The sequence below is a fragment of the Marmota monax genome, unplaced genomic scaffold (genome assembly GCF_021218885.2).
Source record: "Marmota monax isolate L192 unplaced genomic scaffold, Marmota_monax_Labrador192_F-V1.1 WCK01_AAM20220418_F8-fsc00021, whole genome shotgun sequence".
Classification (NCBI taxonomy): domain Eukaryota; kingdom Metazoa; phylum Chordata; class Mammalia; order Rodentia; family Sciuridae; genus Marmota; species Marmota monax.
Window position 1 is genome coordinate 5188488 of NW_026695228.1, and position 288358 is coordinate 5476845.

The following is a 288358-nucleotide window of genomic DNA, read 5'->3' on the forward strand; positions in this document are numbered from 1 at the left end:
GATTTTGGCCCAGGGCTTCAGATTGTTTTAATACACACTCAGCTGGCTCCTTTGCTATGAGCCTGTGGTAAGGCAGAACATCATGGCAGAAGAAGTTGGTGAAGGAAAGCTGCTTACCTCAGGGCAGTCAGGGAGGAAAAGAGAAGAAAGAGCTGAGGTCAAGACATAGTCCCTGAGTTCATGCTCCCAGGGACCTGGTTCTTCTAACTACCTCCCACTCCTACAGTTTCCACCACCTTCCAATAATGCCATCGGATTATGACTCCATAAGGGATTAATCCATTGATGAACTTAGATATTTCATGATCCAATCACACCCCAAAAGTCTCACTTCTGAAAATTACTGCCCTGGGGACCAAACCTTCGACCCATGAACTTTTGGATACACTTAGATACAAACCGAAAGCCATGCTAACTTCTTTTATACTATAACATAACCATATTACATAAAATTAGAGGGGAAAATGGTTCAGTTTCAATAGTCTTTCACTTCTTTATGTGTATATTACGAGTTGTTTTGCATAGTTGAATTGTGGGTGTGGTATTTATGTGTTTTAATGTGTGAATGTGGTAAACCCCCCAGCACACCATTTTTGAAATCTTTTTTCTCAAAGTTAAATAAGCTAGAAAGACATTCTGAAATTTTATTTTTAAGAGCCATTAGTTACCATTCCAACTAAACATACTGTGTGGCAGTAAAATTTAATATTCTAATTAATTTGCAGTGGTGATTGACCTTAAATTACAAACTCAGGTATGCAAGGAGTGTCACATCTTAATTTTTTCCATAAATTTATTAAATTTTGATTCTGAACTCCTAACCTCCTGGATTGGCGAGAAATCTAGCCCTTGATTCTTAGCATGACACTTCCCTCAAACACCTGAGGCTTTGCTCTGGTTTCATGTCTCATGCAGTAAGAAAAAGGCAAGAGATTAGGCAGTTATTGGTGAAACCTGATTCATCCTGAGACATTCATTACCATCCCTGCTGGGCTTGTTAGGTTTTCCTGCCCCCTGGGTTCTTGCCTTGCTGGGGCCTTGGAATTATTCTGGGGAAGTGTCACAAGTCTAAACCTGCTCTGTGGTGGGCCACAGTTCCCTTGGTAGCCAGCACGTGGTCTGGGTCCTGCCAGGGAGCATCAGTTAGACACTCTCAGCTCAGAGACCACCACCATGGTAACTCCTTCAGGTCCTGGGGATTCTCTCTCTTCGCCTTTCCTGTTGTCCTGGCTGGCTCTACTCCTGCTCTTTTCCCAATAAGTGTTGGTAGCCTTTCAATTTGGAACTTGAATCACCAAATAGTAGTTCACTTAATCTTTAAACCTTTCCTAGAAGGACATATTTGTATCTCATCTTTCTTGTGCTTCAAAGGAAGGCAAGATGAATCAAATGATTGTTTTTCCATAATAAGAGTGAATGCTCACTTTCTGCTACAAAGGAACACAGGAAGCTTATTGATATGCATTGCATATCCCCCAGAATAACAAAGGGACTCCCACTTCCCTCTGATAGTTTGTTTGGGTCTGTGTTTGACTACTTCCTAAATCTCCTGGGTCAGATGGGAGAATAGCCTCTTCCACAACTGAAGACACTGAAGAAATGCCAAAAAGAGAACAAAATGGTGGGCTCAGAGTTTATTGTTGGGATTATACAAATCCATGATCCCTTATGTTCTATATCACATCCAAAAACTGAGAAAAAATCTAAATAAATTTTCTAGCTCATTGGCCTTCTAAACCTGACCCAAACTGGTGTGAAGCAGCTACTTATAGTCTTAATTTACCCCAGGATGATTTTCAGGGTAAGCTTGTTAAACTGAAAAACCGTTTTACATTTCAAAACCTTGAGCTTTGAATGTCAAGTGACAATCTGGGGCCCAATGGGGGTGGGGGTGGGGCTCTACATAGGCAGAGGACTGGAAACATCAGAATAGGCAAGGCTCCTGTTTCCCATGACCAAATCTAGTTAAAATTTTCTAGTTAAGGAATTATGATGAACATCAGATGTCCACGAGTTCAGTGATCAATATGCTACACACCTAGAGGAAGCATGCAGATTGAAGCTAATTCATAATTCAGAGATTACCCACTCCTCATCAGAGTAGTACCTTATACTGTCAGCCCAAGGACATATCAGGGATGCAAAGTCAGCAATTAGGACACCTAGAATCCATTCAACTGAGCATCATATGTCTCGTGTGCTAAGGAGTTACATCAGTAGTCTTGTTCATGTTGGAACTGAGAAAATGACACTCCAGAGTTTGGCATTAGGACATGCTGAGCTGAAGAAACATTCTCAGAACCAGCGTTTCTTTGACTTTACGTCAACCAAACATCACACCTAGAGTCCAGAGGAATAGTCTCCCAAGCCATTGTCTGTTCTCTGGACTTCTTTTCTCCCCTAGAAATCATTTACTACCCGTAATGGTTAATCTGAATTGCCAACTTGATTGGATTAAGATATGCCAAGGATTATGGGTGTATCAATGAGAGTGTGTCTAGGAATGATTGGCATGTGGGATAGCCAACTGAAATGGAGTCCCTCCCTAAGTGTGGGCAACACTGATCAATAGGATGATGGCTTGGATGAACTAAAAGTTAGAAGAACAAGGAAGCTGCAGCAGATGCAAGTTCAGTTCTTCTTGAAATTTAACTCTCAGACTCGGAAGGTTAAAGTGAGCGCTCTGCTTGGAAAAGAATGGGATCCTGCAAATTGGGATGGTGATGTATGGGAGGGGCCTAGTGGGGCTGGGGTCATTGAACTCTCATAATCTAATGAGTTTATTTTGCTAGAAGTTGTTGAATTCCCACCCTTAACCACTACTAAGACATCCCAACCCCTACCCTCTGTTGCTTTGGCTTCTCTACCCTTCCTGGAGGGAACTAATCCTGCTTTGCTTATGGAAACAGTAAAAACTTTTGGTGATTCAGTTGCTCAGCATGAAGATGTTGATTCTCCTCAGGACCCACCCTCACCACACACTTTCGCTTCCAGGCCTATAACTAAATCCAAATCTAAGCAGGTCCCTAGAGGTTGAGGTCTAGAGAGTGGCCCATGAGGACATACTCTGAAGGAACTTCTTGAGTTTTCTAATTCATACAAACAGAGGTCTTGGGAACATGTGTGGGAATGGATTTTTAAGGGTGTGGGATAATGGTGGAAAGAACATAAACTTATCAGGTTGAACTTATCGATATTGACACATTAAGCAGAGATTCTAGATTTAATGTAATAGCTCGCGGTGTTAAAAAGGGTACGAATTATTTGGCTGAAGTATGGGTTTAATGATGGTCTACTATAAATGAGCCGGAAATGCCTAACCTCCCTTAGTTTACTGTTGATGAGAGAATTCAGAGTCTCAGAGAGTTTGGAATGCCAGAGTGGATCTGTCATGTACAACCTTCTCCTCTATACTTGGCTGGTCCAGAAGATGTGCCTTCACCAAAACTATAAGAAACACATATGTGAGGGAACACCAGCATCCTTGAAGATCTCTGTTGTTGCTCTTCTTTGCATGCCAGACCTTACTGTGGGAGCTCTGGTCTATCAATTGGAAGACTTAAATACAGTGGGCATGATTGGATCTCAGGCAGGAACAGGCCAAGTGGCAGCCCTCGATCACCAAAAACAGGATGGTCATAGTTATCATAATGGACAGCAAAAGGGAAGAAATTGACATAATGTCCTGACTCATGTAGATCTCTGGTATTGGCTAATTAGTCATGGTGTCTTAGAAGCCAAATAGTTGAGAAACACACCAAATTCTTACTTGACTTATACAAGCAGAAAAATTGCAGGGCAAATGTACAGAAATATGCCCTTGATCATAGCAGCAAAGAATCACCACCCCTCAACCACTTTCCAAATTTGAGTCAATTTACAGACCTCTAACCTTTTGAATAAAGGGGAGGCCAGGTCCCCTTGAGGAAGGACTCTAGAACACTACCAAAAATCTTTACTGTTAATCTTTTTCCCATCCTTCCCTAAAGCTACCTAAGGCCTTTTCCCAGATAGCTGTGCATTAGGGAAAAGGCAATGATCAGAACTTTGGGGGACTACTAGACACAGGCTCTGAATTGACATTGATTCTGGGAGACCCAAAACATCAATGTGGCCCTCTAGTAAAAGTAGGAGCTTATGGAGGTCAGGTGATCGATGGAGTTTCGGCCAAGGTCTGACTCACAGTGGGTCCAGTGGGCCCCTGAACTCATCCTGTGGTTATTTCTCCAGTCCTGGAATATATAATCAGGGTAGACATACTTAGCACTTGGCAAAACTCCTGTTGGATCCTGTTTGCATAAAGATGGAGAGAATATTTATAATATTTCTAGCCTATACACATATCCAGAACACCAATAATTTCATCAATGAATACATATTTGCACATCTATTATGATCATTACCAAAACCTCTGCTTATTGACATAGTAAAGGTAGGTGAAATGCTTGTAGTAACAATTTTTGAACTGGAACAGAACTGGATTTGTTGGAGTGCCACATCACTGTGGCTTCTATGGACTCTGCTAGTCCTGATGATGCCAGTATGGCTCTGTTGTTGGCACCAATGGTGCCAACTGAAAAGCTGTTCTTGTGGCTTTGTTTCATGAGACAGGTACTGTTAACAACACAGATATTGTGTTAGGAAATTAAATCATTCACATAACAGTATTATATTAAGAAATTAAGCCCTTCCAATGTTATACATCCTCACAAATAGATACTAAGTGTGATTTCTTAAAGTTTTAATACTGAGTTTTTAAATTTAACATTGAATATTTGAAATTTGAGCAGGCGATAACAGAGGTGACTAAGTAAATGCAGTCAGTTTACACCAAGAAAATTAAATGACAACTAAAAGACAATGGTAAGGCACAGAACATGCTACCCCAAAATATTGGCATTCCAGAGAACAACAGAAGCAGGAAGGCCACTCTCACCCGCCCCTCACCCTTCTGACTCTATCCCCTTATGAACACTCCCATTGCATTTTTATTTAGGAAATAATTGACTTTCCAAAGATCCAATTGTTATAGCCTATTTTGTATTGTTAACAATACCAGTATTACACAAGACCAGGGACTGGGTGATTTAAAAAGGAAAAAAAAATTATTTCCCACAGTTGTGGAGGCTGGGAAACATGGCCAAGGGACTAGTATCTGGTGGGGCAGAGCTGCCATCATACTGTGACATTGCAAGTGAAAATCATCAGCTGGGAGGAAGTGAGGGTGACAGGACAGAGGCTGGATGCCTGCTTTTATAAGGAACCTACTCTGAAGATCACAAACCCACTTCCATGCTAATGGCAAGTCCTCAAAGCCCGATCACTCCTTTGAGGTCCACCTCCCAACCCCACATTGGGGATCGAGTTTCTAATATGTGAACTTTGGGGGACACATTCAAATGATAACACCAATAAATATCCAATTCTATTTTCTTAACGATTTTCTATGGCCTTGTTTTCAAATAATCAGTAATTTATTCATTCAAGAATTTATTAAGTTGTATGCTATGGGCTTGACTGAAGATTATTTAGGTTTTCTAATTGCTAACCAATGACTGCAAAAATGATGGGGCGAAACATTGAAGGACAAACAGGATATTTTCACAGCCTTAAATTTCTCTCCCCAAATGTTTATTAGTTACTGCTGGTGATTTTACCAGATGTCTACAAAGTCTTTGAGACTCTTCCCTCTAGGAAATGGAGCTTAATTCTCCTCCACTGGGATTTGGCTTGGGTTTAGTAACTCAGTTCTAAGGAATAGCATGTGAAAAGGAGAAAAAGTGAAAACAATACCTTCACTGTGGAGAAACAAACCAGGCACCATCTTTACCAAGTAATCAGGTTAGCATCACCATTAATAAAACTGGACACAGGTCAGATGTCTTAGTCTGTGGTTAATTTTGTCCTACTACCAAAGCAAGGACTTTCTGTGTCTGCTACCCAATGTCCTGTGAATCATGTGTTTTTTTTTTCCAGTACAGCTGGAAAAAGGACACAATATTCCAGGTCATGTGTGAACAATGGATGCTGTCTTTTAGTTTGTGTGAGGAGTTATTAGTCTAGCCACAGGCAATTTCCTTTAGTCATATGTCCTGAGTCCTCTATGTACCTGGTCTCTGCAGCTCTCTAATATGTCTCCTTACCTCAGGGAGTCTGCTGAGCTCCTCTTGGGTTCACATCCCTGAGTCACCCCCTAAAACTCACTCTTTAAATAAAGTGCTACAATAATGTCTTCAGCTTATGGGTTTCCTGATTCTCAGGGATCACTGCCTTTCATTGCCTAATGTCCAACATCTTGAAAACTCTTGTATTCTTTCCAGTTGTTTAGCTGTTTTGTGCAGGACAGTTGATGTGGTTCCTGTTGAAATAGATAAATTCCTGATGGAATAGTCCGTCTATTCCATCTTGGATGAAATCAGAAGACCATATTTGTTACTTCTTTCTATCTTTTACATCTATCACCTAATCTTTTGGTCTCTGTGTTCATTTATTTTGCACAAGACAATTTCTCAAGTTAATTTCTGCTTAATTTATTTTAAATATCCAAGTATTTTGTATTTAATTTTTTATGATCAAAATACCGAAGCATCATTGCATTTAGACATTTATTATCAAAATACCAAAGCATCCAAGCAACAATATGTGTTGTTTCCAGTGCAGGGCTGAACTGTGAAAGCATAATGAGGATGTGCAGAATATGCAGATAAGTTAATGAATCAATAACGTTTCCTTTACAGAGCTGTTGTAAAAATTAATCAAATAATATTTGGGTAAGTGTCTAGCACTAGAATGTGTTTAAAAATATTTTATTTCTATTTCCAAATGTTACTGATTTCTCTCCTTTTATTAACTGATTCTCTGAGGTCAAATTATTAATCTTTTCCTTCTAATATGCTGCTTTTCACTCCCTTCCAGGTCCTTTGGATCTGGATTCAAAGTTCCTAAGGAACCCGTAGGTGCTTGAACTGGTCGAGTGTGAGGCTCCACTCCACTCTTTTTTTTTTTTAATTGCAAAATGCTGTTCACACAAGCTCAGGAATGAATCTGATACACAACCCTGGCAGAATCTAAAATGTGCTTGAATCCTGTGATATAGAATAACTGTTGCTGAGTATTTTTCCCCTCATTTTCATTATTTCAGGGCTATTCTGATGGATAAGAGGTAGAAGGATTTCAGGGACAATTACACTTCAAATTAAGGAAGATTATCAGCAAAATCAAGTTCTCAATAGAATCCCAAGTTATCCACACATACAGCTACTGTGTTTAATTCAGCACACTTTTCAATGAACATTCATCGGAACTATCTTATTTTTATTATTTTGACAATGAAAACTAGAAGGAATTCATTTATGTAGGAACAGACCCAAGACTTTAAGACATCCAGCTATCAATCAGGCAGGCGATATTGCAAAATGCTGAGCTCGCATGAAATCTCAGGTCAGCAGCAGCAGCACAAATGCCAATCATTGGTTTCTAATTACCAGGCACTTTCTAGAAGACAGTAGCTGGCACTGCTGCTGGTGACCCAGTTTTTCTTCAGTCTTCATATGAATGGTAATGCATAGTTGTTGGCTTGTTTTAGTTTTTTGAATTATATTATATCTCTTGTATTGCTCATACAAATTCTTTCCTCCACCTGCTTGCTAAATTAGAACCTCTCCAGTGTTTTTTTGGTGATGACAACTGTTTCTCCATTTACCAAGAATCGAAGATTTGCATGTATCTTCTCCAAATGCCCTTACTCATAAGAGTCCACCCTGAACGTGTCCTTCAGAATAGGATAATCCATACACATCACATGTATTAAACTGCTGTCCTTGAAGGTATAACTTAAACATCAACTAGTGTTCAGATCCATTACCTTGGGACCAATTCAATCTCACTTAGAAATATAATTGTTAGGCACGAGTAACTCTCTCTTATGCCAACTGGATTTGATTGTTTAGATTTAGCCTCTATAGCATTCAATCTATTCTTTTCTCGAGATATAAACATAGTGGTGTTGCTGGATCACTGCTTTCCAGTTCAAGTTTTCTAGTGCCTTTCTGATTTCCTCTGTTGAACATATTGATAAGTCAGCCCCCACCCCATGATCCCCATACCTTAAAACCTATAGTCCAGTCCCCAATATATAGCTATATACACAATATAGGTTAAGAGTAGGATTTTTGTCAATATCTATTGTGGTCACATTTTTTTATGATGAGACTAATACAGCTAGGGGGTGCTATGCTGTAGCATAAACATGCAGTATTAGTCACATGAGTGTTATTCCAGTGGTTTAGCTAAGGATGAGAACAGGCCCACCTGCCACATAATCAGTTTAAGTGTAATCTCCAGGATTGGTTCTTCAATGTTGGTTGTTTACATTAGAAGATGCAAGAATTTCCACTGCGACTTTATTATATGGATACAACTACATATGGACATCCTAAGCTTGCAGAGTGAAGAATTAAGGAAAAAAAAAACAACCTAACACACACACACACACACACACTCACATTTGTACACCAAATTAGTAAATTATCTGGAAGACCAGCAAGCCCCTAAAATGTGAAACCTCCCTAGATGTTGTATAGGTTAAGTTGTATAGCTCTGCCCCCAAGAAGGTGAGGGATGTCAAAATTCATCTGCAGGTTTCAGACAGCTGTCCGTAAAACACTGAGCTTGGGCTACCAGTCCCAGAATGAGAAAATTATTTCCTCTACACCCAAATCTCAGAGAGACTTTAGGGAAAAATGGTGTTTAGGTCCTTGACTTCTTGACTAATCATTCAACTAAAGAATTCAACTTATATGTTGATGTAGGCATGAGGTGGAAGACATCATTTAAGATTTATCATGGGTTCTTAAATGCCCAAGAATAGGAAGGTGAGGAGGTAATGGAATTCTTTCAAGAATCCATTGCTCATTCCTTTCCCTGCCCAGTCCACCATCAGGATGGGACCACACCTGCAGGGAGAAAATCTGTTTCTATTAGAGTTTCACAACTCTCTCATCCCTTGGTCTCTGGCACAGCACGACCCACCCACAGAAACCTCAAAGCCTTCTAATAACATAGAATCTATTTAGGACTCATCATCCCTATGAATTAGAGTTTCTACTATTTGTGTACCATACTGTTATCATCTACGGTTGGAACTTAAAATTCTGGTCTATTTTATACATAAACCCGTACCAGATTGTGCTAATGAAATGTTAAAAAATGCATCTATGGCTTGTGCTGTTCTAATGTGGATGAACTTTCTTGTAAAAAAAATTTAGAAATCAAAATCATGTTTATTCCCAGAAATTTTTTTCTGAGATGAATATAAATTAAATTTTAAGTAGAAACATTTTTCTTCTTTAGTGCATTTACAACCAGAGCACTGATTTCTCAGCTTGTAGAAAGGGTTTTAAGATTAAAGGTGATTTTTTTTTTTAGTTTTCTTTAAGCCAACAGAGTAGTTGTTTAACATTTATCTATCTAAATGCCTCCTCAAATTAAAAAAAATGTCCTATCAAAGGCAATTTAACAGACCAACCTTCCAATCACTCTTACTTCTACAATTATTTATTGAACAATTACTATGTGCCAAGCTCCCTATGTGACAGTTTATATGGCTGCAGATACCTTTTGGGTGGATGGAGAACAAGCAGAGAAACTATCCCTAAAAAGAACAGAGAATCAAGTTGACATCTGATAGGTAAGCATACATTTTGTCAGGTGAAGAGATAGAAAAGGGAAATATCATTTAAGGAAGAAGTGCTAAATTCAACGGTTTTGACATGTAGATAAACAGGGTGGGATCTAAAGGAAGGCTGCATTTTCTGGACCTCAGTGTGAAGAAGTCTGCTCCACATAAATCTGAAACTTCATAGGAGTTGGAAGGATGCAGGATCTTGGCAGCTGCTTGTAGAATTTGATCTTTATCTTGAAAATTAGAATAATTTGCCTCCATATAGCTTAAGTAGCAAGATTGGACAAGATTCAGAAGCAACATATGGATGCAGCAAAGAGGCTGTGTTAGCTTTTAATCACTGTGACAAAATACTTGAGAAAAACAATATAAAAGGAAGAAAGTTATTTTGACTCTTGGTTTAGGATGTTTCAGTCCATGTCTGCTTGGCCCCATTGCTGTGGGCTTGTGGTGAGATAGAATATGGCGGAGGGGAGCACGTGGTATAGTAGAGCTTCTCACTTAGACTTGATCCAGGAAGCAGAGAGAAAGCTCAATTTTATAACAAAACCCTTCCTTCAAAACCCATGAATCGAAGAATCCAAAAAATGGATGAGGTCAGAGCCCTCGTGATCCAACCACCTCCCAAGAGCCCCACTTTTGAATATTACTGCATTGGAGACTGAGTCTTCATCACAGGTGTTTTGGAGAGATGCTTCATATCCAAACCATAACTGAGGTCATTACTGTAACAGAGGTTATAGTTCCGGGGGAAAGGAACAGAAACTTGAAATTTGGATGTGAAACCAGACACAGGCATAAACAGATAAGTGGAGATATATTTTAGAGGTACATCCAACAAGGCCTGTTAATGGGTTGGAAAGTAGAGGAGAGAGGGAGATGGAAGTATGAAGCATCTGGGGTTTGCCAAATTAGATAGAAAATAGTGAGTTAACTGAGGTGTAAAACATGGAGAAGAGAACAGGCCTGGGGAGTGACCTTGGGTTGTGGGTAGGAAATCATGAGTCCATTTTGTACATGCTGAATTTGAGTGCCATTGGGACACTCAGATGGAATTATCAATTGTTACAAATTGTATCCGGAATGTCCCCCACAGGCTCATGTGATAAAAGTTTGGTTTCCAATGTGGAAATGTTCACAGACAAGTAGTTTTGAGCAAAGAATGGATGTGAGGATTCTGACTTCATCAATGGATATTTCATGGAGGGATTCATTCATAACTGAATGCACTATTGAGAGGTGGTAGAAACTACAAGTTAAAGGGATTCGGTCCTTGGAAACATGCCTTTGGAGATTATGTTTTGTTCCTATTCCTTCCTTCCTCTCTCTTTCTCTCCTTCCTGACCACCACAAAGTAAGCAGCTTTGCTGGGACCCACCCGTTTGCCATGCTGTCCTGCCTCAACATAATCCCAGAAACAATGGAGCCAGCTAACCATGGATGGAAATCTCTGAACAATGAGCTAAAATAACTCCTTCCTTCTTCTAAGTTGCTTTTTCTCAGCTTTTATGTCACAGCAACAAAAAGCTGACTAACACAAACCCAGTATTTCAACATGGGGTCATGGAGCTCAGGAAAGGCCAATAAAACTAAAACAATGGCCCAATACTCAGAGATTGTTATTCTTCTCACCTTCAATGTGTTCCCTGTTAAGAAGTTTTAATAATTTAACTCAAAAGGTTCTTTGTGTACTACCACCCTCTATCTTCAACGGCAAAAGCAGAAAGAAAAATTCCTGTTTTCTAGTTTGAGAAAGGTGCCGTGGCAGTCTGATAGAATTAATATCCTCTGAGACCAACTTAGTTATTGGTGCTTTTCTTTGCTAAGTAACTGTGAAAGTCAGGTACAGACAGATTGCTGGAATTACTCTTTTTTCCACATGTACCCTCCAATAAAGGGAAATGGAAAAAGCCTGCAGCACTCTGGATGAGTTACATTTAAATCTTGGATCACTGCTCAGTAGCTTGGCAATCTTAAGTATTTTTAAAAATGATAAAAATTATTATTATAATAATAATACAAGTTATTACAAGCTCCCCCCCATTGTAATAATAACTCCCATCTGGTGGAGTTTGTGAGGATACATAAGACCCTGTCAAGAAGGTGGCATTGGAGGTGGCATATAGTAGGAGTGCTAGGTATTGTCATCATTATCCTTGATCTCTGCATTAGAATATCCTGAAATTTATAGTTTTTTTTTTTTTTTCATAAGAAATGACATATCTGCAGGACAAAGGGGTTAAGGAAAAAAGAGTCCCATGCTACTTTTGTAATTTGGCTATAGTACTCCACATTCCTGCCCATATTCACCTTCACCCCATGAATCTTTATTTAAGAGCCTGGGTAGAACAGAAAAAAAGATCTGAGAGATATCACGTTTTTTTTCCATTTATGACTCTGGTTTAACCTGGAGTTGTCTTTTTACTGAACAATGAGTTATCCCCAAAGATCCAGGAAAGATTCCTCTTGCTGGGTACTGCTGCGACTCACTTGTGCTCCCCAAAGTCACTCCATCATGAAAAGGGAATGTCTTTCTGAATATAGTTGGATTAAGGAAATTTCATCCAATATTTCTTAAATTGAACTGTATAAAATAAACCTTATAGAAATTAGAACAAATCAAACCAGGTGTAATTGGTTGAAATAAATTCCCATTGGATAATGCATTAGGTCAGTTCAGATCGGTTTAAATTAAGAAGAATCAAACTGGTCCTGAAGATCTAAAATTGAAAATAATTATTTTCTAGTTCCACACAGGCTCTGATGGAGTCAAGGGGATTAAAGCATTTCGAGTTCTATCCATCCATTTCAGGATGGATTAGATAAGTACGAACCAGACAGACTGACTAGATTCCAAGTAGTTCTAATTGGAATCACACTTTATCAGCCTTGGTTAATTAATGAGCTGTCTGGAAAAATAAAACTTTGCTTTAAGAACTGTTGTCACTCCACAATTGTGGCATGATGGTAAGGCCCATGAGTCTCCTCCATTGCCCATTTTTTATTACTGACAGGACATTTTTCTTTCTTAATGACAGAGCTATTTGTATAGATGTTGACATTAACATATCGGGTTAAAATGATCAACATCTCCATATCAACATATCTAGTTAAAATGAAACCACATACAAACCAACCAAAAAGCTACGGTTTCCAGTCTCACCTCAAGAAACACGTGTTCCCCAAAGCAAATGGTGGTGGTGGAGTTCCCTTCTGTTTCTTTGTGTCTGAAATGTGGAAAACATGGCTGGAAGCATGGGGTTGATGATTGAATTCATCCCTAAGGACAGCAGAGCAAAAGTATGGACTTGCTATGCCCTCCCTCTGAGGCAGCCTTCCCCCAACTCCACATGACTCTCTCCCTGGATTCCACATCTCCACTCAAATATCAGCTCAACAGAGGCCTCATCCAACCAAATTTTCTACATAGTACACAGGACCCCTCTCACTTCCACAATCTAACAAGAGAGTAAACTCTCTTGATTTTTTTGTCAAAGTACTTGCCATCACCTGGTTTGGTATATATTTATGGACTGTTTGCCTTCCCTGGATTGAAAGTTGGAGAGGAGTAAGAGCCCTATTTTATTCACTGTGTATCTTTAGTACTTAAGATCATTACCTACAATATGGCAGGCACACTGCCAACAATTTTAGTGAATAAAGGAATATCTGAGTTGTCATCACCCTTTCATCAAATACCTGTTAGCATTTTCCATTGATGAAGATTTGCCACTTCTCAGAAGAAGCACAGCAGCTGAGCTGTGGCTATGGTTTCCCATTGCCGAGGAGAAGACAGACTACACAAGGTACAAACCCACACGGAGCTACAACCACTCTTTCCATTTTATTCAAGGCGTTAACTGAAAAATAGCCAGCTTCCTATTTCCTCAATTGTTTAACTAAATTGCCAATTAATCCAGTTCCCTTCTAAAAATGTATTGTTATAATCTGGTGAAGAGGAGATGACAGGAAAAGAAAGGTGAGTGACACGAAATACACTAATATTACTCTTTATTTCATGAAATCCAAATTATTGCAAGCATCAATTTTAGGACCATTTTGTGTAGATATTAACCAAAAAAGGCAACAAGAAATTCAAAATACATACACACACAGAACTATCACCATAGAATGTGAAGTAATTCAGAAAAAAAAATTAAAATATTCTTTGATTAAAAGATGCTTAGCATGCAGAAGGCCCTGGGCTTGATCTCCAGCACAGAAAAAAATTATATATATTGGCTAAAGAATATATTGAGAAAACATGGCACACTAAAATAATAATGTGCAATAAAAGCAAAACACTAAACATCTGCTCAAAATTTAAATGACATGAGCTAAAGATGAAGTATAGGAAGGTCACTGTATGTGCTAAGTCTAACCCTTGAAAACTCTTCATTCACCTTCCAATGCAGAACTTTAACTCTGTACCCACATCTTCAAATATTGTCCACATCTTAGTCACATGAAAGTCTGCTGGGAATCTAGGACCAGACTACCATCCACTTCCAGGAAAAATGGAGGAGGTGTTTCCATTGAAAGAACTCTGATTCCCAGATTCTCTGCCCAATATAAGCCATGTAGTAGTCTACACTGACATTTCAAAGCTTGGGAAAGGGAATGTCATTCAACCCTGGACTTCATTTTCGTTACTCTTACAAGGCAGAGAGCAAGACAAGGAATGGGCCCCTACAGATAAAAGAGACCCACACAAACATACGTATGAAGTGTTCATCCCCAGCTCATGATGTGACCGATTTTAGGAAGTGAATTAAAACTATTGCTCCTCGATGGAAAGATCACACTGCAAAGTATTTAGTTTTTATCCTAATCTCTAATGTAGGCACTTAGAACAGACAATGGTTAATTTTAGCTTTTGAAAATAAAAATTTAGCCTGCATAAAAGCAAATATTTTTATACGATGAACATTTTGTATAGTCTTCAAAAAAAAAAAAAAAAAAAAAACTTTGACATGCTTCTGATACCCTTAAAAAAACCATACTAAAATGCCACAGCAGTATTTTCAAAGAGTAGCTCAGGGGCTACTAAAATATTAGATATCGTCTTGCTGGCAAAACACTAGTTATTCAATCAATAAAAGGCGTTTTCTAAACCAGTGTGTTCAGATTTTACTATGCATCAGAATCACCTGGAAGGCTTGTTAAAACACAGAATACTGGGTGCTGCATTCCCCCGCCCCCACCAGAATTTCTGATTTAGTTGGTCTGGGGTGAGGCTTGAGAATCTAAATATTAATAAGTTACCCAGTGATGCTGATGTGGCTAGAAAAGGGACCACACCTTGAGAACCCTGCCTTAAACTATTAATTTATATGTTCTTTAAACAGTGATATAAGTTTAGAACACAGGATCCACATGGTATTTACTGACCTCTCTATAAGGCTGTGTCCAGAGACATCTTTGCAAAAAAATAAACAACAACAACAACAAAAAATTCCTCCTTTATACCAACAGTAGTTCCCAGACAGCAAGAATCCCTAATACCATTTGCTTAGCATTTTGGTTTTGTTGTGTCTGGACTGTCCCATTTCCCATCAGAAGTATTATAATTTACTACATGTCTCCAGATGCCCTCCCCAGGACAGGATCCATGTCTCTGGGGGACCAAAAGCCACAGCTACATGTCTCTACCCAGGAGGTCTATCTCATCCAGGAGGAAGTCCATGTCCTCCCGGCTCACTTGAGGGCTGATCACCACCTGGCGGAAGAAGTTGACCTTCCCCCGGTGGGGTTGGTAGCCCAACATGAGGCTTCCCTTCTTCATCATCCTCTCCTTAATGGCTGGGGCTACCTGCAAGGGGAGAGAAGTGAGGAGGTGAAAGACCAGAACACCAAAGCATTTCAACTACATTTTCATTAGCCAACTGCTGGTGTGGAACCTACTCTCAGTATACAAGGCCAAAGTTATAATAATTCATTGAGAACTAATAGCATATGAATACTGATGAGTATGTTAGATTTCTTATTTCATTTGATCTTCATAATAACCCCCTGAATTAAATATTACTAATTACATTTATAGATGAGGAAACTTAGGCACATGGAGGTTGAACAAATAGCTCAGGTGCCAGGCAGTCTCATTGCAAGCTCAGACTCAACACCTAAATCATTTTGCAATGTTGCCTCCTAAAAATCAATTTCTATGTCCACAGAGGTCACCATTTCAAAAGTACCAAATGTTATATTCCCAAATTTGTCTAAAGTAAAAAGTACTCCAGTTCCTATAATCCCAGCGACTTGGGAGGCTGAGGAAGGAGGATTGCAAGTTTGAGATGAGCCTCAGAAACTTAGTGAGGCTCTAAGAAACTTAGTGAGACCGTGTCTCAAAATAAAACATAAAAAGGGCTGGGGATATAGCTCAGTGGTAAAGAGCCCCTGGAATCAATCCTCAGTACAAAAAAAAAAAAAAAAATCCTCTAGTTAAAGTATCTTGAATGAAACAAATTAATCATAGACAAAAACAAAGAAAACCACTTTACAGTGTCTATCAAGGAAAAACCAATATGGGTATTATGTGTAATTCTATTTTAAAGACTAATAGTTATTAGGTTATAAATAGGAAACTGTACCTTTTTTATCAATTATTGTGCTCTAAAAATATTTGCTAAATAAAAAGTCATGGAAGGAAATGAAAGCTTGATATTATCCTTGCATATATAAAATACAAATGCTGTCTTTTATTAAGGGTAAAGGTGGTAATACAATTAGGAAACTTGTATTTTAAGGATAAGAATTTGAAGCTGACTTGAGAAGTGATAATTCAAATGCACACATTTTTAAAAAAGTTTAATGTTTGAAGAAGTTAATCCAAGTTAAGAATCACACGGGAAAATCAATCTCTCAAAGCAGTAATGTGCCCACACAAGAGGTTGGTTGTCAAGTTTAAAATAGTGAAGTTAATTTTTGAAACACCACAATAAAAAAAAATTAAGAATGCACCCTTATGGACTTGAAAACATACACAAAAGTTTTTTCATTCGCCTTTATTTTATCTCTTTCAAAACTTTTGAGCATGCCCTCTGTGAATATGTGGGAGGGGAACTTCATGAAATTCTGTCCTTGTCTTAGAACAAAGACGTGTAGCTCGCCCAGAAGCAAGGAATGCATTTAGAAATAATACCAGGCAGAATGGGCTTGAAACTCCTTAGGTATGGGGCATAAATGTCAGCTCTCAGGAGCCTTTCTCTCATAGGGTGACCCACCCTTAACACTCTACATTTTGAACATACCTATGTTTTTTGACAGCTATGTACCTGAAGGCAAGGCCAGTCTACTTCACCTGACACTCAACACAATCCAATCCATCTTTCCCAAAGATGATGGAAAAATCAGGTGTTTGGACCCCAGGAGATATGGTGTGTTGAGCTCAGCCACAGATCCTTCTCAAGGGAGGTTCAAGGGTAATTATGGCAGTTTTTTGTTTTGTTTTGTTTTGTTTTCCAGACATGCTAATTTTAGAACCTAAATCTTTCAAAACATAGACTGTACCATGTTGACAACAACCAACACCGTCAGCAAAATCACCTTGACATTAAAAGATTGGCAGTTTTTCTTAGAATATAACAAGACAAAAAGAAAATGCATGGGTGTTTAAAAAAAAAACAGAAAAAGAAGATGAAATCTAAGGGTAAAACAGTGAAATAATGACCATTAGGGTCTATAAGTTCCTGGAAATGGGTCACATATTTTATTCTGAGCTTTCTAGAGATTGGAAAAACAGGACTAATTAAACAACAGCCCTCATTCTCTTTGCAAAACTTAGGGACAAGCATTCAGTGAACACTGAAAGCAGGAAGCTGGTAGGAAACTCTCTACTATGCTTACCCATATCCTCTTGGATTCATAAATGCATTATAAGGTGCATTTTCTCCTTAAGCTGTTTATTCAAGTATCATTTGTTATTAGACATAGAAAATAAAAAAAAAAAATGTATGTAAGCCCATGAAAGCAAGTGTCCAAACAGAGTAGTTTCTGAAAAGACTAAGTTACATCTTTTGGAAAGACTAGGTAGAGGTGCCATCAAGGTAGATGTAGAAAGAGAACTATAAAGCTGTTAACACAAAATCTTGAGAATCTGGACTGATTCTGCACTCAGATTGCTACCTAGGTGTCTGGGTACTCACTCTATCTAAAGATACTCAAGCAGGATTTGACAGATGATTCTCATAGAGCCTGATTTAAGTAACAGAGAGCAGGCCTAATCTCCAGCTCTCTACTCAGGAAGAGTCTTACTTGCTTTGAAAAAGCTTTGGAAATACTCATTTGTTGGGGGGGAGGAGATCCTTTCCATCAAAAGATGGGGAAATAAATGTGTACAGACATACAAGGAAAAAATATTTAAATGTAAAATGCAAATAAGATAAAATATTTAAGTTGTGTATGCTTGTATGCTTCACATTTTTGAAGGATTATCTGCTTAAGTGATTCATCCTCATCACCTTAAGTATGAGGGCTTCTGATATACATGTGTGTATGTGTGTACATGTGAATATGTGCATGCATGCCCACAGGTCATATAAACTTCAAAAGTATCATCCATCACTCTTAAAATCTCCTGCTTTGTCACAGGACAACACAGAACCACAGTCCAGCTTACACTCATGACAAAAGCACATTTATTTTTAATTCAAATAAATGGTCTCTGGCCTAAGGAATATAAACTGAACCTAGGTGGAAAAAACCTAATAGTTCCAGTGCTAATCAATATTAGGAAGACCTGGCTCACAAGAGCCAAATGTCTATCCAAGAGAGCCACAGGCTATTAATTTTAGAACCTACAACTTGTAATTCTATGAATTTTTTAAGTCAAAATTCCCCTCAGATACATCTCCATCATTCTCTAGTTATCCAGGGAATAACCAGCTTTGACATACAGCCAATTTCAAAACAGATCTATTCTTGGCTTAGGCCTTATTTGCATAGTTTTTATTCCTGTTTACTTTTCAGTACCTCTATTTTTCTCCGGAAAAGGGGGTATTTTATGCCTTACCTTTAGAGAGCATTAGGATTTTGAGTCCAGTTCATAATGTGTCCGAGGCACAAATGAAGCAATTATCAAAGGAATCTGTCAGGTTTGCATTTTTTTTAAAGCAAATCAGAAATATTTTTAAAAGTAAGCAAAAAAGATAACAATAAGAGGACACTTTGGATGTTTTAATGTAAAGATATTCTGAATGTTAAATTCAGAAGTGTGTTCTGTGGGCAAAACACATGGAATAAGAACCAATCTTTTAAGTCAAAATTTGTCACTGGCTTTCCAAAGATTATAAAGAGATGAATAATCATCTATGTGGTTCAGAGAACTAATTAAGCAAGGGCCTGACAGTCCAACAGACATTTTTATCAATATATCTATCCATGAACCATAAGATTAATTCCTAGAGGTAGTTGCTGTTAGGTAAACAGGGAAGGGCTCCTTTTTCTATGAATACTTCATGGGAAAGAAGGCCATAAGCAACCCCAAGGCTGATACTCATTAAATCTCTCTCACAAATTATTATTGTTGTGGTAGTAGGGAATTATTGTTATTTTAAACAAATAGTTTACCAATCCTTTACAATTTGCAGTTTTTTTTGGTGTGTCTTATTCCCATAAATTCAACTTAAAGCTTATCTGAAAGGAATCCATGTTTTTGCAATTTAGGGACCAAGAATATTCTCATTAACAGCCAGCTTATCACCTTTGCACTTAAAAAAAAAAAAATCAACCATTTTCTATTTATAAAGCTTCAGGCATAGTCTAAGGTTGGGTAATTTGGATATTCCCTTTTGCTGATCACAGCAGAGAAGCAGTCCTAATCTGACAGGATGGAATATTCACAGGGGAAAGAAAATATGCACAAACTAAATGTAAGTATCCAAATATCACCCCTAAATGGAGCATGCATGGCGGAAAGCAATTTGGCAGCAGTGAGATTGCTTTCCAGCTCTCAATTATTTTACTTCTGGTTTTCCTTCAAATTGTAAATCACTTTCTGTGCTTGTGCCTCAGTGCACTGGACTCTGAATCTTAAGTGGAGGAAGATCCTGACATTTCTATTTGGTTGCACAGCTACTCAATCTACACGTTTCTGTAGAACTTCTGTTTTTCCCCCCTTAAATTATGTTCGAGCAATGATTCAGTCATTTAAACAGAATTCTGTTGTCATACTGCTGCAGTACATGATAGCATTTGATATTTAAAAGTTACTTAAACTCAAGGGGAAATAAAATAAAATGACACTCTCTCTCTCTGGCCAAGTACAGAAATTTGATAAGCAACTGACCAGGCAACATCCCAGCCTTGGATTAAAATAAAATAGTAATATCCATAAAATGCCATTTCTTTTGAAAAATGTGTTCCACACTTAATATTAGCAAGAACATATTTTTTTTTCACTAGACAAAGTATGTCTCAAACTGTGGGAAAGGGATCAGTTTTATTTTTTTTTCAATGCATTATAGATTTAAGACTTTGGTAAAACATAATAAACATTTATTATTGGAAAAATAAATAAAAAGATACAAAAATACAAGCCTAATTTTGGTTTATATTTTTAAGTCCAACACTAAAGCTAATTTGTTAAGTTGCCATAAAAAACTCCTGAATGGTAAATCTGGGTTTCTCTGCTTTTCTTACTGATTGGTAATTGAGCAGCTCATGGATCTGTGAGGGGCTATAACCACAGTTGGAAGAATACTGCTCTGTTTGAACTCCCTTGTCTCCGTGGGTATACTATTTTAACTATGACATTGTATGTCATTTTGCAGACTTATTTCTGCTTACTGGCATGGTCTCCACACTATTTTGAATGGTGATTTTGTATTCCACTGTATCATTGTGCTATAATTGACCTAAACATTTCCCGATTGCCAGATATTGGCTTTGCTTCAGTTACACTGGCATGTCATTGAAACCATGGACCCATTCATGAAAACTCTAAATCAGTTCTTCAAAGTGGAGTCCAGAGATTGTTAGAGTCTGTAAACAAGTCAGGATGGCGCCTGGCATTTTGCCAGAGGGAGTGGTTTGTGAGGTGGCGCCAGCGAGCCATTAAGTGTGGAGATTTCTTATTGGTTGACTGCTGTATCTAGTTTATGTTAATTAAGATAAGCTGTGTGGAATGTATATATACCGCTCCTGTCCTACAATAAACGGCTCCCACTCCTGCTGTATCAATCTACACAAGTTGCTCGTCACCCCCCGGCTATTTTGCTGCATAATAATAAATGGTACAAAAGATCCTAGAATGTAGGATTGCAATACAATGTTTTCCGATCAATAGCTATATAGGTAAAATAGTTAAAATTTTCAGTTATAAAATATGGGGTAGAACATCACCCAGGTTGGCTACAAGAACAAACCCTATAATTAAAAGAAATGATACTTTGGCAGCAAATAGGAAGGACAAAGACTACACTACGTGAACTTCTACTATACACCAGGACGGCAAGACTATTCAGAACCTGAAATAAACCCAAAGCAATTTAAGTTTTGCTAAATCCTCCTCTAAGCCATGGCAAATATATATTCCTCAAACTCTAGATTTTAGGGCTGTCTTCTCAATTTCAATTTTATCAATTTACATTACATTTCCTCCAAGGTAGTCAAATTAGTTGAAGGGTGGAAGGCTAATTCATAGTAATTTGTAAATCCTGTGGATATTGCACGGGACAAGCAGATAGATTAATGAATTAAAAAGTGAAGTATAAAAATTGTATTGCAATTAAATTTTTTTCAAAGATTATCTTGTCCATATCAAAATCAGATTATCTAGAATTACTTCCTTTAAAGGGGCAGATAGTAAATATTTTAGGCCTTGCAAGCAAAGCAATTTCAGTGGCAAATACTCAACTATGCCATCATGGGATGAAAGTAGTCACAGACAAAATATAAGCAAATGAACATGACTGTGTTCTAATAAAACTTTATTTAGGGACACAGAAATTTAGTATCTTACAATTTTTACATGTCATAAAATATTATACTGTTTTGATTATTTTGAAATCATTCAAAAATATAAAGCCCATCCCACATTCCTAGGCTGTACATTAATAAATAAGGACATAAGGTATATTTGGTTTTGGACCATCATTTATCATCTCTCTGGTCTAAAAAAAAGAAAAACTACATTATGATATATAAAAACTAAGTGTTCTAAGAAGCCTAAGTGTTCTAAGAAGACAGGAATCATAGTCCTCACCAGCAGAAGGTCAGTCAACCATCTGAGATAAGCAAACCTAGAGAGATGACTCAGCCTGAGGGCCCCATTTGCACACATGGAAAATTAGCCATGTGAGAAAGTATGTAGTCCCATATTTGTTTACTAATTTCTCTGTCTCCATAAATAAAGCATTATGGTTGCCCTTTCATGAGTCAGTGAATTTGAAGATCAGAACATACACACTGGATCGCAAAACATGAAACATGGATATTTACATCTCTGTTTGCCTTTTCGCTTCAATTGAAATGAAAAAAACAGATCTAATTTGTTTCTGATTGAAGAACTCAACAATGTGCTGCATACAAGAACTTCCTAAAACCTAATGAATATTTCATATTTTAGTTAGATATTTGTATTTCTTCCCATTGTAAATATAAACTGGATTTTCCTTTCCTTTACACAACTCACAACATGTAGAGTTGAAATGAGTTTTTAATCCAGGTAAATATATACACCTGGATATCTTCCAGCTTGCAAACGCCATGTGACCCAGGGAAGTTGGTACCAAATGAATAGTTATTAAGATAAAGCATTTCCTGATGATCTAAACCTAACATAGTGCAACAGAAAAAGTGATTACTTTCTGTCTTATATAAACGGAATATCTCACCTGATATATCTAAAAAAAAATAATAATAATCCTAGCTCACAATTTAAAGAAGTTTTCCTTTGTGTTTCCAAACTGGTCTGAATAATTTGTCTCTTTCTCCAAACAAGACAACCTCTATACCAGGCCTTTACCCTCCCAATGCAGCTTGCTTTTGCCCATAACCTTTAACTGCAGAGATTTTGGTTATGCGTGATCTCACTGATAATTTCACTATGGAAGACACCAACATTGCCAAAATGAGTGTTAGTATATCTACGTTCCTTAAGAGCATTTGCCACCTTCTTAGTTTATGTCCAGGTACTATCAAAATCTCTCTGCTTGGTGCTTTTTTATTTTCTTACTTATTTAAATCTTAGGTAAAATGATCCTATTTCGCTGTTACTTCATCAAGTTACATATTTTCCTTTTGGAATGGGAAATAGAAAAAAATCCTGTCTTCTGTTGAAACAACTTGATCAGTAAGAACAGGAAGCTGATTCTCTCCTTTCTCTGTGTAGAAAAAAAAAAATCCCACTGTACAGTTTAACCTTCTTGGATTATTGTTTGTGACATTCGGGGAAAAAGCAAACCATAGGGATGGAGAACAGATAAATGATTGTCAGGAACACAGGGTGAGCAGAGAGGTTGAGGGGGCAGCCCTAGGGAATTCTACAAGTGAAAGAATTGTTCCATATGATATTACAATAGTGGATATATACAGACTATGGAACTACACATTCTTTTAAAAGCTGGGTCTTTATTTTTCTTTTTAACCCACAGAGAAAATTTTAATATCTTACCAGTGGCTAACATTATGCAATGGGCAAAACCCATTCTACTGTGTACCATAAAAGGTGAACTCTACCTGCATGGGAATTTTAAAATGAATACATGAATTAACTTTAAATAGAGATGAGGCTCTGTGAGGACATGTAGCTACATGACAGGTAGAGCTCCCAGCACATGAGGACATGTAGCTACATGACTGGTAGAGCTCCCAGCACCTCCATTCCCTTAACTGTAGGCAAGAGATGGTAACAAGAGTGCAGCACCTCTCCACCTCTCTGCTGACTACAGATGGCATGTGATGCCAGAGGTGAAGAGTGCACCCAGTGGACCAAAGGCAGCTTGCAGTGGAGATTGACATCCTTATTCAAGAAGAACCTACAGAAGAAACTCTAAGAAGGAGGTGGAATTCTGAACTGGGATTTTTTCTTCTGTTTCTACCACTAATTATGTGTCCCTAAGCAAGTCACTTAACTTCTCTGTAAGTCTAGAAGCAAGAAGAGTCACATCGACTTAGGTGCCAATAATGGAGTTATCAGGACAATGCGACACTTGAAACTTTTCTACACCATGCACACAGTGGAATGATGGAAAGGCTTCAGGGTTCAAGGATTTGGGGCCTCTACCACAAATGAGATAAAACATTTAAGTGTACCCACCATATATATAATTACAGAATATGTAATGTTGGAAGAAAACTTGGAATTTGAATAGAAGATTAATTATAGAAGATTTCATTTGAGTTGTGGTTATTGGGTTAAAATAATTTCATCATGTTTCATTTTGCAATTTTTCCTTCTGTATTTTGGAACCATTTTTTTTTTTTTTGGTACCCATTTTGTTTATATTTCCTTTTGCATCATGAGTAAATTTTAAAGAGAGTCAGCATCTCCCTTCTAGGAAAGCGAAAATAACAACATTGAATAAACTTTCATCTATGTAAGGGATGTGTGTATATTGGGCATTTTGTAAACGTTACACAATTTAATCTTCATTTTTTTTTTTTTTTAATTTTTATTTTATTTTTTTTTATTGTTGGTTGTTCAAAACATTACATAGTTCTTGATATATCATCTTTCACACTTTGCTTCAAGTGAGTTATGAACTCCCATTTTTAGCCCATATACAGATTGCAGAATCACATCAATTACACATCCATTGATTTACATATTGCCATACTTGTGACTGTCATGTTCTGCTACCTTTCCTATCCTCTACTATCCCCCCTCCCCTCCCCTCCCCACCCTTCTTCTCTCTCTACCCCCCCTATTGACCTTCATTTCTCCCCCTTGTATTATTTTTCCCTTTCCCCTCATTTCCTCTTGTATGTTCTTTTGTATAACCCTGAGGGTCTCCTTCCATTTCCATGCAATTTCCCTTTTCTCTCCCTTTCCCTCCCACCTCTCATCTCTGTTTAATGTTAATCTTCTTCTCATGCTCTTCGTCCCTACTCTGTTCTTAGTTACTCTCCTTATATCAAAGGAGACATTTGGCATTTGCTTTTTAGGGATTGGCTAGCTTCACTTAGCATAATCTGCTCTAGTGCCATCCATTTCCCTGCAAATTCTATGATTTTGTCATTTTTTAATGCAGAGTAATACTCCATTGTGTATAAATGCCACATTTTTTTAATCCATTCGTCTATTGAAGGGCATCTGGGTTGGTTCCAAAGTCTTGCTATTGTGAATTGAGCTGCTATGAACATCGATGTAGCAGTGTCCCTGTAGCATGCTCTTTTTAGGTCTTTAGGGAATAGACCGAGAAGGGGAATAGCTGGGTCAAATGGTGGCTCCATTCCCAGCTTTCCAAGAAATCTCCATACTGCTTTCCAAATTGGCTGCACCAATTTGCAGTCCCACCAGCAATGTACAAGTGTACCCTTTTCCCCACATCCTCGCCAGCACTTGTTGTTGTTTGACTTCATGATGGCTGCCAATCTTACTGGAGTGAGATGGTATCTTAGGGTGGTTTTGATTTGCATTTCTCTGACTGCTAGAGATGGTGAGCATTTTTTCATGTACTTGTTGATTGATTGTATGTCCTCCTCTGAGAAGTGTCTGTTCAGGTCCTTGGCCCATTTGTTGATTGGGTTGTTAGTTATCTTATTGTCTAATTTTTGGAGTTCTTTGTATACTCTGGATATTAGGGCTCTGTCTGAAGTGTGAGGAGTAAAGATTTGTTCCCAGGATGTAGGCTCTCTATTTACCTCTCTTATTGTTTCTTTAGCTGAGAAAAAACTTTTTAGTTTGAGTAAGTCCCATTTGTTGATTCTAGTTATTAACTTTTGTGCTATGGGTGTCAGCAAAAACAATGCTAAGCAGGAAGGGTGAATCAGGCGGTATAGCGATACCAGACTTCAAACTATACTACAGAGCAATAGTAACAAAAACAGCATGGTACTGGTACCAAAACAGGCGGGTGGACCAATGGTACAGAATAGAGGACACAGAAACCAATCCACAAAACTACAACTATCTTATATTTGATAAAGGGGCTAAAAGCATGCAATGGAGGAAGGATAGCATCTTCAACAAATGGTGCTGGGAAAACTGGAAATCCATATGCAACAAAATGAAACTGAATCCCTTTCTCTCGCCATGCACAAAAGTGAATTCAAAATGGATCAAGGAGCTTGATATCAAATCAGAGACACGCCGTCTGATAGAAGAAAAAGTTGGCTACGATCTACAGTCGGTGGGGTCGGGCTCCAAATTCCTCAATGGAACCATTTTTTAAAAGCTGGGAGATGATTTTATGTGTCCCTATCCCACTACCTTTCACACTTACTTTGCCTGATGGGTAAACAAACTAGCTATGTTCAAACCAGAGTGACCACATAGACAGTTTGCTTAGTACAAACCCAGCCTATACCTGGTTTTCTGTAATTATCAATAGCATTCCTTTTCACTCTCAAAACTGTGAAAGATGATAGGCTGTATGATTTCAACTGGCCACAGACAAGTGGACTAGTTTTAGACTGACTCAGGCCCAATTCCAGAAATTCTATGTGACTTTGGGCAAATATTTAACCCTTCTGAGAATCATATTAAGAACTCAGCAGTAACCTGTCTCTAAATAAAGTAATAAAATATTTAAAAAGGGCTGGGAATGTGGCTCCCCGTGGTGAAGTGTTCTGGGGTTCAATTCCTAGTACCAAAAAAGGAAAAAAAAAAGAGAGAAAAAAACCCTGATAATCTCTTGTAGAACTGTTAAGTGGACTAAATGAAACAATGTATATAAACATACGGAGGGCAGAGTGTGGCATCTTTTAAGCACTAAATAATAGGAATTAATATTAATTAATTAAATTAATATTATTTATTACAAATATTTCTTAAAATGAATTTATTTTTAATAAATTTATATTTATACCTGTTCTTTTATTACACTACTTCATTATTCTTGAGGTGGGAGCATTTTAAAGTATTATGAAAAACATCACTTGCAATTTATTCTTTCTCCCCAAAGCATCTAAACTATATTTAAACACTTGTAAGAGAAGTTGAGCTAGCAGTTTTAGAAATTAAATATTGCACCTCGACATTAAATCTTGTACTATGACATTAATCTTCTATTCAAATTCCAATGTTTTCTTCCAACATTCACAAAATAAACTTTTCCCTTTAAAAAGTAAGATAGTCATTGATAATCTTGGCAGTTTTTGACCATACCACTGAAATTTATTGGGACAGGGATCGGTTTTTACTGTATTCTAGAAATTTATATCTGTTGCCTAAGTTGTCAGGATACAGTAATATTTTATAAGTAAAAACGCTACATCTTTGGACACATGAAAAAGCCATATCCTCAAAATTCCAGTGCTTATCTCCAGAAATTGTGCAGTCACCTTGTGTTGTCCTCCTATTTACATTTTTATCAAAGGAAGGTGGAAAAACAGTATTGTGTTTCCCACATGTACCTGAAGATTGCAGTCATCTGGATCTGGGACCCAATCAGAGCACCTGAATTTGAATTTTGATGGGATAGACCTAATGGTCTGTGTAGTTTTATAAAGTAACTCAAGTGGTCTTTATCATGTTGTAAGTTGAGGAATACTGGAGAAAAAAAGTCCTTTAACTGGAACTTGGGAGAGGCACTGGTGGGGTGGGAGGTAAGAGGTGTTCTGGATACAAAAAGCAATTTGAGAGAGCAGAGAGGTGATTGACAATCTCAGATTGTTCATGTGAATTAAAAAAAAAAAAAACAATGCCAGTGACCTTCAAAGAAGTTGTTAGCCAACTTTTTTGTCAATCATAAAACCTGTGAAAGTGTTCAAAGCACTTATACATGGCCAAGGAAACAATGAGCCTCTTTGTTTTGATCACTTGAAGAAGAATAAATTTTCCTCTTTCATATATGTTCTGCCATTTGTCACCTGACTGTTGTCTGATTCCTTTGCACAACTCTTACTCATGTCCCCTGATATCCCCTCTCCATAATTCAGAGGTGAAATGTATTAGTATAAGTCTCTCAAGCTTAAATTATGCAAAATTGGTGGTCTATAGCCCATGAAATCATATGTATCTAAGAGATCATTTCAGCTTGGCAGAACAGGAAGAAATAAGCTACATTTTGACTGGACATGCCTTTTTCAAATATGAATTTTTACCCTTATTTTCTTCCAGAGTACATCTGAAAAATCAGACATGCACAAAATAACAATGCCTCAATTTAAAAGAACGACCCCATTCATGCTCTGTAATACAAATGTGGAAAGCCACAAATACAGAGTTTAGAGTCTCAAAAAGTCTGAAGAACACAGTTAGTTTCCCATTTGGTGTTTACAACATAGAAATGACGGTGACAGCAATTCTAATAAACCTAATGTCAGTCATATATTCAAGGCAGCTGAAATGAACAGTCATAAAAACAAACCAAACTGAACTGAAAGCTTTAGCTGAAGAATGGACACAATAAACATTTACACACTCTATAAAGCAAAAGCTTAATACTCAGTTGTGTCCCCACAGCCATCAGAGCTAATAGCTCCTGAGTAACTGTTGTGGGCCAAAACCCAAATTGTAGCTCATGTTGAGAGATCCCTATTTCATTTCCTAAAATGAGGAGTTGTGCAGCAGCATTAAGCCAAAGGTGATACCAGTTCCCTGGGGGCATTTGGAAAAATTCTGGATTGTCGCAATGACTCTGGGGTGCTACTTGCATTTAGTGCTCCCGGATCAAGGACGTTAAATACCTCACCAGGCTTAAAATAAACCTGACCAAGAGTGTCCCTGTTGAGAACCTCTTTTCAGGATCTCCATTGACACGCCAGTGTCATTTGAGATTCTCTCATGATTTGGTAAGCTTGCTTTAGCCCTTAGCCAATAACAAAAAAGATGGGGCAGCAAAGTCAATGGGATCTAAGAGCTTAAAAGGATTTTCATGTTGATTCCATATTCATGTTGTTTAACATATTCAACAAGTACCAATCCACTGGAGAGCAAAACATGGGTATAGTCCCAGGTGTCTCTCTAGGTCTTATGGGTAGTGGTCCAGTGTTTTGGAACACTTTATCTGGTCATTTCAGCAGGGATATGGTGTTTTCATCCCAGGTTGGCTGCTTACTACAATAAGTGGGTCAGATTCCTAAAGTTTTGCTAACATGGATATGCATTCAAACCTTCCTGCACATTCAGTGAGATGAGGAGTACCCCAAAACCATTCTAAGAAGGGCAAAAATGCTAATTGCTCTTTCCACAGCTTATCTCAAGGTCACTTTTCCTGAGAAACTTACTCCCCTACAATATTTGGCACTGGGACTTTAGCATCTGAAATTCTGTGTATTGATTGATTGCATGCCACCAAGCTTCCACGAACCAAAGAGGCTCTTTGGCCCCCAAAATGCAAAATCCTCTACCTAGCAGCACAGGCACCAGTGTGGAAGGCTCTCTTGGCATGGGCACACTAATAATTTTAAGGTACTAAACCTACATATTAGGAATGGGTGAATTAGCTTCCTGAGTAGCAGAATTATTGGTTTTTGAAGTATATTCAGAGGTTTCATAAGGCCAGAAGTGAAAAGGAAGTTATCTCATGGTGTTATGACCTGAGGGATATGGCCACATGCAGGGTGCCATGACATTCAAATCCTGCCTCATTGAGATGCTAATATCCACTGGCCTGTATCCTCTTTCCTGCTCAATCCCCTGAACCTGAGCACCTACCTCCTTGTTCATAGTTGTTGTTTTTTTTTCTCCCTCTCTGAGTATTTGCTCCAGGAGTAAACTGAAATCTGAGTTGTCTTTTTCACTTATTTTTGTCCGATTGAATACAGGTGTGTATTATCCACTACAGAGTCAGCGGGACACACAGGAAGTACTCCCAGCTCACCCCATGGCTTTTCTTTGCATCTCTATTTATAAATTGTTTTCATACAGCTCACTGCACTTCTTTTATTCAGCTTCAGTGCATCCCAAAGCATTCCAGGGTTTCCACCTCAGAGGCAAACCTGAACTTTTAAAGTCACAGGTTTTATGTACCATGCTTTTGCTATTGAAGGAGCATATTTTAAAACAGTATTTTTTCTCTATTGCTCATAAAAAATATGAAGAAACTGTTAAGAGATAGGTGTTTTCCTTAAAACCTTTATAAGTCTTTATAAAAGAGCCTTACAATTAATGTTACGAATATTAATCAATAGTCTTTAACAGCAATCCAGCTCACGTAGGTAACAAAATGCTTTAAGTTTGCACATTTTGAGAGAAGTAATGAAAGTGAATTACATAGTCTTCCTAGACTCCCTCCACATAGAGCTCCCTCCACACGCTTCACCTATGTGCTTATGTCTGCAAATGGCTCTTTCCTCAAAGTCATTGTGGTCCCACTCCATTCTGGGGGTTCCAGGCTAATGAGGGGTACAAAAGAGCTACCACAAAAGGCAAAAAGAACGCAAAGCACTCAGGAGCCTTCTCTACCCACACCAAATTCCCAGCTCCACTTTACCTGTTTTATGTATATTAAAGTTCTATGTTAAATTTTGTTTGGCATTAAAGGCTTTGGTATTTAAAAAGAAAAAAGTATGAACTAGATTTGGGGATAAATTATTAGTTTTACGTTCTTATCGTGGAATACCTGAAACATAGCCCTCAAGATGTTACCAAATAGAATTTTTCCTACATGACAAGTCTAAGCGGAGGAGGTGGGTCTTGAAGTCTTAATTTTTTTTCCAAATTGGAGAAGCTGTTGAGAAAGATCACAGAGAACCACAATGATTTGCTAAAAGCAACATTCTTTTCCTTGAGAGTCATGTTCAAGTACAGCGATGAAAATAACAAATCACTTTCACAGAATTGAACCCCCAATGTATTCCTAGTGCAGTTACACAACAAAGTATTATTACCTGTCAAAGGACTTCTCTGCTTCTCACAGGTAGTCCCCATTCCACTCCTGCATTCTTACTCTCCCTGATGTTTCTGCAGGGTTTCAAGTTATCCACTGGCCATCTGAATGTTTCTCTTTTTGTTAAATACCTGTTCAGGGCCTTTACCCATTTCTGTTTTGGGTGATCAATTTTTTTTTCTTACTAATATAGAACTCTTTACTATCAAGAAAATTGACTCTCTGTCCGCTTCACATGTTGTAACTTATAATGTGCTGCTATCTTTGTTTTTAGTTATTTCGTGTAGCTTTAACATTGATGTAACCAAGCCTATCAATTACATGTATGTGTGCATAGAGAATGAATATACATATAATCCAATGAATTCCAACACTGGTTTTTTACAGTCCTACCCTCAGAAAGGATTAAATAAATCGTGGTTGTTTTCTGATTTGATTTTGACACACACTTTAAATGCTTTCAAGCATTCTATTTGTACGTTCTATTTGTACCCCACTGGTCTCAGCACCACTAATGGAATAAGGCTGCCTTTTTCCAGTGTGACTGGGAACATATGTGATTCCTATAAATACTCAGACCTGAACTTTCTATTCTGTAGGATTAATCAATTTTCAGACTAACCCAAGCTATTTTATAGTTTTATAATGCTAAATTGCATGAGAAGAGAACTCATTTTAGTATTCCTTCTTAAAACATTTTTGCTATCATCAACCTTGTCTCCTACATGATCTCTGAAAACCCTTTTGACAAGTTAAAACAAATCCTCTCTTTAGTATGACTAGAGCTATATTAAGCTCATATATTAATTAGAGAACATTATTTTTTTTCACTTAAAATTATGTGTTTTCCTGTTTCTAAATGCGGTAGAATTTTAAAAGTATGACTGAAAATCCTTTGGCACTCCTCTCAAAAGGAATTTCTTGAATGGGACAGTGTTCCTGGCAGTCTGGTTACCAGTAGTGTGCAGTGGAAGTGCTGCTGTGTAGCCTCCCAGGTGAGGCCAGGAGGAGCAGACCAGTGTCCATCCTGTTCTCAGGGACACTGACTTTCCCCCCAAGTCCTGCTCTCCTGCATCCGTCATGCTCTGAGGAATCCCAGGCCACATAGAGAGGCCTCATGGAGGTGCTCAGCCCCAAGTGAGCCCCAGGCAAGGGCCAGCATCAACGATCAAACCTGTGAGTGAGAAGACTTCAGAATATTCCAGTCCTAGATATCGAATCATTCTTGGCTATTTTAGTCTTCCCAGGTGAGGCTCCAGATATCCCATTCCCTTAGTGCTCTTTCTGAATTCCTGAGTGTAATAAAATGAGCTGCTAAAAGGTGCTACATTTGGAGTAATTTATAAAATAGAAATTGTTATTATTACACTAAGGATTGTTTTGGCCTTTAAAGTTTTATAGTTTTCTTCTATAAGTACTGTTCTTTATTTCAGTTATCTCTTATCATTATTTAATGTATCTTTGTTTTTATGACGCTGAAGTAGTTCTGACTAAAGAGCTGCTTTCTGATGTAAATTCATTTTCCTAGTACCTGTTTTCTTACTCCTTATGTAAGGGTAAAACAAACACAAAAACTCTTTTTAGATATTCATATATGTACATCTATCAAAGTAAATTCTGAAAGTCTTTTTATCTAATGCCTTTAAGGTGTATGTGTGTGTGTGTGTGTGTGTGTGTGTATAAAAAATCATCACACAGTCTAAAGTGAATACATTTTAGCCTTTCCTTTTTAAATATTTTAAAGTTCATGTCTTTTCTGGTCATGGTATTATCCAGAATGTCCAGAACAATATTAACTGCTAGTGCTGAGGGGGACAGACATTATTAATTTGCTACTGAGTTTATTGGGGGAAGCTTTCCATGTTTAATATAGATTAATCTAATACATCATACCAGAAAACAAAAGAATATTCACTGTGAGATAACCTTAAACCTTCCTATTAATTTTTAAGGTCCTTTAACATGTGCATTTTAGCAAATTTTTAAGGTTTTCTTCCCATTGATCCTTTTAAGTGGGAGAAATAATTCCAGATTCTGTTTTTATTTGCTTGTACAGAGACAGGTAGAAAAATTATGAAATTGCTTTTTGAGGCCTGCTATTGCTTAGCTTCTGAAATAATGGAGTTCTGCTGAATGGAGCACTAGAAACGGAACCTGCATGCGATACCGTGCGCTACGCTGGCTGGCTAATCCCTCTCCTCAGACAGTATTTCTGAGTCCAAAAACGCTACATTAAATTTTTTTTCAACCTGTGCGAGTGGATTATTGTGTGGCTCCCTGAAATAATCCTCTCATCTTTTAACACAGTTTTGACCCAGTTTGGGAGCATATCTTTAATATCTTGTTCTACTTCACTGACCCCAGGCAGAATAGCCAGAAATATCCACATTTAATAGGCAACTTTCATCTTCCGGCTCACAAAGGGGTTGGCTTTCTTTAAAAAGGAAATTGAAATTTATATCACAAGGCAGCTTTTTAAGTGCTTTTACTTTCTATTTTATCACCTCAGCAAATAGAAAGCAGAGATGTGGAATAACTAAAGTGCCTCAGACTAGTGTGTGCCTATTGATGGAAGTAAATCCAAAGCTGTTGGCTAGACCAGCATTTACCTTGGCATTGATTATTTGTCAAGTAATAGGCACTCACCCAGAAAGAAAAATGGAAACACATGTGTGGCTAGAACCAAAAAGACAACGACCCACTTAGGAGAGGAGCAGAATAGTGAGGTTCTTACTGTAAGTAATAACTGCATGTTAAAGTGGATGTATGCTGGTCTACTTGGCACATGGAGGGCCAATTGCGTTGGCCTGTGGTACATTTTATTACTGTTCTCTGTTTTTCAAGTGTCCTAGCTATAAGTATATGTATTCTTGCTCATATATTCCTGTACTAGTCAGCTTTGTGTTGCCATGACCAAAACACTTGTCAAGAACAAGTTAGAGAAGGAAAGTTTCTTTGGGCTATGGTTCCAGAAGTCCAGTCTATGACTGCCCAGCTCCATTGCTCTGGGCCTGAGGTGAGGTAGAACATCATGGTGGAAAGGCATGATGGAGGAAAGCTGGTCAGCTCATGGCAGCCAGAGAACAGAGGAGTGAAAAGACAGGGACGAATAGAGTCCCCCAAAGACCTATTTCCTCTAGTTACACATGGATGCTTAGAGTTGCAGCCCAGTGGTCCATTCAAATTATTAATCCATCAATTGGATCAATTCACTGAAGAGGTTACGGCTCTCAGAACCCACTTCTCCACCTCTGAACATTGCTTTATCACCTATCACATGAGCTTTTGGGGGGATACTCCTAGATCCAAACCACATCACTCCTTACCTTCAGTGCCTCTTGGAGGAGAAGTACACATATCCAGTCCCCTGTCATCATCTGACCACTTCTGAGCTGAAATGTTAAAAGCCAAGTGTGTTTCTACCTGCCTCTTTGTTCTTTATCTTTGTCACAAGGCTGGCATGCCCCAGGCTCCTCCATCAACCTGGATCTGAAGAGAGCTGTCACTAACCTACAGGACATGATGTGATCAAGAAATAAACCCTCATCGTAAATCACTGGTATTTGGCTAGAGGTATGAGAACCTACTTGTTGCTGTAATATAATTATTCAAGTGAAACTTAATTCATAGGACTCAAACTAGATCTGAAGTTCTATTTGAAGTTCCATTTTAACTTCTGTTTGAAGTTTGGCTCTCATTAAATATTCTCTGCATTAGACACATGAGACTGTTGTTCCAAATCCTGGGAATGCCACAAATTTGGATTTCCATAGGCAAAGTCAAAGCAACAACTTGATGATTCTAAGCTATTATTTGATGGTGTCTGCCATCATAAATGTGGTTGAGTCCTATCCATAGATATCAATGTGTAACACAGAGACTGGCAACATTTGTCCGTAATGAGCCAGATAGTGCAGTTAGGCTTTATAGGCCATATAGTCTCTTGCAAATTTTCAGGTCAAAACCACACATAGACTACAGAAAACATGTGAGTACTGCCATGTATTAATTGAACTTCATTTACAAAACCAGGCAACAGGCTGACCACTACTATAAAAAAAATGATATAAAACAAGCCTAATATGTAGAGGAATGTTCTACAATTATTTTATTTTTTGGTGGTGGTGGGGGGTACTGGGGATTGAACTCAGGGCACTTGGCCACTGAGCCACATCCTCAGCCCTATTTTGTATTTTATTTAGAGACAGGGTCTCACTGAGATGCTTAGCGCCTTGCTTCTGCTGAGGCTGGCTTTGAACTGTTGATGCTCCTGATTCAGACTCCAGAGCCGCTGGGATTACAGGTGTGCACCACTGCACCTGGCTCTACAATTGTTTTAACAGTATCACTGTTAAAACAATTATAAAGCTACCCACTGAAAGCTACCCAGTACCACTGAAGGACATGGATAAGTCCTTGGTTTTCCCACACAAAAAAGATAGTAAAACCTACTTCATAAAGTTTTTATATGAATTAATATTAAATACAAAGGGCCAGTAAGAGCTCAATTAATTTAAATTCCCTTCACTTTTCTTTGTCCTACCACACACCACTCAGAGTGAAGTCTCAATGAAGGCCTAGTTAATGCACATCAAGTTAATGAATGAGGTCAAGTAAAGAGGTCAAGCAGAGACTTCTTTAAGTCAACATTTGCTGAGCAGTTGGTTTGATAAGACAAACTTACAGTGATGAAGAACAAATATTAATGTATGTCATAATTTACATGTCAATTAATTAGATCCCTAAATATATTGACATGACATGGGAATGCTTTATGTTTAATGCAGAGGTATATTTTGAATGAGAGAAAATAATTACCATGCCAATACATGAAATTTCTAAAGTCTTGCATTACAGCTGTCTTGTGCAGATGAGGGATAAAAAAATAAAATCCTGGTGCTATATGCTATATAAGAGACTGCTGAACTAAATTAAAGTCAATTTTGTGATTTGTTGAACTCAGACTGAGAGGTTAAAGTTTCTTACAAAAAGCAATGAATCTTAATATGTTGCTCTATATTCTGTTAAATATCTTCTCTCATAAATAATTAGGGTCTAATATGTTCAGGAGCCATGCTAGCCAAACTTTCTGGTACTTTGACAAAATGCCTGAGATAATCAACTTAAAAGGAGAAAAGGTTTATTTTAGTTCATGATTTTAGAGGTTTCAGTCCATGTTGCTTGGCCTTGTTACTTTGGTTCTGTGGAGGCATAGTACATCATGGCAGAAGTGCTTAGAAGAGGAGGCCTATTCACCTTACAGTGGCAGGAAGCAGAGAAAGAGAAAGGTGCAGGGTCCCAATATGCCCTTAATATGACCTAAGTTCTTCCAACAAGGCCTCCCCTCTTAAAGTTTCTACCACCTTCCAGGAGTGTATGTACTATACACAAAGCCTTGGATGTGAGCATTTGGGGGACATTTCAGATCCAAACTACAGCAGGAGCCCAATGGCTCATATCTACCATCTTTGGCACATGGATCATAGTGACATGTGTTGAAATGACCACATTTTTTTTCTCTGCAAGTCTATATGCCACCAAAGAAAAGTATATTTTTCCAACATGTTTTCCTGCCTGATTTAACATGTTAAATTTATCATTCTTAGACCTCCTCTTAGAATTCACCCTTTCCTAAAATACTATAATCCCCTACCTGATTCATTCCATTTATGGCCAGAGTTATGATCAATATCATTATCAACTTCACCCCACCTTTTCTGTCCACAAACAGGGAACACGGGACATGTGTTGAATCTCACAGTGACCACAGAAGAGACCCACATGGGCATGAAGACCTCTGCTCTGCGTGGTGTCAAGAGCAACGTAGAAATACTCTTCTGTAAAATTTGGGTGTGAGCTTGAGAGATTTCACTTTATTCACAGTAGGCATCATTTCTAGTGTGAGTGAAATTCCTCTGAGGTGACAATCTTGTGTGCTTGAGTGAACATACCGGAAAGGGAATACAGACCTGGGAAATGACCTAATACTCTCACCATTAATATTTTCATGGGGGCAGGAACATAGCACCAGGGCCTATCTCATTGGGCATTAAAGTGACAGGTGAGAAAACACTTCTTATGTTTCCAGCTGTTTCAACTTTGTACTTTTCCCATCTAACCCTGGTGCCTCTGAAGTCTTACACTTAGGAATGCCAACATATAAAAAATGACATAGAAATTGGAGATCCAAGGGAAAAACTGCCATTAAAATAATTGCAAAAAAAAAAAAAAAACAACTCAAACAAAAACAAACAAACAAAAAATCAGAGCTACCATATGTACAAAACCATTTTCTATTAAATTCAATATGGTGTTTTTGTGGGTCTTGGGGGCCGGCAATGCAGGGGAATGAAAATGAAATAGTATGAGTTTAAGCATTAAAGGACAGAAGAGTACTGAAAAATTCCTCAGTGAAGGAATGCAATTTAGGCTAAGAATTTTCCATACTTTATCCTCACAGGCCCTTTTTGTACCATGCATACAAGGGTTCTCTACAGCTTGGTGCTTTTCAGGATCCTATGATTTTCTTTTTGCCCTTCTAATGATTTTCATCATCAAAGGCTTGAACTAAATGACTTGCATGTGAAGCACATCATTAGCTGAATTAAAATCAGGCTCAGTTCTGTTTATGCTAACAGCTAAAGGATCCTAAGGATAAGCAAAAGTCATTGTTCCCTCCCAGGGAATTTTTGCATTCAGCCCCAATTGTCTAAAAGTTCTTTCTTACAGAACTGCCTCCAGACCTCAAATGCACCATGAAAAAAAAATTCAATCTCCTTGACTATTGACAATAATGAATCAACTGCTTATATATCTGTCAAAATTATGGTGTGTTTGACTCTCTGAATAAGAGAGCAGGGAGGAGAGGAAAGAGTGAGAGAAATGTGGACTTAAATCGAGTCTGAAACCACACATACTTAGTAATTCTGGAAAAGGATAAATTCACATCAACTCATACATCTCTTTGGACATCTCTGCAAAATCCTCAAATCCAATTTCTTTTGAAAGGACAGTGTTCAATAAATTTTCTCAACAAAATGAATTTTTCAGTATTAAAAGAAACATTAAATTATCATTTACTTTGGAATAAAGGCTCCAGTCATGATCATATCCAAGGGAATATGAACCAAATATTTAAATATGAGTGCAAGTTTTATCTGTTTGCACCGATTTATCCTATTTATTTGGTAAATAATTTCTATTATGCATCCGTTCACCGCTCTCTACAAACCTGATTCTAGTTCCTGTTAGAATTGTGGCCTGTGGTTTGACTGACTGTCTTCACCAGGGAGTTAAAATGAATTTGTTCCTGAAGCTCACCACCAGCTAGATGACTGGGGCCACTAATGACGGGTGTAGCAAAGCTTCCTGCCAATCACCCAGAACCATTCCAAGGCTTCAAAGTGCTTCCTGCCAGAACCACCCCCAAATATTTACAAATATGGCCTCCAAAAAAAGTTCAACAACATGCAGACCTAATTGCTCATCAGATGGTGGTGAAAGGTCCAGTCATTCTTGAAACCAGAGGAGAGAATTTAGGTTGATTACAGAGGGCTGGGTTTGTGTTTTCCCACCTTTCTCCTGAACCAGTGCAATGAGATAGAGACTATGGATTGATTTGGAACACCATCTAGTGAAGGATTTGAGGAAGTGCATGAGCAAAGAAAGAAATCCCAAACCAAATCCTAATTCAACTGGTTTAATGCTTCACTCTAGACAATTTTAAATGAAAAGAATGAATTCTTAAGGAAAGTAAAACAGAATGACAGTGTGTACTTCAGCACAGATCAGAGTGAGCTAATGATCCCACCTGCCTCTTGGAATAGAATGGTCAGTTTTGACTCTTAGCACTTTCCCATTGACTATAGGAAGAATGGAGTCAGCAAAATCAATCCTCCTGCCAGAAAGTCTGCCTCTGAGACTGGCTCCCAAGGATTTGAGATGAAGGAGACTCAGGCACCAGAGTTTTAAACATGCATCTACTAGCCATGATGCTTTTCAGTTAAATAGTATACACATAAGAGGCCTTATCCATCAAAAATTTAAAATTTTTCTAGAACTCAATAGCTTTTATCACCAGAAAAATCAGTATCAACAGCACCTATTTCACAGTATGCTGCACACCAAAAGCACTCAATATATATAACATCGCTCAATAACTCGAGGTGGAAGCTAGAATTTTTTACCTGGGAAGAAAGCTGAATATAATTCAACATTATATTTTGAATTCCTCTATATAAAACTATGTTCCCAATTTATTTATTTATTTTTTGAACTTCTCAACCCCACATTTCAAAGTCATGTCCCTTGGGACATTGATCTACATGCGCTCAGTATTGAATGGATGTTATACAATTGCCTCTAAACTTCCCACAGTGGAAGGAAAAGTCAAAGCAAAATAAAAGTCAAACCCCAAGCTCAGTGTTGTGTTACTTTTACTAGAATTAACTCTCAATACTCTCCAACCACTTTTGCCTTCATGCATCTTTTTCTGATTTTTGCAAAACCTCACCTCACCACTCCTGATTGGAAGCTTGCTTTTGTCATTTGTAGGTATTGTTCTGCAGTTGCATAGTCACCCTGCCGTTTTGCCATGGTGTCTAGTCTTGTGAGTAGCTGATTCCAGTTCATCTTCAGTGGAAGGAAATGCTGTACTTGAATTGTTTATGTTGCTAGGTTTTCCTTTTTTAGTTGAATCAAGAAAGGCTCCATCAGGTCTCAAAATCTCATTTAGAGGTTACTGGGAGGACAGCCATGGCCTAACATACCCTTGGTCTTCTTGCTGTAATCAGAAGACTGACCAGAATGGTGAATCGTGGCTCTAGTTTCCCCTCCCAACCAGTGGCTAATTTACTGTCTCTAACCCACTAATGCATGGAGTAGCCCAGGCCTACTTTTAGCAAGAAGTGAGCATATCTTTAAGAAGCCAACACATAAGACCAATTGGACCCATCTAGTGAATGTAGAGTTTTCAAACATCTCACCCATTCTCTCCTGATATTTCTTTACGGTCCTTTAATAAGGCAGGGAGATGTTTGCCTGTCAATAAATTCTCCATCAGCTAGGCAACACCTAGCTGATGGAGAAAGCACCTGAAGGCAGGCAAGTGCCCCCAGATAATGGTTTAGAACTCCACAGTCACTGCCATTTGTTCTACCTCAGCACCCAACAGGGTAAGCCATTACCTCAATAGCAAGTGCTCAGAAGAAACACATCACTTCTCAAGGAGTGGGGGATACTTGCAAACAACTATGATATGAGGTTAAATGGTTAAGAATCATAAATGAATAATAAAGTGTGATGGAGATCTAAGACTTGGTATCCCACAGCCAAGGATCAGGTGTAATGGAAGAATGCTTTGGGCAGGACATTCTGTATAGACAAGGGTCAGATTTTGCTGGAACCCAATCTCATTTGCTTTATAGGCAACTTGTTATTTTTTCAGGTTAAAATACAGAAATTTTCAAGTAACTCCTACTCCCCTCTTCCTTCTTCAAAGTAAGGTAGAACATATTTAGATGATTCCCACATACTGCTGCTCCCAGTCCTGCTTTGATATGCTTTCAAGAATGGAAAAGCAAGGGTTAAACTTACAAGCATACAAAACTAGAGATGCTGGTTTGCTCAGGGGAGTCCTGATTGATGTGCGTTATTTTGCTCTCACAATGAATAGGACCTACTTCACTTTTGAAAGTGTCCTGAATTGGGCAATACACACTCTAGTCATCAGATCCATATATATAGTCTGGGCTTTGTGAACAGTGCAAAGGGGCATTGAGTGGCTCAAGTGGGCCTGCTGCATTGTAAGCTTCCCTTGGCACTGCTATCACAGACAGCCTCTCTCTGCTTAGGATTCCAAAATACTGGGACTACCGAGATGCCCAAACAACATTCCACAGGTGAGGCTGTGTGAAATGCCAGTGTCCATCAAGAAAGTATCAACTGATGTGTTCAAATGATAGAAACATCTCCTGAATAAAAACTCCCATTTCTTTTAACAGTGAATAATATTCTATTGTGTATAAATACCACATTTTCTTTATCCATTCATCTACTGCAGGGCATCTAGGTTGGCTCCATAGTTCAGTTATTGTGAATTGTGCTGCTATAAACATTGATGTGGCTGCATCCCTGTAGTATGCTGTTTTAAGTCCTTTGGGTATAAACTGAGGAGTGAGATAGCTGGATCAAATGCTGGAAATGGAACCACCATTTTGCAGGTAAATGGATGGAAGTGGAGAATATAATGCTAAGTGAAGTAAGCCAATCCCCCAAAACCAAATGCCGAATGTTCTCTGATATGTGGATGCTGATCCATAATGGGGATGTGGGGGGAGCATGGGAGGAATGAAGGATAGGGCAAAGTGGAGGGAAGGGAAGGGAGGGGGCATGGGGATAGGAAAGATGGTAGACATCATTACCTTAAGTTCATGTATGAAGACATGAATTGTGTGACTCTATTTTGTGAACAATCAGAGGCATGAAAAATTGTGCTCTATATGTGAACTATAAATTGAAATGCATTCTTCTGTCATATATAACAAATTAGAATAAATAAAATAAAAAAAAATCTTCCATCTCTCCTTTCCTTTCTTCCTTGCAGCTAATCTTTTAACAGGATTGCTACAACTAATCGATAATACTGGCAACGCACACACAACACAAGATATACATATTCATATATGCAATTCACTCTGTGTTCTCATATTACTTGATTTAAATTCATATCTTCTTCAAACTAGTTTATTTTTAGCCAGATTCAAAGATTACTAATCATTTGCCTGACTTAAAAAGCTCTTTATTTACAGTGAACATTAGGCCCTCGTAGAGCCTATAATCAATAGAGCATTATGTATCTTACCTTCTTTGGAAGACACAGGACATTATCTAAACCACAAGGGCAACCTCTATAGCAGATGTAAAGGAAGTGTGTTTTGAGTGAGCTATTTCATAAGCAAACTGAATATATCAGGCAGATGGGGGAAAAAAGCCCTCCGGATTGAGTGGAGATATCTTGGAACGTATTCTAACATGAAATGTTCAAGAACTAATCCTAGAGATTGTTTGCACACACTCCTGACCCCAGCAACTACTTTTTGCTAAAGATGTATCCTGTAAACCAGGAGATAGTTGCTAATGAGAAACTCAGTTAGATTTCTGTTATGTTGGCGCCCCCCAATGGTCGTACCACTTCCCTGCTCACAGCTTTCAGGGGAGAGCCCCCTGGAAAGTTTTGCATAGGTTTTGTGTCCTTGACTGGACACAGGAATAGGATTAAACGGCAAAGCTAAATCTAGCTTCCCTCCTCCCCCTTCCCAACCAGTCTTGTTCCCTCTCTTCCCAACAAGTGAATGGCAAAGGGTAATGAGGCCAGAGAGAGAGAGAGAAAGAGAGAGAGACAGACTTGCTGATAGGTGTCTGAATAAGATAGGATGAGATTCTGAAATTAAAACCAGCAGGCAGAACATTTCCAAAGGCCACCCAGGTCCATCATCTGCTGAAACCTATTTCATTAAAGCCCTGTTGTGGTTTCTCATTGCACACACAAAGAAGCACCTGACTGAGTACTTCACTCAGAAACTTCAGCAGAAGACGCGGTGCTGATTTGGCGCCGTTCATCAGGTCTGCTCAGATGGCTTTGGGGTTATTACCAACAGCTTTTTCTTCTTTTAGATTTAAGGGAGGCCAGATTCAGAAATCCCAGTACCAACACTGGCTGGCATGAAAGGAAGCTTCACTTCCATATCAGACTCTGTGGGGCCTACCTCTGCCTCCACCAGTTGTAAGGTACAGTTTAAGCACAACGCCTATTTAAGTGGTACCCTTTGCGTGGAGGTATAGAAAACGGATGGGGGAAGATGACAGGCACCACAAGTCTGTGCCACAGCCAATCTCAGCTTTTAGATAGTGCCCTGCATTATTGCAATCTCCCAGTTATAACTGTCACATTTATGATCGTCCTGGAGTTAAGGATGATATGGGACATGGTTCGCATGTTTAAAGTATCAGGATCACTTAGAAACAGTCTCAAGGAGTTGGAGGTGACTGCTTCCTTATCTTGTTTCTCTTGAACCATAAACACCTGATGGTTATAAGAAAATAGTCCTGGGAGCAGAGTCCACAGCAGGAGGACACTAGCAGATGGGGCAGATTCAATGCTGCAGATAAATCCCATCTCTAACTAAGTTCCTTAGTTCATTCTTAGAAAGTGTCAGAGTCCAAAGAGTTGTCAACAGTGAGCGAGGCTAATGATGTGTTAGAACAATTTGGACTACTGGAAGACATTAAAGTGCTTGTTCTATTTAAAAAGATCGTAACTTCTCAAGTTCTTAAAAAGAAAAAAAAAAAACTGCAAACAAGAGTGAATGGCAGTCAAACCAGTTTAAGAGTGGTGAGAACACACTGGTGGGACTCCTGGATTCTGTGGAAAACTGAGAATGATCACCCCCACCAACTTCAATTCGCTTGGAACACTCTACCCTCTCTACATACTGGAGTATTAAATTTTAAGCATAATCAAATTCCTAAAGGAAGAGTCATGATAGGCATCTTTTAAATCAGTTATCTTTAAAAACAGAATATCCTCACTGCCAAAAAAAAAAAAAAAGTAATGTTTTCTCATTCTGGTGAGAGTGATTTACTGCCATTGTGACTTCAGTCTTCTAGGTAACCTTGTGAAATATTCACCACACTCCAAAGACCCCACCCATGACTGTTTGAAAGTTGGAAGAAATTGCCTTCAATTATATGAACGAAGACAGCTCCAATTTATATTACAATTTAATATGTATATTATTATACATAACAGCATTTTTTTCCTCTGACATTTGAACTCAGAAATCCTTCCTCAAAAGGTGTATTTTGAATCCTAGTTCCAAAAACATCTTTATAAATGTCAGTGATCACTTTGTGTATAGTATATATTTGGCCTATTTATCTGATTAATTGGGATTTTTTGCTTATTTTTTATATTAATATTTTCTTCATTTTTATTTTTAGGGAAAACAGAATAAAATTCCTGTTAATCAGTTTTCTGTCACTATGAAAAAATAACCTGAGAAAATCAATTTAGAGGAGGAAAGATTCATTTTGGCTTATGGTGTAAATGTTCCAGTCCATAGGAACTTGGTTCCATTGATTCTAGCCTATGTTGAAGGAGAACATCATGGTGGCAGGGCTTGGTGAAATAGAGCTCTTATCTCATGGCCGTGAGAAAGCAGGGGAGGGGGACTGGACAAGATATAGACCCCAAGGGCATGCCCACAAGGACTCCCTTAAACTAGGTCCTACCTTCTACAGTGTCTACCACCTCCAAATAGTTCATTCAGCTATGAATGCATCAGTGGATTAATCCACTGTTGAGGTCAGAGCCTTCCTGATCCAATCATTTCCCCAAATCCCACCTCTGAATACTGGTGCATTTGGAAACCAAAACTTCTACACATGAGCCTCTGCAGGACATTCCAGATTCAAACTAAAGCAACTCTCTCAGTCATTTATTTTTCAATCATAAAAGAAACCAAAGTATTTCTGTTAAGGAAAAACAATTTCTTATAAAAGGGTGGTTAATGGATAACTTTCTCCCACTTGGCTGTTTTTTCTTTCAACAAAACAACCAAAGATCAACATACCTTAAAGAGTAAACTACTTTTTAGTTCTTCTTCCGAGCAATCCTTAAATTCACTCTTTTCACCCTGTGCTTATTTGTGTGGGAGACTTATAGGGGATCCCAACTGACACTTAGATAATAATAGAAAGAAACCAAGGTGAATCTCGTGGCCTCAATATAAACCACCATTAAAAAAACAACTGGAGGGCTGGGGATATAGCTCGGTTGGTAGAGTTCTTGCCTCGCATACACAAGGCTCTAGGTTCAATCCTCAGCACCATAAAAAAAAAATACTGGAATCTCACTTGTTTTGTAACTGTTAAACCTGTAAAGACATGTATTCTCCTATATGCTTTATCTAATTCATAAACTGCAAGAAAACTGTCTAGCTTCCTTGTACACTTAAATCCCTTCATGAGGTTCCTCATTCAGCACCTTCATTTTAGTGGTGCTGTGAATAATATAACTAGAACTATGACTAATCAGAGAAGAGGAAGCATTTGTCTTGAAAAACATCCCCCTTTTGTTAGGAGCACACCAAAAGTCACGACACCCCCAAATTTCCCTAGGAGACCTGAGGGCCACTTCCATTACTAATTTTATTCTATATTTTCCACCTTCAAATGATAAGTTAAGTTAGGGACACGATTTTCTGAGAAGCATCTCTTTGTTAATGTGGCCTGCAAATGATTACAGACCTTCTTAATAAAAAGAGAAAAAAAAATGTATCTTGTCTTTCCTTTTCAAAGGATGATTACAACCTTTTTCACTCTCCCCATGGCTATGAGTTCAGTGTAGTGTGAGAGGTGGACAGACCACCAATTTATATTTATCAAGATTTATAAAGAGAGACTTATATAATGTTTTTTTTGGGGGGACAAATAGTAATGCTGTCCAACTGATGAAATAAAAATTATCATGTAATGATATCTTTTAGATCCCTTTAGGAAAGAAAAAAGGAGTGTGCTGTAACTATGTTTCAGAGCATATTCATGATGAGCATGAAGAAGTCTCAGTCCTAAAAAAACATGGGAAAGGACAATCTCATGAGAATACCAATGACAAACACTTGAATTGACGGGAACCTGGTGCATCATGGAAATGGGGTACAAATTCCACAGCTAAAACTGACAGATGATGAAGAGTGTATTACCTCAATGGCTCAATATTTAAGTTTCATGGAGGGGAAGATTCTTGATTATAAATGAGCCAAAAATACAAAATTAAAAAAAAAATACTGCCTGTGAAAGGATACTGCAGACATAAAATCTCAACTGCCCGAAAGCTCCAGTTTTTTCTTTTTTTTAAAGCCATGGCTGACAGAGCAAATTTAGCAGTGAGATGTTTACTATGTTTAACAGAGATTAACTGGCAAACAGAGAAGATGTAATTACCTAGTATGTTTTTCTCAAAATGAATCTTCACTCTGTGCTATGAGGGGACAAACTGTGGGGCACTGTTTTTTTTTTTTTCTTTCTTTCTTTTTTTTTTTTTAAATTCCTTTGTGAAAAATACCCTCTCACAGGCTTGAGAAGAATTTGTAAAAATTTCCAGTAACTAATAAAATGCTAACTGCTGAAAAATGAGGAAACTTTCATAGAGAAAGCAGAGCAAAGGACAATCACACAAATTTACTGCAACACCAAAGAAGATTCTGGAAGAAGAATACTGTTTGATCTAGCAAGATAGCCAGAGTATGATCCCTTGTACCAAGAACTAACCTTTACTGTAAATGATACTGAAACCATATTTGTCACATATGCAATAGGAGAAAATTGTTGACTTGAAGAGACACAAATAGATGTTTACCTGATAAAATTATCAGTCTAATTCATTAAGGAATCTGGATTCTTTTTCTAGTTATTAAACAGCAACAATAAAAGAATAGAGTTCTATACCAGGTCTTGGAAGAAGATATTATTAGAATAAAATTTCAGAATTTCTGTATATTAAAACTGTATATTAAAACTTTCCTAAGCAAAAATTTATTTAAGCCAACACTAGAATTAATACAAAAGTGATTAATCACATAATTGACATTCATAATATATAAATATACATTAAAGAATTATTAAGAGAATTGTTAAGATTAGGTTGATCTATACTTTTAATGTATACTAATCTAAGGGATAGGGAAAGATTCTTCCTCTCCTTAGGGCCTGTTCTCTGAGGGCTGTCTCCTCTAAGGAAACTGTCCCTTTCTTTCCTTTCTTTCTCTGAGGTGTGGCAATTTTATAGAATATGCACTTGCAGAATGGAGATAGTGTTACCATTATATATATATATATATATATATATATATATATATATATATATATATATGCTCGTCTGTATGCCCCCCCGTGACTCTAAGCACATTGAGAATAAGGACCCTCCTGGCACAGCGTGTGCCACCCTGGGGATGGTCAAGGGTCGAATGTTTTCTCTCATATGTGAAAGATAAGCCAAAATAAGGAAAAAAGGGGGAACCTCATGAAACCAGAAGGCAGATCCGTGGAGCAGAGAAGGGAATTGAGGAGGAAAGACGGGGGACAGAGAAAGGGAGGAACTGCAGAATGAAACTGATCAAATTATGCTATGTACATATACGAATATATCACAATGAATTTCAATTTTCTGTACATCTATAAAACACTAATTTAAAAACTATAAATAACTCAAAAAAACTTAACACCAAAATAAACAAACAAACAAAACAAATAACCCAATCAATAAATGGACAAAGGAAGTGAACAGGCACTTCACAGAAGAACAAATACAAATGGCCAACAAATATATGAAAACTAAATGTTCTGAAATGTGTGTCATGATGGAAAAGGATCTAAACACGTGTCAAAATACTCTCTTTTTTCTCTGGCAGCTGCAAAACTAAATTTAAGTCCTGACTATACTGAAATTCTGAGTTACTCGACTGATCTAGGCCTCAGTTTCCTCCTATGTGAGGTGGGAATGATATTAAGAATGAAACTGACTTTGCAGGATTCTTATACAAATTAAGTGAAATTGCAGATGTGGGAATATTTGTCAAACCATAAAACACCTTGTAATGTATACCAGGAAAGGTGTCTTTGTAGTAGAATGGTTACAAATCTAGTATTGATTGCTCTTAGGCCGCTTTCGGCCATATGATTTTGAAGTTCTTCCCATCAAGAAAATGGAGTCTATTCTTCTACTTCACCTCCTCTCCAAGAGAGGCTGGTCTTGCAACTTGTTCTGGTCCATAGAAGACATCAGAAGTGAGAGAATGACCATTCTGAGCCTAGGCTTCTAGAAGTATTGCCAATATCCATTTGCTCTCTTGGAACCCTATCACTGCCAGGAGAACAAGCCTGGATTATTTTATGGACACTGGAAGATGACATGGAGGTGCTCATTCATCTCAGCTGAGCCAATCCTAGTCCAGGCTGTAGGAGCAAACCTACCAAGATCAGCAGAGCTGCTCCCTGCCCCACAGCTGCCTGCAGCTCTCAGTGTGAGACTAGCCAAGGCCAGAAGGGTCATCCAGAAGATCTTTGGATTCCTGAGGAGAGACAAAAGCTTATGATTCTAAACCACTAGAATTTGCAGGGGAGGGGGGCAGACTTTGGCAGCAACAGCTAATAGATATATAGCAGTTTCCCCTCAACAAGAGTCTTTGAGAACATGTCCAGAAAAAAGAGGTAATAGTCAGGAAATGTATGAGTCTTAAGAACCAGTGACTGCTATATGCTGCAGGTTTCCCCTAGCCTTCTGCAGCATTTCCAGTGGGTTTTAGCCACAGCTCCTGGCTGACCTCAGTACCAGGGCTTCTGATCTCAGCAGAACAACGGCCCTTAATTCACAGAACACGATACAAATGGCTAAGCTTCTGTTTCCAAGATATGATCTAAAAAAGAAAATAAGAAATGGCTTCTCGGACACTATCAAATCTCTCTTTAAGCATGCCACCTTTTTTTAAATATAGCTTCTGAAACCAACCTACCCTGCCTGACATTTAAAAATCAGCTGATACAAGAAAACAGGAAAGTATTAGTTAGCCAAAGTAGAAAACAGAACAGATCAGAAGCTAGATCATCAGAAGCCTATAAAAATCACAAATGCACAGGAAAATCTGCCATGGAAAGTGGAAAGAGAATAGAACAGAGATGAAAGGATGACCTGTCAAAGTGATTTTTATGAGTTAGTGTACCATTCATTGCTCACAGAATTCTGGCCATGTACAGCCAAAGCTAATGAAATGCCATTAGTAAATATTTTGAAATAATTATAGACCCATGGATTAGTGGATTTTGGCTATATATTTGCTTTTTGTTTATTTCCTGATGCAAAAAAAAACCTCCCATAGAATATGCATAAGCATAGGAGAAAAGCTTAGAACTCCCCAACCATCATTTTTCTCACAATGAATAGATTATATTTACAGGGTTGCTAGAATGTGAAGCAATTCTACAACTTCTACAAACATATTCCCACCCTTGCTTAAAGGGTTCTCTTTTGAAACTCTATCTTCTCCAAACCCAGACTTTCCTCTTCTTTCTTACCAGAAGACATGAGCGGCAAAGTTTCTCAGAAAGGTCAGTGAAAATTAAGAAAAAATATTTGCTTTAAGATGGCAAGGCTGGTATCCAGCAACCATAAATGCAGGTCCCATTGTTGTAAGTTGGCACCACCTGGTGCCAATGTGACCCTTCCAATGAGATCTTCCCTGAAAGTCCAGTGGAAGACTCTAAGGAACCATTCAGCATCTATCCAGCCTCCTTCCAAATCCCTTCCTGTACAGAATCACACCTTCACAAAACTGCCATGCAGCTCAGGAGTCTGATGGAATTGAGAGTCAGCTCACGGGCTGCACTTGCACAAGCCATAATTTCAGAAATGAGTTAAGTGGGAGAAGAGTCATCATGACAGGAATCCATTTCTGACAGGGCCTCTCATGGTAGAGGTAGCCCGCTCTAAGGCTGTCATGTATTGCAGCAGAGTCACAGTCCAACAAGCCACTTCAGATCGGGGCAGAGGTAAGAGCTCCCTAAGTAGCCCATTTTGGTGCATGACTTTGAGACATTGGCTTTTTTAGCTCTTTAAATGATTCTGTAAATCTTTAATTCAGTATATATCACTTTTTTCCTATATTAACTGGAGTACATTCTCTTCTCTGTCTTGGATCTCTAAGAAGTAACTTAGTAGAATTCTTCTTGTTCTCCTTTTCATAACCTAAAATACTTTGTTCCCGCCCATAATTCTTATTGCACTTGACTTTTTATTGTGTAACTTTTAGGCATATTTTAACCTTTTCCTCAAGTTGGAAGCTTTATGGAAGACACTGTCATTTTCATCTTTGATTTTCCTGTAGTATTTGGCAGAGTGCTTGCTGAGTTGAACTGAGGTAGGTTCCCATAGCCAGTTTTTGAATTATCATGTGATTTTATGATTCCATATTCTGTATCTTAAACTATGCTTACACTGCATCTTTATTCATGGCAGATTCAGTTACTCTTTAGAAATATTTATCCTCATTTCTTCACTTTCATGATGGTAATATATTTTGTGGCTCCATTGACATTAGACTTGACTATATGGCAGTTTTTCACTAACACAGGGGCAGAGCATTGGTATCCACTACCTTTCAATACTAGGCTCAGCTCTGCCATGTGCTCTGGTCAATCAGATATTAGCAGGCATGGTAAGATAGAGACTCTTGAAACATTCTTGTCTTTCTGTTATTTCCACAAAACATGCTGCAGATATACACTGGTTCAAGAAAGAAGATAAAAGATTCACATCTCCAGCTGGGTCCAGTCTGAAAAAAACAACACCCAACATCTCCCAGTTCCCTATAGGCAATACATGCTTACTGTTTTATATCACTAAAATTTTGTGATGGTTTGTTTCTCAGTATTGTTGTGGCAATAAGTCATGTTTCTGGGAAGACAAGAAAGGAAATTCTCTCTTTCAAAGATCATTTGTATTAAAAAGAGAAGGCACAGCCTCTCTTTAAAACTCCTCCAACTCATCTCTTTCTCTTTACACCCCTCGTCCTCCTTGAGACAACTTTCTAATTTTCATAGAAATAGATAATGCTCAAGGCCCATCCATTTCTCACTTTATCTTAACACTCTCCACTTTATCAATAGACGTGACTCAAGAATTTTGCTTCTCTTTGGGAAGTGTTTTCTTTCCTTTGAGTATCATTTTCAGAGACTTGAGTCACTTTCTGTGGAAAATTCCCCAAACTCTATCCCTATTTCTAAATTTTTCCTTGTGTCCTAGCCACTGAATTCTCTTTACCGTCAGACTGTCTCTGATTGGCATTCCTCCTGATATTTCCTACACAGAATGCTCCAAATCACACTCAGCAATGTCTTCTTCAGACTTATCCTTCTGTTACCTCTTTCTTTTATTGACCATCTTCCAGGCCAAACATACACAAAATATCAGTAACAAATAGTTATCTTCCTCTTACCCAATCCCACACATTTAATAACTACCAAACATCTTGCAGTTGAAATCATTATGGCTTTGATAAGCACTCAAAGGGGAATCATTTAGATAAGTAGAGCTTTCAAGTTAAGGGAATACCATTTGGAAAGTGAAGAGTGACTTTGGTAATATGACTCTGCTCTGAGTGCATTCTCTAATTTCAGAATTGCTACTATATATGATTTTTAAAAAATTGGGATCCAGGTGGTGATGGAAAGATGGCAGAGGCTCACCTGTACTAATAAAAAAGACTGTGGGTAATCATTTGATGGAGGGAGGGAGGACACAAGGCAACTGCAACCATTCTCACTTGGGTTAGCAAAATTAAAGGCTGATTTCCTGTGCTGGCCTATTCAAAAATCCATGGCTAATCAGAAATGTAAGCAATATTAATTCAAACTGGCAAAACAGGGATTAAAACTTACCACGCAGAACACAGCCCATAAAAACATTTTGCAACTCTTTTTTTCCATTCCAAAAAGGATACAGCACTATCAATTTTCACATAGGCATTTAATGAAGAACCTCTGAAGAGACCTTGGATATAAATTTTGAATAGTACGATTTATTTACTCATTTAATAAAGTCCCAGTCTTCCCCTAAATCTGACTGAATTTCTAACCCATTGTACATCATTGAGAGATTTTCTATCACGGGTAGCAATGAGAATTCTGAGCATAGCCTCTCGGGAACAGGCAACCAGAGCCTATCAGAGTTCCTTACTCAGGTGCTGAGATAAAATTGACTCAAATATATTTATTGGGTGAACTATAGGCATGAACAATAAATTTACAAAATATATGTGGAGTGTTTGACAAAACAAGAGGCTAAGCCCTCTTCCTGGGCCCCAGTGTTAGCGCGCGCGCACACACACACACATTTATTTTCACATTCCGTTACCTATTCAACCTGGGGTTTTATATGTTTATTTTTACTTCATGGTGTCCTTTATTTTCTGATCTAGATAAGATTTGGTGTGTGTGTGCACAAACGAAAACTGGAAACTGGGTAAGGGGTAAGCTCCCTGTCCTTACTCTGTGCCTAGCCCTTGTTTTTTACCCAATGAGTTTTGAGCCTGCACCAAATTTTACCCAGTTGAAAAGATCTATACCAAAGCAGACCACAGTGATCAAAAGGGAACTGGAATGAGATTTTTAGAGGTGTCTGTGTACCAGGGAATGTGGAGAGAAAATGACTGTACTATACCAGCAGTTAGGTCACAAAATCACCTGGAGCACTGTCCTCACAATAGTGCACACCCTTCCCTTGGCATCACCACCAATTATGGGCAAACCCGCATTTAGTACTTTTAAAGTTAATGCTGAACAGGCCACTCATGAATACGCTGTGTGTCACAAGACTTTTATTTTATTTTATTTTAATTTTTTATTGTTGGTTGTTCAAAACATTACAAATTTCTTGACATATCATATTCCGCACTTTGATTCAAGTGGGTTATGAACTCCCACCTTCACCCCATACACAGATTGCAGAATCACATCAGTTACACATCCATTGATTTACATATTGCCATACTAGTGTCTGTTGTGCTCCGCTGCCTTTCCCATCCTCCACCCTCCCCCCTCCCCACCTCTCCCCTCCCCTCCCCTCCTCTCTCTCTACCCCCTCCACTGTATAACCCTGAGGGTCTCCTTCCATTTCCATGCAATTTCCCTTCTCTCTCCCTTTCCCTCCCACCTCTCATCCATGTTAAATGTTAATCTTCTTCTCCTGCTCTTCGTCCCTACTCTGATCTTAGTTACTCTCCTTATATCAAAGAAGACATTTGGCATTTGTTTTTTAGGGATTGGCTAGCTTCACTTAGCATAATCTGCTCTAATGCCATCCATTTCCCTGCAAATTCTATGATTTTGTCATTTTTTAATGCAGAGTAATACTCCATTGTGTATAAATGCCACATTTTTTTTATCCATTCGTCTATTGAAGGGCATCTAGGTTGGTTCCACAGTCTTGCTACTGTGAATTGTGCTGCTAGTCACAAGACTTTTAATGTGAAGTTGTATACATGTGCATGTGACCATGTATTACACATCTGCAGTATTTAGGGAAGACGGGGCCAGTGAGATTCTAAGAAAAGAAAGTACCCGAAAGTGAGGTGCACAGATCCCAGGGATCTGAAAGACCATGTGACTTGACAGGTGAAAGGCGCGCCTCCAGATGGGGCAAAGTCACTGTTGCCAGATGCCTCTCCTTCCCTACTTAGAAGCTTGCACTTGACAGAGAAAGCACTGAAAGTTCTTTAGACAATGAGACAATATGATTCTGCAGCTGATTATACATGGTCCTCTAACAGTGTGGAAAGAGAGGCCTGGGGTAGAGGCAGCGCTAGAAGCAAGTGGATTAGGTGGAGATGGTTTGTGGCAGTTTCTACCCTGTACTTCAATATAAGAGTCCTCAATAGGACTATGTTCAAAGTGTTCATTCAACTTTTCTGAATTGCCAATATATTAAAAAACACACAACATACGCCTGAGGTCTATTCAATAGACTGATCAAAAATCTGACAATAGAAATTTTGAAAAAGGTATTTTCATAAGCTTATGAGCCCTTTTTATTCAACATACTTTGTACCCTCTGATTTCTACCAAAAATCTTTGTGTGTACAAATATATGCATCTGTATACACATTCAACATATATATGTAATTACATGTATATAAATGTACGTACACTTACATGTATACATATGACTATGTGAAATATTTTATAGGTAAAATTTTTAGTCAGCTTTTGACCTGAGATTTTTAAATTGTGAAGTGAAGAAATCAGAAGGTATCAGAAAATATATTTTTTAAATGGTGAAGATTTGGTTATCTATGTTTGGAAAATATAAGTTCAATAAAGTAAAAACAATTACCTTCTCATTGATTTTTTTTTTCCTTTGTAAAAAAAAGAACCAAACTTTTATAGGGTATTCTTATTAAACTAAACTTTAAATCTCTCTAAAAAATAGGATTTAAAAATATTGTGTTAACTATTATTTTTATGATAATAGCACAGAAAATATTAATATACTAAATATTTTACAAAGTAAATTTATATTTGGTACATAAATTTATATATCACATTTATATTTGATATATTCGTATTTATGTTTAATGAAATTACCAGAAAAGCGATTTTATGTTTACACTTTGTACCAAAAAATAATTAAAAATTAAACTGCTTTAAGCAATTTTCAAAATTTAGCTCTCTTAAATAATAACTGAGGATATGAAGGATATAATTCTTATAGAATTATGAGAATTCAGACCCAAGGTATTTCCTCTGCTCAAACTATAAGAAGATATGCAGTAGAAACTAATTTCCAAGACATGATTTGATAGATTCTCGTGTTTAGACTGAAACAAATCATAACTTGGTTTTGCAACATTTCTGTCAGATTCCACTTGCATGAGTCTAAGAAAAATAAAGCTGCAGTTCAGCGGCATCACATGCTGAAAACCAGCTTCTTCTGCACAAATTGAAGAAGAGACATTCAGTGTAGCTAGTTTCTTGTCTTTTCTGTTAGCTTTCGTGAAACCTCAGCCTTTAGTTATCATTTTTCTAAGACCCTGGATGAGTACTTTATTAGAAAATGTTGTAAGAAGAGGATGTGACCCAGGCATCCTGAAAAGAGGGGGTGCCCTCCATAGGCATTCAATATGTGTGTGTGTGTGTTTGTGTGCATGCACACACACACACACACACAGATTCAAATGAGAATTCTGTCTCTCTGACCATCTCTTTGTCAGTTCCCTGCCAGAGATGATTAGTACTGACTTCACAGATCCCGATATTCTGCTCCACCTCAGAACCACCTGGACAATCGGCTCCCCCAAGGTGTAGTATAGACAGTCCCCATTCTGAATAAGGCATGGGATAATGCAGTTGACAAACTCTGCTGCAGTCCTGCCAGCATTTGAAATATCCCTACCCCCTAAAACAGTGAGGGACTACTATCTCTTGGCCATCCTCACGAGAAAGAGAGCATGATACAAGGATAAGTAGTATAAAAAAATCTGAGCTAAGTCCAAGAGAGGCTTAGCCATCTGAAGTCACACCTGCAAATTTGACTCCTTTTTTCCCCCTAAATATATGATGATTTCACCAATATAACACAAGTAGAGGGCAGCTTTCAACACCAAATCTTCTAGACCTACACAAGACCGAGGAGGCTGATGACAACTTCAGCAGACTCATTAAAATGTTTATCTCCCCTCAAATGTCTTCTTATTAACCTCAAATCTCATCACTTATAAGGACTACAGACTTTCAGCCCTCTTGGCACATCAGAAAAGCTGGATAAAAAGATGACCCTAAGGTCCATTACTCTCAGGCTGACTGACCATATTTTTTAAAACTTCTACAGGTATGATGATGGACAAGGAAGGTAAGGACAATTGTGTGTCTAGAAAACCACTATAAGCATACAATTGAGTTACCCAAAGGAGTAACACACTAGTTCTTGCCTTAAGTCATTGATTTTCATTTAGCAAACACATATTGTGCATCTATTGTATGATAGAAACAATGTGGGAAAATTAAAAGAAGTAAGACTACTAGCAATCATTACTAAACACTCAGCATCGGGGCTGGCTCCAGGGCATGCAACCTGGGCAGTTGCACATGGCCCTGCCCTCGGAAAAAGCATGCTTGGGTTAATACTCTGCTGGCATCATCTTAAAATTCTGGATTATTTTGGAGCAAAGAGTCCTGTTTTTTATTTTGCTCTGAGCTCTGTGCTAGGCAGATTGGCAGACTTATACTCACTATGGTTAACCCCAGGGTGGGGCGTGCTCCCAGTGTCTTCATCTCCCCTCCATCAGCAACACCATTCATACAAAGGAGAGAATTTTTGCTGAGAGTGGAGAGATTACCATATATCATCCCTGTGCTAAAACTCACCAAAAGTTTCTTCTTTGGGGCAATTTCTCATTGTCTGTTTCTCATGTCTAGTACATCACTATAGTTCCAACCTCCCCCGCCGAAAATCTTGCTATATTAGGGGCCAATTCAGGGGGAGCAGATGTATCACAGCAGTTTGTGGAAAGGGTACAAACAATCAGGTGTCAGGAAATATTTCCTGGGAAAGCCAAGGGCTGACAGTCTATTTTGAGGTATGGTCAGACATAAAAATGCCTATATACGAGATTGAAAGCTACAAGTGGCTTCATCAGTGTATGTGTATAAATGTGTGTGTGTGTGTGTGTGTGTGCGTGTTGGTGTGTGTAGCCTCCAGGGCAACATTGCATATTAGGTAATTAAATAAGGAAGAGGTAGTAGGATAGGGAAGTAAAACTCCAGGGTACAAAGGGAACAATGTGAGTAGATGCAAGAAGGTAAGAAGATCAACAATCACCCCCTATCACTTTAGATTTCAGAGTTTCTGATTAGGGAGACACAACCAGTAAAGTCTAGGCAAATATTCCCAAATCCCTAAATCTCTGAAATTTGAAATACTTCCAGTCCCAAGCATTTTGGGTAAAGGATATTGAAGCTGCACTGAAATTTTTTAAAGAATATGTATTATTGTGGACACAATACACTGTATTTTATTTTTATGTATTGCTGAGGATTCGAAGCCAGTGCCTCATGCTTCCTAGGTGAGCGCTCTACCACTGAACCCCAGCCCCAGCACTGCACTATGAATTTATTGACGAGGAAAACTGAGGCATGGGGTGGTAAGGTGCTCTGACAAAAGGATAAGGAAGTGGACAGACCAGGATTTGAACTTGGATTTTTCTAACTGCACCTCCATGTGTTTAATAATAGTGGTATGCTGATTTTTCCATAGGAAGACAGGGGACAGGATGAGGATTAGCAGGAGATAGGTGAGAGAGTTTTATTCAATGAGATCAGTCCCTAAATGGTTATGGACTCTTTCTTATGGGGCAAAGGAGAAACATGAGCATTTACAATTAGGAGATCTATTATTGCCTCAGTGAATAAGGCACTTTGGAGAGGGACAGGAAAAGAGAAAGATATTTGAGGTTCCTAAAGTCCTACAAAGGTGAAGTAATAGGATTCATAATAATGAGAGCTCATGTTTATCCAGAATTTACTCTGTCCCCGGCACTATACTAAGCACTTTGCTCCCATTCAATCCCCATCAAAATACTACAAGATAGATACTTCTACTTCCTCCATATTATTGATAAGAACTTTATGGAGGCACAGAAGGTTTAAGTAACTTATCCATCATGTCCATGGCCAATGAGTGACAAAGATATTACATTTAAATCACTAAAAATCTTAAGATCTCGTTTTAACTCAAAAAAAGATACAAAGAAAGGAAAGAAGAATGGGAGGAAGGAAGGAAGGAAAGGAAAAGGTTCTAAAAGACATTTAAAATGAAAAAATACATATCCTATTAAAGAATGCTAATTTTCAAAAGAGCCAGGAGGGTAGTTTTAGATTTGAGAACATATTATAAAGCAATACCATTTAAAATCTTTGGTTCCTGGCACAAAAACAGGAACACAGATCAATAGAACAGATTGGAAAATCCAGAAATAGAATAGTGTTTTAAAAAATGTAACACATGATAACACAAACTTCTCATAATAAAAATATCAGGAAGAATTACTTAATAAACCAAACTGGAATTACTTGTGAATAATTTGGGGAAATAACCAGGTGAGATGGGTACTTGATAAAGTAAACAAAATTATTCCCCACATGGATTAAGGAGTTAAATACAAAAATTGAATGACAGAAAAATCAGCAGGAGATGGAATAGAATATTTATCAGATTTGTGAAAGAACAGTCACTTCAGCTTTGAAGCAGTAGAATAAATCATGAAGGGAAAGACTGACAGATTTGAATACATGAAAAATTTAAAACTTCTGTACAATGAAAAAACAGCAAGACTAAAATAAAAAGGACATTATTCTGAGGGCAGTATTTGTATTCCACATGACAAAGAGAGCTTTAAAACCCAAACGATATATACCTTCATTCAAATGTATAAGAAAACATGAGAGCTCAAAATATAAAAGGTAAAATGTGAAAAAAAAATCAGTAAAGAGAGAAAAAAATTGTTCAGCCATCAACAAATATAAATACAATGTGAGTAAAGCAAACTTAACAGATTTTTTCCATGGTTAAATGGAATCCAGTCTTTACTCCATTTTGGAGGTATTGTAATGGATATAAACTTCTTCAAAATTAGTAATGTGTAGCCATAATCAGACTCAAAATCACACTGGTTTTCATAAATCAGCAATTAAACTTTGAGCCACATTACATTCTGGAATATTAAAAGCAACAAAAGATGTGACCATGAAGATGTTTATCTGCTGTTGTTTACAATGGCAAAATACGGGGTGGGGGTGGGGGAGGTCTGAGTACCCACAACTACAGGGACAGCTTGAGACCCTGTGACAGGGATTGTTGGCCAGGGTGAGAGGGTTTGAGCTTTTCTGGAGTGCCATCCAATGGGATGGAGCAGGAGACAGTGATGTGGCTGGAGGGAAAAAATATGAAGGGGAAATCATGTAATCCTGTCCTTGGTCAAAGCCTGCACATGCTTATTGATGGAGGGGAGCAATATGGTGGAGGAAAAACAGTGAAACTTTGAGAAACAGAGGAAGGGAGAGAAGAATGGAGGGTGGGAGAGGGGAGAGTAAGGGAGGTGGTGATGGCAGCTGGAATGAGGTCCTGAACAGAAAGTCAGCCCCAAAGGCATGTGTGGGAAAGTGGGCTGTGGAGACAGGGACCACCACCTCCAAGGAGAAGATGCAGAAAGAGAAACAAAAGCACATTCAAAGTGAAGCAGGAACAATTCGATCCTTGGAGAACGTCTTCCTCAGGTGAGCCTCTCTGGGTCTGAAGACTGTGCTGCCTGACAGTCGTGATGCTGTCATTCTGTCACATTGTAACAGTATTTGTTGGGTGGGCATCTACTCCATCAGTTCTCAGCTATGAAAGGAGTAATGAGCAGAAGGGCCACCAGGGGGCAGGTTTGGCACTGGCAAAGAAACTTCAAAGATAATGAAAAAAAAAAGTCTTTTTTTTTTTTTTTTTCCTCTTCCTTTCAGCCCGGGGTTCATTCTTTATTTTGCAACAATAAATACTGCATCAAGTCCAGAGCAATTTCCTTAATGGTTGTGCTGTGGGTATGAATTTTGTTCCATAAACTCAGGTGTGCAAGAAATGTCATCATACTTTATTTCCTTTAAATAAAATTAAATCCAATTTCAAGCCTGTGTCCTACTAGGCCAGGTTGAAAGTCGACCTCTGTCATGATTATGGCTCCCACAGCACCGGGGGGTCCTGCAGAGGTTACAGGCTCTTAGCCAAGGCGAACCTTTAGGTTGTTGGTGCTTCCTTGTTATCACTGAACTAGGATCTGGATCAACATGACTTCTTGGCACACTGTGGCTGTCCTGTGCCATTACCAAAGATATAGGCAAAAGTTCCAGCGTCTGGAACACAGAGATGGGGACAAGTACCTGCTCAGGACACCCAACACAGAGAAGCTGGCATGATCCCCACCTGTACAGATCTTGTCTCCAGCTCTCCTTCAGCTCAAGGGCAATCTCTCCTCCCTCCCTTGTTCCTGTCTTTTTGGCTCCTCTATGCTACCTTCACAGGTCAGATCAGGCTTTCAGAAAAGGCAGGAAGAGGGAAGACTCCAGGCCAGGCAAGGCTTAAGAGGGGCTTCATGCCCAGAAGCCCTGCCTCGCCCTGAGGATGGAAAAAGGAGAAAACACAGGAAAGAAAATTCATCTATGTATCTTCACTGTGCTGTCACCTTTGCCACAAGGTCACAGTCCTAAAAATACCCTCTTTTAGGTCTGACAGCAGGTGACAGTTTTCTCTTTCTTGCAGATGACACAGCTTAGGTATCCCTCAGAGAAGGAAGACAAAGAAGTGACACACCCTCATGTCTAGGAGTGTCCAGGGTCACGTGTGGAGACAGATAGTTAAGGAATGATGTTTTAGGTGAAATTTAAGCTGATGGAAAGCCTGAAATACCACTGTCAGATATATAAATTTAAAAAATATTTTCCAGTATTTAAAACATCAAAATCAAAAGACAGTTCATATAGTGTCTGTAACTATAGCTTTTTCTAAAAAGAGAAGAACCGGCAACCCAAACCCTCATTCCCATATGGCAGTCATTACAGGAGCTGTGTAGAGATTGCTCCCTTGACTTGGGCCAGTTCTCTCCAGTTTGCCACAGTCCCCACTAATCCCTATTGTATTACATCGACCTTCTCATAGATTCAACATGTCCAGCTTCTATAGAAATTTGGGTTTGCAACTCCTGAGTGAATAAACTAAATGACACTATACTCAGGGACACAGTGGTAAGTGTTACATGAACATTTAATTAAGTCTCTTCATTTCCTCAATACTCACCACTCTGTTATATTTGAAAATTCAGAATTATTTCAGTTGGACTTAATAACGTGAACAGAGTAAAGAAACTGAAGATTGAAATATGGTTGATATACAAATACTATAGACAAGGCCTATAGTACTCAGGCACAGAGCATAGTATAGTCCCACCTTGCACATGTGTAGAATGGCAGACCCAAAGGACAAAATGATATTTGTAAGATGCAGCTGTAGTTGTGTTCCTTAGCCTCATTTCCATCACTGTGATGGAGGGTGCTTGTGGATTAGCCAGTCTTGACTGAACCACTGTTCAGTGGGCATGAGCCCAAGAGGCCACCTGTATGGAAACCCTTCTTTAAAGAAAGGGCCTCATCCTGACCACCATGAGATCAGCCTCAGACAGCTTCCTTCTGCTCAATTTTAATTTTCAACAGATGAGCCAAGCTCAGAACTTCTCCCACAGTAATTAGAATAGTCCAACAGAAGCAAAAGAGAGAAGGCTATTAAACTCAGGAGAGAAAAAATATAGAAGAAAGAAAAAAACATTTTTTTAAAATAAGGACATCTGTACTTGACTATTTCCTGAAGAATTAAGTCATTACTCATGAAAAAATCTTCTATCTGTGTTTGTAAATATTTAAAGGTCAAAATGCAACATAATGAAGCAAGTAAATAAATATGTGAATTAATAATAACAACAAAATAAAATGTGTATTGTCCATGTGTTGAAAGATGCTGTTAAATACAATAGAAAACTTGCTGTGAATTTTCCCTGTTGTAAATGCATAATCAACAAGAATTTTGCTGGAATGTTTTGTTGTTGTTATTGTTTGTTTATTTGGTTGAAATTTTATAAATTCATTGGAGTAGCTACTTAGACTGTGACTAAACACTAGGGAATAAAAATGAGCATAAAAGCCACAAAACACTGGGAGTACCCCTGTTCCTCAGCCAAAGGGACACCCCAGCTTCTCCAGCTGATTTACAAAGGCCACCCTAAAGTGGGAAGAGCCTACGTGGCTCTTTTGTGTGTGTCTGTGTGTGTGTGTGCGTGTGTGTGTGTGTCTGTGTCTGTGCTGGGGATTGAACCCAGGGCCTTGTGCATGCAAGGCAAGCACTCTACCAACTGAGCTATACCCCCAGCCCATGGCTCTTGGACTTTAAATGCAGAATGACACCTGAACAAAACTGATAATAACTACTATGTCTGACAAGCTATGCACAGTCATATCTCTACCTGAGACACTACTCAAAAGAGAGGTATTTTATCTCAGGTCTTAATAGCATGGGAAAAGAGCACACAGTACCTACAATATGTAGGAAATTCACTGTTTAGGCATCATATCCCAGACACCAGCAGAGCAAGTCACATCCAGAAACTCTTGATTTAAATGGAACTTCTAGATTAGACTCTCCTTAAATATGAAATTTGAAGCAATGTCAGCTTAAAAATGAGGTCTATCCACTAAAAAGCTGAGGATTTTTGAAGACTATATTATGAATTATATGTCAAAAAAATTTTAAAAGACCTATTTATTTAATTATTATTTTTTAAAATTCCTCTACACTTTTAGATAAACAGGATTTTTTCAGTACATAATCCAAAAATGAGAGATTGGATATACCATTATCACAGATGATGATTAAAAACAAATCAGAATAGGAATTCTCAATCAGAATCAGAAGCTCTCGAAATTTTTATGAACCATACTTTTACACACCAGCATATGCAGAGACACACCAAAGAGAGCAGAAGGCATTATATATGTCAGAGAGGAGAGAGGATACCAGACGTTGAAAGTGAAAAAGAATAATCAGGAAATGAATGGAGCAAGACAAGGGACATTGACACCCTGCCTACAATCCCAAGAAGTGGCTGTTTGTACATCTGTGAGGCTTCTATAGAGGCAATGACCATGCCCAGATCATTCAGTCTTGTCTTCAAGAACTGTCAATCAAAAGTCTGTCAGTAACAATACCAAATTTTCTCTAAAGCTATCTGGAATATCATATCAAGCTATATTATCAAACAAGCAATAAAACAACAAATCCATCTAGTGGATTCTAAAAGATTTATTCTTCCTTTACTGTGGAGGGGAAAGTAGCCTGTAATAAATGACCAGCATTAGTTACAAATTGCACATCAGCAGATTAAAAAAAAAAAAAGGTTCAAATGACCATGCAAGATTAAAAATGACAGCTTGTTAAGAACTTTCAAGAGTAAATTTTCTTGGTATAAAGTAGAATTATTTATGAAACGCCAACAAAAGAGGAAATCTGCCTTCGAACATTGAGTAATGGTGAGGCAAAACAAACTAATAGAATTTTCAGTTACATCTGTGGAGCTTATGCATCCAATTTATCTTTACATTCCATTCCAGCATCTGCATCCTCAAGATCTGATCACTGTGGACCAGCTTCGGAAGAAACAATCTTGCACAAACTTATTTTAGGCTGTGGCTTTAGCATGTTAAGTACAGCTCTATTTCGATGCCTGAAGCTTTGAGGGATTCCTAGGAAACCAGGAGAACTCACTGTGAACCATCAGAGCCATGACCCTGAAGTTGAAACCAGTGCAGATGGTGCACACATTGTGGTAAATGAGATAAAAGTAGAGGCAGAGACAGACACAGAGGTAGAGACAGAGATAGAAACGGATGTAGAGGGAGAAGTGGGGCAGAGAGAGACACACACGCAGAGAAAGTATGGAGGTCAAGATCAAAAGAGAAGGAGAGAAAAGGGATGTCAACTAAATGTTATATCTGGGAAAATACATGAAAAAAATAATAATAGGCAAATTAACTGAATATTGTTTAATCATGGTCTCCAAAGTAGACCATCTCCTGTGGTTCTAGAAGAAAAAATGAGAATGTCTTTTAAAAATTAAAAATGTCAAACTTATACATAAAACACTTCGTGTGTACTTTTTAAATGCACATACTGTGTTTATAAAGTAATACATGTAGACAAATAAAGGCACAGTTGTTCTTTAACTACTAGCTAGCTTCTGCTTAAAATAAAACTTATGGCTTTCTGGGTCAATAATTGTACACTTCTACAGTATTACTAGTATTTTGTTACTATTTTCAAAAAAGTAATATAAATTAATTGTAGAAAATTAGGAAGTTGCATAAAAATTTTAAAAGAAAAAGCAATATAAATTTGTCTTTAAAATATTTTGATGCCTGTTATCTGCCCTTAATCCAAGCACAGAGTATTTTATATGTATTTATGTATTATGTATATATGCACATAATTTTCCAAATTGGTATCATACTATATTGGCTGATTTATAACTTGTTTTCTCCCCAGCAATGATATATTATGACTATATTGCTGTGGAATGGAATACCAATTGTCTGAACACTATAAATTTGTGTATAAATTCTTTATTAAAATTTAAGCAATTCCCTATAGCTGAATATTTAGTTACTTCTAAAATTTAGCTATTTTAAATAATAGCTATGAACTTCTGTGTAGCTTTTCACCCCTCACAATTCTATAACTATTCAAAAGAATACATTTGTAGAAGTAGAATTTTTGGAAGAAAAATATATGCAAAATCAAAGCATGAGATGTTTTATAAAGTTATTCTTTAAAATAAAACTTACAAATTTATATACCCATAGGTAGCTTATAGGAATCCACTGAGACTTTCATCAACTGTAAGAAGTACAGTTATTTGCCAATTTAATTAGTGAAAGGTATCATGACCTAGTTCCTAATGTGTTTCCTCAATTTAGACAAATCAGTGAAATTTCTCTGGTCATTTAATCAGTACAGGGATCTCAATACTAGAAGTGACATTAGACTGAGTTAGGAATGTACCTTAGGACCACCTATGGAGGCTTTGGATGCCAAGCAGAGGTGACTAGATTTTATTAGGTGGACCAGTTGTTCTCAAGGGATGGTACTACATTTGTAAGCAGTATCTTGAAAATAGGTGCAAATATTTTTAATTTTCATGGTGTTTGGGGATTACTATTGGAATTCAGTGAGTGGAGACCAGACACTCCAGCTGCCCTCAATGTGTAGGGCAACCTTGAGCACCAAAGAACTGGCCCAGGACTTGCCCAGCTTTCAAATATTCTACTGAAAATTCAGGAGATGAAAATCCTGATTATAATCATTCAAGCCCTTCAGATAACTCTATTTTCCATGCAATGTCAAATACTCTGTGCCTATTTTTTTTTAAAACCACTGTTTTTTACTACCATGTAAAGCAGTGGAAAATATATTTTCTTCAGAGTTTTATGAAGATCTGTGCATCATTTTAAAAAATATTTAGTATCTTACCTTTATTTTGTTAATTTAGATTTTTTTTAATGTGGTGTTGTGAACCCATTGCCTCATGCATGCTAGGCAAGTCCTCTACCACTGAGCCACAACCCCAGCCCTATGCACCATTTTTGAAAATTATATTGCCATTACCACACCTTTCTTGTTATTTGCATCACCAACATCACCCATTTACAAAGTTTGCATTTGTGTATAGCTTACACTCACTATTTCTAAGAATATGTACAAGAATCTTATCGCTTCTACATGTCTTGTGATATTGTCATACTAAACTCTGATGTGATAAAAAAGCATTTTCATTATAAATGGATTTCTCCTTTATACTACATATGAGGTCTTATACAGTCTTTATGAAATTATGTACATAAGTAAACCATATTTTCTATTGGTTTCATCTTAGCAGGGTAAAGAGAACATTATTTACTATGAAGAGTGGTCATTAGGTCTGACAGGTTTAAAAATGGCTGCTTCAAAGAATGGGGAGCAATTCAGAGTCTTCCAGCAGGAGAGTGAAGATAAAGCAAAGCTTCAGGTAGGAAAAGAATGACTTTATGGCAGGGGTGGTGGCACACACCTGTAATCCCAGCGACTGGGGAGGCCACGGAAGGAGGATAACGAGTTCAAAGCCAGCCTCAGCAAAAGCAAGGCACCAAGCAATGCAGTGAGACCCTGTCTCTAAATAAAATACAAAATAGGGCCAGGAATATGGCTCACTGGCTGAGTGCTCCTGAGTTCAATCCATAGTACCAAAAAAAAAAAAAAAAAAAAAGGAATGACTATGACATTTGCCATAAAATGGATGGATCTGGAGACTATCAAGCTAAGAGAAATAAGGTAATCCCAAAAAACCTAAGGTTGAATGTTCTTTTTGATATGTGGATGCTAAAATACAACAAGGGGAGGAGGGGAAGAATAGAAGTTCAACTGATTAGACAAAGGGGAGTGGGCAGAGGGGAGGGGGACAGGAATAGGAAAGACAGTGAACGAGTCTGACATATCTTTCCTGTGTACATAGATAAATATACCACAGTGACTCTCCACATCATGTTCAACCACAAGACGGGGATCCTAATTAAAATAAGATATACTCCATGTTTGTATGAATAAGTCAAATTATACTCTACTGTCATTTATAACTAAAAAGAACAAAAATTAAAAAATTAAAAGAAAATAAATTGGAGAAAGCATGGCAGGAGGCAAAGGGACCAGAAAAGAGGCAAATACAATCTAAACAGGGAGCTAATGAAGATCTAGGATATCATAATGCCTAAAAGAATCAGAAAGAAACACATTCAGGGAGGACATCTTAAGAAGAGAAGTCACTGGAATTCAGGGCTTGAATATCCTTCAGTATAGTGTCACAGAGTAACTGTCAAGGTATCAGATGCAGAGTGACTGTTCTCAAAAACAGTCACATATGTGCACACATATTTGCAAGCACACACACCCATTTGTGTACACCAACACTCCAAACTCAAACTCATTATCAAATAATCCCTCCCCCTTCTCCTGACAAAGGGAAGACTTATCACAACCAGTGATTCTGAAATCTGACAGCACAACCTGACACTAGTGTGAATCTAAGGGGCAAAGCCTTATTTGGTTTATTTATTTGTTTGTGATTCTCCATCCAAAGTAAATCCTGAAATAAATTTCAAGTGTGCATTAAGTACACTGCGGGTTGTAAATCACATACTTGTACTACAGTCAGCAGAAAACCATAGAGATCAACAGTAGATATAGATACCTCACATCCACATTACCACATTCATGCACATGCACCCACACAGAGAAAGACAGAATAATAGGAAACTCAGAACCCGAAGAACAACAATAATTTGTGTGCAGCATTCCTTGTTTTTAATCAAAAGCATCCATGAGAATTAAAATCATATAATATTAGATCAGACAATAGGAAAAGATGGTTTAAAATGGCAGAAAAGTATTTCCAAAATGGAAAGACGGATAGGAACCATAAGAAGATTGGGTATTAAACCATAAGAGAAACATAAAAGAGAATGTCTCACTTCATGTTTAATCTCCAATTAAGTTAAAAGTATATAATATTTTGAATTCTCTCATTTCAAATCATTTCAATTTCAAATTTTCTGAAAATAGAAAGTAATATAATGAGTGAAAAATATTCCCCAGTACAATGAAATGATCTGCTCATTTTCATCCTTACCTGTGCAATACTACTGAGTCAACAAAACACAAAATCACATTGTCCATTTGCTTTCTTAGAAATCAAAAAATTATTTCTAGTTTAGTGAGAAAGATGGCAATCATATCTTTCTCATCTGGAAGCAGTTTCTCTCCCCACCCTGTCAAAAATCACCAGTCGCATTCTATCAAAGTAAAAAATGTGCCTCTAAACCTCACTATTAAATTCTCACATTGTCCAGTTCCTGCTTCTTTTTATGGATTACTTACCATCTGAAATGTATTCTTAAGCACTTTCCTGTTTGTGCTGTGTGACAAAAATACAAGAAAAATCCCGAGGACTATGCTAACCACCTGAAATGGATAGTGAAGTGCTTGTCTAGGCCCAGACACAGGTAACAACAGCCACCTCTCCTCATTTTTGCTGCCTGACCTCAGGTTTGATAATAGGTGGAATATGTATTAGTCATCTACTATGTCCCAGTGCAGGAGGTGTAATGCATCATGAGGAAACAGAAAATGACCTGCGGCAGGTAAGACTAGAGATGGACATGGCTGAAAGGCAAGGCAAGATATTCTTTCTCTTAATGTCAGGGCAAAAATTCCAAGCTCTTTATATTGGAAGAGAAAGCCCCATAACCCTGCTGCTTTTCTCTCCTCTCCCATTACTTTTCCTATGCACCCCTATGGTGTTGAACCCCATACTCCCCACCTGAACCTCTGGGTCTTTGTGCTGTGATTCTTCTTGGCATGAATGTCTTTACAATTGTTCTTTGTCTAGCATCCGTGTGTTGTCTAAGACACAGCTCTAGGGATGCATGCTGAGGAAGATGTTCTTTCCACTTTGACTGCAAACAGAGTTTATCTCCATTTACTGGTTGTCTCTTTACTCATTGCCTCCTTGAACATGAACTTCTCAAGGGCAGAGACAAAGCTCTTGGATGTTTGTATCTCCAGAGCATAACACAGTGAGCACTCAGTCAATGTGCACTGTTGCCTGACAGATAAGTCTGTCCTTTCCTTCAAAGGGCATGTAGGAGGGCTATCACTATAAAAGTTATTAAAATAATTATTGTTTTCTCCATTGAGGAGAGTAAGCAGATTGCAAGTCAGAGCCTTTTACTAACCAAGGGCATGGAGTCTTCTGCGTGGCTTGGGAGGGAAGACACAGGGATAAGGGATTGTTTAAGTTTAATGGTACCAAACCATCTTGAGTTCTGATGCTACAACATCCCTATGGGAACTCTCAAGTTCACTTTCAACATAACATTATGTTCATACTGCAGGGGGTGGGATCAAGTAGTCTTGGCTCATGAGACTTCAAAGTTCTTGGATTCTGGATTAGAGGCAAAATAGGCAAGGTGTGGATGAGACACAGCTGGCCCTGGAGTCTGGACTTCTCCCTACTCTAGATTTTCAGTCCTCAACAGCTGGGCATGGAGACACTTTTAAGCACATTCTGTTGGGTGATTAACTGAAAACCATTCCTGGAATTTCTTTCATTTTCTTCCTGGGAGCTCTTGGGTGTAATGCACAGGACTTCATTGGTGAAGAGGACAAATGCTGCACACTTAGAAAGGATGTCAGATTGAGACTTCTAACATTATTTCCAACTGAGGGGATGCAGCAATCACTGATATGCTCCCACAGAGCTGAGAGCAGGAGCTGTTCATCACACAACTTTCACCTTTGTCCTGTTTGTTACCAGACCACATTTTCTGTACCCTGGGAAACAGAACTTCTAATTCTCCACTCATCTTGCAAACAGCACAATTTTGTTTTGAATTTGAGTGTGTACCTCAAGTGTTGTTGATTTGTTAGATGGAATCACTTGACAAGTTGTTATTTTCTAATACAGTAGGAGCCACCTCTTGGAATCTTCAAGAGGCCACAACAAGTACAGAATTATCTATAGCATCAACAGACATGATCATTGAGTTTATCTCATTAGAAAGAAAAAATATAATTTCCTCATTACTTACCAAATGGAGTTTTTCCCAGAATTCTGGTCCTTCTTCCATCTCTCTAAGGCTTGGTGGAATGTACCAAAAGCAAATATTGGCATATTCAGGCTGAGGATTAAGAAAATTTGAAAATTTCCTTACTACCTTAAGATTTAGAATACAACAAACAAATACTTCTTAAATTCTTAGGTCATCTCTTTAAGAGTTATCTTGTGTGTATAACTTTGATAATAAGTCAGAATCTTATAGAGTAGACATCCATCTGACTAATTTCTAACAACAGCCTATTAGTAAATCTTTTTCCCCATGTTTGCACCTAGGAGATTCTCTTACATAAAGGTGGGTACAGACCATGAACGTGGAGCTGACTCAAAGCAGTGCTGACCATCAATCAGTGCCTGATCGACATATGCACAGGACCTTCCTTTTCAACAGTGATCCTTAAGTTATTTTTTTTCACCACTATATCCTTCCAAAATTTCTTTTGGCAGCTAAAATTAGCCTTTTGTTACTAGCTGTACCTGATAAATACAAAAGCCCTGTGAATTGATAGCAGTGTGACATACTTGGGCTTCACTAGCCAGCACTGCCACAACCCTAGCCAATATTTCTAAGGATAAAAAGGAGAAGACGAAGGAGGAGGACAAAGAGGAGGAGGAGAAAGAAGGAGGAGGTAACAATGATAATGATATCATCTTGACTCCTGGCTCTCAAACTTCAGTAAAAATGTGAATGAACCAGGGGGGTCCAAGTTCCTGTGCTCAGATCCAGGGTCTGATTGAGGCTAAAGAGCTGACATCTTCTAAAGTGGGTAGTATGTGATCTATGTTTGGGAAAATGGTATGAACTATGGGCTCTAGTTCAGTTACCTTTCCCACCAGCCTGTTTTCCTATCAGACATGATGTGGTTAAACACCGGATGATGTTCCAGAACAGGCTTCAACCCAGCCATTATCACAAACCATGCTTTGTCCTCACTAAACCATATAACAAGAGCCATGACAAAGGCAATCATAAAAACCAGGTGATCTGAGACATTATGTTGGGGATTCACACATTGGACACCTGGAATTATATTTGGGAAAGAATACTCTTCATTTGAGGCTTATCACAGACAGTATTTGAAAGGACTTTCATTTTTCCATGACAAATACAGTTGGCAGACAACCAATGTGAGGATAGTTCTCAATAACCATCAGAATTATGCATGAATGTCAGTACAAAGCACAAAGAGCGAGCAAACAACTATCACCTCATATCTTAACATCAAGACCGATATCATATAGAGCTCTGATTTTAGTGGATGTTAAGGCACAAGTGAGTGCTCGGGAATATTTCCAGCTTAACAAGAACATTGATCTGATCACCCTTTCATCTTTAAAAATTGTAACATTCCTATAAGATATAACAAAAAATAGAGTTACAAATCTTCAAAATATAGAGTAGTTAAAATGAAGTACTATGATTGAACTCAATTTCCACAAACATTTATCACGAGACTACAATAGATTTTTAAAGTCTGCATAATTCACACTTGGATTTCTGATTTATAATTGATCTGGTTACTCTCAGCTAGAATGTATTGGGCTTCCAACTTCTTTGATCACTTAATGTGAATAAATCTTTCCAAATAAAGTAACTATGATTAGAAAGTAAAAGAAAAATATAGTTAACCGTTACTAGACTCTAGGATTTTATGTCTGTATATCAAAGAGGACTTTTCCCCCAGATGCCATTTATGTCAGCTATACATTTATTGCCTTTCAGTTCCAAATCCACCCTCTCTTGGTGTCCTGCAGTAATGGAGGTGGAGGGTGCTGGAGGTACACTGGAGAAGGAAGTGGGTATGTCTTCCTGGTTTGGTATGCAAACTTCATTGGCCTCCTGAGGAGTCTGTGGTTCTTTTTAGCAGCAAAGAGCTCCAGGTGCATTCTCCCCTCAAAAGGCATCATAGCCAACTGGCATGAATGGTATTTCCCGTCATATGTCCCTCAGGTAGTTTCTTGGAGGAGTGACACCAGCCAAGCGTCTGGCTTTGCATGACTTCTCTAGTCACCCAGTGGGTAGCCTGCAAGGAGCTCCAAGTGATGGCACCTCATTGGAGATGGCTTCCCTCAGTACTCCAAAGGGTGATGCCGAGCAAATCCTGCCAGTGTTACATGATGTCAGTGAACTTCTCTGAGATCCTGTGCACTATTGGTGACACCTCTCCAAGAAGGCCTGGATCTTTGTCTGGGAGAGGGGAGACAGAATACCTCTTCCTCAGGTGCTCTGTCTGGGTCCTAGGAGTAGTGGATGCTCCCTATATCAGTATTCCTGTTCTGTTTGTTTGTCTTTGTGGTGCTGGGGATTGAACTAAGGGACTTGTATATGCTAGGCAAGCACTATGCACTGAGCTACATGCCCAGCCCCGACTCCTGTACATTTTTAATTTCTCTTTCTTTCCTATGAGACAATTCCTCATGACTGTAATTCTATGTTAATAATCCCCCATCTCTCTCTCCCTCCTCTTGCCATATATATATATATATATATATATCTCCTTCCCACTTGAAATTATCGGGCAAAAGTTTTGTTCTTCTAAATAGACCCTGATTAACATATCATTAACTATATTCATTTGATTTTCTTTATTTTCATGAGAATATTATAAAATATTTTATAACAACTTGATCTGGTACAAAAGATGCTATATTTCACAATTTGAGGCCTAAACCTTGTAAATTTATTCCCTTTAGTAAGTTTCTGTTTAGATATTTTGGTAGTGACATTTCTGTGATTCCTTTTGCCCATTCTCTTTTAGAATGGGATTATTTCAGTGCTAAAGACATTTGAAAACCTGTAAAGCTCTTTTGACACTTCATTTCATTGGAAGAAATTTGATGCTCCATTTGGTGTAATACCTTCACTTTAATCATTTCCAAAATTACTGAGAGTTGAAAGACAGTCTCTGAATGTTCACTAAGAACATATTTGAGTTTTTCCCCTGTCTCTTTCACGCTATAGCTTGTATTTCATACACTGGCTTTCTTCAAGACACTTCAAAGCTCTAATGAGTATTTCCAGAGCAGAACCATTCACATGCCACTTAATTTTAATTCCCTTCCTATATGAAAGTATGACCTCTTGGGTATCTTGGGAAAATGCTTAGTCTATGTTCTTTAAAAACCATAAAAATGGAAAGACATAAAAAGGAATTCATCTCTGTCGTGCAGGGTACAAAAACCCTGTAGCAACAAGAACACTGTCATAATCTTTAAATTGCCATTAGAGAAAAAAAATGAATCTATCCTGATTTTCAAATAGGAAAAAGAAACAGATATACTCCAAGGTGATTTCATGTGAATCCCAGGATGGATTATTGAGTAAATGATAAGAGACCACTTGAGAAATCAATTCATGGTCACCAAGAGATGACAGTTCAGTAAAACTGAGTCATATAAAAGGAGTCATCCCCTTCGTTTGCAAAGTCATTAAATCAGAATAGTAGTAATAAAAACAAATCGAGTCCTATGCATTTTAATAAGTATGAATGTGAACTCCAGCACACAGATTCAAATAATCAATCAGGCAAATATTGAATGAAGGCAAGCTGGAATGGTGGATTATAGCTGACTTCAGGCTTCCAGGTTTTAAATAAGATTGGACTACTGAAAAATGTCAAAGGCAGGCTTAGGTAGTACAAAAAGCATGGGTTTTAGACTCATAAGGATGTGGGGTTGAATTCCAAAAGATCTTTGCTTGAATATGGACACATGTTCTAAGTATCTGCTTTCTAAACTATAATACAGAGATGGAGATGGTATTGTCTATACTACAGCATGGGTCTGAGGAACAGAAAGATAATTTATTTTCAGTATTTGGTACCACATCTGGCACACAGTTGCACTCTATTAGATTATTTGGGGCCATATTGGTAGAAAGAGATGACTTTTCAAATGGATACACCGCCTCATTAAAATCAGTTGAGATATATTACTGTGTTAATTTCTGGGTAGCATATTTGAAAGGGAACACTAAATCTTGCAGAGTATCCACAGAAGGCCAACTAAACAGTACTACATAATAATCAGAATTTCCTATACTATGAATAGTCCAGAATTTCCTGGACTATGCATTGGGATGAGAACATGACTTAGTATACTCACCTGTAGAAATTCAGATGCAAGTTAGGGAGCTAGATGAGGCAGATAAACTACAATGGAGTGAGCATTACAGAAGAAGGATATATATATATATATATATATATATATATATATATTTTTTTTTTTTTTTTCAGAATATAATACTCTGGCAAAGGAATAGTGCACATGTAGAAGCCAGTGAATTCAGAAGAATGGCAAATAGAATGAAGAGGGGACAGTGTTTAATGAGAAGAGGTGAAGCTGGAAATGGAGGTGGAGGTCATATCATGTGGGGTTTCCCCATAGACCATGGCCGGGAGTCTGGGCTTGATCCCAGAGGTAATGTGGAGTCACTGCAGAGTTTCATCCTTGGGAACAGATTTCACTTTGGAAAAGCCACTCATACTACAGTATGGCGGATGGGCTGAAGAGGTCAAAGACTAGAAGTGGGACCCAAGAGGCAATCTATATAACAAAATGACTATGTAACATAAAACACACATGCTTGACACATCTTAGTAGTATGGTTCACTGAGTACTAGAATGTGAGTAATCTGTGCTACCTTGGAGAGAGATGAACTAATGAATTCTATGCAGGAGGAAGTGTACAAGCAGAGACTGATCACCTGTTGACTACCTGCAATGGACAGGAGGCCAACCAGATGTCCTTGAAGATAGTTTATAATTCTGCAAGTCTATGAAACCTAAATACCTCTTCCTAATGTAGATCTCAAAAAGGAAAACCAAAAGTTAAATAATTAGGACTCTCCCAAAAGATGAAAATAAAATATGTGAATGATGGTGTAAGAATGAATATACCTCTAGGAAAACATCTATTAGATCTTAGATCCAATCCAGGAAAAGTAGAGATATGATTTTCAGGTGACTATGAATAATGTACAATTTATTGAAAATAATAACTTTGAATCATCTTCAAGAAGATATGCATTGCTTTTGCTTGCTTCAGGATCAGATATTCAAGTGCTTGGTCCTCAATTATTGTGTTCACTTACTGTTCTCAATGTTCTGCTTAGATTTCTCGATGTTCTCTGCTAACCATCAGTCTGTCTGTCTCTCCCTCCCTCCATCCTCCTCAATTTGACATGTGAAATTCAAGGTGTAATTCTATTTTATTTCTTGAAATAAAATAAGAGGAAGTGGAAGACGTATATCACATACAAAAAAATCTTTATAGGAGGTGCTGGGGGTGTCGCTCAGTGCAGAGCATGAGCTATATATGCAAGAGGCCTACAGTTTAATCCCCAATACCAAAAATAAACAAACAAACAAACAAAATAAAACCACAAAGAAAAAACTCCTTATAGTTGAAATTCTGGAGGATCATCTAGGAAGTCACCTTCACTGCAAGGGCCAACTGAATTCCATAGGGAAAATACTCAGGAGCAGAGGCTGCCTATTGATTAAAAACCACCCTAACTTTCTTAACAAAGATATTAATGTAATTTCTGAAAGTTGATGGTAGGAGGAGTATAATTTCCATTGTTAAGAGAAACTAAGGCAACTGAAATTTGAGAAAATAAAGACATAATTCAGACTCAAGAAAATCCAAAAAGTGACTCCAACTTGACTTAAGCCAATCACATGACTGTTGTTTCTCCCCTACATGGTTAGGAAGGCACCTTGAAAAACTCAACAGGTTCTTAGTAATAAGTCCATTCTTATGGTTAATGAAATTATCAATAATTCCTAAATATCCTCCAATAACTAGTTCATATTCAAAGTTACCCAAAACTCTTCCAAAAAATGAGTTTTTATAGTTGGTTTGTTCAAATTAGTGTTCTACTAGTGCCTTTCATGCTGCATTTGGTTGTTAGGTATCTCTAGTCTCTTTGAACCTAAAACAATTATCACCACTTCCTCCTTTGTGTCTCTTTAACCCACTGACCTGTCAAAGGCACCAGGTTACCTCTCTTTAGACATCCCACAAATTTGCCTTCTTGCTTCTTGATAGTCGGACTAAAATGTCATTTAAGTGTGACTTTTCAAGTTCATTTGTATCTCAGATTTTCAGGAACTTTGAAGATTTAGAACCTCCTAATCTGATGCTTCCTTTGCAGATAGTGGTAGAAGCTGTTCTCTGGATTCCCTGAGAAGTGCTTCTCAAACTTGCTGAGGACTGTCATGACACCTCACCTGGGCTACTACAACAGTATCCTAGTTTGTCTAGTTTATTCTCTTCTTGTCCTCCCTTCACTCCACCCCATCACATTCCTCTCTCTTCATGACATCCAGCATGATATTTTCAAATTGGAATAGACTACACCCTTCTTGAAACATCTCCAGTAACTGTACTTGGAACAAGAACTGAAGGTCTCACCTTGATCAGCCTGACCCACCTGATCTCCTTTCTGCTCACATTTCCAACTGCATCATGTACTTCATTTCTCTTTGTTGAAGACACCTTCTTTCCAGGGCACCAACACATAAAATTCTCTTCTACCTAGAATGCTTTTCTCTCAAACATCTGTACTCATTTATTATCATTCAGGTCTTAGCTCAAAGATGAGCTTAAATGGCCCTGATCCAACCATCCAAGCCAAACCAGTCCCCCCACTCCCTCATTTCAGAATTTTATCTTAATCATTTCCATTATAGAACTTACCATACTGATAACATTTATCTGTATACTAGATTATCTCTCCTGTACTTTCTTATGAGTTCTCACTACCTGACATTTTCCAAGTATCTATTCGCTTGTTCAGTGCCTTTCAATTTCCATTTGAATGTCAGCACTATCAGGGCAGGAACATGCTCTGTCCCCATCTCTAGCATGCCCAGACTTGTGCCTGACAAATAGTCATTGTTCAATATATCTTGCCAAACAAATGCTCACCAAAAATTTACTAGATTTCTTATATACAGCACAAGTTCCTAGATTGCAACCACTCGGTAATTTTATATTAGGTTAAAAAAATGCAATAAGGTATAGGCTATAACAAGATCTAAGAAAACCTCATACTTTCTTTTAAATCAGAATTAAACAATATTCTCATATCTTAGAAAGAATTCCTCTAACTTTGTAACCACCTTACTTCTTATGTGTAGCAAACAATTCAACAACATCAACAACAAAATGACTTATTTTCCCAGTGCTTCAAAGCTAATATACTTTCATTATTTTATAGAAAGAGAAAAATGTATGCATTATTGTGCGTTCTGATAATTGATTTTTCACATGCAGGCACAGTTGAATATTTGCACTACACTCATTATGCAATTTATATATCAAGATAGAGGTCATAATTTATTCACTATTATCCCTGGTAATTATTATTGAGCATTTTAATTTTCAACACTTAAAGGCAAATGTATTCCCTGTGAATCCAACAAAGGAAAAATGCTCACTAATAGAGTAAATTAACATAATGGACTCTATGAATTAAGCTAATGACTTGTTTTTAAGTCTGTAACACAAAAACCAATGAAATATAATAGATTAGAAAATTACCACCTTTATCACTGTTGACTGACACACTGTGAACACAATTCCACCATTACTTACTTCCATCAGTAACTTGAATCCTTCTCTTTTCTTGATTTCTTCTACTAGGTACCTAAAATTAGAAGTAACAATAATATTTATAATTGCAATCTGAAAATGCCATGAACACAGTTGACAAGTCTGTTATTTCTGATACAGAGACAGGACTTTCACATAAGAAGATAGAGCTAAGAGTACAGGTACAGGCACAGATACGGATTTGAACAGATAATTCATAAGCCCACTGCAGTCCTCTGGGTCTCCATGGAGAGATTCACTTTTTAATGATATCATGTCTATCAAACATGTTAACATCAGCTTTTAACTGCAGCGTGAAAGGCAAATAAAGGAGATTGGGTATATTTCTCTGACTATGTGGTTTTCACATCAATATTACAGAAGGGGGTTTAGCATAGACACTTAAATTACCTCTCTTGCTTGGAAGAAAATGTTTTGGGTACAGAATCCTTACTTGTAAGTTAATTTAAGATCAACATCTTCTCCCAAGATAATTAGTATGATGTTAAGAAATAAATGGACTCTAGACATTGGCAGAATATCTTTGATGTCATCTCAAATACAAAGAGAGTTATCAACTAGAAGCAAAGGAACAGGTACATGAGGTATGGAATATGATTGGGAAAAGACTAAAATGACATTAGGAATATAGAGTAAAATAACATTGACTCTTCTTCCCAAGCCTGTTTTTTTGTCTATATAAAAAATAAATCTGAAATGTTTGGCCTTGAAAACTAGTAATTTGATCAGAAGCCTTAAAAAGTTCACAATTTCTGACCCAGTGCTCAAATTTGGGGGTAAAAGGTAAATTAATGGTCAAAAGTTCTGAAAGATATATGTATTTGCAAGAGATTTATTGTCATCGTAAATATAATACCAAAAGCAGAAACAAAGAAAGAGGAAAACATCAAACCCAACAATAAATAAGGACTGATGTGGAAAACTGTGGTCTTCTCATGGAATTATGGTACCATGACTATGTCACTAAATAATGTATCACCAATTAATTACTGAAGAACACACACAAAAATGTTCTTCTTGGGCCCCAACTCCCTAAGCTATAAAACTGGACTAAAACCAATCTTCCCAAGTTGAAAGTATCATTGTAAAAAAATTGAATAAATCCATACACAAAATTTTGTAAAGTCAAAAAGCTATAGAAAGAGAGGGTATTTATTATCACATTATTTACTAAATGCCATTCTAGAATGTGTATACAGAATGCCTTAAGCTACAACACGCTGTTCCTTTTTTCCCCAAACTTATTTACATAGCTTCGCAAACAAGGTTCAATATTGATGTCTACATGTAGGTCTTGTCTTTGAAATGTACAAAATTTTATAAATATCCTATAAATATTAACTACTAATGTCGATTCTTTATTTTGAGCAATAAAGTGACACCACACACACACACACACACAGACTCACAAAGCATTGAGCCTCTAAATACATATCCCTGTTCCCAAATATTTTTTTGTAATTTTTTATTGTTGGTTGTTCAAAACATTACATAGTTCTTGATATATCATATTTCACACTTTGATTCAAGTGGGTTATGAACTCCCATTTTTACCCCATATACAGATTGCAGAATCACATCAGTTACAATCCATTGATTTACATATTGCCATACTAGTGTCTGTTGTGTTCTGCTGCCTTTCCTATCCTCTACTATCCCCCCTCCCCTCCCCTCCCCTCCCCTCTTCTCTCTCTGCCCCCTCTACTGTCATTCATTTGTCCCCCTTGTATTATTTTTCCCTTTCCCCTAACTTCCTCTTGTATGTACTTTTGTATAACCCTGAGGGTCTCCTTCCATTTCCATGCAATTTCCCTTCTCTCTCCCTTTCCCTCCCACCTCTCATCCCTGTTTAATGTTAATCTTCTTCTCATGCTCTTCGACCCTACTCTGTTCTTAGTTACTCTCCTTATATCAAAGAAGACATTTGGCATTTGTTTTTTAGGGATTGGCTAGCTTCACTTAGCATAATCTGCTCTAATGCCATCCATTTCCCTGCAAATTCTATGATTTTGTCATTTTTTAATGCAGAGTAATACTCCATTGTGTATAAATGCCACTTTTTTTTTATCCATTCATCTATTGAAGGGCATCTAGGTTGGTTCCACAGTCTTGCTATTGTGAATTGTGCTGCTATGAACATCGATGTAGCAGTGTCCCTGTAACATGCTCTTTTTAGGTCTTTAGGGAATAGACCGAGAAGGGGAATAGCTGGGTCAAATGGTGGCTCCATTCCCAGCTTTCCAAGAAATCTCCATACTGCTTTCCAAATTGGCTGCACCAATTTGCAGTCCCACCAGCAATGTACAAGTGTACCCTTTTCCCCACATCCTCGCCAGCACTTGTTGTTGTTTGACTTCATAATGGCTGCCAATCTTACTGGAGTGAGATGGTATCTTAGGGTGGTTTTGATTTGCATTTCTCTGACTGCTAGAGATGGTGAGCATTTTTTCATGTACTTGTTGATTGATTGTATGTCCTCCTCTGAGAAGTGTCTGTTCAGGTCCTTGGCCCATTTGTTGATTGGGTTGTTTGTTATTTTATTGTCTAATTTTTTGAGTTCTTTGTATACTCTGGATATTAGGGCTCTATCTGAAGTGTGAGGAGTAAAGATATGTTCCCAGGATGTAGGCTCCCTATTTACCTCTCTTATTGTTTCTTTTGCTGAGAAAAAACTTTTTAGTTTGAGTAAGTCCCATTTGTTGATTCTAGTTATTAACGTTTGTGCTATGGGTGTCCTATTGAGGAATTTGGAGCCCAACCCCACCGACTGTAGATCGTAGCCAACTTTTTCTTCTATCAGACGGCGTGTCTCTGATTTGATATCAAGCTCCTTGATCCATTTTGAATTAACTTTTGTGCACAGCGAGAGAAAGGGATTCAGTTTCATTTTGTTGCATATGGATTTCCAGTTTTCCCAGCACCATTTGTTGAAGATGCTATCCTTCCTCCATTGCATGCTTTTAGCCCCTTTATCAAATATAAGATAGTTGTAGTTTTGTGGATTGGTTTCTGTGTCCTCTATTCTGGTCCACCCGCCTGTTTTGGTACCAGTACCATGGTGTTTTTGTTACTATTGCTCTGTAGTATAGTTTGAAGTCTGGTATCGCTATACCGCCTGATTCACACTTCCTGCTTAGCATAGTTTTTGCTATTCTGGGTCTTTTATTTTTCCATATGAATTTCATGATTGCTTTCTCTATTTCTACAAGAAATGCCATTGGGATTTTGATTGGCATTGCATTAAACCTATAGAGAACTTTTGGTAATATCGCCATTTTGATGATGTTAGTTCTGCCTATCCATGAACAGGGTATATTTTTCCATCTTCTAAGATCTTCTTCTATTTCTCTCTTTAGGGTTCTGTAGTTTTCATTGTATAAGTCTTTCACCTCTTTTGTTAGGTTGATTTCCAAGTATTTTATTTTTTTTGAAGATATTGTGAATGGAGTGGTTGTCCTCATTTCCATTTCAGAGGATTTGTCGCTGATATACAGGAATGCCTTTGATTTATGCGTGTTGATTTTATATCCTGCCACTTTGCTGAATTCATTCATTAGCTCTAATAGTTTCTTTGTAGAGCCTTTTGGGTCTGCTAGGTATAGAATCATGTCACCTGCAAATAGTGATAATTTAAGTTCTTCTTTTCCTATTTTTATGCCTTTAATTTCTTTCGTCTGTCTAATTGCTCTGGCCAGTGTTTTGAGAACTATATTGAACAGAAGTGGTGAGAGAGGGCATCCCTGTCTTGTTCCAGATTTTAGAGGGAATGCCTTCAATTTTTCTCCATTCAGAATGATGCTAGCCTGAGGCTTAGCATAGATTGCTTTTACAATATTGAGGTATGTTCCTGTTATCCCTAGTTTTTCTAGAGTTTTGAACATAAAGGGATGCTGTACTTTGTAGAATGCTTTTTCTGCATCTATCGAGATGATCATATGGTTCTTATTTTTAAGTCTATTGATGTGGTGAATAACATTTATTGATTTCCGTATATTGAACCAGCCTTGCATCCCAGGGATGAATCCTACTTGATCATGGTGCACAATTTTTTTGATATGGTTTTGTATCCGATTCGCCAGAATTTTATTGAGGATTTTTGCATCTAGGTTCATTAGAGATATTGGTCTGTAGTTTTCTTTCTTTGAAGTGTCTTTGTCTGGTTTGGGTATCAGGGTGATGTTGGCCTCGTAGAATGAATTTGGAAGTTCTCCCTCTTTTTCTATTTCCTGAAGTAGCTTGAAAGTATTGGTATTAGTTCCTCTTTAAAGGTTTTGTAAAACTCTGCTGTATACCCATCCGGTCCTGGGCTTTTCTTAGTTGGTAGTCTTTTGATGGTTTCTTCTATTTCCTCAATTGATATTGGTCTGTTTAGGTTGTCTATATCTTCCTGACTCAATCTGGGCAGATCATATGACTTAAGAAATTTATCTATGCCTTCACTATCTTCTACTTTATTGGAGTATAAGGATTCAAAATAATTTCTGATTATCTTCTGTATTTCTGAAGTGTCTGTTGTGATATTGCCTTTTTCATCCCGTATGCTACTAATTTGAGTTCTCTCTCTTCTTCTCTTTGCTAGCATGGCTAAGGGTCTTTCGATTTTGTTTATTTTTTCAAAGAACCAACTTTTAGTTTTGTCAATTTTTTCAATTGTTTCTTTTGTTTTGATTTCATTAATTTCAGCTCTGATTTTCATTATTTCTTGCCTTCTACTTCTTTTGCTGTTGTTTTGCTCTTCTTTTTCTAGGATTTTGAGATGAAGTATGAGATCATTTATTTGTTGGTTTTTTCTTTTTTTAAGGAATGAACTCCAAGCAATGAATTTTCCTCTTAGAACTGCTTTCAATGTGTCCCATAGATTCCGATATGTTGTGTCTGTGTTTTCATTTAACTCTAAGAATTTTTTAATTTCCTCCTTGATGTCTTCTATAACCCATTGATCATTCAGTAAACTATTGTTCATTCTCCAAGTGATGTATGCTTTTTCCTTCCTTCTTTTATCATTGATTTTCAGTTTCATTCCATTATGATCAGATAAGATGCATGGTATTATCTCTACTCCTTTATATTGTCTAAGAGTTGCCCTGTGACATAATATGTGATCTATTTTTGAGAAGGATCCATGTGATGCTGAGAAAAAAGTGTAACTGCTTGATGTTGGGTAGTAAATTCTATATATGTCAATTAAGTCTAGGTTATTAATTGTGTTATTGAGTTCTATAGTTTCCTTATTCAACTTTTGTTTGGAAGATCTGTCCATTGGTGAGAGAGGTGTGTTGAAGTCTCCCATGATTATTGTATGGTGGTCTATTAGACTCTTGAACTTGAGAAGAGTTTGTTTGATGAACATAGCTGCACCATTGTTAGGGGCATATATATTTATGATTGTTATGTCTTGTTGGTGTATGGTTCCCTTGAGCAGTATGTAGTGTCCCTCTTTATCCCTTTTGATTAACTTGGGCTTGAAATCTATTTTATTTGATATGAGTATGGACACACCTGCTTGTTTCCAAAGTCCATATGAGTGATATGATTTTTCCCAACCTTTCACCTTCAGCCTATGTATGTCTTTTCCTATCAAATGCGTCTTCTGTAGGCAGCATATTGTTGGGTCTTGTTTTGTGATCCATTCTACTAGCCTGTGTCTCTTAATTGGTGAGTTTAAGCCATTAACATTTAGGGTTATTAATGAGATATGGGTTGTTCTTCCAGCCATATTTGTTTATTTATGTTACTAAACATGGTTTGTTTTCCTCTTTGATTATTTTTCCCCCCTTTACTGTCCTACCTCCCACTGTTGGTTTTCATTATTATTTTCCATTTCCTCCTCCTGTAATGTTTTGCCGAGGATGTTTTGAAGAGATGGGTTTCTAGCTGCAAATTCTTTTAACTTTTGTTTATCGTGGAAGGTTTTAATTTCATCTTCCATCCTGAAGCTTAATTTTGCTGGATACACAATTCTTGGTTGGAACCCATTTTCTTTCAGTGTTTGAAATATGTTATTCCAGGATCTTCTAGCTTTCAGAGTCTGTGTTGAAAGATCAGCTGTTATCCTGATTGGCTTACCCCTAAATGTAATCTGCTTCCTTTATATTGTAGCTTTTAAAATTCTCTCCTTATTCTGTATGTTGGGCATCTTCATTATAATGTGTCTAGGTGTGGATCTCTTATGATTTTGCACATTCGGCGTCCTGTAGGCTTCTAGGTTTTGGGATTCTGTCTCATTCTTCAAGTCTGGGAAGTTTTCTCATATTATTTCATTGAATAGATTGCTCATTCCTTTGGTTTCGAGTTCTGTACCTTCCTGTATCCCAATGACTCTTAAGTTTTGTCTCTTAATGTTATCCCATATTTCTTGGGTGTTCTGCTCATGGTTTCTTAACAGTCTTGCTGAGCTGTCTATGTTCTTTTCAAGTTGAAATACTTTGTCTTCATTGTCTGATGTTCTATCTTCTAAGTGTTCTACTCTGCTGGTAGTATTCTCCATTGAGTTTTTAAGTTGGTTTATTGCTTCCTGCATTTCTAGGATTTCTGTTTGTTTGTTTTTTATAACCTCTATCTCCCTGTATAGTTGATCTTTTGCTTCTTGGATTTGTTTATGTAATTCATTGTTGAAGTGATCTTTCATTGTCTGATTTTGCTGTCTGATGTCTTCCTTGAGACTCCAGATCATCTGAAGCATGTATATCCTGAATTCTTTATCTGACATTCCATCTGCTGCAGCTATTACCTCTTCTAACGTTGAGTTGACCTGCATTGCTTGTGGTCCTTTCTTTCCTTGTCTCTTCATACTGTTCGCATTTCTTTCTGCTTGGTGAAACTGTTGTGCTATTGAATTTTCCCCCTATATATTTATATTGGTCTTGTATAGTTGCAAAGTCTCCCTCACAGGCGCGGGCGGCGGCTCTGCCCCTCCTCCAATTGGGGCAATGTGCCTACCACGCCAGCAGGCCGCTGGGCCTGTTCTGCTGGTCGGTAGCAGGTCCGCCTACCTTGCAGGCGCGGGCGGTGGCTCTGTCCCTCTGCGGGCCGCTAGGCTTGTTCTGTGGGTGGTCGCAGTTCTGCCTACTTTGCAGGCGTAGGCAGCGACACTGCCCCTCTGCAGGCCTCTGGGGCTGTTCTGCCGGTGGGTCGCAGGTCCGCCTACCTTGCAGGCGCGGGGGGGGGGCAGCTCTACCCTTCCGCAGGCCACTGGGCCTGTTCTGTCTGTTGGTTGCAGGTCTGGCCTGTTCTGTTGGTGGTCACAGTTCCGCCTACCTTGCAGGTGCGGGGGGGGGGGGCGGCTCTGCCTCTCAGCAGGCCGCTACTCCTGTTCTGCCGGTGGGTCGCAGGCCCCCCTACCTTGCAGGAGTGGTTGGCAGCTCTGCCCCTCCGCGGGCCACTGGGCCTTTTCCGTTGGTGGTCACAGTTCCGCCTACCTGGCAGGCGCGGGGGGTGGGGGGCGGCTCTGCCCCTCAGCAGGCAGCTGGGCCTGTTCTGTGGGTGGTCACAGTTCCGTCTACCTTGCCAGCGCTGGGGGAGGGGGCGGCTCTGCCTCTCAGCAGGCCGCTACTCCTGTTCTGCCGGTGGGTCGCAGGCCCGCCTACCTTGCAGGAGTGGTTGGCAGCTGTGCCCCTCCAGGGACCACTGGGCCTTTTTTCCTTTTTTGATGTCTTAAATTTGTCTCTTAAATAGCATTTGGCTGTATTTTTTAAAACCAATTCTGACCGTCTTTATATTTTAATTGAAACACTTATCACCTCATTTGCAATGATTAATAATCTGGATTTTCTTCTACCAAGTTATTTCCTACTTTTCACTCGTTCAACTTCTCTGTTTACTTTTTACTCCTTTTTTTTTTTTTTTGGTCTTCCTTTGGATTGAATGAGTTTTCTTCTTTATTTCCCTTTCTCTTCTATTTTCTTTGAAGTTACATTCACTATTTCCAGTATTTTAAGGATTCCTTTTTCTTTGGGGTCCCTGTGATGGCTCCTCTGACCTTAAGGGTCCGCAGGAAGAGAGAGCCCAAATATTTTTTTAGGAGGCATTATGAATCTATAAGGTTTTGGAACCTTTAGAAAAACTTCCTAACTTATAGATAAAGTAATCCCAGTAGTTAATAAACAAACATCAGAAATAAGGCTTGAGGTCATTGTTAATTTAAAAAGATAAAATATAAAAAGAATATTAATCCATATTCCCCACCTAATACTGGAAACAAATTTTAAAGAGCAGTTACATCTAGTACCATTGGGCATCTGATAGAAAACTGTTATAAATCTTTTAAAGTTAATGATCCTCCTATCTCTGATCAAGCAAATCACTTTGGATCTAGTATACTAGGAAAAAGATTAATATTAGGGATAATCAAAGAGATAGATATGATATGCAGAAAGATAAATATACATATGCATATATGTTGTATATAAAGTTCCCTGTGTGTGGGGGGTGCGGTGGGGTGTATATATGTGTGTGTGTGGGTATGACACAAAACCAACCAGAAACAAGATTAATATCCAGAAATTGGGAATGGTAGATTAAAATATACTATAGTGACCCAGCGTAATACAATGCAGCTATTAGGAGGAATACATTCTATCTCCTTCAGTTAAACCACAGGGATGTTGGGAATGTATTAGTAAAAGATAAAAGTGAGGTACCAAGAATCGTGGATAATTTGATTCCATTTTTTAAAGATTTTCTTTAGTTGTAGACAGACACAATGCCGATATTTTATTTTTATGTAGTGCTAAGGATCGAATCCAGTGCCTTCCACATGCAAGGTGAGTGCTCTACCACTGAGCTACAACCCCAGCCCCTTGATTCCATTTTTAAATAAAATTTTTAAAAGTAACAATAAGTTATCTATCCACATGCATATCTGAGCATAGAGTAAAATATGGAAGAATATACCTTATATCCTTCAAGTTTGCTTACTTTTGGGGTTAGGTAGGAATTATTAAGATTCATAGATGTAGTTACTTGTGTAATTTTTTAAAAAGGAACTTGAAAGAAAACTATAAAGCACACCACAAAGCAGACAACTACAATCTCTACCTGTGCAAAGAAATCTTTGTGAAACACCCCTTTGTTCACATTCTCAGGCACAAAAGTGCAAGCAATCCATTTACTCCAACCTCACGCTGTGATTTCATCCTGAGGAGACCCAGCTGACCTCAGCATCCAGAGGCTCTGAGTAATGTTTTAACTGTCTAGAAACCATGGCAATGACTAGGTTAGAAAGGGCTAAGATGCAGCAAATCGACTTGTAACCTGACAACTTCTTAGCCTGCCTGAGCCTGCCTCAGTTCCTCTGGACATGTAGGACCAAACAGGGACATCCTTCCCTAGTAGATTGTGACTATGTGAAACTTATACCCACTATCGGTTGTCACCACTTAAAATATTTCTGTACAACTGGTTAATGCTGCTCCTGGGAGAAAGTGTTCCAAAACAGAACTGAATTTTTCCAGTTAAAACTCTGATTTTTGCTGACCAAGTAGACCTGAGCCTTTTGTTGGGGTCAAGGTTCCCACTGCAATCATTTTTAAAGTCTGTAAAACCTCATGTTACTCTCCAGCTGAGTTGAGACTAGAAGTGATCTGGGGAAGAGGGAAACCTGCTGTTTTATTGATAACAAAAGTGTAACACGAGAATTTCCAAATTATGCTTCATGGTAACCATGTTAATAGCACCACATAAAAGAGGTCCCACTGTCAAATAAACCTGAGCACTGCCGGTCCTAACAGACTGCTTCTGTCCATGATTAGAAGTATGCCTGGCTTCATTTAGCAGGCCACTTATTGAGCTGGTTGGCTGGCTTGAGAGGATCACCAGGAACCAGATATTTTCTATCATTCAGCCCACCATGCTGAGAGGTCAGTAGGGTCTCCTCTCATGTTCACAGGATGACCACCACAACTACAACTAGCACGTCCTTGCACAAGGGTCCTCAGAGGAGAGACAAAGCACTTTCTTTTCTTACATGCACCTCTCTATTTAGGTGAGAACATTTTCCCCAAGTGTTCACAGAATGCTTCCTGCATCTTACTGATTGAGTCATACACCCAGCCACATGTGTGGGTTGGGTTAAACCAATGCTCCCAGATGGAACACTATTATCTAAATAAAACATGGTTCTAATGGCAAGTAAGAAGAGAGCCTGGTTGTTGGGTGTCTGTTTACTGGTGACAGCAAAGTTAAAAATGTCTACTACAGGCCTCTTATTGCTCTTGTGAGCACTTGAATTTTTAAGAGAAGAATAAACACTAGTTAACATTTCCTACTCATGTTTGATCATGGAATTATTTTTTGAAGGATCATCTATTAAAATCTTCTGGAAGTCTATTATTCCACAGAGCATAGTTCCAAAATACTAGTTGAAAAAAAAAAGCTATAAATAAATAGGATAAAGATCAGTAGAGTGGAGGAAAAGGAAATAGGGGAAGGGAGAAAAAGAGGGAGGGGGTAATCCTGAGGACTGAATTAAAGCAAATTATATCCAATGCTTGTATAATTATGTCAAAATGAACTCCAACATTATGTATAACTAAAATGAACTAACAAAACAGTTCATTGTTGATTGCACAAATGGTGTGACTCTACTTCATGCACAGAGATGTGAAAAATTCTGCTCCATTTGTGTACAATGAATCAAAGAGCTTTCTACTGTCGTGTAAGACTGATTAGAACTAATAAATTTTAAAAAGTTCATTGTAAAAAAAAAGAGAAGTACTTCTTCTATAAGTAATCTTACCTTCTTCTAAATAAATGCTTAAATGAAATGAGTTGTTAGGAAGGAATCCAAATAAATTTTGGGTCACCTCTGTCTATATTCATAGGGATGACTTATTCCTCACAACTTCTTTTTTCAATCTATGGAAACATCCTAAAAATAAGATACATTTTTTTTAAAAAAACTATTCTTACATGGCAGAAGCCATAAAAAGATGTACATTCAGTTTTGGGGACATAATCCAGAAATCAGAAACTACTTCTATCAAAGGCAAGCCAGGGAGTGAAGTCCAAACTCCTCATTCTCCCTCCCACTGAGCCTGACACAAAAAAGAGGGAAGAAAAAATACATATCAGCATGAGTTTTTCCGAAGTCCTATTGGGGTAAATCTTATATGAATATTCTGACTTGATTCTGAAGCATATATTAATGATAATCTGGCTCCAAAGTGGTTCTCTTTCCTTTCCTTACAAATGTGTTCTCAACATTAGAGACTCTCAGTTCTCCAAATTGTTACATGAGGTCCATTTAAATTTTTTGGATTTCACTTGTCTGTTTTGCAAGCTGTGCTTCTCTTTCTGGAAATAGCCTTTCTAGTCCCTTTCTCAATTCGCCAGCCACTATAGAGTCCCCTTGGACCACCCTGGACAAAGTAAGTTTCTCTCCCAGTCTCATTTTATCCATTGAAATTTCTTCTGATGGCTGCACCAAGCCTCCCAGGACTCTTGAGATTTTTCCATCTGCTTTCAGTATGCTCTGCATATATCCTATCTCATAGCTTCCTCTGATTCATCACAGACACCCACATACTCTATCCTACTGTGATTTTTTTAAAAGTAAGCAATTTAAAGAAAAGAATGAAAACATTGTCCCTTTTAGACTCCATTCCTCCCATTGCCCAGAGAAATCGACTAGCACAAAAGCCCCATTGTGTAACTGCTCACCTTTTCCAGACTGATAACGATACATCCCTCAGCACTCATGCAAGTCTATGAAATAAATTCCACCTGAGAGATTGCAGAGATTGTATGTCAAGGGACTAGATAAATGACACACTAGAGACCAAGTAAAGTAGCAGAAGGGGAGTTTCTGAGCCATGTGTTGTTGTTGAAAAGACTCACACACATGACTCTTCTGAGCCTGCTTTAAAAGTCACCCTTTAGTGAGAATCCATTTAACCCGATTGCCACAACAAAGGTGCAATCAGGATGGAGAGGTGGGTAGATAGGTGGTAAGCAGGTAACAGGTAACTATCTCCACCCCCTGCCCCACTGTAAAACACTGACACCTCTGCTGGGCAGAGATCAGGAATGTGTGATCACATGCTTTGTGCTAAAAAAAAAAAAAAGGTGGTTTTAAACCCCAGCCCTCTTGGTTTCAATTATGCTTAATGATCAATTATGCTTAATGAGACTTAATAATGTTTTAGGCTCCCAGTATTACTGATATTCCAATAACAAAATGAAAAAAGCTTTTCTTTGGTGGGGAGAAGGTACTGGGGATTGAACTCAGGGCACTCCACCACTGAGCCACATCCCCAGCCCTATTTTGTATTTAATTTAGAGACAGATTCTCACTGAGTTGCTAAGTGCCTCGCTAATGCTGAAGCTGGCTTTGAACTCATGATCCTCTGTCCTCAGCCTCCTGAGATGCTGGATTTACAGGTGTGTGCCACCGCACCTGGTTGGATAAAGCATTTTAATAATTAATATTTCATGAGAGAAATATTTTCTCCTCAATTGGAATGACAGGGTCAAATGGAAATTGGGAAAATCTTGAGATATATTTTAGGCTCATTTTTTTCCTTCTTGCTGGATTTCTGACAACCCATAACTTCAGAATCATTGTCCTCCTAAAATCTTTGCTTTACCAGAGAAGAGGGAGAAAGCTATCTGGTTAGGACAGCAGTGCTCACTCTGATTTATTTATTTATTTGGTATTGGGGATTTAACCCCAGAGGCCCTTTTCTTTCTTTCTTTTTAATTAAATGTTACAACTTTAAAAAAAAAAACATTTTTTTAAGTTGTAGACAATACCCTTACTCATTTATTTTTATGTGGTGCTGAGGATCAAACTGAGGGCCTTGCACGTGCCAGGCAAGTGCTTTACCACTGAGCTATAATCCCAACCCAGAGGGGCCCTTTTCCACAAAGTTACATCCTGGTTATTTTTATTTTTATTTTTTTGAGACAGGGTTTCACTAAATTGCCCAGGTTGGCCTCAAATTTCAGGTTTTCTTGCCTCAGCCTCCAGAGTCACTGGGATTACAGGTATGTACCACCTCTCATGGCCAGGCCAGGGATTATGTCTATCAAAATCCGGTCTTTAAATCTTAAAGTCAATATACAGATTTCGAGCTGGCCTTACTGTGCCAGATGTTATCTATGGAAGAATTTTATACTTTTTGGAAATAAATCAGAGTTAGTCTTAGAAATTATGCCAGGTAGAGTTTTCTGACCACGGATGGGAATTATTTTTATTTGTTAAACTCTGAAGCAAATTTCCATTGGTCAGTAGACTTGAGGACAAAATTATTTTAACTCTAATCCTTCAGTGGTTTGAACTCTGCAGCTCACATAATCAACAGTATTCTAGAGCTAAAATATCTGCTCTTGCTTTCCCAGGGAAGAAGGAGAGAGTTAGTTTACTGTGGCAGGTGAGAGCCAGTTGCTAAATAATCCAGAGTTATACAACCCACAGCTGTGAGTAGCTTTCAGTTTACCATGATTAAAATATTTATACCATGGGGGTTGGGGTTGTGGCTCAGCAGTAGAGTGCTCACCTGGCATGCAGGGACACTGGGTTGATCCTCAGCACCACATAAATGTAAAATAAAGATATTGTGTCTGCCTAAACCTAAAAAATAAATATTAAAAAAAAATGTTTACACCATGGAAATTGGCAGACACTACAAACATTTTTTTTTTCTTTTAGCAGCACAACACTGCATATAAGCTCAAGCAAACAGAATAGATCCCAGAATTGAGAAGATATTCTAATATTCCTAAAAAGTAGGGTAATAAAGCAATCAGTGAATTTGAAAAGAAGACATAAAATAGAATCTTTCTATTGTTAGTTTAATATGATCTAAAGAAACTTTAAGTTTATAGTTATACATTAATTCCCAAGTGGATTCCCTTTCCACATGCCTACAAAGACTGTCCTTTTCCTTGGCATTGAGGGGTGGGAAAACAAGGTGACCTTTATGGACCCCAGAAATACACTGCTGGATATCAACAGTATGGAAAGTTAAGGCAAAAAAAAAAAAAAATAGTAACTACTGTGAGTAACAGCAGGAAAAAAAGAGGGACTCTTTTTCAAATATTTAAATATAGGTCACAGAGTCTGCAATGATGCTCACTGAAATGTTAATTCAATTCAATCCAACTTGACAAACATTTACAAACAATAAGTGTTTGTTGAATTGAATTGAAATGTTAACATTTATCCTCCTGTGATATTTCTCTGCAAAAAAATTAGAAAGTATCCTCAGACTATAAATTCTACCCTGAGATGAATGTTAACTTCATAATAAATACGACCATCAAATATTTATACCTAGCCTTATTTCAAGACACCTGTCATTGACTTACTTAGCAGCTTTGACAAAATAATGCAGAGATTCTAACACATTTAAATGCTAGAAGAAAATACAAAGCAGGAAACAGAGCTTCCTGGACTTTAATTTAATGGGCATCTATGAATATTTATAGTAGACTTGCTTTTTTTCACAACTGGGTAGTTATCTCCCTACTTTTAATAGAAATACTTTAACCTTACCTCTACTGAAAGCACATTCTTCACCCAGTTTCAGTACATCCCTTATAGAAGTATTTGATACTCTCCTGGTACTAAGCAAAGACAGTATTGACCAATGCGTGCATCATATTTCCCTGAGAACAGTGACTGACTCCAAGATGGACATTTCCCTCACTCACAAATAAATTATCCTTAAGATTTTTGGAAGAGGAGCATACTCTCCTTCTGACCTTGACCTTGAACCTGGAAGAAAATATATCTGACTCCTGACAGCCACCTTCCTACATGGAAATAAACCCAACATGAAGGAAAGCAGGGCTGAAAGATATAGAAAGATTCAGGCCAGGTGATATTCTTTAAACCCCTGGTCTAAACCATCATTAGTCTAACCTTATAAATCACTTCAGGTGATAATTTACTTTTCTTTGCTTATAATAGCTTGAGAGGTTTTCTTTTACCACAAAAAGAGTCCTAATAATCTAATGCAATGTAACATATCATATCAACTTATAAAAGTCTTTTGAAAGTGCCAAAGTCATCTCTTTACCAGTCTTAATATCCAAGTCCTTTTCCACAGAGTTTGCAGTTCTTCCTGCCAAAAGGCAGAGGCTACCTATTACCTCTGAAAGTTGGTCTTGGCCAGTTGCTTTGGTCAATGAAATGCTGGTAGATATAATGCAATCAGAAGTTTAAAGTGAGCTTGCATGTATGGGCTTGCCATCTTGGGCTTGTTATGGCTATAACAAAAAGATGTCTCAGCATGCCTGTTGGTCCAAGGAAGATGAAAGAAATGTAGAGAGTAGAAGTGTAGAGAGTAGACCTCAATACAGCAGTCACCACAGTATAAAGGGGAGCCACTCCAGCTAACCTGCAGATCCCAAAGAATGAATAATTCCTGTTTAAGATACTAGGTTTCAGAATTTGATGCACAAAATACTCATTTCATTCCCAGAATTAGAAGAGGAAATTTATAAATATCTAAGGAGATTCTTCGGGATTTTGCGAGTGAATAGGGAGTTTTCAGGGCAAATCAGTGGCCAAGCAGGTAAGAATAGCCACAACTTATTTAGCATGCAGCATATGCCAGGCATCATTCCAAGTGATTTGCATAATTATGTTTTACATAATTAATCTCTGCAATAATAAATATTTGCTCTTATTGTTACTATTTTACTGAGATAAAACTGAGGACTACAGAGATAAAGAAACATGCTCAAGTCACATAGTCAATGCTAAGTTTTGAATCCACTTTGTACCGCTATACTATAGTAAATTGGTTGGATTTAAAAAAAAAATCAGTAGGCAATGCTGAGGACTATTGTTCTCCATAGGTTAAGGCCTCATCAGGTTCATTACTGAAACAATGTAGGATTAAGAGTCCAACCTTTTGATAGAGACCCAAAGTCCAGATTTGGGAGAAATCTATTTTAAAGTATTTTAAATGTCTAAATACTTTTTAACACCATGAAGGTCAACCGTATGCAGTGAATGTTCAACAGAACACATTTAAATCTAAATTCAGCTGTGGTCTGTCTTTTTGCACCCACTGATTTAAGTTTAGCAGGTCAGTCTTGCTCAGATGGCAAGTGTCTGGCACCTGTATCTCAAGAGCTTTTCTAATGTCCTTGAACGTCATGACAAAAGCTTTATTTTCCATGATACTAAAAGGCAAGCAAACATGGTGCTTCTGCAGTACCTTTTTCTTTATGCCTTTACACTGTCTCCATATTCTAGTGTACCTGCTTTGTGAGTCCTTAAAGCTACACTCGATTTCCGAATTTCCACATATCCAGAGATTTGGGCTGGTGCTCCCTCTGCCTGGATCATTCTTCACTCTTCCTCATCAGGTCCCATTTAAATGTCTTCCTCTAAGAAGCCTCAGCCAATGTCCCTTGAGTACTCACTAGGGTACCCTCCTGGGTTCTCTTGGAGACCCATGCACCTCTTTTACCAAAAAGGAGAGTCACTTGTATTTTATCTGCCTTCTCATCTGAAAGCATCTCTCATTAGGATATTGGAAGGCAGTTGATAAGACTGCTGTGCTCACAATTCCTAACATATAGTAGGTGTTAAGAAAAATGTTTATTGCATGAAAGGAGAAATTCACAAATAAAAGAACATGTAGAGATCCTGCCAGGGTTACAAATGTTACTTCATTTGGTCTTCCTGTTACAGAGACACGTGGACAGACAGACAGACAGACACACACACACACACAGAGTCACAGAGAGACACACACTCACCTAGATAAAGCAAGAGCACGATTAACTCTTTCTTCAAGGCCTAATGTGCCCAGGGCCTTCCAGGTCATCCAGAACTTGAATGCATCTGGTCTCCTGCTACATTGGATGGACTTGTCCCCTGTGTCATAGCTGACATCATAGAATTTATCCTGCTGGAAGAGATAGGATGCCTTGGCAGAGTAGCATTTCTTAAGAAGGTCCTTTGGGAAAAAAAAATAAGAAAAGATGAAGAGACTGTTTATTTTTAAAATATACTTGGATTTTTAATATTTTTTTTAAAAAATTTTATTCTAATTTGTTATATATGACAGCAGAATGCATTACAATTCATATTCCACATATAGAGCACAATCTTTCATATCTCTGGTTGTATACAAAGTATATTCACAACATTCGTGTCTTCATATGTGTACTACTTGAATTTTGAAAACACACAGAAACAAAACCTGTAAGTTATTCTACTACTGGTACCAAAAGTAGTAGAATATGTCCAGTCCCACTTTATGTCCAGTCCCTGGACACTCTTGGTATGCTCTGATTTTGAGAATTTTGACTCTTTGAGTTAAAAAAAAAAAACCCTCAGAGTTGACAATTCTAGGTTCAGCTCCACAGTTTCACTGATGAACAGGAGAAGTGAGGAGACCATGCCTTCATCCCTGTGAACATCAAGGTGGCCAGTTTCTCAAGATGAATAATCTGGAACTCACTCAAAGTTCCAAAATGAGGACAAAATATTTGACCTATTGTATATGAAGTTATACGATTGCATAAGCAAAAAGCTAGGTTTTAAAACCCTATTCTTTTCAACTCATATCCACAATGAAAGGCCAGACATGACAATAACCCAGGGATGGAAACCTAAGGAAGGAGTTTTGGAAGAGCTCAACATGACCTGCAAGTCCCCAAGGGTCTTTCACATTTGTTTTTGTTTCATATTGGTCTTCTTTACAACCAAACTCCATTCACATTTACTAATTGATTACTTTTCACTAAGAAGCCAGTAACAATTTCCTGTTTATCACCATTTTATGGACTTCACCTTGACCCCAAATTATTAGAGTTTAAACCATGTTGCCCTCAGTGTCATCAGGCATCTACAAAACCCCAGATTTCCTGACCTGTCATCCATATCCCTCACACCCTCCTAAGCTCCTTCATGCCTGCAACACATTTACTGGAACCCTCTGCACTTCCAGGGTAGTCAATCTTCTCAATGTCCCTAAACACGGAATTTTGTGCCATCTGTACCTTTGCTCACATCATTTCCTTGAGCTTGTCTCTATTTTTATTATAAGATTTGACACATTCAAGAGAATAGATGCAATCAGTACATTTATAAATTCTGAAGATCACCATCACTAAACATAGCCTTCCATCTTTATCTAGGTCTACCCTTTCAGCGGGTCTTGTCAAGTTTTTCTTGACAAGACAAGCTTCTGGTCCATTCCATAAGACTCATACTTAGCTGCATTTGTTGGCCTGGCTGCCGTGCTGTTCCCATTTAATGAGTAGTAGTCACAACATTTTCCTTGTGTGTCCCAGCAAGTTCTTGAGCACAGGAGTCATTCTTACCCATTTCCATTTTCATGGAGCTTAATGCTTTGCTGGACACAGCGTGCCCTCATTATGCACCAGGACATGATGCCCCTCCCCAAAGCCACGCTTTACAAGGGGTATGAACAGAAAAAGTCGAGATACTCGTGTTTCTCATTCAGTGCATCTTCCAAACTTTAACAATGTAAAACTGCCAGGTCTGTACCAGAAGCTACAGTGAGACTCCTCCATAGACAAAGAGATCCTAGTAAAGCTCCTTTCTAATCAGAGAATGTATTAAGTATGTTCCATTTGACTGATCAGCTTGCACTTGAGAGAGTGAAAAGAAAATTTCAAGGCATCAAATTCCAAATAAAAGACAAATCTGCCCTTTTAATAGAAGCATTGTCTTGTGTGGACACTAATCTCCATCTAAGTATATTCCATTACCAAAAAGCATGATTTTACATAGTGGTAAACCATTATATACCAAATATGATCGGGAAGTCCAAAATCTCACTCACTATTCACAATAAACGAGTATAAAATAATAATCAAAGGAATGCTAGTTAGATGTGAGGCTGGCTCTGATCCATATTCTTGGTGGACACGGGAAGAGTAAATTGCTCAGATGTAAACACTAAAGTATAAAAAAGCCCCCTACTCTTAAATGTTCACTTTTATTTTGCCACCACTGTCCCTCCCTACCTCAGTGGTCAAAAAATTTGGTTATTGTTTCCATACTATCTGCTATATAGTATAATGTTATAGTATAATGCATTTATTTTAAGTACAAAACATGCACACACATTCACAACACCATAATACACACACTCATACTTGCACCATGATTCGAAATTTGCTTTTATCAAACATGAAATACTTTTTTAAAATCCCCACAGAAATGAACTTTGACCATGTCTCCAGGAAGCTTCAGGGGCTTATATTAGTGACTGAGATGAAGGAAAGTCCCAACCATTATCAGAGGACAAACTGCATCCTCAGAGGCAGATAGGGAAGAAAAGAGCCAAGGAAACATAGAAGAACGAGCAATTGTCCTGTAGTAGTGACGAAGTTAATTTCACTGCACAGAAAAATCCTCCTGCCTCAGGAAGGTTTCATAAAGAACAACTAGAGGCTTGGGATTTACTTTATCGAGAATAAATGAAAACTTCCCCCTAAAGTTTCTGCTTTGCATTTTAGTCAATGTCCTTGTATTAAAATGGATGAGAGGTCCTTTAGTTTCAGGAAACACATTAACTAAGAGAAGAGGCTCAGATCTCTAGAGAAAACAACATTTTGAACTAAGTATATAAAATGTTAATATTTTTGAAAAAAAATAATTACTTATTACTGTGCTATCAAAAAGAAGGACTGGGCTTAACTTACTCATCTTCATAGCTTTAATCCTAGCAGGACAATAAATACCAGTTATAAGAATTCTGGCAACAAATACCCAGTGAGAATACCAATTGCTTTGTATTGTGATATTAACTCACACTGTTCTCAGGGATTAGCAGACATTGCATTAGGACTTGCATAGTGGCAAATGAAAGAAGCTTTAGCAAAAGAAAGAGGAATTTTTATAGGCTTGCCTCATATATTTAGAGGTATAGTCATATATAATCTTCAGGCACAGTTGGATTGAAATTAAACGATATCCATCATCAGGAATCTGCCTTTTCCTTTTGTTCTATTGTCTTCTGTACTGTCACTCCCCAAGTAGAGAGCCAGCAGGAGGCAGAGGAATTAGGGCTTCTGAGTGGGAGCCCTGAGCATGGGCTGTTTAGAGAGAGAAGAAAAATAGAGAAGAAATAGCTTCTACTGGTGAAGAGAAACTCCTTGTCTAAACCTTCAGTAGGATCTTCTAGACCCTCTGGGTCCCCATCTTGGCATCCATCCTTATTGGGGCTGCACTACCAAGTTCCAGCAAGGATCTTGCTGAGTTGGTTTAGAGAGAACACCCCCACCCCCACCCCCACCAGCACCACCAACAACAACAACCTGGATATCTGATCACCTTTGGTATCTCACCCAACTCTTCATTCCTCCTCCTCAGTGTCTGGTTACCCTAGCTTGCCTTCAGCAAGAACCTTGCTAATCTGTATCTCCCTTTCATGGCTAGTGTTTTCTCAGTAATTTTCCATCCACTGACCCCTCATCTGCTCTTTGGCTATAAATCCTCACTGGTCTATGCTATGTTAAGAATTGAGTTCATTTCTATAAATAGGTCTCTTTTTCCTAATTGGAATAATTCCTGAACAAATTCTGTTCTTAGCACGTTTACTGTCCAACTCTGATTTTCTTTAACATTACCCAGGAAGAGAGAGAGAGAGAGAGAGAGAGAGAGAGAGAGAGAGAGAGAGAGAGACTCTTGGCCTCCCCACCTCAATCTCTTACCTGAATCTTCTGCTAGCCAAACCTAGCAGGAAGCCAATTGGCAAGGAAGCCTGGGAAATATGCCATGTAGGAGTCAGCCCTCTTTGCACAGAAAAGGAGAGGAAGGTAAAGAATGGATCGTACAGTAAAGAGAGACAGGCAGTGAGACTCACGCTGCATGAGGACAGAAGCCACAACTTTCATTTTCACTCTATGTGCACAACACCTAGCACAAAATAATCATAATGATCAGAGCTAACATTTATTAAGCTCATACTGTCTGCCAAGCACTGTATATGCACAAACTCATTTAAATCTCACAGTAAACCAATGAGCTAATATTATTATTGCCAACACTGTTATATATGTTTTGCTACATAACAAGGTCCATTTAATTACCTGAAGTCATGTGACCACAAGAAAGTAGGGCTGGGTTTCAAACCAAAGCCGCTTAGGTTCAGGGCCTGAACTCTTAGCCCATTACACTCTGCTGTATCAACAGTAGACACTCAAATATGCGTGTGAGATACTTGTGACACTGGTGATGTTGAAGGATATCACTAGAAACACACAACTGAGTCAGTAGGTTGCAGGTTCTCTTTGACAAGATTGGCTAAGCCACATTTGATTTCCACAGACCAGATCAGAATCAGCAGACCCTTCTCCAGGTGTCCTGACCACATGGGCTACTTTAAGTCAAAATCTTTGTTGTAATTAATTCATTCCCAAATTATGTATTAGTTTCCTGCTATATAGCAAGCATCATGATGCCAGGATCATGGGCTTACAACCCCAGGGAGGTATTAAGCATCTAAGCTAATATTTGTTAATTGAATGTGCAAACTCAAATTAGGCATCAATAGAAGAAAGGCTGGGCTCTAATCTAGAATATAAAAGTGAACTTTAAAAATTATTATGCCAACTCATATTGGCTTTATTTATTTGTTGAGTAAATATTTTGAGTGCTTGAATAGATGGAGAAAGCTATGCAAGCTTGGTGATGTCATGGTATATAAGAAAGTCATTATCCCTAAGAAGTTTCAGAAGGGAAAGGGACAGAAAAACAGGCAATAACAGTACAGTGCTAGGACAGGAGAAATAGCCAGAGCCACAGAAGGGTCACCAGCCACTTCCTTGGAGATGTTATTATACAGGGCTTTTCAGAAGAAATGTGTCATCTGAGAGCTGAGAGGTGAGGAACAGCCGAGTAGGAGAGGACAGAATTAATTCAGTATGACTGGAGCTAATTAATGAAGCCGGGCACAGCTTGAGAGCCCGGCTGCAAAGGTAGAGTAAGATTCCAAGGCACCAAGAATCTTAACTGCCATGATTAGAACGATTTGTTACAAAATCTTCACGGGCTGATATGGATATTACAACTTGAACTTCATTACTCATCTGGCAGAATAAAGTGAGAATCAGCAAATGTGGATTCTGCTTTTGATTTAGTCATTTGGTGTCAGAGCTCAAATCAAGTCACTTAACATCTTGGGCTTCATTTTTCTCATCAACGTAATGGAAATGAGGATGCTTGCTCTATACTACATCCACAGATCTTGTGAAATCTAATGATTTAACATTCATTGGGAAGACCCCCTCAGTCTTTGGCCAAAATCCTATTCGCCATTTCCTCTGTAGCATATTCTTGAGCATCCTGACCTCTCTCATCCTGACCCAGTCACTCAGTCTTTCTTTGGCTTACTCAGAAGAGCTGTAGGGCAGGGTATCAGCTCTAGATTTCCTCACTGTTTATGAAATGAGCATTACAACCCTGTTCACCTCCCCTTTTAGTGGTACCTCTCTGCCTGTTATGGGTCATAAAAGTAGACTAAAATGACAGAACAGATTAAGGGCATTACAAGAAATCTTAGAGCAAAACAAAGGGTTGACCACGATCTTTGTCCTCCAAAGGAGCTGAGCCTGACCGATTCTAAATACTCTTCTTAGAGACCTTGGCTCTTTCCAAGTCTCAGCATGCTAAAATGGAAGACAGAAAGACATTGTGTGGAATGCCAATGGACCAGGGAAAGGAGGGAGGGAACCAGGGCAGGAGGGAGAAAAGGACAAGAGAGATAAAAGGAAGAGAGAGGGAGGGGGAGAGAAACAAAGAAAGCAAGAATGAATGAATAGTAATGGGGGATATTACCCAAGGCAAGATTTCACATGCTGAAGTACAGTTCAGTCCAAGGCATCTGTTTACCTGAGTGTTTTTAAAGCGGATGGAAACCCACTGACCATTTGATTTCTCCCCCAACACACTGAGACTCTTGTATTAGCATACCACCTTTAGAATTTTTTTTTGCCATTTGTGTCTAAATTGAAATTGATGAATGAAGGAGGAAAGTGGAAATATAACTCTCCATCTTCATTACTCCAAAGATGTGTGCCCATGACTTCTATCTTCCTTTGTTCCACCTTCAGCATCACAAATGTTCCCTCTTTCTGATTCTCTAAGTGTGTAGCACAAACCAATATATCAAAGGCCCATAGAGGAAATGAAAGCTGATCAACAAAATCATTTGCAACATCATGACACTGCACTCATCCACCTCCACTCTCCTATCTTTGTCCTTCTATGTGTCTCCTACTTGTCTTTCCTAATCTTAAGCACAGTTATTGACTGATGGTGGAGTTGGCATTTCCAATACTCAACTGTTCATTTACTATTGGGAATCTGCCTTCATCTTTAATCAACCAGGCCTCATCTGCCCTCTGCTCATGATATTTTTCTCCTCCTTCTCCTCCTCCTCCTCCTCCTCCTCCTCCTCTTCTTCTTCTTCTACCAGAAATTGAATCCAGGGACACTCAGCTGAGCCACATCCCCAGCCCATTTTAAAAATATTTTATTTAAAGACAGGGTCTTGCTAAGTTGCTTAGGTCCTCATTAAGTTGCCCAGGCTGGCTTTGAACTTGTAATCCTCCTGCCTCAGCCTCCCCAGCTGCTGTGATTATAGGTGTGCACCACTGGGCTCAGCTGCTCATAGTATTTCTACATTTGACCCTTTATGTTTACCTGTGTTACAAAGCAAGTATCCAAGTATTTTTTCATTTCTGAATTCTTTGGATAGGGTGCTTTCATTTTTCTTGTGGCATTTCATTGATCAGTCTTGTTGGACTTATTTAATTCATTTCTTTTTGTTGTTGTTTTTTCATTCTCTGTTAGAATAAAAATTAAAACTCCTAGTATTGCATTCAGCTTGGAGGGGGAAAATGCTATTATTTTGATATCCAGTCTTTTTTTTTAAACTTGCTACCAAATCTGAGTTCTTGTTTGCCTTTTCCTCTGCACCCTGAAAGGCTAATCTCAGACATATTGTGCTTCATTGGCTACTTGGATGTGTGTAGGAGATTCATATCCTGACATACAGGCTTCTGATGATCATTTTTTGATCAATTGATTGATCTCTTCCCCATCCCTTTTAAGCATTTTCCAGTCACTCATTTCCCCACAAATCAATGTCTGCTTATGTCTCCAACTCATTTTCCAATTCCCACTACCCTCCTTCCCCGACTGCTGGCATTTGGGGATGATGTGAGGTTTGGAAATTTGCTGATACTTCTGGGACTTGTGCTTGAATTTCTCAAAGACTGGTGAGCAGTCTGCCCTGTTCCCTCCTGCATGTGGTGACATATGTGAGCTTGCTGTCCTGCCATTTCAACATCTCCTTTTGTAATTCACGTCAGCCTCCGTTTTCTCAAAATACCGCTGTGCTGTCAGACTTCTGCAAAACTGGCTCCTGGTCTGCCTGAAATAAGGTTTTTTCCAGAAGGTTTCTGGGTGCTATGTGATAGGTGTCCAACAAGATGTGCCTTTCTCCCCTGTTTCAGCTCAGGGACATGATGCTTTCAACATCACAGTCAACAGCCAAGGGACATTCTTTGAGAAAACCCTTTCATTTTGGGATCCTCTGAAATAAAAGTTTTATATGATATTTGTCTTCTACTTTTGGCCTTCAGGTTCATATTCTTTTGAAAGCTCTCAAACTGCTTTGCATAACTGAATTCAGCTTCTCCTTAAATGCACTGGATGTGCTTTTGAAAAGTATCACTTTCCCACTGTGTGTACTGCTTTAGGTTATCAAACAGGTCCTACACCTCTGTGCCCAACTCAAGGCAGGAGGGGTAGGAAGGATCACTGGGTGCATTGGATAGGACTCCTTGGTTCACTTCTGGGCCTCCCTTAGCTGAGAGAGTCCAATCCTCTGGCAGCTCACTTGCCTTCTGTACTTGTTGCCCTAGATCTCTTTCCTCCCAGTCTCAGCAAAATGACTGGAGGAGACAGCAGTCTTCAGGCATACAGAGGAATGAAAGCAAAGGTGGGTGGGGGTTGGGGGTTTTGGAGGCAGACACAGCATGTCCTAGGGGCATAGCTGCTTGGAAACCACAGGACTTATGCAGTTATCAGTATATGGACCTCTAAGAGATCAAAGAAACTGAAACACTTTGCTATATCTGTAAAAATCATTGACTACCCTGAAATATGGAAACACCTGGGGTTCATACCAAAGCCCCTTTCTCCTTTCAGAAAGCCTCCTGGAAGATTTGAGAAAGTAGTGTTAAGTTCTAGGCCACATAGGGATTTTCAGAAAACTGAGACTACTTCAGTGCATGAGCTGAGATCTTTTATTTTTCTCCTGAAGTGTAAATCTTCCTTAAATTCCCCTAACTAAGGGTGAGGATGAACTGATTTGAAAAATGAAGAGACTGAACTAAAAGATATTTTTAAGAAATGTAACTTAATAATTTTTAAACCATGACACTGCCTACAGGAGTGAGGAAAGTTGGACACAGTTTCTTAGAGAATGTTAAGTGCTTCTATAAATAGGCAAGAAGCATCTGAGAGTGCAGAGATCATTTGGCAATGCCTCTGCTCACCCTGCAAGCAGTTAAAAATAGCATGATTGGGCTTCTTTCTTAGGACAGACAGGTTTTGATTTTCCCTAGGTAACGATCAGCACACCTTCTCTATTAAAGATAATCTAAAAGTGTTTTCCAAACTTTGACTACAGCCCACATAAGTAATTGGTTTTTTTTTAAATAGTGATGCAATATCCATACTAATGTACATGAACAGAAACAAAAGTTGGTGGGACTGTTTGCCTCCTTGGCACATAGAATGCACAGGGGCATTTTCTATTCCACTCTAATTTGTTCTATTCATTAAAAGGGAAGAACCAAAAGCTGGTGTGAGTTGCAATGGACACTATAACTCAAAACCAATTAATGTGATGGGTCTTAGCCCAGATAACATTAGAATCATCTGAAAAGTTTTCATTTTTTTAATACTGATGGTTCTTATTTAAGACTAAAAAATATATGAATTTCCAGTGTGGGATAAAGGCAATGTTAATTTTTGAAGCTCCCCAGGTGATGCTCCTGTGGAGTCAACATGAAGAACTACTGCTCTGAAGGGTCTTGACCTCCTCCTAAAAAATTCTGATCTATAATGTTCAGCCTGCATTATATTACATTCATACTAGAGCTAGTGACATCTGAAATACTGAGTTTTTATGAGAACATAAAATTAGGGTGATTATGGGATTTCTTTTGGTGCAATTAGTGCCCATTATCCTCACCTTATTTGTGTGTAAGTGAGGAATGGCTTCCTTCGATGAACCCAAAATAAAGAGAATATGATCATGCTTGAGTCTTAGGGGGAAGGAAGCTCCAAACTATGAACATATGTCTATGGATCATGGGATGGATGTAATGTGCAAATCAAGAACACTAATCCATTCAACTTTTTGATTTACTACATTTTTGTCACATGGAGAAAAGCATTTGTTTCAGAAGCTAATCACATCATCAGAGCTATGAGCAAATGTTGCTCACTTAACCCCTGGGAGAAGAAGAGTTGTGGTCTTTGCTCCTTTGGCGCAGGATACCCAACTCTGACTTTCTGTGATTATACCTGATCTACATTTATTTACACCCTAATTGCTTGCAAAAGGGACTTAAGGCAGCTTACAATTGGGTAGGATTAGGAGAGAAAAGAAGAAGGGAAGGAAAGAGAAGAAGAAACAGGCAGAGGAAGAAGATGAGGAGCAAAGAGAGTTGAGGGAGGAAGGAGAGAAGCTTGAAGAAAAGATGAGGTCAAAGTCCAAAGAAAGTATGATGAAAAAAATATAGTTTAGCCCAGGGTAACACCTGCACAAAGAGTGCATTGTAAAGGAAAAGAAAGAAAAGGAAAAGGATTATTTGCCAACTTTTGGCACACCTGGTAAAATCCCAGTTATCCACATATAGCAAAAGCATCCCGTAGTTATTTGTTTGCTGCTTTTAAACCCTGGATATTTACTGTGTGACTGTCAACCACCTCCCTTTGCTTCATCATATCACATTTTCGTGCATCTGTAATTGAGGATAATGATATTGCACCACAGCCCACTTCCTGAGGATATTTTGATTATTTGTGGCACAGTGTTTAAGTGAATGCCTGGGAACAAAAATTCATTAACACAAGGCATAATTCTTCAGTCTAGATAGATTAATTGCACCTCTCTAAAATAGGTGGACAGGAATGAATGAAATGCTCTCTTTCAAATTGGACAAAACTGCCAGGGGGCAAGGATGCCGCTTTGGATGGAGCTAGAAAAGCAGTCTCATGCCAAGAGCGCAATATTTAATGAAATCAATCTATGTCTCCAGCTTATTCTGATGCTGTTAACCAAGGCATGGTTTCTTCTCAAAAGGAATTTTACACATTCAACAGCAAGGACTCTGGTCTACATATCCTGGAGTTTGAGTACCCTAAAGAGATCTTCCCTCTGAGGTTTGGAAGAGAGGTAGGAGATAGATTATATTGAAGAGAAAAATGCAACGTGGGAAAGGAATTTCTGAAATGCTAAGTTCCTTGCTCTTCTTTGTAAAATTCCCATTGAAGAATTGTTGAAAATTGCTGATATTAGTATAACCATGAAAAATTCTATTTAAACTAGCCTTGAACAAGAGTTTAAAATGAATCAGGAAGCACTTGTTCAATCCTTTGGACAGAATCAAAGGTGTAGTGGACAAGAGCATTTCTTTTTCAAAGACTTATGATAAAATACAGGAATGTGCTACAATGAGGAGCAATTTTTCCATCATACCATGGACATGCTTTAGACAGAAAAATCTACACATTCACAGGTGGCTTACTCCTCAGTTTGGATAGAACAAGAAAAAAATGGTTTATTTTCCTTTTTGGTTTGGAAAACATTTCATACAATTTTCACAGAGGATGGCATTTGATGATCTGAACCCACACTGGCTTATCATTTCTAATTTCCATTGATCTATCAATGCCCTAAAAAAGAAAAAAAAAATTGTTCTGTGATGAAACTGGTTAAATCTGGATTCATTTTCTGTTTTTATTCTAAGGTTGTCTTCTGCCATTTGTAATGGAAATAATGTGGCAGGAAGGGCTATGAATCTCAACCTGAAAGCTCTTTATATGCAAACAGCAAGTAGGAGTTACTCTGGTTAAAAAAAAAAAAAAGAAGCAGAGATGGAAGGAAGGCAGGCAGTCAGACAGAAGGGCTCTCTGGTGAGTTAGATACAGGGGGAGGAGATGATTTCTAGGAGCCTCTGGCCCAGTCAGTCTCTAGGTATGAGAATTATAACCAGCAAATCAAAGAACACACTTGTCTGACAAACTGAGAGTATCCCATTGGGGACAAGAGAACCGGATGTATTTAGAACAACCACACTGCAAATCCTGGGGGAGAGTGACTCTGCCTACAGAGTTTCTGTACATCCTGGGCTGGCAGAGAAAAAATATAATAAGAAAACCTACAGGCAAGGGTCTGAAGACTAAATCAAGTGAGGAGATTTATAGGTCAGCTTTACCAGGCGGGCTGGGTATGTGGAAACGAATTAGAATTAGCAAAATCATCACTAATACTATTTGACTTTCTATTGGTTCTAAAGGAGATTAAATAGGCTTTACCTTTCTAAATCAACAGTTTCTATTTCTGTACATTATTGTAGCTTTAAAACTCATGGTTTATGGGGCTGGAGACACAGCTCAGTTGGTAGAGTGCTTGCTTTGCATGCACAAAGCCCTGGGGTCAATCCCCAGCACCACAAAACACACACACACACACACACACACACAACAAAACAAATAAAAACTCATAGTTTATGGTAAGAAGTGAAGTTGATTCATTACCTGCCATCTTGATATAGGAAATGTGAGCCTGATTGGTTTAAATCCCAGTGCCATTCCTTACTTGAGTTTTGTGAGAAAAAATTGTGGGAATCACATAGGCGAGGAAGAGAATGCCTGGTTTTCCGCAGAGAGGTCACAGCCTGCCTATAGGAAAATGCAAGCACTGGACAGGATGCCCTGCAGAGATTGTCTCTCAGCCCCGTCTCCCAGTACACCAGCAAAATGCTCCCCAGTTGCAGACACTTGGCCTGTGGCCTTGTCTGCACATTACCTCCTGTCCCAGGGACCTCACATTCTTAATTTCTGATGCTTTAGCACTTGTCAGAAATTGAGTAATAACTATTTCATAACTTCAAGTCTACTATGCTTCTACCCCTGCCCTCTGTCCAAGCACAAACAGTTCCCAAGCCGGTCACGCTCAGTGTGTTCTCTAGGAAGTCACCCTCAACTAATGGATCATGCAGTGTCCCAGATCCATGCTGACCTTCAGTGAGCCACAGACATCTGCCTTCTCCCCTGCCTCACACAGTCCTCAAAACTAATACAGTGACATCTTCCCTGTAACCTCTCCTAGCCTGACACTGATGGCCAACAATTTTGGTTCCAGATAATGATGATAAATGTCTTGAATACAAGTGACAACTTTTCTCAAGAATGCCTGAAGTAATAAAGGCATTGAAGGGGAAAAAAATACTATATAGGAAAAGTTAAACCACAGGGGTTCACATTAATCCATGGTTATGCTGTTCAGCCAACATCACACTCTAGAATATACTTAAGACTCTGGCTCCATGAAATGAACCTCACCACAAATCATGGATGAGACATTTCCTCCATCAAGATTTTTTTAAATGAAGGAGAGACATTTGAAAAATCCCGCTCCCCGGGAGGTTTCCTCTTGGATTTCAATTGAAACTTCAAAGTGAAGGGGGCCCTGTGGCTTTTGTAACTGGGAAATAAAACCTATTGGAGCAGCTAAACCGCTCACCCTTGATGTTGCTACCTCACAGGGAGAAAACAATCTTTTCCTTATTATGTATAAATTCTTAGTTCTCACTAGCTCTGAAAACAGCCTTTCACTACACCTCTGGCAAGTTGGATACTGAAATGATACAAAGATTCTGACAGTACTCTAAATGAATGCATTTGTATTTCTGCAACGGAACGCGGAGGATTTAATCTGTACTACGGTGCTAAAACCGATAATAAAATAAAAGAATCATGCCAATATAAGATCCAAAGGTCACATGATAGTGACATGCACTACTCCGTGACAAGGGTATAATGATATGTCCTGGGAAGAAAGTGCCCTTCTGAAAAAGCTGTGAACTTTCTGATAACTGCTGTGAAGTTAGAAATGGGGCAGATGAGATCTACCTTCCCTTTTCCTTTCAGCTTCTGGACCGACTTTAAAACCGGGCAATCCATCTGTAAGTGTTCATGCAAGAGATGTTTGCAACAGACACAAGTTCCGTTCTATGCCAGGTTCACCAAGACCCCTTTCTTCCTTTCTCACCCATCCCTTGCCACTGTCAATCAGATCAGAGCTACCTCACAGGGAGGCTAAGAATCAGGAACCAATACTGAGAGGTTCTAATTTAGCAGCACTAGTCTCTTGGGCACTTGGAGGTGCCACATTTTACCTGTCACAAGATATTAAAAGCAAATATAATTGTTGCAAATTTCAAAATTATATCACTTTGGATATGACATTTCCTTTTTTTTTCATTGAAATATTTCCAATTTTGGGAACACCATTATTTCTAATGTATATTTAGTTTGGTCACTTCTAAAATACTCAAAGTGAATGATTTCTTACACTATGTAGGTGTAAAACATGATTAAGATTTTCCCCCTGAAAGCCTTTTCTTCCTCTGCTTGCTCTCCATTGAACATTACTGTGGATTTCACAAATGCCTCTGAGAAGGGTTCCCAGTTAATTTGTAAAATCTGCTCTTTTACTTGATTTTCACATAAATTTCACAAAACATTAGCACAACTATGCCCCATGCAATATCTGGAATATACTTATACTAAAATATCATATGTCATTTACCTTAAATTAAAATTTAACTGTGTCCTATATTTTTATTTACTGCATCTGTCAACCCTACATTGGGGAGTGAAACCTGCTTCTCCAGCCTGGTCACTGCTGTCTTCTGCTGACCACCAGCTCTGTTCCCAGCTCCTCCTAACAAGGTCTTTCCTTCTTCTTGCCCACATCTAAAGTCCTGCCAGGGCCTCTGACTGTCAGATCCCAAGGAGTCACATTCCTTGCTTCCAGTCTCTCTTTGGGTTCCTTTGTATCTGTCACTTTTGGTTGATCCCCTACTAGCCACCCTGAAGCCAGTGGGAAAACTGGGGCTCTCCCTCATGCCGAGATGCACTCCCTGGCATCTCTAGTTTCCACTTTCCCATATTGACATGGGGGATGGAGGGCGAGGCCTCCCATCTCTCTGAACTTCATCTAGAATTTGAGCCGAAGAGAAAAGAGCCTATGTGTCTTAACACTTACAAGGAGGCTCTGTTCTTCCTAGGTGCCCTGTGTTTGCACATTCATAGTTAACACTTGCCTCCTCTTCCTGTTCTCTTCTCCCCTCAATTCTGAGAACTGTTTATCTGCTTGGGAAAAAGGGTGTGAACAAAAAACTGGTTTCTGGATAACAAGGGTAACTTTGGAGATGAAAAGGTAAAGATTTGTCACTCCATCTCCAATTTCATCCTGATAATCATCCGATTATAGTGAAACATGCCAGAATTTCATGTATATTTCATAGGTATATTTATATATATTTTATTTATATATAAATATATAAACAATATATAATACATGAAAATATATATAATTTTCACACATATATTGTATATAAATCACATATATTTTAATATATAATATATTTATATTTTATATATATATATATATATATATATATATATATATATATATATATACACACACACACACACACACACACACACACTCAGGATCTAACCCTGGGGTGCTTAACCACTGAGCCACATCTCCAGCCTTTTTTATTTTTTATTGTGAGACAGGGTCTTGCTAAGTTGCTAGGACCTTGCTAAGTTGCTGAGGCTGGCCTTGGACTTGTAATTCTCCTGCCTCAGCCTCCCAAGTAGCTGGGATAGCAGGTGTGCACGACTGCAACCAGTTGTCATGGCATCTCTTGAAGTACTTGGAAGATTAAATCACTCTTTGCTCAAAGAGTAATCACCACTTTTATTATAGATTAACTGGAAAATACTTTAAATAAGGACACCCGAAAACAAAACTTAAGAAGTGGAGGCAAAAATGCCCTCACCTGTAAATTAACATTCTCGTAAAACAAAACATAAAGAAAGAAGAAAAAATGAATCATAATTAAGTAAACTTATTAAGGATACGAATTGAAAAATAGGTGCAAGAACTGATTCCTCACAGAGAGAAGGTGATAAGATAAGCAAATCAGATCAGGTAGACATTTTAAAAATATTCTAAGTATTAAGATTAAAGGCAGGGATATAAGATAAGAATATTATAAGAATAAGAAAATGATACTTTATGCTAACATGTTTGAAAGTTTTAATAAAGCATATTATGTATTTGAGACAATATGTTATTGAAATTGACTCAGGTAGAGCAAGAAATTCTTAATTGTTCAATAAAATTGTGAACAACGAGCACAAAAAGAATCATCTCTCCTAAGATTACTGAGAAAGAGCTTCATTATTAATTTTCTCCAGCATTTCTAAAACTGATGATCCCTATGCTGTAATAATTATTTTAAAGCAAAGGGAGTGTTTTAAAACCAGCCCTCAAATACAATTGAATCAAGATAAGATACACACACAAAGAATAGATCAATCTTGTGTAGAGGCAAAATTCTAAAAATATAAATACATTCATACAGTAAAATAACAATTTACTGCAACAAAATGAGGTTAATCAGTAATGAAGAAAATCTATTAACACATTTAACTTTGTTCAAGAAGTAAAATGATAGATTTTCCTTATTAGATAATAAAAAAGAATATGGTAAATCCAATACTAATTTTTAGGTAATTTCTCAAGAGTATTTAGAAAGAATTTGTATCTTAAGGCAACTCAAAAAAAATCTCAAAGAAGATAAGAACACCTTCCATTTATTATACTAACCATATTTCTGGGAATGTCACAGTGCATTGTAATTGTAAACTGATATGAACCATAGATGTTAGAAAGGAACCAAAATTACAATTTAGACTGATATGATTATATTCTGAGAAATGCAAGAAAATGGGCTGGGAATGTAGCTCAGTGCTTGTGTAGCAAGTGTGAGGACCTGGGTTTGCTACAAAAAAAAAAATAGAATTTCATATCTCTGAGAACTAATAAGAAATCAGGTCAAATAGTTAAATAGAAGTAAATACTTTAAAAAGTTTCCTTTATACCAGCATTAACAGTTAGAAGGTTAAAAACAAACAAGATGCTACACATAATATTAACAATTATAAACATTTATAAATAACCCAAGCAAATCATATTAAGTTCTCCTATGAGAAAAGTCAATGAAAGTCTGCAAAGTTGAAATATTTCCAAGTAAAATGGTATAATGATGATGCTTTTTCCCCCCTTCAATTATACTGGGAATGGGGAAGGGACAGATGTGATCATATCAGCTGTAATTGATCCTTATTGAAGTTAGGTGATGGGTTCATGAAAGTTTATCTCTGCTTTATGTTTCAAATTTTCCATAAAAAAATTAAAAAGAACTTTTCTGTGACATAAAAGAGATCTGAATAAATGAAGAGCAATTACTATGTTTCTAGGTGAGAAGGCCAAACTAATATAAAGATGTTAAATATTTTCAAGTTATTTAGTAAATTAAAACACAACTCTACAGAGTAATTCCAGTGGAAGGTTTTTAAACTTTAAAAATTCACCCAAACCATTCAGAAGAACAGATGAGAATACTTCAATTATTCCATAATGTATATGTATATAGTTTCTATATCTATTCATCTATTAAAGGCATCTAGGTTGCTTCTACAGTTTAGCAATTGTGAATTGTGCTTCTATAATATATTAAAGTGGTTACATTACTATAGTATGCTGTTTTTAAGTCTTTAGGGTATAGACCAAGGAGTTGTATAGCTGAGTCAAATGATGGCTCCATTGCATGTTTTCTAAGGAATCTCCATACTGCTTTCCAAATTGGTTGCACCAATTTGCAGTCCCACCAGCAATGTTAAGAGTGTGCCTTTTCCCCACAACCTCACCAACACTTATTGTTGATTGTGTTCTTGATAACTGCCATTGTGACTGGAGTGAGTTGAAATCTTAGTTTTGATTTGCATTTTTCTAATTTCTAGAGATGTTGAACATTTTTTATATATTTGTTGATTGATTGTATTTCCTCTTCTGAGAAGTGTCTGTTCAGCTCCTTAGCTCATTTATTGATTGGGTTGTTTGGTTTTTTGGTGTTAAGTTTTTTGAGTTCTTTATAAATTCTGGGGAATAATGCTCTATTGGATGTCTGTATGGCAAAAAATTTGCTCCCCAAATGTAGGCTCTCTCTTCATCTCATTGATTGTAATTTTTGCTGAGAAAAAATTTTTTAGTTTGAATCCGTCCCATTTATTGATTTTTTAAAAAAATTTTCTTTAGTTGTTAATGGACCTTTATTTTTTTATTTACTTATATATGGTGCTGAGGATCGAACCCAGTGCCTCACACATTCCAGGCAAGTGAGCCTATCACTGAGCCACAGCCTCAGCCCCCATTTATTGATTCTTGATTTGTTAAGGAAGTCAGAGCCTAATTATGGTATTTACAAGTAAATAGATGGAGTTGGAGAATATCATGCTAAGCAAAATAAACCAATCTCAAAAAACTAGGGGCTGAATGTTTTCTCTGATAATTGGATGCTAATCCATATGGGGGGTCATGGGATAAGCAGAGAAACTTTAGATAGGGCAAAGGGGAGGAGGGGAGAGAGTAAAGGAAATACGGTAGAATGAAACAGACATCATTACCTTAGGTATGTGTATGCTTGCACAAATGGTGTGACTCTATTTCATGCATAACCAGAGAAGTAAAAAATAATGCTCCATTTGTGTACAATGATTCAAAGAGCTTTCTACTGTCTACTTTATAACTTATTAGAATTAATAAATTTAAGAAAGAGTTAATACAATTGTAGCAATGTTAAAAAAAAAAAGAGAGAGAGAGAGAGTGAATGAAGTCTTGCCCTATTAGATGAGACAAGTTCTGAAGCTATAAAAATGGCAGCCACATGGACTCAGCGAAGCAATCAGAGCCATTTGGTCCTATGGATGGGTCACTCTAGCAATAGAACATTTTGTTAGATTCTTGTCTTACCCTATCTTCTTCTGACCTTTAATTAACATTCCTCTATTCTTTCATTCTAAAATTCCCAATGTTTACACAAATGAGTTTTCACTGTAGACTGTTTCTCATGTCCTCAGGTGGGCAGGTAGGGGCTATGAAACATTGGGCCTCATCTGGTACAACTAATGGGATAATTTATATCTATGGAAGTCTGGTTTCACTTTGAAATTTTTTCTCTATAGATGAAAGTTAATATGTGTCAAAGAAAAAAAAAGAGAGAGATGACAAAATCCCATGAGAAGAAGAGATGGCTGGATGAGATTTCCAAATACCAATGTCTCCTAATTGAAGGAGACATTAGTATCAGCAGGGTTACATTCTTGTCTTTGTAGCAAAGTCCCTGATAATCTGAGCAGTTATGGGTGTGAGGGGTGTGTGATGGGAATGGAAACAGGGGGAGAGACATCGTAGATTTTTCAATAGAAAAGGGGCTTCCAAAAATATATATGAACTTTCACAGGAGGACCCTGCAGAGCTGGACTCATATTGATTTAGCTGCTTCCATAATAAGTATGACCATCATTAAAGGAATGATGTCATTGGGACTTTACAAGCTCCAGTAGCCTTATGTTTCTCAGATCATAAGGCAGCAAAGGACAGGGCACAGAAAGTAAGATGCTGGTTATAGAAGCCAAATAATCTGTTTCTGTCAGCAATGATATAGACATATTAATACAATAATATGCCTCAGTCAAGATAATTTTTAATGCTTTCACATTGGCTAATGGTTACAAGTAATTTTTATGATCTTCTTTATGCTTGATTCTGTTTGCTGTGGCAATTATATTAATGCTTTTTAGACATGGGAAGAAAATACCAATAAGTGATTTTAAAAATTCGTCTCTACTGCACTGAAATTTTCTTGACTAGCTCCCTCAGCAGTGTGCACTTATTTGAACTATATACCCCAAACAACTTCTTTTTTACCTATATACTAAAATGCATTATATTTTAATTGTTCACTTAGAATTGACTGTCCCTATTAGCTTTTGAGTTCATTGAGGGTAGGGATCATGCCTCGTAAGCTTTATATATTTGCAGGGTAGATGGAAAGAGGAATAAATTAATGGTTATTTATCCCCACTGGCAGTACTAAACAGCAGCTGTGTATTAAAAATCCAAAGCTTGGCACACATCAATTCTAGCAAAAAAGGACTAGAGGAATCAGGAACCCTCTCACTAAACACAAACAAAATTCTGAGACAAAACATTGAAATTGCCTCTAATAAAATGTATAGCACTACCCAAGACAGAGATGAACTACTATAAGGAACAAGAAAGGAACTCAAAGGGGGATTCTTGAGACATTTCTGTCCCATGACATTTTCAGACTCTGGGAGGACACCAAAGACAAGAAGCAGAAAGATGAGAAGGGAGGGAACATGGATGAGGGTCCTGTGGCCACCAAGTCTGGAGACATGATGTTCTCTATCACTTTTCAATAATAGATATCCCAGGGGCTCAGAGAACAGTTTAAGGAGTTCAGTGTCATTGAGGCAAGAAGAGCTATGTTTTTTGTTTGGGACCCAAAGATCTCCACCCTAAAGTGGAGATACAGGTCATATCCTGAAGGTCTAGAAAGTCTTTAAGGTTTGGTCTTGGACTTCTAAGTTACCCAAATGCCCAGAAGAATTAATGTAAAATCCTCCAAGAGAAAAAATTGATTTCACCCCAGGTCTCAAGTTATTGCCAGAAGTAAAATTTCAAATACAAATATTCAGTAACCATCAAAAAGCATAAGGTGTTGCTCTTGACAATACAGTAGCCGGGAATCAAAAAAGAAATGACAGGAATATTACCAGAGAGAATCTAGGTTTTGAAGTCCACCAAGGTGGGCTGTCAATTTATATAGTTCATGGTGTTCAGGAAGACAACCACTTATCTTTAAAATGTCAATAAGAAGCTAGAGACAGTATGTAGGTGGAAAAGAATCAATTAAAAATTAGAAAACTGGCAAGATGATAACAAAATAAGATCATGAGGGGTGGCTTTAACAGCAGATTTAGTAACCCCGAGGAGAGAATTAGAAGAATCCAGGACAGGTCAGAAGAAATTGCCCACAATGAAGCATGGAAAGATACAATTATGGAGCATACAAAACAAAGACTAAGAGGGGAAAAAATGAGACAGTCTACATTCATTTAACTGGACTGCCCGAGAAAAAGAGAGAGAGAAGGAAGCAGAGGCAGTAATTAAACAGATCATTTCTCAAACCAATAAAACACATCAATCCCCAAAGTTAACAAGTCCAGTGAAGCCAAAACAAAATCCACATTTAGAACACCATGGTGAACAACAAAGAAACTTAAAAATGTTAAAAGAAACCAACAGGAAAAAAAGTTCATTTTTAACATCAAATAAATGACAGTTAACATTTTAACATAATATCAAAATGCTAAAGCAAAAAGTATAAAAATCAAAAGCATGTGTAGGGAAATGTATCATCAATGTACTGAAAGAAAACCACTGACAGAATTCCATCCAGAGAAAAATGAAATAAGGACATTTCCAATGAGGCAACATCTAACAAAATGCTATCAGGCAATCCGGAAGAAATTCCTACATATGGTCTTTAGAAAGAAAAATTGTCCCAGAAGAAACCTCGGAGATACAGCAAACAATAAAGATATGTCCACAAAAATGCTCACAGCAAAGTTTTGTAAAACCAGAGATTGGAATAACCCAAATGCCCACAAATAGTCAAATAGAACATTGTTCAATTGTGGGATAGTATAAAAGAATAAATATAATCATCAGCTTGTGCCACACCATGCATGAATCTTAGAGACAGAATAAATCAGAGCAACAGTAACAACAAAAACCCAAACACACACACACACACACACAAAAAAAAAAAATGCATGCTGTAGCTGGGCCTGAAGGTACACACCTGTAATCCCAGCTGCTGGGGAGGCTGAGGCAGGAAGATCACAAGGTCAAAGCCAGCCTCAGCAACTTAGTGAGGCCCTAAGCAACTTAGCAAGGTCATCTCTGAATAAAATATATTTTAAAAAGGGCTGGGAATGTGGCTCAGTGGTTAAACACCCCTGGGTTCAATCGTTGGTACCAAAGAAAAAAGAGAAAATGCACCAAGTACATTCCAATTATATAAAGATCAAAAAGGCAAAAGTAAATTATATTATTTGAGACTGTGTAGCTACAGAACAGAGCTAAAACTCAAAAAATTCAATATGGAGAAGGAGGACATGGAAAATTTCTGGATTTCTGGTTACGTTTGTTGTTTTAAAAGGTGCGGGAATAACTTGGTTTCTCATTTGACAATAAATTAAGCTGTCCATTTACATTTAGCATACAGTTGTATCTCAGCATCCATTGGGCTTGGTTTCAAGACTTCTCCCATACCCAAATCTGTAGATGGTCAAGTCCCTTATATAATATGACATAGTATAGGTTGGGTGTCTCTTATCCAAAATGTTTGACCCCAGAAGTGTTTCATATTGTGGAGTTTTTCAGACTTTGGAATATTTGCACAGACTTTACCAGTTAAGCAACTCTAATCCAAATATCAATCTGAAATTTCATGTAACCTACACATCTTTCTGCATACTTTAAGTCTTCTCGAGATTACTTATAAATATAAGTTATAAGTAATAATTTATAGTACAATAAATTTAAAATGTAAATACAGATTGATGTTATCAACAAGAGAAGAAACTGTACCTGGCCAGAATAGATCAATCTTTTTTTCAAACATTTTTGATCTGAGGTTGATTGTGGATCTAGAACCATGGATATGGAAGGACAACTGTATTTTTACATTTTTCTTATATTTCATAATAAGTTTTAATTTCAAAGAAAGGCTGACCACATTCAAACTCTCCTAAATAGCTCTCAGAATGATCTACCAGAGAATATGCTGAGTTGCTTTTGCAATCAAAAAGCTGTCTACATTGTGATTTTTCCATCAGCATGTTTCTTTTTCTTTTTTTTTTTTTTTCTTTTTGGTACTGGGGATTGAACCCAGGGGCACTTAACCACTGAGTCACCTCCCAGCACTTTTTTATATTTAGAGATAGGGTCTCTCAAGTTGCTTAGGGCCTCACTAATTTGCGAGGCTGGCTTTGAACTTGTGATTCTCATGTCTCAGTCTCCCCAGCCTCTAGGGATTACAGGCATGCACCACCTTGCCCTGTTTCCATCAGTATTTTAATGACTTCAAATGCTTGCTGTATGAGGGTATGTGTGCATGTGCTCACATGCCTGAGTTATATGCACCTTCACATGTTGAAAGCAGGAGATTCAAGTTTAGGGTAACACTTCTATTTTCAGATATTCCTTCTTTGGGCATTGGGATCCCTATGTAAAAAATAAGGTTGCTATTTTATTGTTTCTGTTTTTCTACCCAAATTTCAAATAATTTCTTTTTATATGTCATTGACAATTTCTGTACAAATTACAGTTTGAATGCAATTACTAAAATTTATGTCTAGATTTAACACTTCTGAACTATTTTCCAAAATTAGAACACGTCTTCTTTTCATGTGGTCTTATATTGACATTTGGAATTACCATGGAAGGAAAAAAATCCAGAAAAAAAAAATGACTCTGAAATGTTTTGTCCTTAGAACAGCAAAGCTAGAAAGCCTAATTACGACTATCAGGTGTATTTTCAGACATCTTCCCTGAAAAATAACAAATATGCCAAGTAAAAGAAATGGAATGATTCACTCCAAGAAGTCAAAGGGATGTCAAGTGTCACACTAGAGAGCAAAAATAGAAGAGAAGGTCTTGCTGCTATAAATCAAAAGTAAAATAAAAGGCAGAAGAAGGCAGATGCTTGGGAGTCTTTAAAAACACTAAAAACAAATTTATCATACCCACTGAGGCAGGTGTAGCATGCTAATTATGGCATAAAATTTTCCATTAGCTTCATTTCAGGTTTCTTTTTATTGCCCCTACCCTTATGTTACTCCTTTTCCTTAGATTTTCACCTATATATTCTTCCTGTACTATGGGACCCTAATCGGTATTATTACATGGTAAGGTAGGAAAAAAATCATTCTTTAAACAAAAACCTCTCCCTTAGGTATTTCTCAACTGCTGATTTTTGTTGAATTGGTGACAACAAAAGAACACACAGTGTAATTTCATTTTTTCCCCCTTTTTGGTCATTTCTTAGCAAATCTGAAGTCTTTCGTGGTGATTGGTAAAGAATCAAAGTTTGGAGTTCCGTACTGAAATGGGATATCTCCCAAGATGAGTGAAATCTTTACCTGGAATGGGGTTAGAGAGATTCCCATGCCCCTACTGTTCTCTAGAAATAGGTAGAAAATGAAATTCAATAGTGGGCAAAACCCCAACTCATCAAAAGGCCAAACTGATGAAATAAGTGTAGCTTCCCTTTCCCCTCCTTTCCTCTTGTATGTTCTTTTGTATAACAATATGTAAATCAATGGATGTGTAATTGATGTGATTCTGCAATCTGTATATGGGCTAAAAATGGGAGTTCATAACCCACTTGAAGCAAAGTGTGAAAGATGATATATCAAGAACTATGTAATGTTTTGAACAACCAACAATAAATAAATAAATAAATAAATTGATTGTATGGGGCCTGCCCATGTTGAAAAGGGAAAAAAAAATAAATGAGATCTTTAAAAACTTTCCTTTTAGACAAAAAAAAAAAAAAAATAAGTGTAGCTTCATCAGTAGGACCAGGTGGCGCTCACACAAGAGTTTTGAAGGAATTCAAGGATGAAATTGGGAAGCTGTTGGCCAAGATGCTGGATCCAATATTACAGCTATTGCCAGCAAAAGAGCAGACTGTGAACGTCATTCTGTTCATTAGAAAGGGTCAAGAGAGGACCCAGGGAACCTTAGAGAAGCAAGCATCTCATCCACTTGTCCAGTCTCCAATAAAAAACAGCATCATTAGACATTAAGACAAAAATAACTTCCCAGGGAAAGACAAGAAGGCTTCTGAAAAAGGAAAGCATGAGTCACTGACTTATTATTGGTCTCTGAGGCATGTAAATAAAAGGCCAAATGGTGGCACCACGTAAATACTTCTTTTCTAAGTGTCAACATGAGGTGAGACATAAGAAAATATGGGGATATATCCAAATTTATGGATAAGACAAACTATCATTTCTATCCCCCATCATGAATTCCTATTTAATAGTGAGCAGGGACACTTTTTGACACTTAAAAGATACAATTGCTGGGTAAAGGACACAATACTTGACACTGTGGGTAACAATTTTTTTTTACAAAATACATTACTATTTGGTGGTACAGAAAAGAGATACATTCAGTCCCTTCCAGAATCATTTTTACTGAGCATTAATTGACACCAGAGCTTGTACACAGCAGTCAGACTGGAGTGGCAAAGAAGGACCATTCTGTCCTCCAGTAGTTCAGTCTACTTGAGATGACTCCAAGAACCATGGAATAGGCCCTGATAGGCTGCTCAAGTCTTGCTTTAGGCCCTGCAAATGCTTATGACTAGATGGTGACTGGTGACTGAAATTAGGTGGGTAAATCATGACTATGCAATGACATATCCCCTGGGATCACAATCAGCAATAGGATTAATATACTATGCTTTAAGGAGAATGGATCTAAAGCAAAGTGCCAGTGCAAATTCCCTTGTTAAACTTAATGGCAAGGGTAATACCAACAAATACTAAAACCTGATTATATTGCTTTGTTTGGTGGGGGAGAACAGTGAATCTTGAACATGAGACTCCGACATCATTATATCCCCTTTTCTCATAAAGGAAAGCAGAAATGATCAAAGTGTTTGCTACTGCTGATAACATCACATTTTAATATATGCAGGCACAGGCACCAAATTTCCAAAAGCCTCATGAAAAGGAAATTACCTGTTGTTATGATTATAATTTTTAAAACACAGGATTCAAGAAGAAAAGGACCATTTACCAAAGCTCCAATGCATTCTGCAAGTGCAATACAATTTACAACTTTGCTGAAAGGCCTGGGAAGAATTTTCTCGGCTCAACTGAGAATATCCAGATACAGAGAATGATTTTGGCAGCACCAAGCACAGGAGATTGATGTCTTCCCTACAATTGATTTGTTTCTCTTTTCTAATCAGTTTTAAACACCTACCTTCCCCTTTTTCTGTGACATTAGCTTGAGACTATCATTCTAAAGAAATTTAGAATGCATGTATATGGAGAAGGTGTGAGTAAGCTCTGGCATGAGAGGAAACAAATGCCTTGGTGATCAGATTACTCATTCTCAAAGCATCTAATGGCAGTTCTATCAGAACTCTAAAGAAAAACAAGAGCTGAAAAAGAAATCCTCACAAAAACAAATATTGTCTGCTCTAGTTTCCATCATAAATCTACTTTCTTTTCTTGCACAATTTTTAAAATGGCATATAACAGGGGTCATTTAAAGTCTCATTTACTACTTAGAAAATAAATTGAAATGGGGCTCAGTAGTAATTAGTTCTTAGATGTAATAATCAGGCAAAAATTCTCTGCCTTCTTCTTCGGAGCCACACTGGAAAATGACATCAGTCACCTTTCTCTTCTTTTTTTCTTTTCTTTTCTTTTATTGTGTGTGTGCAGTGCAGTATGTGGCTATAGCATATCCTCAACGAGTGTGTTCTGGATGAGTTTCCTACTCCTCTTCTTCTTCCTACTCCTTCTAAAGAAAAATTGGGTCTACATTCTGAGCCTCTTTTGAAATGAATATGAATGGAAAAGAATTGCAATCCTATCTCCCAAGACCTCGCATTTAAAACCTGGGTAGCAAGGAATTGCATGTCAATACCTTGAGCCAAAGAAGTCGCTTGAGAAGAACTAAAATGTCAACAGATAAAATTGGCAAACATCAGTATCTGTGTCTGTAAATGAACAAATATCTTGCCTATCAAATTGACATAAGTAAATACCCCTTCAGTGTCAAAGGTTAAAATGTACACACGTACACACACACAGACATACTCTGCCAGTGGGAATGTAAATGATTTTTAAAGGGAATTATGGAACACGTATAAAAAAGCACCTTGAAAGCTAATTGTGGTTCTTCTACTTCTGGGGATTTGTCCTAGTGGGAGATTAAAGAATCTGCACAAAGATTTAGCCTCAATGATGGCAACCAACTTTGTAATAGCCAAAAACAAAACCATCTAATTGGTCAGTAATAAGCATTAGCCAAGTTAATTATAGTATATTAAAATGACAGAGCACCATGCAGCTATTTGAAATTCTATAGAATTCATGCTGATGTAGAACAATATTCACAATTTTGTTAAATTAGAAAATGCATGTTAAAAGCAAAATGTGCTCCAAATTTTGTAGATTAGGTAAGGCGCCTATGTATACACTTAAGTGAAGCTTCTAGCAGGAGGGAAACATCTCCCATGAGAAATGTGTGTCTCGGGAAGTACATCAAAGGCATCTTTGGATATTAGTGTTTTGTGTCTCCTTTTCTTCATCTTTCTCTTTATCTGAATTTTCTGATTCATCTGTGATTAATATTCATTACTTGTGCAATAAAAATTAAAAAAAAATGGAGAAGATTTTTAAAAATCCATAGGGTAGGTGCAACATAATCTTTCTAAAAAAGAAAATGAAATATCTCATTTGAATTCACTGTGGCTGCTGAGTTCACCAGGAAGGCTTTGTAAGTTAAAATCAGATGACAAAGATAGATAGAAATGGAGGGGAACAATCTACACTCAAAAACCTTCTGATTAGCAGATTTCCTGTTCTTCTGCGTCAAGTTTTTTTAACACTAAAAAGTCCTTCTAATAAACACTAAAAATCAAACAGCCCATATTGAGATTTGCTGTTATCTATGAAACTGATTCTTAGAATATATTGCCTTTTATTTTAGATCAAAGCATCAAAACTGTCTTTGATACAAAACAGCCTTGTAGATCCAGCATTTACATCTGAAGTCAACTTATTTAGAATCACAGATTTTTTTTTTTAAATCCCTGATTTTCTCTTCATCTCTACCATGAAAGACGGTTAGTGGTAGGACCACTTCAAGAGTATCAGAGATGCTTAGTTTCTGAACCAGTCCTTTCCAATGCAGGATCTTAAAAACACAAACAGGATCAGCCAGTCAATCAAAAGATGGGCTTTGTGAGCAATGTCAGAGCTCTCAGCGCTCTCGGGGTACAAATTAGGGAGTTAATTTCTGCCTTAGCAGTACACTCACTGAGCAATTTGCTTTCTTTTAACTCAAGTTACCCCTTCCATCAACTGGAGAAATGAGTCCAAATTAAAATCACTATTCATCCACTACTGCCAAAGGCATACTCAAGCCCAGTCTGGGGCCCAGCAACAGATCTCATCAGTTAAAATTTTAATCATTGTATCTCAGAGCTCTCAAAAGGAATAATTTGGGGTAGGGAAAAAACTGAAAACTCCTAGTTACTGCTGACATGGAAGAGGATATTTTTGGGATTTTTAATGTACTTAATCAATCATTAAATTTCCCCATGATTTTTAGTTTTATTTTCTTTTTTTTCCTTTTTCAGTGAATACTTCCTAGATACTAGGTGGATAGGGTGACTATAATGATTTTAGTCACTTTCCTCATGCAGTTTACATTCTAGCAGGAGGGAAACATCTCCCATGAGAAATCATAATTACAAATAGTAATGAGTACCACAAAGCAGGGGAACACAGTCTCAGAGAGATCAATGGGAGAGGTTAGTTAACCTTGGTTGGTCCCAGAACATTTGAAGAAGTGGCACTTAAGTTGTGACATGGAGGATGAAAATCACTCACATCCCTCATGACATTGTCAGGGTTTAGATCACAACCCCCAAATAGGGCATCTTGGAGGTCACTCTCTGACCTTCTCCTGCCTTCCTCCTCTGAATAGGTGATAAAGAATTCTCTGACCTACCATCTGTGAGAGCAGTTCATAAGATCCTTATTCCACAGGTTTCTGTCCCATCTCTGGAGGCCAGGGAGAACCCGGACAAGCAAACCTTGCTAAGCTTTCATATTTTATCCACCAGATTAGACCCCTTCTCCACACACAATTGTGTATGCCTCAGCCATAAAAATACTTTGTTTTCCCTGGGTTTTTGAGTCCTCATCTATGTCCCACAAAATTTTGGTTAAATAAATTTGTTAATGCTTTTTTTCTTGGTAATCTCTCTTTGGTTATATAGAAAGAAGTGTCAGTCATAAATCTTGTGATCAGTGAGGAAAAGATATGACCTTTTCTCTCCATTTATTCTGTCAATTTAATTGGCATCCCTCTCTCCTGGCCTTCCTACTTTCTGCCTGACAATTCTGAGTCAGCCTTCATGAGGTGATCTTCTTCTTCTATCCAAGTTTTAGACTCTGAAATTCTTCAGGATTAAGTTCTAGCCCATTTTCTTATCTCAGTCTAAAGTTCTTCCCAAGGCATCCAATCCATTCCTATGACCTCAGAGATCACCTCTGTCAATAACTTCTTAATTTGACTTTTCTACCAAATACTTCTTTTCCTAGACTCAGTCAACTGCCTCAAATGGATATCACTTAGGAATCTCAAATTTAATGTAAAAATAAAGATATTTCACTCTTGAATCTTCTCCTTCTCTGTGATAGTAGGAGCAAATGTGACTCCATTTTGTTTTATGACTTCATCCTGTAAAACAACCATGCCAAGTAGAAGAGTCATGACTGGAGCAAGATGTTCTTTTCCTTTTGCTATAGAAACCTTTAAGAACACGGAACTACCTAATGGGGTATTGATTCTGTAACTAGGGTAACGGGGCTCTGTTTCTGTAACTGGGGTGACTGGGCTAACTGTGATTGGTTAGGCTTCCCTCCTCTTGACTGCACTGTCCCGCTTCTGTAACCTGGCTTGCTTGCATTGGCTAGACCCCTGAACATCCCTTTTGCGGTTTTCAGGCTTATAAGGAGTGCCCTTGCAATTGTTTGAGGCTGATCAGGGGAACAGCTTTATGTTCTGGTCAGCCGCCACCGGTGTGCTTCAATAAAGGCTTGATTCGATTATACGTGAGTGGTCTGGAAGTCAGTTCATGAAACCCTGGGACAAAGCTTTAACTATAACATCTCCATCTTCCTAAACAGGACCATTCACTCAGCTGCCATATGAGTACTCAAGGAATCAAACATGATCCCTCATTCTTCTTTATCTACAATATACAATTGGCAATTTGGCTGTGTTTAGTTGATACCTAAGATATATCTAGGATTTCACAACATTTTTTTTTCAACTCCCGTGCCATCAACTCTACCAAATTTCTTTCAGTCTTGCATCCAGCCTTGCCTCCAAATTATTGCCTCAAATGCAAATTTCCAATTACTCTCTGGTTTTAAAGTTCTCCCATTTTTCCGAAGATCAAGTCTAAAGTCATTTGAATGGTGTCTAAGATTCTGTCTGATCTACTGACTGCTTATTTTTTTTTGTCTCATTCCATGCGAATCTTCACATTAGTCTAGCCACAGTAAATTTATTTCAGTTTCTAAAATTTACAAAGGACTTTCTCTTCTGTGAGAATTTGCACATACTGTTCCTTCCACCTGAACATCTCAAGTCTCCATGCTACATGTGATCAAAGCATGACACCCATCTCTGTACCAGAGATGAGCAATAGATTACCCAATGGAGATGATTTCAGCAATGAAGACATTTAATTTTAATGATTGTATGTCACAAAAAATCTGAAAGTAGGCACTTCCAAGGTTGGTATGAGACCAACACTTTTCCTTTTTTTCTCTGCCATTTTGTGCATGTTTATGTTTTAATTTAAGGTCCATTACCTAACTACTGTCAGAGATTTGTGCTTCATGTTCTGATATGACTGTATCCAGGCTAGAAAGAAGGGGGAAGAATGCTCATTTTGTGTATCACCTCCTGCCAGAGGGGGAAAAAAAAAAAGCCCTCATCACATTCTCCTCCATTGCATTGGCCAATTCTATGTCACCTGGCAATGAAAGACTGCTTTGGTGAGTATCTGGGGACGGATAAGAAGAAAAGGGATGAAATGGCTGTTGGTTTTACAATCAGTGGCGTCTGCCATTTTTTAATGCACTGATCAAAAGAACAATCAAAGATGGAAAGAACTAGAGACCATTATGTTAAGTGAAATAAGTCAATCTCAGAAGGTGAGGGGTCATATGTTTTCTCTCATGTGTGGAAGCTAGAGAGGAAAGAGGAAAAGAAATTCAGGGGGAATCCCATGAAAATCAAAGGGAGATCAGTAGAGGAAAAGGACCAATGGGTGGAAGAGAGGGAAGGAGGGAAGAAATTCCGGGAAGGGATATTGGCCAAATTAGATATTGTTTGCGTGTATGAATATGTAACAACAAATCCCATCATTAGCTGCAACTATAATGCACAAATAAAAAATGGAAAATAAAGGATGATGGGAGAAAAAAAGGCAAAATATCCATTAAAGGAATAAATATGTCCATTTTGTTGACTGTCTTCTCTGTGAGCTAATAATCGCTTCAACTCTGGAAAATACATCTGTTTTACACACTGTTATAAGCCTGGAATCCTCACAATGCTGGGCCCACATAGATCAGTCAGTGTTGATAGAAGGATCAAATTAATGAATATTAAAGAGAACAGCAGAAGCAGAAAGCAGGTTCAAAGGAGACAAAAAGCTGCCAACACAAAACTTAAACTGATTGCCCTATCTCAAATCTCATGTTTGAACTTTCGATTCCATTTAAATTAAAAAGAATGCTTTTATCAAAAAATTAGACATTTTTTAATAAGTGCTCAGTTCTTCACATAGTGACTACAACTTTCCTAACCTCTCCAATTCCTGCCACATGGGTAGACACAGGTCTTATTTTTATCACTAAGATCCAGGAATGAATTATTTTTAAAAATAAAATTTTAGGGCTGGAGTTGTGGCTCAGTGGTAGAGCACCTGCCTAGCATGTGTGAGGCCCTGGGTTCGATCCTCAGCACCACATACAAACAAATAAAATAAAGGTATTGTGTCCAGCTACAACTAAAAAATAAATATTTTTAAAAAATATTAAGCCCTGTTAAGGAGTTATATGATCCAGAACAATTTCAACTGTCTTCTGTACATACATATAAGTTAATTCTTGGCTCAATCATTTAAATATCATTCAAAAGTACATAAAATCTTAAAAAGAACATATATAAAATTTTTGGTCTAAATTTTCTACCCTTGAGAGCATCACACCAACAGAGAAGTTTGTAATTCAGGTTGGCTGAATAGGAAGATGGCAAATGTAAAATGTCGGGCACAAGAAGTTGCTAGGTGCATTTTAGTTCTTATATCTAGTCCAAAAGGAAGGTTTTACTCCTATTTCTATCATGTCCTAAGTACATACCTATGTGCAAGTTGATTATGTTCTTTGGATGGCAAATGATAAGGTAATCTTAAACTAACCTTTCAGTTATAAATAAAGTCACCCCACAATTTAAAAACCTAAGTTAAAAAAGGCAAATGATACTGAGTACAGTCAGCTATAACCGACCTAACAAAAGATTTAGCGGAACACTCACATTCCTGAGAGTGTCTATTTCTACAGATGTAGAATTTCTGCTTAGTTTCTGATGGGCATTATGTTTGGTCCTGTCAAAATACATAGGGCACTGACTTACAAACATCACATTTAAAAAAAAAAAGAATCTTAAATATCAACACATGCAAGAGTAGGTTTCATATTTTAAGTGTTTTTTTATTTGAAATTTTAAAAAAATGCTTAAAAACAAAAAATGACTTTAACATTGGCAAAGGGAGTCCCCCAAAGAAAAAAAATATATAAACAGATGGCTGAGAAAGATCACCCACATGCAGAACACAGATCTTGAGGAGGCATTTCTAAGAATGAAGTAGCACTTCCCAGCCTGGGCCACTTCCCACAAGGATCCTTGTTTAACCCATGGAAAACGCCAAGCTTACACCATGGGCCAAGGGGAACCTGAACCCTTTCCCATTGCCTCACAGTAATCAGTTTCCAACTGTCCCCAGTGTTCTCAGAGAAGCTAAGTACCAGTCACTTGAGACCAGCAATTCTCTAATAAATCAGCCTTCCACGATCAGCCCCGAACTAGCATCTTCCTAGTGAATGGGCTGTTAAGCCCTAGCTAAGCATATTAAACATTCAATTTAATGTATGACACACATCTGTTCCACTTTCTCAGTGAGCAGAAGTTTCAAGACAACTTAAATCCCAGACTTAATCAACGAGGGAAAAAAAAAATCTTGGCAGTGTTTAAAACTGAGTTTTAAAATATAATCCAAATGAGGGCGAGAGAGACCATTTTGCTGTAACTAATGAGATTATGTAATACCTAAATAAAATCCCCAAAATTACCTGAAAAGAAACACTAGATCTTTTATCTGGGCCCATTTATTTTTTTTCCTTTCAAGGCCATCAACATTTCCCAAAGACCTTCATGTACACTTGGCCCAAGACATTAAAGAGCAAGCTAAAATGGCAAGCCTTCTACAAACACAACAGTTTAACCCCTCGGATGCCAGAGGACCATAAAAGGAAAACTCACAGACTTGTCTTTCACAAGGAGAGCACAACACTGGATTCCAGCCATCAGCATCTTGTGCGGGTTCCAGGCCACTGAGTCAGCCCTATTGTGTTAAAGAAAGGGACAGAGTAGGAAGGGGACTTGATTAGTTTCCACAGGCAAAAGGACATTCAGTCCTCATACATAAGTTACTGCTCTACAGGATTCCTTGTCTGAGTCATCTGGGGGAATTTAGAAGGTTTTTGTTTTGTTTCAGGAAAAACAATTATTTCATTTTTGCCTGTTTTCAAAATGTCACTTCAATGGGCAAAGTACAAAGAGATTCTTTTTTCCCAGATAAAAGCCAGTCGCAAATGAGGAAAGGACATTTACCTGTGGATACCATGTAGAAGCCTGCGGTGCTTCCTTGACATCAAAGCTGAGCCACCCCAAGAAGCCTGTTGAGATATTTATATAACCAAGGCAATGTTACTTCCATGTTATTTGTTTACCAGTGGGTTGTCATATAGAAAATCCTCAGTGACGATCTCAATCTGTGTTATTTGGTGTTTGGTTTTATGTTCTGTTAACCAATTTGTACTCCAGGGAATTAAAAAAAAAATTTTTTTTTTTTTTTGAACTGGGATTGAACCCAGGGCTCCATGCATGGAGGCAAGGGCTTTACCACTGAGCTACATCCCAGCTCCAGGGGATTTTAATCTCTGGCTCTACTTAGGCACCCAGAACCTCATCACAATAGATGGGCCCTTACTGAACCTTAGAATGTATATTCATACATCATAAATACATTGGCACACTAACCACTTGAATTTTTTTCAATTTTTCAATTTTTCAATTTTTATTGTGCAGATAAAAAGAGATTTTAAAAAGATAGCCCATGCCCACTTGAAGCCTAGACTCTAAAAGGGACAATGTTTTCACAAAGCTGACATTTTGACATTCACACTGTATGGTGAGTCATAGGCCAATGGCTGGAATTCTAAGCAATGAATGAAGCACATTATTGACAAAGTGGATGAAAGGTTCACCAGGATGATTAGGTGGCAACCTACCCTTTAATGAAAGAACTATTCAGTCAAATGGCATTCAGACACATTTGCAAATCAAAGGCGGGGGAGTGGAGAAGGGAAACCTTGGGACTTTCAAGGAAGTAAGTTATTCACTAGAAAGGCAAATTTTCTGCATACAGGAGAAAGGAGCAGAGAAAAGGGAAATGAAAGGAAGTCCCACAATCAATAGGTCAGGAAAGTAGGAAGAAGGGATCAAGGTAGGAAATACAAAAGTCAGTTTGATCCTTGAAAATTGTTCAGTCTTCCAAATTTTAATCTAGTAGGACAAGGAAGCATGAGTGCTGTGGAAGAATCTGGGGGAACTAGCTTGAGCTAGGCTGAATGCTCTCGCATTTATTTAATTCTTATGATATCACCCTGGGGGTGGAGTTATTATCAACCTCAATATTTACAGATCAATGGAAGCTCAGAGGTGGGAAGCTAATTGTCCAAGGTCTCCTGGATGATAAAATCAGATCTAGGATCCAAAACCAATTTTCTATTAGTGAAGGTGACCATTGGAAAACTTGGGGAGTATTAAAATGGGGAACTGAGGGTGATGGACATACTTTAGGCAAGAGGTGAGTTCAAGAGGTGCCAAGGATATAGAAAAGGTGTCCTACTTCAAGTATAGAATTAAATAAGATAGGTGGATAATAATATCACATAGAAAGAAATGACAGGATTGTATTCAACATAAATGTGGAAGATAAAGGAAATGAGACACTGCTATGATTCTCAGTTTATTACCAAAGCTGGGCTGGTAACCAATGAAAATAAAGCATAGCAGAGGGCACTCTGTGGCCTTGGCTCCCACTTAAAAGGAAACTCTCTCCTTGAGGGCTGGAAGTGGGTTAAGATGAGTGAGTCACTTAATTACACAATTTAAAAATGAACTTGGTCTCAAATCTAGACTCTTGCATGGCCCTAAGAATGAATTTAAAGTGCTTAAATTTGAGTCCTTGAACCATCTTTGGTCTCATCCTAGTTACAGCTCTGATTTCATGAACTAATGTCTTGAACAACTCCATGAGGTGCTCAAAGGCTTCTGTACTCGATATATCTTGAGGGTGGTGTGTGTGTGTGTGTGAGTCCCACAGACTCCTTGTAAAGAAACCATGTCTTGGGGCTGCCAGCTAAGTGACCTTCTTGCCATACTGTCATACTCTCTCCCCAGTCCTACTGGGACTTACAACAGACCATGGGTGACTAAGATGGACCACAGAAGCTACTGCCTTCAGCATCCTAGCTTACTAACAGAAGGTCCCCAAGTCTGAATTTTGAGATTTTGATCCGCCACAGACATTAAGATGACTTATGGATTAGGTTCTCTTACTTCCATTACACACCCTAAATACTAGCACATTTTAAAGGCATTATTAGTCCACTGGTTTACCAAGTCATTGGCAGGGGTTAGGAAGAGCTCAGTCACAAATTCACTCCTCAAAGGAGCTAACAGGAGCCCAGCAGACACCCAAATCCATAGATGCTAAAGCACCTTTTATAAAATGGCATATTACCTAGGTAGCCTTCCCAAATAGTTTAAAATGATCTCTAGGTAACTTATAATACTTAAAAAATATAAATATAAGTAATCGTTGCACTGCAATATCAAGGAAATCATGACAAGATAAAAATCTGTGCGTCTTCAATATAGGCACAATTTAAAAAAAATTTTTTTTTTTGATCTGCTAGATTCCTGGAACCAATTCCTTGTGGATATAGAGAGATGAGTGTCTATGACTTTTTGAAACAAGACAAACTGTGGAGACCATGATACAGATTAATGGTTGTTAGGGATTGGGAAAGGAAGGGTTGAACAGGTAGAGCACAGAGTATTTTTAGGGCAGTGAAAATGTATGATACTATAATGGGGGATCCATGTCGTTATACATTTGTCAAAATCCGTAGCATGTACAACACCAAGAGTGGACTCTAATGTAAATTATGCATTTCACAAAAATAAATAAACAAAAATAACAACAACAATGAGTTAAAAGGAGAAACAAATAAAACTCCTGATGTCCAAATCCTACTTCTATTTGCTTCTCTTTCTCAATCTGTAACACTAGAGTTTCAAGAACAGCAAACCAACCACTTAAGTGATGAAAGAGCTTGATTTTGCATCTCTATGGGGAATTGCCATTTATGGAGCTAACATATATGCCAGACACCACAATATGTTAATCTGCATATTTTTCTCCTTAATTAACTAGTTAATAAATTAATTGGAAAACCAACCTTAAAAGAGAGGTGAAAGCAGGAGTGGCATCTAGATTCTACACCCTCTAAAGTCCATGCTTTTAAAAACAATGTTACAGTCTCCCTAGGACTTGTAATAAATAGTGGGGAGACAGCAAAAAGCATTGCTGGGCACTTGAGTCCCCGAAGAAGCCATAAGACTCTGCCTCAAAGGAGAGCAGGGCAGCCCTGCCTCCTTCTAGTTAGAGACTTGAATCCCATCCCCTCTCACGGAGGAACGATGGTCCTGAAGGGAAAAGATCCTCACAAGACTAAGGCTTTTCTTATTCTGTTGTCTAAAAATGCATTATAATTGGGCTGGGCATGTGGCTCAAGCGGTAGCATGTTTGCCTGGCATGCGTGCGGCCCGGGTTCAATCCTCAGCACCACATACAAAAACAAAGATGCTGTGTCCGCCAATAACTAAAAAATAAATAATAAAAAATTCTCTCTCTCTTTAAAAAAAATAAAAAATAAAAATGTATTATAATTAATCGAATTAAGATATCAAATATTCACCACCATTTGTATACCACTGAGAGGGGAAAAAAAGACATTTTCAAAATACCAATATCAAAGATGTAAAAACATTTTTTTAAAAGTGCAAGTTAGAATTAATAAAGTATGGTATATAGGCAAGGGCAAATCAGTTTTATGGAAAACCCAGACTAATAAGTAATCATAATGGCATTTTAAAGAGAGATAAATAAATATCAGTTTTAATATTTGAAAATCTCTTTAAAATACTCTTTAGCCGATTTCTAGTAGGTCAAAGCAATTACGGCAATTTTGTTAATATTCTATCTTCAAAATTAATGAACTTCCTGTGTTATGTGAAGTTTCTTCAAGATACACTACCTATTGCTGTAGTAAAATGTTTTCAACAGATTGAACCCCTGAAATAGCAAAGGATGGGCAAAGACTATCTCAATTTTAGAGCTTATTAATTTCTTTAATATGTCAGAAAGAGTGTGGTCAAACTCAGTCCAATATTATGGGCATTTGCCAGATGCCTACTATATGCAAACAGAATAATTTAATTTGGCTTATGTGTTTCCTTAAAAAAGTGTTTACTTCAAAAGTTCAACCTTTAATTTTTCGAAAACCCAGGGAGCTTTTCATTCATATGTATAAATCACAATTTTCTCTAAGCCCCATAAATCTCTTAATATCATTCCCAATTTAACAACTGTTGTAGTTACTCTGTTTTACATAAACTATATAATCCATATTTGATGCTTCTTTTATGAGAGCAGAATATTTAAGTACAATTGCTGATGTATTAAATTGTTTCTCCTTATTTCCACAGTTACAAAAGGACTCATTTCATATTATCTTTCATGACATAATGTATTGTTATGCTTCTAAGTCTATAAAAATCAATAAGATGTAAGTTGGAATATGAACAGATACAAATACTCATACAAAAAAATACAGATACAAAAAAAATCTCATTTAAAGAAGCTGCAAATAATCTACCTGGAGTAGTCCTACCGGCATGCTAATCATGTCTGTGTCTCTCGTAAGCTTCTTAGTGCTTCTGCTTTCACCAAATATTGTCACACGCTTAATGAAAATCTTGAACTTCTGAGGAATTCCCTCCACATCATATCATCTACATTTAATTTTGAAAGCATAAAAATCATCTGAACTCTAAAATTTTATGAAGGCAAATAGTCACCTTCTGTTTAACAAGTTAAAAATATTTATTTATTTATTTTCTGATAAGAAGTATCTGAACCACGCACCTACCAGAGGAAAGTTCCCTAAAGTCTCATCAGCATGGTTAAACACCTCTTTTCATGGGTAGAATAAAACTAGTTAAGTTCTGGTTTCACTAAATAATCAAATTAAGAAAGAAAGAGGAAAATAAGGGGACCAAAAAACTCAAACTCAATATTCACAACTAGTTGAATTCAACTTTTTAACTCTGAATAAGTGGATTTAAAAATTATCTTTAATTTTAGGGAAACTTTATTATGAATAACCTCAGGACTCACAAAATTAATTAGGAAAAAAGCCCATCTTTTAAGTTAGGAAATTATGAAGAATGTAAGTCATCTCAATCCCTCTTAAATAATTATCTATGAGAGATACATATAAAACTGGCTTTAATTATTGCATGCAATTATGTAATGTAGTTTTTACATTTTCTGGCTGATTGGAATCGTAAAATTTCAGAGCAAGAGGATACTCTACAGACCACATCAGCCATCTCCCTTTACAAAGGAAGAAACTGCAATCAGGAGGCCTGAGATCACAATGAAGAGGCAGATTATAATCCCAATCCCCCTCCAAAAAAAGTTTCTTGATTCCATAGTCCAAAATGTATCCTTGACATTATGCCACCTCATAATTCAGGGAGGCAAAAAAATACCACTGAAGACAGGGAAAAGTAAAGTTGAATCCAGAAAATTAATACAAGTGTCCATGAATTCTTAGACTTTTCCTCTTTAACCCTCACAGAAATGACATACTAATTTCCCAAAATTAGAAGCACAATTAAAAGTAGTTGGGGCTTTGCATCTAGGTTCTGAGAACCTGCAAGAAGCTACATAATGACGAGGAAGTTTGACAGGTGTGTGTGCACAGGTGAACTTACATCCACGTGAAGCCAGAGACCGTGTCTCTCACAGATGTCAGCTATTTCATCCAGAGGGTCGAAGGCACCCAGCACAGTTGTGCCAGAGGTGGCACAGACAAGAAACGGCGTTGTCCCCTGTGAGAAGGATCCACACACAGAGAGAACTGTCACCGTCACCACCAAAGTTTTGTTGGAAACACAAAGCGTTATGCATCCAGACATCGATACTGGCGTTTTGTAGGTGACTGTTAATTCAATGGGTGTTTTTAAACTTCCACACTATATGGACTTTTGTAATTAATAAACAGGTTAAAAAATGCTAAGAAGGCAGTAGTCTTTTGTGCAAGGTCAATATGTATATAGCCTCGCTATTATTGCTCTCCTTCTTCCTCTGCAATATTCTGTGCTCTAAGCATGGCTCAGACAGAGCATAAACTGCCTCCGTGGCAAAGGCAAACTGACAATTTGTATGTGTGACCCAATTCCTTCCTAGGGAAATACGTTGGGCCTCCATGGTGACATTGTCACCCTTCTCCAAAACAAGAAGGAACATGATTGGCAGACAAACCCCCAGTGGGTAAACCGTACAGGCCTTTCTGGTTATCTCCTTGTAAAGTTAGAATGTGTTCAGGTACAAAACCCAGCAAAATTTGAATACAGAGAATCAGGCAACCTTGTGGGGAGGCCTTCTCCACATGGGTGTTACAGTAGAGAAATTCATTGGAAGGTACTGGAAAACAGAACCGGCATCACTCTTGCCGCGATTATTCCTCCTCCTACACTTGATTGCTACATCTTGCAGAGAAAACAGATGCCATTGGAAGATGGGGGAGAAAAGGGAGAGTGTGGGGGCACACGTAGAGATGAATGGTAACAGCAGTCAAGCTAGCCAGGCACCCTGACCCCATTAAGGGACTTTATGTCAACCAGGCAGAGGAAGAATACAACAGGTTGTTTCCATATGGATGAATCCCAGCATGGCATCGGAGACGAGCTGCTTACTGTGGAAGCATCCTGGAGGGAGGACTTACAGACCAATGTGAAGTGGTGACAAGCAACTAGAATCCTAGGAATCTAGAACACCTGAGGAATAAGTGACTCCTGTCACTTCACCACCTCTGAAAGTCATTCTTCTTCCATTTAGCATGAAGGTCTATTTTCCCCTCAGTTTTATCATGAAGCACATTATTATTGCAACATTCTTTTTTTATCCTTTGATGCCAAGAGTGGTTGTGTTTGAAACAAACTCATTCCAATTTAACTGACCTTTGACAGAAAGATGTTATTTCTCAACAGAAAGTGGGGCAGAGCAAGAACACTTGGTCCCACATCTCCAAATTGAGATGCACAGGAATCAAAGTGATGGTACATAATGAATCCAGTTGCCATTTTTGGGAGACATCTGTGACACACAGAATCGAGTCTACCCCAAACCTCTCAGCCAGGCCAGAAGGTGAGAGAGCCCCTGGGAAACCATGGGCTTTGGAAATTCTTCCCTGTTCTCAAACACAACAGATTAAGTCTTTATCATGTCAGTGACCTAAATGAAATGAGAACAGATGTACATCAATCATCAAAAGCAACAAAAGAAGTAATTTGCTAAAGCTGTTTAAGGTGTCTTTAATGGTTGGGCTTTCCTGCCACAGACTATATGACATTCTGACAGCTGTAAGAAAATACCTATGCACACTATCATAGCCTATTAATGAGTTTTTCTCACCTTTAAAAAAAAAAGTTTCTATAAATCAGGTCCAGAAATTAAACTTTTGCAATCTGGATTTAACCTTCCATATTTTTTTTCCTTCCTCATACCTCATACTGTTAATAAGAAAATTCAGAAGAAAGGGTATTGATTGCATGTTGCCAATGAGCTATATTCCCTGAGAAAGTTTGTCATTTCAAGTACTCATACACAAAAATACCTCCAAAATATTCGGTGGTCATACTAGTTTGGGCTTGTCAATAATCACTTTAGAACCTCTTGTGCCTTGTGGTTTTCACTGTCTTTGTAATAGCATCAAGTAAAGGTCACTGCTTAAAAGAGTTTTTAATGGATTGTGATCCACCAGATACTTGAATCCAAGAACACAAGAAAAGCTGAAATAGTGTTGCCTACATCTGAAACAGTATGAGTTAAAAGCTTGAAACAAAACAACTAGGTCTAAGCTACTGAGGAAAATAAACTACTCATCATATATTATCATCTTCGAATGGGTACAAGGTTTGTTTGAAGTAAATCCAGGCTAAATTATCAGCTGACTTGAAAGAAAACCAAGAAGACATATCCGCTTTAGCCCCTTGTCCTACTTTTAAATGTGCCTAAAGCAATTTTTTTACTTTTTAAAGCCTTCTTTTATTAAGCTCTAAACTTTAGAATTACGTTGGCTTCATATATATTATTGTCAAAACAAAAATTGGAGCAACTAAATAATAGTGACTGCGGTGAAATAAAATTCACTCTGCTAGAAATATGAATTGTTGCTGGTGGTATAGCTCAGTGGTAGAGCACTCGCCTAGCACATGCTGGGCCCTGGGTTCAACTGTCAGCAACACCAAACATAAGAAAGAGAAGGGAGGGGGTGGGAAAGGGAAAGGGAGGGAGAGGAAAGGAAAGGAAAAGAAGAAAAGAAATATGAATCATTAATGATACCAAAAATTTGGGAGACCATGTTTATAGAAAATTAACTCAGTATTTTGAAAATTGGTCAATAAGGGGAAAGAATAAATCATTGATCCTGCCTTGCATGTGTAAACTGCTTCCTTAGGGAAATCAAATAGGGATGAGGAAACATTTTTCTTTAAGAGAGTGTTGCCAATAATAAGGAAGAAATGAGAAACTGAATTAGAACATCAGTTGATGAAATAACGGGTCTGGACAATGACCACCAATGGTAGCAAAATCCATGAGGTGAGGGACTGACTGCAGACTTTATAACAATACCAAACCGTCAGCAGTGTCAGCACAAAAAGGGACATGAGATATCTCCAGACAGAAAGACAAAAGGAAACCTTCCTGCTTTTTTTTGTTGTTGTTGTTGTTTTGTTTTGTTTTTTAAATCCAATTTGAATCTCACTGGGTCTCAAGATCTAAATTCTACACTACAGACACAGTGGTGGGGAGCACTTAGCATCTCAATTCTTGATATAATCCACAAAATCCATAATGTGGAACACTCTACCAGACAAAGGACCTGGCTTCTTCAACAAATCAATTGTAGGCAACAAACAAGGAGGAGGACCAAGCTATGGATCAGAAAAGACTTGTGTGGTCTGTGTTTGAATCCTAGTGTACACAAGCCAATTATTTTTAAAAAGGCAATGGGGAAATTTTTAATAAAAGCTGAATATTTGATAACATTAAGAAATTTTAGCTTTTAAATATAATCATTGTTTTAAAGAGTACATATACCTTACAGATATTCTCCATGATTTATAGGTCAAAGGAGATAATGTCAGGGCGTGCTTCAGACTCGTGTAGCAGTGGTGAGAGGACATGGGGTGTGGATGAGGCACAGGGGAGGAGGAGCTGAGGATTGTTGGAAAGACATTGTGGGCATAGGCATAGGAAGGCTCCTAATATTGTTTCTGTGTAGGTTTGAAATTGTAATCAAAAGTTTAAAATTCAAGAAAGAAAAGAGCCCCGGGATAGGGCAGGTGGGGGTGGGGGGGGGAAGAGAAGGAAAGAGGGGAAAGAAGAAGGAAGAAAAAATGTGAAACAGGAAAGAAGCACCAGCAGCATTCCCCACCATCTAACATCCAGGACATCATGAACATTCTCTTTATCGAGAACTTCTGTAGAATAAGATGGAACTAAGACTGAAAAGCAGTATCTGTGGTTCACAGCCAGCATTTTGCAGAAGTTTACACAAAAGTCAAAGGCATATATGCTAATCTGAACCACCAGAGGGTTATCAAATCTACTTGTCCTTAGAATGGCAAGAAAAACAAACGAACAAACAAACAAATAAGTGGATATAGATTTAAGGATACACACCTGAAGCCAATACAGCCACAAGAACTGCAGAATTTTTAAAATATAGAGTTTAAACAAAATACAGTAATCTATCATGCCCCAGGACAAGCTGATTTTTATGAAAATTAAAAAAAAAAAACCTGAAGAGTACAAGAACAAAAATACAGTATTAAAACTTTTAAAAAATTACCCATAATTCTTAAGAGTGTGAACTCCTGTGATAGGTATACCTCACATCCCAGCTCAAAAGATGGGATTTTTAATTTTCTTGGGCCTGACCATTTGCTACCTATTGGAAAGTTACTAGAAAATTATCTGAAGCTCCATTAGCAAGGGAAGAAGTGGGCGGAGGCAGTGAGGTAGGTGCACCAAATCCAGCAGGTTTTTGGTCCAAACAGCAAATGGCTAGTACCAAAAATAATCAGCTTCCTCTTCAAAAAGCAGGTAAACAGAGTCATGCCCTGCCTTCTCTAACAACCGGCATTTCAGCTTGAATACATTCTAGCAGGTGGGGAAGACAGGATATTCTGCTACTGAAAGGCTAGACCCAGATCCAGTATGAAGGGGCACTAATGGATGGGCTTTGGGTTGGAAGCAACTCCGAGGAGGGATGGATAAAGAAGTCAACAATCATTTTGAATGCAGCCCAAAGACAACTGTTTGTCCTACAGATTTCTGGGAGGGAGGAGCTACATAGATAGCAGAGTGCATGCCAAGGCTCTGTTGGAGAGGCTACGTTCATCTTTAGGGCTTATTCTTGCCAAGAAATCTGAATACGGTGATGTCAGTGTTTTAATAGGCTCTGGCCGCCTGGGAATGAGAATATCCAAAAAAAAAAAAAAAAAAAAAAAACACCACAGACCATGGAGAGCCACGCACCTGGAAATAGAACATCTGTAAATGAGCTTCCTTATTTTAACTCCAACATGCTCTCTTCTCTCTCTCTCCCACACATAGAAATGGGTTTGGCTGTTTGCATTCTCTCCCTGTTTCTCTCTCTCTCTCTCTCTCTCTCTCTCTCTCTCTCTCTCTCTCTCTCTCTATCTCCCAGATGCACACATTTGCACTTGTGCTCGCTCTCATGTGCGATCTCTCTCTCCCCCTCTCACCTCTTCTCTGGCTTGCCAGATTTGCTTCTCCAGTTCTTCAGGTATCATTTTACCTCTAAGGAACACAGATTTAAGGCTTTCAGTTATGTTTAGTAGTTAACAGGCAATGGTACTGCTTTGGAAACAGTATAAATTTCCCCTTCCACCCACCAGGCTTCCAGATCTTGTCCCCATTACCTTCCATCTGTTTCCACAAAGCACACATTCTGGGTACCAATCCCAAGAAAGGAGGCTGCTTTCTTCATGGAGTAATGACACTGAATTAAAGGGCAAGAGAGGAGGGAGAGAGATGAATGCATAGCATGAAAAATGTATTAGCTATTATTTAAATAAGCATGTCTTTATAGTTGAGCACAATATTTGGAACATTATTGCATAAAAGAAAAAGATAACAGTAATTTAATTCCATTCCTTAGTGTAATGGCTGAGAACATTGACTTTGGGGTCAGAGGAACCAGGATTTATGAACAAATAATGCACACACTCTGAACCTCAGTTTGCTAATCTATAAAGGGATTGTATCGATAACGTGCTTTCCATCAGCTTATTAGAGAATGAAATGGGTCAAAATACAAAAAGGGATGGACACAAAGCCAAACAAATGGAACAAACTTGGTCACTGATGGGTATTATTCTCTATAACGTGGAGAAAAGTTTCTCTTGATGCTCTAAGGCTCACTATTAATGGAAACTTAGAATCTAGTCTGTAGCTGACTCAAAATCCTCTAAGGAGAGAGTAAGAATGTGTATCAAAGATTGCAATCACAGACTAAAGAAGAATTTAATTATTTCCAAGAGAAAACAATGGGTTATAAATGCTGATCAGACACATGACCAGTCTTATTTAATATTGAATGTAAGGCAGAAATTAAATCATATAGGAATGAGGCTAAAGTCCTAAGAATAAAACTAATATTAATTTGTAGAAATTCTACTTTACACAGCTGTGGCATGAAGGAGGCTTATAGATGCTTCTGGAATGAGGTCTGGTCCATTTCTTTTTAGCAAATAGTGGAATATTCTTTAGATTGTTTGGCCTTCCCCCTACCACCACATGCCGTCTATAAAATAATTAGTATTTGAACGTTGGAGATGTCGTTCTTTATATATTAGTGAGGACAGGTGGTCAATTAATTCTTTTTCATGCCAGAAAAATGAAGGTGCTAAAGGACATTATTGTACCAAAAAAAACCTTAGTAATTTAATTTGTAGGTATGAATACATTAAAAGAGTAGTCATGCCTTCACACTTAACTTGATGAATTCCCTCAAATGTGGTAGTTTTTTCCTTCTTTTGTCAAGAGAGTTTTATTGGGAGCTCTTTTTTTAACTCTGTAAAAATAAAATGCAGAAGTAACACCATCAGGAAAAAAATGAAACCATCCTAAATAATTAATTTCCAAATATCAAATAGGACACATCCAAAATGCCTGTAGGATGTATTTATTTCAGGTTGTTACAAGAACATATGCATATTGAAGAGAAATAATGTACATGAAAATGTAATTAATTCTCCACTTGATACATCAGCCTATGCTGGTTGGAGGTAACAGGCCTGCCAGAGCGAAGGTGACAGAGCTAAGGTGAATTATTTCTCACCAGAGATCTGAGCTATGGCAACAAAACAGCTATTGATTTCATAATGATAAACGCTAGCCTACCTCCACCGACATCTGACTGTAGGGGAAATCACAGTGCTTTACTCCTGAGAATTAGCAAAATATCTCCAACCAATAGATGTGCTGAATAAAAAATTTGTAATCAGACTAAGAATAGCTTCAGTGGAGCTGTCTTTAAGTACCTCAGGGCAAAGTACAGCCCAAAGTCAATCTCAAATGGATAGGGACAGATAAAAAGTCTGTAAAACTGAAGTCTAAACATCTGAAAACATCCAAGAAGGCAAGAACCCTGGAAGGGGAACAGAAAGAGAGAGAGGGGGATGCTTCTGACATGCTGAGTAGTTTCAAGGCAAGGAAAACCCTGGAAGGCTGGAATTCAGAAGTAACCATTGCATTTAGAAACAAACGACGGCTGTTCCCATCACTGGCAAAAGATAAGGCAGTCCTTCTGAGACCAGACCTCCAGGTAGGTTTCATAAATCTACAGAAGGCACAAAAATCTCAGCGGGTGCTCATTTCTATCAAGATAAAACAGAAAGTGCCTACATGAAAGACAGCATTGAGCTGAAGTTTTACTTTCTGGTTCCTGCAAGGATTTCTTTTTTTTTTTTTTTTTCCCTTATGACCTTGGATTTCTCAATGAACTGCTGCTCTCTCCTCAACATGCACTGTGCCCTGGACATGTGGACTCCTTCCAGGGCTGACTATTTTGATATTCAAATTAGCTGGTAGGGAGAGTGGAGTTGATAAATGTTACATGTTAAGGAAGAATGAAATGAAATAGAATCCAGGGGATCTCTTCAAAAACACACTGTAGGTTCAATTCCTAAAGAGACAGAATTAAGAATCCAGGTGGATGGATTTAGCCTTATGCTTATCAGGAGAGCCCAAGGTACCCCTGTGTGCTGTCGAGAAGACTGGAGGTAACATCCCAGCCCAACTCAGTGAGGCATCAGGGTACAGAGTATAAGGAGGGACAACCCTTAGCCACGCACCCCCAACATCTCAATTGCCCCCTCCAGCAGGGACCCTGACAAAGATAAACTAGTCCCATTGGTCACTGGTAATGGGAGGTGAGTTTCTCTGTACTTTCACCTTTCAATGGCGGTCAGTGATCACTACTTTATGTGGATTCCTAAAATGATTTGAATTACTCAGGAACTTTGCAAATCTAATATTTCAGCATGCCTAAGGAATTCATATCAAAGAACAAATCAAGTCATAAATTTATGACTTCAATTAGTTTTCTCCAGAATTTCCTTTCTCTTTGCCATTTAGCACCTGGGAGGCTGTTTTGGACATATTGATAGCACAGGGGGGACTCTGTTAGATCTTGCAGATCTCTACCAATAGCTGGATCCAAATTCAAACCTGAACAATGCAAAAATGGTGCAAGACAGAGATAGAGTCACCTGGGGAAGCATGAAAACTGAGGGGCGGGGGGATACCTAATAAGACAGTAGAGGAACACAACCTCTGGGCCATGGACCACACACCTAAAACAAACAAACAAACAAAGATCTAGCAAAAATCTTCCATAGGATTGAAGACTATTTAGTAAAAACAACATTCTTTAATTTTTCTTAACAATAGATTGAATTGTTATAATAAGAGTAAAGGTGGTTATTAAATTATAAATTAAAGTAATGCAAATGCCATGCCCCAGTCTCTTCAGACAGATCAGGGAAGGCATGAGCTACAAAGTGGAGTCTGGAGGGAGAGAGTGAAAATATATATTCAAGGCCACAGTAGGCTCACAGAGTTGGAATTTTTCTGGGGAATTCACATCCAGCTCTTGGATTTTCTGGCGCCAACTTCTACCGGCTTGTTATCCATAGCATACATTTTGCCTCTTGGGAAAAACAAAACAAAAACAAAAACAAAAGCCGAACAACCTCACTGAATCCCTGAGTTCTGGTTTCACAATGACATAAGAATTCCATTTCTTGCAACTCTCCATTCCCCAATCACACTTGTGTTACAGGTCTTTCCCAGGTGTGATGTTTAATCTAGGCTTTCAACATGATTTCTTCTCCCTTTCCAGGGCAATTATGCCACAAAGGAAATGCTAGCAAATTTTAAAACAAAATGAAAAAAGGGCAAAAATAAAAGTACTGAACAGACAGCCAGGTCCCATTTCATCAGTTTTCCCAGGCTTGGAACTGGCGACCCAAACATTGAAAGGTCGGTGCTTTTCTGATCCACTAAGTTTCCTCAGACTGAAATATCCAGGCTAGAACCTGGAGAGGGAAGCCCTATTCTGCAATAATCCCAAATAACCAGGTATGTTCCGCAGTTGTCCCCATTATTATTCTTCTCTTGCTACAGAAAGAACATAGTATGAAGAAGGGTTGTGGGTGGCTGGGTCAAGGATCTGAACAGATGACACTTCCCAGGGGACTCCTCTCAGGTACTTCCTACCACTCAACTCCTGCTCTGCACCTTAGTGCTGATGCAAACAGTGACAGTTAGACAGGACAGGAGGAAAACACGGGGGTGGCTGGACTTCCTTGCACTTTGGGTCACTCTGGGCACAATTTGTTGTTTTGCAATAATTAGAATAAAATAACAGATTTAGAAAAGCCCAGCTGGAAATTATATAGAGATTTCAGATTTTGCCCACCTCAAGTTGTTGATAAGAGACCTAGTATTCTCACAGAAGGTGAAGAAGCTAAACTTTCTTCCAGGGACCTGGGGAGGAAGCAGTGTCAGAAGGACAAAGGAATCCACTGGAATCACACAGAAATAGAAAAAGGAGAAAATAAGAATCTTCTAGATAAGACTATACTTAAGCTGTGCCATCCATTTCTACCCACGTCTTATAGGTGGCTTGTTCTCCTCCTATTAATAGTAGCTAATATTTTTGATATCCATGATGTCCCAGATTCATTTAGTCTTTGCAACTACTCACTCATCAGTGACTATTATGTAGTTGCTGGGCTGCCTTATGGGCCCAGCTGTTCACTGCTACCTATATCTTTCAGGTGACTGCAGCATGTTTCCTTAAAGGTATAGTCTATTTCCCATGGATCTGGGTTCAGAGATGAGACTTACTTTGTCATGAAAATAAGGCATAGGTGACAATGTGTCAGTTCTGAGGCTAGGACTCAAGAAGCCCAGTATGTTACCATATTGTTGATCACCTACATGGCTGCCATGAGAACATACCAAGACTACATGCCAGGGGCTGATAGACATAAGGGGTGGAGGAGAGCCACTGCAGTTGTCCTGGCTGGGCCATTCCTACGTCAGCAATTAGCCCGCCAGTCCCTGGACATATAAGGCACTGTCCAGCCAAGGACAGCAGAACTGCCTAGCTATCCTGAGACTTATAGGTGATAATACATAGTTTTAGTTCTAAGCTACTAGGTTTTAGCATAATTTATTGGGTATGAGGATTGATACACTCATTTTTACAAATTAGGAAACTGAGGCACAGAGAAGATAATCGAGTTATCCAATGTCACTCAAATGGGAAGTGACGGGGATGGTTACTGAATCCAGCCAGTCCAGCTCAAAGCCAATGCATGTATCTACAACCTGACCTTGGACTTCAGTGAAGTGTAAGATTAGAGACAGGAGACTGTGGCAACATAAAATTGTATGTGTGTGTATGTGTGTGTGTGTGCACACGCATGCGTGCAATGTTGTTACCAAATATCTTCCTTTCACCTTGAAAATGAAAATAAGAACCCATTATATTAGCCAATTAAAGCAATTTTACAAGAAAATGTGAGTAGAAAACATAGCTGAGAACAGTAGCGGTCATCTAAGTTCTAAGACAAAGGATACTCATAGAGAAAAATGCAAAGATAGCACTTCAAATGAAAGATTCTTGACTCAAAGAAAATGTAACATACTATAATTTTTTTTTCAAAAGGTGATGTACAAAATTGGATGGCCAGGGTTTCAAAACTAGGCCCATCAGAATTCCCTTTGGAATGCAATATTATATTATACCTAGGCATATTAATCACAAGAGTGTAGGATACAATTACAACAAGGGTCCTCAAACAAATGAGTTCTCTTAAATAATGCATACCCAGAAAAATGTATGTCTAATAATAAGAATAATGTTTTACCTCTGCAGATGTGAAAAGGGTTAATCTTGGCAACCCAAACAGTCCCTTTTCTTTAATATCAGGACAATATTTGTATCTAGCTAAATTCATTGCATACATATTGGACACTGAACCACCTGCAAAAACAAAATTTAAATGTCATGGCATGGAGTTATACTACTTAAAGTACTGAATACAGTGGAAAGCAGGGATGTTCATGACTGTTCTAGGCTAAAGATGCCAATGTAAAAGGCACCCAAGTACCACCCTCCTCCCGTTACTCTTAATATTCCTTAATCACCAACTCCAGAACTTTTCAATGTCAGCTGAGACAGAAGCTTTGGTCTATTTTCTCATTTCAGTGGTTTCCCACACTTAAAAACTTTCAGTGTTTGAGCTTCGTACCCAAGTCTCCATAATTTTCTTTCTTTATTTCTTTCTTTTTTTTTTTTGTATCAGGAATTGAACCCAGGGGCGCTTAGCCACTAAGTCACATCCCCAGTCCTTTTTTTATTTTTTCTTTTGAGACAGGGTCTCCCTAAGTTGCTTAGGACTTTACTAAGTTGCTGAGGCTGGCCTTGAACTTGTGATCCTCCTGCCTCATCCTCCCAAGTAGCTGGGATTGCAGGTGAGCACCAGCAAGTCTGGCCCAAGTCTTCACATAATTAGTAATATTCTTTCTGTATGTCCCCTGATCAAGAAAATTGAAATAAAAATAAATGCTCATCTCTGGGTCAAAAAATAATTGTAGGATAAACAAATGAACTTTAGGAAATTTCTCTAGTAAAATTGGTTTTAAAATTTGGAGGACTTATCATTGCCTTTCCAAATTCCCAACAGCAGACAAGTTCATTCGTGTTAGACATAAATCCTAAATTGTAGACATTTTATTTGTTAAGTATGTATGTCATTTATTTAGCATTTATGCAAAATATTATCACTCTGGAGAAAGGCATAAGCTATTTGCTTACCAAGTAGCATCATTAATACCCAATTTTCTGTAATATGTAAATCTGCAAGGAGTTTTTTTTTTTTTTTCAAATGAATACGATTTTAGATGCTCATAGTGGAAGGGTGACGGCAATAACTAATTGTACTCACCTGGGTTAAATATTCCATCCCCTTCTTTCCAGCCAATAAATTCAATCATTTTCTTCAGAACCGCTTCTTCCACTAACAGAAACACTGGGGACACCTCATACGTATAACTAGATAGATATAAAAAACACTTCACTTCTATGACTAGAGTCAAAACATCCCTTGGGTGTCCCAAGAAATGCACAGTTTTATTAAACCAAGTGGCTTCTGAGATGTAGGTCGTCTTTGGAAATTCATCCATTGGAAATAAAGAATTGCTCCCTCAGTAATAGCATTGGGCATGGTTAGATAATGCCAGGAGCCAGTGGTGTAGGAGATAGGCAAGCTATTTCAGCAGCCCTAGTTGAGAAGACACCATCAATTCCATGAGGAGAGAACAAGGCAGGGTTTTGAGATTCTTGGTATTAGCCATAGGCAGTGGTGTATCAGTATTTGAATACTTTGGATGCTGCACTGGATGCTGATGTTGGTTACAGAAAAGCCATTGTCTTGGAAACCAGGTTTTATTAGATTACTACTAGGAGCATGCTAACAGCCAGGTCTAGATGTTTTACATGGAGTCACCCCTAACTCTGGCTCCCTCCACCACACTCCATGAATCAAAACAGAGGAGAAGTATTCTGGGGAACAGCTCTCACTGTGTGATGATCCGACTGCAAACTCTATCCAGATTCCTCCTCCGTGAAGCACTTGTGGCTCTAGTCTGGAATGCTGTTGTCAGAAAGCCTTGCTACATCAGCCCTGACTGGGAAAGCCTTGGCTGCAGGGAGCCGCCTCCTCCAGATCACATCCCTTCTTGTGGCAGTCCATACATAATGACTGGTCACTCCAGATCTCTCGGAGTGAGATCTAGAGATCTACTCCAGAGATCATCATTGAGGCTGCCCAGCAGCTTGACTTCTATCCCTACACTCCTGCCTCCTATTCCCCCACTTTCCCAGCCACTCAAGTTCGGGACAAGGTTACTCCTTAATGAGCATCCACTAAAAAGGGACTTCCCAGGGAACCCACATGACATCAGTTATTGCACCTTGTTTTGTAATGTTTGAGTCTCTTTTCTCCTCCAGATAACTTGAGGATGACTAAACATCTCTAATCTCCTACTCAATTAGGTGATTACATTAAATTGTATCTGAATAAATGTGTTCTCTAAATATGTAGGCTAAGTAGATTCATTTAGATTTATAGTCACAGAATTTGATGCAATTATTTTAACATCTGGAAGGGAAAGCTTTGGAATGGAGGCAAAAACATTAAATATCTACTCGGTATCACCTACCTACGTGCCAAGAACTCTACAAATACTATACCATTTAAAAACCAAGATAGGCTCTGTTTTCAACCACACTTTGAAAACAGTTTACACACATACTAGAGGTGCGAAAAACACGTATACATTCAGGTGTACCTAAAATATTAATAGAATAATCATTCTTTTTTTTGTAACAAAGAGGATTACATGTACTAATGAAAACTAGCTCAACTGTACATCTGGGAAAGGGGCTTGCAGGTGGAGAGGATGATAGAGAACACACTCAAGGATGAGCCACATTTTGAATGGATGGTTCAGTTTGGCAGCAGTTTAACACTTATAAAAATTTCTCAATTTTTCAGATTAAATACCTGTGACAGCCAAGGGTTCAAAAAGTCATGTAATCTTTGTTATTTATTTATTTATTTTTGGTACTGGGGATTGAAATCAGGTGCACTTGACCACTGAACCACTTCCCTTGCCTATATTTTGTATGTTATTTAGAGACAGGGTCTCACTGAGTTGCTTAGCACCTTGCTTTTTCTGAGGCTGGTTTTGAACTAACTATCCTCCTGCCTCATCCTCCTGATCCACTGGGATTACAGGCATGTGCCACCATGCACAGCCACAGAGTTGTGTAATCTTATTGTCTTTTCCAACTTATGTATTACCTCTTCTTCTGCATATGGTAGCTGTTTTTTGCTCTCATTATTGCACCAAATATCTCTGAGGTCACCCATGGCATCCATGTGGTAATTGGGTGGACACTGTTCAGTCTTTGTCTTAGCTAACTGCCCAATAACATATGACCCTAGACAAACTCTCCTCCTGGCTTCCATACCTATCCCCTTGATTTTCTCCTGGTCTCTCTTTACTGTGGGCTGATCTGGCTCCTCCTAATAATTAATTGTTGGATGCCCTCAAGGCCCAGTAGAGAAGGAAACAGCTCCCTTCTCTCCTTATTCTATGCTCTCTCCTCATGATAGTGATTCTCTCTCCTGGCTGCCCACTAAAATCACATGCAATATATCCCTATATGAGGCACACACAGGGAAATTCATATTTAATTGGTCTGTAGGATCCAGGCACCAATTCTGTTTTCAATGGTTCCCAGGTTGACTCTAGTGGGCAGTGGGGAGTGAGAATCACTGGTTTTGGCAATCTCGTGCATACCCACTCTTCATTCCAATTACCGTCATTTCACACAATGACTTTTTATTTCCTATAGATACCAGAATTTCTGGCCCATATATGTCTCAGATTACTTGGTCTTTCTTGTTGTATATCTCAAACTCAAATGTCCACAATTGAACATTAAATTCTTGATCTGGGCTTTTCCAATGAATACTTGAAAACTGGTCCCCTCTCCCAAGGCCTCCCGTATCGATGAGTGACATGACCATGAACCAACTATGAAAGCCTGAAACCTAGGTATTATCTTAGAAACTTCCCCCTTGTCCCCATTTCCAACATCCACCGTATTATCCCAGTCCTTCATATTTTATCTTCCAAACATATTTTTCCCCTCTCTATTCCTTCTGCTTCCACCTAAGTCCAAACTGCTAAGGTCTCTCATCTGACTAAGGAGATGCCTTCCTGACAGATCTTCTCCAATGCTCTCTCCAAATTTCTAGCAATCTTTTTAATAGCAAATGTCACCAAGTGATTTAGAAACCTTTAAGAACTTTCCAATGTACTTAGAATAACTCATGAACATACTCCACAAGGCTCTGCATGTCTGGCTTCTATCTCTCTCCCCCATATTATCCTCCTCTACACTCCCTGTTGCTCTGTCAGCTACACCCACATTGACCTTTCCATTCATAGAGTATATCATGCTGCCCCCACCACAGGGCCTTTATATGTGCAATTCCTTCTACTGGAAACCGGTTCCTCCCATTCCACCCAGTTAACTGTTATTCATCCTTCAGCTCTTAGCTGTCACTTTTTCAGAGAAAAATTTCCTAAGTTCACAACTAGAAAAAACTTCCCCACTTACACTTATGGCACTGTGCACCTCTCCTGCACTTAAGAGACTGAATTTTACATTAATGCCAATTTTTACTAGCATGGCTCTTTCTCTCACCAGATTTTATGCTTCATGAGGACACAATCGAGGTTGATTTTTATTCAAAGTCTCTCTGTCACTGAGCACAGATGGTTTTTCATGCAGGAATGAATGAAAATTTGCTTAGTCCATGTTCTCCTCTGTTCAATGAAGGTAACATGGAGGTTACCTGCCTGACCCTTCTTAGGGTACCACTGTTCAAATGGCTGCTTGAACACTGGTGTCATAAGACTATCCCATGATTTATGATAAAAGAAACCATTAAACAGAAATTCACGAAATAAAATTGCATCTATTTAAGAAAACATCTCTTATCCTTGTTAGGTGAGAAATTCCAGGAACGTGGCACTTACATGCTGGGGTTTAATGCTTCTGTCATAAATCGGGCCGCCAAGGAGTAATAATCAAGTCCAGCATACAACTGGTTGAAAAATCTTGGGTGGTCTGTAAATTTAAAACAAAGTATTCACTATACAGTAATCAAAAGAAAAAGTATCAGTACAATAATAACATGAATACATCAGACAATGAAAGTGACAAGACACAAAAGAATATGCATAGCATAATCCCATTTATAAGACACTCGAAATCAGCCAAAATCAGCAAATCCACCTATGGAGAGAGACTTTAGAACTCTGGGTATGCTGGGGAAGGAACTGTTGACTGGGAGAGGGATTGAGGAGCCTCTGGGTGCTAGAAATGTCCCCAACCCTGACTTGGGTGGTGGCTTCATATGTACAGAGGTGTGCAAATTTATTGAGCTGAACATGAAAGATTTACACACTTCATCAAATAGGAATTACACTTCAGTTTTAAAAAACATCCAAAAGAAAATGTTATAGGAAAGTGATATTGAAGACCTTTCTCATCACCCTCTCTATTGCCTAATGTTTCTAAGTAAAACTTGAGCCTTCTCTTAAGAGCTCTGATGACATCCTGCTCTTTACCATCCACATCTAACTCAAACCCTTGAGAAATGGATCTGAACACTGTTGGCCCAAGTACCACGGCCTGCTGCCTTTATCTCCTGAAAGTAGTAGGGTTGACTTCCCTCACTTCAAATGCATTTCACTCACCAATAGGGTTCACCTCAGGCTACAGGCTGCCAGGGGCCTTTGCATTTTCCAGATTGGATGGTATGGTTGGCATTATGTAGATGGGGATGTGACTCATCGTGCAGCGTACTTACACTTTATGATTCAACTGACTTCAAACACAGCCTCATTTAAGATTCAACATCTAGTTCCAATTTTCCACCTCTTTTTTTTTTTTCTCATATGAAAGGTCCCAAAAGGTTCTTGGCTTAACACAGTACGGATATTCACACCAAACACCAGGCTAACTGGCTTGGCATTCTCAGTCATAGGAAGCTCAGCAGGACAAGGAACAAAGAGATAGGAGGTCTAGTTCTAATTTTAGGATTCAGGAACCATTTTAGTTAGTGACCCCTCATTACAATTTACAGAATTTAACTTGAATGCTCTTCTTTCTTCTTTAAACTAAGAATTCAATAAAGAAAAAAATAAATCTCAAAAGAAAATGTCTTTTCAATTAAAACATGGAAAACTTCCTCTGATCTGGCAAAGGAAACCAGACATTGCTACAAGTAATTTTAATAAGATTTTTTTTTTAGTTCTGTGTTAATTTATGATTGATTTCCATGGTAACATTATGGAAAATATCCAGTAAACTAAAAAATCTACTGCATTAAATGTCATTCTACACTTCTGACATGCACTATAATAATAAGATATGTATCTCTGCTTTTGAAATGCTAACTGAATTTTTGATACATACACCAGACTTTCCCAAGGGAATATAAACCAATTATATTTAGCCAGGATTTTATTATGTTCTTTCCACTAAATTTAGTCCAGTGTCAGAATTCACAAAGCATAATATGCCTATATGGTTTTCAGCACTGGATTACCTTCACAATCACACACAGAAATGCATACTTTGGAAAGTTATTCTCCCACTTTTGAAATTTGCTCATTGGGTGTATAAGTCATTAACAGTCAAGTTGGAAGAGTGCTTCCATGTAGGACTGATGTCAAGCCACTGCATGTACAACATATCACAGTGTCTGTGGCATTAGTGTGAAGCAATCACAGCAAAACTTGCCACACTTTCATTTTGCTTATATCTGCCTGAAGGTTTTCATTTTTTGATCTTGCCAGATATGATAAAAATAATTTAGTGATTATCAACTGCCAAGAGTTAATCAGTGTCTTCCAGATAAATCTCTTCCTGTTTACATTACAGATATGTTCTTGAACATATTTTTTTTGCATATTCTAGAAAAGCCATAAAGACTTAAAAATCCCTTGGCAAATTCATAGAATCAAAATATCATTTGCCAGTTTGGACCAACTCAAGAAATGATAAGTAGCAGTGATAAAAATATATGGTCTTGTTTATAGATGGAGAATGGAGACTGGCAAGGAACAGATAATATTTACATTAAACACCAACACCAAAATTTTTACTATTATCTTTGAACTTGTCAACAAATCTGGATTAGGAATTAAATGAACCACTGTAAAAACATCATAACCACTATTTTTTTTTAAATCTAGGTTTCTCATTCCATAAACATTACCAGAATTGCTCTTTTAAGAGGTAACTAAATGCTTTAAAAATCTAAGAACCTGTCAGAAGTATAGTTGAAGGAAGTAAACTGAGGTTCTTACTTGTTTTGACGCTGAAGCGTATGACATCCTGGCAGAGTTTTAACAGCCGGTCATGTGATTCACCTGTGTCTCTCACCTCCAAATCAAGAAGCTTTTTCAGTTGTTCAGGAGGCTGCCACTCACACACCTGGAGATTCAGCAACAGCATGTAATTAACTGAGCATGGCAGAAGCTCAAGTTCAGGAAGATGTTAGAAGCACCTACTTGACCCTTACAAAGCTCCCAGATAATTGGGAGATGTGGAGATCTGAGCATGTCACCCTACTTCAGCACAAAAGAGCTATGAGAATAATGCAGATACTGTTGGAACAGAAGAGAGGTCTTAGATCTTCAAAGATTTCCTGGAGGAACCTATATCCAAGTTGTGACACAAAATAAAAAAAGACTCAAGCAAAAGTTACCTGTCCATTTCCCAATCTCTATCAGTGTCTCCCTTTCTCTTATTGTGTCTGCAGCATTTATAATGTTTCAAATACTGTGTTACTCACTTATTATGACTACCTAATCTTCATGAGAGTGGAGAACTTGGTCTATTCATTCACTGATTCCAAGCAAGTAACATAGAGCCTCCAAAAGAATAGGTGCTCAATACAGGGGTACTGAATAACTAGATGAATAAGTGGAGAGATAAAGCTAAAACATGGCAGGCTTTATGAGAACTACTACTGAGCTTGCTTTGGCTGAGAAACTCATTAAAATGTTCAAGATAGGGGAAGGAAAGGGTCATATGTGTTTTAGACAATAACTTTACTTGCTAAGTAGAAATTCCAAATGAATTAGAAAAAGGAGGTGACTATAATAGATCAGGCAAGAGAAGATGGTTGTTTGAATAAAGGTAGGTGCTTTAGAAAAGAAGTATATGGTTTCTAGAGGTATTTCGAATGTAGAATCAATAGAACTTGGAAATGAGTAAGATGGTTAGGATGAAGATGAGGGACAAGTCAAAGAGAATTATGAGGTTTCTGTCTTAGACACAAGATCTTATGGTGGCAACGAGACAGCTGGAAAAGGGTCTGTTTGGAAGTAGGGTGAGGATGATGACTTAGACTTAGTTTAAGTCACCCTTAGAACATCCAAAAGGGGTGTAGCACTCAGTCTGATGCTCTTGTTAAAGATCAGGGTCAGAGATGGATGTCACAGTCCAGAGAGAATCTACAGAGAAGAGGAGAAGGCACAGGAATACTTAAGGGATGGGCACAGGAGCTCACCTTGCAGGTGGAGGACAGGCCAGGAAGGGAGACTAGGAGAACTCAACACCACCAAAACCAAAAATGAAGAATGTTTTAAGGAGAAGATGGTGGCCACTGCCAAATACTTCTGAGATGCCAAATGAGATAAAGACTGAGAAGTGTTCATGGGATTTATCAACAAGGAGGTGTTCTTGGCAAGAGCAGTATGACTTAGAGAGGTGCGGGTGGAGGCCAGATTGTGGTGAAGTGAGGATGTGGGAGGTGACAAAATGGAGGGAGGGAGTGTAGACAATCTTGAAAAAAAAGGTTTGCTTGTGAAGTGGGGAGGAGAGAGACCAGGGAATAGCCAGGGAGTGAGAAGCCTGGGAGGTGGGAAGTTGGGGAAAATAGCAAGTTGTGCGAGAAGCATGAAATTAAACTGATGGTGTAGCTATGACCGGAAGAGGGATAGCACAGTGCCTAAGACAGCCCACGGAAATGTCTGTGGATACACTCACAGTGTGGATGAGTCTCGAATGAATTTTGATAAGGGAGAACAGCAAGTCTCAAAAGGCTACTTCTGACATGATGCCATCTGCACGACACCCATGGAAAAGACAAAAACTACAGGACAGAATATAGACCAGTGGTTTTCCAGGGGCAGGAGGGGCCATGAGTGGTTGGTTATGAAAGGGCACGGGGAAATTGGGAGGGAGATGAAACTGTTCTATATCTTAATTGTGGTGATGGTTGCATGACTTGTCAAAGTTCATGAAACTGCACATCAAAAGGAGTATACTTTACTGAATCTAAATTATAAATCAAGTTTTTAAAAATTGGCTGAGAAAGAATGCCTACTAGAGAGGGCACTAGGAGTAATCATCTCCCCAAGAGTATTGCAGGTCACCATTTAATTGTGTCCTATTGAATCTCAGACAAAGGTCAAGTTAGTGGTATAAAAACTTTACCTCCATCCCCAGCCCCTAAATGCTTTCAATCAAACTTCATATGAATGGACATCCTGCACATCTACCATACTGTGTTCCATGTGTGCTTCCTTAATTGATAACTTAGGATTACAAGCCTCACAACTCCAATTAGTACCCTGTGTATGAGCCTTTCTTTCCAAAGAAAAATAAAAATAAAAAGCCCTTTGCTATATTCGATACATATTTCTTTTTTTCTTTTTTCTTTTAGTTTTGTACAATGAACCCAGGGCACTCTACCACTGAATTACATTCCCAGCCATTTTTATTTTTTATTTTGAGATGGGGTCTCACTAAATTGCTTAGGCTGACCTCAAATTTGTGACCCTCCTTCCTCAGCTTCCTGAGTGGCTGGGATTGTAGGCATGCACCCCTGCACTTGGGTGCATCTTGGCCTTCTGCAATACTCTTTCCATTTTTTATATTTCTGCTTTCTTTAATATCCCTAGAAAGAAGCATGCCCACTGGAGATTTCTCTCTACCCATCAAAATCTTACTCAAACTTTACACTCTGCATCAAAGTTCAAAGTTCCCATTTTTCTATGAAATCCCTAAAGTCTGCCCCAAACTCACAGCATTTATCACATTCTCACTGGGACCTCTTTTCTCTTTTTCCAGTGAAAATTTATCCTTCCAATTAGATTGTGAATTCTGTTCAAAGCTGGGTCTTTATCTTATGTTTCTTTGTATCCTCTAGGGCTGAATATAATGCCTCACCAGTAGCTAACACTCAGTTAATATTTAATGACTGAATAAAGGCCAATTTAAAAACATACTTGCCAGAGGAGCAGTGGGCTCCAATGCAAACCAGGTCCAAAGTATTTCACAAATACAGAGAAGACCAAAAATATGCAATTATAAATATATAATTTGAATGGATAAGAAATACCATCAGCACTTTTGCCTTGAACATAATTATTCCAAGTTCACAGGTCATATTAACCTATTCTGTTGGTTTTCTCAAAGGAATATGACCAAAAATTCAGAATAAATACCACCACATTCAAAAACCTTTTAATATGAGTTCTATTTCCTGCTAATATAATGGGAGGGTCTCTCCCATATGCTCATTTGTTAGTAATCCAATTCCAACATGAAAACTGATCAGGGTCATAAAAGGTAATTTAGTGATTTTTAGAGGTATATGAAGAAGTTAAAGAGTGAAGATTCTAATGCTAGATTGCCTGCAGTTTAGCTCCAGCTCAGATACTCACTAGTGGGTGATATTGGGCAATGTATTTGATCCCTGTATGCCTAACTTTTTCCCTCATCACTAAAATGGGACAGTAATTAGTACCTGTCTTTAGGGTTTTTTAATTTTAATGTTTAGTTTTTAATTGACACTTAAAGATTATACATATTTATGGGGTCCATGTGATATTTCAATACTTACATACATCAAAGAATGTTCAAATCAGGAAAAGCATATCTATCTCCCCAAGGATTTATCATTTCTCTGTAATGGAAATATCCCAAATCCTTTCTTTCAGCTTTTGTGAAATATATGCTACATTATCTACAGTCACCCTATTGGGCAATAGAATATCAAGGAATTTATTTCTCCTCTAAGTTAACACCCCTTGACCAGCCATTCCCCATATCTGTTTCCCCCATTCACCCCAGGCTCTGTTAACCAACATTAAAGATTAAATGCACAAATACATATGAGGTAGTACTTAGAACAGAGCCTAGCATGGAGTAGATACTCTTGAGAGTCAATGTTATTATTAGTAGTTCTAATAACAATTTGAAACTGAATTTGAGCTTGTATTTCAAACCTAGAATAAGTAATTGGTATCAGACAGGGATCAGATTTAATAACCCAAGATTTCTAGTCTAATCTCAGACAAGATTCTGGGAAGGAATGTTAGATTAATAAAAAGATATTTCATAGCCTTTTCAACCTTCTGTTTGATTTTTCACTTGCAATATGAAGGATATTTACAATAAAATAGAGAGGAGTTGGGGGATGAAACTTAGTGGGAGTGCTTATGAAGTATGGATGAGGCCTTCAATTCCATCCCAAGCAAAAGAAAGAAGGAAAGAGAGAGAGAGAGAGAGAGAGAGAGAGAGAGAGAGAGAGAGAGAGAGAGAGAGAGGGGGTGGGAGTTGGGGAAGGAAGGAAAAATAAAATAAAATAGAGAAAACAGTATGTTTTAGAGTGTACAAATCATAGCAGCAGCAGATTATTTATAATCCATATTACTACCAAGGGCAGCAAGCTTCATCACTGTGTTTCAGAGCCTTATCTGGTTAAGCCCTGGAGTCTCAGTTGATCTCCCAACAAATGATGGCTGACAAAAGTCAATCCTCAGGGAAGGTAGACACTGGGTGGGGATCAAGGAGGGAAATGACCCAAACTCTGGTATCTGGACATCATCCCTTGAGACAAAGGTCCCTGGGAAATGAAAGCCTGTATTTTTCATTTTCCTTATATAAAGCCATATAGATATGGGAAAGATCTCTTTTTCCCATTTCTGCCTCAGTCTCCCAAATGACTGAGATTATAGACATACAACACTGAGCCCAGATTTTTCATCCAGATAAATTATTTTTACCTTTTCATTGATATCTGTAGCTTTCAAAACCACCTCTTCCATTATTAGCTTACAGGCCTCTTCAACAAATTTTTCTCCAGTTTTTGCATCTGTTGTAGGGCCGTTCAGTACAACCCCATCCACAAGAACAGCACTCTTCTTATTTGGAACCATCTCTTGCTGATCAATATCGCCTAGAAGCACAAAGCCAAATTGTGTTTGAGAGGTAATCTATTTATTTCATACAGCGAAACACAGGCAGGATGAAAAAAAAATAAAAGAAAAAGAAGGAAAAAAGAAACAGGATCACTACCCCAGCTCCAAATGGTATACCTTCTTTAAATACATGAAGGTACCATTAGAGGTATTGAAATCAACAATTTCTTATGGTACCCAGTGGCATGACAGAGCTAAGGAAATTTCATAAAGCTTATGATTTGTGGGTAAGTAAATCTACCTTATTATCTGTGCTACTCTATGCTAGGCTGAGTGAGTACATGGAGTGAATGACCCCTGTTCAGTATAATTTCAGGTCTGATCAGGAAGGGTGCATTGTATGCAACATTTCCCATGCTGAATGATGATGAAGTTGCAAAAGTAATGCCTTCCATAATTAGAGATTTGGTCTACAAAACTATCACACCTAAAAGAGAGTAGAACGTTTTCTGGCATTCCCAAACATATACCAATGATTGCCATCAGATCCCTTCCTTAGATACATTCTTCCTCCCTCCACAGTAGGGTGTGTGCTAAAGGGAGGGGAACTAGGCATTTGGAGAAGAAGAAGGAGAAAAAGAGGCCTTCAAATTTTACCTGGAATCAACACCACTTTTATTTTGTAAGTAGCCCTTTGAAATATAAAGCATATTTGTTCTAACTTTCAGAATCTGGTACACTGAGTAGATAAATCATACAACTGAGGTAGCAGGCTTAGGTCTACATTTCCCTAAGCAAATTAACTCAGCATTTCTGAGTCCTCAGAGGAAACTCTGTGCAGAAGTAAAGGAAATGGTACCTGGCCAGATACAGATTGTTTTCCTCAAGGAAGCAATAATGCACTTCTGCAATGGAATACCAAATTGAATTTTATAAAGTTCCATCCTGTATTTGATGTATCTGAATTACAGAAGGAACTGAGAGGGATCATCTGGTCACCTTCAAAACAGTAAATATTGAAATCTTCAAAGGCAGAGAGAGCTATCTGCTTTCTTCCTAAAAGACTGGCTCGCATAAGCATGTTTCTCTAAACGTAAGTACCCGTTTCCTTTAGGTATATGTAGTTCTTGGTCCGTTTCTCCATGAACTAAATGTCAACATCTGCACAGGAAGGTGGTTCTATTTTCCTTTCGTGAAGCATGCTGTTTAGCATCAGGGAGCATGGAGGAGCTCAAGAAAGGCAAACACAGCACACATATTTTGAACACATGCATGGAAAGATCTTGGTAACATGGGCTCAGGTCTGTTTCAGGTACACATTGCTGTATTGTAATTTGTCCAATTTAACCATGTGTCCTCTTTTAATAAGTTATTCTTAAGGGAGAAGGAGCAATGTAAACACTTTAGTAATTTTTTTATTGATTAAAAAAATAAATGACATTTATTTTTTTAATCAATAAAAATGCGAGGGACAAGGACAGGCTGAGAGGTAAGAGCTGGAGTTGCTGTTATTCCCTGGGCAATAAAGCCTGTATTTTTCATTTTCCTTATATAAAGCCATATAGATATGGGAAAGATCTCTTTTTCCCATTTCTGCGGAATGCATTACAATTCTTATGACACATATACAGCACAATTTTTCATATCTCTAGTTGTATATATTGACCCTCTATGGTAGTGACAATGCTTTGTTCCTGAGAGTCCCTCCCCTCCCTGAAGCTCACAGCCAACTCCTGCAAAAAGAATGAGAAAAAAGCGAGTGGTAGGAGGGTGTGTGAGCTTGTCTTTAATAACGCTAGACTTTTCACATGTGCAGTTTTATAGCAGAAAGATGGGACAGAATGTGCACAGGATCGTACAACAGCGAGGTGGGTGACTAAAGGCTAAAAAGTCAACATGGGAATCTGTATCTCAAAAGAAAGGTTACTGCCTACTCAAAATAGCCCACCACAAAAATGATTCTGGCAATCTAATCCAGATCGTCAACCAATATTTATCACAAGCTCTGATTTGATCATATTCTCTTCTTTTTTTAAAATCAGTATCCGTCTCCTTCTTATAAGGTACTTTTGGTTGCAGAAATTTACAGAAACAAATTTTTACAGTGTTTTTCAGAATTGCACCTCTCAACATACCTTCCATCTTAAATCCACCTAAACATGCTGAGAGCCTATTCAAAACAAAACAAAACAAAACAAAACTCTCTAAATATATGTGCTTCAAATAATTCCATTCTTATGGAGGGCTCCAACTGTATTAGCATACACTAAGCCTCAGATCATTTTTTCCTCCAAGTTGAATGTTCTGGTAAAATTCTGCAACTTTCTAAACCCTTTCATTTTGTTATTGACAACTACAAATGTTGCCCACAAAGGCCCCAGATAAAACTGTCATGGGAAGAGCCTCCAATTCGGGGAAGACCGAATTGCAGCAAAGGCTCAATCTCGCATCCTCCTACTAAAGGCAAACCATCCAGAAAACTCCAGCGATGAATTTCGGTTTCACCCTTCACTTTCACTTATCTTTCACTTGAAAGGATGCATTTGACAGGGTTTAGGGGCAAATGTTGAAGCATTAGAATTGAAATTTTAGATGGAAATGCTCTGTATCCAAAGGTACTATCCCCTCAAAAAAAAAATGGTGTTGTTTTTTTTTTGTTTGTTTGTTTTGTTATTTTTTTCAGGTCTTGAAAATAAAATAGGAAAGAGGGCAATTATTCTGGGAACCTTGGTTATGTCAGTAGGCAGTGCTATTATTAAGCACACAGAAAAAGGCTTTTTTAACCTCATTAGTAGGATTTCAGGCCTTTATTGCCCAGGGAATAACAGCAACTCCAGCTCTTACCTCTCAGCCTGTCCTTGTCCCTCCCACCCACCCCCTGTCTCATTTATTCTTTCTCTTTGTCTCTCCCTCTTTTCTCTCTCATACATACACACAGAAGATAAAATAAAAACTGTCAAACACCCACTTCCAAACAGAATAGCAATGAGATTTAAAACATCAATGTCTTCACATCCATCAACTAAAGAAATCCCTATAACTCACATAATTAAGAGAAAAATACTACAGCAAGTCTATGAAGAGGGGGTTTGGATTATCTATTTTCTCCATACTCAAGCTTTATTCTATTGCCAAATGTGATAACATGCCTCTGTTTCCCCTTCATTTGTCTGGTTTGGGAAATACCTCTGGAGACCTCTAATAGGCCAAACTGAGTCCTCTGAGAGTGCACATCCCGGGCTTTCTTTATAACTGCTAGAGTTAATGGTGGTATTTTTTGAAGTCTTTTAACGGGAAGAATCTTCCAGGAACTGCCTGCTTCTCCTACCACCTTGATCCAAACCATCATCCAATGCTGGGATCACTGCAGTCGCCTCCCAGTTAACCTCCAGCCCCCACCGGCTCTCTTCATGACCTGTGGACTGTTCTTACTGTAGCAGCCCCTATGTCCCTGTGAGGCGATGTCACATGATGACTCCTCTACTCAAACCATTCACAACCTCTCATCTCCTCAAACTAAATTCCAAAAGCCTCACAAGGACCTCCATGCCCCACACGAGCCCATTTCCCCATTATCTCTTCAGCTTCTGATCTCCTCTCTTCCTAAGTCTTCTAAGCTCACCCAGCTCTTTCACCTTTGGTCTCATCTCTATTACTTAAAATTCTATTCTTAACCATCAGTTTCTGAGGGGGCCTTCCTCGGCAATACTATATGATGCCATAACCCCCTCTCTCTACTACCTTCTTACTCTACCTTGACTCCAGAGCAGGGACCACCCTGTGACATGTGATACCTGGATGAATTAATGCATCTGTTTAAACCTCTGTCTCTCCAGAAGGGGTTAAGCTTGATGCCAACATGAGCTTGGATCTGCTGGTTTCACCATTTGTTTCTGCAGCACCCAGAACATTCCTGGTAGTTTGAAGGGGTTTGGTAAGTATTTGCTAACTCTTAATCAAAAGACACTTGCTCCGGTTCCTTCAAACAACCAGTGAAAATATGCTCTGAGATGCCACTGCAGGTTATCTGAAGGCCTCTCTGATTTGCCTGCAAAGGGAGGAGCCTGGACTGAACCAAGCAGGAGACACCCTTGGCTGGGATGCAAAGACACAGAATAGAACTGATGGGCTTGAGAAGAGATGGAGTGGGGGCTGAAAGAACTTGGGAACAGAGTCAGGAGGTGCACCTGAGTCCATGGTCTCTGTATTAGAAAAGGAGACCACACAAAAAAGACTCTCACTTTCCTCCCCTCTTCTCTGTCTGCTCACTGTCCTTCTGTTCTCTCTCTCTATTTTCCTTTGGGGGTCATTTGACTTCTGAAAATCAGTCCATCAACTATAGTCTCCACCCAGGAATCACACTGCCCTCTGAAACTAGTCAATCCCTAAACACTTCCACTCCTGCATTTCTACCAATATCTCAAATCCATCCTTTCGAAAACTGTACATAAACTCAATGTTTGCTTTGTTCAGAGGGTGCACAACTCTCTCTTACTTCACAAACATTGAATCCAGCCTCCAATATTGTTCCAAACATTTAGAAGTGGTCTTTCTCTTTGGCAAAGAATTGGATGAATGAATAGAGATGAAGCCTTAAAACAACACAGAGTGGGTACTCACTAAAGTTAGCTATCCTATAATATGAACTATCTCAAGAAATGTTAGTAACTGTAGTAAACAGTAATAATTCTTACTAAGTACAGAAATCCATAAAGGAATTTGCATGTGGTGGCAAGCTATGATAGGACAAAGGGAGGTCTTCTCAGAATGTTCACATGGCCAGTACAACAAACTCTACACCAAGAGGCTGTTAAGGTGTCTTTTGTGGAAGAGGTGGATGAGGGGCCACAGTGGCCCCTGTGAAGAGAGAAGGACTCCTCCAAGTATTTGGGACACATAAGGGCTGCCAAGTAGATCAGCCTCCATTGGGTGGGCACTTATCTATACAGCTCACCTTGTCACTTTCCACTGTGGTTATCTGTGTAGAGGTTTTCTTTCTTGTTCCAGATTGTTAACTCCTACAGGGAAAATATTCACGTCTCCTGTTGTCAGAGTTCAGTAAACTGGTTTTCACCAGCTCTCTGAGGACTGACTGCCTGACAGTATAGTTGTCTTAGAGGTCATGTCATCTAACCTTCTCAGACAACCCCCCAATTCCCCTCCACAACCCAGCAGTCTAGACATTAAGAGACCTAAGTTCTGCTTAGTCGCTCCTGAGCTCTTTGATCCTGGGCCAATATAACTTGTCTATATCTCAGTTTCCTAATTTATACAATGAAAGAAAAGTACTGCATTAGCTTCTAGAAGTCCCTGGAGGAAGACATAAAGATTCAGATTCCTGGATTCCTACCCCAAAAGGATTCAGTTCTAGGTGGAGCACTCTAACTTATACCAATAATACTAAAATAGACTAAATAAAGTTCAGGTGGCTTTGGGAATCAACAATTCTGGAAGGAACTTATAACCTTAGAGGTCCTTCCAAACTCTTCCCTCTTCAATGGTCTGGTTTCTCTCTCATCCTTAATAATCATGCATTCATTTCAATAAACATCCATCAATCTCCTACCATGTACCAAATAACAGATAAGGGAAATAGACTGAAGCCTCCAATTGAGTAGCCCAATGTCTCACTGGCAAATGAAGTGCTGAACAATTATAAGACATGTATATAGTGCTTTTTACGTGCCAGGCTCTGTTCTAAAAGTCTAATGGATTTGACAAACTTAGTTGTAACAAAAATTTCAGTTAGTGACTCAGTTTTATAGGTAAGGAAACTAGGGCATGCAGGGTTTAATTGGGTTTAATTGATTTTCCCAAGGTCATAGTAGCAGTTAGTAGTGACACTGAGGTAAACAGGGTACTGTAGTTCTGTGAAGGAGCAGTAGGTTCTGTTTTAAGGACATCTACAATTCGCAAGACAATATTAGGAAGTAACCAGCAACAGCAAGAAGAATTACACTCAGTTCCTGGCTTCGGTGACTAAGAGCTCAGAGGATTGAATAACTGCAGTAGAAGGTAGGAAGTGTCAAGTGTCATGAGAAAGACACCAAGAAAGCATTTTAAATGTAAATAATGTCGACATTTGGGGCTAAGGCCTGAGCTTATAGGAGAAGCTGAGGTGTCAGGAAGGACCTCTGAATAGCAGACTTGTCTTCTAGAATATCTGTGGTAATAAATAGTAATAATTTTGAAACCTCATCACTTCTTAAACCAGTGACTCCACTGACAGCTGGAATGGTCACAAAGCTTCTCCCAAGACTGACTTCAAATATGCATTTGTGTCATTTGTACAAGATTTTATAGTAAATGAGAAGACAAAACAAGTCTAACTTCTCTTTATTGGGACTCTAACTCAAATATGCAAAACTTCTATTAGTTCTCATCTCAATTTCTCATTTTACAGTTAAAAGTGCTCCAGGTTTTTTTCTCAGTAGTTTGCGATAGCCCATGATACTTACTGTGAGCCAATTTGCTTTTATCTTATAAAATGCTGGGTAGCACAACTCCAGGTGGGGCCTCACCAACCCTAAATAGAGTGAACTCATGGTTCCTGTCCTCTGGTTACCATGATTCTGTTAATGGGCTCCTATTAGCACCCCAGTGGATTCCAAAGCTGAAGCTTTGAACTAGGCAAATCCTGGCCCAAATTCTACATCTGCTGCTGTGAACATACCCATAATATTTAACTTCCATGAAATTCATATTTCTATTCTGGTAAATGGGGGAAATTGCTAGGCTATTACCTTGAGTCACTGAAGGGGTCAAAATGTGGTAATTCATGCAAGACACTTAGGAAAGTGCCAGAAACAGTGTAAAAGAACTCAATAAATGGTAACACGACGAAGGCGACAAAGTCCATATGGATTCTATTTTGGCATGCACAGACGCTATTGGCTCAGGTAGAGGTTATAATTAACAGCCTTCAGTTTTTATCAGAACATCTGCCAATAAGAGCAAAGTACCCCCATCCAAGGCTTTTTAATTGTTAAGAACAAATTAACAATAGAAAAATAATGTTTGCTTCCCAAGGACAGAAAAGGAGAAACAATGGATCCAAAGTGAATCCCAGCAACCTGGTTGGGAGGCTAAGGAACTCTTCAGAAAATTCATGCAAAGACATTGGAGATCAATGAAGTCCTGAGGGTTGGGACCTACAGAGCCCAGTAGATCAGACCTGGAAAGGCTGAGAAGCAAAGTCTGGGGGAAAAGTTAGGGTGGTAAAAACCTATTGTGTATCAAGCACTCAGACTGGTGCCTGGGGATAGAGAAGTAAACCATACAGAGTTCCTGTTCCCATGTAGCCAAAAGTCTAGACAAGACTGTTTAGGGAACCAAGGCAAAGGAAAATCAAAGTTAAAAAAAAAATCAAGATACATCTCTCTGTTCAGAAGTTTTCTAAGTCAGGAGCCCCTCCTAAGCCCCTCCCTACCTCGTTTTATGGATATAGCCAGTGCAGTCAGACTCAGTGCAGTCAGTGGTGTGCCTTTTCAAAGGCATGTTTGCATGCCTTTGAAAAGGCACACCACTTTTAAGCCATTTTGCTGAAAAATAAACATACCAATGAGAGGTAAATCTGTGGTAAACCTACAAAGAAGAAGACTACAGGAAATAAAAATTAAGAAATAACAGTGATGCAGGGCAGTTATTTGTAATTTGTGCAATGGCAAATTAGCTCCTCTCAACCTAGCCCTGTGGCTGGGGAGGATCAGAGAGCAGTAGGCTTAGGGGCTGAACAGCTTTCAGAGTGCAACAGCAGATACAAAGTCAAAGAAGAAAATGAACAAATGATAATACAACTTTAATTATCTGGAGAGGGGAGGCTACCTGCAAAAGGGGGGAAAAGAAATGAAAAAGAAAAGAGAAAAAGAAAACCTAAATCATTCCTTGAGACCCATTTTAGGATTGAATTCTTCTTAGCTGAAATGCACAGAAAACAGATACTTTTTTAATTTATACTTTCATAAAATATTCATGGAATATCAGTTGAATTCCTACTATGTGCAAGACCTTGTGGCAAGTACTATGGGAAACTCAGATATGAATCAGACACACAGATGGTGACCTCAAAATCCAATAAGAATTAGATATGTTTGCAAATGCTTGGAATCCCACCACAGAAGAATAAAGTATGATCCTTGAGGTCAGACAAAACATGCACAGAAATTGCAGAGAAGAGTATTGCTTCTAAATGTGAGAAGCAGAAAGTTCTGGGCAAAGTGGCATTTGAGATGGCTCTTCGTTCAGTCACTCACACATACTTATTTACTGCCCAGTATGCACAGAACACCATGATGCATCTATGGCTGAGGAATGAACAAGAAGACAGGCCAATTTACATTCAGATGAGGTAGATGTGAGATGCAGGTAGTAAAAATGCAAACATATGAATCATTAGGATAATTGTAACTCTGATAAATGCTTTGAAGGAAATTACCTGACTTGATAAAATAAGGACAGGGAGCTATTTCAGATATGTTTAGGAAGAAGTATTTCTACAGACGAAATATTTGAATTAAGACATGAAAGAGGAGGAACAGATATGAAAAGAAATGGAAAGGAACTAGTCCAGGAAGAAAGAGCAGACAATATAAATACTCAGTTAATTGATCTTTTTAATTAATAAATAAATAAATAAATAAATAAAAAGATCAGCATGGCCCAAGTGCAAGGACAAGGGGAAGGAAGGAATAAAATGAGATTTGCAAAGACAGACTAGGAGCAGGCCAGGTAAGTTTGTATTTTACTATAAAAGAACAGGCAGTCATTTGAGAATTCGAGATAGAGGGCTGATATGAGCTAGTTTACATTACAGAACATTACTCTGGGAGCCATGTAGAGAAGGGACTATCAGAAGATACACGTGGAAACAGAGAAATTGCTTGGAACGCCACTGCAATTGTTCATGCAAGAGATAATGGTGACTTTGGTCTGGAAATCAGCCATGGAGAAGTGAGTGAAGTGATACAACTGGGCAGACATTTTGGTGGTAAAACTAAAAGGACTTGCTGAGGAATTGTACATGGGGGTCAAGGAAACAAAAGAATCTAAGGTAGCTATCAGGATAGAGGTCTGGGTAATGGGTTGATGGTAAATGGTGGTGCACCCTATATTGACATAGGGCAACACCAGAAAAAGAGCAAGTTAGGCAAGGGTGGCGTGTGGGAGATCAAGATTTTTGACTGATTCATAGGAACTGGTGATAACAGGGTGGAAACAAAGATCATGGCAAGGACATTCAAGACATAAAAGGACATTTGTGACATAAAAAGCAATGTCAGCCTGGCATGGTAGCGCATGCCTGTAATCCAAGCAGCTTGGGAGGCTGAAGCAGCATATCACAATTTCAAAGCCAGCCTGAGCAACTTAGTGAGGCCTTAAGAAACTTAGCCAGACTATGTCTCAAAATAAAACATTTTGGGCCTGGGGTTATAGATCCGTGGAAGAGTGCTTGAGGCACTGGGTTCAATCCTCAGCACTACATAAAAATGAATAAAGAGATTGTGTCTGTCTACAACTAAAAAAACCTTTTTTTAATCCAAAATAAAAAATTTTAAAAAGGGCTGGGAATGTGCTCAGTGGTTAAGCACCCCTGGGTTCAATCCCTTGTACAAATAATAATAATAATAATAAGAAGAAGAAGAAGAAGAAGAACAACAACAACAACAACAACAACAGTGGCAGAAAAGTATGTGTAGACATACATGAGTCCAGAATGCTTTAGGAGCCGAAAGAGAAGGCATGGAGACCAATCTTACAGAGAGTGCAGAGGCCCTGGCGAGTCTGATGATCAGGCAATAGGAAGCCACTTAGAACTTCTGATGGGATGAGAAGAGTGCTTTAGAAAGATGAAGTGGGTATTGGTGTGGAGTTCAGATGGGAAATCAAGAATTGGAGGCAGAGAGATGTAATGACAGAGGGAGGACATGAACTAAGTAGTAAACAGGATAGAGGTTTGTATTTATTTTGTACTTTCCCCTATAAGAACATATTGGAATGAGCCCAACCACTGCTCATGGAGAGGATAGCTTTTCTGTGCTCTGCTATAATATTTGGGTGAAATAGTGAACAAAATAAGACAAAGGGAAAAATCATTTTGTGTATCAATTTCTCTCTTGCAGAGCCCAGATAACTATATAACCTTTCTGGGAGGTGGCATGTTCCCATCACCCAGGGTTTTATTTTATGAGATCCTGCTGGGTTAGCATGAGAGATACCCGTCAGGTGATTCAGATTCTACTGAAACCCCAAGTCATCTCCTTAACAAAGGACCAGGTCCATAAAAACCACCGGCTCCTCAGAAGGCCATCTCTGAACAGCCACAAAAATAGTTCTCTGGCAGTGGACACCGAGTGCTTGGTGAGCCATAAACCCTATTTTACTTTTTTTTTTAAATTTCAAAAATGGTCTTCTTTCAAGGGCACCAGGCCAGCCATTAGATACCCTTTCTGATATTTTCAGGGGAGTTTTTCTGAGACATCTGTCCCAATTGTTTGAGCAAAGAGGACTTGACAATCTATACATGATGCTTGTCATATTATTGACAGGTCTCTAAACCACCCCTTGCCACCCCACCTTGAAATCTCATGGTTTTCTCTGATGAATAGCATTTCTCTTGGAAGGCCTTTAAGGCAGTGGGCACCGTGAGAAAACTGGACTTGGCATACATGCTGGGTAATGTCATGCCCATCCTTCAGCCCCAGCTGTGGATGATATGGGGATAGCTACTGCACTATAGTAAGGGACTTTTCCTGGGAGCTGTACTCACTCAACTTCCTGCTCCTCCTGGTCACCACCACTACCCTGTGAGTCACAGCATTTTCCTCCTCTGCCATCTCAGCTGTATGTCTTCAATTATTCTTCTTCTTATTTCTTGTCTACAGATACACGTGAAATACTAGATTTCACTCATGGCTTTATTCTGTTTTCTGAGCTGTAAGGCTGAGTGGCATGAATGCTCATTTTCAGTTTGCTTGTTTATTTGGAGACACTCTTGGCCTAGTTAGCATTTCAAATGAAGCCATCCTTCCCCCAGGACCTGGTCTCTGTAAGACTGTCCGTTGAATGAAGAAAGATTCCTTGTGTTGGTACCTCCAAGTATTCCATCTCTCCAGAGTTGCTTTGGTTCCTGTATTCCCAAGATCTCCAATTCCATGTGCTTCCCCAGATCCTCCCAATATACTCTCCCTCTTGGACAGAAGAGTCATTCTGGGGCTGGGGATATGGCTCAAGCGGTAGCGCGCTCGCCTGGCATGCGTGCGGCCCGGGTTCGATCCTCAGCACCACATACAAACAAAGATGTTGTGTCCACCGAAAACTAAAAAATAAATATTAAAAAAAAAATTCTCTCTCTCTTTCTCTCTCTCCCCTTCTCGCTCTCTCTTTAAAAAAAAAAAAAGAAGAAGAGTCATTCTGTACTCTGTGAAACTAGAGAACCATGACTAATACTCTAAGTAACTTGGACTCTGTAGCCATTTACAACTAAGGAAAATTAAAACCATCTTGGCAGGTAACTAAGCAAGTCTTGGAACAATGAGAGTTTTTCATCATTTTTTATTGTTCTCCAAAACTTAAAGGTCATTCAGTTATTATCACAAAATAAGTATGGTGGGGTTTTTTTGTTTGTTTGTTTGTTTGTTTTCTGTTTTGTTTTAACATTTCACTTATGTACAATTCTGGATGCTTGAGGTCAAGGAGTGTAGAGCCGTCTTCATGAAAAGAGTCCAGGCCGATGCTGCCAAACAGAAATATAATGCAAGCCACAGATCCAAGCCACTTGGATAATTTTATCTTTCTAGCAGATCTTCTAGTTGTAGTTTAGCATAAAGAAAGCAAAACTATAACTTCACTTACAAAATAATAACAGTGAATCTTTTATGGTTACTTAGAATGAACCACGTGCAAAGCTAGCACTTCATATGGCTCATTCCATTCCATTCCCAACACAATGTTTTGATGAAAGCATCTTCATTAATTCCACTTTCCAGATAGAAAAGCTGAGCCAGAAAGATGAAGAGAATGGTCCAAATCATACAGCTAAGCAGTGACAGAGCCAGAATTGGAAGCCAGATAGCCAGAGTCCAGATACCTTGTTAATAATTATCACATTCTGCTTTTGTTTCCCAAAATAGGCAAGCAAGAAAATATTGCTTCCTGTGTCTCATCAACCACGCTAAACTATTTGGACACATATTTTGTACTCTTAAAGCAATAAGCAATTATCTGGGAAGTATGTATTAAATTACAACGTGCTGCAATTTAATATCAAGTTTTAAAACCAATTTGCTCAAGTGTTGACTTCAGAATTTTAAATGTATTCCATTTAACCAGCAATTTAAGTGAAAATTTAAATAAATGCTATAAATGGGTGCCTAATTTGCATGATCTGTTGATTAACTCTGATGTGGGCCTCATCTGTGCCTGGGGTTGTAACTTATGTCTAGGGCTTTGGCAAATCACTTTCTAGGCAAGAAAGGGGGCAGTTACTTTTAGTTCTTCTGCACCTTGCACTCACCTGGGACATTCCTGTGTGGCCACCCTCAGATACAGAAAACCCACCAAAACTCCTTGGTGAAGTTACTAAATATGGTTGTAAAAACACTGAGAAGCTGCTTGGAACAGCAATAAGATCTCTCCAAGGGGTACCTTTAAATACAAAGTGGTCTAAACTGCCTTCTGAGAAGAGAGGACTACTCTGTCACTCTAAGGGATAATGCACAACTGAATTGTGAGTACCCAGAGGGGCCAGAGCTGAATGGCTCAGTGAAGTCAGGCAGAGGCCAAGGATGCCATCAACATCTTCCTTCTCATCTTTTACATCATGCAGAATCTACCTCCTCAGCATAAAATTAGAGCAAATCTTCTAAAACTCTGATGCTGCCTGAGAGCCACCACAAAACTCTGATGCTGCCTGAGAGCCACCACATGATAGGTGGTGTTCCTCCAGTGACCAACATGGGAACTCTGGGGTAGGTCCACGCATCTCTGTGCTGCCCTGGTGTTGAGAGGTAGAGCATTCACAGAATAGCCCATAGCAGATGGCAACCACACTGGCATGGGTTATCCCTCTCAACTGAGACCCATCAAAATAGGAGTTTGGATCCATCTAGAATATATCCCAAGGATTTTTTTTTAAATCAATTATGTGGAGGAACTTGGGACCTTATAGAGCTTTACAAACACGTGTAGATTATTTAGCCAATGTTCTCCCTTTGAATTTGTGGGAACTGGGGTTTAAGGGTACAGGGCTGTTGATGCTCATGAAACTCCTGCTCCAGGCCTACCGCATCCACTAAGGATGGTCAACACTCCACCCCTCAAGAGCATCTTGAACTATTCATTTCATGTCATCATAGTCACCACTTATTTGGGGTTATGTGTCAGATTTCTGGCAAGCCTCTTATAAATAGCTGGGCACTTATCCAATACAACAACCCCATAAAGACACAAACAACTAAAACACACTTGGATTAAGCAGGAAAATAAATTATTGAGAGGTCATATCAGTTATCTCTAGTTGTATTAAAAAGGGCTCCCAAATTTAGTAGCTTAAAACCAAAATAATATGTTCATTCTTAGGTGCTGGCTGGGTGATTTTGCTGGTCTTTCCTGGGCTCACTCACATCACTGTATTCAAATTGCTCACTGTCTCAGAGCAGAGCTCAGTGGGGAAGACCGAGGTGGCTGAGCCTCTCTCTCTCCATGTGGGCTTTCATTATCAAATAGATTAGACTGCTCTTGCTCACAAATTTGAAGGCAGCGAAGGAAGAAGTTACAGAGACTCTTGAGGTTTCAGATAAGATGTCACACAACCTCACTCCTGCCACATGCTACTGGTTAAAGCAAATCACAAAGACAGCTGGATTCAAGGGTACAGGAAAACAGCTCACCTCCTGCTGACTGATGGCAATGTCCAATTGCCCAGCGGTGTGCTTGCGGGGAAGGAGGACCTTTGAAGTCATGTTTGCAATCTGTCGCTCCGGCCTCTCACCATAAATCATCCATTTTCTTCTCATCCACAAAATATACCCCTTTCCATCCTGAGATCTCCAAAACTCTCATATCCCATTATAGAATTAGTCTCAAAATTCAAGAATTCACATCTGAATCTGCCTGCAGGCAAATAAGGCTGCTCAGCTGCAGCTGATCTTGGTCCAGCAACCCACAAACGAAAAACACAACACCACGCCCAACATACAATAGTGATTCAGGACATAGCAACACCACAGAACTCCCAGGAAAGACCGGGAGGCACAGGGCAATCACCAGTCCATCGCAGTTCTGAAATCCAGCAGGGCATGCATGGCACATGGTCAACAGGGTCAAGTTCTGCCCTCTGTGGTGGTTTCCTAATCCATTTTTCTGTGTGGCTCTTGGCTCTGCCTTCTGGCAGAGGTGCAGCAGAGGTACAGCCTCTCCAACAACCTCTAAGGTCAAATATGGTAATAGGTACCCATAGGCATGCCAGCATGCTAAGGCTGGTCCTCCCTCTCTTCTTCCTTTATCTCCATGCTTGGATATTAAGCCACAGACAGGCCAGTTACCCAGAGGAAACAGCTTTCTTTCTCCAGCCCCTTTCACAGTCATGGTTTGTCAATCAGACATGTCTGGATTCCCAAATTCCCCGGATAAGATCCAACTTGGCTGCCCTTGTCAGTTCTTCTGTCAGGCTGATTAGTGACTGTTCTCTGATTTCCAAGTCCCCTTACAGACCTTTTTCCTTGTTAGATTTTATCATTTTTGTCTAAAGTCCAGTTCCTATAATAAATTCCTTATTCCATAATTCCATCATTCTCTTTACTTGGATATTTTATTGTATTTAATCTTCACAACAGCTGTACAAGTTACATACTAACATCTCCATTTTACACTTGAGGACACAGACTCAGAGAAGTTAGGTAACTTGCCTAAGGCTACATAGCTTAAAAAAAAAAAGATGAATGGTATCATTTGCTTGTTTCTGTGTTGCAAAGACTCTTACTGTTGCTAATTTCATGGCACCAATCCTTTAACATCTGGCTTACAGGGCTGGAGGTGTAGATCAAGGACAGAGCATTTGCCTAGTATGCATAAGACACTGGCTTCAGTCTCCAGCACCAAAAAGAGGGGGAAAAAATAAGACTCAACAATATTTCTGAATGTTGAACACTCTCAGGAGCTGGAGCTGGTCTGAGGTGGTTTTAACACTCCTCTGAATGAGGAGCTAGGAAAACATCAGCTCATCACTGACAACGCAGCAAGAGTTATCAGGGACATGGTAGGGTGGCTGGTCAGCTGACTAATACACGTGCCCGTATGGGAGCCAGCCAGCTTCCCAGGGCGGCCATCTTTGTGTCTTTGCCTGCGGGCTTTCTATTTTGATCAGAAGCTTCTCTTCCTTCTCACATGTCAAGTCTGAAGCTCTGAAAAGTTAATACCACACCTCAGCATCCCTTAAACATAAGTGATAGTAATGAATGTATAAACCAGGAGTCACTTGTCCTTCAGATGGGACAGCTCTGATGTGTGTGCTCTTCCCTAACACCTGGGGTTACCCATCAAGATCAAGCCTCAGTTACTTCAGTGACATTTACTTCATCATGTACCCTTTGTTGGCTGCTTCCTTGGGATCACTTTACCAAGTAACTATTTATACTCAAATCCTCCATTCAGAGTCTGCTTCTGGAAAGCCCAAATCTAACAAATAGTTTCTACTTTTTGAATGCCAGTGAAGCAGAGAGATACTGTTTTACGCACATGAATGTTTTGTCATTTTTTTTTTCAGGGGATAGTATTGGGGATTGAATCCAATCTTATTTTGAGACAGGCTAAGTTGCCAAACCTGGCCTTGAACTTGTGGTCCTCCTGCCTCAGCCTCCCTAGGAGCTGGAGTGTGCAGTCCCATCCTTGCTTGCATAAATCTTTATGACACCCTATGAGGCAAGTATCATACCCAGCTCTACAAATATGGAAATGAAGATCAAAGAGATTTCTTAATTCTATGGAGATCACAGAGGTGGCAAAATAAATAACAGAGCTAATATTCAGACTATGATTGATTTCATTGTTTCTTCTTCTTCCACTAAACTATGCAGCCTCTTGCACCCAGGAGAGTGGACTTACATATGAAACAATAAAAGAACAATTAACTGCTAAGCTGACATACTGTATTGAACTCTTCGAGGCAAAACTGTCATCACACTTACATTCCACAATTACTTTCTAAAATTCTCTTTTGTTGTGCCATCAACCTGAAAAATAAGGACACTGACTAATATTACAAAATCCAATTGTTCATAGATTTTCCTTCTTCTCTTTCTCTATTTCATACAAATTAGGTAGTGAAATACAACTGGGCTGATGGCATCACAGAATATACCAGGATGAAAATGCATATGAAGGAAATATGTTGCTTGGGTGTATTTCTTTGGCCTGCATAGCATTGAAAGAACACATATATCATAAAATACCAACTAAGTCTCTATTGACTTTATAAGTCAATACAAAGTATTAGGAGATCAAACAACCCAACATCCAGAGTGCCGAATTGGGAATAGTCTTATCAGCTAACAACTTCAAACAAAGGGAGCGGTGCACAATATATTTAATGGGCAAAAACTAGAGTGTGGAAATTAAAAGTTTGTTGATGCTGTGGCTAAATCATCAAAACGGATGTTAATATTAATGATGGCTGACTAACATCAAGTAATTTAGATAGTTGTTCCGAAATATTTAGGATTAAGCAACTTCTGAATGCTGAAATTCTTAGCCATGCACCAAGAAGTCTCAGATGCTGGTGGAAAGAAACATAAGTTCCAAGTCTGATTTAATCAGTATCTTGCAGGGTTGGTTTCTTACTTTTAATTAGCTGCCTTCACGATATGCAAATAAAGAAGGTGCTGGAATCTGGGGTGGGAGAGTCTTCGCCCTGACTCTGACCCTAAGTAGCTCTGTGACTGAAAGTACTTGAACTTTCCTGGTTGATGCTCTCAGTCAAATGATGCTCCACAGGATGCCATGACCTTCTCACAAGAATCCCACGGCTAATGCCCATTTTTCAATTAAATTGTTCTTCACATAATTAATGCAGATCACATTCTATCACTTCTAAAATGGTCTTCATCACTGTTCTGCAGAACCACAAGCTTCTGAAAAACCAGGATCTTCATGGAGGTGGCTCAGGGCAGGAAGGAGAAGAAGTAAGGGAGAAGATGAGCACATGCTCTTCAGGCCCATGAATCTTACTTTAGCTGTGGAAATGCTACTTTATCGCTAGTCTCACTATATTATTATGTTTAAATAAAGAGTTTGCAGGCAGAAATGAATATATGAACACCTTGGTTTAAAGTAATAAGATGACTGATAGACATTTGTCACCCATCTTTTTCCCTCTTAAAAAATGGAGAACTCAGGGAGATAGAGGTTATAAAAAACAAACAAACAGAAATCCTAGAAATGCAGGAAGCAATAAACCAACTTAAAAACTCAACGGAGAATACTACCAGCAGAGTAGAACACTTAGAAGATAGAACATCAGACAATGAAGACAAAGTATTTCAACTTGAAAAGAACATAGACAGCTCAGCAAGACTGTTAAGAAACCATGAGCAGAACATCCAAGAAATATGGGATAACATTAAGAGATAAAACTTAAGAGTCATTGGGATACAGGAAGGTACAGAACTCCAAACCAAAGGAATGAGCAATCTATTCAATGAAATAATATGAGAAAACTTCCCAGACTTGAAGAATGAGACAGAATCCCAAAACCTAGAAGCCTACAGGACACTGAATGTGCAAAATCATAAGAGATCCACACCTAGACACATTATAATGAAGATGCCCAACATACAGAATAAGGAGAGAATTTTTTTTTTTTTTTTTTTTTTTTTTTTCTGTTTTAAATTTTTTATTGTTGGCTGTTCAAAACATTACATAGTTCTTGATATATCATATTTCACAATTTGATTCAAGTGGGTTATGAGCTCCCATTTTTACCCCATATACAGATTGCAGAATCACATCAGTTACACAACCATTGATTTACATATTGCCATACTAGTGTCTGTTGTATTCTGCTGCCTTTCCTATCCTCTACTATCCCCCCTCCCCTCCCCTCCCCTCCCCTCCCCTCCCCTCCCCTCCCCTCTTCTCTCTCTGCTCCCTCTACTGACATTCATTTGTCCCCCTTATATTATTTTTCCCCTTCCCCTCACTTCCTCTTGTATGTACTTTTGTATAACTCTGAGGGTCTCCTTCCATTTCCATGCATTTTCCCTTCTCTCTCCCTTTCCCTCCCACCTCTCATCCCTGTTTAATGTTAATCTTCTTCTCCTGCTCTTCGACCCTACTCTGTTCTTAGTTACTCTCCTTATATCAAAGAAGACATTTGGCATTTGTTTTTTAGGGATTGGCTAGCTTCACTTAGCATAATCTGCTCTAATGCCATCCATTTCCCTGTAAATTCTATGATTTTGTCATTTTTTAATGCAGAGTAATACTCCATTGTGTATAAATGCCACATTTTTTTTATCCATTCATCCATTGAAGGGCATCTAGGTTGGTTCCACAGTCTAGCTATTGTGAATTGTGCTGCTATGAACATAGATGTAGCAGTGTCCCTGTAGCATGCTCTTTTTAGGTCTTTAGGGAATAGACCGAGAAGGGGAATAGCTGGGTCAAATGGTGGTTCCATTCCCAGCTTTCCAAGAAATCTCCATACTGCTTTCCAAATTGGCTGCACCAATTTGCAGTCCCACCAGCAATGTACAAGTGTACCCTTTTCCCCACATCCTCGCCAGCACTTGTTGTTGTTTGACTTCATAATGGCTGCCAATCTAACTGGAGTGAGATGGTATCTTAGGGTGGTTTTGATTTGCATTTCTCTGACAGCTAGAGATGGTGAGCATTTTTTCATGTACTTGTTGATTGATTGTATGTCCTCCTCTGAGAAGTGTCTGTTCAGGTCCTTGGCCCATTTGTTGATTGGGTTGTTTGTTCTCTTATTGTCTAATTTTTTGAGTTCTTTGTATACTCTGGATATTAGGGCTCTATCTGAAGTGTGAGGAGTAAAGATTTGTTCCCAGGATGTAGGCTCTCTATTTACCTCTCTTATTGTTTCTTTTGCTGAGAAAAAACTTTTTAGTTTGAGTAAGTCCCATTTGTTGATTCTAGTTATTAACTTTTGTGCTATGGGTGTCCTATTGAGGAATTTGGAGCCCGACCCCACAGTATGTAGATCGTAGCCAACTTTTTCTTCTATCAGACGGCGTGTCTCTGATTTGATATCAAGCTCCTTGATCCATTTTGAATTTACTTTTGTGCATGGCGAGAGAAAGGGATTCAGTTTCATTTTGTTGCATATGGATTTCCAGTTTTCCCAGCACCATTTGTTGAAGATGCTATCCTTCCTCCATTGCATGCTTTTAGCCCCTTTATCAAATATAAGGTAGTTGTAGTTTTGTGGATTGGTTTCTGTGTCCTCTATTCTGTACCATTGGTCCACCCGCCTGTTTTGGTACCAGTACCATGCTGTTTTTGTTACTATTGCTCTGTAGTATAGTTTGAAGTCTGGTATCGCTATACCGCCTGATTCACCCTTCCTGCTTAGCATTGTTTTTGCTATTCTGGGTCTTTTGTTTTTCCATATGAATTTCATGATTGCTCTTTCTATTTCTACAAGAAATGCCGTTGGGATTTTGATTGGCATTGCATTAAACCTGTAGAGAACTTTTGGTAATATCGCCATTTTGATGATGTTAGTTCTGCCTATCCATGAACAGGGTATATTTTTCCATCTTCTAAGATCTTCTTCTATTTCTCTCTTTAGGGTTCTGTAGTTTTCATTGTATAAGTCTTTCACCTCTTTTGTTAGGTTGATTCCCAAGTATTTTATTTTTTTTGAAGATATTGTGAATGGAGTGGTTGTCCTCATTTCCATTTCAGAGGATTTGTCGCTGATATACAGGAATGCCTTTGATTTATGCGTGTTGATTTTATATCCTGCCACTTTGCTGAATTCATTTATTAGCTCTAATAGTTTCTTTGTAGACCCTTTTGGGTCTGCTAGGTATAGAATCATGTCACCTGCAAATAGTGATAATTTAAGTTCTTCTTTTCCTATTTTGATGCCTTTAATTTCTTTCGTCTGTCTAATTGCTCTGGCCAGTGTTTCGAGAACTATGTTGAACAGAAGTGGAGAGAGAGGGCATCCCTGTCTTGTTCCAGATTTTAGAGGGAATGCCTTCAATTTTTCTCCATTCAGAATGATGCTAGCCTGAGGCTTAGCATAGATTGCTTTTACAATATTGAGGTATGTTCCTGTTATCCCTAGTTTTTCTAGAGTTTTGAACATAAAGGGATGCTGTACTTTGTCAAATGCTTTTTCCGCATCTATCGAGATGATCATATGATTCTTATTTTTAAGTCTATTGATGTGATGAATAACATTTATTGATTTCCGTATATTGAACCAGCCTTGCATCCCAGGGATGAATCCTACTTGATCATGGTGCACAATTTTTTTGATAAGTTTTTGTATCCGAGTGGCCAGAATTTTATTGAGGATTTTTGCATCTAGGTTCATTAGAGATATTGGTCTGTAGTTTTCTTTCTTTGAAGTGTCTTTGTCTGGTTTAGGTATCAGGGTGATGTTGGCCTCGTAGAATGAATTTGGAAGTTCTCCCTCTTTTTCTATTTCCCGAAGTAGCTTGAAAAGTATTGGTATTAGTTCCTCTTTAAAGGTTTTGTAAAACTCTGCTGTATACCCATCTGGTCCTGGGCTTTTCTTAGTTGGTAGTCTTTTGATGGTTTCTTCTATTTCCTCAATTGATATTGGTCTGTTTAGGTTGTCTATATCCTCCTGACTCAATCTGGGCAGATCATATGACTTAAGAAATTTATCTATGCCTTCACTATCTTCTAATTTATTGGAGTATAAGGATTCAAAATAATTTTTGATTATCTTCTGTATTTCTGAAGTGTCTGTTGTGATATTGCCTCTATCATCCCGTATGTTAGTAATTTGAGTTCTCTCTCTTCTTCTCTTCGCTAGCATGGCTAAGGGTCTGTCGATTTTGTTTATTTTTTCAAAGAACCAACTTTTAGTTTTGTCAATTTTTTCAATTGTTTCTTTTGTTTCGATTTCATTAATTTCAGCTCTGATTTTAATTATTTCTTGCCTTCTACTTCTTTTGCTGTTGTTTTGCTCTTCTTTTTCAAGGATTTTGAGATGAAGTATGAGATCATTTATTTGTTGGTTTTTTCTTTTTTTAAGGAATGAACTCCAAGCAATGAATTTTCCTCTTAGAACTGCTTTCAATGTGTCCCATAGATTCCGATATGTTGTGTCTGTGTTTTCATTAATCTCTAAGAATTTTTTAATTTCTTCCTTGATGTCTTCTATAACCCATTGATCATTCAGTAACCTATTGTTCATTCTCCAAGTGATGTATTCTTTTCCCTTCCTTCTTTTATCGTTGATTTTCAGTTCCATTCCATTATGATCAGATAGGATGCATGGTATTATCTCTACTCCTTTATATTGTCTAAGAGTTTCCCTGTGACATAATATATGATCTATTTTTGAGAAGGATCCATGTGCTGCTGAGAAAAAAGTGTAACTGCTTGATGTTGGGTGGTATACTCTATATATGTCAATTAAGTCTAGGTTATTAATTGTGTTATTGAGTTCTATAGTTTCCTTATTCAACTTTTGTTTGGAAGATCTGTCCAGTGGTGATAGAGGTGTGTTGAAGTCTCCCATGATTATTGTATGGTGGTCTATTAGACTCTTGAACTTGAGAAGAGTTTGTTTGATGAACATAGCTGCACCATTGTTTGGGGCATATATATTTATGATTGTTATGTCTTGTTGGTGTATGGTTCCCTTGAGCAGTATGTAGTATCCCTCTTTATCCCTTTTGATTAACTTTGGCTTGAAATCTATTTTATTTGATATGAGTATGGATACTCCTGCTTGTTTCCGAAGTCCATATGAGTGATATGATTTTTCCCAACCTTTCACCTTCAGCCTATGTATGTCTTTTCCTATCAAATGCGTCTCCTGTAGGCAGCATATTGTTGGGTCTTGTTTTGTGACCCATTCTACTAGCCTGTGTCTCTTGATTGGTGAGTTTAAGCCATTAACATTTAGGGTTATTATTGAGATATGGGTTGTTCTTCCAGCCATATTTGTTTATTTATGTTACTAAACATGGTTTGTTTTCCTCTTTGATTATTTTCCCCCCTTTAGTGTCCTACCTCCCACTGTTGGTTTTCATTGTTATTTTCCATTTCCTCTTCCTGTAATGTTTTGCCAAGGATGTTTTGAAGAGATGGTTTTCTAGCTGCAAATTCTTTTAACTTTTGTTTATCGTGGAAGGTTTTAATTTCATCTTCCATCCTGAAGCTTAATTTCGCTGGAAACACAATTCTTGGTTGGAACCCATTTTCTTTCAGTGTTTGAAATATGTTATTCCAGGATCTTCTAGCTTTCAGAGTCTGTGTTGAAAGATCAGCTGTTATCCTGATTGGCTTACCCCTAAATGTGATCTGCTTCCTTTCTCTTGTAGCTTTTAAAATTCTCTCCTTATTCTGTATGTTGGGCATCTTCATTATAATGTGTCTAGGTGTGGGTCTCTTATGATTTTGCACATTCGGCGTCCTGTAGGCTTCTAGGATTTGGGGTTCTGTCTCATTCTTCAAGTCTGGGAAGTTTTCTCGTATTATTTCATTGAATAGATTGCTCAATCCTTTGGTTTGAAACTCTGTCCCTTCCTGTATCCCAATGACTCTTAAATTTGGTCTCTTGATGTTATCCCATATTTCTTGGATGTTCTGCTCATGGTTTCTTAACAGTCTTGCTGAGCTGTCTATGTTCTTTTCAAGTTGAAATACTTTATCTTCATTGTCTGATGTTCTGTCTTCTAAGTGTTCTACTCTGCTGGTAGTATTCTCAATTGAGTTTTTAAGTTGGCTTATTGCTTCCTGCATTTCTAGGATTTCTGTTTGTTTGTTTTTTATAACCTCTATTTCCCTGTGTAGTTGATCTTTTGCTTCTTGGATTTGTTTATGTAATTCATTGTTGAAGTGATCTTTCATTGTCTGATTTTGCTGTCTGATGTCTTCCTTGAGACTCCAGATCATCTGAAGCATGTATATCCTGAATTCTTTATCTGACATTCCATCTGCTGCAGCTATTACCTCTTCTAATGTTGAGTTGACCTGCATTGCTTGTGGTCCTTTCTTTCCTTGTCTCTTCATACTGTTTGCGTTCCTTTCTACTTAGTGAAACTGTTGTGTTATTGAATTTTCCCCCTATATATTTATATTGGTCTTGTATAGTTGCAAAGTCTCCCTCGCAGGCGCGGGCGGCGGCTCTGTCCCTCTGTGGGCCGCTAGGCTTGTTCTGTGGGTGGTCACAGTTCTGTCTACTTTGCAGGTGCAGGCAGCGGCACTGCCCCTCTGCAGGCCTCTGGGGCTGTACTGCCAGTGGGTCGCAGGTCCGCCTACCTTGCAGGAGTGATTGGAAGCTCTGTCCCGCCGCGGGCCACTGGGCCTTTTCTGTCCGTGGTCACAGTTCCCCTACCTGGCAGGCGCGAGTGGTGGGGGGCGGCTCTGCCCCTCAGCAGGCCGCTGGGCCTGCTCTGTGCGTGGTCACAGTTCCCTCTACCTTGCCGGTGCAGGGGGAGGGGGCGGCTCTGCCTCTCAGCAGGTCGCTGCTCCTCTTCTGCCGGTGGGTCGCAGGCCCGCCTACCTTGCAGGAGTGATTGGAAGCTCTGTCCCACCGCGGGCCACTGGGCCTTTTCTGTCGGTGGTCACCTGGCAGGGGCGTGGGGTGGGGGGTGGCTCTGCCCCTCAGCAGGCCGCTGGGCCTGCTCTGTCCATGGTCACAGTTCCCCTACCTGGCAGGCGCGAGGGGTGGGGGGCGGCTCTGCCCCTCAGCAGGCCGCTGGGCCTGCTCTGTGCGTGGTCACAGTTCCCTCTACCTTGCCGGTGCAGGGGGAGGGGACGGCTCTGCCTCTCAGCAGGCCGCTGCTCCTCTTCTGCCGGTGGGTCGCAGGCCCGCCTACCTTGCAGGAGTGATTGGAAGCTCTGTCCCACCGCGGGCCACTGGGCCTTTTCTGTCGGTGGTCACCTGGCAGGGGCGGGGGATGGGGGGTGGCTCTGCCCCTCAGCAGGCCGCTGGGCCTGCTCTGTGCGTGGTCACAGTTCCCTCTACTTTGCTGGCGCAGGGGGAGGGGGCGACTCTGCCTCTCAGCAGGTCGCTGCTCCTCCTCTGCCGGTGGGTCGCAGGCCCGCCTACCTTGCAGGAGTGATTGGAAGCTCTGTCCCGCCGCGGGCCACTGGGCCTTTTCTGTCCGTGGTCACAGTTCCCCTATCTGGCAGGCGCGGGGGGTGGGGGGCGGCTCTGCCACTCAGCAGGCCGCTGGGCCTGCTCTGTGCGTGGTCACAGTTCCCTCTACTTTGCCGGCGCAGGGGGAGGGGGCGGCTCTGCCTCTCAGCAGGTCGCTGCTCCTCTTCTGCCGGTGGGTCGCAGGCCCGCCCACCTTGCAGGAGTGATTGGAAGCTCTGTCCCACCGCGGGCCACTGGGCCTTTTCTGTCCGTGGTCACAGTTCCCCTACCTGGCAGGCGCGGGGGGTGGGGGGCGGCTCTGCCCCTCAGCAGGCCGCTGGGCCTGCTCTGTGCGTGGTCACAGTTCCCTCTACTTTGCCGGCGCAGGGGGAGAGGGCGGCTCTGCCTCTCAGCAGGTCGCTGCTCCTCTTCTGCCGGTGGGTCGCAGGCCCGCCCACCTTGCAGGAGTGATTGGAAGCTCTGTCCCACCGCGGGCCACTGGGCCTTTTCTGTCGGTGGTCACCTGGCAGGGGCGTGGGGTGGGGGGTGGCTCTGCCCCTCAGCAGGCCGCTGGGCCTGCTCTGTCCATGGTCACAGTTCCCCTACCTGGCAGGCGCGAGGGGTGGGGGGCGGCTCTGCCCCTCAGCAGGCCGCTGGGCCTGCTCTGTGCGTGGTCACAGTTCCCTCTACCTTGCCGGTGCAGGGGGAGGGGACGGCTCTGCCTCTCAGCAGGCCGCTGCTCCTCTTCTGCAGGTGGGTCGCAGGCCCGCCTACCTTGCAGGAGTGATTGGAAGCTCTGTCCCACCGCGGGCCACTGGGCCTTTTCTGTCGGTGGTCACCTGGCAGGGGCGGGGGATGGGGGGTGGCTCTGCCCCTCAGCAGGCCGCTGGGCCTGCTCTGTGCGTGGTCACAGTTCCCTCTACTTTGCTGGCGCAGGGGGAGGGGGCGACTCTGCCTCTCAGCAGGTCGCTGCTCCTCCTCTGCCGGTGGGTCGCAGGCCCGCCTACCTTGCAGGAGTGATTGGAAGCTCTGTCCCGCCGCGGGCCACTGGGCCTTTTCTGTCCGTGGTCACAGTTCCCCTATCTGGCAGGCGCGGGGGGTGGGGGGCGGCTCTGCCCCTCAGCAGGCCGCTGGGCCTGCTCTGTGCGTGGTCACAGTTCCCTCTACTTTGCCGGCGCAGGGGGAGGGGGCGGCTCTGCCTCTCAGCAGGTCGCTGCTCCTCTTCTGCCGGTGGGTCGCAGGCCCGCCCACCTTGCAGGAGTGATTGGAAGCTCTGTCCCACCGCGGGCCACTGGGCCTTTTCTGTCGGTGGTCACCTGGCAGGGGCGGGGGGTGGGGGGTGGCTCTGCCCCTCAGCAGGCCGCTGGGCCTGCTCTGTGCGTGGTCACAGTTCCCTCTACCTTGCCGGTGCAGGGGGAGGGGGCGGCTCTGCCTCTCAGCAGGTTGCTGCTCCTATTCTGCAGGTGGGTCGCAGGCCCGCCTACCTTGCAGGAGTGATTGGAAGCTCTGCCCCGCCGCGGGCCACTGGGCCTTTTCTGTCCGTGGTCACAGTTCCCCTACCTGGCAGGCGCGAGGGGTGGGGGGCGGCTCTGCCCCTCAGCAGGCTGCTGGGCCTGCTCTGTGCATGGTCACAGTTCCCTCTACCTTGCCGGTGCAGGGGGAGGGGGCGGCTCTGCCTCTCAGCAGGTCGCTGCTCCTCCTCTCAAGGAGAGAATTTTAAAAGCTACAAGAGAAAGGAAGCAGATTACATTCAGGGGTAAGCCAATCAGGATAACAGCTGATCTTTCAACACAGACTCTGAAAGCTAGAAGATCCTGGAATAACATATTTCAAACACTGAAAGAAAATGGGTTCCAACCAAGAATTATGTATCCAGCGAAATTAAGCTTCAGGATGGAAGATGAAATTAAAACCTTCCACGATAAACAAAAGTTAAAAGAATTTGCAGCTAGAAAACCATCTCTTCAAAACATCCTGGGCAAAACATTACAGGAAGAGGAAATGGAAAATAACAATGAAAACCAACAGTGGGAGGTAGGACAGTAAAGGGGGGGAAATAATCAAAGAGGAAAACAAACCATGTTTAGTAACAGAAATAAACAAATATGGCTGGAAGAACAACCCATATCTCAATAATAACCCTAAATGTTAATGGCTTAAACTCACCAATTAAGAGACACAGGCTAGTAGAATGGATCACAAAACAAGACCCAACAATATGCTGCCTACAGGAGACGCATTTGATAGGAAAAGACATACATAGGCTGAAGGTGAAAGGTTGGGAAAAATCATATCACTCATATGGACTTTGGAAACAAGCAGGAGTGTCCATACTCATATCAAATAAAATAGATTTCAAGCCCAAGTTAATCAAAAGGGATAAAAAGGGACACTACATACTGCTTAAGGGAACCATACACCAACAAGACATAACAATCATAAATATATATGCCCCAAACAATGGTGCAGCTATGTTCATCAAACAAACTCTTCTCAAGTTCAAGAGTCTAATAGACCACCATACAATAATCATGGGAGACTTCAACACACCTCTCTCGCCACTGGACAGATCTTCCAAACAAAAGTTGAATAAGGAAACTATAGAACTGAATAACACAATTAATAACCTAGACTTAATTGACATATATAGAATATACCACCCAACATCAAGCAGTTACACTTTTTTCTCAGCAGCACATGTATCCTTCTCAAAAATAGAGCATATATTATGTCACAGGACAACTCTTAGACAATATAAAGGAGTAGAGATAATACCATGCATCTTATCTGATCATAATGGAATGAAACTGAAAATCAATGATAAAAGAAGGAAGGAAAAAGCATACATCACTTGGAGAATGAACAATAGGTTACTGAATGATCAATGGGTTATAGAAGACATCAAGGAGGAAATTAAAAAATTCTTAGAGTTAAATGAAAACACAGACACAACATATCGGAATCTATGGGACACATTGAAAGCAGTTCTAAGAGGAAAATTCATTGCTTGGAGTTCATTCCTTAAAAAAAGAAAAAAACAACAAATAAATGATCTCATACTTCATCTCAAAATCCTAGAAAAAGAAGAGCAAAACAACAGCAAAAGAAGTAGAAGGCAAGAAATAATTAAAATCAGAGCTGAAATTAATGAAATCGAAACAAAAGAAACAATTAAAAAAATTGACAAAACTAAAAGTTGGTTCTTTGAAAAAATAAACAAAATTGACAGACCCTTAGCCATGCTAGTGAAGAGAAGAAGAGAGAGAACACAAATTAGTAGCATACGGGATGAAAAAGGCAATATCACAACAGACACTTCAGAAATACAGAAGATAATCAGAAATTATTTTGAATCCTTATACTCCAATAAAGTAGAAGATAGTGAAGGCATAGATAAATTTCTTAAGTCATATGATCTGCCCAGATTGAGTCAGGAGGATATAGACAACCTAAACAGACCAATATCAATTGAGGAAATAGAAGAAACCATCAAAAGACTACCAACTAAGAAAAGCCCAGGACCGGATGGGTATACAGCAGAGTTTTACAAAACCTTTAAAGAGGAACTAATACCAATACTTTGCAAGCTACTTCAGGAAATAGAGAAAGAGGGAGAACTTCCAAATTCATTCTACGAAGCCAACATTACCCTGATACCTAAACCAGACAAAGACCCTTCAAAGAAAGAAAACTACAGACCAATATCTCTAATGAACCTAGATGCAAAAATCCTCAATAAAATTCTGGAGAATCGGATACAAAACCATATCAAAAAAATTGTGCACCATGATCAAGTAGGATTCATCCCTGGGATGCAAGGCTGGTTCAATATACGGAAATCAATAAATGTTATTCACCACATCAATAGACTTAAAAATAAGAACCATATGATCATCTCGATAGATGCGGAAAAAGCATTCGACAAAGTACAGCATCCCTTTATGTTCAAAACTCTAGAAAAACTAGGGATAACAGGAACATACCTCAATATTGTAAAAGCAATCTATGCTAAGCCTCAGGCTAGCATCATTCTGAATGGAGAAAAATTGAAGGCATTCCCTCTAAAATCTGGAACAAGACAGGGATGCCCTCTCTCTCCACTTCTGTTCAACATAGTTCTCGAAACACTGGCCAGAGCAATTAGACAGACGAAAGAAATTAAAGGCATAAAAATAGGAAAAGAAGAACTTAAATTATCACTATTTGCAGGTGACATGATTCTATACCTAGCAGACCCAAAAGGCTCTACAAAGAAACTATTAGAGCTAATAAATGAATTCAGCAAAGTGGCAGGATATAAAATCAACACGCATAAATCAAAGGCATTCCTGTATATCAGCGACAAATCCTCTGAAATGGAAATGAGGACAACCACTCCATTCACAATATCTTCAAAAAAAATAAAATACTTGGGAATCAACCTAACAAAAGAGGTGAAAGACTTATACAATGAAAACTACAGAACCCTAAATAGAGAAATAGAAGAAGATCTTAGAAGATGGAAAAATATACCCTGTTCATGGATAGGCAGAACTAACATCATCAAAATGGCGATATTACCAAAAGTTCTCTATAGGTTTAATGCAATGCCAATCAAAATCCCAACGGCATTTCTTGTAGAAATAGAGAAAGCAATCATGAAATTCATATGGAAAAATAAAAGACCCAGAATAGCAAAAACTATGCTAAGCAGGAAGTGTGAATCAGGCGGTATAGCGATACCAGACTTCAAACCATACTACAGAGCAATAGTAACAAAAACAGCATGGTACTGGTACCAAAACAGGCGGGTGGACCAATGGTACAGAATAGAGGACACAGAAACCAATCCACAAAACTACAACTATCTTATATTTGATAAAGGGGCTAAAAGCATGCAATGGAGGAAGGATAGCATCTTCAACAAATGGTGCTGGGAAAACTGGAAATCCATATGCAACAAAATGAAACTGAATCCCTTTCTCTCACCATGCACAAAGGTTAATTCAAAATGGATCAAGGAGCTTGATATCAAATCAGAGACACGCTGTCTGATAGAAGAAAAAGTTGGCTACGATCTACATACGGTGGGGTCGGGCTCCAAATTCCTCAATAGGACACCCATAGCACAAAAGTTAATAACTAGAATCAACAAGTCGGACTTACTCAAACTAAAAAGTTTTTTCTCAGCAAAAGAAACAATAAGAGAGGTAAATAGGGAGCCTACACCCTGGGAACAAATCTTTACTCCTCACACTTCAGATAGAGCCCTAATATCCAGAGTATACAAAGAACTCAAAAAATTAGACAATAAGAAAACAAACAACCCAATCAACAAATGGGCCAAGGACCTGAACAGACACTTCTCAGAGGAGGACATACAGTCAATCAACAAGTACATGAAAAAATGCTCACCATCTCTAGCTGTCAGAGAAATGCAAATCAAAACCACCCTAAGATACCATCTCACTCCAGTAAGATTGGCAGCCATTACGAAGTCAAACAACAACAAGTGCTGGCGAGGATGTGGGGAAAAGGGTACACTTGTACATTGCTGGTGGGACTGCAAATTGGTGCAGCCAATTTGGAAAGCAGTATGGAGATTTCTTGGAAAGCTGGGAATGGAGCCACCATTTGACCCAGCTATTCCCCTTCTCAGTCTATTCCCTAAAGACCTAAAAAGAGCATGCTACAGGGACACTGCTACATTGATGTTCATAGCAGCACAATTCACAATAGCAAGACTGTGGAACCAACCTAGATGCCCTTCAATAGATGAATGGATAAAAAAAATGTGGCATTTATACACAATGGAGTATTACTCTGCATTAAAAAATGACAAAATCATAGAATTTGCAGGGAAATGGATGGCATTAGAGCAGATTATGCTAATTGAAGCTAGCCAATCCCTAAAAAACAAATGCCTAATGTCTTCTTTGATATAAGGAGAGTAACTAAGAACAGAGTAGGGATGAAGAGCAGGAGAAGAAGATTAACATTAAACAGGGATGAGAGGTGGGAGGGAAAGGGAGAGAGAAGGGGAAATTGCATGGAAATGGAAGGAGACCCTCAGGGTTATACAAAAGTACATACAAGAGGAAGTGAGGGGAAAGGGAAAAATAATACAAGGGGGAGAAATGAATGACAGTAGAGGGGGTAGAGAGAGAAGAGGGGAGGGGAGGGGAGGGGGGATAATAGAGGATAGGAAAGGCAGCAGAACACAACAGACACTAGTATGGCAATATGTAAATCAATGGATGTGTAACTGATGTAATTCTGCAATCTGTATATGGGGTAAAAATGGGAGTTCATAACCCACTTGAATCAAAGTGTGAAATATGATATATCAAGAACTATGTAATGTTTTGAACAGCCAACAATAAAAAATTAAAAAAAAGAAAAAATGGAGAACTGATCTACTAAACTCACTTACCACAGACCCTTCAACAGCAGATCCAAGACCAGCTTTGCACATATTTCTCTTGGACACCTGAATTCTCCAAAGACAGTGCCAGTGGCACTGGCTGCAGAGATGACTGCATTTATTTTAAGGCTATTTGTGGTGCCGTTACTTTTATGACGCTAAGGTACACAGAGAAGATATTGTATCTTTGTTTTGATCTCTATTTAATCTTGCCTTCCTCATGAGTTCCCATTGCTGGAGAGAGGTAACAAATTTACTTTATTGAGTCCAATATGGTTAAAACTGGATCAGATATAATAAATTAAAAGGTCCTTTTAAGCAATGGACTGCTTTTCTGTTTGAAAATGTTTGATATCTCAGATTTCCACCCCTCTCTTTCCTATTACTCTTCTTGACAGCTTCTCGGTACACAAGGAGAAAGGACTGTCTCACTCAAGTGCAGGGGGAAGGAAAAGAGGTGGAGCCCTTGGATTCACCACACTGGCACCTTCCTCTCTGGAAAATCTCTCTTGTCTACATCATTGCTCCTTCCCCACTGGGTGGTCATGGCTGAGCACATTTGTGTTCTTTTTTCTCTCACCTTGGCCAGAGACTGGCAGGACTTCCTGGCTGAGGTAGCTTCACCTTGGCTCTTGGTGATGGGGTAGATCACTCTGGGCTTATGCCCATGACTTCTGTCTCTATCCTCATTAAAGAAGGACCCCTGGGAGAATCAAGGGGACTTGATTTAACCATCTTCTAAGATAAAGGGATCTTTCTGAATCACTATCTGAGGTGCTCAAGCAAAGCGCTCTCTCGCTCGCTCTCTCTCTCTCTCTCTCTCACCAACTTCAGTGAGCCACCATCTTGGCATTGACCAGGCTACAAGGTGGCGTGGCAACAATCTGTTGTTGCCTTCCATGCTTCCATAAAACTACCATACGCACTAACCGGCTGGCTTCTTGCCTTCCATTGAGCCCAAAGTAATCTGACATGGAGACTGTGTGGTATATATTCACTTGTCTCTTTCTTGCCTCTGTTTTTCTCTTCCCATTATCACCTCATGCCAGAAATGGAGAATTTTTATGGATTTCTTCTATGTCAAATATTCATTTCTCTTGACCTTAGCCTCATGGATAACATGAAAGATGCACCAGAATATATTCTCTGGACTGTGGATCAGACCCCATATTTTTTTCTATCAGGCTTAGTGGGTTAAAGGGAAAATGAAAGAGTTTAGAAATGCTACCTCAAGGCAATAGCATGGCTTATAAAACTATCACTTTGTTTTGAAACTCCTGTTTTGACTTCTGGGATATAAACAGCAACTATTTTCCTCTTTGCATTCTACTTACAAGGCTCATAATCTCTCCCAGGCAGAGAGCTGCTTGCAGAGGGGAGCAGGTACTCAGAAAGGCAGCAGAAGAAAAACACAGTAACATGTTCATGAACATGATATTCAAAAATATCATGTCCATGGGTTATGGTACAAGCTCAGCAACTCTGCAAATACACTAAGAACTGAGCTATAAACTCAAATAGGTAATGTTTATGAATGTAAACACTATCTCAATAAAGCTCCTTAAAAGTCATTTAAGGTGGAGAAATGAGTGAAACAGAATTGCCTACCCTCCTGTAAGCTGTACTACTGACTCTCAGTGGTGCTATTCATGGGAGCAGTGGGAATAGAGAAGGCAAGGGACAGGCACTGTCCTCTCCCTAGGTTCAGAGATTAGTCACACTCCCATTGTGGTTTAGTGAGCTTTTGAGCTGTAATTTTCCTTCAAGCTGGGACTTAATCTGTTAACTCTGGTTACATATGTATCTTCAGTCATAAAATGTTATCAGTTTCTTCAATTCCTGAATGTGAATTGTAACTATGCAACAATTACAGAAACATTTACATAAATTTTTTTTTTCATTTTCATACACTTTGTATAGAAGCTTCTTATCTAACAAAACCAAATATCTGGGACACACAAAAGAATACAGGAGAATGAAAAAACAATATGACAACGTTGATGCAACAGACACCTATTAACTCCTCTTACAGAGGCTCTTTACATCCCACAGAGAGGCAATCTACATCACATGCAGCACAATCCTATCCTCTTGTGGCTTAAACTCCAGAAGATGACATGATGCCCAAGCTTGTTAAAAGCAATACATTACAAGAGGCATAGCGAGTGATGTTCAAAGATACTACTATGACTAAGAGAAGAAAGTATAGTTGACACAGTAGATTGTGCTGAAGGAGACAGCAATGATATAAAAGAAGATACATGAACCATGAATAGCAATCTAAGGGACAAACAGCAGGACACCTCTTGGAGTATTACAATATGATCAGTGCTTACATTGACAATGCCAAGATGCACACACAAAGGTTAAACTTGCTCAGGGAGTGCTAATGTTTGTTGCCTCTACAACTCAAGTGGAAATTCAATTGCCAATATACGGTATTTGGTGGTGGGATCTTTAAGAGCTGATTAGGCCATCAGGTCCCTCCCTTATGTGTGGGACTGCTGATGTTATAAAAGGGCAAGTTCAGCCCTCTTCCTCTCTTTTGCCTCTGCTTTCTGTCTCAGGATTATACACCAAGAAGGCCCTCGCCAATTGAGGGCCTCACCAGTTGAGTTGTAAGGGTCTTTTACATATTCTGAACATTAACTCCTTGGCAGATATGTGGTTTGCAATTTCCTTCCATCCTATAAGTTGTCTTTTCACTGTTGGTTATGTCTTTTGATGTACAGAATATTTTTAGTTTGATGTGATCCAATTTGTCTATTTTTGCTTTTGTTGTGAGCTTTTGTTGCCCTATCCAAGGAGTCATTGCCAAGTCCTATGTCATGGAGTTTTTCCTGTTTTAGGAGTTTTATAGTTTGTGATTTTTCATCTAGATCTTTAATCTGCTTTGAGTTAATTTTTGTATATTGTGTAAAGTAAAAGTCCAACTTTGTCATGTGAATATCCAGTTTCACAAACCCATTTATTGAAGAGACTGTTCTTTCCCCATTGACTGGTCTTGTTGACCTCATCAAAGAGCATCTGTCCAAACATGTGAAGGTTTACTTCTGGGCTCTCTAATCTATTCCTTTCATTATGTCTGTCTATATGCCACAATACCACTGTTTCAATTATTTTGTCATTGTATTATGTTTTCAATTCAGAAAGTGTTAGTTAGCTTTCCTTCACTACAACAAATACATGAGGAAAAATAATGTAAAAGCAGGAAAGATTTAGTTAACCTCACTGTTTCAGTGCTTTCAGTCCATTGTCAGCTGGTTCCATTAATTTGGGGCTAAGGCAAAGCAGAACATTTAGGTGGAAGGGCATGGCACAGGAGAACAGAGAGAGGAAGGGACTAGAGATGAGATGCACCCACTCTCTCCAACCAGCCTTCACAACCCATGGTATTCAACATCTCCCAATGATCATTCAGCCATGAATCCCTCAATGGATTAATTCACTGACGGGGTCAGAGCCCTCATGATTCAATAACTTTCCAAGAACGTCCACTCTGAACATGGCTGCAATGGGGACCAAGCCTTCAACACATGTGCTTCTGGAAGAACATTGAAAAACACAGAAGTGTGAGTCCTCCCACTTTGTTTTGGATTTTATTTTGTTGTTGTTTTGTTTTGTTTTCAAAACTGAAATTTCATATAAATTTAGGAGTCATTTTTTAAAAATTCTACCCCAAAATATCATTGGCATTTTTGTAGGAATTGTGCTGGATCTGTAGGCTGCTTTGGGTAGTATAACTATTTTAACAATATTGTCTTCCAATTCATGAACACAGGATGTCTTTCCAATTATTTGTGTCTTTCATTTATTTGAGCAATGTTTTATAGTTTTCAGTGTTCAATTCTTCCACCTTCTTGATCTGATCTATTCCTAGTATTCTTTATGACACTACTGTAAATCATGACTTTTAAAAATAAAAGTTTAAATGCTTGACTTTTATGGAGATTAGCAATGAGACAGCCTGCTGTGGAACAGACCGCTGATAACCCACAGGAATTAGTCCACTTTATTCTAAATATCCTATTTACTTACCCAACTCCAAATGCACCCATGTCTCAGTCTACACAATCTTCCATTCCACAGTTAATAAGAAACCATAATTGGTCCATAAAGATGTATTCCATATTATTCTTTTCTGTCTGAGAACCAAAACTAGCTGGGTACCACCCCCAGCTTGAAGTGACTTAGCCATAGTAATCACAGACCAGATAATTTTAAGTAAACTACTTAAACCACAGCTGGGATTTGGTGGAACCTCAGCTGGAATAGGGGAATGCCTGCCCTGTGACAATCTTGTTCCATGAGAACTTTGCAATATTGTTCATAAAATGAGAGTCAGGCAAAAACCCATAGTAGAGACTCTGAGATTCATTTCCTGAGCAAACTGCAGCACAGCCCTTAAAACAGTGGTGGCACAAATAGGACCAACTACAGTTCCCTAAATCCACCAGAGATGAAATCTGTCCCTGTATAAGTTTAGGGAAACATCTACCTCAATCACTGTAACTTAGCCAATAGAAAAAATTTCTATCTCCCATAGTATATTTTTCTATTGCATTGTCTACCTGAGTTGCTTCAGTTCTGAGCCAGAAGAATCTTGAAAACAATTGCCCCTTTTCAATTATTCTATTAAGAATGATAGAAGTCAAAGGTTTTCCTACCTCCTTATACAGTGTGTTTGTTATTTGGTTTAGAGGATTTATTTTAAGTAAGCCACATTTAGAAACATACTCCCCACAGAGTACCATGCTTATTTATCCATACAATTCAAGGCAATAAATATTTATTGAAAGAGGAATGTAGGACATACTTGCCTTCAATGTGTCAGGTATTTTTATATAAGCTCTACCCATGAATCCTCACAAAAACCATGAGGTAAGTAATGTCCCTATAGCCTCACTGTATTTGGTGTGTGAATGGACCTCACTCCTATTACTCACAAATTGAGCTTCAGTTTACCTGAAATCAAAACTCAAAGCCTGGCTTTCCCCCCTCACAGCCCTAATAGCAGCCCACAGTTTGCCCAACAGCAGGTATTGGATTCCATTCAATTGTTTAAGATGGCCATTTGTCAAAATGTTGAATATTTCCAGACATTGCATTTCCAAGAACTCATACTTTTGATGCACTCCTGGGCAAATTTTCAACTTTCTAATATGCCTTACAATACTCTCAATCCTTTTCCAGAATGGTAGGTTTCCCCTATTTTTTTTCTTCTGTATTTTTAATTAATTTTCAGCCAATTGCTTTGTGCTCTGTCTTGTTTATTATAAAACAAATTATTGAAAAAACATAAGTGTTCAGTAATGGGAGATTAATTAGAACAATTTCAAAATCCAGTGTAAGGATATTTTGGGACAATAGAAGTGACATTCATGCCTGTTTAAGAAAGATGAAAACCAACCCAAATGAATACAATGGGAAAGTCTGGCCTAAAATGAATAAGAAAAACATTTAAGCAAACAAAAACCCCATCCCAAGCCTCTTCTTCCACATTTTTTTCTTTTGTAAAAAAGCAATGCAGACTCACTATAAAAAATGCAAACAAGCAGAAGGAGCTAAGAAAAATCCATGACCTATCCTATTGTCCACAAGTAGCTTTAATCCCTAGATACATATTTTTTCAGTTCCAGTTCCCTATGTATAAATGGATTATTATTTTCCAATTATTATTTTCCATAGAGCTCTTGCTCTATGCACTATTTTGCAATTTACTATAATTTAAATAATTCTCAACATGTCCATTTTTCAAACAAATCCTTATTTCTAAATAATTCATACCCACCAATGCTTTATGATGATAATGATGATGATGATGACAAAAAAATGCTTAAAAATTAATAGATACCAAAACATAACAGAAGAAAATATTTTAAAAATTAATATGATCAACAAAAGGCTTAAAATAGAAAAGTTTGAGGGCTGGGGTTGTAGCTCAATGGTAGAGCACTTGCCTAGCATGTATGAGGCACTGGGTTCTATACGCAGCACCACATAAAAATAAATAAATAAAATAAAGGTACTGTGTCTATTTACAACTACACTTTTTTTTAACAAAAGAAAAGTTTGCAAAACTGCTCAATCATGCACCCAACTACTAATATTTAAAATAATTAGTAAATGAAAGCATCAATTTTAACCAACTCATCATAATGTTTAGAGAAGTTAATGAAAGATTTGAGGAGTTGAATAGGAGAAATATAATAAAATGCTTGATTGTCTAATAATAAGTCTAGTAGATAACAATGATTTCATGCTTGTTTGTAGAATTTAAGAATCAGATGAAAGAATGCAACTTAACCAAGAGGACTAGCTATGTCCAAAGGAAGCAGCACTACAGAGAAATTTCTACATGTTAAACAATACGGTACTGCTTTCTCAGACTAATCACAGTATCCAGAGATTCTACAGAAGCCAACGAGGGCCTTTCCAGAAAGCAACTATACAGTTTCACATTATAAAGAACAAAAAAAATAGTGACAAGAACAAACATGCTCTGGTGAGGAAAGGACAGCCAGGGCTGGGATGCAGAGTGGGATGGTTAGTGATGTCTGAAACAGAGGTTCATTGTGGGAGAGGGCCCTGGTGACCTAAACAGTGCTGTTCTAACAGCCCGTGGAAGTAGAATGCAAACTTCTCCCCATGCCAATGACTGGTGCTGCAACCTTTTGCTGTGTTGCACAACCACTGCTATCTCATGCAGAGAAGACTGGGGGATCCTGATTGCTCTGGGGTATTGCTGCACATGAGGTCCAGGCTTAGTGCTCCAGCAGAAGCATAAAGTAGGCAGTAGACAAAACCAGGGACATTGAGTTGATATGGTACACTGGAGCCTCAGTCACGAATGCACCCTGCCTCTTCTCTCCACTGAATGAGAATAATCATAATAGGAGCAGTGAATATAGAGAAAGCATTTACAATGACTAAACCAGTGCTAGGTATTTATGTGGATTATCTCATCACCAGGACTATGCAAGGCTCCCTGCAACTCTGGAAGCAACTTACTAGTTATGGATGGGGAAGCTAGACCAGAGAATTCAGCAGCAAGATAGAGGTTATAATTTAGTAACTATTGTGCTGAGAGTTCAGTAACTGGTGCAGTCTAGAATCCAACATGGTGTGTCACCTCAGTCTTTTAGGATTTGTTATATAATAGGCCCTACTGCATTCAGGCAAGAACTGAGAAGGAAGAGGGGTTGGGGTGACATAAGCCAGAGCTCAAAAGAAGGTAATCTTTTAGAAAATAATTTAAGCCATGGGTGCAAAGAAGCAAAATCCAGATTATGGAGAATTTTATAGGTCAAATGGCCCAGGTTCTTCACCAAGTAAATTATAGGAACAGAATAAGAGGAGAGAGGAAATCTGCATATCAAATAGGCATATCATAGATTAAGATGGGTGATAGTGAGTTATTATGTCTAAGAATGCACACATGGACAGTAAAACTTTAAAAGCAATTGCTATGAAAACCAGGGTAATAAATTCTTACAGTGGAGAGGGCTATGAATGGAGTGGGGCACATAGAAGGAGCTTCTAGAATGACAGACAAACTGTATTTCCTCATCAGAGTAATGGTTACAAGTGTACAAAATGATAGCTAGGTGTTTTATCTGCTCATTGCTCAAAACCCAAAAGAAAGTTCCATGAACAGAAAATAGAAGCCACCATCATAGAGCAGCAGAGTCACTCAGGAATCCTCAGAAACTCGGGGTGAAAGAAGAGAGCAGGGAAGAGAGAGCTCTCAGGAGCCAACTTCTGAGATATTATTTTCTTTCAGGCATTTTCCCCTTCCACGTCCTTTCTACCACAGAAGGATGGAAAACGAAGAGGACTTCTAGAGAAGGAGTATACTAGGCCAGATAACAGGAAGGGAGGGGGTCTAGGGGCACCTGAGGAGTCTATAAGTGTCTGTGCAGATAATCTCAAAAATGAGGTGGGGTTCCTTTTAAGACTGAAGAAGAGTTCCCCACATGGAACAGTGATGTTGTTGGTTGATCCTGGGAAAAGGGACCCGCGTCCTCCTCTGTCAAAAGTGAAGAAGCATGGGATGTTAGGAAGACTACAAGATCATAATTCTCCGAAAGAAGCAATAGGAGGATCTCTACAAAATATATAAATAGGTAAAATTAAAGGCTACTCATTCACAATGTTTCCACAGAGTACTGGTTTAAAGGAGGAGGAAGAAGGGGAGGCACTCTCAAAGTTCTTACTCCTGGAGCTAACTCTCCGGAAAAAGAAATGCTACTCAGCTATGACCACCCTGAAAACACATCAAGTTCATGCACCAAACAATTTGATCACACTCACAAATTAACTAAGCACCCACGAATTGTCATAAAGTGATTCTGTAACAAAGGAGGAAATTCCAAAAGTAAACGGGAGACCAAAAGATAGCTTAACTGTTTGCAGCAGAGTAATGCATTTGGCATAACAACAGGTTGCAAAATTAATATCCTTGGTCACTGGCTTTGAGTGGATTTTCTACTTTGAGTTCTTTTTTCAATAGCTCATCTCTTTTAAATCAGTCATGCTGTTTTGGAACACTGAGAAGTGGGAACTATCTTAATGCTCAAAAAGAGGAGAGTAAATTCAGAAAATGAGCTAAGCACTCAGTGTCAGGTGGTACCATATAAATAATCTACAATATGCCAAGCATGTATTTATTCTGTTTCTTTCTTATAAAAGCAAGGCAAGCTCATTACCTAAGAATCAGAAATAATAAGTAAGCAAAAGAATTTAAGGAATATCCATAATCCCTTCTACCCAGAGACAGACCACCTCTATTAATCCTTTGCCATTTATCCACCTAGACTCTTACAACATATAATCATTTTCCAAAACATGGAATGCATTCATATAGTATTTTATACCCTACTATAATTTATTTAAACCATCCAACTATTAAATATTTAGGTGTCCCAAACAATATCCTATTTTTTGATGTGTACATAGTTACCAATTTTCACTTATTGAAAATAGCTCCAAGAAGGAAAAAGTGAATATGTACTCAAATTTAAATGCAACAGTGAACAGGACTAAATATTTCAGGAATTATGTATTGTTATGCAAATTGTCCTATCACCCTCTGAATCATTACTTCATGCATGAGTTCACTGAAAAAACATATGTTGAATAGATGGACTTACTATGTGCTCATTATTTTGCTAGATGCTGAGAATGCAATAAACAGATGTGGTCCACGTCCTCACAGACTTCAGGCAAGAAAAAAGGATATAGACATTTAGAAGCAAGTTTTTTTGGGGGGATACCAGGGATTTAACCCATGGGTGTTTAACCACTGAGCCACATCCCCAGCCCAGTTCTTTCTTATTTATTTATTTAGAAATAGGTTCTCACTAAATTGCTTAAGGTCTCTCTAAGTTGCTGAGGCTGGTCTTGAACTTGTGATCCTCATGCCTCAGCTTCCTGAGCCACTGGGATTACAGTGAACATCATTGCGCCCAGTGAGTTAGAAAAACTTTGTAAAGAACTATGATTTGGGCAATTCAGAGTTTGCCAAATTATTCACACTAGAAAAATCAGTGAGCAGGGATAAAAACCTGGAAGCCGTCTATGGTTGTAACTCCACTATACTGTGGACCAAATTGCTTTTTGAAAAAAAAAATCACTTCTCCAAGGATCACCTGGACTCTTAGTTCATTTTTTATTTAATATATAAAATCAAGTTTTCAGTCTTTTCCCAAACTGAATGCCCAAATACAAAAACTCAATAACAGCCTCCACATATAAAGTTCATGATGATTAGATAATTACACATCTGAGGAGCTCCCTGCATTCATAGGCAAAGTTAGATTGCACCCAGTAACATCAGAGTTAAGTGACTGTTACCCTGGCCTATCTTTTTGCAAAGGCACATGGTGCAATCACTTTACAGTTACCTGCACAAACAATTTTCTAAACATAATAAGTCTATATGGAGAGCTTACTACCTGCCATATGTTCTGTGTATTCTTCCTGATCCTCACAATAACCTTAACCAGTGGATATCTTTATTCCTAAAACTGAAGCTCACAGAGATTAAATCACATATATCCAGGGATACACAGTCTGACCAGGCTGTGAGTCAGAGCATTTTCTTCTTCCTCCATTCCTATAGTTACCCTCAAGAGACCTATGGATCAAGGTGGGTCTGTCTGCTCCCAGGGCACTGCCTTGAAAATGGACCCATCCGTCATGGTCTGAGAAGACACAAATTAGAATCCTGCCCTGGGAGAAGAGCTGATACATAGTGAATCCCATGGGGTGTTACACATTTCCCTCAGAGATAAGCCACTTCTTGTTCTTAGCAACCAGAAGGTTCTACCCCAGGGGCAGAGCAGACATCCCTACCCTGGCAAGAGGGACAGTGAGCTGCTTCCACACACCTTCAAATAGTCATAACCTTTTCATGTCCTTCCCATCCTAAGAGAAGATTGTAGAAAGCTGCTGTCATGTCAGTGAGCCCAAAGTCACATCTCAGGGCCTTTCTAGCAGTCCTATCTGTAGAGGCAGGCAGAGAATGCCATTCCAGGTCACCTCTCCACATTCAACATCCTCAGCCCATCAGGGCCAGAGGTTAAATGCTAAGATGTAGACTCTCAAGTTAGACCCCTTGGTTGAACATTATCCTCTCTGAGCCTCAGTTTTAAGGGACGTTAGTCTCCCTCTCCTTGACTTGCAAATGAGAGTTAGATAAGAGAGAACAGCTAGCTCAGCAAAGCAAAGCAGGGCTCACATTCCAGGTAATGAGTTTTGCCCACAGTGGGTTCTCTTAAATATTTAAATGGTGGAAAAAAGGAATACAGAAAAGTGAAGACATCACAGAGAAAGAGACCTAGAGGCACTGGGAGGAATTACAATAAAGAAATTTCGTTCCTAAATATCATGGTTTCAACTTTATTCCAACATACCAGTCTACAATTTTATAACAGCATATGAAAGTCAGCCTTTCAACAGAAAATATTTCTGTTCCTTCCCATGAAAACTGAAAGTTTACTTCCTTTTTAAGAGTTTGCAACAAGAACCAAATCTATTTAGGCAGAATTATGTGGAGGGTGGTGGTATCATTTCAAAAAATAGGGGAAAATATTGGATCCAAAGAATTTTTTATTTTTAATAAAATTAACCTCAAATTGGATGTAACTAATTGCATAGATTTTTCTTGGATGTATTATAGCAAGGTCATAAACTATATCAAGCATGAAGCATGGATTAAGAATTCTTCATCTGCAGCTGGATTACTATGATATACTTCCATAATGTAGAGGTTGGTAACAGTCAATAGGAGAGTTTAAGATAAACATATCATTTAATATACTCATCAAATGTCTCTTTGCATTATCTCATCATAAATCCTTGAAAATGTACTAAGTCTGACAGATACATCCAGTACTTTTTAAAGATGTCATAGTAAGCTTTAGCACAATTAGGTGTTTTTAAACATGTTTTTTTTTTTTAATCTTATCGCTTGTTCAAGGATAATCAGACAGGAGGTGAATAAAGCCTTCTGATGCTCCAAGGAATTTAGATTTAAGGTGAATGTCAAAATTCTCTATTCATTTACTGTAGCTATTGAAGTCACTTCAAACTACAGAGAGAGATCTGGTCTAGTGAGCACTTTTTGCCTCAGCATTCATTTTTAAAATATAAGTTTAACTTTCTCAGAAGCAGGTATCTGTCACCTTTGACACAATTTCCAATGCTCTATCCCACTTGAATCATTCCAAGTAGTAGTCATTGTTACAAACTTAAGAGGCATCTCTCCCAGGTAGGGTCCTTGCCTTTTCACTGTTCCTCTAGAAGGACTTCTATGTTTGGGAACTTTGGGAGAGTCACAGTATGACCTCCTGGAACTAGTCCTGCTTGTTTTAAGCCCACTCATGAAAGCTCCCCTTGGGGGCTGGTTTGGATAAAGCCCTGGAACCAATAAAGGTGCAGAGTTTCCCTGTCTCTCTCTGCTTGCCTCTCTGACCTCCGTGTGTGGCCTTCTTGCATATTGTGTCATTGAAGCTACCCTTGCAATTCTATCACCCACCCACACAGGTGGGCCTGCAGAAGATGCTACTATCTGGGCCTCTGGTGGCTTCTGGGGACAGTAGCTGTGTGCTGAGTTGATAACAAAATTCAATGAATTTCTTTCAGAACACGTGCTTGATTTGGGAAGAGTGGGTACTTATTTTTAAATATTTCTATCACATTTCTAAAGACCATGTGGCATTAAAATAGAAATTAAGGTTGAAACAAGCAAAACACAGCTAGGGTAAGGTGGTCAGACACAATTGCCCTGCCCATCCTTGCTTCACATAAAAGGGCTGCCATATAATTTTGGAAGTTTATATTTTAAATCAACAATTTAATCTTAATCAGTTCTCAAAAAGTCAAATGTCTTAAATCATAGTATGGACCTACAGCAGAAAGACAAAAGTAATAGTGTGACAAAAAGTTCCAGCTATTTAAAGTCCTGTTTTTGTTTGTTTATGTTCTCTAGTGACAACAATAACAATGTCATTTTATTTCCTTAGCTTTTTTTTTTTGTACTAGGTATTGAACGAAGGGGTGTTTTACCACCGAGCTACATCTCCATCCCTTTTTATTTTTTATTTTGAGACTGGGTCTTGCTAAGATGTCATGCTGGCCTCAAACTGTGATCGTCCTACCTCAGCCTGGAATTACAGGCATGAATCACCACTCAGGGAGCAAAGCAACTTTAAAAAAAGTGTTTTTTAAAGAGTATCATTGGAGCAATTATGTTGGGAACTCACTTTGGGACAATAATAAGAAAGAATGGAATGTTTCTTTCAGTACTATGGTTCTTGTCTTGCCAATTACTGAACAAAATACCCAACTCTGAAAATAACTGATCCACAGGGAACTCTGGTGAAGTTACCTGATGTACCTGTTGAGCAGAAGCCGGAGGGGGAGTTTCAACTCCAAAGAGGCTTCATTAAGCCATGCTCAGTACAATCCAGAAGGGTTCTGATACAAAGAGGAGTTATTCCTGGCAGAGTGCTCCTTCTAAAAGGTCAACAACTAACTAGTTAAGAGAGAAAACCTAAATAACAACCGCAATGACCTTTCAAAGAAGGGGTAAATACCTGGGGAATACAACCAAGTCAAGGGGGTCTCTCTGAAATTGTCAGCAAAGACTCAAATGTGTATTAATTGGTGAATTTTGATGGGAGCAGGGTTCAAAATATTTCATCACAACTTCAAAGCAATCTGAGAGCCTTCCCCTGAAAAAAGTTTGGTAATCATTATTTTAAAGAAATAGAACTAAATGACGCCCAAGTTATAGAGTCATTTTCAGACATTCTGCTGCAAAATGTCTTATGTTAAGTAACTAAGGTCCCAGTTTTCCAATCAGAAGAACATTATTAGGGCAACACTCAATGAACTCAAAGTTGGTTCTTTTAACACCTTTACGAAGTAGTGGGGTGGAGGTAGGAGGACTGACTGTTCTTGTCCCATAGTAGTAGCAAAATTATCTTTCCTTCAGGGAAAGTATTTCCCCACCCTGGTTAAGGATACCCGCAGCAGCGCGCCAAACAGTGAAACTTCAATATGCGTTTAGCAAACCCCATTCTGCGCCAGGCGCGATTCTCTGTACTTTGCAAAAGTTAACTCCATTGACTTTAAATATAATTCTAAAAGGTCCAGAAGAGGGTGCAAACATGCACAAAAAATGAGGACTTCCCACCCATCAGGCCGTTCTACGAGGAAAAAACCGGGCTCCGAGTCACCAGGTCAACAAGCACGGGGGAAATGAAAACCCAGAAATTGGGGCGGTTAAGGACAAAAACGCAGCCGCGCCTAAAAGGTCGTTACCGTCCACCCGGCCCTGGCTGTCCCAGTCGCAGCTCATTGCGGCTCCGGGTCCGGCACTCCCCGCTGCTGCTCGCTTAGTCTGGGCGGCGGCTGCGGTTGCTGAGGCAGCGCCTCCTCCGGGACGCGCAGGTGCACCAGGCAGTGGAGGCGCAGGCCAAGGCCAGGGCCAGGGGAGGGACCAGGACAGGAGCGCTTGGCGCTGCTTTCACTTTGCCATCAGTGCCAGCCTCCAGAGCCAGCGACTCTCTATTAACACTTGGAGCGCCGGGGCTGTGCCACCAGCTTGATGCAGAGCCAGGATCCCTCAGTCCTTGCCGGGAAGGAGGGGGCAACAGTCTGCAAGGGTGTGGATAAGTTTTCTGGACACCAGTGGAACGAGAGCACCTCTACCAGCTCTTCTAGGGTAGAAACTGGGAAGGACAAGAGATTGAGCCTTGGCCTGGTGACTGTCCCAGAATCTAGCTTTTAGGAGTAACCACCTTGCAGGGTCTGATCTGGCCCGAGGAGCCCCAAGCTAAATATGATGATGCCTGCTCCAGGCCACCAGCTCAGGAGACCTATTTTAGGGGAGCTGCAGTGAACAGGATCTGCTACCCATTCATTCAGTATTGCCCTGACATTTAAGAGTTCTGCAACTGAATCCCTTTCCTGATCCTATTTCAGTCTTTTGCCTTTGCAAAATTCTAAGTTTGGAGAAGGGAACGGGGTAGGCATGTTATTACAGGACTGTAAAGAGCCAAAGGAGGTGATAAATTAGAATGGCTCAATGTTTTCCTTCTCTAAGGATTAAAATTTCCCCAACACTGTATTTGCACTTGCAAGCCCCTAGAAGTTTAGTTTCAGTCATGTTCCTTTTGTAAATTTAAGTTTGATCAGTGAGCGCTACTTAGTCATTCCCCCAACAGATATTATGTTTAAATTCTCTTAGGGGCTTTTGACTGAGGCTATTGAAATGATAGGATCGATTAATGCCATTTCAAAGCACATTTATGACAAGTACATTATGGAACAGCATTTGTAATCTAGATCCCTGAACTAAAAAACAAAAAATCCTGTTTTACTTTTGACAAAGCCTAGTATTATTTTTTGATGGTGAATTAATCACTTACTCTGGCAAGCGTAAAGTCTACAACATCAAAGAGAGTGCAGAGTTTTTCTCCGAAATAATTATTAATTATTTCTAATATATAGTTTCCTTAAGAATGTTGAAGTTAAATTTTAGAAAGGCACTATAAATTTGAGACCATCCTCTCATCTACTCTTTTGTATCAAGTTACACTGAATAAAGTATGGAAATCTAATAAAAAGGAACATAATTAAAAATTGTAGGAGTTAACCTTTCGCCACTCTATTAAAAATACTGAGAAGGGGTACACTCTGGAATGTTTTCAATTTTTTCTTTTAGCATTACAATAAGTGAACACCCTTCACTCCAGATCAGAATGGTGACCAATGTCAGCTGCTCTTAGTTTACATACTTCACCATGTGAGACAAACCAAAGCTTGCCAGGGCTACAGTTGATTACAGAAAAGTGCATTTACAACATGGACAAGGGCTTTCCTCTCTGCCACCTCCCACCTCCCTGCCAAGCAGACAATATGCCATTCAAATTTCCTTAGACAGACAACAAGAATCTGCCCTGTGAGTTCCCCTCTTACTGACTTATCTCAACTAACAAATTTATTCCTGTTTTTTAAAAAGCATCATATTATATTCTTTCTTGCATTTATTCTTCAGTGACTGCATTCTTTCCCTGTGCCAGGCACTAAGGATTTGAAGAAAAATTCCATCCTCAGAGTTAAAAGGGACAGGCTTAGGACCAGCTTATCTTCCTCAGATGTTTTATGTTCTGTGAAAGATATGGGGGTCTTGAGCCTTAGAGAGAGACTGGCTAATTCTACACAGGGAATTTAAAAAAAAATGCTTCTAACTTAAAGTGGACAGTGTGAAATATTTAGGAAATTTCATGAATAAGAGCTGACAACACATATTGTGATCTAGGAACTCTGCCAAGTGCTTTTCGTATATTCCCTCTCATAATCCTTATAAGAACAGGAATTACTACTGTCCACATTTTACAGATGGGCAAACTGAAGCTCCAAAGTCACTTGCTGAAGAACACAGAGGTGAACAGTTTCAGGACCATGATCTGAATGGACTCTATATTTATGAAACCTGTGCCCTGTCTCTATACCACACTGCACCCATTAGCAAACACTCTTTCCCCAATCTTTTTGGTAAGACATTCTCACCAAACCTTTCAAAGAAAAATGTGTTCTTTGAACAACAAAAGTGGCCAGTTGGTGTTATAGTAAACCAGATTACACCAGGCAGTCACAATTCTCCACCAAGGAGACCCTACTTTCCGTAAAAAGATAAGACAGGCAAATGACCCTTAAGGAAGAGCCAGGCCAGACTTCAGGGAGAGCAGCATTCGTTAATTCATAAATTAATTCAACATTGGTTGATCACCTACTATATTACACACACTTTTTCTGGAAACTTATTTCATCCCAGTAACAGATTTCTCTAATAATGCTCTAAGGGATTAGAATTTTTCAAGTAGAGAAGGAAAAAGTGTTTCTCCATGCAGAATTGACCACTGGAGTAATTTACTTGAAATTAAGAAATGTGCATTTACTGGACAGTAAGTGAAAGAGATGAAAGAAGATCATGAGCTTGCATTCCCATGAGGACATTTCTACTATTCATACTGATCAAGAAGACACGAAGATTGTATGATTCTGAAAATTATATTGGCATGCTCAGCATATAGGCAACAAAAGCAGTGATTAAGAATCCAGTCTTTGAGGTCTGATGAATACCATGTTCAAATATTCTCCACCTGGGGAATGTGGCAATAGAGGAGCTTCCCCAGAGAGGAGGAATGTGAAGAGGCTAGGCAGAAAGAAAGCTCTGGACTCAGGCTGGGTTTGAATCCCATTGAAAAATTACCAAAATTACACTGAATCTGACTTCCTTAATTGTAAATGGAAAACGACAATTATACCTAACTTGTGGGTTTACTGTAGAGAACAGACGAAACAAATATTTAGCACAGTGCCTATAGAACATTTACTGTTAGCAATTAGCATAAAAAAGTAATAGTTGGGCCAGGTTTTGAAAAATAAAAATAAAATTTTGGTCTGTTAATGAGATTGGGAAAATGAGGTACAATGCTGGTTTCCCAGACAGAGGCAAAGTATTGATATAGACAAAATCATGATGTCTAAGGTGCTGTTTCCTAGAGAAGGTTAAGTGAGGAGATGGATATCCAGAGATGAGGGTGGCACAGGGATCAGTGCCCAGGGCCTCAAGGACTTCAAGACCATGCTTAGGGCTTAGACTTTCTCCTATAGGCATTGAAGACCTACTCAAGATAAAGATGGTAGTGTTATGGAAAATGACTAGAAGGCAGGGGAGTGGGGAGGGTAAGACCCAGAAGAGGAGACCAGCCATTGTAATAATTCAGGTTAAAGATGGCAAGTTATCAGGGAAATGCACATCAAAACTGCCTTGAGATTCCATCTCACCTCCATCAGAATGACTATTATAAAAATCAATAATAAATGCTAGCAAGGCTACGGAGAAAAGGGAACCCTACACATTGTTGGTGGGAATATAAATTAGTACAGGCACTATGAAAAACAGTGATGGTGGTTCCTCAAAAACCCGAAAATACAGCCAGGCTCAGTGGCGCAGGCCTGTAATCCCAGCATCTTGGGAGGCTGAGGCAGGAGGATGGAGAGTTCAAAACTATGCTCAGCAAAAGTGAGGTGCTAAACAACTCAGTGAGACCCTGTCTCTAAATAAAAACAAAATAGGGCTGAAAGTGTGACTCAGTGGTCAGGTGCCCCTGAGTTCAATCCCCAGTACCCCACCTAAAAATCAAAAACAAAAAAAAATTAAAAATAGAACTGTAATATGATGCAGCTATGCAACTCCTGAGTGTATACCCAAAGGAAATGAAATCAGCATAGAAAAGAGACACCTGTATACCCATGTTTATTGTGGAGTTATTCATAATAGTCTTGTTATGGAATCAACCTCAGTACCCTCAACAGACAGATGGATAAAGAAAATGTGGTTTATATACATTATGAAGTATCATTTAGTTATAAAGAAGAAAGAAACCATGCCATTTCAGGAAAATGGTTGGAACTGGAGGATGTAATGTTAGGTAAAATAAACCAGACTCAGAAAGACAAGCAGTGCTTATTTTCTCTCATATGTGGAAACAAAACAAAACAAAAGATAACTCTAAGGTAGAAGAGGAACTTTTAGGGAAAGGGAAGGGGACCAAAGGATGGGAAGAGAGGCAACACTGGGTATCAGGGAAGGTGGAGAGGATTCAAACACTGGATACACATGTGTGGAAAGTCACAGTGAAACCCATTTATTTGTACAATCAATATGAGTTCACATTTGTAATAGTAATTTAAAAGCTGATGGGGAGAGTAAAACCAGAGAGGAAAGAACAGAAGAAAGCATGGAAGAGCTGGTTGTGAGCAGGGGCCTCTGTCTGCCTTTTCCACTGCTGAAGCCCCCAAACCCAGAACAGGAGGAGGTCCTGCAGAAGGAAGTGATACATGAATGCATCTGCAGGATCCTGGAGCTGGATTCAGAAACAATGGCCAGATCCCAAGTGGGGTATCCCTCCTCTTTGTGGTTTTCAGAGTTCTCCCATCATTGGGGGTCACACAAGCTACCACTACACATATAGATTTCCTAGCAGTCTCCTATCCATTTCTTCAATCTTGAGAAGAACTTTGAAATTTCTATTTTCAAAAAGAAATATCGATAAATGGTGAAAAATAAAAACAATGATGAATTTGGTAAAACCTGCTGAGTTGATTAAAATATTGCTACTCAAGAAGGACGACAGTGTTGGGCAGGTCAGTGAGGTGCCAAAAGGCAATCAGAGATTGCTTATTCATTCGTCAGTGCTGTTTGGAGAGTCTCCTGGGTATTTACACTTGTATTCTAGACGTCTTTTAGTATGGTAGTACTAGTGTCCTTTTAGGAAAATAAATGTTTATGTTAATAATAACACAAGCCTTTCTGGAAATTCTTACCACTAAAGTTAGACCTTGGGCCTAATCAGAAAGGAAGTGGCAAAATCTCTGGGACATGACTTCTCAAGAGTATGGTCTGCAGTCCAGTGCTCATCTGGGAAGTGCTCATAACTGACGCGTGAAAGATTAGGATACAATTCAGGGTTATCATTTAGACAGTGTCACAGTAGAACAACCTATGTACTATTGACATCTTGGACCCCATGATGGCTGTGGAGCCACCATGTGCATTGTGGGATGTGTAGTTGCATCCCCACCGTCTACCACTAGGTGCCAGTAACACCTCCTCCCAGTTTTGACAACCCCAATTCTTTCCAGTTGACAACAACAACAACAAGAAAATCTCCATTTATTGCTAAAGGCCCCCCAAGACAAAACAATCCCAGTTGAGAGCCACTGCTTTATAGCATTACGACAGAGAAATTTTTAGCCTGTTGACACCAATGGTGCGAAAATTAAATTGGGCTTGTGTTTTGTGTGTCTTTTTATTTCACTTTTTTAGTAATTTATTATTATTGTACTTACTACGACTCAGATTGAAATGAGCAATCCCTTCCCCACATACAGCTTGAAACACTGATATAGGTCACTACTGAAATAGAGAAGTTGTCCTTAGGAGAAGGGATCCAACATTGAGCTGTATCCATAATCCCTCTGCCATAATGACCCCACATTACAAGGTGAATTTTGGAGAAGTTACCTGCTTTTTATGTTTCTCCTTGTAGAGCCCACAAGAGAAAATCTTAAACATTGTCATCACTGCTGTAAAGACAGATGAAGCCAGAACTAGATGCTCCATTATGGTGTGAGAGATCTTTGATTCCTAGAAGAGATGAAAATTTGCTAGGTAATGTGTAGGCCATCCTGGAGGCAAACTCTAAAAGACTTTTTTTTTTTAAATGACAGAAAGGCCTGTGTCAGATGTTACAAACTGGCTAGTCACAGGTTGAATTTTATCTACAGACAGGTTTTATTGAGCTCCCACATTTACCTTCAAATATTCAATTGCTAATCTATTTCTCCTAAAAATCCCCATTCCCAGACACTCTTTAAGAATCAGAATCTTTTGGTGACACTAGGCCCAGCTTCTCTGAATGCATCAATTGAATGAAACTAAAAAGTAGCCACTGTCCTCAGCTCTCTCCAGCAGTCCCCTGACACACCCACCTCCTGACCCATTCAGGATTATGAGTTGGCAGACCCTAGGCTAAGCTTACAGAGCAAATATTTAGATGGCTGGAGAAACAGAGAGGACCAAGGGTTTGACCTTCAAGGGTAGAGCAAGGTGGAGCCACAGACACTACAGGTCCATGGGAGGGCAGCTCAGAGACTCAAATGCTTGTAGTAACTAACATTTGAGTCTATTGACCTTTGGAGGGAGGTGGGCTCTAGAGATTACCTACATAACAATCAGATACCAGATCATCCTGGTTGTTCCATTAGAAATTGAGCCAGGGAAGTGTTCTTCCCGGGCAGCAATGACAGCCCCCGTCCAACTCCTCATTCACTAGCTAGTGGATAGGATCCTCTCCCATCACTAATCTTTAGTCTTACAATTCTCAAGGGGCCCCCTACATTCCACTGCCAGAGAATACCTAACCAACCTCAGAGACTCTCAAACCAAACTTAATGGACCTTAGGAAAGTGACAGTGAAATCCAGGAAATACTTGTTGTCAATGAGAAAATCACTGAGTGAAGAGGCACCATGTGCAGGTGGCAAGGTCCCAAAGATGGATCAGACATGAGTCTTTCTGGCCTTGTGATGCTCTGAGCTGGGGATGGAGACAGAGGTATAAAAGAGAATTAAGGAACTGGAGTGGTGGCACAGTGGTAGAGCGTTTGCCTTGCACGTGTGAGGCCCTGGGTTAGATGCTCCGCACCACATATAAATAAACAAATAAAATAAAGGTATTGTGTCAGTCTACAACTAAAAATATTTTTAAAGAGAGAGAGAGAGAGAGAATGAAGACATGTTGGGTGTGTGCCAGTTCAGAGGGTGAGCTGAACCCACGAGCAGACAAAGCATGGGGAACACAGTGGTCTGCTTGGAGAAATCAGGGCTTTCGGGAGGAGATGGAATTGCTCAGAAGAGTAGGTGAGGCTGACTATGTGAAGACAAGTTAAAAGAAAGAATTATAACAGATGAAATCTCTTGTGCAGGTAGAGATGGCTGGAAGTACACAGGCACCAGCCGCAGTGTAGTGTGGCAAGAACAGGGAGCAAGTGAACAGAGTGCCTGGGACTTGAGAGGGTTTGGGATCAAGTTGTATCTTATAGTCAAAGTAATGAGATTTGAGCTTGTAAGTTTACTGCAGACTCAACGATATTATCAACTTTGTTTCTTTGGGGGCAAAAAAATCTGGTGACAAATGAAAGAGAATAGGCAAGAACTGAAGTTAGACCAGTTTTTTTTTCCTTTTCTTTTCCTTTTTTTGTACCAAGGATTGAACCCAGGAGTGATTAACCACTGAGGCACATCCCTAGCCCATTTTATTTTTTATTTTGAGACAGGCCTCACTGAGTTGCCTAAGGCCTTGCTAAGTTGCTAAGGCTGGCTTTGAATTTGTGATCCTCCTGCCGTAGCCTCCCAAGCCACTGGGATGACAGGGGTGAGCCACTGCTTCTGGCCAGACAACTAGTTCTGAGTCTGTCTACAAACCTGAACAAGGGCTGTGACAATAGTGTGACCCTAGGGAGGCATTTTCAATTTACATTAAAAGCGGGGGAGGTAAGACAGAGGAGCTGAGCAGCTCTCTGATTTGGGGAGACTGGGTACATAATGAAACTGTCAACAGAGATTGAAAAATAAACAGCAAAAGGCATGTTTGGGGAGAGACATAGATAATGAGTTGTTTAAGGCAAGTTTGAAACAACTGTGGGAATTATTGTGTTATTGAAGTTCCAAAGAGCAAGAGATTTCATAAATGATTGATGAAGCCATGGGAAAGGCTAAAGTTGCCAGAAGGAGAACAGGAAGACCTAGGATAAAAACCTTAGGAAACCTGTGCATTTAAGGGACTAACAGAGGAGGATCCAGGAAAAGGGGTGGGGGGTGGGGAGGACAACTGGAGAAATAGAAAAGACTTGAGCAACAGAAGCCAATGGAGAGTGGAAGTTCCCAAAACCCTGATATGTTCCTCCAAGGAAAATATACATGAGGTTCTCTAATTAAGAGGCCTTTAATGACCTTGGCTAAAGCCACATCGAGATGGTGATGACCAGAAGTTAGAATATTAGAGGGCTGGTGAGAGCTGTCCTGAGGGAAACCTAGCACTTCTCAAGGCGTGAACACGTGGAACACAAAAGCCCTCCCTCTGATGCTGACTAAGCTCAGCAGGCTCCAGTGCCTCCCCAGGACCCATAAAATAATTATATCTAGGAGGTCAGTTCCAGGACCTGCACTTCTAACCAGGCTTGAAACAGAAGGCTGCCATGTGAGAAGGCTCTGGAGAAAGCGTGAGGAGACTGACTTCTCAATCTACGTTCCCTGAGTTCAGTTCTCATCTCTGCCCACTAACCAGGTCTATGAGCTTGGGAAATTCATTAAATTTCTCTATGCCTCATTTCCCTGTTCTGAAAAAATAAAAAAAAAAAATGGAGGTGATATTACCTAATCCAAGGGTGAGTGGTGAATGAATCTGCCCAGGGAGGGGACTTGTAAGAGTTCCTAGTACACAGTAAATACACAATTCGTGTGGACACATTATTTTTATTCCACACCTGTTTTTACATAATGGTTCTCAATTTATAGAATGCTCACAAATTACTTGGAAAAATGTACTGAATAAAATTCCAATTCCACTGCTGAAAACCCAGAGATTCTGATGGAGTTGGTCTGAGGTAGGGCCCCAAATTCTGCATTTTACACAAGCCCATTCTCTGGAAAGGTAATTTTGGTGTGGATGAGCACTGGACCACACTTTCAGAACCAATGTTCTGTAGGTTGAAACCTCCAGGGTGGCTGTGCCCTTCTTCCCAGCTCCACTTCCATGCGGTCTGGTTAGGATAGCTCTGATGCTTCTTGAGGAAAATTCACAGTGAGGAAAGAACGGGCTGCCAGCTGGAACTAATGTAGAATTTTAAAACAATGTTTGCTCTTAAATTTTGACTCTGAAAGTACTTTCACCCCAATTCCTCATTTGTCTGCCTTAATTGCTACTGCTGTTTTATTTGAAATGGGGAGAGAGCAAGTGGAAAAGAGACGTGTGTGTGTGTGTGTGTGTGGGGGGGGGGCGGAACTAACTTTCAGAGATGTGCAACAATTTTTTCTGGTGTATTTATAGCAGAGTCAGTACCATGTGTGCTGGTTTTAAACCTGACATTACAAAAAACAAGAACAACAGAACTTAAAATGGGCTCGACAAACCAAATATTTTCTTCCAACGGGGGGTCGAGGTTCTACAATTTCAACTTGAGTACTTGGCACCAAAGGATGGTTCTTTACATAAATAAAAGTAATGGAAAAGATGTTTGGAGGTGAAATTAGATTCCTCCTGGCAACTCTACATGAAGAAGGGTAATTGCAAAGAAAAGCCAGGTGTCTGACCTGCAATGTGCAATGCAGATGAGTCCCTCTTGCTTTTCTTTTCCCCACTGGGCAACTTTGAATTGACTTACTGTGAACTCTGGCTTTTGGCTCAAGTTGAGGCACAGTTTCTCCATGTCCTGAGGTCTCAGGCTGAAGAAAGGCAGGGGACAACATGGTCAAATTCTGTCCCCCCGCCCCAATCCAGAGAAGATTCTTCTCAATTTTTCAGGGTCTTCGTATTTTCTTTATATTATTAAAAACATTCGAGCTTGGCTGATTAAAGGCTTGTAAAACCATTGATCTGCAGTTGCAAATGGGATCTCTGAAGCTATAACTGGACGAAAGAGGTATCCTTTTAGGCCTGCATAATGTTTTTAAAATTTCTAAAGAGTTGCCAGTTTTTTTCCCTTAATGGGAAAAGTTCACCTTAAAATTTTGCAAGTTCTTAAAAAAATACAGGGTCATTCTATTATTACCACATGATTACAATGAGCTGGAGACAAACATGTTCTCTGTATTCATGACTCTGTGCCTCGGTATTCTTACCTGAAAAGTGAGGATAATAATTATTCCTCTCTCATGGAGCTGCTGTAAGCAGAGGGGTTGATTTATTTAAAACATTACCTGGCATTTAGTAAGTCTTCATCCATTCCAGTGTTAAGATTCTGTGAAGTGTGTAGATTCTATGTGTTTGCATTTGTGACCCTTGCTGTAAACCATGCAAATGACTGTGGATGTCGCCAGGCACAGTGGTGCAGGTCTGAATTTCCAATGATTGGGGAGGATGAGTGGGAAAATCACAAGTTTGAGGCCAACCTGGGCAACTTGGGGAGACCCTGTCTCACAATAAAACATTTTTAAAACCGGTCTTGGCAATGGTAAAGTACACCTTGGTTCAATCCCCAGCACCAGGGGGAAAAAAAATAAAGAGAGTGGTTGGAGGTTCCTTAGCATCTTTCTGCCCCAAAGAGCCTGCCCTGGGGAATTTACCATCTGAGGAGGACCAGAGCTAACCTGCTGAGGAAATGGAAGTAAGGAGGCCAATTCTGCAATGCACCAGAAATCTCGGAACACTATCTTCATTAAGCTTTGTAGTGCAAGTTTGAAGCTTTGGGATGTTCTTTTTGCTTTCTCTCTCTCTCTCTCTCTCTCCCCCTACCTCCCTCCCTCTTGCTGCAGTCTGGCTGGGCACAAAATCACGAGCCACTTAAGCAGGAACAAACTTTATTTTTAAAACTGCCGCCAATGCCCCTTACGCTCCAGGGAAGATTGCCGACCAACGCACGCCGCTTTCTCCCGGATCCCAAGAGGAAGTTCCTCCTCCGGAATTCCCTCCTACCGCACTTCCCCAACCAATGGGAACTCTCCAGGAGTCCCACAGGCCTAGGTGGACAGCAGGAGTCCAATATCCATAAGAATGCAGATCTTAACATAATCATATCATCTCAATGGCTTGCTGGCATCACCTTTCAACCAAAAATGCCATGCATCATATTACTTGGCTGTGGCTCTTAGCACCCTCTCAGGTATCTCTCTCTCTCTCTCAACTTGGGGGGAGCTCCCCACCACACCCAGGGGAGAGGGGACTCCCCCCTCCAGGGAAGTCCCTGCTGGCGCTCGCTCTCTCTCTCTCTCTCTCTCTCTCTCTCTCTCTCTCTCTCTCTCTCTCTCTCTCTGCTCTCTTGAGGTTGCCAGTAATACAAATCCATGGAAACCCTCAATTTTGGATGTATTTAAGGGGAAATAAATAAAAAGTTCAAGATTAGTCACATGGCATCATCCATAGGAAGCACCATTTCATTTGTCACCAAGGGTCACCCCATCTTACTGTGCTGGGTATTTTCCACTGGTCCTCTCAGTGTCTCTCTCCCTTCTTCACTTGTATGAGGCTCCCAAGCTGCCTGTATGGCCATCCCATTGGGCTTCCCTGCCCTCTGGTGTCCAGCCTGATTCAGCCAAATGATGAATACTGGTGGAAGTTCAGAGAAGAAAGGAAAGTTGGATGGCACTTTGCTTCTCTGCAGCCTGGCTGTGACCCCTTAGCCCTGTTCCTGCCAGGAAGCCCTGTCCCAGCAGCTACTTTCTCTGAGTTCCAGTAACTAGGCCCCTGCCTTCGCCCTTCAGGCAGGTAGAGATGACCAAGGGATCATCCCCATTGTCGCCAGTGTGCTGGGATGCTGCACCCTTCCTCAGTGGTTTCCCTAAGGCCTGCTGGCACTTTGAGAACAACTCCTTTATTAATCTCTCCATTGTTCTGACTTTACGGTGACATTGGTTTCCTGCCAGGACCCTGACTGCTAAACATATCTACTTCAAAATATTCATTGCTTGCTACGTATTTAAAAATAGACTCTCCAAAGTTTTCTGAGCCATGTCCTTATTGGTAAATTATTAGATTTCATCCAACCATTATAAGCTCAGTCAGTTGTAACCAGTAGATTAAGTAGTATGTTCATCAAAATATTTAATGTGGCTGAGTGGTGAAGTTTTTAAAAACAATATTATACATCTCTATGATCTTTTGTCTACCACTGCCTTTAAGTAATAGGGAGAAAAAAAAATCACCAGTTGCAAGAGCTTCACAAACTGCCCTGGGACAAGAGAGCATTTCATATCTTCCCCTGCACCCCAACCATGGAGTTCAGGTATTTGAGTTCTTAAATGTAATTTCGACAAAGGGAAGGTCTGTGTAGAAGAGGAGGATGAACTTATTGTGAAAGAGCAGAGCTGCTTGTCCACTGTGTAGCCACAGGCACCTGTGGCTGCTGAGCAGCTGTAATGAGACTGGTCTAATCCAAGATGCACCCAAAATGTAGAATGTATACTTCATTTCAGAAAGTTACTGTGAGACAATGTAAAAGATGTCATTATTAGTGTCTTGGATCGTAATGCATGCTGAAGATCCAAGTTTTTAATATATTGGATTAAAGACAGCATGATTAATATTTTTTGAAAAGCAATGTAAATTAGAACTTTTTGTGCCCTTTGGCCTCACTTGCAACCCTGTGGGCTTTACTGAATAAGGGAGCAAGGGAGAGCTTATGCTTGGCACAGAGCTTTCAGTGGGTCTTCTCAGACACATCTCACATATGAAATTCTTTTGTAAGGAGTGCCCAGGTAGAGACGAGATTCTGCATGGCCTAGACCTCATTCATGGCCATCTGTCCTTGGAAAAGTACAAAAAAATACTTTCCAACAGTGTATCGCCTTTCCAGAAGGAGGTCACCTGCTCTCTTCCTCCAGTGGTCTCTGTTCTTTCTCCTCACTTTTTGTGACTTTTCCCTCCCATAGGTTTCCTTTGATTTGTCCCCCAGCTTGTCATTCAACATGCCCAAGTATGAAATGAAAGGGGAGGAAAATACTGAAATGAAAGGGGAAGAAAGTGAATTCTTTCATTCCAAAGCACTGGGGATGTCTCTCTGGCCACCTTTTCTGACAATCTACTGCTTCCCCATTCCTGCAACACCTCTTTATTCCCAAGTTCCTTTTGGTTCTTAAGCAAAGCAATTCAACCATCTCTTGGTCCTGCTACATTTTTTAAGCCATATCTTTTTTTTTTTAATTTGTTTTAGACATGGACAGACCTTTAATTAATTAATTAACTTATTTATATGTGGTGCTGAGAATCGAACCCAGTGCCTCACACAGGCTAGGCAAGCACTCCACCACTGAGCCACAACCCCAGCCCTCAAGCCATATCTTGAAGTCTCATCTTCCACATCTGGAAGAGACTATGAAGTGTTGTTTTTGAACAAAAGCCTTTCTTCCCCCAAATATTCCACTAGAACTTTCAACTTGTTGTGTGACTTGTGTTTGTATATCTTCATTGGAAGTTATTTTTTTAACCCCAGTGGGTCTATTGTAAATATTACATGAGACAATACACTGACGAGCACAGAACACAGTGCCTATGTGAAGCACTAAGGAGCCCTTTTATTAGAGGAACACTGCTGTTTGCTACTAATCACAGGGACTTGTACCCCCTTATAGGAGCAACTTTCACTTTCTGATAATGCTTCTCTTTGGTAGGTGCTTAACTGCCCCCAAATACCTCTCTAGACTAGAGAAACTGCCACCCTACCCAAGGTTTTGAGATGTCACAAAATTATCATGGCCCCAGTCTGTATTCATTTCCTTGAGATGCTATAAAAATTACCTCAAATGTCGACGTAAAGCAACACAGATCTTTTCATGATTCTGGAGGTCAGAAATCTAAAATCCGTTTCACTGGGCCAAAATCAGATTTCTGGCAGGGCTGTGCTCTCTCTGGGGGATCTAGAGGGGGAATTCTTTAGCTTCTTTGTTCAGCTGCTAGAGTTTCATTCCTGCATTCCCTGGCCAGGCCCTTCCTCCAGCTTCAAAGCCAGCAAGGCAGCATTTCAATTAGTCCTCAGCTTGCCTCCTTCTTCTCTTCTACAGTCAAATCTCTCACTGCCTCCCTCTCATAATGGCACTGTGATTACAATTAGGGTCCAGAGGATCCACTAGAATTTCCCCATCTAGAAGTTTTTGAACTTTTAATATAATCACATCTGTAATGTCCTTTTGCCATGGAAGGAAACATTCACATGCCCCCAAAGATCAGGATAAGAACATCTTTGGGATCATTATTCAGCCTACTATACCTCTTACAATTCACCTTGGTGGATGTAAGGAATTTGACCAGGACTCTCCCCCTCTCTTTTTCCTTTGAAGGCAGGAAGAAGTGCCTAATAGACAAATGAACAACTCTAACATTCTTCATTCAGTCTCCAAGAATAAGAGTCTGCCCCTAATGCCAGCCCTCAAATATACAAATGCAAACAGCAGCTTTTAAATTCCATCCATTCATTCCTTCTTCTATTGATCTATTCATTCATTCATTGATCCATGAGTTAACAAACATTTATTGAGATTGCCCAATGTGCCAAGCACTGTGCTGTGAACTGAGTAAAAAAAAAGTTAACTGGGGGCTGGAGTTGTAGCTCAGCGGTAGAGCACCTGCCTTGTACATGTGAGCCACTGGGTTCGATTCCCAGCACCACATATAAATAAGCAAATAAAATAAAGGTCCATTAACAACTTAAAAAATATTAAAAAAAAAAGTTAACTGCTTTCAAGGGGAATATGATTCCTGGGTATGATGGGGCCAGGGGAGGGACCAAGTAAGGTGAATAGGCCAGAGAGATAATGTGTTTTAGATGCTGCTAAAATAGAAGTTTGACATGCAATGGGAAGTGTGGTCTGTGCTTAAACAAGAGTTGTATGAAGTTAATGTGACTTTGCCAGGTAGTGACCCTCTGCTTCTAAGAAGAGTAGGCCTTTAACAAAAAGAAAGGGCTGGCCAAAGCAAAAGACAGCAACACTAAACAGCTTAGCGGTTTTGGTGAACTATGCCTTCTTCCTAATGATGAGAGTGGAGGTTATCCTCGTTACTGCACACTGCATTCCCTGGGTCTAGAAGAATTATTAGATACTGATGCCTTGACTCTACCCCAGAGATTCTGGTTTAATTGGTCTGGGCATGGCCTAGGCATCGGGATTTTTAAAAAGCTCCCCAGGTGATTTTAATGCATATCCAGATTTGGGAACTGCTGGCAGCAAGCCTTGTGAAGAGCAAACAGAATGGTAAAGGAGAAGAAAGTGGGTAGGATGTCAAGCATGGCTTATGATGGGAAGTTGTGCATCCCTTAGGAAAAATCAAGAATTTTTTTTTTTTCCTGGAAGTGAATTCCAACATCTTCCCTTTTTGCTTAAATGGCAGTTTCTTTTTGGTTTTTACCTCGGGACTGTCTTGGCTTCTCATGTCGTTTAAACAAAAGCATTAGAAATGGTGAGAACTCAACATGTTTATCTGGATGCTATCTGTTGGATCAGGTGGAATCTATACATGGGAACATCATGACTCATGAAATGGTGTCAGTCATGTTGTTCTCCAGGGCTGAACTCATCAGCCAAATGGGGATGAACACGTAAAAACTTGTGAGTTATTGTGAACTATAAAATGCTTGTGAGAGATAAAATCCTCAGGATAGTACCTGGCACATTGCAAGCCTAAGGAAACAGTCACCTTGTTATCAGCATCTGAATTAACTACTTAACAAGAATCTGGGAGGATTGCTAAAAAAAAAAAAAAAAAAAAAAAAAGAAAACACTAATAGAGAAAAACAGGTGCACTCTAACTTTATTTATTTATTTATTTTTTCTGAAGCAGTTAGTCTCCAGGAATGGTCCCCAGTGAACCAAGCTTCCTACAATTCATGTCCTGGTATCTCTCTCTTGTGAATGTGGATGGGCCTTGTGATCCACTTCTGACTATAGAATGTGTCGGAAGTCGTATCACACTCTGGCAAGCTCCAACAGAGTCTTCAGGTTTCCACCTGAAAACTCTTGAAACCCTCAGTCTGAGTTCCACTCCCTTGAAATGGCTATACTATAGGGAAGCTCAAGCTAGATACCTGGAGAGGTAGCAGGAATAGACAGCAGGGTGAGGCAGAGATGTAGGGCCAGCTCCTAGTTCTTCAGCCACCCGTGCTGGCTGACATGCCAATCATATGATGGAGGAAGCCATCTTGGATCTGTGTGTTGAAGCTCAAGGCTTAGCTTCCATTCCCTGTGATTCTCTTAAGAGTTTTCAAGAATGGTCCAGTGGAGGCTAATCAACAAACTAACCCATTCAAGAAAAATAAATTAGGTGGGCGTGGTGGCGCACACCTGTAATCCCAGTGGTTTAGGAGGCTGAGACAGGAGGATCATGAGTTCAAAGCCAGCCTCAGCAAAAGTGAGACGCTAAGCAACTCAGTGAGACACTGTCTCTAAATAAAATGCAAAATAGGACTCAGGATGTGGCTCAGTGGTTGAGTGCCCCTGAGTTCAATAGACAGTAGCTGCCCCCCTCCAAAAAAAAAAGAAAAGAAAGAAAAAGAAATTTTTATTTTAACCACTGAATTTATAAGTGGTTTATTATACAGAATAGAAATCAGGTATAACAAAAACAGTTTTCCAGTGTTTTACAAAGATGTCACCCTACTATTTGGTACATTTTCAAAGAGTACTTGAGACAGGTCTCAGGGGAGTTACACCTCTTAGATAGTGATTGGCTTCCTTCAGAGTGAGCCCACTGGAAGAGCCTCAGTTGGAAGCTGCAAGAGTTTTGTCATTTGCTGTATTCTATAGTCAAAAGAGAATTGCAGGGCCCCCACAGATTCCCTGGAAGGGATGATACCAGGCTATGAATGTGGGAGAACACCCTTATTGGGTGCCATCTTGGAGACTACCTGCCCCTTGTATAAGTGTGGCTTCTTAAATGGCTGCTGAATTGTTCTATCTTGCCGTCAAATTATTTCATCCATTTTAGCCATTGAATTCTGCTCACAGAAAGACATCGAGAGCTGGCACCTCAGTGGACTGAAGTACAAACTCAACTGGACACTCTCAAGGACTGGCGGGCCCTGCACCACAGACATCATTTGTTTGCCTATACTGTAGTTAATTACAATCCCACTGAGGGTCTGATTAATGTTCAGGAAAATGAGGTATTCAAAGGTATGGCCACCCATTATTGTATCTTCTCACATTATTGTTCACAAAGCAAAGTTAAGGTCTTGAAGAAGAAGAAAAAAAATCTGCCTCTGTTTTTGTTTTGTCTTGCATAACCAGGAGATGATGTCTTTCATAATTGCATTAGTGAAGTTCGGCAAATGAGATGACATCTGTGCTTATCACAACAGTTATATGAGGACACATTTCCTGTATCTATTTGCTTGGGTTGGCTTATTTTCACACCCACTACACCCTCATTGAGTGAAGAGCATTTTAAGATTGGAATAATAAATACGTTTCCTTTAGATAAATTTTTAATTAATCAACTTTATTTCTAGAGCAATTTGAGACTTACAGGAATGTAGAAAGTTGCTATACACCCGTTCTCCTGAGCCCCTCCACTCAATTTACCCATTACTATTAACTTGCATTGGTGTGGTCCATTTCTTACAGTTGATGAACCCATACTGATACATTTTTATTAACTAAAACCATAGTTACATCAGGGTCTACTCTTCTGGTGTACATTCTATGGGTTTTAACAAATATATGATGTTATGAGTCCATCCTCCTCACAGTATCATGCAGTATAGTTTCAACTCCCCTAAAAATCTCTTGTGCACTACCTGACATATTTCCTCTTCATATGTCAATGTCTTAGAAATGAAGGTTTCCACATACCACTGATAGCTATAATTAATGTCATGTCCTCTTTCCCTCTCCTTTTCCTTTCTCCTTACATTCCTTCCATCCATCCTTCATCTGGGAGGATGTTATTAAATTGATTGCATGCAGTACAATTTATGGCATCTGAACATTGACAAAATACAGTAGTAAAAGAGGCTGTGATATGATGCCTGACGGGTATATTTCCTTACCCTTTGCTGCATATCACTGAGAACAAATAGCAGGGACCCTTACATTTTCTTCCACTGGGAAAGTAGGAGAGTTTAGCCTGATGCAGCAAACACTTGGTCTGCCATGGGCACACACCATCTTTTCCCCTGCAAACAGAATCTGTCTTTGTGTTCAGGTGGCATGCTGTGTTTCCCCCATTTTTCCCATGAGAGCTCGTCTCCTCCATCTTTCTCTACCCTACTGTCTGCACCAGAGGCTGCCCTGTTGGATTGCAACAGTAGCCCCCATGTCCTTTGGCTCTTGGTTGTGTGTCAGTGAGGAGTCCAGGTGGAGAATAAAGGGAGGGGAGGGCAAAGCTCTCCAGGCTCCTCTTGCTCTTCCTCTTGCTCTGTTCCTTGATGGAAAGTTGCTGCTCCTGTCAAGGTGGCTGACTTCCTGAAACCTTTCTCCTCTGCTATCTTGCAGAATCTCACTCCATTGACCCAGGGTTGCTGGCAACCTGTATTTTTATACTACCTGTGTGACTTGCCTAAGTCCCTAAGCTATATCTTCATGATTAGTCCCTTATATCTTCATAATTAATTCATCCTCCCCAAAGTATCCTCATTTGGATGTGTCATCTGTTTGCTTTGGGGTTCTCAATTGATACAGGTTGTGAGATTATCTTCAGTACAGGGACAGTGGACCTTATCCCAGGGTGTGAATCAGGATCAGTTTAAACAATTTTTGATGATCTCAGTCTTTGTTACTAATTATTCACCTGGACCTTAGATTTTAGGGATTTTGATAAATGTAAGGAGAAGTGTGCTGAAGAACTCCACTTCTTAAATAGAAAGACAGGGTATCACGGCAGAAAAAATTTTTTTTTGTCCCTGCTGATTCCTTCCTCTCATGGCCACTGGTGTGAGTACATGATACCTGAAGATGCATGAGGTAATGAAAAAATCCTATTATGGCCAGAGAGAGTAAAAGAAAAAGTGTGTGTGTGTGTGTGTGTGTGTGTGTGTGTGTGTGTCTCCAAATATCCTAGGAGACCCACCATGAGGTGAGTTGTTAATGGCATTTTAGAGAGACTGCATAAAACCTGAAACCACCTAACTTGGATTACTCTTTGGGTGAAATGATTAAATGCCCTTATTGCTTATGCAATGGAGAATCAGCAAAATCCATTCCCACCTGTTAGAGTGAGGGTGGAGGTTTAATAAGGGTAGTGCGAGTTGAGATGGAAGAAGAATGGGAAAATAGTGAGTCTACACTGAAGGAGGATACAACTTGACCTGCCTTCACTCCTCTGTCTCCAGAAGGGCAGGATGAGCCCTTCACAGTCTACTGGACCTGTACCATCCCCAAGGCAATACCAAATCCACTGCCTCAGAAGCTCCTCTGTGCTCAGAATCTGACTTCTGCGGCCAAACTACATCAGTGAGGCCCTTAACCTGGGTTCTTAATTTCTACCTTCATGCTCTTCCAGAATCTGATCTGATTTTGAACTTCCACTAAAAGTGCTTTTGCTAATCCCTTAGACTCATCTCAGCTGTCCATTTGGAGATTCTAGTTACCAATGACCTCTGGAAAAAAATAATCCTTCTCTATCTAAGGGCCAAGTCATCAATATTTCTTGCTTGCTTGCTTTATAAATTTCATTTTTCTTTTTAAATTTCAGAGTCTTACTAAATTGCCCAGGCTGGCCTCAGACTCATGATCCTTCTACCTCAGTCTCCCAAGTCACTGGAATTACAGGCATGAGCCACTGTGCCTGACTTCCAATATTTCTTAAACATTTAACTCAAATGTGAAGCCATCCAAGCATTATGTATGTAATATTTTTAATCTTAACAATTCTGTGGGGTAAGAACTACAACAGTTCTCATTATATTAAAAAAAGGCACTAAAATTTTTGAATGTAAAATCACAAAAGCCTGGCCAATTACACTGGCACACACTTGTAATCCCAGCTACTTGAGAGGCTGAGGCAGAAGGATAGCAAATTTGTAGCCACCCTGGCAACTTAGTGAGACCCTATCTCAAAATAAAATATCTAAAAGGGCTGGATATGTAGCTCAGTGGTAGAGCACCACTGGGTTTTATTAGTAGAAGTGAAAAGAAAAAAAAAACCCAAGACTGTCTCAGATCTAAGTCCATTTGTTTCTAGGACACATAAGTAAGAATAAATTCTGAGCACACCCTTCTCATGCCTCGGACACTGTCACCCCTGCCCTGCATTTTCTCTACTCCTGACTTCTCTCTTGGTCTTTTCTGCTGTCCATCATTTTGACAATCCTCAGCACAGATCTGGCACACACCCGCCCTGGGAGCAATTTTGGTCTCACTTTCAGACACTACCTTCAAGCTCTGAGGCTGCCAATAGCCACAGAGTAACCTCAGATCCTTCAGAAATAGACTTCATCTACTCATGCAAGGCTGACATTATCTCAGAATCAATAGCAATGTCTAATTGACATTTTTGGTGTGTGGAGTCCTTTTTATTTTTTTTTAAATTAGCTTCTGTCTTAATCTATAGTGAAGAACCAAACAAGAGTATAAAACACATTACCTCAGAAAAGAGATTAATTTATCAATATCTACTCCTTTGGGAGTCAGGTTAGTGATAAACAAAAGGGATTATGAGACAAATGACACTCCTGTCACTGGGCTTGTTAAACATACCCACCAGTGTACTCAGCAATGACTGGCTGTAGTACATCTCTAGTAAAGAGGAACCATAAGAAACAAATTAGGAAATTTCATACCATCCCAGAGGACTTCTTTCTGATGCCCAAGCATCTAATATATTTGTTTTCCTATAATTCTAGGTAATACAATTTTAGGGAGACATAGGCAAAATGTTTAATATTTTAATAATACCACTCAGTATAATATTTTTCAAGATCATAGTTCTATTCTATTTTCAAAGTATGACTCTCACAGGTTTGGTTAAACTTGGTGTGTACTCATCCTTAACAGGACCAGTCAATGCCTTGGTAGCTCCTATAGAACTGGCACCTAGAAGATTGTTCTAAGAGATAATGATACACAGTGAAAACCAATGTGTTATCATTTACAGCATTTCAATATTCTACTTCAGTGTTCTGAACATTCTGGTAATGCTAATCCATTGAATCATCAACAACTCCATAGGATTCCACTATTCTTTTTCTTTTATTTGTGACATCTGAGACTCAGCAAGTTTAGGAACTTCCTCAAGGTTCATATGCAGGTAATGATGGGACACTGATTATAAACCTGGTTTATCTAATTCTAGAACCTACCATTAATGTTCTGATGACTGTGTTTCTTTCACTGTCACTAAAAGCTCTTTAGGACCTGAGATAGTTCTACTTGGAAGTAGAACCTAGTAGTCAACTAGGTTCCCTATGTAGATGATTTTGCCAAATTTTAGCACATGGACTCAAGCCAAGAGGAGGACAGGCCAGGACCCTCCTGCTTTAGGGATCTCGAGTGAGGAAATGCTCATTTTATATTTGTCTCTACTAAATAACAGGTGATTTGTGTTTGTAATAAATTTTTCATTAATTTTGATTGCACAAGTCAAAGTAGAGGGGGTGCTTTTATTCTCTGGGACTCTTTCTTGGAAGCACTGAAGTGCAAGCCAAGTAAGTACATGACAAGAAGCTTATCCATCTGGCTGAACGTCTTTCCCAACAGATGACCTGCAATGCCCTTTTTTCAAGAGTCTTTGAGCAAATGAAACTAATGCTCATTTTAATGTTTCCAAATAATGAGGTCTCTAATTTTCTGAAACAGTGGCTCTGCTTAAGGATAGTTAACTGTAACTCGCACCCTGAAAAATCATCTGTTCAAAGAAGGACAAGTGTAGTCACCGTATTAAATGAAGAGGCAGAAATGTGGGGAAGGCAAGTGCAGATAATGTGCTAAGGTAAGAAAATAAACACATCAAGAGTAGAGAACATAAATAGGGAGGTAAGAAATGTTCCTGAAAATGATGGCTGAGAAACGAGCTTAGTAATTAAATCAACATTTAGTCAACCTACCAAATTATTATGACATATAGAAAATGCTTGATGCCCAATTAAAAAAAATCAAGTTATATGTTTTCTAAAATCCTCTAAAAAAGTTATACGTTTTCTAAAATCCTCTAAAAAAGTAATAGGCAGGATCATACTGCAGAAAGCTCATCTAATCCAATGAGAGGGAAATCTAGGAATAGGATGGTAAAATGACAAAGTCAAATAGTTAATTAGTTAGGACACACATTAGGCTCCAGATCTTTGAACTGTTGATTAGAATTTTTTTGTTTTAGAAAAAAAAGATTAAGATGAACAAATAGCAAGGGACAAGCATTCACCTACAGAATCTCAAAGTTCTAGAAATTGAGTGAAGCTTCTCTCTTAGCTATAGAGTTTAGTATTTCATTTAAATTTTTGATGTTATCTTTACTTTATAAATGCAAATTAGAGTCTCAGATCATATCTGCTACCAAGTAACATTTTTTTCAAAGTAATTAGAAATTTTCCATGGGAAAGGTGATGGTGGCAATGAAAGGACTCTAGAGAGGAATAGCAAAGCTGGATTATCTCCTGATAGGTTAGACAAACCTAGCAATCTCTTGTTGTTATGGGCCAGGCTATATGGGCAATGACCATATAGACTCCATTTTACCCTGAGACTCCATGTCATATAAGAGAGGCTTCTTCCATGGGAACACTCTGCCTCTGATAGCAATAGTTGCTTAGCATAGCATGTTCGGCAACATAAAATAGCAATTCTTATGCAATGTAAAATTTTTCTCTGTTTGGTTTCCATTTTTCTTGGACAATGTACCCTGTCAGAGATTTACTGTCTAGACGTAACCATTCTCTAACTTGTATTCAACTAGGGTCATTTTGACCCACTTCCCTTCTGCTTGCTTGCTGCTATGCCAATCTGGAAAGTCCCGTGGGAAATACCAATGTACCCATTGCATTGTTTCGCTAACTGCTCAATTCAGCTTCTGTACCCCTGACTGTTTGCAGCTACGTCAACCCAGATGTGGTTTTTACCTTTAAAGATCCTGAAATGCTGAGGCTCAGGGCTGTTCCTTGTAGAGACAGTTACGGGTCTTAGGGGGAGCAGTCGCCAGATTGCCTGCTAAATAAAGACTCTCCAATTCGGACAAAATGGACTTGGTATGTTTTCTGAGCAGTCTGCCCCATAATATGGCCAGGCAGTGACTAGGTCAGGCTCAGCTCCGGCAGGGCAAACTTCTGTTCCAAAAGGAGTTATCTCATGTTCTCTGAGCTAAGAAACTATTTTGCTGACACCCGCTCAAGGTTTTCCCTCTGCTCTTTCTCCTGGGCTTTCCTCTGAACTTCTCTACGGTTGCCAACTCTACCTGAAGAAGAATCAAACATCCATACAGAACATTGCATTTCCTCTCAATCACAGTGCTATTGGACATTTACCATTTGTGATGTGACCATTGGATGAAGGGCCATCTCCCCACCAGCTTCTGGGCCGTGCCCATGTTGATCTTTCCTTATTACGTTTCACAGTACTCAGCAGAGTGTGGGCACAAAGTAGGCCCTCCACAAGTACTTATGAGAAAATAGGCCACCTTTTCTCATCTGCATGGGAAAAAAAGAAATCACTAACCAGAGCTCACTCATTTTCCTGCTGTCAGCCTCCAAATTTGCCTGTCTTCCCATCCTTTCTCCATTCCCTCCTGTTACAGTTGAAAACATGCTGGTCCTACCTATGGCTAATCCTTCCACCTGTGCTCTGGGTTACAGCCTTTTCTACCTTTCCATAAAGCATGCTCTTAATTACTCCCATTCCTGTCTATATTTTCAAGCTTGCCCATTTTATTGGCTCCTCATCATTAAAATGTGAAAAGACACTCAGGCTCTATTAACTTGAAAGAAACCATTTCCCAAAGAAAGGTGTATGCATGTGGATAGCGGACAAGTCTTTTGAAAATCAATGTAAGATCAGTGAGTAGAAGAAAAAGACCAGAGGATGGAGCAGGCTGTGGAGTGCGGTGACTTGAATCATGGTCTCTCTGGCTGCATTGCCCTGGGAACTTCTTGCGAAAAGGTGCAGGTCAAGTGGCCCAGTTGCTATGGTGATGCCCAGCCCAGGAGTCTCCATGCAAAGGTGCAGAGCTGTATCAGTCTGGACTTTAAGCTTAGTCACCAACTTCCAGACATAGGGAATTCTGTGCATAATAAGATGACCCTAATGCCTTGCCAGTCCTGTGTCCTTCAGATACATGCTTTGCTGACACTTTCCTACAAATAACATTTTGATAATAAAACCTATATAATAAACGAGCTGTGTTAGCTCTGAGACATTGTTTCTCCATCAGAGAACAATGACCCACCTATCCCCAGCTTTTTTTCTCTCTCAATGTATGTCTTTTCGTGTTTTCTCAATCCCCCGTTGCTCCTTGCTGGTGTTTTTCTGAATTAACGGCCCTGGCTGAGAGATGGGGTAGGGGCTGCAGGGGAGGTAAAGGGGAAATATTGAGGAATGATATTGAACAAACTGTATTGTTACATTGTGTGCATAAACAAATATGTAACAGGAAATGCTACCATTATATAGAATTATAATGTACCAATAAAAATATGGGGAAAAAAGTATAAAACAAGGAAAGAAACCTTTTCCAGCACCTGCTCTTCTTCCATCTGCCCTTTTACTAGTAAACTAATTGAGACTTGATGACACTGTTTCTGAGTCCAACCTACCATTCACTCTTCAATTTCCTAAGACTTCACTGGAAATTATTTCCCAAGATCTCCTTTTCACCAAGCCCAGTGGTTCCTTTTAAGTACTTTTATTTCATCTATCAACAATATTTGATAGTGTTGATCACTCTACTTATCCAAACTTGTTTCCTTTACAGGACAGACATCCTCACGCATCACTCCTACTTCTTTAGCTCCTCTCAGGCTCTTTGTAGCTTCATTCATTTAAAAGCAATTTATCGGTCATTTAATGTGTGCCAGCCACTGGCCTAGGTGCCAAGGATAGAGTTGTGAATGGGGCACCCCAGTTCCGATCTTACAGAATGTGTGTTCTAGTGAGGAAGTAGACAAAGAAGTAGATTTAAAAAAAAAAAAAACGAATGATATTAGAAAGTTATTAAGTCAACCATGGATTTAACTTCTGAGTAATGTTAAGCTTTCTTGACAGAACCCGACCCACCAGAAAGGGGGTACTCAACAGCAAGAAGTTAAAGAACTGCTGAAGGCTGGAGTTGAAGGTGGAAACGTAAAGAGAAATTAAACTAGGTTAGATCTCTACCTCACAAGAACTTCCCTAAGGAACTTTTCCCTTTCCAAGAGGAGCCCATAAAGAACTTGCATTCTGATCTGGAACCAGAAGTCCTATAAGAAGGACCCAGTTTCCTCAAGGAACATCTCCTATCTCTAAGATTCTAGTCAGTGAAAATAAACCAATTCCTAACCCAGATCAGGACTCTTAAAGCCAGGCAATGACTAGTCTAGCCTGCATGCCTCCATTGCTTCTAGTGTGATGAGCTTGGTTATCAAGAGGACAACTAAAGCCACTAAAGGATGATCCCCTTGTGCCTAGCAGTCATTCAGCACATGTAAGAAAGATGTGAGACTAAATAATATGTGCCACACCAGTTATTTGCCTGTTGACTCTCAGATGTATCCTCCCTCAGCCCCTTGTTCTGCTTTGGATCATCAGGGACTGAGTCTTGCAAACTACATTTCCCAGCTTCCCTCACTTCTTGCCATCCACTTAGTTACAGCTAATGTGAGCTCTTGGTAGGAAATGCAGTACAGTTGGAAGAAGCAGCCAAGATATTTTCTAGCCCCTCTTACTCAGCTTTGGGTTGTATCTCCAGCAATAGCTAAGTGGTTGCAAGCTCTGTCAGACAAACCCCAGGATGATTACTACATTCACCACTTGATCCCAGCTCTTGGACTCTGCTAACTTCAATAACCCTTCCCACATCCCTTTGTACCCCTCCAAAGGATGGGAGCAGCTTCCTGCTCTTGCTTTTCTGAGTTGGCTTACCTTTCTCTGCTGTTTCTTCAGGCCTCCAAACAGTTTAGTCATCAAGTATTATTAGTACATTTATTCCATGAAATTACTCAAAATAGACTCTGTTTTCTGGCTGAACCCTGACTGGTACTCAAACCCTGGGCAAATCACCAAAATATAATGCAAATAATAGGCCTTATGATCAATTGCAACAGAATTACCCACAGAAGAAACATAAATCCAATTCCAAAGCCTAAAATTATTACTATTATACGATGATGATGATGATGAAGATGATGTCCTGACTAAACCCTCAAAGAGGTTCCAAGGAGATGAGAACATATTTTTTGCCTCACATAAAACAAGGTCTTGTGACATTCAGTCCTGTATGACTCCTTAAAAACCTGTGTGGATCCTCCTGCATCCTTCAAAACTAACAAAAAAGTTTTCAAAATACAACGGCAAAACAAACTGTAAAAGATTATTTTTATTGAGATTCATTGATATTGAAGAGTAACTTTATTTGAAAAACAATTTTATTTTGCAGTAAATAACTGAAATCCTCAATGAATCATCTTAAAGTAGTTAATCTCAAAATAAGTTATGAAATTATTTAAATTTTCATTACTCTAAAAAGCAAAAGAAGAGATTATGCTGAGAAAAAGCAATAATTAAAAGATGGTAGATATATACCCCAAAATATCAATAATTACATTAAATATAATTAGGCTAAATATTTTAAATAATGACTTGGATTGTTGGACTATATAAATAAATTTTAAAAATTACTATATACTTAGAAAAATATGATCATCAAAATGTGATAAATTGAATAAAGGTTGTACAAATTCTCTACACTAAAAGCTGCAAAACTTTATTGAGATCAATTACTAACAAAAGGTATTGATGAATAGTCACATCATACTGTGATTGAAAATAACCAGTATTACATAGCTGCTGGTTCTCCCTAATCTGGAGAGTGTGCAGGTTCCAATGCTGGTCACTTTCATGTTACTTTTGACCTGCTGGAATGGAACACTACCTATGGAAGAATCTAAAGGTAAAGTGTTGCAATCCATGGTCCAACAGATGGCAGTCTTGATAAAGTACCTTTTCTGGAGAGAAGGTAGACAAATTCAACAGGAATGTGTCTCAGAAGAAAGAAATAAACAAGTGGAAGAAATTAAGAGGGCCTGGGAACAATTGAGTACAATAATCAGAACGCACATTAGCTCTTTTCTAAAAAAGATGTTATACATTATAAAGAAAGTACACTTCACTGCCCTGACAGAAGAGGGCACTCTTAATCTAAGAAAACTATTATTCATTTAAACCTTCTTAATGATCCAGTTAAATACAAGATATTAAAAACAGAATATGGTTGCTACCCATATAAAGCAATTATTGCAAGAAAAAAGAAAATGGGTATCAACTATTCTTATCCAATGAAAATGGTTTTTTAAAAAGGAAAAAACAATAAAACTGCAATACATTTCAACATGAATTATGTTATTTATAAATAAATGCAGTATGAGAGAACACCTCAAATAAGAAATGTAGAATAAAATGGGCATAAAATAGAAATACACAAAATGGATCATCAAACTCAGGAAATAATCTGAATTAAAAATAGAGGTCAAAATAAATTTCAGGGTCTCCAAGGGGAAATCAATTTGTTTAAAAATAAAATAACATTGAGGAGATGTATGAAACCAATTGAGAGAAAGGAAGTAAATCAGAGGAACTGAGAGCAACTACTTTTGGAATAGGCATAATTGGAATCTATGAAGAAGAAAAACAAAATATGACTAATATTTTATAGTATAATTCAAGAAACAGTCCAAAGGAAAAATATGTAATCTACATAATGAAAAGGCCACCATGACCAGAATTGTCAATTGCAAGCTATAACCTGTTGGAATTTAAAAACACTGTTACACTTTAAACACAAAGAAGATATACCACCAGCCTCTCAATTAAGTGGCCAAGTCATTTGCAAAGGATAGAAAATCAGATTTGCAGCAGACTTCTCAATGACAACATGCAAAGTAAAATAAAACTGGAGCAACATTTCCTGAAACTCAGAGTCAACCCACATATGTGCGCGCGCGCGCGCACGTGTGTGTGTATGTGTGTATGTGTGTAAAACAAAGGTGTGGTAAGGATGGGAGAATGATTTGTAAGTGGCATATGTTTTGATAAAGTTAAAATAGTATAATTTAAAAAGGGTAGAAGGGAAGGAGAAAGGAGAATAAGCTCATTGATTGTCACACAGGTAATAGGTATTATCAGGAGGACGTCACTTAAAGAAGACAACACAAATAGTAGATGTCCAAATAAGGAAAAGAGAAAAGAAGAACATTTTTGAAAAGTAAATATAGAACAAAAATATACACCCATTTCTAAATATAAAAAAAAATAAGACTACCTTGGGGATACAAAAGGAAAAATAGAAGACAAAATGCACACATCATTGCATGAACAACAGATAAGTAAGGGTAATCAAGAAATAACACATTAATGTAAACCTATGAATATTTATTCCACTTTACCCTCTAATGGAAATATACTTTCTTAAGCAGGTGTGGAAAAACTGATGTCAGGTTACCTGTAAACCACAATAAATGTTATAAAGCAGAAATAGTAGGAATAGGATTCTCTTGTCACATTGTAATGAAACTAGAATTAATAACAATAAAAAATAACAACAAAGCAGAGACTTCAACCTGAAGCTGGAAAATCTCTATAAACAGCACTTTCAATGTAAATTAAAATTAAGGATTTCTAAATAAAATAATGATAATGAAAACAATAGCTGAGAAATGTTGGGTGAATGTGATAAAAATGAGAGTACTACTGACCATGATGGTAATAATAGTATTTACTGAGCACTTGAAACTTCATACCTGATGCAGAAGTTTTCTATGTATTTAATTTAGCTATACACACACCCATATGCAAAAAACCATAATTACATATAAGGATATAGGTGTGATCATGGATGAGTTTGCTAGGACTCTCATAACATTCAGAGACTAAGAGCCTTAAACAAATGAAATTTATTTCCCCACAGTTCTGGAGATCAGAAATCCAAGTTCAAAGTGTCAGCAGGGTTGATTTCTGCCGAGTCCTCTCTCCTTGCTTGTGGATATCATTTTACAGTGCCTCGTTTCCTCTTTTTAAAAGGGTACCATTGTATTGGAACGGGGTGCACACCATTAACCTCATTTATCACCTCTTGAAAGGCCCAAATAGAGTCACATTCTGAGTCCTGAGGATAAACACTTCAACTTCTGAGCTTTTAGGGGAAAATATTCAGCCCATTACAGATGATAAACTTTTTCTTGTTTTGGTATAGTCTTTTATTTCTTTAATCTTTTTTTCTGAATTCCCTGGTCTCATGTCTTATTCACCTCTTTCTGCATTTTATGTTCCTATTCAACCATTCACATGAAAATACTTCCTGGAAGCCCTCTAACTTATTCATCCCACAGGAGGCACAACATTATTGGTGCTGGTGTAGATGTACCAGTCCATCCAGCTGTGCCCTGATGGTTTGTGGGCAATAGAAATAATGCTGAAGAAACACCCCTGCCCTTATGTCCTGGACAAATTCCAGAAGCAGGGTTTCCAGTTGGAAGGGTAAACATACTTTTGATTTCCACAGATGCTGCTATATTGGCTTTTAAAATGGCTGCAACACTTCACACCCACAAGAGGTAGTAATATTACCTCCTCTTAAGGCTCAAGAAGCTGAAGTGTGAAAAAGTAAGGAATTTGCTCCTGCTTATCAGCGGCCAAACCGAGGTCCACAGTCCTCCTGCTCAGCCTACAAACCCACACATGGTCCACCCAAAACTCAGCTTCCCAAAGTGACAGACATTTGCCCTGCGGCATCCAGGTGTGTGAATTTCAGGGCAAAGAACTGTTTTTTCTCTTGACTCTCTTGTCCCCTCAGTTGTCTGTATCCTCACTGTGGCCTGCTGGGTCACAGCTGCTGGGCTTGTACTATTTACAACACATAATAGCCCTCTCATAAAAATATAATGATGTGCAATTTGTAAGAATAATGATCCTGCAGGAGCAGAAGTGGATACTAGAGCTTGATGCCACTAAATTTTATCTGAGGGGTCACAAGACATTACCAGTGCAGCGAGAAATATGGGGCCTCTTCTACCCAACCAAACGCATTATCCAGGTAAATGCTCTGCAGACATAGTAAGGAAAAGAGAGGCAGGTACTGTGGTCAGTTTTGTTTTGACATCTTTACTCTTTAGTTTTGTTTTTTTTTTTCTTTCCGTAAATAACTAACAAAAACGCTATTCAATTAAGTCCTCCTTACTTAGTACAATTTTGAGAGAGACAGAGAAAGAGGGAGACAGAGACAGAGCAAGAAAGGGGACGAGAGCAGCATTAATTTTAAGAATAAACAAGCTGAGGCATCTTTCTGTAGCTGTTGTCAATGGAGCTCATTTTGAGAATCCAATTATGCCTCTGGACATGTACACTGGAAAAGGTTAGCTATAATAATTCAAACAGCATCGCTGTAACAACATCCTTTCCAAATAAATTTGAGAGAAAACAAACAAGTTTCTGTTTTGACCACAGGGGGAAAAGAATCAGCATGGCGTTTGAATCCTTTCACAGCTTATGGGAGAGAAGTTCCGCCTATTTGTGAGTTTTGGCAGGAGAGATGTGAATAATAACATTTCATTTTCTCCTTGGAAAAATATAAGAGGCAGCAGTTAGGTCGACATAGAAATTGGCAAATGGTAAAATTCAACAGGTCTAATTCACACTTGACCATGAGCGCTCCTCCGTGCAATGCCACAGGCCTTTCAGGGTCTCTGGCAGAGAGGAAACTTGCAGGGAAAATAAGGAGCAAGAAGAACCACCAGAGTGATTCAGTTTTGCATGATGGGGCAATGTTGTATAATCCCTCTGACCTTCAGCCTTCTTTTAAACAGTTCTTTAAATAACTGGGCTCTTCATTTTTTTCCTTTAATAGCTGTTACAGTCACTTGGAATGAATGCTCTAGTATGAAATATCCTCAGGAAGTGGCAATTTAAAAAAAAGATAAACACATCTAATCATGTCTGTGTAGCCTCACTGAGTGTGCGTAGCCTCCTCCAATTAGTCCCGTATTTTCTCCATTGTATTTCGCCACTTGTTCTGGCTTTCTTCACCCCTAATAATATTAGTGACAAGTGTTTGTAGAGTTATCTTCAGCTTTTCAAGAGCAGACTTTTTACCACTTCCCAGGGAGACTGAAGAGTAGGTGTAATTTGTCCCAGTTTATAAACATGGAGCAGATTACCTAAGTCACCAGCTGGCTCAAGGTCACATAGTATTCCTGGCTAGAAATACTCCTAAGCCTCCAACTATGGATCCAAGCTGTTACCATTGCCTTCCACTTTAACAAATAGCAAGGTAGATTAACTGTCAGTCTCTTTCGCCTTCTGTATGAAATCCACAGGCTCTGGGATAATTTGGTACCAATTAGCAGTGGCTACATGGAATGCTATTTGGGAAGAATCATGACATCATCAGTGCTGTGGTGGGTGGGTTCTTAATATCTGCCATGTATGTGGAGAGGGGCTACTTCCCAACCTTGCCAGCCCCAGAAGACTTACTTTCCATTTTGATGATTATTTTCGTTTGCACCGATTTTGTGTCAATCCAAACCCAGGGTCATTTCCTGAATCTTATTTCTCAGGGTTGAACCATGTCTATCCTCCCCTGTTTTCCAACCTCTATCTACAACCCGTTCTTCCATCTCCCTCAGTTCTTCCTCTCACACCTGTATTATTGAACTCTAAGAACTTTCCCAACTTCTTGACCCCTTTTTTCAGTGTACTTGACTCTATTATCCATTACTTCAATTACTCTTTTAAGATGCTAAATTTGTTCTCCTTTGTCTTTTCATTGCACTTTATGTGAATATTTCGTATAGTCAGTTAATCCAGTCTACTTTATTCCCACATTTTTATTGGTTCTTATAGCTGTGCATAATGATGGGATCTGTTGTTGCATATTTAGACATGCACACAATATAACCATATAATTTGGCCAAAATCACCCCCAGCACTTCCCCACTCTCTCCCCACCTCCCATCCCTTGTCCCTTTCCTCCAATGATTTTCATGAGATCATTGCCCCCCACCACCTTTCCTTTCCATTTTCCTCTCTAACTTCCATGTATGAGAGAAAACATGACTCTTGATCTGAGTTTGCTGTATTTTGCTTAACATAATGGTATCAAGTTCCATCATTTTTCTGCAAGTGACATATTTTTGTTCTTCATGGCCGAATGAAACTCCATTGTGTATATATACCACATTTTTCTTTATCCATTCATCTGTTGATGGACACCTATGCAGGTTCCAGAGTTTAGCTATTGTAAATTGTGCTGCTATAAACATGGGTGTGCATGTATCACTATAGTCAGATGACTTTAATTCTTTAGAATAAATATTAGGGAGTGGTATATCTGAGTCCTATGATGGTTCCAAGCCTTCCCTTTTTGTGGACCCTCTGTACTGATTTTCATGGCAGTTATACTAATTTACAATCCCACAACCAATATAAAAGTGTTCCTTTTTTTCCACACCCTCTCCATAATTTATTATTGTCTGTATTCTTGATGACTGGCATTCTGACTTGTGTCAAATGATCTCAATGTAGTTTTTATATCCATTTCCCTAATTGCTAATGATGTTGAAGATCTTTTCATATATTTGTTGGTCATTTGTATTTCTTCCTTTGAGAAGTGTCTGCTTAATTCATTTGCACATTCATTAATTGGGTTTTTTTTTTTTCTGACCAGTCTACTTTGAAGTTTGAGCCCTGCTGGTGTCCAAATATAAATCTTCAGGCCACTAAAAACTTTTGTTTTTCAGTTGCAACTGGTCTGAGGTGCTTTTCAAATCTTTATTCATCAATGTTCAGTGACCTTATGGTGCACATCACTGTGTGAAAGATGCTCCTAGAGCTACACAATGCAACTACACCATTGGTCAGCAGCCCCTCTCATTCCCCTTATTGGTTATTCCAAACCTTCAGAACTAGCTCCAAATTACCCAAAGAGAATATATCCAATCCCTTAACCCATTAAAATATGACTCCATAATTTATCAATTTGAAATCATTATATAAGGTAGACTTCAATCTCTCAGTCCTCAACTTAAACAATTGTCTATATCCACCTCGAAAACACTGGCCACCTCTTCTACAGCTGTTCCATCCTCCTATTCAAGCTCTAGACACCTCCTTTCCTCTGAGATTCCACCACATGAATCAATTCCTCTTTCTTAAATCTTAAAGTACTTTCTCGTGACTCCTTTTTTCCCCTCAACTTATATTAAAGTTTCTCAAACTTAAATGAAGAACAGGACACACTTTTTGTAATAGATATCATGAGCATGCCACCAACACATCCTTTCCATTTGGAGGTACACCAGTGTGACTTCACACTGCTGATATCTGCATCCTTGTGTCTCTGGCCACCAGAGCCAATTCTGCCTTCATTCTGCAAGCTGACAAGTTCCATGGGGTTAATGAATCTATCCTACTGCCAGAGTAACCCTCCACTAATGATTAATTGTAAATAGTACATAAATGCACCATAAATCTCTGGCCAGGTGAGATCAACTCTAAAGTATATGTTCTGTATTATCACCAGTTTCCTCAACGAGCCTTAACTCCAGTTGCCCCAAATAGTACATTTTATTTTGAATGTTTCCCTTCTCTGTCCCATTTCAGTTTTTCTCCAGAAGCATTTCCTGGGATTCCCTCCAAAATAAACTACTTGCCCTTGAAACCATGTTCCCAAAGTCAGCTTCTGGGAAAACACAAAACCAGGACAAACTTGTTTGACAGTCTGATCACACGACCTTTCACTCCCCTCTTACTGTTAAGGTTCTTGAAGAATAATCATATCATTAAGATATAGCAGTTACTACTGGTGCACATAACCCCAAATGACTTACGTAATTTAAGGGTTTTCTTGTTATCATGAAATGATAAATTTGAACTTATGGATCTCTGGGTTGATATGGCAGTTATACAATGTCATCAGGGACCCAGGCATCTTAGGTCTTTCCAAACTCAATTCTTTGCATATCTTAGAAACCTCATGGCCAGTCCCCTTCTTCAGTACCACCTCTAGGTTTAAGGAAGGAAAATGGTGATGGGTGGACATGAGGCAAAAGATTCATGCTACCCAGTTCAGCTCTTTCATCAAGGATCTTTCCCAAGAGTACTCTCCTTCTTACATCTTATTGGCCAGAACTTAGATAACCCCTAACCTTAAGAGAGATTGAAAAAGATAAATTTTTTGTTTGTTTTTAAATCTGAGTTTTCTGTTTACTCTAACCATATTGGGATTCTCCAAGAATAGATGTGGAGTAAGTAGACAAACACCCATCTCTCCTACAACAGTCTATGTGACCAGTTGGAACTTCATAACTCCTGTCTTCTACCATAACTCCTGATTTCTACTATTCAATGAAAAATGCTCTAAGTTAACAATTACTGCCTACCTCCTGCACACGAAAGACAATGTTCAGTTCATTTCTTATTGACTTTCTATTTCTCATTGGCTCCTGATTTTACTTAGCACTTTGGTCCACATTTCCCTGTACTGAATTGAATTTTAAAAAGTCCTTATGGAGCTGGGGGTATTATAGCTCAATGTTAGAGTGCTTGCCTAACTCGTATGTGAGAGGCTCTGGGTTAAATCTCCAGTACTACAAGAAACAAAACAAAAAGCCCTTACTGAGGTCTCTAACTTTCCAAAGTACACTAGTTGTTTTTGTTAATGCTAGTTAAAAAGAAATGGAGAACGGAGATAAAATGGTGGAAAGAAAATATCATCACTCTGTCCAGATCCCCTTGAATCCTTTTATAGCATTTATTTCCATATTGTTTTAGTGTTGGGACATTGATGTGCTTTCACTTCCAACAGTTCTGTGTATGAGGGTCCTCTCCACCAGATGGAGTCCTCTTTTCCTGAACAGAGAGCTGGAGGTGCTAAAAGAACTGGCCTCCTCCTTGGGTGCAGAAGTATGAAAGTCCCAGCTCCCTTGCTCAAATATGACAGCTGTGGTGCTGATGTGTTTATAACCCCAAGCTGCCCAGGGGATTGAGATAAAGCTCCCTTCGGCAGGACTTCACCTCAGAGCCCCAATCTACTTCCCTGTCCTGCTTCCCACCCATTATTCAACTGCACCGAAAATAATTCCTTAATATATCACTTGCACACTTCTGGGGAATCAATTTTAAGACTATAAGGTAATAAATATTTGTTAGACTGAAGGAACTGAACTAAATCAAACAAGTCTTTCAAGATGTGTTGCTGCATTAAGATAGCTTTTGAAGTTTTTATATTACCTTTCTAGAAATTAGAATGTTGGTTCTGGAAAGCAATATTTTGCTACAGCTCATAAAGTCTAAGAAATCCAATTGCAATCATTTGCTTAAATGTGTAGTTTTTCTAACATTTATCCATAAACCATAGATGAAATCACATCAATAGTTTTAATACAATATTGTCCAAGCAGTTTGGAATTGTGCTGTATACTGGCATTCTTAATTTTATCATTTCCCAAGAGTTATTCGTTGAAGTTACAGAAATTTAGCATGCAATTTCTGGGATATCTCACTGGAAATATGGGAATATATAGACACATTGTCTTTCTATAAACCCATCCTTTCTTTTCTAAGGAAGAAAAAATACAAATGGTACTAAATTTTCCAGTATCTCTTTCCTCCCTTGTGACTGTGCAAGCTATCAATGCATTGCCTCTTACCAAATGTATCCCTCTGCCTTCTCTGTGACAAGGGAGGGGAGGCTTATCAATATTTCTCCTTCCACTACTGATACCATGTTAAACCTTGTCAGTGGAGGACACTGAACAACCCAGGAATGGAAGGGGATTTTTCTTCTTGGTTTTGCTATGTTCTTCTTGTGGAGCTACTTGTATTCCTGTGAGTGGTGGTATTTGGGGGTCATTATCGCTGTCTTGTTTTAAATATTTACTCCCTCTAAAACTCATGTTGATACCCCTGTGACAGTGCTGGGGGTGGGGCATTTAAGAGGTGTTTAGGTGAGAATTCTGGAGCAGGTTAGTAACATAAAGAATGAGTTCATCCCCCTTTCCTCTCTCATATGCATGCTCTCCTGCCCCTCTACCTCTTGCCATGTAATGACACAGCAGGAAGGTTCTTACAAGATGCCTTGATCTTGGACTTCTCAGCCTCCAGATGGAAACAAGTGTTCTTTCTTTATGAATTAACCATTCTGTGATATGCTGTTATAGCAGCAGAAAACTGACTAAGACAGTCCTCATAGCCAGCAGCAAAAATCATCTGCTTATACTGAGTGTTGCTAACCTCCTGAGGATAGCTGAGTGTATCCCTGGCACCTGGAACATTTTTTTTCTGGTGATTTCCTGACAGTATCCTTTTGAGTCAAAGGTACCTGCCAGTCCCTCAGACATCTTCCAGGAACATTTCAAGAAAATCCATCTGGTCCCTGACTAGCTTTCCAGGAATTCTGTGGCTTATTCCGCTTTGTGGTGCCTGCTGAATTTATCTGACCTTCCAGAAGATGGTTCTCTGCTCGATAACCCAGGCTCATCCTGCTGACTTTGAATCATTTAGCCATAACACTGATTTTCTCTGAAGATTCCCAGACTTTAACCATGCACTCACCAACAAGACTTGCATCCCAGCAATAGGAATTTCCCTATGTCCCAAGTCTCAAATTAGTTCCCTCCTTCTGTACCTTCCCTCAGCCCTGGAGTATCCTTAAGAGTTCTTTTTACCTGATCTTAGCCAGTTGCCTATAACTTCTTTCCCCTGTGAATAATTGTTCATATTAGACTTTTCTTGTTCTGTAGGATCCTTGACCAGGGCAGTGATTAAATGATGAAAAATACTTAAATCTTAAAATTTGCCCATTCTGTATGAGAAAATCTTTGCTAGCTTCTCTTCTGGCAGAAAATTAATATCTAGAATATATAAAGATCTCAAAACATTTAACACTAAAAACATGAACAACCCAAATCATAAATGGGTGAATGAATTAATCAACCATTTCTCAAAAGAAGAAATACAAATGACCAACAAATATATGAAAATGTTCAATATCTTTAGCAATTAGGGATATTTCATCTCACCCTAGTCAGAATGGCAACCACCAAGAATATAAATAATTGTATAACTAATTAGAACAAATTTTAAAAAAATAAAAGACAGGAAAAAAAAGAATATAAATAATAATAAATTCTGGAGGGAATTTTTTGGGGAAAAGAACACCTTTACACTGTCAGTGGGGTTGTCAATTAGTATATCCCCTATGGAAATAAGTATGGATGTTCCTCAAAAGACTAGGCATAGAACCAGGCATAACACTCCTTGGTATTTATCCTGAAGAATTAAAATCATCTGACTATAGTGATATATGCATACCCATGTTTATATCAGCACTATTCACAACAGCCAAACCATGGAACCAGCCTAGATGTCCATCAATAGATGGGTGGATGAAGAAAATGTGGTGTGTTTACACAATGGATTTTTATTCAGCCATAAAGAAAAATGAAATCATGTTATTTTCAGCAAAATGGATGGAACTTGAGACCATTAAGCATGGTTAAGTGACATAAGGCAAACTCAGAAGGCTAAGAGTCATGTCTTCTCTCACATGTGGAAGTTAAATAAGAAAAAGGAAAAGAAAGGTGAGGGGCAGGTTGTTTCATGAAAATCAAAAGGAGATTAGTAGAGCAGAAGAAAGAGACCAGGGTTGGGGAGGAGGAAGGGGAAAGGGGAAATACTGGGGAGTGATATTGGCCAAATTCTATTGTTTTGTGCTTGTATGAACATGTAACAACAAATCCCACCATATGTACAACTATGCTGCACCAATAAAACCAAAAGACATTACTTGCAAAAATGCTAAGAAATGTAATAACTGTAATCGATAATGATTGAAAACACCTGGTTCCCCAAGATGTCTTATTTATTATTTCTCTGAAGCTATTAAGTATAAACAGCAGTATAAAAAATTGGCCATTCTTTAAATGTATGAGTTCTCTGAAGATTATTGTTTAAAATATATTTAAATAGGTTGTATCTTATATCTCTTTTTTTTCTAAAGTTGTTGTTGCAAGCTTTACATGATTTTTAATTTCAAAGTGAAGTTGACAGCTCCCAGAATGACAGCTCACATTTTAATATATGGTTAATATAAAAACAATTAGACCAGCAGCTCTGGAGGCTGAGGCAGCAGGATCAGGAGTTCAAAGCCAGCCTCAACAAAAACCAGGCACTGGCCCCTGGGAATGTGGCTCAGTGTTTGAGTACCCGAATTCAATCCCCATTACCAAAAAAAAAAAAAAAAAAAAGTTGTCACTCTTGGAGTATCTGCCTAGTGTTTCATACTCTACAAATAAACATCATATTTAATTCTCATAAGACCTCTCAAGATCAGTATCCCTGTTTCTATAGTAGAGAGAGGAAAACAGAGGCTCTGAATTTCAGCTCATCCCCTTCCCCATCTTAGGTTCTTTTTTAAAAATATATGTTTTTAAATTTGTTCTCATTAGTTTATACATGATAATAAAATGCATTTTGACACACTGTACACAAATGGAACACAACTTCTCATTCCTCTGGCTATACATGGTGCAGTAACACAGGCAGTGTTGTCACACATGTATATAGGTTAATAATGTCTGTCTCATTCCACTGTTCTTCCCATTCCCACAGCCTCTCCCCTCCCCTCATTCCCCTCTGCCCAATCCAAAGTTTCTTCATTCTTCCCTACCCTCCTTCATTATGGATCAACCACCGCTTATCAGAGAAAACATTTGGCCTTTGTTTTTGGGGGGATTGGCTTATTTTGCTTAGTATGATATTCTCCCACTCCATCCTTTACCAGCAAAAGCCATAATTTCATTCTTCTTTAAGGCTGAGTAATATTCCATTGTATATTATGTACACATTCTATTTATCCATTCATCTATTGAAGGGCACCTAGTTTGATTCCATAGTTTAGCTATTGTGAATTGAGCTGCTATAAACATTGATGTGGCTATGTCACTGTAGTATGCTGATTTTTAAGTCCTTTGGGTATAAACTGAGGAGTGGGATATGGTATCTCCTTCTGCCAATCTCCAGATATTTTTCTGGTGTTCCCTGTTCCAGGGTCCATTTCTGCCATCCCTGATCCTGCCTCCCCAGTCACAGCAAATATGAATAGGAAGTATGAGGACTCAGCTCTGGGAGCAGCTTTAACCTATACCCAGGTTCCAGCAAGATCGAATCACACAGAGGCAGCTCATCTGGTCCCTTCCTGTTGCTTCTGACAGGCCAAACTGCTGCCCAGCATAGCAGTGCATTCCTGTAATCCCTCAGGAAGCTGAGACAGGAGGATCACAAGTTCAAGGGGAGAGACAGCAACTAAGCAAGGCCCTATGTCAAAATAAAAAATAAAAAGGACTGGAGATGTGCCTCAGTGGTTAGGTGCTTCTAGGTTTAATCCCCCTTAAAAAAAAAAGGAAAAGAAATAAAGAGAAAAACAATAACAACAACAACAACAAGAAAAACACCCTACAAGCTGCTGTGGCTTCCAAGCAACCCTTGTTCTCCCCCTTCTTCCTCTTCTTCCTGTCTTTTTCTCTTCCCATGAGGCCCACTCTCCACTCCAGTACCTGGCTGAATGCTGCTCACCTGCCATGCTCAACTTTAGTATCAACTCCTCCCTGTAAAGCATAAAGACATGGCCCACCATGGCCTTGCAATACTCAACTCTAATGGCTGATTCTCTACATCTCCCCATGGAAATCGGGAACATCTGGAGTACAAGGACTGTGTTACATTCGCCTTTGCATCTAGCACCTAGCCCTGAGCTGCATGGAAGCCCCTTAATAAACGTCCAGGGAGAGAGAATAAAAGCAGAAAAGAGAGGGAGAAGGCAAGAAGGAAGGACTTGGGAAAGGAAGGAATGTATTTTTTGTCTCTCTTTGACCATTTTGGGGCATTTTATTAACTGAATTAAACTTATTTGATATTTGGGTATCTCCAAAAACAGTTTCAGTTGGCTCTCGGCTGAGGCCTGTTCTAGCCAGTGACCTCACTCAGAAGCAAAACGAATAATTCCACCACCATCACCATCCAGTACAACAAGAATGACATCAAACAACAGCTAACATTTAGTGAGCTCCTGTTATGTGCCAGTCCCCTTGCTAAGCATCTTTTGTGCATTATATCATCAATCACCACAATTACCCCAGGAGTGAACACTGCCCTGTTTCTTTTTAAGGAAACTGAAGCTTAAGGATGTAAAGGGACTTGCCAAGGTCAACTGCAATATTGGGATACTAAATCAGCCTGTTCCACACCAAGTCAAACTCATAACCCCCATGCCAAGCTGCTTTCTTAAGGAAGTTATTTATGTCGCTATTCATGCCCAGGGCATGCACAACAGCAGACTGGCTCCTAAAGAGAAAGACCTAAGACTTTGATCAATAAAAGGTACTTTAAAGTCCCCCAAATCCCAAATGAAGCAAAATATGATGACATGTCTTTATAGAAACAAAACGAAAGTCACCCCCAAGAGGAAATCTGCCTACTTATTGGGTGGGGGGTGGAAGAATGGGGAACAAGAGAAGTAGAAACAGTAATTTGCATAATCTCCCACTAAATTGAAATAACAAATAATAAAATAAGCATTGAGCTCAATTGAGAGGCATCAAGTAGACTATGATAAAGTATTATAAAAGTGAAGCTCTTGGGCAGAATCAATTCCTCAACAACCTGGAGAGTTTTTTGTCTCAGGTCATAATGCATATTTTCCACTAAACAAGTCCCCCATATGCTAAGTGAGGGGAAAAAACAGTAGGTGGAGAAGGCACTTGCAAAGGGAGGGCAATTGAATTCCGAACAGCAATGAAACAAGCTTCACAAGATTTGGTTTCAAAATTAAATGGTTTGTATGATGTTCACTTCAACTCTCAGTGCATCAAAGTATAAAATACTACTTTACATGCATTTCCACAGCCCATTTCTCTGTAATACCTCGCTGCTTTGACAAGCATGCTATGTTAGAAGGAAATAACACACAAGGGGAGGTGGGATGCCTGGGGACAGCTCCGATGGGAGTCCCTGTGACTTGCTTAAGATTATTCAAAGATCAATGCAAAAAATATGTTTTGCATCTCTTTCCTAAACTTTGTCTGGAATCTCTAGGAGTACAGAAAGTAAGGCTGAGAATTTGAAGCTTTGAGTCCTCAGCTGGAGATACACTTTTCTTTGGTTCTGCACATTTTAAATTTCAAAATGGTCCACTTTCAAGTGATTCGTTGTCAGGGATTGTTCATATGTTGGAGGACAAGTCATTTACTTTGACGCAGGCAGAAGGTGCCACAAGGAGTATCTATTTCTAATCCCTCATCCTCAGATAGTCATATCATATGTGTAGTTGCATGTAAAATGTCTAATTTTCAAAAATGACCACAGTTTTTTATCCCTCCTTGTATGCATGCCCTGTGGTTTTACAGCTTATCAAAAAAAAAAAAAAGATAATATGATTTCACCTCCCAGTGAGTCTTAAGTCTTGCTGACCAATGTAATGTGGTAGAGGTGACAATGAGCAGGTTGTGAGCATGGCCCTCTTCCACTTTCTTCTTTGACCCCTGCTTCCATCATGTGACTGAGTCCAAACTAACTTGTTGGAGGATGAGAGATGATGTGTACACGACCAAGTTAGTCCTTATCTCCGTCAAAGCCTTATAGCTGTGAAAAAGCCCAGTCAATATCAGCAAACTCATCTACCTGGCCTGTAACTAATCATAGGTGTATACAGAAGCTCATCAGAGACCAAAACTTTCCAGCTCAGCTCCACCTAACTTGTTGACCCACTAAAATCACAAGCTAGGCAAAGGATCATTTAAGCTACGAAATGTAGTGGGGTTTGCATGCACAATGGCTAACTGATATACCATTTCAGAATCAATTCTGTGATAGGGAGTTCTCTAAACCATCCCTCTCCAACACAGACAGCTGTGAGAGTTCAGGTTATGTGCCAGTTGAATAATCTGGCACTCAAGTTCTGCAAACTTGGATCCTCTACAACATGAAGGTCAGAACACTCTATAAACCCGATCATATCCAAATGCAAAACATGACATGTAAACATGGTGGCAAACAGACAAAGGTGGAAACAAATTTCAGCAGCTCCCTTCTGAGCTGGTGGGGTGTGCATGAGAACAGAACTATGCTTGACCTGCTGGCCAGAGCCTGGCACTCAGAAAAAGCTCAATTAAATGTTTGTTGAGTGAATAGGCAGCCTGACAACTCATGAACACTTATGACTTGTCTTTGTGTACCAGCTGTAGAGTAGACAGCCAGCAAAAGCTATTTTCTTATGGGAAATATCCTCAAATGGTCACAGAAAACCATTGCTTTTAAAATTTAACAAATATATAGAAGCCAAGATATAACAGTTCTTTAAAGTACACATACACTTTGTATATTCATAACTATTTAAAACTGTATAAAAACAAGGCATATAAAAATATACTAAAATATTTAAGTATATACTAAGATATATTTAATATGATATGCACTTTAAAGACCTTTATATATTTTTAAAAATTAATAAATATATAAAGTATATTTGTAGATGTATACTTTATTTTATATAGAAAATTTTTTTTAAGTTTTAAAAGTACATATATTATCTTAAAGGACATTATTCTACATCAAAATATTTAAAAATATAATATGTACTTTAAAGTAATATATACAGTTTTAAAATTTACATTTTTAAAGTACATATTGCATTTTAATATAGACTTTATATATTTTATTGTATTTTAAAAGTATATGTGATACACAAAGTAGACATAAATAATATATGTTTAGATTTGCTGTATACAGCACATTTTATGTGTAGATAATCCTTTAATCATTTAACAAAAAACAATTCATTTAAGTCTCTTAATCATCCCTGAAACAGGCAGTAACTTTATCCATGTATTCCTCACAAAGCACTGAGCCATGAATCCTTACCTGCTTTACCCTAAGACTCATAGTTGATGAGTTACAGAACCTGCAGTCTGGCCCTTGGGCCGGGGTGAGAACATCTATGCTGGCTGTCTTGAAATCATGGCAGTTACTGCAGAGGTGCCTTAGAGATCAACCTCTTCTTTCTGCAGATCAGGACATCTGAGCCCAAGATACTTACATGACTTTCTCGGCATCATACAATTAATGACAGTGTGTGGACCAGAATTCACAGCTCCTGACTCACTCTGGAGTTCTTCCCTCCACACTACCCTGACAGTATGCAAAGCTGTTTCGTGTGCATCTTTATTTCCACAGGAGTTCAGAACGCTGAGACTTCTTGGACTTGAATTTCAAGCCCCAGGAGTGGCACAGTACACACAAAACAGGAAGGGTGGTACAGGGAGCAGAAAGAAAAATGAATGAAACACGTGACAGACTTTTCAGTCCAAGGATAAAATCAATACGCTACAGTAGAACGTGGGTTCCATTCACAGACTGAAGTCTACCTGTCATTCCTGAACTCTCAAGATCTCAGGTTTCTTCTTTACCATGTGTGTGGAGGGGTCTGATGTTCTAGTACAGAGTTTTTCAAACACTGAAATGTCTATGAATCATGAAGGGATCTTATTAGGTGAAGAAGTTCTGGATGAGTCCATAGATTCTATGGTCCTGATAAACTCCTAGGAACACTTAGCTGGTTTCTTCAAATAAGTTCTGATACAGACAAATTGCACTCAAGGAACCCAGACAACAGGAGAAGTAAAGTCTTAAAGTGTGGGCACAGGTCATTCAGAGATCAAGGTACACAAGATATAGGAATTTAATGACAAATATAAATCAAAAAAAATATATATCGTGTTAGTCAGGTTTTCATCTCTGTGACCAATGCCTAACAAAAACAACTTAGATGGGAAAATGTTTATTTGGGCTCATGATTGCAGAGGTTCAGTCCATGGTCTGTCAACTCCATTGCTCTAAGCCTGAGGTGAGGCAAAGCATCATGGTGGAAGGCATGGAGCAGAAAAGCTGCTGAGCTCATGGCAGCGAGGAAGCAGAGAGAGAGAGAGAGAGAGAAAGAAGGAGGAGGAACTAGAGGGACAAAATACAATTCCCAAGGGAATGCCTCCCAGGGACCTGCCTCCTCCAGTCATATCCCTCTGCTTCCCACCCAGTAGAGTAGTCCTTTCAAATTATTAATATATCAAATGCATCAATCCACTGATTACATCACAGCTCTCATAATCTAATTATTTCACCTCTGAAGATTCCTGCATAAGAGCTTGTCTGGGGACATCACATATCCAACTGTAACACATACACAATGTATGGTTCACGTTTTCAAAACAGACAAGATGCCCTTAAAGATCACGTAAAGACAGGCAACCAGGAATTACGTGCCTTGGGATGTGGTGCAGTAGGAAGGACACAGCACCACATGTAGGATATTCTTGCCAAAACTTACACCTGAATCAGGTCAGACCTCTAGACATAACTACCAGTGTAGGGGAAACATAAGAGAATAGAGAAATCTGTTAAATAATACCCACAGGATGTGAAAAATCCAGAATATAAGAAATTCTAAGATAAATTGACCTGATTTCTTGCAAAGGAAAAACAAGAGAGGGGACGGAGAAGTATCTTCAGAGGCTGAACAGATGCACCGACCAAATGTGATATAAGGACCTTATTGGAAGCCTGATTGGAACAAACTACATAGGAAGAAAAAAAAAAGTGCTAGCTACAGTGGCACATGCTTGTAATCCCAGCAACTCAGGAGTCTGAGGTGGGAGGATTGCAAGTTCAAAGCCAGACTGGGAAATTTAGGAAAGCCCTGAGCAATTTAGCAGGACCCTGTCTCAAAATAAAAAAATAAATAAATAAATTTAAAAAAAGGGCTGGGGATGTGGCTCAGTGGTAAAGTGTCCCTCAGTTTAACTCCAGGATCAAAACAAACAAATGAAAATTTTGTGAGACAACCCAGAAAACTTTAGTACTAAGTAGGCATTTGATGATATTAAGGAGTTTTCATTCTGAAGTTGTAAAATGGTATTTTGTTTCATTTTTTAGTGTTCCCAGAGATACATACTAGAATACTTAACAAGGAAATGCTCTGGTTGTTTCAGTATCATTCAAAGCAATCCAGTGGCAGCTGGGGGAGGAGCAAATAGGATTTGGATCAAACGGGTCAGCCAGAGGGAAAATGCTTTGAAGCTGAGTGATGAAATGTGGGGTTAGCATAGGAGTTTCTCTATATTCCACCGTGTTTGAAAGTTTCTAAATTTAAAGTTGTAAATAAATAGATAAGGGAGGGAGGAAAGAACAAAGGGGAGGAAGAGAAAGAAAGAAGAGAATGAGAAAGAGAGGAAGGAAGGAAGGAAGGAAGGAAGGAAGGAAGGAAGGAAGGAAGGAAGGAAGGGAGGGGCTCAGATCACCAAGCTCTTCTCATGACAGATTGCTCAAGCCTTTCCTCTTTTTATTATGTCTTTCTGACAGGCCTGTTGGAGAGATCCTGTAGATATAAGGCCTCTGGATTCTGCACAGCATTTATCAAAGTCTCTCATGATCTTTATAAAGAAGGAAGAAGTTGTGGCTCCGATGACAGCCCAGCAAGGTAGATTTATGACAGGTTGAACATCCATCCCTTAGAGGAATAGATTAGGAGCCAGCGTCAGGCCAGAGGCAGTTCTTTGGTAGAAGGCTGATGGACTCTTGTTCAACATGTTGAAGCTTTTTATCAATGACAGGCGAAAATATACAAGATGTGTTGGTCAAATTGACAGAGGACAGAAGTCCGAAGGACTATCTTAGAATACCTTTGATGAGAGAATTAATCATCTAAAAATATATCGACATACTATGACTAACAGCCAGTGTTGTTAGCAGGCTAAGATTTACAAAGTGTTCATTATCAAACAGTCAACCAGGAAAGTCAAAATGAGGAAAAGACAAGAGTATGAGAGGAAAAGGTTTGTACACAGCCCAGATGCCATCAGGGCACGAACTGGTTGTGTGGCTGGGTCTCTTCCCTCTGAATTTTGCCATCATCCCATACTTGTTGGAGAAGTGGAGACTCAAGATTTTTTTCTCACTGAAAATTCCACTTTGTCAGGAATATCAGTGGCTGCCAAAGCTAACCGGATCTGCTAACTTGATTTCAGGGTACATTAAGACAGTCTTTTTTCTAGAAGAGAGAATGAAAACAGTCACCACCTCTACCATTTACTCAGCCTTCACTCTGGTGAGGCACAGTGCCAGGTATTTCCCATACATTGCCTCATTTCATAGCCACATCATCCTGTCCTTATGGGTGTTAGTAATCTCATTTCCTAGATGAGGAATCTGGGGTCCAGAGTGGCTCAATGACTTGGCCGAGGTTGCAGAGCTAGTAAACACTGGAGCTGAGAATCAGAAGGAACCCCAGGGGGATACCACAGCTTCGGAATGCAGCCCTGGTTCTCACACCCTCTGGGTTTGTCCAAGGAAAAATCAAGAGCAAGGTTTGGTTTTGGATGCTTTGCATTAAGAGAGCATGAGAAAAGCTTAGCCTACGTCCAGAAGACAGTGTCATGGTCAGACCAGTAAGAGGACGAGCACATGACACGAGGTCCAACAAGTGGAATGACAGACTAGGCAAGTTGGTCTGTTACGGTAGGTGTTCAGTAAACATTTGTTATGGCTTTAGTTTCCAAAAAGTTCTGGGAGTCTGCTGTTTCTGTTACCTATGGCTATATCAGGAAGCACCCCCTAATGCTGGCTTTTAACATTCATTTGTTATTCTTATTACTTAGGGTTCTGGGAGTTGACTGGGCTTAGACAAGTGATTCTTACTCTGTGTCTCAAGTTTGGGCAGTTAAATGGTGGTGGGAACTGATGAGAGGGAAGAGAAATAGCTTCTCCTTACCCAGCTTAGACCCATGGCTTAGGCCCCTACCACAAATGACAAATCTATTTAATACAGGAGCCTTCAGAAATAAAGACCCAGGGATAACAAATAATCCAGAGAATTTCTATGCTGAGTTTGATGAAGGACTGGGTAGCTGTGGAGAAGTATGATGGACAGAGGGTTGCACTGATGGTAGTAAACTAGGCGGAACTCGAGCCTGTTTGTTCAGATTCTTCTCTGGGTAGCTGTTGTCCTCCAATGAGGGAGCCGAGAAAGAATAGGTATATAGGGAGGGCACATCTCCACTGAGGGTCTTATGAGCTGCTTCAGGGGAGAAGACTGAACCAATGTGAAGGTGACCTTCCTGCTTCTGCTGTTTTCTGAAATACCAGGGTGCCATAGTCGGTCTTGAACCCACCACTGGGATAAGCTTTAAGTTTCTTATTCACTTGTCTGAAGCCTGAGCTGGGAAAACAAGATTGCTGGGGCTCCTTAGGCATCTCCCTCTGTCTCTAGGGTGTTTTTGCCTATGCCTGTCCAGTGTTGGGGTGACAGGGTTGCTGGACACCTATGAAGGCTCAAAATTCAAAGACACCTGTACCAAGAAAGAGAGTCCAGTAGTAGCTGTATTGCCTTTTCTAAGCTGCACAGTGTCACTTTCACGTGCTTAAGATCAAGTTAATCACAAAGGCTGGCCTACTTTAGACTCCACCTCTTAATGAGGAAGGGTGAGATTCTGAGAGGGTTGCAGGATCAGAAGCTGTTTTGCAGCTATTTTTCGTAAAATATAATTTGCCATCTGCCCACTAGTAGTTGGGGTGGAGACGGGACCAATATTTTCCTAGGTGGAGAAAGAAGGTGGAGCTAGTCCAGTTTACACAAATTTAATACAAAATCAGATTTGGGTTCAATTAAAAAAAAGATGTTTTAAACATGTTGTATTCACTTAAGGTGAAATGAATTCTCTACACTGAAGTGTTGGCATCAACCATAGAAGGTTTGTAGTGGCTGATCCATTCCACCAGGTGGGTCTGGGACCAATTCACTAGGGACCAATGTAAGGGTCAGTGACTGCCGCGGGGAGTATTCATGAGAGCCAGAAAGACCAGAGGACTGGGCAAAGCTAGAAGTTAAAATTGAAAAATTGGAAAAGTATATATTTTTTTAAAGCATGTGTTCTAGGCTGCCAAGAGCAGGGTTATTGGGTTTAGTGAACGGAGTGGAGCTGGAAATGGATGTTCAATGTGGGAACTCCAACAAGAGTTTAAAACAAGAGATGTTTTAAACATGTTGTACTCTCTTAAGGTGGAATAAGAGGACCAACTATGCCTTAGTCAAGTAGAACTGACCGAAAGTTTTGGAGGAGGAGGTGAAGGACAGCAAGGGGGTTGTGAGCAGGGAAAGCCCAGCTCCTGGATTAGACAGGCTTGGTATTGTCCACTGGCTGGCATGGTAGGCATGCTAGAGGGGAAGGAGGTGCTGGGGAAGGATATAAGATTCTCAGAGTGCCATCCAGAATGGAGGAACTTCACCTGAAAAATGGGGATGAGGGTCAACAGTGAGGCACCCTCTGAAGCTGAGACTATCCCAATCTCACAGGACCAGGAATCATGTAGGAAATGACCGCCAGTCCCCAGGCTCTCCCTCCTCTCCTGGGTATTACAGGAGGCATGACACAGCAGACATTTTCTGCTCACTGGTATCTAATCAGCAGCCATCCTGCACGATGACCACGCAGAGACTCACAGGCCCAATGCCTGGCACATAGCTCGCGCCATGGCTCTGAGAACATTCTTTTCAGAGTTAAATTCCAGATATGAGGAACAACCCAGCACCATGGAGCCAGAGTGTGTCTTCTGCAGTCAAGTTCAAAGGTCAGTGCTCAAGCTGAGGTTTGTACATTGATGAAAAATCACAATCTATTTTTCTTGTTATCTATCTCTCTGTCATCTATCTTCATCCATCCATCTATCCACCATCCATCCATCTATCTACATATAGGCTTCTTGGAAAGTTATATGTTTTTAGACAAAATAACAGAGAAAATAAATTAAAATAAAGTCGGTGACGGGAAAATGCAGATCAGAATCAATAAAGGAAACGCCATCCTGGATCTCCAAAAGGACAAGAGTACTGGCTGGCTTTTCTGGCACATCAATGAGTCAAATGAGCACTTGGCTTCATATAGGGGTGAAAAAGTGGATTATGATCTTTCAGCAACCCCAAATGACATACTTTGGCTAATAAGCCAGCAGCCCCATATTATACTCAGAGACACACGCCATGCTAAATCCTCAGGCCTGGGAGGTCTACTGCAAGCAATTAGGCTCTGATCCTTCCCCATAGTATATGGAGTAGCCACGATGTCAGACCTCTCAGTTATAGAACATATCAATCTAGGAGCAGATTCATGAATTTAAATCCATACTTAGGTACAGCTCAGTTGATGGAGAATACAATTCATGGCTTCAGCTTAAAAATCTCTGGAACAACACAGCAGCCGGACAGGAATTTGTTATTCTTTATCTTTCTTGGTTCACCTTCCTGGAGAGAGGGTGATGCTGTTATGCCAGAGGGTGAGGAAAGCTGAATACAGTCCCAGACTGAAACAATGGTTCAGAAAGAAAATGTAGACTGAGACCAAAAGACTTGTGTCTGCTTGGAATTGTAGAATTTTGCAGTTAGAAGTGGAGATGTTATAAAGGAACAATTACTAATTCTGGTAATGTCTTTCTATAATAGAGTGTCATACACACACACACACACACATACATACACACATACACATATAATAGAAAAGAATGGGAGAAATAAAATTTGGGCTTCCAGAATTTTATTTTTCAAACCCTCCCATTTAGAATGATTATTGCTTCACTTTGCTACCCTTGCAGCATGACCTAGTGGGAAGGAAGAAACACTGTGGGCCAGGAATTCTGCTATCTGGTCCCGGCTTTGTTCTAACTTGCTCAGGAACCTTCTCTCAGGCCCCTTTCTGCTTTTCTATTTTTATTCCACATTGTAGCAGAGCATTGAGCATCAAATTGATGCTAAAGAAATGTTTGATGAATGAATAAATACACTTAAGCTCTAAAATTTCATGCTTCTCTGCATAGTAATAATAAAACATAGGGAACTCTTTTGAATAAGAAGCGGCTTCATCTATCAGAATATGGATATATCCAAATTCTGGGATTTATGTTAAGATAAGTGCACAGTAATTTTTCTTAAAATACTTTCAAAAAAGCAATTAACTTAAGGGCACCATAATGCCCCAGAGATGTTCATTCATGTCATTCATTTTAGGAAGATGAGCACTTCATTTTTATTCACTGGAGAGTCAAGACCTTGGGTACAGCTTTATAAATTGATCTCCCTTTAAGCTCCTTATATCCTTGCTTCTCAAAGTGGGGGCCCATGGACCAGCAGCATTAGCATCTGCATCACCTGGAAGTTTATTAGAATTGTAGTTCAGTCTCAAGTCCACCACTGAGTTTGAATATGCGTTTTCACAAGGGTCATAGGTAATTTGTGTGTGTTAACATTTATAAATATTGATTGGGTCAGCATAGCAGCCTGAGATCTTCAGTGAGAAACATCATTTCTCTTTTCAGTTTATAGTTCCCTTTAGCTTCGTCAAAGAACCTGTCATGTTCAAGGCCTATTTGAATACTCAAGGAATAATATTTCATAGGCAGAATTAATATTGTTAAAATGGCCACACTATGAAAAACAATCTACAGTTTCCATGCAATCCCCAATCAAAAAACCAATGACATTCCTCAGAGAACTGGAAAAAAAATAATACTAAAATTCATATAAAAGAATAAAAAGAAAGACCAAAGCAATTCTGAATAATGAGAGCAAGACTAGGCATGGAACCACCACATGACCCAACTATACCACGCCTCAGTATTTATCCTAAAGGATCAAAGTCAGCATAGTCTAGTGATACATGCATGACCTAGTTTACTCCAGCATAATTCACAACAGCCAAATCATGAAACCAGCCTCGGTTTCCATCAACAGATGAATCGATAAAGAAAATGTGGTATATTACACAGTGGAGTTTTACTCAGCCACAAAGAGATAAATTGTCACTAGCTGTAATAGAAAGGGAGAGCATCATGTTAAGTGAACTAAGTCAGACTCAGAAAGTCAAGATTTGTGTTTTCTCCCTTAGGCAAAAGCTAGAGAGAAAAAGGGGTGGGTGTGGGATGGGTGTGAAAATAGAAGGGAGACTAGTAAGACAGAGGAAGGATTATCCAGGGGAGGAAGGAGGTGAGGGAAAGGGAAGTTACTAGAGAATGAAACTGACCAAATTACATTATATCCATATGCAAATATATCTCCATGAATCTCACTACTATGAAAAATTATAATGTACCAACTTTTTAAAAAAATAAATACTTCATGAAATAAACTTCAAGAAGGTTTGAGAGTCCAGCATGGTGGTACACACCTGTAATCCCAGCAATATGGGAGGCTAACTCAGGAGTATCCTGAGTTCTAGGCTGAGCTTGGCTACTTAGGGAGACTCTGTCTCAAAATTAGAAAATAAAAGGGTTGAGAATATAGGTCAGTGGCAGAGTACCCTTAAGTTCAGTCTCAAGCCCTGTAAAAAAAATAAAAAAAGAAAGAAAGAAACCTTAAGAAAACTTACTTAACTACTTAGGTTGAACCATATAAAAAAATCACTCCTGATTGGTTTCAACTACAAAATTGCAATTTTATATATTTTATCTTAATATCCACCATTTAGTGAGTGCCTACATGGCACCAGGCTAGGTGTCAAGTATTTTATCAAGTTTATTCTAATTCACAAAATACTCCATGAGGTGGATATTATTAAAATAGCCTGCTTCATAGTTAAGAAGCTAAGGACAGGAAGGTTATTTCCCAAGATCACTGAGTCACTTATGAGGCAGCTCAGACCTGCATTCTGCCCTGGCCCTCAGGCCCAGTGTTTCTCAAATGTGAACCTCAGACTAGTGCATTAGAACCACATGGGAAATTGAAATTGCATATTTCTAGGTCATATCCCAGAAGGGTTGAATCCGAATCTCTGGTGCTAGGGCCTAGCATTTGGGCCTGTTTTATTTAAGAACACATCAATTCCCACATTTTCCATATTCTGTTTTATTTCCAAGTAGATAATGGAAGATCAATAGCATAAAAATATAACTCACTGCAGGGTAGAGTGACCATCTTCCTCCTTCCCTCCCTCCCTCTCTCCCCCTTTCCTTGTCCTCCCTCCGTCATTCTCCCAAACAGAAAGTTTACCAGAGAGTTTCTAGTTACCAATCATAATTTGATATTGTGTTTAATTTGATATTGTTATTGTGTTTTCCTAGTAAAATACCCCAGTTCTCTACATTTCCTGTTCTAGGGTCACTGTGACATTTCAGCCCAAGCTTCACTATTACCCTCATGCCACCCTTTGGAGAAGCCTCAGTTTTGTAAGTGAAAAAGCCTTGCCTGTCTTTCCACCAACTTCATCCTATCCTTCTATGAAAGTGAAAGCTCTTGACATAGATAAATGTGCTCCTACTAAATTATTTGTAGTAGCAAATGTCACTGTAATGAGATCAACCAAGCACCATTGCCATGGGCTGCTGCCTGGGCCTCAGAGACACGGGCCAGAGGGAACTTTCTGTTGATAAAACTCATTGTAACGAGATGTGACCACTCTTCCTTTCCAAAAGGATCATAATGGATATTGATTCTTAGTTTGGGAGTTTGGCTCATTAAAATAACAAACAGAATTCTATGGGGAATGAGCTATATTGATTGGTTCATTTTGTTTTATGGGTTTTGTTTCCTATGTAACATGTAATTGTACTTTATAGTTGCTATAATATGCAAGAATTAAAGACCTAATTTGGCTAAACAAGAATTGGCTTATAAATTATGAAGCATTCTCTCCCATCAAACTCCTGGATAATTAAACAAAATTTTAGCAAATGTTATCTTTGTAGATTGTTTTGTATTAGGGTGGGAGATGGAAATGGGAAAGGAACTTTAAAAAAAAAAAAAAACAACAACAACAAAAACTCCTGTTCCTTTTTTTCACTTTCTTAGCACTTAAGCCACAAGTAATGAGTTTAGGGGTTTCAGACAAAGCAGTTGCATTTTTGCTAAGGTCTATCAAAATGTCTTTTCTTTCACATTATTTTGCTTCTAAAAATCTGAAAAGGAGTTGCTGTCAGTGGTGCAGCAGACAAAGTGCAGGTTCTGAAATCATTCCGACTTAATTCAACTCTGTTTTGCCTTCTGTTTGAACTAAGGCAAATTCCTATGTGGGGTATATGGAGGTTTTAGAAAATTGTTTTTTCCACACAAGTAGATTAAAAACAAATAAATCCTCCCTCCATTCTTATTTCAGTCTAGATTTTGCTCCCTGTGTTTTGATTCTGCACCTGGCCATATGATGTGCTTTGGCCAACAGGAAGTCAGGAGATACGAGGCAAGAGGCTTGCATGGAGGAGAGGGTTGTGTTCCTCCTCAGCGACAAGAGCACGTACCTGGATTAGCCACCTGGTCCCAGGAAAATTATTCTGTAGGAATAATTAGTTCAAAGTAATTAGAACAAAAATAACCAGGAGCAGAACCACTCTGGGCCTACCTTATCCTAGATCAGCTAACTCATACCCAACTTGTGTGCGTAAAAACTGTGTCAGTGGTTAGCACAGTGTGGTGCTGCAGTGTATGCCAGGTAAGCCACAAGACCTCAGACACTGCTTGGGTAACCACTGCTTCCTTTACCCATTGCCTTCTCCCATTGCTCAGGGCATGATTCTATAAGCACTGTCCTTGGAAATGAAAAAAAAATAGTCATGAAAAGAGAGATCAGTTGATATGCTGAATGGGTATATATACATCCAGTGGCAAAACAGTTCTTTTTATTTGCAAGAGTCAACTTTATGGAGGCAGAAATTTAGAGCTTCCAAGAAGCAACTGCCTGGAAGCATAGAATACAGTTATCTATTATAGTACATGGACCAAGGACTTATGCTAGCAAAATAGGAGAGCCCGCAGGAAGGTAATACGTTCAAAGAGGAAGAATCTGAGGGAAGATAGGTTGAACTTGGATGCAAGAGACTTTTGGAAAGGTCCAGCTGAGTTCAATAACAGAAAGATGAAGAAAAAGCCTAAATAAAATTGATTTGTGCTTTCCATTTCATTTGTTCAAGCCCAGGAAACTATAGCTCTCGTCGGGAATTGAAGCCTCTGGTGTGGCTCTTACTTGGTGAATTCACATTGGCTAAGGGAGTTATCAAGGTGGAAGGCCTTAGAGAAGCCTCATTGAAACTACCCACTTCAGAGATGGGTGCTGAAAGTAGGCAATTGGGGTGTGCTCCAGCTGGGGGCTCCTTGTACCTGAGTGCGAGGAAGCGCTCAGGGAGCTGGAGGGCAGAACAGATCTGGGAGTTTGGAAAAAGAATACACAGAATTCAGAGACCAGTAAGAGAGGCTGGGTCTGAGCAAGAAGAACACAGCTGAGACCCACAGATGAGTCTTTTCTGGATTGAAGAGTATTAGCCATGAAATTCCTGGTTCCCCAACTTATTTGCCTATATCTGAGGAAGGAGGAGCATAGGGAAATCTTCACATCTAACAAAGGCACCAAGGTCTTCCAGGTAATGAATCACAAGTTCATAGGAGACCCCAGGAGACTGAGTACTAACACGTGAGGAGGATTCAGTGCTGACAAAGTTGTTCTTGCAGGAAGCAATATCCATGGTACCTCTATAGCCAGTTTACAACACCTGTTCAAACATTGCACTATGTATACATGCATCAAAATGTTATGCTATTCCATTAATACATACAACTTGGATGCTTTATGTATCAGTTAAAATAAATGTAGTTTATAAAAAGGTATAGTGATTGTTTTAAGACAAAAAATGTGGGATATACTCATGAAGATGAAGAAATTGGGAAAGACAATGTTAGGTGAGGATAGAAAATGACAGATGAGTGGTAAGAGACTTAGCAGAAAGAATAATAAGAATAAAGAATAATAATAATAATAAGGACAATAAAGAATAATAAGAATGCTAAAGATCAACAAAGAAGGATGCCAGCAATATGCACAGAGATTCTTGGAAACACTTAGAAATCAGAGCTGCTAGGTGAAAGGTGCAGCAGAAAGCAGAAGTTATGGTATAAAGTAGATGCCCACTCCCATACCCACACCCACTAAATGAGAATCAGTCTACCCAAAAAAGAGATGGAATTCTTTTCTCTGAAGATATTGAAGAAGGAGGATCCAGCTTCTGTATGGTAAGCATTATATTGAAGGCAGAGAATTAATGAAACATCTGCAGAGTTAACAGAGAGATTTCTGTCCTCCTCTGCTTGCTACAGTGTGCTTGCCTGTAGGATTATAACAAGGCAGGTTATCGGGAGTATCTTTCTGTAGGAATAATTAGTTCAAGAGAAAGAGCCATACATTTCCCTATGGCAAAGGCCAGACTGTTCCTTGACTCAGCTTCAATGAAACACAGTTGTTTGACAAAATCCACCCACATATTCAGAGATTCCAATCAGCATTTTAGCACTGCATATAAATTATGATTAGCTTTCCAAGGATCCCTGATATTTTTAAAAAGGTTTTGACACCAAGAATTGAGATTGGATTGGTTACATGTAACCACTGATGAAAAATTAAAATGGCTTAAATGAAAGAAAAGTTAATATTACTTTTTATAAAAGTCCAAAGTGGGCATTATAGGATAGTTATGATTTTTAAGAGTCAGCAAGGACATAGGCCCTTCTATGAAAATAACAAAAGAAAAAATATTTCATAAATCCAGAGCTTAGGTAAGCTTCCAAACTCAAGTAGCTTCATGACCCCAAATTCACATTCAGTTCAAGAAGTAGAAAGAAAAATGGGTAGAAAACCAAAAGAACTAGACTTATACTTGAATCAGCTCCCATTAGACAGCTTTCTTAGTTTTGCTAGAATATAAAACAATTCTGTTTACATTTAACTGACTAGAGCATACCATATGGATATTACAAATGTCCATATGGATACCATATGGATCCCATAGATATTAGGGAGGCTGGGAAATATTGTCTTCCAGGACAGTGACTGTCTATCCCTAATGAAATCATTTTATGAAAGAAGGAGAAAATGGACTTTTGATAGACAATGAGTAATCTCAGATGCATACACACGATGAATAAAACAATTTGAAAGGAATAAGGTTGTGGTAGCTCGTTTTTTGTCCTGCGCCCAAAAGATCTAAGGAGAACAATAATTAGAGGACAAAAAGTTTATTTTGACCCATGGTTTCAGAGGTTCAGTCCATGGTCATACAATTTCGTAGGCTTAATTGATGTGAGGCAGAACATCATGGAGGAAGGGCATGGTGGAAGAAAGCAGCTCTGGACATGGCCACCAGGAAATAGAAAGCTCCACTGACTCACCAAGGACAAAATATGCACCTCAAAGGCACACCCCCAGTGACCTACTTCCTCCTGTCACACCCCACCTACTGCCTCGAGTTATCACCCTGTTAATCTAGTGGATGAAATCTTTTCACTTCAAGAACCACTCACCTATTGTTATGATAAAATTAAAAATTACTCATCTACGCAGATGTAAAGAAGACAAAGTGGTTCTATAATGACAAGTCCAGCAGCACTTGAAATGATTGGGGGGGAAAAATAAAAGAAAAAAATGTAAGGAAGCTTAAACCCGCTGTAGGCAAAGCCTCTGCATTCTTGTTCTCAGACCCTAAGTGCATTTCTGCTCACTGTACTTGGAAGAGTTTTCACAAAGCTGGGGATCCACAAGAAGAGGTTCACATTAATCCAGAAGTACAGCTACTTCACTATCAGGTGAATACCTGCCACCAAGCTGCTCTCCTGTGACCCGAAAGCTGGGCTACTTATAAAATAAGGATATTCTCTGGGCAGGTGAATGCTGTTTCTTAGGTGAATGCTTGAGATGCATGTTCTGGAATAATCTTGGTTGCATCCATTTTGCCATGAGCAAGCACAATTTGGGAATTTTCTACTTTAAGAAGGCTCTTCAGGAAAATGACAATGTCTGTTCTCGAGAAGAACATTATAATGGCTTTAGCTTCGTGAAAACTTTAGGAAATCAAGGGGGCATGATGAATCAGCATTGCATAGGAAGAGTAGAGGAAGGGACAGGGGACAGCTCCTCTATCCTCTTAAACAGAAAAAAGTATAACCCACAGAAATGTGATAAGACAATAAGAGATACATTTAATAGGCTTTATAAATTATGAAGCTAAGTCAGTATCTATATCCAAAATAAGAAAAAATAAAAAGAACAAATAAAAAATATATAAATAAATCAGGAGTTAAAAGAAAATCCTTGGTGATCCACTGATCATGTAATAATATGAATCAATATCAAAGAAACATTATGTGGAGTAAAAAAGGCCACAGGTACAATAGCCATTCATTCTGCCACTGTTCCTTAAACCTTACATATATAATTCATTTATTCCTATAATATATTCTCCAATTTAAACAATGCTGGAGGTTCACTCTTGCAATAATTCCAGAATTTAATATTTCTATCTGAAAACACCAGTATCAATGGAGAAGGCCATTAATAATGTTGAAAACCTACCATGCAGTATCTACTTTGTATATATTATTATAAATAATATGGCGAGTAACATTGAATCATTGATCTAAATTAATGATTAAAAATTAAGGCTCAGAGAGGTGAAACCTCCTTGCCCAAGATTTAGACATGTACCTAGATTTACTTGGCTTCATGGTTCCTTTTTTTTTTTTCTATTTTAAGAGCACCTGCAAGAGGAAACTGGAGATTATTTGGAGCTGTGTGCAGAACAAGTTGAGGAAAGGCCATTTAAACTCTTACCCCGTACAATTCCAGAGGAGATGGTGGCAGTACCTCGTGTTGCACAATTTTGTAACCTCCCCAGAGGGCACCTCAGAACTTATTTCAGCATGGCCCTTCTCTCCACATCTTTCACCCTTCTGGGTAATTATATGCCCCGATGTTGTGAGACATTCCATTCTAGAAATTAACTTCATCAATGATACGGAAACATTTGTCTTTCCTGGTGTGAAATTAAATGAGAAGAAAACAACTAATTGATGACCAGGAAAGGACAAAAATTAACAGAACTTAAAAGTGATGGTTCAAACTGCTGTGTGCATCAGATGAATTAGACAGGCTATCCCTAATGAGTTGCACTAGGGTTTGGCTCATGACAATGGAAGTGAGTAGAATGGTGGTGATTTATTTGAGAAATTATTTGAATTTACTTGATCAGTAGCTGAGGTTCCAGAAGTGCCATGTCCTCCTCAGAATTGCTCCTCTTTCTAGACAAAAATGAAATGTCTAAAAGGAGAGAGATAAACAATGCTGCGTTCCGATCACAAAAGAATGCCTCACTCTGATTGTGGAAGTAATTTCTTTAGGTTGGATAAATGGCAAAATACAGAATCTGCCCTCTTCCCAGCCAGTTTCATTTTTAAAAGCACTAAAATGAAGCCTCCAGAAGGGAGATAAGTGCTGCAGTAGACAGCTGCAAACAATTACTTCTTGAAAACAAAACGGAAAAACAGACTAATTAATTTACAAAGTGCAGGGTGTGCCAAGAGTGCAATAAAAATCCATCCTGCTTAGCATCCATCCATGTTTCACTAAAACAGAGCATTTGCAAGGTGCTGAATAATAATTTACAAGGTAAAACTATGGTGCATAATTCTAAGATACTCAAATATATCTCTCTAATAAGGACATGGAGCTAAAGTCATTCCTAATACAATAACTTCTTAATATCTAGTTGGTGGACATCTGCAATAGACCACGTTATTAGGACCATATCTATGAAAATCTTAGTGAGCTAGGCAATATGGACCATCTAGGATGCTTGTGCTCAGATCAGGAAGGAAGCAGGAATGCTGTGAGAAAGTTACATTCTTGGTCTCTTTTGAAGATACAATCAAAGGATCTTCTGATGAGTTGATGTATGTTACAAGAAAGACAGAGGCACATGGAATGTCTCCAAGGATTTTCAACTTTGAGCAAATGGAAGATGAGAAAGATGAGATGGAGAGACTGTGAAGGGAGCAAATTTGTGGAGAGAGCAAAACTTTGTTTCGACCTATTGAGTTTGAAATATTCACTATACTTCTAAACAGAGAACAATCAGAGTTGAAGATACACAGAAAGAACTGGTGGGAAAGACCTATTGGGGAAAGATCTAATATTTATTGTGTGGCTCTGTGGTTTTAACGACTTTCTATTTGTTTTCTCATTTAATTTCACAGAAGATAGTTTACCCTCTTTTTTTTCTTTTTTAGCATTTCATAGATATATATTAAGCATCAAGAATTTGAATCACTTAGGCAAGGGCATACATTTGGTGCATGCAGGAGCTGAAATTCAGATCTGGGCCACTTACTGCAAAAAAACAAAGTCCACTCTATTTTTGCCACATTATGCTTCCCCAGGAAACTACCCTGTGTGTTATTTTACACTTTGGAGAAATGAATATTTCACCTATGTTTATTAATCAGAATATAGTTTTCATGTTCTAGAAACCCCAAATAATAGTGGCTTAAGTGAAACCATTGAAGCCATTTCTCTGTCATAGAACAGAACTGGGTAGCAGCTGTGTGCAAGGCATCATTTTTAGACCCAGGCTCCTGCTGTCCTCTTGCTCCCTCATCTCTGCAATATTTCCCTGCCCTGCAAGGACCAAAAATGGCTGTGACCCAAGGAATAGAACAGAGGAAGGGAGAAAGATGAGCCCAATTTGAAAACTGCACGCTTCATTTCCATTCACATCCTGTTGGCCCAAGTATCATATGCCACCCCTAGCTTCAAGGCAGGCTGGGAAATAGCTTCACTCAGAGCATCTAAATGTCAAGATAGAAATCAAGGCTTCCAATAGTACAAGAATAGGGAGCAACAGGAATCAGAGGCCAGCAGGCATTGTCTCTTTGTGCTGTAAATTGGACTAAATCTCTTCTGAAGGTCTTTGGGTGAAGTTTATAGAGCAGGTTTATTTTATGTAAATTTGATTTTGAAAACATGATTAAAATTTCAATTGATGTGTGAATTTGGAAAGATGCCAGTTACTTCATATTAAATGTAAGGAAACACAATATTTCAAAAGGAGTGGATGAAATGAGTTGTGAACTGTGTCTATGCTATTGTTGCATGCAGCTACCATTCTTAGCTGTTGAACAAAAATACCTGTCATTCTTGTCCTGAATGTGTCTTGAATGACTTGAGTTTTGAATTGTCAGATGCTTTCAGTAATGCATCCATCACATAAACTATGGCCACCCGATAATTCTAATTTCCCTTTCCATGATTCAATATCCAGACAGTTCTTTTATAGAAAAGCAGCTCTTGTCAAAATAGCTGCTGCTTCTCAAATCAAACTGCCAGTTTTAGGAGGATAGGGTCAAAGAAAATGAGCTCCCCTCCTCTATTCTATTATTAAATAGAATAGCAATGAGAGCAATGACCAGGAGGAATGAAAGAAAATTTAGAAATGTGGATCCCAAATTTACATTTTTAGCTTAGACTTCCAGCCCAAACAGAACTCTAAATTCATATGCATAGAATTGTCTCTACTTGGAAGTCTAATACTACGATTTCAAAATCTCCAAAAATGAATCCTTAGAATCCTCCAAGCCTACCCATCTCCGTTGACGACTCCATCCGTCCAGTTACCCAAGCCTTCCAAAGTTACATGATTTGGGGTCATCTTGGACTTCTCTCACTTTCTCATACCCACATCCAATTTGCTAGAAAACCCTTTTGGTTCCACCTTTAAACTACAATCTGATGATTTCTCATCATAACCACCATCGCCATCCTGACACCAGCCATCACCCTCTCTTGCCTGGGTTATTGCAATATACTCCTATCCTATCTGCATTCCCTACAGTTCACTATCAACAAACAACCAGGGATACTTTTAAAATATGACTCAAATTACTTTCTTCTGCTGCTCAGAAATTCCCAGTGGGCTCTTATATGCCACAGGAATGGCGAGAGTCTTCACAGTGGTCTCCCGGGCCAGGGCACCTCCTCTCCTGCTATTTTCCCCCTCACTCCCTTTGCCAAAGCTACATGGGCATCCAGCAGTTCCTGGAATAGGCAAGAGTTTCCACTTTAAGGTCTGGCTCCAGTCAAAGTGTATAGCTCCCTTTCCAAAGTGCCCTTTCCTCCTATCATCTCCTTCCTTTATCCCCTCACTTTCTTTAAGTCTTTCCTCAAATGTCACCCTCTCAGGGAGAACTATCTTCATTCCTTACCTAATACTCAACTTATCCCTGACCTAAACAACTTCCTCTCTGTTCTATTCTATTTTATTTTTTGCTTTCTTCTTCTTTTTTTCTATTGTGCCCGTCATCTTTACTGATAGGCTTGTTTCCTCTCTCCCCCTGCTTAGTATCTCAGCACCAGAGATATTTGCCTGTTCCACTACATGCCCAGCCTACGACAGTGAACGACATTCAGTAAGCTCTCAAAACACATCGGATGGCTACAGATTTTTTAAATTAAATTAGTTTATTAACCACAAACAGAATACTCTACAGGCCCTTTCAGTTTTGAGAACAGCAGTATGACAGGGCCAAGAATTTCTGCGAAACCCAAATCATAAAACTGACCTACATATCCCTTATTCTGCTGACTTCTCCCACCATCTAAGCTCTTATGAAAAATGTCTATTGAAGTACAGATCATAACTTCGTGAATTTTAGAAGAGAAGTTACATTTCCTTCAATTTTTAAGACAATAGTAATAAAGACCAGGCAGTATGAAGGATATTGGATACAGTGAACTTTGCTTACAGGTCTGGTATACCAAAAAGCAGTCTATTGGTTTTATAGTTTAGCTTCTATTAGTTTAAAGCAGTTAGAATCAGTCTTCAGCCAGTTATCCAACTTTACTACTGCCTTAATAAATCACTGAGCCTCAGTTTCCTTATATGTAAAATGGGGGATGCAAACAGCCCTATAGGAGGACTGAGAATAAAAACAAACATTTCTTAAACCTGTGCCAGGCACATAGGAGGTGATGGATAGCTGTAGCTATTACTATCTTAAGTTTTCCACCTGGATAACTACACTGGTGTTACAATACGTAATAAAATCTACATGTCTGGTTTAAGAGAGGAAAAAAAAAAACAGATGATGAAAATGAGGACAAGAAAATCAAATGGATTTTAATAAGTCAACTTTTATCTTTAAGTTTAGATTATAAGAGACTTCACATATAGGAAAGTATGCGAAGTAGTATAACTAAGGTCCAAGCACCCACAGCAAAATTTTAAGAAATACGATGACAGTATTTCAGCTAGGTATTTTACTTTAAGGAGAAAAAAAAATTCCCTTATGTTTTCTTCTCTCTTGTTATTCTTCTCCCTTTGGTGAATTCAGTGTGCAACCTGCCTGTATATTTTTATTCTTCTCTCTCCATATGTGATAAACTTACCATAGACATATGCATATCTGTCAGCAACACAGCATTTTGTTGTTACATGTTTGCTTGTTTTTTCAACTACATGCTTTCAAACTTCACAGGACAGTTATCATCAAGTACATATTATTCTTTTCTTTTAACATTAAGTTTTGGTGACATATTCATCCTGGCCCATGCAGTTCTGTATAGCAAGGGTCAGCATATTGTTTTTGAAAAGATCTAGAGAGAGCAAAAGTCCAAATATTGTAGGTTTTCAGGCTTACAACCTCATACATCTACACACCTCTGCTGCATTAGTGTGGAAGCAGTCATAGGAAATGTATAAATGAGTGGATGTGGCTGTATTCCAATAAAATTCTATTTGCAAAAAATAATGGTGTGACAAATTTGGCCCACCGGATATAGTGACCAGACCCTGCTATAGATTATTTCATTGAAAGAATCAGCCACCATTAATTTTTCCATTTGCATGATGTGATAATTCATGTTGGGTCCCTATTTCCTGGATTAAGGGATATTCAGAAAGCTAATAAAGGATTATTTCTGGATGTATCTGTGAGGCAGTTCCTGGAAGAGAGTGGCAGTTGAATCAGCAGACTGAGGGAAGATCTGCCTTGAGTAGGAGCAGGCACCATCCATTTAACTGAGAGCCAGATAGAACGAAAAAGGCAGAAAGAAGGTGAATTTGCTCTCTCTTCTGAAGCTGGAACACTCTTGCTCTCCTGCTCTTGGACATCAGAGCCCCAGGTTCTCCAGCTTTTGGATTCTGGCACTTGCACCAGAAGCCTCCCTTGGTTCCTAGGCCTATAGCCTCTAAGAATGGTATCACCAGCTTTCCAGGTCTGGGGTCTTTAGCCCTGAGCTGAGCCACACTAGTGGCTTCCCAGGTTCTCCAGCTTGCAGAAGATCTCTTGTGGGACCTCTCAACCTTAATAATCATGAGAGCCAATTTCTATAACACACCCTCTCCCATGTATCTATTTTTATCTACCTACCTATCATCTACATCCTATTGGTTCTGTCTCTCTGAAGAACCTGGACTAATACACATGATAATGGACATTTGGGTTGTCACCTTTTTCTCTAAACCACTTAATACTTTAGGGAAGAATCTTGCACATGTTTCCAGGGTCTTGTGTGAGAAACCCTCTAGATCAGCACTTCCTAACCCCTAATGTGACTGTGAGACACCTGGAGATCTTTGTTAAAATATAAAACTCGGTGGGAATGAAGGGAGGCCTGAGATTCTGTTTGTCTAACAAGCTCCCAGGTGCTGTGGAGGCTGCTTGTCCAAGGAAACTCTATGGACTATAGAACAAGAAGTGAGATTGCTTGAAATGATTTAGATGTTGTCAAATTGCTCTTCAAGGTGGTTGAACCTGTTTACCATTCCAGCAATATATGCCAGTTTTAATTTCTACACACTCTTGCCAACAGTTTGAATTTTCAGACTTCTGTCGGTTAGCAATTTCAAGGATATGAAATTGTACCTTAATTTTGTTTTTCTCTGATAACTGAAAATTGAACATCTTTTCATATGTTTATTAGGTATATGGTCTGGCTTTACTGTATATATCTTATTCACTTGTTTTTGGTTTTCTTATTGGTTTGTAGGAATACTTTTAAAATTCTATACACTGATGTTGTACCTGTTACATCCTTTGCCAATATTTTCTCCCAGTCTGTTTCCTTTTTCAACATGGATTTTAAAGAACAGAATATCTTAACATGCTATAATTAAACCATTTTTACTTTATTGTTTGTATTTTAAATCTCTGCTTGAGAGATTTAAAATATAGTATACATATATCTATATCTGTATCTATATCTAGATAGATAGATAGATAGATATACAGATTTCTTTTTTGTACTGGGGATTGAATCTGGAGGCACTCTACTGCTGAGCTACATCTCCAGTCCTTTTTATTTTTTATATGGAGACAGGGTTAAGCCCAGCCTCAACTTCCTTGGTCTCTGCTGAGATTAAGATGTATGCCACCATGCCCAGTAGCAACTATATATTTAGTAATACTTTCACATTTATATTCATATAGTAGATTGTGATATAAGATATATATATTTCTAAAATTGTTTCTGTCCAAAAAGTTTGAAAAATCCTGTCCTGTTTGACTTTAAGCACTATGAGGGCAAAGGAAGTCCTTCTTCATATTTTATTCTTTATAGGGCTATCATACTTCCTTGTTCATAGGCCAAGATATGAAATTTGAATTGAATAGATACTTTGTACTTATATTTTTAAATTTACAAATCCTTAGACACTAAAATATAACTGCCGTATTACCCACTTACTTAATCTACTACCCCAAAACCATGACATGGAGGCAATACTGGATCCCAGTCTTTCACTGTAAGCCCTTGAATTCTCTGCATCAGAGCCACTCTGAGCATGCAGTGAACCCTTCCTATACTACAAGCATTTGTGTTACTCATCTACATATAAAGTAAGAGGTCATTGTGAGTATGCATTTAGAAACTTCCATAGCAATTTGACATAGTAGTTGTCTATATGTTAAATCTAAAAATAAAAAAGTGGAATTTAAATGTTTTCATTTTATCTTATGGTAATTCATTTTTATTGTATTTTAAAATATGGGCTTATAACGGTTTGGAAATCAACAACACAAACAAAAATACTCTAGTACTTCATAAAGATAGTTAGAGAATCACTGATTGAAAATATAAATGAAAGGTGCATTTTTCAAATCATCAAAATTGCAGATTTCTTCCTGAAGTTCCCTGATTGTTGTTACTGAAATAGAAAGTATCTCCTGTAGCCTGGCCTTTGTTGTACTGACAGCGTATATTTGTTGTCATTTCATTGATGACATTCATAAATTTTGTCCTCAATAGCCCTGTCTCTTGACTAATAGTCTACAATTTTTTTTGGATTATGTCCTCTATACTAATAAAATATTTTTAGAATATGATCTCATACATATTTATTAACATAAATCACATACACATTTATTATACTTAAATGTTAGGAACAATATAAGACACACCAAAAATGGAAATAAGAAAAGTTGAGATAAAAAGATAAATGTTTATGAAAATAAAGTTAAGTATTTTTCTCCTGTCCCTGTAGGGTGAATATGCTACCATTTTGAAGATTCCTACTCTAGACTTGAAATAGCAAACTTCATCTGGAAAGATCTAAACCGCAAATCATTTCAGCACTGAGTCTCTTTTGCAACTACTTAACTCTGACTTTATAGTATGAAAACAGGCCCAAGCAATACATTTAGAAACAGGCGTGACTTCATTTCAAAACACTGTAAAAACAGGTAGCAACAATTCACAATAGCCAAGGTATGAATCAAACTAGGTGCCCATCGATAGACAAATAGATACAGAAAATACAGTGTGTGTATGTATGTATGTGTATGTGTATGTGTATATATATATATATATATATATATATATATATATATATCACTTGCAGGAAAATGGCTGGAACTGGACATCATCATGTTAAACCGAAATAAGCCAGATGAAGAAAGATATGAATGGAATATTGTCTCTCATATGTGGAAAACAGGGTGGGGGGTGGAGAAAGAGGACATGTAAGTAGAAGGAAAAAGAGAGACCAGTAGAGAGGAGGGGATGGGGTGAAGGAAGCCTAGAGGAGAGTACTGGGGTGTTGAGAATAATGAAATACATTAAATGAATATGTGAAGATGACACAAAAAAACCCTTATTCTGTCCGATTAATGAGCACTAATTGAAAAAAAAAAAAATAGGTAGCCAGATTTGGTCCAAAAGCCATAGTTTGAAAATCGTTGCTATAGACTAGAGAGGAAAGTGAAATCTGGTACATACTATTCTAGGAGGTATTGGTTGTTCTATGAGGAGAAGCCAGAAAAATAAAAATTCCAATTAAAAAATTTAATAGAAAAAAATTTCTCATTTTATGAATGAGAAAATTAAGGCTCAGAGAGATGACTTTGCCTATTATTTCAGTAAGAAATTTTGCTGTATATAACTTCCAATTTTTCTTACTAACTTGATCACCTTGCACTTATCATAAAATTATTGCATTTAATAACAACTGTATTAAATTGTTTTATTGATAAGAACACTCTGGGTCAGCAAATTGGCATTTCCTATAGTTGGTTTTTTTCCACCTTCGATTTTTGCATCATTTAATTTAAAAATATTGCATTTAGGGTTCAGAAAGCTTAGCAGAGTCACTTCTAAGTAGATGGTGGCTGAAAGAATTTAAAAAGGACACATTAAAAAAAAAAACAAAAAAAAACCAGCCATTTGCTTTCAGAAAAGCCTTGAAAATTGGCAGGTCTTCAGATTCAAGAGGAAGCTATTCTCAGGGGTTACATCTCAGTAACTGTACCTGGTATTAATGATCTGCCTAGGTGTTGTTTAAACATGCACAGTCCATACATTATGCAAACAGCACCCTGGCCAACAGCACGCAGAGGGCTTTCACACACACTGCTCTCAAGAAACAATGCCATGATTAATTCATGGCCAAGGACACAACTAATGTGAGCAGTAAATAAAGTCTTGCCCTGTGGGTCAGCAGATCAGGAAGGATGCTGCTACCATGGAGTGCTCAAGGACACAGTCATCTCTATTTGTTCTGCTTCTGCACATAGGACAGGCCCTGCATGGTGTGGGTGGTCAGCCATTATAGAGTGAATGAATATATGGCTGCTAAAGAGGACAGAATCCCATGGAGACTTCTTAAAGTCGTTCTCTTTTTGCTGTTCCTTTTGTATTTCTTCTTCTATCTCTTAATGTCATTAAAACAGCTGAAGATAAAGATGAGAAACAATCTCAGGAGATAAATCTTTTGAGTAATAATACATTTCCACAGAAAAGCAATTGAAAGCCAGAGATACAAAATTATTAGGCCAACACTCTATCTTCTGGTAAAGAGTTTACTAATAAATTAAAACTTCAAATTTTTTTTTCAAAGTTTGACAGTTTCTAATTCAAAACAGAAACTCATTATTCTAGAAATTTCTTCAAGCAACAGATTTCCACATTTATCTTTAAAAGCCAAAAGTATGAGGCTTAGGTCTGAAACTTTATATAGCACACATTTCAAGGGGATGGGATGACAGAATACACTGATAATCCTCAATAATGGATTACAGGCACTCCTGCTAGAATACCCCCATTTCCACCCTTTTGTGACTCAAAATCTATTTTGAGTGGTTGGGAAGAGGAGAGATTCTCTTCCTAATCCCTTTACTTGGGGGGAAGTTCTTGAAATTGCTTGAAACAAAGGACCACCATTTTTATTCCATAAAAATACTCAAAATGCAAATATCTCTAGAAATTGGAAAAAAAGAAACTGTTGACTTAGATTCACACTAAGGGGTAAATAGCTTACCATCTCCTTTCCAGAGAGTGGGCTCTGATGGCTACAGGCTCATGGAGAGAAAAGGGCACTGGGGAAAAGCAAGACAAATGTTGCTCAATTTATAGTGAATAGCTTGAGGCCACCCTGCTTCTGAATTTAGCGCAAGTCTCTATTAGATCAAGTCCCAAAGATCTGTTCCTAGCAGTTACAACTCCAGCCAGCCATCCCATTAATCTACCCCCTGGGCCTCAGCTCTTCTATCCTTCTGCTGTCTACCTCCTGTCTCCTCCTCTACCTGTTGCTTCTGTTTCCCCAGAAGTCACACCACTTAGAGCATTGCAGATGCTGTCTCCGTCTCCATGAAGATACTCTGTAGGGGATGAAAATGCTGAATGAGAACCTTTTTAGACCACTGTGACCCAGCTGACTAATAAAGAACTCTAAAGACAGTGTTACTGGTCAGTTCCTGTGGGGGGGTGGTCTCTGAGACGGCAGATTTATTGGACAGTACTCTCAGAATCAACAACTAGAAGGGCAGGGGGAAGCCAGACTGGACAGGGAGAAAGGCTGGACTGCAATGCAGTTGCAGCAAAAATCTCAGCTCATTCAACAAGGAAGATCTAGGGAAGAGACGGCCCTTCAGAGTTGTCCTTAATTGAGACAGAAAACTGGACTTTGTAACCCAACATTGAACAGCCACTGAACTTAGGCTGTGCCTGAAAGAGTGCTTGATCATAGTCAAGGCAGTCTCTTTGGCCAAGAGAAGTCCCAAAGAAGATGATCCCCTGAGGACCATCTGCCATCAGCGCTCCCTCTGACTGAGTAAATAAAAGCTTTAGTCCCGGAGGGGAGGCTTAGTGGGGTGTCCCGGTATCTGCTACAATAAGTCAATGTTCCTTTTAAGTTAGCAAGCTATAAACCAGCACTTTAAAAAGTGAAAATTATTCATTAATTTGTTAGAAGTTTTACCAAGGTCTGTTCCTCTTTTCAGAAAACCATGTCACCCACAGTAATGATGCTCATTGTTTCTGTCAATTCCACACATCTGGATCAATCTGCATTTGCAGCTATCACATTTTGTAATTCATGAAAGCATCTGCCTGCTTCACTAGGTTTTCTGTTATTTCTCTTATAGAGCAGTTAAGAATATGTGTATAAGTAATAATATTCATATAAATTTCATTTCAGTATGGTAAAGGAAGCGTGGCAAAATATTTTTGTATGAAAAGAGAGCATTGCATCTGAAAAAGGAATTCAGGATGGAGGTTTGCCCTAGAGTACTTCCTAACCCTGGCTGCTCATTAACATCACCTTGAAACCTATAAAACATCCTGATGTCTAGACCAGACCCCAGACCAATTAAATCAGAAGAATATCTAGGGGTAAAACCCAGACATCATATTTTCATTTTTATTTCATTTTTTATGTTATTTTTAGTTATACATGACAATAGAATTGATTCTGATAAAATTATACATGCATAGGTTATACCTTATTTTTATTAGGACCTCATTTTTGTGGATGTACACAATGGTGGGATTCACTTAGGTATTTTCATATAGGTATGTAGGAAATTATGTCAGATTTTTTCCACTGTCTTTTTATTCCTATCCCCCTTCCCTTCATTCCCTGATTGTTAAATCTATTGAAATTCTCCTCTTCCCCTCCCACCCCCTTTATTGTCGTTTAGCTGCCAGATATCAACAAAAACATCTGACCTTTGATTTTTTTAAGATTGGCTTATTTCACTTAACATGATAGCCTACATTTATTGGCAAATGTCATAAAATCATTCTTCTTTATGCTGAGTAATATTCCATTGTGTGTGTGTGTGTATCACAATTTCTTTGTCCATTCATTTGTTGAAAGGCACGTAGGTTGGCTGCATAGTTCTTGCCAAGGAATTGTAATGTGTATAGTTCAAGTTTAAAAGTCGGTACTCTGCTACAGCAATCTGAAACCCCAGTGTACATCACAATCACTTGGATATTGTTCACCACAGAAGACTAGGTCCTCACACCAGAGTTTCTGATTCCATGGCTCTGGTATAAGGCTGAAAATTTGCAAGTCTAATCAGTTCCTGGGTGACTCTGATGCTGTTCGTCTGGGGACCTTACTTAAAAATTCAAGGTTCTAGAGCTTCTGCCTGCCTCAACCAGATCCCACACCCCACACTGCATTCTGCAGCTCCTCTCTGTCCTTGGTCAAATATTTAGGAAAATCTTCCCTTTATCAACTTCTGGGAAGACCCTTTGCCCTCTGTGCAGCTATTTCTAAAAGCCACATTTTCCAGCCAAACCTGAGTAACAATCACTAGTCACTGGATAACCTCTGACTTCTTTGTTCACATCCTCTAGTCTTGGATTTTGTTACCATTATAGACATGGTTCTACAGATTATAGGACTATAAACATTCTTTAGAAATAGCAAACTAATTGCTTTTATTGCATACTTTAATCCCCAAATTTATGATGTTGGGAACTAAATGCACTCATTTATGTCTTTTCCTACTTGCTGTTTTTCATCCTGAGATGGGCCAGATGCAGCTGCTCAAGTCCTAGAAACACATTTCATTTGGTTTAATTCAAATCAAGGGAAGTCTGTAAACAATACAAAGATGGGCAGCAATAATTTGACCCTCTGTTAGTTCCTCTTAAAAATCAGGATATTTCACATGATTTAAAGTAGGGTTTGTTTAACCCCTGCTTCCTGTAGCTCTTTCAATGAGACAGTCTCCAGAACTCATAAGACTTAGACCTCAGTTACAAGCACCAAATCTGAAAAGGAAGTTTGGTGATTGAGGATAAAAATTAACTTTCCCTTTTTAGAGAGTCCGAGGATGAAAAAAGTCATCATTTTTTTATAGTAAAAGAAAAATATTCTCACAATTTTTCAGCTTGGCCAAGATTAATAACTCATAATCTGAAGATATTGGCTTCTATTGAAGCGAATATCAAGATTTATTGACCTGCGGAGTAAATATTAACGGAGGTGAAACTGAGGTTAATAACAAACCTCAAGGGATAATACATCTTCATATTTGCTGAAATAAAAAGTAGACTCGTATATTGCTCATACATACATTCAAAAATCTCTTTAACCAAAAAGCTCTGGAAATTTCTTTGCTGTGACAGATTCTTTAAATATATGGCTGAATTTCCATTTGTATTAACATTCTCTGGATACTGAGGCAGCTGGAAAAGCAGAACACTAATCATTTCCTCTAGGATCATCAGCAGCCAATCAAATGGTTGTTGCTTATTTACATATGAGATCTGATTGGAAGAGACTGACCCTAACCAGCATCTCAATCTTACTAAGGCAGGGAGTGCATAGATCTGACCAACACTAACATTCAGCCACCTAATAAGTCATTTTTTCCCCATATGCAAAATAAAAATATCCTAAGCTACTAACTTAGCACAAATCCAAATAAAAATGCTCATTGTCATCAACAACAATTTCATAAACTCATCTTTATTAAGGAAACTTGGTTTTAAAATAAGATATAAATTTACACAAATATAAGCAAGAGATTTCTGGACTCTGGTATCAGGAGGCCAGAGAATTATGGCTTTACTATTTATTTGCTCTGTGTCATTAGGCAAGTCATTTAACTGCCCTGGGCCTCAATTTCCTTATCTGCAAAATAAAGAACAAACAGAACCTATGTCTTAAGGCTGTGCAGATTAAATGAGTAAGGACATGTAAAATATTTAATCTATGTCCAGAGAATACATAATAGGGGAGTATTTATTTAATTTTTTTCCCCTAGGGGAAAGGGATTTTTAAAGTCATGTGGCTAACCAGGCACTGTGACACATGCCTTTAATCACTGTGACTCCAGGAGGGGGTATACTGAGGCAGGAGGTCACAAGTTCAAGGCTAATAAGACCCTGTCTCAAATTAAAAAAAAAAAAGGTTTTTTTTTGTTGTTGTTGTTTTAAAGAGCCGGAGATGTAGTTTAGTGGTAGTGTGCCTCTGGATCCAATCCTTAGTATTGCATTAAAAAAAAAAATGTGTAGCTGAAAAGTCTCAGTCTTTTATGAGCATATGAGGCATAGTTTTCTCAGGGTAGCATGAATCATTACCTATTAAGTGTTTACCTGTTGATGTTTATTTATTTATTTATTTATTTATTTTAAGAGAGAGAGAGAGAGAGGAGAGAGAGAGAGAAAAAATTTTAATATTTATTTTTTGTTTTTTGGCGGACACAACATCTTTGTTTGTATGTGGTGCTGAGGATCGAACCCGGGCCGCATGCATGCCAAGTGAGCACGCTACCGGTTGAGCCACATCCCCAGCCCGTTGATGTTTATTTAAATTTAAATTTAGTCCCCAACATTTAAAATCCAGGAAAATTCCATGTAAAGTAATTGAGATGTAAAGTTTTCTTAAAAAAAAATCAGAAATTATATGCATACTGGACACATATTCTCAGAAGCCTAAATCAAGTGGTGATAAAGGACAACTCCCTGATGCAGAAAGCTCAGTCGCTCTTCCACTTTTTTCACAAGGTACAAGCTCACCATTTGCCACAGTCCCCACCAACTCTCTCACAGTCCCCACAGTGAAGCTAAGTGTCAACTTCCAGGTTTATATCATGAACACTATTGCTTCTTTTGTAGCAAAATTTTTAAAAAAGGAAGCATTTAGCCTCATACCATGTATTTTTCAAAAATGGAAACAAATAAAATAAAAACAAAGTCTGAGAGAACCACGTTTCAAGAAAAAAATATGAGTGGAACATAGTAAAGATTTCTGGGTATAATGTACCAACAAAGTGCATCTGTAGCAAAAGAACGCAGCTTAAGCCTCCATTAGGTAAACAAACCATGAGAAACACCCAGACTGGTATGTGGAAAAGACACCTGATGAAAAGCTTAATGATCTGTAAAAGAGACTGAAATTTCAACACAGTTGTTTTTGTGAAAGTAAAGTAAGTAAGTGGCTTGTTGTGATATGCAGTAATGTACACTTCACTTAGTACATTTATGCCACCTGTCCTGGCCATGTAGGTATTTGTATTTCTGTCTCCTGGTCTAAACTGACTTGTCATTGTATAGAGGAAGAAACTGAAGTCAGAGAAGCTAAGGATCCACTGATTGGAGCATACCAATTAGAGGAGGAGAGGAGACGGCAGCCTCAGTTATGTTCTTTCTGTCATTCAAATACACAAACCAATGCCTTCTCGCACCTGACTTCACAACGCTCAAAGAGAACAAACACCCTCAAGTGAACTGTGTCATCCTTCACTGGGACCATAGAGGTATTTAAATTCTATGAGCCTAACTCTGCAGTTAGAAAACATTCATTCTCCTACTGGATTTAAAGTGGCACAAAGTGTTTTCCTAAAGGAATAAAATGGTTGATCTACCGTCTCCTGGGTGAACAAACCATACAAATAATGTTAACGCTTGCCCAAGGCCTCGATTACCAAAATTTGGAAACATGAAACAGTACTTAAACAGCAAATACACATCTGATGACATGAAATTTCATCATTTGCCAGAAATTTCTCCACTTTCTTATCTCAATAATGTAGAAACAATCTTTCTACTGACAGTTGTGCAACACCCACGTAACCATCTCTCACCTAACCTTAGCCAAGACTTTGACTCACCCCGATCTTATTTCATTATCTTATTTTCTCTCAATTCTCTGAGCCCTCTGCTCAGATAGTTTTGGAAAGACTGCAAGTTACATGTCTGAACTTATAAAAACAAGGGCTGGGACAAGTGAAAAACAAAACAAATTTAAAACAAAACCACACCCTCCCCCAAGACTGACACGCACTTTAGCACTTTATTAAAGCTAAAGACAACAGTATTCATATCTATAGTTATTCACCCCAAATACTTTTGTTCTGTATGCCTTCCATGTTCTGCCTTCAGTCAGTGGCTTACTTTTAAAAAGAAGTAAAAACTTTTACTCTGTTGCTTATTATATTTCTGGTGAGGCGGAATTTTTTCCCGTATGTTGCCTGGCCTGTGTTTTCATTCACCTCTTCTCTCCTCTCCTGCTCACTTTCAAGGTGATGGGGGTTTTGATAATTGCCTCACAAGAGGGATCTATTGCATCGAGGGTGGAAATTACTTAGAAAATGGATTTCAGACTTTGGTTTCTAAAATTTTTAGCTAATCAAGAATTTTGCTGGTCAGACATCAAGGAAAAGAGTCTCAGGGAAAAATGCAGAGCGGGAGGAACTGTCTCAACAGAGCTAACAGGGGAAAAGATGTGAGACGGAGACTTTAAAGCCCTAAGATAAAGGCAAATTCTGCAGTGTTTCCTGGGAAGAGACCTAAGAGAGATGAAGCCAAGATTGTGAAAGTGAAGGGGGAGAAAGAGATGTCAGGCTTCCCTTGAATTCCATGATACTCATTGGAGCCCACATGCCGCAGAGAACCCTAGACCTGAGAGGTGTGTGACATTGGGACAAAGGACATCCTGGCATGTCCCAGTGTCCACAGAAGACAGAGGCTGGCATACTGTTCCATCCCAGTGCCTTCCACTCAATAGACACCCCAAGGGACCAGCAGGACTTCTGGAAAGCAGTGCCCCCACCCCCTGCAAGGGGTAAACAGAGGTGAATCAAAATGAAGTTGCAAGGTTTTTAAATTGGGTTTTCCTGCATGTGTGTGTTGGTTAATTGAGATTCTGAACTGATCTAAGAACAAAAATCTAAGTAGCAAGCTTATTTTGAGGTGAATATGGGATAAAGAACTCCCTACTAGCATTCAGTAATGAACTTCACCCCCCACCCCAACTCAGTTTAAAATCCTCTTAACACAACCTGTTCATTCATTATTCACCTGGACATCCTGACCAGGAGCAATGACCTTAGCTTTGCCTCCTCCATTTCTTTCACCCCTCAACACACTTGCTGTTGCCCTCTCTCCCTCATCCATCTCTGGTTGGATGGCCTGGTGTTTCACCTCACACTACTGCTCCGGCCCAGCCCCCTCGTTTCCATCCTGCCCACCAGTGCTCTCACGCATGGCCTCACCATCTCTCCACTTAGCTGTTCGCTTAGATTTCTGATCTGTGCACTGCTTCTCATTCACGTCCTCCTCAAGTTTATTCTCCATGGACTCCCAAATTTAGATCTGGCCAGACCCTTCTGCTTAAAATACAATCAGGTAGCTGCCCAGGGATAGTTCAAACTCCTGTCCCCCTAAGCCCTCCCGATCTCTGTGCAGCCTCAGGGTTTTCTTCCTCTGTGTCCAGTTATGGTCATCTTGCTAATACCGGGCAGTTGCTGTCCTTAGTACTTTGCTCATGTGACATACCCACTCTGCCCAAAATGCCCCCCTCCATCTGTTCTTTCTCTCTTTTCCCACAAGGAAACTCTTGCCTATCCTGTAAGGCTCATAAATCCCCATTTCCTCTAAATATTTGACCAGCTGCTCCAACAGATGGATTGGCTGTCCCTCCCTATCACTTCCACTCACACCCTTCAACTCACTGCACTGCTTCCTAAGCGCTAGTTGGTGTCTGTCTCCCACACCAGAGTATATAAGCTCAGCCAGGTCACAGGTACACACACTCATTTCTTCATTCCTAGAACCTGCACAGTCTCAGCCTGAATGAATGAATATTAGTTAAATGCAGAACAGATGAGATACACACACACACACACACACACACAGCCTCTCTCCTCTTTCAGAGGAATTAAGGGATTATACTGGAAGATAGAACTCCTAGACTAGCTAATGCCCCAGTTGAATTGACACACATGCCTTCCCTGAAAAGAGCAAGGATTAAGGATTTAAAGAGCTGGGATAGAGGATGAGTAAGTTTGAAGAGCAAACAGAAACTGAAGCATAACATAAGGTTATTCACAGAAGCAAAGAAAGAAAACAAAAGTCATGAAATGTGTCTGTTATGACAGAAAAGGAGAAATTGATATTTATTGGCCATTTTGAGCAGCAAGCCATGCAAGGGCTAGATGCTTAACTTATTTAAGCGTATGTTAACTTATTTTAGTAGCAATAACATTCTTCTGAGGTAGGTACTCTTGTCCCTGAAAATGAGAAATCTGAAGCTGAGAGAGCATAGAAATTATGCCTTTGTGTAAGCAGCTAATAAAATATGAGTTTTGATTGCAGCCCTGTGTGAGTCCATGTTCCTCCTGCCATATCATATAGCTTCTAAAGATACATGAGGAATTCTGCTCTTTTCTCAGTTCTTTCTGGGAACCCAGAGAAGAGAATAGATGGAAATGGAAGGAGACCCTCAGGGTTATACAAAATTTCATACAAGAGGAAGTGAGGGAAAAGGGGAAAATAATACAAGGGGGAGAAATGAATGACAGTAGAGGGGGTAGAGAGAGAAGAGGGGAGGGGAGGGGAGGGGGGATAGTAGAGGATAGGAAAGGCAGCAGAATACAACAGACACTAGTATGGCAATATGTAAATCAATGGATGTGTAACTGATGTGATTCTGCAATCTGTATACGGGGTAAAAATGGGAGTTCATAACCCACTTGAATCAAAGTGTGAAATATGATATATCAAGAACTATATAATGTTTTGAACAACCAACAATAAAAAATTTTTAAAAAAGAAGAGCATATTCACTATCTCCTATGCATCATCACCATCATCATCATTATCATCATCATCATCATCGATAGATGTAGTTCTAACATGTAATTCTTAACATGAACTTTGTCCTGTTGTAGGTACTCTGGCTACACATCTCATTGAATCCACGTCACAATCGTGTGTGCCAGATTCTGCTGTGATCCTCCTCATTCTATGGATGAAAAAATGGAGGCATTTTTTGTCCCACTTACACATATAGTAAGTGGCAGATACTGGATTCAAAACCAGGCAATGTGTTGGCTGAGTAGATGCCCTTAACTATTCTGCCTCTAACCATCATGTGGGACAAAGACAGAAGATAACTAGAAGAACCTAGAAGAAAAGAAATCCAGAATGTACAAAGACTTTTCCTAGCCACGCTACGGGTTTTTCAGTACAATGTTAGGAAGAGAAATTCGAGGTATGTCCCAGCGTCCCACTGCTCAGATGACCTTCAAGCTGAGACTAAGATCCTGGAAGAAGGCTGTGAGTCACACCATTATAAATCAAATTCTTATTTCCTGCCGGTAAAATGTGATGAATTGGGTTTTATTTCTGAAAAACCCTTAGATTCAGCAAAACAACAAAATAATCACAGGAATATATGAAAGGAACCTGAAATTTTTTTTTATGTTAAACACTTGTGTTTGGTTTCTGTAGGTACAAGTCTCATTAAAGTTTGTTAAAATAGGAATCAGTGAAGTTTAGCTGGAAGATAAATTCCTTTCCCTGGCGTATTTCCCTGCAGCAAGCATAGGCATCTGTGAACACACGAGGCATCATAGACTTGAATTAAAAGTGAGAATGACTTGTCTCAAAATTCAGTATTCTAATTCAGGGTGAATGGATAGAATTTTTTAAAATTTTAGCATAGTGAAAGCTGGGAAAAAAACAGTTTCCAAGGAGTCATCTTTCTCAGTGATTTCTTGAACTTCTGTTTCATTAAATCCTTTCACAATGACCTCCACCTGATTTGTCAGGATTGCTAATCATTACACTTGTTATTGACTATCCTCTTCGTTTGGATATTTGGGGTTCTGATATATGTGGCTCTAAATTCAGGCATTTTTGCTGATGTGATACCATTATTTCAGAATCAAAATAAATCTGAAATCTGAAAATTATTTGCATATTGATTGCATACATAAAAAGTTCTCTGCTGCATTCAAATTTTGTACTGAGCAAAGCATCCTTGTTTAGAGAGTATTTTTCTAAAACTCCAGAATCCTTAAGAAGAGGAAGAAAATGAGAATTGATAAAGTTTCATTCACAAGAATAATTCTTATCCAGTTCAAAGGCTTTCTGCATTAGTGGTATATAAATCTGACAGTTTTGAAATTGGAAGCGGTAACCCTGCTTGAAGATTCTAGTGGTACAAGATAAAACTCAAGAAGACAGAGTTCAACATGAAATACTTTCTTTCAGATAAAAAATATAGTTCTCTCTCTCCTTCTAAGAGTTGTTTAAAAAGTGTTCCCCAGACAGAAGAAACAATTATGCAATTATTTGAAGATAAAAATCTTTTTCCTCATATTCCCTAATGAGGACACATAGAGCCATTTCAGCAGCTAGAAAAATCTGCACAAAAATATGTCCTCAATTATGTTATCAATGCACACATCATCCATTTTATTTTCAGGTTTAGCATTTTTAAGTTTTTAATGAGCAAATTATATTTTAAAATTATTAATGATTATTTTTTATTTTTTTCATTTTATGCATTTTTGAAAAATACTTTATTAATAATTTGTTACTGTGTAGTTAGCATTTATATTTTCAATGCATTTATAATTTTCTAAACATTTCATAAATTTTATGTTTTTGTGTTTGAAATGTATTTATTCAGTTATTGATTTCAAAAATTATTTTGTTTCCTGAGCATACTTTAAAAAGTTAGCAATGATGCTCATATTATGCAAATTAATTACCAAAATGCTTGAGTTGTCCAAAAACAGGCAAAACATTATATATACAAGATTTTATTCTTATTTTTCTTAATAAAAGTGAGGTTATATTTACAAATAAAGCTACTATAGGTTATCTGTGTATTATTTAGAATTAAAGTATACTATCTCTTCAGACTCACTTGAAGACTCACTTAAAGATCTAATTGAGGTAAAAGTTCTGATTTAGTGGGTTTAAATGGGAGCCTGGGATTTTGAAAATTTTAGCAAACTTCCAGGTGATGTTGATACTATAGGTCCTAGGACCACTCTTTGAGTGGCAAGGTTCTTCTAGAGTATTCCACATCTCACAATATGGATTCAGTCACTCTCAGATGAAGGTTAGAGATTGCTACCAGGTAGGATATATCTGCAATTTCAATTAATGGAAGGAGCATTCTGGGATCAGAAAGGTAAGAGAAGATGGGTGGAGAAGGCATGATCTTGGTCTTAAAAGTTGGCAGAGAATTTGAATTTATGAGGAAGAAAACTGAGTTGAAGACTTTTGTGCAGGGAGATCTTGGAAACATTCTGGTCACCGCGTGAGCAATGAAATGGAAGAAATTGGCAAGGATTTTTTGAGTAAGTCCCTTCTTTCAATTAATGCCATTGAAAGAAAATAGAAGTTGGGCCAGTTGTTCTTCTACCCTTAGGGAGCAGTGAGCCCTGGCTCAGGAATCCACCCACAAGGACCTAACACAGTAATGGAAAAGGACACCCAAATTCTCTGCTTCTTTTGCCTATCAGCCCAGAAGCTCCCCTGACTGCCCCAAGCTAGGTTAGATGGCCCTTTTATATGCCCACAGGGCAGCCATGGCTCTTCTTTCATGGTACTGGTCTCCCTGATCCATATTCACCTCTTTGCTCATCTATATCTCCTCTTTAAAGCTGAAGCTCCCTGAGGACAGGGAGCTGCTCCTGACTGTGTCTGTTTTTATCTGGAAAAGTATAGCATCCCACTTTTGGTAGATAACAATCACTACATCAGTGTTCAATAAATGAATGAGACTGTGAGTGCAGGCACTTAAACTTACAGAACTCTTTCTTTTCAATGTTAATTAAGGAATGATCTCTTAGCACAGCTCCTGTAGCTGACCACTTGGGTTTCCTTTTCCTTTGCCCTCTGTGTTGAAACAGTGGGTTTTAATGCTTGCCCTCTCCCCTCACATTTAATTTAACCCACTGTGGCTCAGCCTGGGCTGTCTGATTCAATGCAAGTCTTATTACTGTATTAAGTAATAAAACTTTATCCAAGCAATGGCAGTACATAATCTCCTAACTATTCTATTTGCCTTCATTAGGATCTTTCAGGTGGTAAAGAATAGATGTGCTCAGATTACCTCGTGGGATCCAGTTGGTTGTAAGGAAGCAGGGGAGGTGAGGAAGTCAGAACCTCCCTTGGCAGAAGCACAAGCCCTCTGGTCCCTGAGCTCTAGCAGTTGGAATAACTTGCAGACAACATGGTGATGCTCAGAATTACTCAGGATGCAACCCAACCTCCAGTGTTCCATCTCACTTGACCTACTCTCCTAAGAAGGAGCCCATGGCTCTCTGCAACTTTCTCTGTGTTCAATCTGTGGGAAGGGCTGGAAGTTCATACAGCACAAGGGGTAAGTTCTGTATGAGAACCACCAGGCAGATAAGGACACTGTCGTTAAATCATAAACAACACTGCGATGAGATACGGGGCAAAGAACCCACGCCAGGGTCTTTCCAAATGTCAATGCTTCACCCTCTAATTTTCTGACCATTCTCAGGCTATCGTCTTATCCCAGGAAGTAGGTGTTATAATGGTGCTTACTTGATTATTTCAAGCGTCACCACTTAGATGAACTCACCCTACATCAGTTCTTGTCTCATGGGAAAGACCTTCTGCCACACACCAGAGGATTTTGCAAACACACTCTGTAGTTCCTAAGCACTCTAAAAGATTTCTTTAAATAAATCTTAAAATAGATAAAATTGTACAAGTACGTTCTGGATAGTTTATTCATTGAAGATGGCCACAGAATGTAAATGCCTGTATTCCATTTTCATGATACCTATGGTGCCAAGAGGTACAACTTTAATTATGGTAGGTTGATGACTAGAGAAGAGACTAATGATGCTAAATAATTCCTTCTTTTCATGAAAACATCAGAGAACCTCATGATCTGTACAAATTAGAGATTTACAGAATCTCTGTTAAAGAAGAGTGGTGGAAATTTGGTCCTTCCCATGGAGTCATAGAACCTAGGCCGAGTGAGACAATCTGCCCAATTTCATAGTCACATATTTACTTTGGATTGGCAATTTAATTCCAGCAAAATAGCATCATTCATCACATTGAATTTATGTTGTCAATTTGATTTCTTATGGTCTCATACTTTTTAAATTTTAATTTGTAATTTGTTTGGGTTTCATGCCTTTTTAAGAAACATGAGCACAGGAAGTTTATTAATACTTTGAGATTATATATATTTAAGTAAAGTTATAATAAAAACAACTTAAGCCAAGTTGAGAGTTAAGAAAACTTTCTCCTCTTAAGAGAACAACCACCTATTAGTGAAGCTTGAGAAACAAGGGGTATTTCTTTAAAGATATTAACCCCTTGGTTCCAAACATATTCTCTGGCAAAACAACAATAGAAGGCACATTTCTGACTTCAAGCTAAGGCTTCCTTTGTAGGGGTTCCTCAATGTCTCTCTCAGATCACCTTATTAGGCAGTGCACATACCTCCTAGCTGCTTTCAAGATTGCTAATGATTCATAGCTGCCTCCTTCTTTGGAGAAAGGACCTCAGAAGCAAAAGAGCCCATCTGAGAGATTTTGTCTTCTCCCAATTGGAGCCACTCCATAGCCATTGACTGACCAGAGAGTGCAAAAGCCCCTTACCTCAAGGTGGGCTCAACTCTGGAACACAAGTTATGATCCAGAGTTCCCCAGAGAATTAAGCAAAAGCTAGACTTCAAATGAAACTATATCCTTGCTTAGCATCTATTCTAGCTTCATTTCCTTGAAGTGAAATGAACCAACACGCACCAAATTTCTATCTTAGACTCTGTTTCTAAGAAGTCACACCTGAGACACCTACCTAATCTACAGAAAACTCATTTGGCTCCAAGATAGGACAACCATGTGATACCAACGACTCTTGGTATGAATGGTCCTTTCTTCTCTCTCCACTACTGTGAATAGAAATACATATTTTATTCTACAGAACATGCTGGGAAAACCACAAGTGAGATTTAATTACCCAAGAACTCCAATAGTTTGAATATGAGGATTTCTGACTTGTACTTTTTGTGAACATCTCAACCAAAATGACTCCTTTTAAATTTTTCTAAGTCTCCAAAACCAAACGGCTTCCCTTCTGGATGTGATTATGGGAAATTTTCATTGGATCTGAGACATAAACATCTTCCCTGATGCTCACTGCTATAGTAAAGTGACCAACCTGGGGTCCCTAGAACAAATACGTCTGCAACCATTTGTCCACCATTGCCCCTAGTGACCACCTCTCACTTTGATAAAAGCAACTTAGTCTCAAAGTATGGAAAATGGGGTCCTGATTGCCAGTCCTCATTATATAATGTTTAATTCCATAAAACTTATATAAATAGACACTTTTGAATTTCCTCTTGTCATTCTGTGGCTCTCTTGTCCTAGATGAAAAACGAAGAAACTCATGAAAGTCAAACTGAGTTCGTAAGACAATAGCCATAATGACCAAGTTTTGAGCACATGCTATGTGTCAATTATGGCAGAAAGTGGCTTATAACCCTATCTTATTTAATTTACCCAACTGCCCTTGTGAGATGGACACTATCTTCATGCCAAGTTAAGGGTTAACTTTTCTCATGTTACAAGAAGTCTGGAAGTAAGCCGGCCATGTCAGTGTAGCACCTCCATGAAATCATCAATATCCCACTATCCTTCCATCTTTCCCTTCAGCCTGGGCATCTGGCTCTCATCCTAATGGTTATGAAATGATGAATGGATCTCTTGGCACTACACCTATAGCCCAAGAAGGATGAAGGGCAAAGAAGCCATGTCTCTTCTCTAGTATTGATTTATTTAGAAAGGCAAGATCTTTTCAGGGATTTCTGCCTCCATTTCATGGAAGAACTATAAAACTTTACCATCCTAGAGCAAGAGAAATAGAGAGTTTGAGTATCTTACTTTCCAGCCACTCTTAGCAGCATTTCCAGCTAAAATTTTACTTATTGTAGTAAATCATGTCTCAGTTTGCCTGGGATAGTCCTGTCTTGCACTGGTATGACCAACATAATCATTAACAGGCTTCCCTTTCAGCCTCAAGTGCCCCTGTTTGGATGATAAATTATATGATTAACCTTTCTATAATAGAGGATGGCAAAATAAGTGTTGAGCAAACCAAACTTTAGTATATGTCATACTCCAGCAACCAAAATAACTGAAAATCAATGTAAACCTTAATTTACAGTCTTTCATGGAAACACCAAAGGAGTGTATATTGATGACACAAAACTAAACTCCTTTCTATTTTTTTCCCTTCACGTATCTCATTGTCAATATCTACATATGCATGACTGATGCTCTAAAGTGCCTCTCCTCTCCCCTTTTAAGATCAGCAAAGTCCTCTTTCTGATGTAGCTCATGCAGCCTCCCTCCCTTCCTCTCCCATTCCCTCTCTGGATCAGGTCTTTATGATGTCAGTCCTCGTATCCTCTTCCTCCATGGCACAGTGGAATCTGTGTGTCTCCCTGCTGCTTTCCCTCATGTCAAGGTCATTCCTATAACACTTGCCAGAGTTGGCTATTGACAACCACTTTGCAAGAGGTTGAAATAAAGCAAGAAAGTCTCTGAGAAACAATCCTGGAGTCTTGATGGTTCTATACCTGGAGCCCATCTTACCATAGAATTCCAGACATGAGAGGTAACAAATTTTTTCCCAAGACCATTTGAATCATCTTTCTTTTACTTGTAAGTAAAGACATTTTAATAAATACACAAATTTCTGCACAACAGAGGAAATCCCACTTGCGATGACCTTTGACAATAGGCAAAGGAGGAAGATGGATTTAAGAGTTTGTAAATTAATGTTTTATTCCTATTATGTGTATTTTTATACCTTCGTATGTATTTTTTTTTGTACTTGTTAAAAGCCTATAACAGGAAACTACAATTTAACAGGGTTTTTTTTTTCCTGTTGTTTCATTTTGCTAATGGTTGAGGAAGGGGGATAAACTAAATTTGAAAGATTAAATAAGCATGTTTTCTGTCTTCTAAAGTGTGACATCAGCCATTTCATACTAACCCATTTTAAATCAAAGCCAATATTTGTAAGGGAGAGAATCCAGGTCTCATTAGTGAAGGCAAAATGTGTGTACGTGACGAAGAGGTCCCAGGGAAATATGGGCGCATGGGAAAGGCCAAAGCAGAGCAGGACAGCTGCAGTTTTAATCTGGCTTCAAAAATATCAAGTTTGGGTACGAAGCTCCCTGGAAGCTAAACATTCTGGCTATTACCTCATAGCTTGCAGGGTCAGCGAAGTCCATCCCTCTGCTACAACAAAACAACAGAGGGAAGGGTTTGGGTACCCAGAAGGCATTGGTGGAGATCAGAAGAAGCATGATGGATGCAGCTCAAATGGTGAGCACTCCTGCTAACCGAGTCATTCTGCTGTGGACAGTCTCTCAGAAGCCATGAGGACACAGAGCCAGAGGACCCAACTGGTAAAAAGCACTGGGGAATGATTTCTGCAGGTTGGGGAATCTTAAGTCAATTCACTCTGTGATAACAACAACAATAACAAAAACGCATACATTAAGTGGCTTAAACAACAGACATTTATGTTTGATGACTCTGAAGACTAAGAAGTCCAAGATCAAGGTATTGGCCAATTTGGCTCCTGGTGAGGACTCTCATGCTCTTTTGCAGATTGATACCTTCTTGCTGTGTGTTCAACATAGCAGAGAAATGCAGTTAGTTATCCTTTCCTCTTTTTATAAGAGCACAAATTGCATCAGGACAACCCCTGCCTCATCACCTAATCCTATTTACTTCCCAAAGGCAAATACCATCATTTGGGATTAGGGTTTCAACATATAAATTTAGAAAAGTGGGCATTGACACTCAGTCCACAGCAAGAAGGAATAAATCACAGTGGGTTTTTAGAAAGACCTTGTCAATCTATACCCATGTACTGCATTTCTTTAAATCTTGCTCTCTATTGTAATGATCTTTGATGCAAAAAACAAATGCATTCAGAACTTTATGCTAAAGTTTCTTTTAGCAAAGTAAGCAGTTGTGATTACTTCCCTATATGACCTATATGTTATTTATACATTCCAATGGATAGCTTAGTTATTAACAATATATAACATAAACCAGTCCTGACAATTTCTTGCTTAGTCCTTGACTGACTTGCTGGGGCATTGGACCTGCATCAAAGGATGCAGCCATTCCAAAAAGAAAAGGACAAAAGAAGGAAGGAGAAAAATGAGTAGAAGAAAACTTTGAAAGTTAATTGTGGGAAGTGAAAGGTGGAGGGGAGTCAGGAATGAGAAAAGGACAATGGATAAAAAAGAAAGTAAAAGGACTATTTTTTTTTAAACTCAAGGATGCTGGGAAGATGAATGAAATATGCATACCTTGCTTTGAACCTCTTGCTCAAGAAAACAGATACCATGCAAAACAACATCCGACGTACTGTGTTTCTTGCAGGGCATATAAAAAAGGGTGCTTAGTCATTTTAATAGTTGAACAATGTTCTATTATCAAAATGAAACTAGATTTAAACCATTAAATAACTGTATTCACCCAAAGCACTTGCATATATACCAAAGCTGTTGAAACTAATGAATACAATTTTGAAAGAGATTATTTTATTAATTGTTTCACATTTGTTATGAGTGGCAATAGGGTACTCAATGCAGAAAAGATGGTATCTGCTTGGCTTGTAGGGTGCAGACTAATGATACAGAATTAAATGTTATGTATTTAACTAACATTATGGTCAGTATTGGACACAGTTTTAGCTACCATCCATGACTAACTGCCTTGCAATCCAAATAGACAGAAACAGCCCTTTCCAGGAGAGAACAGCAGGTGCTAACTAGCAGAAGACAGGAAGGTATTGTTTCATTTCCATGGTGTTACTTATATAAGGCTTAGCTTGTTGTGTAGCTGCTAAAAGAACTCAAGAAGTCAAGGGTCTTAAGGAAACCAACCCTCATCTATCAGTTTGGATTATGCTGTCCAACTAACTAAATTGGAAAAGAATAAAACTTCTATTTTAATAGCTAGAGAAAACTCCTGGTAAATTTGTAGGCAGTTCCTAGTAATATTGGCTTAATAATGTGTAGGTATTACCTAGAGATAATCAAGCCCCCTGCTCAAGGTCAAAAGCTCAATGTCAAGGCCATTCCTATAACACTTGATTCCCAAGCACTTCTTCCCACGTGCAGCACCCTCAAGAGAAAACATTTCAACATAGAAGCACTCCTGGCCTCACTTACAATTGGATAGTGTTTTTATTTTGTAGTATCTGTGGCTAAAATGCGTCTGTTAGTCCCTATATAACCTTATACAGGAGATTAGCACAATTCCTGATTTCACAGATTCAGAATTCCTAAATCAACAAATGAGAGTCAAAGATCAAAGAAGGGCTGCTGCATCTGCTTCTGCGGATGCCGCTGCCATGGTAGCAGCACTGCACTCAGAGGTCTCATCTCTGGGCACAGCCTCAGTTACCTCAGACGCTACTTCCCACGCTACCTCAAGGTGTGGTTGCACCTCACTACACCCATTTTGGAACACCAAACAAGGCCTGGGGCCTGGGTGCCAGCAGGTTTACTATCACAAGAGCCTCTGTCTGGGGACTCCATCCAGGACCTGCAGGTTCACTGTGGGGGTGCCTGTGGGTTTGGAGGAGACTGGGGTCTTCCTGCTGAGAGTGCTGGTGGCCCTTGTCTTGCTGATGCATCTCAGGGTTGCTCCTTTGCATGAGTGTATCCCTGGTGGTCTCTCTGCAAGTGGGAGCAGCATTGAGATCTTGGGACTGCAGCGTAGCTGAGCCTGACGTATCTGAAGCCCAGATCAGTGAGATAGAGATTGGGTTTGCGAAGGCTGCTCTGGGTTTGGAGACTTCAGACACAGGGCTAAGAAACTGTTGAACACTGATAGAGACAGCTTGACTTTCCAGAAAGGTTTATTTTATTTTATTTTATTTTTCAATTCTCAAATCTCTCTACCATATTTGGAACAGGATATTTTTTATTCATCAGTGTGTGGAGGACAATGATATATGAATGGTGTTTTGCATCTCTGTTGTATTCTTATGTCTTTATTTTTTTTCCTCTTTGTTCATATTTTTCCTCTCTCTTGTCTATTTTCTTTTCAACTTTTCTCCAACCAAGAGCCAATCTCTGTCGGCTCCTCTTCCATATTTCCTGTGAATTTTTACTTCTAGCTTCTCTCTTCCTCACTCGCAAATATCACATACTACACTACCTCTGTTCTCTCATCTACCATTTAAAATTGTAAACTGTTTTAACAAATATTCTGTTTGTACTATAGTTATTGAACTCATCATTTTGGTTTAATGTGAGAAAGCAGTAGACACCTTAATGGGAGCTATTAGGTTTAAGGCTATATATTGAATACACTGGGTGCTGTGGATATTGGCCTCACCAGCAAAGGCAAGTGCAGAAAACTATCAGGGACACTATAGGTCTACAGGGTAAAATATATGCTGCCTTAGATCCATACTTTTAGATGGGAAAACACACTAAAAACATGAAAAAACAAGGGAAAAACCACCCCAAATAAACCAAATGCTTACAGAAGCCACTGACAAAACAGTAGAAAAAATGCCCAAGAAGGAGTTCAAAGTGAACATAGTTAAATTGATATGTAAAGTAAAGAATAGTATAAGGAGTGAAACCAAAGAAAAAATACAGGAAGTGAAAGACCACTTCAATAAAGAGTTAGAGATTGTGAAAAAAAAAAAATAAAAAGTAGAAATCCTCAAAATGAAGGAATCAGTAAACCAAATTATAATTTATAAAGCATTACCAACAGACTAGGCCACTTGGAAGACAGAACATCAGACAATGAAGACAAAATATGTAATCTTGAAAGTAGAGTTGACCATGCAGAGAAGATGGTAAGAAACCATGAGCAGAATATCCAAGAATTATGAGATAACATGAAAAGACCAAATTTAAGAGTTATCAAAATAGATAAAGGAGCAGAGATACAAACCAAAAGAATTCACAATATTTTCAATGATATAATAGCAGAAAATTTCCTAAAGAATAGAATGGAAAATCAAATACAAGAGGCTTACAAGACCCCAAATGTACAAAATTATATCCCACTATTTTGCTGAATACATTCATTAGTTCTAGAAGTTTTCTGGTGAAATTTTTGAATCTTCTAGATATATAATCATGTCATCAGCAAATAGTGATAGTTTGAGTTCTTCTTTATCTCTTTGTATCCCTTTAATTTCTTTCTTTTGTCTAATTGCTCTGGCTAGAATTTCAAGGATGATGTTGAATAGAAGTGGTGAAATAGAACATCCTTGTCTTGTTACAGTTTTCAGAGAGAATGCTTTCAGTATTTCTCCATTTAGAATGATTCTGGCCTTGGGCTTAGCATATATAGCTTTTACAATGTTGAGGTATGTTCCTATTATCCTTACTTTTTCTAGTGTTTTGAACATGAAGGTGTGCTGTATTTTGTCAAATGCTTTTTTCTGCATCTATTGAGATGATCATAGGATTCTTGTTTTAAAATCTATTAATATGATGAATTATATTTATTGATTTCCATATGTTAAACCAACCCTGTATCCCTCAGATGAACCCCACTTGATCATGGTGCACTATCTTTTTGATATGTTTTTAATGTAATTTGCCAGAATTTTATTGATAATTTTTGCATCTATGTTCACCAGAAATATTGGTCTGAAGTTTTCTTTCCTTGATGTGTCTTTGTCTGGTTTTGGTATTCGGGTGATATTAACCTCCTAGAATGAGTTTTGAAGTGTCCCCTTCTTTTCTATTTCATGGAATACTTTGAGGAGTATTGGTGTTAATTCTTCTCTGAAAGTCTGTAGAACTCAGTTGAGAATCCATCTGGTTCTGGGCTTTTCTTGGTTCGTAGGCTTTCGATGGCATTTTTTATTTCATTACTTGAAATTTATCTGTTTAAATCATGAATGACTTTCTCATTCAGTTTGGATAGGTCATATGTCTCTAGAAATTTGTTGATGTCTTCAATATTTTCTATTTTATTGGAATATAAATTTTCAAAATAGTTTCTAATTATCTTCTGTATTTCAGATGTGTCCGTTGTGATATTTCCTTCTCCATCTTGCATTTTAGTAATTTGAGTTTTCTCTCTTTTTCTCTTCATTAGCATGGCCAGGGGTTTATCTGTTTTATTTATTTTTTCAAAGAACCAACTTTTTGTTTTGTCAATTTTTTTCAATTGTTTATTTTGTTTCCATTTCATTGATGTCAGCTCTGATTTTTAATTACTTCTTGTCTTCTACTGGTTTTGGTGTTGATTTGTTATTCTTTTTCTAGGGCTTTGAGATGTAGTGTTAGGTCATTTATTTGTTGACTTTTTCTTCTTTTCTTGAATGCACTCAAAGCAATAAACTTTCCTCTTGGTACTGCCTTCATAGTATCCCAGAGATTTTGAGGTGTTGTATCAGTGTCCTCATTTACCTCTAAGAATTTCTTTTATTTCATCCTTGATTTCTTCTACTATCCATTCATCATCCAATAATATATTATTTAGTCTCTATTTGTTACAGTAGCTGCTATTTTTCATTTTATCATTCCATTGTTATCTGATAGAACGCAGGGTATTACCTCTGGTGTTTTTTTTTTTTTTAAGTGGGATATAAAATCAAATACATTCCTATACATCGGCAATAAATTCACTGAAAGAGAAATTAGGGAAATTATTCCATTCACATAGCTTCAAAAAAATAAAATACCTGGGAATCACTCTAACAAGAGAGGTGAAAGACATCTTCAATGAAAACTACAGAACACTAAAGAAAGAAATTGAAGGGCTGGGGATGTGGCTCAAGCAGTAACGTGCTCGCCTGGCATGCGCAGGGCGCTGGGTTCGATCCTCAGCACCACATAAAAATAAAATAAAGATGTTGTGTCCACCAAAGACTAAAAAATAAATATTAAAAAATTCTCTCTCTCTCTCTCTCTCTCTCTCTCTCTCTT

General features: G+C 38.9%; 1 protein-coding gene across 4 annotated transcripts; it reads right to left on the reverse strand.

Annotated features, from left to right (window-relative positions):
* Positions 1–13676: 13676 nt before the first annotated feature.
* Positions 13677–199029, reverse strand: Gadl1 (glutamate decarboxylase like 1). 4 transcript variants are annotated; one of them, XM_046436961.2, is made up of 15 exons: positions 198876–199029; positions 154198–154370; positions 149485–149611; positions 147145–147235; positions 143475–143581; positions 142395–142510; positions 136872–136951; positions 136695–136749; positions 131631–131747; positions 126111–126175; positions 125760–125841; positions 92839–93038; positions 76105–76156; positions 68476–68565; positions 13677–15494 (listed from the first exon to the last, which is right to left on the reverse strand). In XM_046436961.2, the coding sequence occupies exons 1-15, from the start codon at positions 198910–198912 to the stop codon at positions 15321–15323; spliced, it is 1566 nt and encodes a 521-aa protein (XP_046292917.1). In that variant the 5' UTR covers positions 198913–199029; the 3' UTR covers positions 13677–15320. The 4 variants fall into 4 exon arrangements, with proteins under 4 accessions (XP_046292917.1, XP_058432697.1, XP_046292918.1 ...); XM_058576714.1 differs by lacking the exon at positions 198876–199029 and adding an exon at positions 197938–198072; XM_046436962.2 differs by lacking the exon at positions 198876–199029 and adding an exon at positions 168219–169006.
* Positions 199030–288358: the final 89329 nt, after the last annotated feature.

Coding starts and splice junctions, on each gene's coding strand:
- Gadl1 (XM_046436961.2), bottom strand. CDS start 198,912: ATGAGCTGCGACTGGGACAGCCAGGGCCGGGTGGACG. Junction 93,039..125,759: donor TCCTTGTGAAAGACAAGTCT/GTGAGTTTTCCT, acceptor TTTTTCCCAAAG/GACCTTCTTAAGAAATGCTA. Junction 76,157..92,838: donor CGTGCTCTTGCTTTATCTAG/GTGAGTGTGTGT, acceptor TTCTAATTTTAG/GTACCTAGTAGAAGAAATCA.